Raw genomic sequence first — 280269 nt, 5'->3', positions numbered from 1 at the left:
TCCCGTGCACTCCTCGCCGCAGCCAGCTCCCGCCGCGCCTCCGCGCAGTCATCCATCTTCTCCTCCAACTGCGCGTTGAGCCGGGAGACCTCCTTCCGCATCAGCTCGGGCTCCAGGGGGACTTGCAGGCCCTTCAGCTGCGCGTGGAGCCCCCTCACGTACTCGTCCCTGCTGGCATCGTAGCGCTGCCACTTGGCGTTGAGGTCCTCGACCTGGGGGCCGAAAAGCGCCCTCGAGCCCGCCCAGAATACGAGACCCGTCCCCCCTCCCCCCCACCCCCGCCCGTGGAGGCCGGCTGCGCCCACTCTGGGCGGGGGTGGGGGGGGTGGGAAGCACCCGGACGCGGTGACGGCGAAGTCGCTGCCTGAACGCTGGATTGACAGTGATCCCTGCACCTCATTTAGCAACACGCGAATTAACTTCGGAGTGGAGGACAACCAGACGTGCTCAACACGTCCTTTGGGGCAAACGTGTCGGGCCTTTGGGGACCCTGTGTATCAGCCGAAGCGACCTCAGGGCAGGGGAGACCCCTGGGCATAGCGAGGGGACGCCCCTCACCCACAGTCTGCGCGGGGCGCTTGGCCCGAGTGCGATCTCAGACACTCACGTGAGTCACCTTCTGCCTCAGCGCCCGGTTCTCCTCCCGTAACTTCTCAACCACCGCGTGCACAGAGGCGTCGCCTTCCGCACACTTGGGCTGCACGAGAAAGGGACCAGAACCCGTGTGACCGTGCCTTCCGTGCGGGCACCGCGTCGCAGACGGCCCTGCAGCCGCCCTGCGGCAGGTGCGATGGAGACAGGAAAGGCCAAGCGCTTCCAGAGGGGAGGGTGGTCCTGGCCCCGCCCAAGCCCACCCCACAGAGGGGCCAAGCCTTGCACCGTCTCCACGCCCGAAACCGCCCAGCGTCACAGGGCTGGGGCCAGGGTGGAGAGGGGGCAGGAAGCCGAGCTCGCTGTGACCAAAGAACTTCCCGGCCCAGGGCCCATGGCCGCCAGGAGCAGGCCCCTCCTTCGGGCCCGCTGTCCCTCCTGTTGGGTGTGTCATGTCCAAGATGACCACGGTCAGCTTCAGGGGCTGACTGTCTACAACAACGTCCCTGGGGATCGCGAGGCTGGTGGGATTCAGGTCTAGAAGCCGGCGTGCTGACCCAGTCCCAGCAGGGTGGGCGGGGCTAACCGAAAAGCCATCAGAAATTCAGTCATTTAACAAAGCGGATGGATGGCGGTGACATTTTAGTGAGAATTCCCCTCGAATGACAAAGGAACTGCGTGTGCTAACCCGGCAGGCTCGGGAAACCCCACTGACTCGGCCAAGACCAGCGCTGAGAAATGACGCCTGTTTAGAGCCTCAGCCCAGGCCAACCACGACCGGCTTTCAGATCCCCAGAGAGAAAGGGCCCCGTGACTCAGAATCATACGAGTCCATGGCCTGCCGGGAGAGCACTCTGGTTTCTCAAACGTGCCCTGTTCTTTCTGAGGTTCCTTTTTCATGGGATTCTCAGACCGAGGCCCTCCCCCACGCCCGGCCGAGCTGCTGCTAGGGGACTGCAGGGCTCGTCCCAACAGCCCTACATCACAGGGCGCGGTCACAGCCCCTGCACCTCCACGACCCCGCAGCCCCCCGAGGAGCCCCCTGATTTCTCAGGTGGGGGCTTCCTGATGCTGAAACCCACCCACTCCCCTGCACCCACACTGCTCTCCTGCCGCGGGCCCCGTCCCAAGTAGCTCCAGGCAGGGGGCACAGCACCAAGCGGGGCCCCGTGTCCTCCCTGCCCAGGCCTGAGGCCCCAGCGGGGCCAGGCTGCACTGCAGCTGACGGCCCCGTCCAACCCGAGGGCCCCCTGGGCCAGTGCTGCTCACACAGAGGCCCCCCAGTGCTCAGAGTGTGGGCGCCCGGGCACTGCACGCACCAGCACTCGCTCAGGACACCCCTCCTGCCCCGGCTCTGCTGCTTCGTGGAGGCTGGAGAGACCACAGGGCCACCTCCCCACTGGGCCCGGGGGCAGCTGCAGGTCTGCTCTCCTGTGACATCCTGCAGGCCCCACCGTCCTAGAGGAAATCCCCAGAAGGGCAGGCGGCTGAGACCCTCCCCGTGGCGCAAGGCGAGGCCTGCTGACCCCAGGGCCTACCTCGGGGCTCTGCTCCCCCGCGGTCCCCTGTGCCCCCTGGCGTTCATCCAGACACTTAGCCAGATGCTGGCACATGTGGGCCGTGGCAGCCAGGGTCCGCCGCAGCTGGTGGGTCTCGTCGGCCAGGGAGCGACACAGGACGTGGCTGGCGGCCCGGGCCCGCTCCTTCTCCGCCACGCTCCTCCGCAGCAGGGCCACCTCCTTCTCCCGCTCGAGCCCCGGCTGGCTCAGGAGCTGCTGCGCCTCCCGCTCCTTCTCCTCCAGCTGCTCCGAGAGTCTCTCGATTTCCTAAGGGGAAGATTTAAAAGCACAACTGATCTGACTGCGGTTGGAGAACACTCTTGAGAGTCCCTTGGACTGCAAGGAGATCCAACCAGTCCACCCTAAAGGTAATCAGCCCTGAATATTCATTGGCAGGACGGATGTTGAAGCTGAAACTCCAGTACTTTGGCCACCTGATGCGAAGAACTGACTCACTGGAAAAGACCCTAATGCTGGGAAAGACTGAAGGTGAAGGAGAAGGGGACGACAGAGGATGAGATGCTTGGCATTGCTGACTTGACGGACATGAGTTTGAGCAAGCTCCAGGAGTTGGTGATGGACAGGGAGGCCTGGGGTGCTGCAGTCCATGGGGTCGCAAAGAGTCGGAAACGACTGAGCAACTAAACTAAACTGACTGAAAGAAGCAACATCAGAAATAAACGTTCACAAAGCAGAAGACAGGCACAGACGCCCATCCACACGGGTGTTCATTCGGAGGCTGGCTTCCGGATGGATGATTAACTCAGGAGTTTTCAGCCCCAAAAGTTATATCTGAAACGTCATCTAAAATTCCGTTTTCAAGAGCAAACTCATAACGTTAGATCTTACATCATCAAATTACTAAGTGTGGCGATCGCAAACCTCTTCAAAGAAAGAGCAGAAACTCCCCCGTGGTGGGCAACCCCCAAAGGCACGCCCATGTTCTCACCCCGACACCTGGGAACGTGACTTCATTTAGCTCCAAAGAGCTGTTCAGTCTGTGAGGATGTAATTAGTTAAGAGGAAGGCACGCTGCATCTGATGGACCCTGATCCAACGTCCAGTGCCCTCATAAGAGGTGAGTGTGGACACGTAGAAGAGGCCGCGTGTGGCGAAAGGCAGAGACTGGAGTGTCCACAGCCAGAGGATGCCAGGGTGCCAGCAGCCACTGGGAGCTGAAGAGGAGGACCCGCCCCACACCCTGGTTCAGGGCTTCTGGCCTTCAGAGCAGCGAAGATCAAGGATCTACTGCCTTTGTGCTGTGCGTGCTAGCTCATGCCCAACTCTGTGATTCCGAGGACGGCAGCCCCCAGGCCCCTCTGTGCATGGGGTTCTCCAGGCAAAAGTACTGCAGTGGGTTGCCATACCCTCCTCCAGGGGATCTGCCTGACCCAGGAAACCCAAGTCTCTTGCGTCTTCTGCATTTGCGGGTGGGTTCTTTACCACCAGCACCACCAGGAAGCCTGCCTATTACTGCCTTAGGCCACCCGGCTAATGTTAGAACAGCTCTGGAAAGCTAGTATCCCCGACCACAGTCCTTCAGATGCCGCTGGCTTTCAGCGCCCCCAGTTGGGTTCTGCACTTGGCTCTGTGCTGTCCCACTTTCAGAGTAACGTCCACCGTAACGAGCATGCGAGGGAGGGGCAGCAGGAGGAGCCCGTCCATCCTACATGGGGGAAAACAGCTTCTGGAAAGCCAGGGTGGAGACTGAGCATGCACGGGGAGCGTGGCAGGGAGCATCGGAGCTCCGCTCACGCTCACACGAGGGACCCAGGACCTCCCCTCCACCACTCACGATCTGGCCAGGGGTCTCGCCAGGGTGCTGGCACGTGTGTTTTGCACTCGGAGTCTGACAGCACTGTCCTGGCGCCCTGCTCTTCTGCTCCTTGGTAAAAACTGTCCCACAGCAGCGCACAACCTGCCTGTTCTTTTCAACTACAGCCTGGAGCTTCAGCCAGAGAGCAGGCTGACCGAGCAACGCCTCCAGCTGGTGTGCCTCATGCAGACACAGCCACGGGATACATCCCTAGAAGGCGCGCCCCATGCAGACACAGCCACGGGATACATCCCTAGAAGGCGCGCCCCGTGCAGACACAGCCACGGGATACATCCCTAGAAGGCGCGCCCCGTGCAGACACAGCCACGGGATACATCCCTAGAAGGCGCGCCCCGTGCAGACACAGCCACGGGATACATCCCTAGAAGGCGCGCCCCGTGCAGACACAGCCATGGGATACATCCCTAGAAGGTGCGCCCCGTGCAGACACAGCCATGGGATACATCCCTAGAAGTCTCACGGCTGGGTCTGCCCAAGCCTGGGGTTAGGAAGTAATTGTGGGGATTTCCCTGTTGGTCCAGTGGCTAGGACTCCAAGCTCCCAATGCAGGGGGCCTGGGTTCCATTCCTCGTCAGGGAACTAGATCCCACATGCTGCAACTAAGACCCAGCAGAGCTAAATAAATAAAATATTAGAAAAAAGAACTGATGGGATGGACCTAGAGCCTATCATACTAAAGTCAGAAAGAGGAAGACAAATACCATATATCACGCATAAGTAGAATCTAAAATATGACACCAGGGTTCCCACCACACAGAAACAGAGGACACTCCTGTGGTTGCCAAGGGGGAGGGCGAGTGGGGAGGGCTGGGGTGGGAGTCTGGGATTAGGAGAGGCGGACAATTAACAGAGAAGGAGCAGACAAGGCCCTACTGTGGAGCGCAGAGAAGTGTACTCAGCATCCTGTGGTAAACCACACGGGCAAGGATACGAAAGAGTATACACCATATACATACACACACATGCATGGGCTTCCCTGGTGGCTCAGACGGTAAGAATCCGCCTGCAATGCAGGAGACCTGGGCCAGGAAGATCCCCTGGAGGAGGGCATGGCAACCCACCCTGATATTGTTGCCCGGGAAATCCCATGGACAGAGGGGCCTGTCTACAGTTTATGGGCCTGCAAAGAGTTGGACACGACTGAGCGACTAACACACACATGTACGTATACACACACAGTTTTATATATGTACGTATGACTGACTCACTTTGCTGTAGAGTAGGAATTAATGAAATACTGTAAATCAGCTATACCTCAATAAAATTAAACAACTGGGGGACTCAGGAGCACGGCCAGGCTCTGGGTCCCTCCCTGGGCCCAAACCCACATCCGTGAGGCGAGAGCTGCTCCCCCAGCATCGGTCGTGCCCCATCCACGGATAAGCCCAGCCCGTGACGGCAGCGTGCTAACCAGGTGACCAGAAAACACTCTGAAAGCCTCGTCCTCGTTCTCTCGGGGAAGTTTTTTCACGCAGCTTACAGGATCTATTTCTCAACCAGGGATCGAACCCAGGCCCTTGGCAGTGAGAGCACAGGGTCCTAACTACTGGACCACCAGAGTTCTCTCAGGGAACTTTAAGAGCACCCTTTTCCCCGTTTTCCTCGGACTTTGCTCTAGAAGTGAACAGAAAGACAAGAAGGGAAACTCCATTAGAAGAATCAGTCGGCCTGGCTCTCTTGGGAAAGGCCTCGAGGAAGGCGCTTCCCTGGGTCCTTGTTCCATGACAGGGACTCACTCATGAAGGTGGCGAGGGGACAGCAGGTGGCTGTGAGGGTGGCGGGCGGGGTAGTGAGGTCAGGCCCTGGCAGATGGGCCGTGTCCAGCACCAGGTGGACAGGAAATCAGGACTGGCGACAACGGGTGTGACAAGCGCCAGCGGATCAACCTCAGCAGCAGGGTTCTTGCCCAAAGGCGTCCGGCGCTGGCGCGCCATCAGCCCATCACGCCTCACTGCCCTCTCACCTCACGGGCATCACAGCCAAGCCGGGCAAGGCCCGTTCTTGGAAGGCCACTACTTCATTCTTCCTTTGGGCCCTGATGACCTCACCGCTGGGCTGAAGGAGGAAAAGAGGCCTCTCTCTGGACCTGGCCAGAGGGCATCAGAACCTCCTCCCAACACACGGCCCTCCAGCACCAGGCCAGCCATGCAGGCCCCGTCCAGGGCCTTCCGAGCCTGTCCACACAGCTGGGGCCGCCGGCAGGTGCCAAGGCACTTGGTCTGGGTGAGCCCCAGAAAGTGAAAGTGAAGTCGCTCAGTCGTGTCCGACTTTTTGCAACCCTGTGGACTGTAGCCCACCAAGCTCCTCCGTCCATGGGATTCTCCAGGCAAGAATACTGGAGTGAGTTGCCATTTCCTTCTCCAGGGGATCTTCCCGACCCAGGGATCAAACGCAGGTCTCCCTCACTGCAGGCAGACGCTTTAACCTCTGAGCCACCAGGGAAGCCCAACCCTGATGGGAGGGCAGGCTCTCTCTGCAGACTGTTCCGGCAGCACTGAACCTAAAAACACAAACCCAGACCCAGTTCTTGGCCTTGGACTTGTGTTCCTTAAAAACTGGCCACTTTTGAAGGCCTACCAGCCAATCAAGGCCCTGTCCTGTGCTTTCCTGTGGGAAATACGGCAGGGGCCTCCCTCCAAGGGGACACAGCCCCGGGCCAGCACGGCCCAGCCTCCCCCGGCGCGTCTCCCTGTCCAGCAGCACAGCCCTGCGGGGACCCTGTCGCTGCCGGGGGACGGACGTGCCCGAGGACATCGACCACACGTACTCAAGCTGCACGGAGTTCCCCTCCCAGTGCCTCAAAACCGAATCTGGAGGAATCACTGAGAGCACAGAGCCCTGTCCTGCGGGGACGGTCACGTCCCTGAAAAGCTAACTCAGGTCAGAAGCTGTGACTTCAGCAGGAACGCCTCTGTCCTCGTCTCTATCTGATACAGAAGAGTATTCATGGTAAACACGTGTCTTTCCCCAGTCCTTTGGAAGTTCTGTAATCACATCCCGCTGACTTCAAGATCAGATTCCCTGGGATGCCAGCCCCTTTGCCAGATCGCCAGGTTGGGAAGTCTGTTGTGGCCCCTAGAACTTTTGCAACAGTGTGAGAACCTCTTTGGTATAATTGTTCTCCAGTTTATGGATCACCCACCAGGCGGCTCTATGGTGGGTGTACAGTCAAAGCTATGGTTTCTCGTATCATGTACGAATGTGAGAGTTGGACCATAAGGAAGGCTGAGCGCCGAAGAATTGATGTTTTTGAACTGTGGTGCTGGAGAAGACTCTTAAGAGTCCTTTGGACAGCAAAGAGATCAAACCAGTTAATCCTAAAGGAAATCAACCCTGAATATTCAAAGGACTGATGCTGAAGCTCCAATACTTCGGCCAACTGATGCGAAGAGCCAACTCACTAGAAAAAGACCCTGATTCTGGGAAGGATTGAGGGAAGGAGGAGAAGGGGACAACAGAGGATGAGATGATTGGATGGCATCATCGAATCAATGGACATGAGTTTGAGCAAACTCCAGGAGATGGTAAAGGACAGGGAAGCTTGGTGTGTTACAGTCGATGGGGTCACAAAGAGTTGGACATGACTTAGTGAGTGAACAATAAACCTAGAAAGATCTCCAATCAGCAATATAACTTTACAAGTTAAGGAACTAGAAAAGAAAGAACAAACTAAATCCAAAGCTAGCAAAAGGAAGGAAAAATAAAGATTAGGGCAGAGATAAATGAAATAGAGAACAGAAAAACTATAAGAGAAATCAATGAAACCAAAAGTTAGCTCTTCAGAAAGATCAGCAAAATGGATAAACTTTAGCTAGACAGATTACAAAAAGAAAGAAGACACTAATTACTAAAATCAGCAATGTACGTAGAGACGTTACTACCAATTCTATGAAAATAAAAATGATTACAAATGAGTACTATGAACAACTATAAACCAGCAGATGAGATAACCTAGATGAAACAAATTCTTAAAAACACAATTTCTACCAAGACCAAATCACAGAAACAAAAACTCAATAGACATCTAACTACCAATAGTAAGGAGAGTGAATCAGTAATCAGAGATCTGCCCACAGGCTTCCCTGGTTGCTCAGTGGTCAATCCACCTGTCGGTGCAGGAGACACAGGTTCGATCCCTGATCAGGGAAGATCCCAGGTGCTGCAGAGCAACTAAGCCCATGCACCGCAAGTATTAGCCTGTGCTCCAGAGCCCGGAATACCCACTAGTGAAGCCCCCGCGCCTGAAGTCCGTGCTCCTCGAGAGAGGCCACTGTGCTGAGAAGCCTGCGCACCGCGACAGAGCAGCCCCTGCTCCCCCAACTAGAGAAAGGCCCGCACAGCAACGAAGACCCAGCCAGCCAAAAATAAATTATTTTTTAAAAATATCTCCCTACAAAAAAAGAAAAAAGGCTTGACACTGAAGATTTTATCAGTGAATTCTATCCAGTATTTAAGAAATATTAATAATACCAATTCCTCCCAAACTCTTCCAAAAACTGAAGAGGAGGCAACATTTCCTAACTTATTCTGTGAGGTCAACAGCCAGACAGAGAGACAAGAAAGCAGCAGACTAATGTCCCTTATGAACGCCAATGCAAAAATTCTCAATGAAGTATGCGCACGCATGCTCACTCAGTCGTGTCTCATTCTTTGTGACCCCATGGACTGTAGCCCACCAGGCTCTTCCGTCCATGGGCTTCCCTGGGCAAGGACACTGGAGTGGGCTGCCATGCCCTCCTCCAAGCCCACACACTGTATCTGAAGACAATCAGGTAACTTAATTAATATCTGATAAACAACAACATACGAGACGAGGTCTTCCGAGGAACATAAGGCACGATTGTGTGTCCATGTCTGGTTTCCATCTCTGACAGCATCGATCCCTTGCAATGAAATGAGCGCTATTATTGACCTTTTCTAATCACCTTTGTCACCGCATTTGTTACATGCAGGCTTAGGTAATAACAGTGCTGTGCTGTGGTCACCTTCATAAACGTATTTCATCAAAAAAAAGGAAGGGAGGGAGGAAGGAATTGGTCAATGTAACCTACTACATTACCAGAAGGAAGGGGAAGAAAACATATGATCATATCAAGTGATGCAGAAAAGCATTTGACAAAATTCAACACTTTCACAATAAAAACACGCAACAAACAGCAACAAAAGGAAACTACCTCGGCGTAAAACCACAGAGAAACCCACAGCGAACACCACCTTGCTGTTGTTCAGTGGCAACGTCATCTCCACCTCTTTGCAACCATCTCCCAGAGTCTGCTCGACGGATGTCTGTTGAGTCCATGACGCCATCCAACCGTCTCATCCTCTGTCGCTCCCTTCTCTCCTGCCCTCAATCTTTCCCAGCATCAGGGTCTTTTCAAATGAGTCAGTTCTTTGCATCAGGTGGCCAAAGTGTTGGAGCTTCAGCTTCAGCATCAGTCCTTCCAGTGACTATTCAGGACTGATCTCCTTTAGGATGGATGGGTTGGATCTCCTTGCTGTCCAAGGGGCTCTCAATGGTTTTATCCAGCATCACAGTTCAAAAGCATCAATTGTTTGGCACTCAGCCTTCTTCATGGTCCAACTCTCACATCCATACATGACTACTGGAAAAATTATAGCTGTGACTATCCAGACCTTTGTTGGCAAAGTGATGTCTCTGCTTTCTAATATGCTGTCTAGGTTTGTCATAGCTTTTCTTCCAAGGAGCAAGTGCCTTTTAATTTCATGGCTGCAGTCACCATCTGCAGTGATTTTGGAGCCCAAAAAAGTAAAGTCTGTCACTGTTTCCATTGTTTTCTCATTTGTTTGCCATGAAGTGATGGGACCAGATGCCATAATCTTTACTTTTTGAATGTTGAGTTTTAAGACAGCTTCTACATGCCCCTCTTTCACTTTCATGAAGAGGCTCTTTAGTTCCTCTTTGCTTTCTGCCATAAGGGTGGTATCATCTGCATATCTGAGGTTATTGATATTTCTGCCCGAAATCTTAATTCCAGTTTGTGCTTCATCCAGCCCAGCGTTTCACATGATTTCTCAGATTTCTCAGGAGGCAGGGAAGGTGGTCTGGTATTCCCATCTCTTTCAGAATTTTCCAGTTTATTGTGATCCACACAGTCAAAGCCTTTGGCATAGTCAATAAAGCAGATGTTTTTCTGGAATTCTCTTGTTTTTTCTATGATCCGAAGGATGTTGGCAATTTGATCTCTGGTTCCTCTGCCTTTTCTGGCTTCCCTGATAGCTCAGTTGATAAAGAATCCTCCTGCAATGCAGGAGACCCCAGTTCAGTTCCTGGGTCGGGAAGAGCCACTGGAGAAGGGATAGGCTACCCACTCCAGTATTCTTGGGCTTCCCTGTGGCCCGGCTGGCAAAGAATCCAGCAGCAATGCCGGAGACCTGCGTTCAATCCCTAGGTTGGGAAGATCCCCTGCACAAGGGAAAGGCTACCCACTCCAGTATTCTGGCCTGGAGAATTCCATGGACTGTATAGTCCATGGGGTTGCAAAGAGTTGGACACAACTGAGTGACTTTCACTTTCACTGTCTTTTCTAAATCCAGCTTGAACATCTAGAAATTCATGGTTCATGTACTGTTGAAGCCTGGCATGGAAAATTTTGAGCATTACCTTGCTAGCGTGTGAGATGAGTGCAACTGTGCAGTAGTTTGAACATCCTTTGGCATTGCCTTTCTTTGAGACTGGACTGAAAACTGACCTTTTCCAGTCCTGTGGTCACTGCTGAGTTTTCCAAATTTGCTGGCATTTTGAGTGCAGCACTTTCACAGCATCATGTTTTAGGACTTGAAATAGGTCAACTGGAATTCCATCACGTCCACTAGCTTTGTTTGCAGTGATACTTCCTAAGGCCCACTTGACTTTGTACTCCAGAATGTCTGGCTCTAGGTGAGTAATCACACCATCGTGGTTATCTGGGTCATGAAGATATTTTTTGTACAGTTCTTCTGTGTATTCTTGCCACCTCTTCTTAATATCTTCTGCTTCTGTTAGGTCCATACCGTTTCTGTCCTTTATTGTGCCCATCTTTGCATGAAATGTTCCTTTGGTATCTCTGATTTTCTTGAAGAGATCTCTAGTCTTTCCCATTCTATTGTTTTCCTCTATTTCCTTGCACTGATCACCGAGGAAGGCGTTCTTATCTCTCCCTGCTATTCTTTGGAGCTTTGGAAACTGCAAGCTGTGCAGCCCAGACAAAAACTGAAAAAAATCTCAATTTTTTTTTTTTTTGCAGAAATAGAAAAACTGATCCTAAAATTCATATGCAATCTGAAAGGACCCCAAATAGCCAAAGCAATATTTAAAAAAAAAGAGAGAGAGAACACTTCCTGATTTCAAAACTTACTACAAAGCTACAGTAATCAAAACTGTGAGCACTGACATGAAGACAAACATATAGACCAAAGAAAACGACAGAGCCCAGAACAGACCCCTGCCTGACGGACGGGTTGAGAAGGCGCTAAGCCCTTTTGATGGGAAAGACAGGCTTTTCAAAAAATGGTGCTAGGAAAACCGGATATCCGCTTGCCAAAGAATGAAGTTGGACCTTTATCTAAAACCATACATGAGGACTTCCGTGGTGGTCCAGTGGTTAAGAACCCACCTGCCAATGTAGAGGGCACAGGTTCGATCCCTGGCCTGGGAAGAACTCACATAATGCCGAGCAACTAAGCCCACGTGGCACAAGTACTGAAGCCTACACGCCCTGGAGCCCGTGTTCCACAAGAGACGCCACTGCGATGACGAGTCCACCCACCACACCGGAGCAGCACGCAGCAGCGAAGAACTGCTGCAGCCGAAAATAAACAGCTTTTTTTAAATACATGAAAATTACCTCAAAATGGACCAAAGACTTAAACGTAACACCTTAAGCTATAAAACTCTTAGAAGAAACACAGGGCAAACACTTGGCAACACTGCATTTGACAATGATGTCTTGGTTACGGCATCCAAGGCACAGGTAGCAAAAGAAAACACAGACAAATTGGCAATTTTTAAAATGAAAGTTTAAAAATTTTGCACACAAAACAACAATATCCGTGGAGCAAAAAGACAACCTAGAGAATGGGATGTTCAGTTCAGTTCAGTTCAGTCGCTCAGTTGTGTCCGACTCTTTGCAACCCCATGAATCGCAGCACACCACGCCTCCCTGTCCTTCACCAACTCCCAGAGTCCACCCAAACCCATGTCCGTAGAGTCAGTGATGCCATCCAGCCATCTCATCCTCTGTCGTCCCCTTCTCCTCCTGCCCTCAATCTTTCCCAGTATCGGAGTCTTTTCTAATGAGTCAGCTCTTCGAATCAGGTGTCCAAAGTACTGGAGTTTCAGCTTCAGCATCATTCCTTCCAATGAACACCCAGGACTGATCTCCTTTAGGATGGACTGGTTGGATCTCCTTGCAGTCCAAGGGACTCTCAGAGTCTCCTCCAACACCACAGTTCAAAAGCATCAATTCTTCGGTGCTCAGCCTTCTTCACAGTCCAACTCTCACATACATACATGACCACTGGAAAAGCCATAGCCTTGACTAGATGGACATTTGTTGGCAAATTAATGCCTCTGCTTTTTAATATGCTGTCTAGGTTGCTCATAACTTTCCTTCCAAGGAGTAAGCGTCTTTTAATTTTATGGCTGCAGTCACCATCTGCAGTGACTCTGGAGCCCAGAAAAATAAAGTCAGCCAGTTTCTACTGTTTCCCCACAGAATGAGATGAAATATTTGCAAATTATATATATGTTAAGGGATTAGTATCTAGCATATATAGAGTACTCCTGAAATTCAACAAAATAACCCAGTTCAAAAACAGACAAGGACTTCCCTGGTGGCCTAGTGGTTAAGAATCCACCTTGCAATGCAGGGGACTCATGTACAATCCCCGGTTGGGGAACTAAGACCCCACCGAAGGGCAACTAAGCTTACGAGCCACACCTGGAGAGCCTGGGTGCTGCAGCTGCTGAGCCTGCACGCGCTGCAGCCTGCGCGCTGCAACGAAAGCCCGTGCGTCACAGCCAAAGAGCCCGCACGCCGCAACTAAGGCCTGATGCAACCAACCAAGTAAGTACCTTTAACGGGCAAAAGGCTTGACGTTTCTTCAAAGCAAATACAAAAATGGCCAATAAGCACACGAAATGGTGCTCAACATCGCTTATCATTAAAAGGAGCAAATCAAAACCACACTGCTGCTGCTGCAGTCGTGGCCGGCCCTGGGACCCCACAGACGGCAGCCACCAGCCCCGTCCCGGGGAGTCTCCAGGCGAGAACACTGGAGTGGGCTGCCATTCCCTTCTCCAATGCAGGAAAGTGAAAAGCGAAAGTGAAGTCGCTCAGTCGTGTCCGACTCTTAGCGACCCCATGGACTGCAGCCCACCAGGCCCCCCCGTCCCTGGGATTCTCCAGGCAAGAGCACTGGAGTGGGGTGCCATTGCCTTCTCCAATGCAGGAAAGTGAAAAGTGAAAGTGAAGGAGAAGGCGATGGCGCCCCACTCCAGTGCTCTTGCCTGGAGAATCCCAGGGACGGAGGAGCCTAGTAGGCTGCAGTCCATGGGGTCGCAAAGAGTCAGACACGACTGAGAGACTTCACTTTCACAACTACAATAATTTTGTTCTAAATTGTTCTTGTTGTTTAGTTGCTAAGTCACATCCAACTCTTTGTGAACCCATAGACTGCAGCCCACAAGGCTCCTCCGTCCATGGGATGTCCCAGGCAAGAATACCAGAGTGGGTTGCCGTTTCCTTCTCCAGGGGATCTGCCTGACCCAGAGATCAAACCCACATCTCCTGCATTGGCAGGTGGATTCTTTACCACTGAGCCACCAGCAAAGCCCTTGTACTAAATTACCACACACCTATTAGGCTGCCGACTAACAAAAATACAGAAAATAGCAATGTTGGTTAGGATGTGGAGAAATTGGAACCCTTCTGCCCTGTTTATGGGAATGTAAAATGGTACAGCCACTGTGGAAAAACAGTATGGAAGTCCCTCAAGAAATTAAAAATAGAAATATCACATGATCCAGCAATGTAGCAATTCCACTTCTGGATAAAGACCCAGAAGAACTGAAAGAAGGATCTGAAAGAGATATTTACACACTTATCTTCATGATAGCAGTGATGTTTGTTAGAGCTAAAACACGGAAGAAACCCAAGTGTCCATCAACGGAGGAATAGACAAAAGCAAAATGTGGAGCATTATTCAGCCTTAAAAAGGAAGGAAATTCTGACAGATGTTACAACATGGATGAACCTTGAGGACATCATGTTAAGTGAAATAAACTAGTCACGAAAAGATAAATAGCGTACTATTCCTTTTATCAGATTGATTATATTCTTTGCAGCCAAAGATGGAGAAGCTCTATACAGTCAGCAAAAACAAGACCAGGAGCTGACTGTGGCTCAGACCATGAACTCCTTATTGCCAAATTCAGACTTAAATTGAAGAAAGTAGGGAAAACCACTAAACCATTCAGGTAGGACCTAAATCAAATCCCTTATGATTATACAGTGGAAGTGAGAAATAGATTTAAGGGGCTAGATCTGATAGATAAGAGTGCCTGATGAACTATGGAATGAGATTCGTGACATTGTACAGTAGACAGGGATCAAGACCATCCCCATGGAAAAGAAATGCAAAAAAGCAAAATAGCTGTCTGGGGAGGCCTTACAAACAGCTGTGAAAAGAAGAGAAGCGAAAAGCAAAGGAGAAAAGGAAAGGTATAAGCATCTGAATGCAGAGTTCCAAAGAATAGCAAGAAGAGATAAGAAAGCCTTCTTCAGTGATCAATGCAAAGAAATAGAGGAAAACAACACAATGGGAAAGACTAGAGATCTCTTCAAGAAAATCAGAGATACCAAAGGAACATTTCATGCAAAGATGGGCTGGATCAAGGACAGAAATGGTATGGACCTAACAGAAGCAGAAGATATTAAGAAGAGATGGCAAGAATACACAGAAGAACTGTACAAAAAAGATCTTCACGACCCAGATAGTCACGATGGTGTGATCACTGACCTAGAGCCAGACATCCTGGAATGTGAAGTCAAGTGGGCCTTAGAAAGCATCACTATGAACAAAGCTAGTGGAGATGATAGAATTCCAGTTGAGCTATTCCAAATCCTGAAAGGTGATGCTGTGAAAGTGCTGCACTCAATATGCCAGCAAATTTGGAAAACTCAGCAGTGGCCACAGGACTGGAAAAGGTCAGTTTTCATTCCAATCCCAAAGAAAGGCAATGCCAAAGAATGTTCAAACTACCGCACAATTGCACTCATCTCACACACTAGTAAAGTAATGCTTAAAATTCTCCATGCCAGGCTTCAGCAATATGTGAACCGTGAACTTCCTGATGTTCAAGCTGGTTTTAGAAAAGGCAGAGGAACCAGAGATCAAATTGCCAACATCCGCTGGATCATGGAAAAAGCAAGAGAGTTCCAGAAAAACATCTGTTTCTGCTTTATTGACTATGCCAAAGCCTTTGACTGTGTGGATCACAATAAACTGTGGAAAATTCTGAAAGAGATGGGAATACCAGACCACCTGATCTGCCTCTTGAGAAATCTGTATGCAGGTCAGGAAGCAACAGTTAGAACTGGACACGGAACAACAGACTGGTTCCAAATAGGAAAAGGAGTACGTCAAGGCTGTATATTGTCACCCTGTTTATTTAACTTATATGCAGAGTACATCATGAGAAACACTGGACTGGAAGAAACACAAGCTGGAATCAAGATTGCCGGGAGAAATATCAATCACCTCAGATATGCAGATGACACCACTCTTATGGCAGAAAGTGAAGAGGAACTAAAAAGCCTCTTGATGAAAGTGAAAGTGGATAGTGAAAAAGTTGGCTTAAAGCTCAACATTCAGAAAACGAAGATCATGGCATCTGGTCCCACCACTTCATGGGAAATAGATGGGGAAACAGTGGGAACAGTGTTAGACTTTATTTTTCTGGGCTCCAAAATCACTGCAGATGGTGACTGCAGCCATAAAATTAAAAGACGCTTACTCCTTGGAAGGAAAGTTATGACCAACCTAGATAGCATATTCAAAAGCAGAAACATTATTTTGCCAACAAAGGTCCGTCTAGTCAAGGCTATGGTTTTTCCTGTGGTCACGTATGGATGTGAGAGTTGGACTGTGAAGAAGGCTGAGCACCGAAGAATTGATGCTTTTGAACTGTGGTGTTGGAGAAGACTCTTGAGAGTCCCTTGGACTGCAAGGAGATCCAACCAGTCCATTCTAAAGGAGATCAGCCCTGGGATTTCTTTGGAAGGAATGATGCTAAAGCTGAAACACCAGTACTTTGGCCACCTCATGCGAAGAGTTGACTCATGGGAAAAGACTCTGATGCTGGGAGGGATTGGGGGCAGGAGGAGAAGGGGACGACAGAGGATGAGATGGCTGGATGGCATCACTGACTCGATGGACTTGAATCTGAGTGAACTCCGGGAGTTGATGATGGACAGGGAGGCGTGGTGTGCTGCGATTCATGGGGTCGCAAAGAGTCGGACACAACTGAGCGACTGATCTGATCTGATCTGATCTGATTCCATTTATAGGAGGTATACAGAGCAGTCAACATCATAGAGACAAAGTAAAAGGGTGGCTGCCAGTGGGGTGGGGGGACAAAATCGGGAGATGGGAAATCATTGTTTGACGGATACAGAGTTTGTTGCACAAGATTAAAAGAGGTACGGAGACAGATGGTAAAAAAATAAACACACACACACCCAGTACACACACACAAAACCTAACACAACCTCTTTGAAAGCATGCGTGCTCTTCCACTCATCAACAGCACAGCAGAAGGAAAGGCACAACTGGATCTATCAGGAGCAAGCAGGGCCCATGAGGCTGGCGACAGGGCTGAGTAACTACAGGCCGCACAGCGAGCCAGCGCCATTATTCCAGAAAGTCTTAACTGGAAGAGCTGTGCAAAGTCATCTGTCCAGAGCTCATGTGACAAATAAGCTATGGTCTGAGCCCCACTGTGGCGGCAAAAAAGATCAGAATTCTCAAGATTGATCTGGCCCCACCACGAAAGAACTGCAGCCTGGCCACAGATGCTCTGATCACCTGGCCGTCCTTCCACACCTGTGAGCCTCAGCGTCTTCCCTGGGAGCCCGCGGTCCTCCCCGACCTGGCTCACATGGTCCAGCCCCGGTCCAAAGCACCTGGCTGACGTGGCCACTGATGAGACGAGCGAGTCAACCAATTCCTCTGGTTGCTTTCACTCTGCGGCCACTTCAGTGACCCCAGGGCCTCTGCGAGGTGTACACCTCTGCATCCTTCCACGGGCTCTGACCAACCCCGGAGATATGTAGGGGTAAGCAACAAACGTATAACTCCGTAAGACACCAGATCATTTAATTGCTCTTTAAATAATTTAAAATCCTAAAACAAAAAGCACATGTCAGAGGTCAAAGGACCAGTAGTACCAGAACTACAGACCTGATTCTACCTGAGCTTTGGTTAGAGGCTGGGGGCCACAGGACGTTGGGGAGACATGGCAACTGAGCACCAGTGGCCACCAGCATCCTCCTCGGGAGCGATGTGCTCCGGTCCCCCCTCTGCACCCACCTATCGCTCCTGGTGTCCACAACATAAGGTCAGCGGTGCAGACCACGAAACTTCCTGCTACCCTGGCATGTTACAACACACCTTCCCCAGGAAGAGGGAGAGAGCTGGACTGAGGAAGACATCTATCTCCCAAAGGCATTTAAAACGATGCAGACAAGAAAATATTGACGTCATGATGTTAGGGAATTAAAATGGAAGTAGGCTTCTCCAGGCTTCAGGCGCAGAACAGCAAGCCCCTGACCTGCTCCTGACCTGCCTGGTCACCACCTGGGTTGTGTGCCTACCCACCAGCACACCGGGTGTTACCAGCAAGCCAAGTGGCACTTCGGATAAGACAGGGAGAGGGTCTTGGAATTTCTTGAGACCCTGGAGGTCTGGCTAGGCCCCGGGGTTCAAGAAGTCTTATGATTCACAAAGTCAAACGAACAGCAGTGTGTGAAGGTCTGAGCGTGCATTGTGTGTGTAGCGATTGGTGTCTTTTGTTACCGAATCCTGAAAACCTGAAACAGAAGGAAAACTTTCAGTAAAACACATGGTATTAAGTAAAACTGTAGAAGACAGCATGAATTCAATGGTGCCAAATGTATACAAACCCTATAGTTAAAGGAAAAACAGGGAAGAGGCATGCCAAGAGGTTAACACTGGTTATCTGCCTGCAGTGCCATTACGGTGGCTATCTTAGTCTTTAGTCTTTGCTCAGTTGCTCAGATATTCAAAATTACTTTTATAAAACAAAACAAAACACGTCTGTCTTCCACTCTTGGCTGCAGGGCCAAGCCTGGTAGTAAAAATTCTCTTTTGCAGGCCTAGATTCTTTACTGGGAAAACCTGGATAATAGTGATGCGCCAAATGGGATAATAGATCAGAGTTCACCAAAAGGTCTGGGGCAGTGCCAAACAGCTATTGTAGGAAAATACTGTTACTCTTGCTCCTGATTTGAGTATTTAATAATATTTCATGCAGACAGACATAATATCAAAGACAAGGATAAGAAAGTGGGAAAGTAAGGACTTAAGTCTGTTTTCAGACACTCTAGCAGCTTCCCACTCTGTCATCACTCCCTGCAGAGCAGAGGTGTGACTACTGAAAGATACATTCACAACGAGGGCTAACAGAGATCCCGGACATTAGGGTTCACATGGCCCTGAACCTAACACAACCCACACACACGAGGAGCCTAGAGGCATGCGCTACACACACCCAGCCCAGTGCCTGCGCACAGAGCGCAGGACTCAGCATGAACACACACACACTCCAGACACAAGCAACACCCACACTCATCCCTAAGACCCAACACAGGCACACATCCCTCAGAACCCAGCACAGACACACACCCGTCAGACCCAACGTGGGAGAAGACCCCTCTGAATTCAGCTGGTACACAACCATCAGATTCAATACCGGCACATGCACAACCCTCAAAACCATCACAGACAAGACAACCTACAGAATCCAACACACATACATACCTCCAGAGCCCAGATGAGCGCCCATACCCCTCGGAACCCAAAACACACACAGACACACACACCACTCAGAACATATACAGTTCAGAAACCAGCAGAGACAAACACACTCCTCAGACCCCCATGGGAATACTCCACTCAGAACCCAACAACTGCAGATACCCTTCAGAGCCAACACACACAGCCCTCACACCCAGCACAGACAGACATGCTGCTGAGAATGACTCAGACACAACACAGACACACACATCCCTGAGAACCAACGTGGACTCCACTCCTCAGAACCAAGATGGCACACTTTCCTGAACTGAACATGGAAGCAAAAACTTGCGATCCAATATGTGCAAAACACCCTCAGACACAACACAAACACACACTCATCAACCCAAAATAGAAACACACTCCTCAGATCTAACATGGGAGCCCACACATGCCTCAGAACCAACACGGACAAATACTCTTTACGCCAAAAATGGGCACACACTGCTTAGAACACAACTAGGAAACACAGCCCTCAATGCCAACAAGGACACATAATCCTCAGACCCACCATGAACACACGGCCATCAGAAACAACACGGACACACAACCCTTCGGAACCAATGCAGACACAACCATCAAAACCCAACACAAGAACAGACCCTTCAGAACAGACTCACAACCCGCAGACCCTAGTCACACACACACACACCGCCCAGACACCAGCAGGTATAAACACACCTGAAAACCAACACAAAGTGGGAAGGAGAGTGGGATGGATTCAGAGTAGCATATACATTACCGTGTGTAAAACAGCCAGCCGCTGTTTCACAACGGGAAGCTGCTGTATAACACAGCTCAAATTCAGTGCTCCGTAACAACCTGGAGAGCGGGGATGGGTGGGTAGGAGGAAGGGGACATGTGTATCCCCACAGCTGACTCATGTTGACTTACGGCAGAAGCCAACCCAACAGTGTAAAGCAATTATCCTCCAATTAAAAATAAACTGTAAATAAGTTTATTAAAAACACCACAACCACATACTCCTTAGAATTAATATGGGCGCACAGAACCCTCAGACACAACCAGGGAACATTACCCTTCAGAACCCACCATGGGAGCAGACACAGCCCAGACTCTCCACAGGCGCACACACAGCTCAGACCCAGCAGGGGTAAACACACCCAGCACCCCAAACCAACACACACACGCCACTCAGAGCTGCTACAGACACACAGCCTTTGGAATCCACAGAAGCACAAACACCTCTGAGAACTGAGCCCGGGGGGACACAGCCCTCAGACCCCACAAGGGAGCAGATGACTCAAACTAGCATGACACACACCCAAGAACCAGCAGAGACACACCACCCTTCCATCTAACAGGCGCACAACCTCTCAGAACAGAAATGGACACACACACCCTCCAGAACCCAGCACAGAAACACACACTCCTCAAAACCAACACAGACACACATACCCTTCAGGACCAAGATGGGCAGATCCACCCTTTAGGCCCAACAGGGACAAGCCTCAGAGCCACACAGGCACACACATCCCTCAGAGGCCAACCAGGGGGCAGACGGCTCAGCACAGCCAAACGCAGAAACCCTCACAACCGCACAAGCCCTAACTCACGCAGGAGCACAGACCCCTGAGAACGCAGGAGATGCGCAAGCACACCGCTCAGCACGGGCACACACGCTCCTCAGAAGCTTCAGGACACACAGCCGTCAGACTCGACACAGCCACGCGCTTCCCGCACACGCTCACCTGAGAAGCAACACGGACACACAGCGTGGTCGCAGCCGCCCCTCAGACCCGACGCTGGAACACACACACCCTTCATAACCAATACGGGCACACAGCCCTCAGGCCCCACGGGGTAACGCCACACACACACTACCACGCACACACCCCTCAGAACCAACTCGACACACATCCATATAATCAGAAAGGACAAACCCCTCACCACCGACAGGGACACACAGCTCTCAGAACGTGAGGGAGCGACACACTCCTTCAAACGCAACAGGGTCAGAGCCCTCAGAACCCAACACGCGCACACACATCCCCTCGGAATTCAAACCGGCAGACACAGCCCTCAGACCCAACGCGGTGCGGAGCCCTGAGAACACAGCGCGCACACGCACGGCGGAACCCGGCTCGACGCACCGCCCAGAACCCACAGACACAACGGCTCAGCCGCGGCGGACCACGCACGCCTCACGCCCGGCGGGCGCACGCAGCCTCCGGGGACACGCGCCCCCGGGGAGCCCCCAGGAAGCCTGGCCCTGCCGCCCCGCACCTGGCGCAGCGCGGCCTCCGCGGCGCCGCCGTCCCGCTGCCGCAGCTGCTCCCGGAAGCGCGCCACCTGCTCCAGCAGCGCGTCCACGAGCGACGGCGCCGTGTCCCCCTCGAGCGCGGCGAGCCGGGCGCGGAGGCGCGCGATGAGGGCGTCCCGGGCCGCCAGCTGGTCTTGCAGGCGCCTCAGCCGCTGCCCCGCCTCGTGGTACAGGCCGCAAAGCGCGGCAGCCGCGCGCGGGGCGCCCTCCCGCCCCCCGGACTCCGCATCCCCGGACGACATGGCTGCGGGCCTGGCCGGGAGGCGCGGACCGCCGGCAACTTCCGCGCCGGGTCTGGGCCGGGAGACCGGGGGGGCGGCCCACCTTCCCGGAACTTTTCCCGGCGCGCCCCGCCCTCCGCGGAGATCCCGAGCCCGCCCCGCGCCCAGAGGCAGGCCCCGCCCCCCGCGGACAGCGTGGTCCCGCCCTTGCCGAGCCGCAAGACCCCGCCCCCACGGAGAGCCTGACCCGCCTCCCGCCGAAAGTCCAGGCCCCGCCCCACGCGGACAGCGTGGTCCCGCCTTCGCCGAGAGGCAGACCCCGCCCCCACGGAGAGCCTGGCCCCGCCTTCCGCCGAGCCGTCAGGCCCCGCCCCCACGGACCACGTGCTCCCGCCTCCCGCCGAGCCGCCAGGCCCCGCCCCGCGGACAGCTTGGTCCCGCCCTCGCCGAGCCGCCAGGCCCCGCCGCCGAGGAGATCTGGGGCCCGCCTGCCGCGCGGACCTTGGCCACGCAGGGTCCCCACCGACCGGGCGGGGTCCCCACCCGCCCGGGTCCTGCGGCCGCTCCACCCGCGGGTCCCTGGCCTGTGCCAGCAGCCTCATCGCCTCGTGTCGCGGGAGCTTTCAGAGAAGTCAGGCCCGGACAAGAAGAGGGATCAAAGGACCTCTATTTCGCTACTGATAGAAGGGAAAGAAGTGGCCAGAGACGACCCCGAGTGTTAGCCCCGAGCGTGGACCCGGCTCCCCCCCTCCCCACCCCCCTGCCCCCGGCTGCAGGCCGGCTGCCACGCCGAAAAGGGCGACCTTCCAGGAACTGAGCCTGGCGAGGTACCCAGCCTACCAGCGAGATTCCAGAGCCCGCGCCCCGTCTCCGAGGTGTAAGAACGGCTCTTAGGGCAGAAGGCAGGAGGGAGCTGGCCCTTTCCCGCCCTGTTTCTCCATCCCCTCCATCTGCCGGCTCCCAGGCCGACTCCCAGGGTTTTCCTATGGCTCCACGGCTGTTTTCTTTTTCAGACTCCGAGTGTCCTCCACAGTGATCCCCAAGCACACCTGTGGTCTTTCGAAGGTTCCCTGGCACACCCTCCTCTGCCCTCCTCCCCAGGTCCCCTGAGAGCAGTGTGGCGTTTTTTTCCCCTCTACATAATCCATACCCGAGCTTGGGCTGAGCCCAGGGAAGAAACTCACAGGCTGGTATAATCAGAATTATAAATGTAGCCAGCTCACACCTTCTCCGCTGCAGAGAGGTCAAGGCTGGCTGCCCCCACCCCACAGGTGTGTTGTGGGGACTGGGGGATGGAGTGCAGGGGGCCTGTGCCCACACGTCCGCAGGCCGCATGGTTAGGGCTCAGAGACACATTCTTGTTTGTGGCACACCTAATAGACTATGAAACTGAAAAAAAGTTTTAGTTACTCAGTTGTGTCCAACTCTTTACGACCCCATGGACTGTGGCCCACCAGACTCCTCTGTCCGTAGGATTCTCCAGGCAAGAATGCTGGAGTGGGTTGCCATTTCCTTCTCCAGGGGATCTTCCCAATGCAGGGATCAAACCCAGGTCTCCCACATTGCAGGCAGATGCTTTACCGTCAGAGAAGGCAATGGCACCCCACTCCAGTACTCTTGCCTGGAAAATCCCATGGACGAAGGAGCCTGGTAAGCTGCAGTCCATGGGGTCGCTAAGAGTCGGGCATGACTGAGCGACTTCACTTTCACTTTTGACTTTGATGCATTGGAGAAGGAAATGGCAACCCACTCCAGTGTTCTTGCCTGGAGAATCCCAGGGACAGAGGAGCCTAGTGGGCTGCTGTCTAGGGGGTCACACAGAGTGGGACACGACTGAAGCGACTTAGCAGCAGCAGCAGCAGCTTTACCATCTGAGCTACTATAGCACAGTGTAAACACAACTTTTATATGTGCTGCAAAACCAAAACATTCATATCACTCATTTTATTTTGACATTTGCTTTATTGAGGTGGTTTACGACCAGTTCAGTTCAGTTCAGTTGCTCAGTCATGGCCAACTCTCTGCAACCCCATGAATTGCAGCACGCGAGGCCTCCCTATCCATCACCAACTCCCAGAGTTTACCCAAACTCATGTCCATTGAGTTGGTGATGCCATCCAGCCATCTCATCCTCTGTCGTCCCCTTCTTCTCCTGCCCCCAATCCCTCTCAGCATCAGGGTCTTTTCCAGTGAGTCAACTCTTCGCATGAGGTGGCCAAAGTATTGGAGTTTCAGCTTCAGCATCATTCCTTCCAATGAACACCCAGGACTGATCTCCTTTAGGATGGACTGGTTGGATCTCCTTGCAGTCCAAGGGGCTCTCAAGAGTCTTCTCCAATACCACAGTTCAAAAGCATCAATTCTTCGGCGCTCAGCTTTCTTCACAGTCCAACTCTCACATCCATACATGACCACTGGAAAAACCAAAGCCTTGACTAGACAGACCTTTGTTGGCAAAGTAATGTCTCTGCTTTTGAATATGCTATCTAGGTTGGTCATAACTTTCCTTCCAAGGAGTAAGCATCTTTTAATTTCATGGCTACAGTGATTTTGGACATCTGCAGTGATTTTGGAGCCTCCCAAAATAAAGTCTGACACTGTTTCCACTGTTTCCCCATCTATTTCCCATGTAGTGATGGGACCAGATGCCATGATCTTCGGTTTCTGAATGTTGAGCTTTAAGCCAACTTTTTCACTCTCCTCTTTGACTTTCATCAAGAGGCTTTTTAGTTCCTCTTCACTTTCTGTCATAAGGGTGGTTGTCATCTGCATATCTGAGGTTATTAACATTTCTCCCGGAAATCTTGATTCCAGCTTGTGCTTCTTCCAGCCCAGCGTTTCTCATGATGTACTCTGCATATAAGTTAAATAAGCAGGGTGACAATATACAGCCTTGATGTACTCCTTTTCCTGTTTGGAACCAGTCTGTTGTTCCATGTCCAGTTCTAACTGTTGCTTCCTGAGCTGCATACAGGTTTCTCAAGAGGCAGGTCAGGTGGTCTGGTATTCCCATCTCTTTCAGAATTTTCCAGTTTATTGTGATCCACACAGTCAAAGGCTTTGGCATGGTCAATAAAGCAGAAATAGGTGTTTTTCTGGAACTCTCTTGCTTTTTCAATGATCCAGCAGATGTTGGCAATTTGATCTCTGGTTCCTCTGCCTTGTCTAAAACCAGCTTGAACATCTGGAAGTTCACAGTTCACATACTGCTGAAGCCTGGCTTGGAGAATTTTGAGTATTACTTTACTAGTGTGTGAGATGAGTGCAATTGTGCAGTAGTTTGAGCATTTTTTGGCTTTGCCTTTCTTTGGGATTGGAATGAAAACTGACCTTTTCCAGTCCTGTGGCCACTGCTGAGTTTTCCAAATTTGCTGGAATACTGAGTGCAGCACTTTCACAGCATCATCTTTCAGGATTTGAAATAGCTCAGCTTGAATTCCATCACCTCCACTAGCTTTGTTTGTAGTGATGCTTTCTTTCTGGTTTATGGCCAGACCCAGGCTGTCTCCAAGGTCTGCTTGCACTGATGTTAGGTGTTACGTGTTTGTGGGCTTCCCCTTCTATCTTCCTGACTCCGTTTTAGAAGGTTTCATTTTATTAATTCTCGCCACTTCCCCCTCTCATCAGCATCTCTCTCTGACAGCAGCTGAGCAAGCGTCAGAGGCGTTGTCTGTCTTTTACCAATACTCAGTGGCCTTTTGACCCCTGATACCAGGAAGGACGTTTCCTGGGTGTTGTGTCCCATGTCAGAGGGAAAGCGCACAGATGAGAAACCTACTGTGGTTACATTTTAGTGACAAGGATAGGTGGGAAGGAGATCTCTCAGGTAGTTCTCATCTAATATCTGTTTATTAGAGTGGTGAGTTCAGCAAGGGCACACGCAAAGCTGCAGGAACCAAACCAGCACTTTGGGAAGACTGCAGGGGAAGAAACAGGGAGTAATTAAATAGTATCTTTACCTCGAAAGACTGGAGCTACTTGTTTTATCAAATGATACAGCCTGTGGGTCACAAAATCAAAGTCTATGAATTTGGATGAAAATCCTGAGTCAGTTTATAATCTGGATGAAACAGACTTCTGTGAATCCTGAACCTTCCAAGAGGCCTGATCTAGACATCTTGTGAAAGCTGTGTCATCGGATATCATCAGCTGCAGCCCCAGGAAATCTACCTTCAGGTCACCAATAGTGTGCAGGTCCAGCCAGAACTGATGCTTCTTTTATCCCAGAGTCTATCCCCTGGAGCTTGGTGGCACGACGGTGGGTTAGCAGCACCTGATGAGGGCTTTTCCAGCGAACCCGGAAAGTGTCCTTCCGGAGGCGTCTTTTCCAGTAGAAGAAGCCTCCAGGTTGCAACGTGTTATGTTTAAGGCCTTATCTCCTGAGACTGCAAAAATTGCTGTACTAGAGCCTGGTTATTTTTAGTAGAAGCAATTGGGTGTTTACAATATTGAAGAGCATCCCATCTGCCAAGTCTCCAGTAAGCCATTAGGCAGATCAAGAGGGGAGCAGCCGGAGCAGGTTTCCCTGGGTTGCGTTTTGGGAGGGCAGACAGGAGGTAGGTGTGCATTTTGGCAGTGTGATGAGGATTCTGGAGGGCTTCTATGGCATGGGAATGTAGAAGGTTCAAAAGGATCCCATGATTATGTATAGGGTGGCTTAGATCAGAAAGGCAGTGGCAAGAATGACTCTGAGGCAAGGGGGTGTCCCCGCGCCGCAGGGTCCAGCTGTCAGCTGTGATACCTGATTACAGCCCCCAGGCTTTGGGGTGAGGATCCCACAGACATTCCCTTCTCTCCCACATCCAAAAAGGACAAACAAAGCTGGTAATTAGGATGCTCAGAGGAAGGTGGTCTCAATGCGCTTTCCTTTAAGGTATCAAAAGCTGTGTCATCTTGATCCCTTAATTAGGCTTGCTTTGTCTTAACAAAGCATACAAGGGCAAAGCCATCAGAGAGAAATCTGGAACCCAATTTCAGTTGGAGCCAGCTTGCTCAAAAAAACCTTGTAACTGGCACTTAGTTTTAGGTTTGGGGGAGTTAAGGATGCCAGGAAGCCTCTCCAGATCTAAATGTCATCCTTTTTCTGAGATGAGGTCCCCTAAAAATCCATCCTGGGTTCAAGCAAACCGCAATTCTTTTTGGAGACTTTCAGTTCAGTTCAGTCGCTCTTTGCAACCCCGTGGACTGCAGCACACCAGGCTTCCCTGTTCATCACCAACACCCAGAGTTTGCTCAAACTTATGTCCATCGAGTCAGGGATGTCATCCAACCATCTAATCCTCTGTCATCCCTTCTCCTCCTGCTCTCAGTTTTTCCCACCATCAGGGTCTTTTCCAATGGGTCAGTTCTTCGCATCAGGTGGCCAAAGTATTGGAGCTTCAGCTTCATCATCAGTCGTACCAATGAATATTCAGGACTGATTTCCTTTAGGATTGACTGGTTTGACCTCCTTGCTGTCCAGGGGAATCTCAAGAGTCATCTCCAACACCACAGTTCGAAAGCATCATTGCTTCACGCTCAGCTTTCTTTATGGTCCAACTCTCACATCCATACATGACCACTGGAAAAACCATAGCTTTGACTAGACAGACCTTTGTCAGCAAAGTAATGTCTCTACTTTTTAATATGCTGTCTAGGTTGGTCATAGCTTTTACTTTGAAAGTGAAAGTGAAGTTGTTCAGTCATGTCCAACTCTTTGTGACCCCATGGACTGTAGCCTATTGGGCTCCTCTGTCCATGGGATTTTCCAGGCAAGAGTGCTGGAGTGGATTGCCATTTCCTTCTCCAGGGGATCTTCCCGACCCAGGGATCAAACCCAGGTCTCCTGCATTGCAGGCAGACGCTTTACCGTCTGAGCCACCAGGGAAGCCCTGCTTTTACTTTCAGTTCAGCTCAGTCGCTCAGTCATGTCCGACTCTTTGTGACCCCATGAATCGCAGCACGCCAGGCCTCCCTGTTCATCACCAACTCCCGGAGTTTACCCAAACTCATGTTCATCGAGTCGGTGACGCCATCCAGCCATCTCATCCTCTGTCATCCCCTTCTCCTTCTGCCCCCAATCCCGTCTTTTCCAGTGAGTCAACTCTTCGCATGAGGTGGCCAAAGTATTGGAGTTTCAGCTTCAGCATCAGCCCTTCCAATGAACACCCAGGACTGATCTCCTTTAGGATGGACTGGTTGGACCTCCTTGCAGTCCAAGGCACTCTCAAGAGTCTTCTCCAACATCCCTTTAAAGCCAAAAGTGTTAGCAGGTGGAAGCCATCTTCCTACAAGGAGGTTTGAGAAGGTGAACATAGAAGCAAATTGTATATTGTAACAAAGTAGAACCTGCAGAAAACTTTATTATCATTCAAAGCAACTTTTCAAGACTTATGAAAAGTAGGAAGGGCTTTCTGTGAAACCCTGTGGCATTACTGTCCATGTGTATTGTCATCCTTTCCACCTGAAAGCAAAAAGACACTGGCTAACCTTATCAACTGAAATGCTGAAAAGTCACTGCATAGATCAATTGGAGTGAAAAACTTGCTTCCAGTGGGAATAGATGTCAGAAGTCTGGGGGGGATGGGAACCACAGGGTATGGAGGTCAAACAATGTTGTTATTGATTGGAGTTCCTGGACAAACCTTCATCCTCGCCCTTGTATGTTCTCTTAAAATAGAAATACTGCAGGGACTAGTACATGGGTCATGAGACCTTGAGCCTTGGAGTCTTCTATTATGGGCTTTATACCTTGAAGGACTTCTTTTCTTACAGGGTAATGATTAATGCTAGTTTGGCGGTGGGGGTGGAGGGGTGGTCCATTCAAATCTTAATGTGGATTTTGCCAATATCAGTTGGAGATTTTGCCCATAAGGAGGTTGGTAGCTGATTCAATAGGGATCAGTGATCAATGTTTCCAGAATTAGCTCCAGATAAAAGATGTCAAAGGGTCATTTAATTCACCTGGTTGGCTGTTTGGATGGCTAGTGTCAATTTCTAGAATTGATTTTCCCTTTCAGGGGAAAGAAATTCAGCATGATACTTTTCCAAGTCTTAGCCAAGGGACTTTCTTGGAGGTCCAATGGTTGAGACTCTGCCTTCCAACACAAAGGGTGCAGGTTTGATCCCTGGTCAGGGAAGTAAGATCCCATGTGTCACAGCTAGACCCAGTGCAGCCAAAAAAAAAAACCTCAGCCAAATAAATTAATAGGGGCAGAGGAGCTGAGAAGAGGGGTGTGTCCCTCTCCAAGGGCCTGAGAGAAAGGGAAGAGGGCAGACACAGGAACCTACTGATGCCTGGAGGAGACCCCACATTGGGCCCTTTAGTACTTCCGGGCAGGGGCTGTTTTACAGCAGGGGCCTGGGCACCTGGAGAGTAGCTCTGGTGTCACTCAGCTCACAGAGGCATTGCTCCCAGATCGGGAGAGCGGCTTTCCTGAGCTGGTTACCAGGGAGGGTGAGATGGGCCCCTGGAGCTCCTCAGAGCCCCCATCCCTAGGAGGACGTTGGAAAGACTGGTGAAAGAGCTGAAGTTGCCTGAAATGCTTAAACTTATAATAGTCTTTTTTTAGTGTCCTAGTTCTTTGCAATTACAGCAGAAACTTAAATTTTGCTTTTGTTTAGCAGCCTTCATTTGCTGGTATTGAATTATAGCACTCTTTCCTTTTGGTGACTCATCTAGGGTTCGAAGGGCTTCCCGGGTGGCGCTAGTGGTAAAGAACCCGCCTGCCGATACAGGAGAAGTGAACGACGCGGGTTCCATCTGTGGGTTGGGAAGATCCCCTGGAGGAAATGGCAACCCATTCCAGGATTCTTGCCTGGAGAATCCCATAGACAGAGGAGCCTGGTGGATTATAGTCCTTGGGGTCGCAAATAGTCAGATACGACTGAAGCGACTCAACACACCCACACTAGGGTTTGAGAGAGCTGATTTGCCAAATTAACTAAATACGGAGTGGGCTTAGTTTCACATTCCATCCTTTTCTTCCTTACTGTACCCTGCAGCTTATGGGATCTTAATTTCCGACCAGGGATCGAACCCATGCCCCAGCAGTGGAAGGGCAGAGTCCCAACCACTGGACCACCAGGGAATTCCCTATCCTGGTCTTTTTTACTACAAGATCCCAGTTCATGGAGTTAGTTAAAGGTGACCTTAGTGGACCTGACATCTGAAGGAGGACAGAATTTTCTTTAAAAAGTAATCTGAAGTTGATTATAATAGTCATGGATAGGTTCATCAGCGTTTTTTGTGTTCAAGCCTGAGTTTTGTTCTGACTTAGGAATAGTTACTGTGATTGCTGGTGGAATCTCCCAGCAAAGGTTCCAGCCTCTTGTCAGAAGTTAGGGGTTTGCTCCTTTACATCCCCTCTATGGTGTTTCTTTACGGCTAATTTCATCTGTTGTTTGAGCTTCACCAAAAAGCATGTAGACCACCTGATACAAATCCGAGAAACCAGGTTGATAGGTTTGAATAAGCATGTTAAAATCTTCCTCAAGGCTTCCCTGGTGGCTGAGTGCTAAAGAATCCCCCTGCCAGTGCAGGAGACATGGGTTTGATCTGTGGTCCAGGAAGATCTCACATGTCTGGGAGCCACTGAGCCCGTGCACCACAACTCTGGGGCTTCCCTGGTGGCTCAGACAGGAAAGAATCTGCATGCAGCCCAGGAGACCCGGGTTCGATCCCTGGGTCGGGAAGATCCCCTGGAGAAGGAAATGGCAACCCACTCCAGTATTCTTGCCTGGAGAATTCCATGGACAGAGGAGCCTGGCGGGCTGCAGTCCACGGGGTCACAAAGAGTCGGACAGGACAGAGCAACTAAGACGGTCCACAACTATTAAGCCTGCGCTCTAGAGCCTGGGAGCTGCCACTACTGAAGCCTGCTCACCTGGAGCCAGTGCCCCAACGAGAGAAGCCATCACAGTGAGAAACCCATGGGCCACACCTAGAAAAGTAGCTCTGAGGGCAGCAAGGAAGACCAGCACAGCCTAAAATAAATAAGTATTTAAAAAAATCTTTAGCATGGAAAGAGGGAGTGGATGAGATGTATGGAGAGAGTAACATGGGAATTTACAATACCATATGTAAAATAGATAGCCGATGGGAATTTGCTGTATGACTCAGGGAACTCAAACAGGGGCTTTGTGACAATCTAGAAGGGTGGGGTGGGGAGGGTGATGGGAGGGAGGTTCAGGAGGGCGATGGGAGGGAGGTCAGGAAGGAGGGGACATGGGCGGACCTATGGCTGAGTCTTGTTGATGTTCGACAGAAAACAACATTCTGTAAAGTGGCCAAAAAAAAAATCTTCAGCAAACCCAGGGGTCCTCAGTTACTCTGTTGTTGTTCAGTCGCTCAGTCGTGTCCAATTCTTCTTTGCGATTCCATGGACTGCAGCACATCAGGCTACCCTGCCCTTCGGTATCTCCTGGAGTTTGCTCAGATTCACGTCCACTGAGTGAGTCAGTGATGCTATCTGACCATCTCATCCTCTGACGCCCTATACTTTTGCCTTCAGTCTTTCTCAGTTACTTTCAGAAATTCTTAACTATGACTTGCAATTCAGCCTTAGGCCAGAGGACGTATGTAATCTGGTGTTTAAGGCAGATCCTGACAGGTTCAGAGGAGGAAGATACGCCGGAGTGGAGTCTGAGGCAGAGGAATGTGAAAAGCCATCTTGTCTTTCTTTGATTCACAGGTAATTTAATTGTGGCATTTTATAGAAAGTCCATTTTAAATTCTTGAGAATGCTCGGAAACCTCAAAATACCAGTCAAGTTAGGCATACAATTCTGTGTAGACTCTTTCCAAACCATGGCAATCTGACACGGTTTTAAGAGAATTAAGTCTGGGGAGCTGGAAAGTTCTTCATAACAGCATTGATGTGTAACGGAGCACATCATACCGGCCTTCCAGGGACACACTCGCCCTCGCCTTCTCCACCCGCCTCCTGTTTGTAGAAGAAAGAACGTTAGTCTCCTAGGCCTTCCTCCACCCCAATCCCAAAGAAGAGATTTAATCATAGAAGTGGGAAAATGTAGAGGAAGGAAAACAGTCAAGCAAAACAAAATAGTTTAGCCACTAAAGTCAAAGACCTTTAGTTCCTTCTCAAACACTGTAGACACCGTCCTGAGCCGTGTCCTCTGGGCGGTTTTGCAGATACCGAAACCCCAGCCGGTGGAAGAAGTAACCTGTGTGCTGCCCACAAACAGAGCCCAGAGCAGCAGGAACCAGAAAGGGCATGATGCTGACCCTCGATGACCTCACCACCAACCAATCAGAACCATGTCCACCAGCTGCTGACACACCACACAACCCGCCTCCCTCAGTCTTCAGAATCTTCTCTGGAACTTATTACTGATTGAAGAATTTCACTACTTTTTAAATAGCACTAAAACTCGTACCTCCGCGACAATCTTACGTGGGGCGGAGGAGTTCCTGTGTGATGCGATGGCATGCGCGTTAGTTTTGTTCTGATCAATGGGCTTAGGAATAGTTACTGTGATTGCTGGTGGAATCTCCCAGCAAAGGTTCCAGCCTCTTGCCAGAAGTTAGGGGTTTGCTCTTTTAAATCCCCTCTAGGGTGTTTCCTTTGGGCTACTTTCACCTGTTGTTTGGGCCTCACCAAAAAGCACATAGACGATCTGATACAGATATGAGAAACCAGGTTGATAGGTTTGAATAAGCAATGTTAAAATCTTCCTCAAGGGCTTCCCTGGTGGTTGAGTGGTAACAAATGCCCCTGCCAATCCAGGAGACACCAGTTCAATCCCTGGTCCAGGAAGATCCTACATCCCTCGGAGCAACTAAGCCCATGTACCGCAGCTCTGGGGCTTCCCTGCTGGCTCAGACAGTGAGAAAGGTGAAAGTGAAAGTGAAGTCACGCAGCCGTGTCTGACTCTTTGGGGCCCCATGGATGGTAGCCTACCAAGCTCCTCCTTCCATGAGATTTTCCAGACAAGAGTACTGGAGTTGAGTTCCATTTCCTTCTCCACAGACAGTGGAGAATCCGCCTGCAATGCGGGAGACCCAGGTTCAACCCCTGGGTCGGGATGATCCCCTGGAGAAGGAAATGGCAACCCACTCCAGTATCTTGCCTAGAGAATTCCATGGACAGAGGAGCCAGGCAGGCTACAGTCCATGGAGTCGAAAAGAGTTGGACATAACAGCGAATAAGCACGCACATGCACGGCTGGGTTTTGCAGCCTCTCCCTACCCTCTTCCTCCTGCTGGTGGTAAAGTATTGTCACTTCCTCAGGATGAATCTATTCCCTTGGGATCTGTGTGCAGGTCCAGTGGTTTGCCCTCCAGAGCTCCTTGGTGGATGGCATCACCAATTTGATGGACATGAGATGGTAGCAAAGAATCAGACAGGATTGACTGAGCAACTGAACTGAGTGCGCACCTGTGCTGGAGGCAGTAAGGCCCTCCTCCCCGGGCGCAGTGAGACACTGGCAGGTCTCACAAAGGGCAAGGACAGCGTGCTGTGGCCCAAAGACAGACTGGCCTGAGGCAGGAGCAGGAACCCAGGAGATTTCTGCAGACCACCGAACTCAGCCCCCTCCTCATCCCCGCCCCCACTGCCAGCCCAGGACACACACGTTCAGACTGCAGCACCCAAGGAGGCCATGGTCATGGTTTAGAGGACTCAGTATCTTTAAGATGTTAGTTCAGTTCAGTTCAGTCGCTCAGTCATCTCCGACTCTCTGCAACGCCATGGACTGCAGCACTTGACATGGCCTCCCTGTCCATCACCAACTCCCAGAGCTTGCTCAAACTCCTGTCCATTGACTCGGTGATGCCATCCAACCATCTCATCCTCTGTCGGCCCCTTCTCCTCCTGCTTTCAATCTTTCCCAGCATCAGGGTCTTTTCCAATGAGCTGGCTCTTCTGGCCAAAGTATTGGAGCTTCAGCATCAATCCTTCCAATAAATATTCAGGACTGATTTCCTTTAGGATTGACTGGCTCAATCTGCTTGCAGTCCAAGGGACTCTCAACAGTCTTCTTCAACACCGCAGTTCAAAAGGATCAGTTCTTCAGCACTCAGCCTTCTTTATGGTCCAACTCTCACATTCGTACATGACTACTGGAAAAACCATAGTTTTGACTATATGGACTTTTGTCGGCAAAGTGATGTCTCTGCTTTTTAATATGCTGTCTAGGTTTGTCATAGCTTTTCTTCCAAGGAACGAGCATCTTTTAATTTCATGGCTGCAGTCACTGTCCATAGTGATTTTGGAGCCCAAGAAAATAAAATCTGCCACTGTTTCCATTTTTTCCCATCTATTTGCCACGAAGTGATGGGACTGGATGCCATGATCTTAGTTTTTTGAATGGAGCCAGGGGGAGGGGAACAGGAGGGGGTGAAATGGCGATGGAAAATGGAGGCTATGAACCCTTGCCTCTTCCTAGCCAGAGATCAGCAGTGGTGGGCAGAATGTGGTCATCTGACCCCCGCTAGACCCTATGTGGGGTCTACAGAGGACCAGGCTGATATGCCTGGAGGGCATAGTGTTGGGAGGGCAGGGAGGAGCGCTCCTGCATTGGTTTGAAATACCAGCAGGAGTGTTTACAGGGCGGACTTGGAAAGGGCTTATTACCAAGGAGAACCTCACCTGCGCCCTGAAGGGTCGGCCCTGAGGCTGCCCCTCTTCTGCCTTTGGGCCGGTCTCCAGGGCCACCTGGTGACCCTCCCCAGTCTCTCTCCCAGGGTGCATCACCCCAGCACCACCTCCAGGCCGCCTAGCAATCCCCAATGTCTCTCCCACCCGCTAGCAAGCTGTGGACAAGCCCACTGGGGTGGACTGCAGGGCGGTGGTGGCGCCCCAGGTCCGCGTGTCCTCAGGCTCTGTCTACAGTCTGTCCACTCTGGGACCTCTTCCTTGCGCCTTCATCCTCTCCACTGGCCCTCATCATCTCCGTGCATGTCAGATTTTGCTGATTAGAAAGTGGAATCAGCACAAGAAATATTTAATAAGATACTTAATTATTCTTAATTAATGAATGAAATGGATCCCATAACAGAACTTCTGGCCCAACATGGCTTCAGTGCAGGCGGTGATGATCTTGCCAACAAGAGCCCAGAGTCCGGAGGCTATGGGGTTGATTAGTTTATTTGGTCAGCAAGGGCAGGTCTTTGAACCAGCTCCTCTTGGATTCTCCTTAGCTCTTTCCTCACGGCCTCACTTTGACTGCTACATCTCCTCCCATCACATTCCCCCTACCAGGTCGAAGGAAAACAGTGATGATTGATTTCCACCACCCGCCTTCCTTTAAAGAGATGAGACTTTCCCAAACACCACCTGCCTCCTAAACAGGGCTCCTCTCAGCTCTATTGGGCAGAACTGGGTCATGTGTTCTCCCCACCCCCACCATTCCAGCAGAGGAAAGAGAGGGCCATGCCTGCTTTCCTCCAGTCAAGATTGCAAGCCTCCAGTCAAGGCCCCCTGGGGATGGGCCTACTTTCTGTGAGCCCATTTCATCAGGAGACCAGGACAGCTGACATTTTATGTATTCATATTTATTGTATTCGGCATAGAAGAAACAGCTGCTGGGGAAAAGAGCAGCAGTGTTTGCAACGGGAAGCAAAAAGTTCAAGCACCAGAAGCCGAAGGACAAAACAGACTGTCCAGTGGAAAATACAGACAGGAGGGTCGCGGTACCAGCAAGTGGGGCTGACGTCTCCAGGGATGAGTGCGTGACAGAGAAAGGACAAGTGCGTGGTGGGGACAGGCATGGGTGCAGCGGCCAGTACAGCTACCGTTACCAGGCAGCAGTCACCAGGCAGCCACTACTGAGAAACTGCCAGGGTGGTGATTAAAGGCCTGTTAGGCCAGCGGTCAGGGGAGTGGTGGTGGTCAGGCAGAGAGGGAGGTAAGAGGCGGACCCCAGCCTTCACCCCGGAGCCCTCCTGCTCACCCGGCCTCAGGCCAGTGGATGGGGGTGGGGGGACAGGCTAGGGGCTCTGTCCTGCTGGGCTCCACAGCCCTTGCCAATGCTGCCGGCTGGCCGGGCCCAGGCAGAGAGGCCGCAGTGAAGGTCTCCCCAGTCCCCACACTGGGACCTAAGGGCAGCAGCGGTTTGCTTGGCTGCCGTGCGAGGGACCTGACCCCCTGCTGTTTGGAGGGCCTGAGGAGACTGAGGACCAGTTGGGTCCTGGGTGCCTAGCTGCCTCAGAGATAACAGCTGGACAGGGTCTGGGGACCTGGCTCCAAGGGCACCACCAGCTGAGATCTGCCTCCTCAGCCCGGCCTGGGTGTTAGTGGGAGGACCCAGACTGGGTGCTGGACGAAGACTCCTGGGCAGGCTGACTGGCCCTAGCAGGGAGCGCCAACCCCCCCACCCCTGCCTTAGCCAGGACATGGACCTTGGAGGGTGAAAGTTGAGCCTTGAGACCTTGTCTTTTCTTGTCAGAACAGAGAATGGCATTCATTTAGAGACATTTACAGGAACACTGTTACCTGACCATGACCTGACCTCAAGAACAAAGAATCTGACACCAGGAAGTTTGCAACGACTTACCACGCCTCACCTCACTTTTCCCAGGAAAGGGCTTTGCTGAAACCTTTGGGGAGTTTGGGGTTTTTAAGGTGGGAGCCACGCGTCTCCTCGCATCGTGCAGCAATAAACCTTTCTCTGCTCCAGATTCCGAGGATCCAGTATCGTTTGGCCTCGCTGTGCCAGTGGCACGCAGCCTCACCCGCACAGGAGTGCTGGGATCCGTCTAGGGAGCACACACCCGCCTGACCAGATGGGCCGCCCGTTTCCTCTGATGCCCGGACCCTCTGGTGGGAGCCCCCGCCCCCTTCCCAGCATCTCACCTCCTCTATCCTTCTCCATATCTCCTGCAGCCCAACCCCTTGCACGCCACCTCTCTTTCGCGGACCGCCTGTCCTCCGTCCGCTATCAGAGGCAATCCGAAGCTGAGACACCGAAGGGAGCCTTTGGAGCCTTAGGATCCAGGCAGGTTTAACGTCACCATGGCAACCCCTGGAGCGCCCTCCCCCGACCGGCTCTCAGATGCACCGCCCCGCCCCCCAGGGCCTCAGGGACCCCGAGGGGAGCGGGGCGGGGCCAGATTGGAGGGAGAAGGCGAAAACCGCCCCGCAATTGGCCCGCGGCGCGCAGCGGTGAAAGCCGCCTGGCGACTGGCCGGAGGTGTACGTGACGTCACAGAGAGGCCGGGTGACGCACGGGGCGCATATAAAAGTCGGGCGCCGCCGCTGTCTCCCAGGGAGAGGGGAGCGGAGAGGCGAGATAGCGGTTTTTCCGTGGATGCTGCGGCTTCTGCTTCTCCTCCTCGCCGCCTCTTCGGCCGCCCTTCTGGCGACCAGCGCCCATTCTTCCTGCCCCGGTCCTCTGGCCATACCGTGCAGTCCACGTTCATGTTCGCGGCCATTTTCGCTCCGCTCTGTGGGCCTGCGAGTCCGCGCACCCGCTCCCGCGGACGGAGCTGGCCCGACTCCTCGCCTTGGTGTTCCCCTCCCGCAGCGGGAGATCGGGCGCCGAGAACCGGAGCGCAGGAGACCCTCAGGCCTCCGGGGCTGCACACAGACTCCGCACAGTCCGGCGGAGCGCCCCCGAAACGCGCCTGGCCTCCAGCTCAGCGCTGAGCAGAGGGCGGCCTCCAACCCCGACTCGGACGCTCGTCGACCTTGGAGCAGCCCCGTACAACAGGTCCAGGTGTTGTAGCCACGCGTTCCGGGAAACAACTCACTCAGAAGGACAGTGCAGATGGCGGAGGGCAGATTATTACACCGGCAGGCCCAAGGCAGAGTCTCCTCTTAGCCAAGGACCCCGACCAGTGTTTGTGAAAACCTTAGATACCCTAAGTGTAGGTGCCCAAACCCACCTCCCCAAATTCCTTGAAACTAGTCTGGACAAGCTAAAAGAGAGATACCATCGAAGTAAAGCCATGATTCATGTGTCAGAAGCCTAAATAGTTGAACAGTGGACATTTATCAATAGACCTGTGGTCATACCCCGCTAAGCGTAATGGGGTTTACAACTTTGTTCTGTTAGAGATAATTAGCATATTCGTTTAGGCAGGAACAGTCTAGGTACAAGTCCCGAGGCTCCTTCATCCAGGGGTCTGGTTTTCCATACTGGGCATATAGCTCAAAGTCCACAGTCCGACCCAAGATGGCGTCCTGCTTTCAAGATAGAGCCCCTTATGTTTACTCCTTCACAGGGTCCCCACCTGGGACGTCCTGCTCCACTAAGGACCGCCGCTGACTCCTAGGGAGAGCACCTGGGACTCCTGCCCATGGCCAGCAAACCTCTCAGTGGGCTCCCCGCAGAGCTGAGGGCAGCCACAGACCAGTGGCCACAGGCTTTTCTGTGGTGACCCACCTAGGGACCTTAAAACCAAGGTCCCCTTGGACTCCAGGCTGGGCAAAGGTCAGTCACTAATGCACACTGGGATTCCCCTGGCCCCTGCTGAGCCTGGCGGCCCTACACCTCATCTTACTGCGCTTGAGTGTCCTCCCGTGGCCGGAAAAGCCCCATCCCACGGTCTGCCATTCCACAACATGTGCGCAGTTGCATGTTCTCCATCCAGGGTCCCCACCTTGGATGCCCTGCTGAGTAGGAGACTGCCACTCACCAGCACTAAGAGGCCTTTGGGTGCCCCGCAACTTGGGGAACCAAAGTCCAAGGTCTCTGGCTCAGTCTCCCCCCAGGACAAGGGGCCACCTTCATATGCATCTGAGAGTGCCCCTGCAGAACCCTGCCCGCTGCCCACCAAGCTGTCTGCAGTTGAGGCCCCTCTCAGCCAAGGGCCATCCAGCAGGAGCAGGCAGAAGCCCACAGACCCTCATCTTTTCATGGACCATGAAGCTGGGGTCTGCGCCGAGCACTCCCTGGTCAGCAGAGAGCAACAGTCCCCTCACATTAAGGGCCCCCCGAACTCCATCTGCCTGCACGGCCTCCTTCCAGCCTCTCTGCACCTGGCAGTGCCTTTGGCGGGGGCTGCCGCTGGCCTGCCCTCGGAACGCCACGTGCGCTCGCCCACCTGCATTCTCCAGCCCCTTTGTTCCCAAGATGGGCTCCCCACTCAGCCAAGGGAAACCTCCCTCCCACAAAGAGGCCCACCTGCATCTCCACAGCCCTGCAGACCCTCCCTCCAGGCCCTCCAACACTGACCCTTCACCCCCTCAAGGGCAGCGGCCAGCCCCCTGGCAATCCGAAATGCTGAAGTGGGGAGCAAAGCTAGCTCTGGCACAAGGAAGACAACAGTAAAGGGATGCATTTACAAGCAGTTGCTGGGCCACGTTGCATTAGGGCTCCCAGGGAGAAAAATGCCAACTTCGGCCCCTAGGCCCGGGACCCAGGTCCTCACACAGGCGGGAGCAATCCGAGGCCACTGGCCTAGGCAGGCCTCGGCCTTCCACTGTGGGGGCTGGGTAGACGGCTGTCTGTGCAGACGTTGGTGGTGGCTGCATCCCTGGGAGACAGGCTCGGGAAAGCCAGCACCTCGTGGCCGGCGCTCGGAGCCGTGCAGGGTGTAGTCCCCTGGTGGGTCTCTGCCGAGGCGCTGATGGGCCGCAGGCCTGGAGACCTCTGGCCTAGGACCAGGTTTAGCGTGTCTTGGTTTTCTAGAGAATTCTCTCCAGCAAGTGAGAGGGATTCCCTGACTTAGAACAGGAGAAGCTGGAAGAGCTGCCGACTGGACTGAAACTCATGGATAAAGCTTTGTATGAGTTTGACAGGAAACTTAAATCTGCGAAGACAGCTTTTCACAGAAAGGGGGACATTATTAAAAATCTGTCCAGGGAAGTGTCTGAACTGAAGGAATTGCTCAGAATGTTTAAAGAAAACAACCAAAGGTGGAAACATCTGTTTCAGCTGTCCCGGGAAGGACAAGTATTCTTGGCTGACGTGGCTGACGCTGAGCAGGGCACCTGTGGCCATGTCCCATGAGAGCCCCAGGCCCCATGCACAGAGCCCCGAGCTGGGGCTGCTTGGAGACAGGTTGTCCCACCTGGAGGGAGAGGTGGAGGCGCTACAAGAACACTCCGAGCACCTGGGGCGGCAGGAGGCGCGGGTTCGAGAGCTGGAGGGCACCTTCCTCAACTTCCGGCGCTTCCTGGAAGCCTGACAGGTTCACAGTACGAAGGCCGGTCGTCCGAGTGCCCCCCAACCCCGGGAAGGCGGCCTGGAAGTGGGGGCGGAGCTGGCCTGACCTTCACCATGTGTATGAGTTCTGAATAGTAGTGTCGGAAGACAGTGTCCCAGGGTGGGTGATGGGGCTCTGAGGCTGTGAGCATCTGCAGTGGGGTCTGGGGGGCAGCGCAGGCGTGGCCTGAGATGGACACCAAGGACCATGCTGTCTGGTGTGCCTCCATTCGGCAGCGAGAGTGCAAACCACGCTGGGCGCAGGGTCACTTTCCCAGTAGGAAAGGGCTGTATAAACTGAATTAACCATCAGTATGGCAGGGCTTGGGATTCCCAGGTAGCTCAGCTGGTAAAGAATCTGACTGAAATGCAGGAGACCCTGGTTTGTTTCCTTGGTCAGGGAAATCTCCTGGAGAAGGGATAGCCTACCCACTCCAGTACTCCTGGGCTTCTCTGGTGGCTCAGATGGTAAAGAATATACCTGCAATGCGGGAGACTTGGGTTTGATCCCTGGCTTGAGAAGATCCCCTGGGGGAAGGCATTGGCAACCCACTCCAGAGTTCTTGCCTGGAGAATCCCATGGGCAGAGGAGCCTGGTGGGCTGCAGTCCATGGGTCGCAGAGAGTCGATGACTGAGATACTGGACTCAACTGAACTAACATCTTAAAGATACTGAGCATCTGTGCACACGTAGTGGGGCTTACACGTAGACGGGAAAGGGGACCTGGGAGACTGACTTTGTCAGCTCAACTCTTTCCTTCTTTGTCTCATTATATTTTCTATAAAGGAATTTAAAATTACTATTAGTGCTTTAAAGAGATTTTCTCAGTAAAATCCTGCCTGTGAGCTTAAGTGAGTAAAATAAACAGACCTGTCAGCGTGCAGTGGTGATTTAGCATGAAAATACCAGAAAGCAAGGAGTTACTGGGCCTCCCTGGCGGCTCACTGGTTAACAATCTGCCTATCGACGCAGGAGACACGAGTTGGATCCCGCGTCCCTCAGGATCCTACATGCTGCAGAGCAGCTAAGCCCATGTGTTACAACTTCCGAGCCTGCGCGCTCTAGGGCCTTCAGGCCGCAAGTTCTGAGCCCACACGCCCGGAGCCTGTGCTCTGCAACAAGAGAATCCACTACCGTGAGAAGGCTGAGCACCTTGGTGACGAGTAGCTGGCAATTGCCCTTAAACACTAATGAAGACCCAGCACAGCCTAAAAAAAAAAACAAAAACAAGGAGTTACAGTGTGAAATGTGGAAAACCTAGAATGAATAATTACCCCTAGGAAGCAAAAGGGGCATCCAACTGCAGATGATAATAACTTTAGTTTTATTGTACTTTAGAAAACCATTTTTTAAAGGACTTTTCCAGGTGGTTCTATGGCTAAGACTTCAGGCTCCCAATAGAGGGAACCTGGGTTTGATCCCTGAGCTCACACCCTGCAACCAAGAACTGATGCAGCCAAATAAATACTAAATAAAAACGGAAAAATCGTTCAAGCCAAATCCTTCCTAAATGTGTTGGACGAGGCACGGCTCCGACATCACAGCTCCCAGTGGAGGGATCCCAGGGGGTAGGGGGAGGGCAATGCTGATGTGGCCGCGGGGGCGGGGCATGTTGATGATGGTATGTGGGGGATATTCATGGTGGGGGTTGGGGGGCGATGTGCATGGGAATCTCTATATCTTCCTCTCAATTTTGCTTTGAACCTAACGCTGCTCTTAAATATTTTTTTAAAAGTAAAAGTGATTTTAGGTTGAACTCCCAAAGAAATTGTTGATATTTTGCAATTTCTGATCTATAAAAGCAGTAGATCCATGTGTTTGCCAATTAAAATAGAGTTTGGTCTTTAAAAAATACACGAGCATCTGGAAGGCATGTCCTTCTGTTCAAAATGGAAAACAAGAGAACAAGAACTCTTCGGAATGAGAAGCGAGTTAACAGCAGCTATGGATCACGGGCTCTATGAGCACTCGTGTCCATCGGCGTTCCGCGTGCGTGCTCGGCCACTGCAGGCGTGTCTGACTCTTTGCCACCCTGTGGACTGTAGCCCGCCCGGCTCCTCCATCCGTGGGGATTGTGGGCACTTGTGTTCTAGCAGCAGATGGAGTGAGTGACCGTCCAGGAAAGCGAGCCTCTGGGCGGAATGTTTACAAGGGGCTCTGAGTGCGCACCTGTGCTGGAGGCAGTAAGGCCCTCCTCCCCGGGCGCAGTGAGACACTGGCAGATCACCCAAAGGGCAAGGACAACATGCTGTGGCCCAAAGACAGACTGGCCTGAGGCAGGAGCAGGAACCCAGGAGATTTCTGCAGACCACCGAACTCAGCCCCCTCCTCATCCCCGCCCCCACTGCCAGCCCAGGACACACACGTTCAGACTGCAGCACCCACGGAGGCCATGGTCATGGTTTAGAGGACTCAGTATCTTTAAGATGTTAGTTCAGTTCAGTTCAGTTCAGTCGTGTCCGACTCTTTGTGACCCCATGGACTGCAGCACTTGACATGGCCTCCCTGTCCATCACCAACTCCCGGAGCTTGCTCAAACTCATGTCCATTGAGTCTGTGATGCCGTTCAACCTCTGACAACCCTTCTCCTGCCTTCAGTTTTTCCCAGCATCAGGGTTTTTCAAATGAGTCAGTTCTTCACATCAGGTGGCCAAAGTATGGAGTTTCTTCACCATCAGTCCTTCCAATGAACACCCAGGACTGATTTCCCATAGGATGGGCTGCTTTGATCTCCTTGCTGTCCAAGGGACTCTCAAGAGTCTTCTCCAACACCACAGTTCAAAAGCATCAATTCTTCAGTGCTCAGCTTTCTTTATGGGCCAATTCTCACATCCACACATGATCAATGAAAAAACCATAGCTTTGATTAGATGGACCTTTGTCTGCAAAGTAATGTCTCTGCTTTTTAATATGCTGTCTAGGTTTGTCATAGCTTTTCTTCCAAGGAGCAAGCATCTTTGAATTTCATGGCTGCAGTCACCATCTATGGTGATGTTAGAACCCAAGAAACTGAAGTCTGTCACTGTTTCCATTGTTTCCCCATCTGTTTTCCATGAAGTGATGGGACCGGATGCTATGATCTTCGTTTTTTGTATGTTGAGTTTTAAGCCAGCTTTTTCACTCTCCTCTTTCACTTTCATCAAGAGGCTCTTTAGTTCCTCTTTGCTTTCTGCCATAAGGGTGGTGTCATCTGCATATCTGAGGTTATTGATATTTCTCCTGGCAATCTTGATTCCAGCTTGTGCTTCATCCAGCCCAGCATTTCACATGATGTACTCTGCATATAAGTTAAATAAGCAGGGTGACAATATACAGCCTTAATGTACTCCTTTCCCAATTTGGAGCCAGTCCATTGTTCCATGTCTGGTTCTAACTGTTGCTTCTTGACCTGCATACAGATTTCTCAGGAGGCAGCTAAGGTGGTCTGGTATTCGTAAGTTAAATGAGCAGGGTGACAAGATACAGCAGCCTTGACAGACTCCTTTCCTGATTTGGAACCAGTTTCTTGTTCCATGTCCAGTTCTAAGTGTTGCTTCATAACCTGCATACACATTTCTCAAGAGGCAGGTCAGATGGTCTGGTATTCGCATCTCTCTCAGACTTTTCCACAGTTGTTGTGATCCACACAGTCAAAGGCTTTAGTATAGTCAATGAAGCGGAAGTAGATGTTTTTCTGGAACTCTTGCTTTTTCGATGATCCAGCGGATGTTGGCAATTTGATTCTCTGGTTCCTTTGCCTTTTCTAAATCCTGCTTGAACATCTGGACATTCTCGGTTCATGTACTGTTGAAGCCTGGCTTGGAGAATTTTGAGCATTACTTTACTAGTGTGTGAGATGAATGCAATTGTGCAGTAGTTTGAACATTCTTTGGCATTGTATTTCTTTGGGACTGAATGAAAACTGATCTTTCCAGTTCTGTGGCCACTACTGAATATTCCAAATTTGCCGGCATACTTGAAATTTGAGCGCAGCACTTTCACAGAATCATCTTTTCAGATTTGAAGTAGCTCAGATGGAATTCCATCACGTCCACTAGCTTTGTTCGCAGTGATGCTTCCTAAGGCCCACTTGACTTCGGACTCCAGGATGTCTGGCTCTAGGTGAGTGATCACACCATCATGGTTAACTGGGTCATGAAGATCTTTTTTTTTTTTATGAAGATCTTTTTTGTATAGTTAATTCTTCTGTGTATTCTTGCCACCTCTTCTTAATATCTTCGGTTTCTGTTATGTCCATACTATTTCTGTCCTTTATTGTGCTCATCTTTGCATGAAATGTTCCCTTGGTATCTCTAATTTTCTTGAAGAGATCTCTAGTCTTTCCTGTTCTATTGTTTTCCTCTATTTCTGTGCATTGATCACTGAGGAAGGCTTTCTTATATCTCCTTGTTATTCTTTGAAATTCTGCATTCAGATGGATATATCTTTCCTTTTTTCCCTTTTACTTCTCTTCTATTCACAGCTATTTGTAAGGCCTCCTCAGACAACCATTTTGCTTTTTTGCATTTCTTTTTTTGGGGGATGGTCTTGATCACTGCCTCCTGTACAATGTCACAAACCTCTGTCCATGGTTCTTCAGGCACTCTGTCTATTAGGTCTAATTCCTTGAATCTATTTATCGCTTCCACTGTATAATCGTAAGGGATTTGATTTAGGTCATACCCGAATGGTCTAGTGGTTTTCCCTACTTTCTTCAATTTAAATCTGAATTTGTCAATAAGGAGTTCATGATCTGAGCCATAGTCAGCTCCTGGTCTTGTTTTTGCTGACTGTATAGAGCTTCTCCATCTTTGGCTGCAAAGAATATAATCAGTCTGATTTCGGTATTGACCATCTGGTGATGTCCATATGTAGAGTGGTCTCTTGTGTTGTTGGAAGAGGGTGTTTGCTATGACCAGTGCGTTCTCTTGGCAAAACTCTTACCCACTCATTAGCATATGAAATTACCCAGCCTGTAATAACTAACCTTGCCTCATTTCACGACCTCACTGGCCCTCTGCTATGGCCCACAATCTGTCTGTGGAGTGTGCTTCTCCCTGAGTCTGAGTAAATCCACTTCCTACCTAGTCTCACTGAATTCTTTCTGCAATGAGGCATCAAGACCTGAGCTTCACTAGGTCCTGACACCAGGTTCCATGGGTTGTGGCTGGGTTCGCGTCCCAGTCTGAGGTAAACGTTTTGCTCCTGGCTTCCACTCTCCCGCAGTCAGCTCCAGAGCAGGGGGTCTAACAAGGCCACTTTCGCCTTGTCCAGCGGGTGGTTCCCAGGTAAGCAGGGGAAGGGAGGACGCAGAGATCGCCCCAAGGCTGTGTCTGAGCTGCTGGACGCCCCCTGCGAGGCAGGCAGGAGAGGAGATGCCGGCTGCAGAAGGGCCCAGGTCCCCGGCGCCGCGCCGGGTGAGGGGCGGTGGTAGCTGGAGACCCACATGCCCTCTCTGACTTCGCCCCTCTCCCAGTCAGCAGGGAGAGCCGGGCCCGGGAGCACCAGACCCTCGCGGTGGGTACAGGCCCTGGGAGGGCCCTCTGGCCGCCCGACCTCTGGACGCACCGCCGCCACGCCCGGGCCGACCAATGGCTCACCTGGAGGAACAGTCTCTGACCAGGGGCCCACAATTCGTTTCTTGAGTGATCAAAAATGCAAATTCTGTGGGATTCCTATTCAGTTCCAGGTGAGCACGGGCGCCCCAGGGCAGAGCTCAGGGGCATCTGACAGCAACGCAGGGGTCCGGACACAGCGGAGGAGACCCTGGGCACCGGGCCTGCTTCCGGAGACGCTCTCCAGGCCCAGGGCGGCTGGGGCGGCGGTGGCAGGCCAGGCGCCCTCCTGTGAGTGTGCGCAAGGGGGCGGTGTGAGCTAGCGCTTCCAGGCGGCCTACCGCAGCCTGCGGCAGAACCCAGGGGGCGTGGGAACAGCCCTGCCCGCGTCCGAGCCCGCTCCCCACTCCTGGCTGCTCCTGGGCACACGAATCCACCCCTGCTGGCCCCAACCCCTCCTTACATCGCTCGCTACCTTGTTCATCTCCAAGGTCATCTCAGAGGCAGTGACGTCACCCTGCTTCCCCGTCCTGGGCACAGGTGTGCTGGGGTAGAATTCCACTTCCGTCCCGTCGTTCTAAAGTGAGGTCCAATCTAGAGTCTGCCGTGGCCCTAAGGAGGTGTCCCCACACCTCAGGCTCCGTCCCTGGGGTGGGCTCACAGAGGGTCTCTGGACTGGGGGACCCTCAGGAGCAGGGGGGCCCAGTGTCCATTTACAGGACCCTGAGACCCCAGCTGTGTCCCGACCACCCACCCTCAGAGCCCAGAAGACTGGAAACTGGGTCTCCCTTCCAGGCAGGATGTCAGGGGGGTTTCTTGAAGGAATCTGATCATTTCGAGATCCTGCCAGGTCACCGCGTGCTAAAGCTTGCAGTGCGGGATCCCCACCCTCCTGCCCGAGCACTCGGCCACTTCACCCGGACCCAGACGTCTGAGGGGCCCTTGGAACATGAAGATCAGGACAAACAAATAGGAAAAGGGGAACTGGGAGGAAGCAGAGACCACTGGCAGAAGACAGCTTAGAAAAACTGAAACTGTTCACCTCAGATTGGGACTTGAACCCGGATGACACCCACAGAACCTGCTTTTAGGACCTAATGAAGCTCAGGCTCTTGATGTCTCATCACAGAAAGAATTCAGTGAGAGACAAGATGATGGGTAAGAACTGGATTTATTCAGATTCAGAGAGAAGCACACTCCACAGACAGAGTGTGGGCCACTGCTGAGGGCGAGTGAGACTGTGAAATGTGGCCTGGTAATTTTTTTCAGTTTAGTTCAGCGGCTCAGTCGTGTCCGACTCTTTGCGACCCCATGACTGCAGCACACTAGGCCTCCCTGTCCATCGCCATCTCCCGGAGCTTACTCAAACTCATGTCCATTGAGTCGGTGATGCCATCCAACCATCTCAGCCTCTGTTGTCCCCTTCTCCTCCTGCCTTCAATCTTTTGCAGCATCAGGGTCTTTTCCAGTGAGTCAGTTCTTTGCATCAGGTGGCCAAAGTATTGGAGTTTTAGCTTTAGCATCAGTCCTTCCAATGAATATTCAGGATTGATTTCCTTTAGGATGGACTGGTTTGATCTTGCTGTCCAAGGGACTCTCAAGAGTCTCCAACACCACAGTTCAAAAGCATCAATTCTTTGGTGCTCAGCTTTCTTTATGGTCCAACTCTCACATCCTCTCACATACATGACTCTCACATACATGACTACTGGAAAAACCATAGCTTTGACCATACTGACCTTTGTCAGCAAAGTAATATGTCTGCTTTTTAATATGTTATCTAGGTTGGTCATAGCTCTTCTTCCAAGGAGCAAGCATCTTTTAATTTCCTGGCAGCAGTCACCATCTGCAGTGATTTTTAAGCCAAGAAAGTAAAGTCTGTCACTGTTTCCATTGTTTCCCCATCTATTTGCCATGAAATGATGGGACCAGATGCCATGACCTTAGTTTTTTGAATGTTGAGCTTTAAGCCAACTTTTTCACTCTCCTCTTTCACTTTCATGAAGAGGCTCTTTAGTTCCTCTTTGCTTTCTGTCATAACGGTGGTGTCATCTGCATATCTGAGGTTATTGATATGTCTCCCAGCAATCTTGATTCCAGCTTGCACTTCATCCATCTAGGCATTTCAAATGATGTACTCTGCATATAAGTTAAGTAAGCTGGGTGGCAATATATAACCTTGACATCCTCCTTTCCCAGTTTGGAACCAGTCTATTGTTCCATGTCCAGTTCTAACTGTTGCTTATTGACCTGCATACAGATTTCTCAGGAGGCAAGTCAGGTGGTCTGGTATCCCCATCTCTTTAAGAATTCTCCAGTTTTTGTGATCCACACAGTCAAAAGCTTTGGCGTAGTTTTTAGTTTGTATAGACTGGGTAATTTCATATGCTAATGAGTGGGGGGATTATTTCAATTATTTTGGGGAAGGAGTGGAGATTGCCAGGAATTGGGCCACCGCCCACTCCTTGGTCCTATGACAGAGCCTTGGAACTGTCATGATGCCTCTCTGTGTGTCACTGAGCTTGCTGATCGAGGTTCAAGGTCTAATCAAAGTTGACTTGTCTGCCGTCTGGACCCATTTAATTCTAATCGGTTCATGTTGCGTCCTCAGGCCGTGTCATTCTTTCAGAAGCTGTCCCTGCCCCTTTCCCTCCTGTTAAAAAACCTTCATTAATATCCTCAGGAAGGAAAGAGAAAATTATGTATTCATGAAGCAAAAACCAGGTGCTTTGAAGAAGGAATGTTACAGAATATAAAGAGCTCTTGGGAATTAAAAAGACCATCATAGGAATTGAAAATTCTGTAGAAGAGTTGGAAGATAAGGTTGAGGAAATCTTGGAGAAAGTAGAGCAAAGAGTTAGGGGGAACAAGTTAAAATAAGAAAAAAAAAAACAAGAGAAGAAAGTACCATATTAGAGAACTTGTCTAGCAGACCTGAGGCTTCCCTGGTAGCTCAGCTCCTGCAATGCTGGAGACCTGGGTTCAGTCCTTGGGTTGGGAAGATCCCCTGGAGGAGGGCATGGCAACCCACTCAAGTATTCTTGCCTGGAGAATCCCATGGACGGAGGAGCCTGGCGGGCTACAGCCCATGGGATCACAAAGAGTCAGACATGACTGAGCGGCTAAGCACAGCACAGCTAGGAAACCTGACATCTGCTTAAAAGAAACTCTAGAAAGAGAACTGGAAGGAAGAAAATAATCAAAGAAATAGTGGAAAAGAGTTCACAGAAATTTGGAAATTCCCTGGCAGTCCAGTGTTTAAGATTCCATGTTTTCATTGCCGAGGGCCTGGATTCAATCGCTGGCTGGGAAACTGCTGCTGCTGCTGCTGAGTCGCTTCAGTCGTGTCCGACTCTGTGCGACCCCAGAGACGGCAGCCCACCAGGCTTCCCCGCCCCTGGGATTCTCCAGGCAAGAACACTGGAGTGGGTTGCCATTTCCCACAAGTTGTGAGGTCAAAAGAAAGAAAGAAAGAAAGAAAAAGCTTTTTCACAGAAATTAAACCCGAGTCTCCAGATTGAAAGGAGCTACTGAATGCCCAGATCCAAACACGAAAACAGATGCATAGTAAAGGCACAGCTAAGCAGAATTTCAGAACCCTGGACACAAAGAGGAAAGACTTCCCTGGCAGTCCAGTGGCTAAGACTCCATGCTCCCAATTCAGAGGGCTGGGTTTCCATCCCCGGTCGGGGAACTAAATCCCACGCACCACAACTAAAGATCCCTCAAGCCACAATGAAGGTAAAAGATCTTGTATGCTGCCACTAAGACCTAGCACGGTCAAATAAATAAACATTAAAAAAAAACAAAGAACCACCAGACAAGGGTCCAGAGAGAAACGACAGGTGACATACCAGGGACCAGGGTCAGAATGATGTCAGACTTCCCACAGCTGGAAAACGGGGGTAAAGCCTCTCAGTGTGCTGTGCTCAGACTCTTTGCAACCCTATTCTCCTCCCAGCAAGAACACTGGAGTGGGTTGCCATGCCCTCCTCCAGGGGATCTTCCCAACCCAGGGACCAAACTCAGGTCTCCCACATTGCAAGTGGATTTTTTTTTTTTACCAGCTGAGCCACAAGGGAAGCCCAAGAATACTGGAGTGGGTAGCCTATCCCTTCTCCAGTGGATCTTCCTGACCCAGGAATTGAACGGGGCCTGCTGCATTGCAGGTGATTCATTACCAGCTGAGCCACCAGGGAAGCCCTGACAATAGAGGGCTTTGGAGATGGACTGGCGGATTCTGTACAGCTAGAATTCTATATCCATCCAGAGTGAGGGGAACTTTTCCAGTGGCGGCGCCGCATGGTGAGGAGCCCTTGCCCGCACCTGCGGTCACGCCACCCAGGGGCCCTGGCAGTCAGAGCTGGTCTTCTTTGGACACAAGACGGCAGCCATGGCCACAGTGCACCACAAGCGAGCCAACAGCCTCGGCAAGGCGACTGGGCCTGGAGGGGACGGACCCATGCAGGCTGCAGCACGAGCTACTGGAGCCGCTTCCGCTTCTGGGCATCTGCTGGTGTGGACATCTGCGTCTCAGTGAAGGGTGGTAGCCATTTGGCCCAGATTTAGGCAGTCCACCAGTCCATCTCCAGAGCCTCGGTAGCCTACTATCAGAAACGTGTGGATGAGGCTTCGGAGGAGATCAACGAATCCTCATCCAGTATGACCGGACCCTGCTGGTAGCTGATCCCCGTTGCTTCGAATCCAAAAAATCTGGGGCTCCTGGTGCTTATGCTCGCTACCAGAAATCCCACTGACAAGACATCATGAGGATCAGGGTTCACCTTTATAATACAAAATGTTGTGGGATTTAAGGTTTCAGGGGGAAAAAAAAGAGTGAGGGGAGAAGAGAGAGACTTTCAGAATGATAAGGCCTCAAACAATTCACATTCCTGCACCCTTTCTGCAGGCTTCTCAGGTGGCTCAGCGGTAAACAATCTGCCTGCCAACACGGGAGACACGGGTTCGATCCTCAAGTCAGGAAGATCCCCTGGAGAAGGAAATGACAGCCTGCTCCAGCGTTCTTGTCTGGGAAATCCATGGACAGAGGAGCCTGGTGGCGAGTCCACGGCATCACAGAAGAGTCAGACACGACTTAGCGACTAAATAACCCTTTCTGAGGAAGTGACTTGATGAGCTCCACCAAACAGAGGGAGGAAAGAAAGAAAGAGGAAGGCGTGGGAAGCAGGAAACAGGGGATCCTGTAGCTGAGAACAGCAGAGGGGGACCTCGGGGCGCTGGTGAGGCCGTCCCGGGGTTGGATGAGCCTCAGCCGAGGAAGCAGAGTCTATTTCAAGGTGATAAATATTCTGTCACTTTCTACCTGATACACAGATGTCCTGGGGTAGACGTGGACATTTGGTTGAATTGGGGGTTGAATTAGTATTGAGAATTTAGCAAAAACAAAAAAACAAACAAAAAAAAAGATGACATTAACTCCAGGGGAAAGGAGAAGTTGAGCAAGAAAGGAAAAGTTATCTTGATACACTGTGTGGCTCAGGCAAGAGCACTGTTTCTGCAGTATCATCATGATGTCAACCACCGCTGTCAATCTGAACAAAATGATATTGGAGGTCAGGAAGTCCTAACGTAAGTGCTGGGTTGGGGATACAGAGGTGAAACCCAAAAAGTGAATTAGAAGCTGTGATGGAAAACGAAAGGAGATGGGACTGCTATGTTTTGTAGGAAGGTTTGTCAAGCTAACTCTTTAAATTACATGCATGTCAGTATAAATCTAATAATGAATAGAACCAAAACTTAAAACACACACCCTAGGGAATTCCCTGGTGATCCAGGGGTTAGTGTCCCATGCTTCCATTGCTCGGGGCCCAGGTTCCATCTCCTCCTGGGGAATGAAACCCTATAAGCCAGGTGGCCTCAAACAGCAAGAACAATGACCCCACACAAATGAGTTACATGCTGATTTTATCTTGCAGTAAATCAGCAGGATGTGAACTTGTGCTCAGCGTGGACTCACTTTTGTGCACCCCTGGAAAGAGTGAATACAAATGCTTTTTTGTTGTTGTTGTTTAGATGCTAAGCCATGTCCAACTCTTTTGCGATCCCATGGACTGTAGCCCACCAGGCTCCTCTGTCCTTGGAATTTCCCAGGCAAGAATACTGGAGTGGGTTGCCATTTCCTTCTCCAGGGGATTTTCCCGACCCAGGGATCGAACCTGTGTCTCCTGCATTGGCAGACGGATTTTTTTACCACTGAGCCACCAGAGAATCAAATACATGAATGTGTAGGGAAAAAATGCTGCTTTTACTTGCTGTTGGACATTGAGGTGTATGAAAGAGTTTTATCTTCAAAAAGCAAAAAATGGTATCTTTTCCCATTTGTATTTATTTAATTACTAGTGAAGTTGTTGTTCAGTCAAGTCATGTCCGACTCTTTTTGACCCCATGGACTGCAGCACACCAGGCTTCCCTATCCGTCACTATCTCCCAGAGCTTGCTCAAACTCATGTCCATTGAGTCAGTGATGCCATCCAACCATCTCATCCTCTGTCGTCCCTTTCTCCCACCTTCAATCTTTCCCAGCATCAGGGTCTTTTCTAAGGAGTCAGTGTTTCCCATCAGGAGGCCAAAGTATTGGAACTTCAGCTTCAGCATCAATCCTTCCAATGAATATTCAGGATTGATTTCCTTTAGGATTGACTGGTTGGATCTCCTTGAAGTCCAAGGGACTCTCAAGAGCCTTCTCCAACACCTCTAGTGAAGCAGAACATGTTTAAATACGTTCTTATTGGTCACATATAGTTCTTTTTTTATGAATTGCTACTTGTGCCCGTTTTCAACTAATGGTAGAACCTTGTAAATAACCCTTGTTAATGCATGCATTTTCCACCTCTTTCTTCTCAGTTTGTAGTTTTCCTTTCACTATTATGATGTTTTTGACAGTCACCTTCTGGGGTATGTCACCATATTGACTGGTTCTTGCCTTTATATACTCAAAAGCTGATTATTTTACCTTTGGTACTGTACCTAGAAATCCTGGACCATCTCCATAGTATATAACCATCTACATTTTCATTTTAATATGTTTTGGGTTTTTTTTTTTCTTTGCATTTCAAGCCTGTAGTCTCACTGAAACTTATGCTGGCATAAGGCGTGCAGTAGGGTCTCTTTCTCCCTCCAGTGATTGGCCAAGCATTCCAGCACTGTTGACAAATGAGCTGAGATAAGCAGGTACAACTTTGCCCTTAATTTTCTGAAACAGGAAACAGAAAAAAAAAAAAAGGCAAGCCATGTGTTTCTGAGTGATTCCATGGGGGTGGCACACGGGCTCTGCAGCTAGATTGCTTGGCAAGAGCCCCCCACATATACACACAACAGAGTCCCTGGAAAGGCCAAGGATGTGCCCCCAAACTGGGCCAGGTGCAGCCCCACCTCACTCCCCTCAGCGCTTTCCTCACAGGCCGATCCTAGCTTCCCGGTGGGGCAGAAACCTCTCGGACCTCCTTGGGCTGCACCTCCTCCCCCGACCCCAGGCCAGCCTGGCTGGGCACTGCTCACAAGCTCACTGTGGGTGGACCCTGTTCATCCCAAGGTCAGCGGTCGGAGGCAGGGTGCTGCAGGCAGGGCTCAGAAGCAGGCTGGACGGAGCCATCCTCAGCTCCTGCGGTGGTGCTGGTCTGGGTTCCTCCCTCGGGGCTCCAGCTCAGCCCAGGGGAGGCGGGGATGGGAGCACAGGAGGGCATCGTGGTGTCAGCGTGCATTTCACAGAATGGGCTGATGGGCCAGACGGAGGCACATTTAATAGGGAAGTGACCCAGGGAACTTCAAGTGGCCTAATGTAGCTTGGGGGACCTGCAGGAGTGGCGGTCGAGGCTAAAGTCCACTCCGGAGGAAGGACAAGTGGAAGTGGAGAGAGAGTGGTCCCCCGGGGTGCTGGGCTGGCCAGGGGGCTGCAGGTCTGGGGACATCCTCCGGGAACCTGGAGAGAGGCCCAGCCAGGTGCAGGTTCTGGCAACCTGGTGCGCAAATCCCTCCCTGGCTCCTGCCCAGGCAGCCTGGTCTCGCCTGCAGGGCAGGCCTGGGAGGGCCGAGTCCTCCCACGGGTGCCCCCTCCTGGGATCCGCCCAAGCTTCCCCTCCCTCTTCCCACCTCTGGTCCAGGGGGCTTCACATCCACAGCAGCCACCTCACCGCCTCTCATCTCAGCCCCTCAGCCCCTCAGCCCAGCGTCCACTGCTGGCCGGGGAAGGGCCAGCTAGCCCTCTCTCTGGGCTGGTCACTGGGGGCCCCGGGGGTGGGGTGGGGGTGACGTGAGGCCTTCGCATCCTGAGGGCCGCAGCTTCCCCTTCCCAAACCTCACGCGGGCTTCCCCTTCCCGACCCCAGCGCCTTCCTGGAGGTCACGTGGCCCGGGGGTGGGGGTGGGGGCTGGGCAAGGGCTGCCAGGAGGCTTTGGGAAGGAGGGGGGCGGAGAAGGCTTCTGTGTACAAACACCCGCCTCCTCCCCACCTCGAGGGCGGAAGCAGACCCAGAATAGAACAGGTCGCTTTCAAGTTCCAAATCAGGCGCCGGGGGCTGTCGGCAGGCCTGTTTGGATGTAAAAATAGAAACACCCGTGTCTGCGTGGGCCGGCCTCCTCCACCCACGGAGGTGGGGAGCGGAGTGCTGGTGTTCTGAAATAGATCTTGCTAATGGGACTGCCTGACCCGGTTTGGGAGAAAATTTACCCAGACCTCTTGGAGAGCGGAGGCTGCCGCTGATCCCGGCAGGGGGTACTGATGGGGGCCGCCGTCAAGGTTCAGCCCAGCAGGCCGCGGGGCAGGGGGCACTGGCCGGCCCTCGAGCTGGCGTCACAGCCCATGACTCGTTTTCCTCCTGCCCCAGGCTGTGTGCAGGCTATGCCCCTGCCCGGAAGACCCCTCCCAGGTCATCAGGCCCAGCTCAGGACCCCCCTGACCAATGGGCAGCCGACGCTGACCCACACTCTCAGGCCAGGCCTGCATTGGGCAGGAGGGCAGGGTGGAGGGCAAGCTGGTGCAGGCCCTGCCCTTTCAGGGCTCACAGTGGGCCATCTGGCTGGAAGCCCACAGCCTGGCCCCCACCCACCGAGGGCAGCTCCTGAGCAGAACCCTGTGCTGGGGCCCAGCACTGACCAAGAGGGCCCAGTCTAGGGGGATGCAGGGCCGCTGTGAGAAAGTACAGGAGTCCTGTGCAGTGTGGTGAGTAGGCACCCGGGCAGGCAGGCCTCCTGGGGTGGGGAGCCTGAGCTGAGTCTCAGGAATGATGCTGGGTGGGGCTGAGGCACAGAGGCGAGACCAGCCCAGGAGCTCTCGCTCGGAGTCCGGAGGAGTCGCCTCACCTCTAGCCTGGCCGGTGTCCTGGGAGCCACCCGCCACTGCCCCCTCTCTGGTCCTGGCGCCCACTCTGCTGCTCCCCCCTTGGTTCCAGCAAAGGCACAGGACCCCCACCTCCTGCACAGGGCAGGACAGTGCCACAGAGCACTGGGGCTGGGCCTGGGGTTCAGAGGGAGCCAACAGAGGTCCAGCGGCATAGACGCGGCCCCGGCCCTGGGCCTGGCCCGGAGCAGCCCGCTGAGGGGTTCAGAGCCCCCGCCCCCGACAGCCAGCCTGGAGAGGAGCGGCTGGGAACACCCTGAGTGCGGGCCCTGGGGCCAGGATGGGCCAGAAGGCTGAAGCTTCCAGGGGCCTCTGTACACGGGGGCCAGCTGGGCAGCTCTGCCTAAACCTGCCGTCTCCTTGGGGCTGCCCCTTGAGACCTTGGTCTGTTCATTCGCCAGCCTGTTAGCGAGCATCTATTCCATGCCCGGAAGGCACCGGTGCCCTGGGGACGCAGCCACAACAAGTACAAAGCAGGGCGGGGAGGAGGGGCTGGAGGGCGGTGGACAGCCTTACAGAAGCGAGGGGTGTCTAACGGCATGATAGAGAAACACAGGAGTCTGGGGCAGGAAGCCCGGAGTCCCCGAGGCGGGCCATGCCTCGCGTGGGCAACAGCGAGGGAAGGGCAGAACTGTGTGGGCATGTGGCCCTGGGGAGGGCTCAGGGCCCAGCATGGAGAGGTGACATGAGCGGACATGGGGTTACACGCTGCTGGTGTGACCGCAGATACTGCCAGGCAGGGGCCGGGGAAGTGAGGGGAGGGCAAGGGGCAGGATTCGGGGTGCACTTTGCAGATAGAGCCGCCAGGACTGCCAGACAGCTGGACAGGATGGCTCAGTGGTCACTGAGAAGGAGAAGCTTGGGAAATGAGGTGCTTATGGATCTGTTAAGCTTGTGACGTTTAGAGGCACCAGGGAGAGCCGGTGGGTGCGCGGTGAGCCTGAGTGTACAGTTGGCACAGAGGCCAGAGGTGACTCTGGGCCTGGTCAGGGCTCACCACGTGCTACGTACAACCCGGGGCTTTTGGGGAGGCGATGAGCCCTAGACTGGCAACAGTCCGTGCCCTTCCCATCAGGGTCTTAGCAGGGTCCTGTCTCTCCACCCCCAGCTGCCTCTGAATGTGCTGGGCTCTGGCACGGCCCACCAACTCAGTACCCTAGTGGTGGGTGTGGCAGGCAGCAGGTCCAGCTCTTGGGCTGTTGTCCCGAGAATCTGGTTCAAGTGTCACCTGTGTGCAAGAACCACGCGATGTGACTTGTCGGGTTCTCTCCAAGAGGCGGCCAGACTTGCATTCCCATTTGGAGATGGACTTGCATCACTGGGTGCCAACCCTCTGGGGCACCTGGTCCGTCCACACTGTCTGCAGTGACGCTGACAGTGAGGCCTCTTCGTCCTGGTCTGCCCTGTCTGCCTGGAGCTCGGCATCTGAAGCCAGCCCCCGCCTGCCCTGCGCTGTGACCAGGCTCTGGCTGGAGGCACTGACGTCCGGCTTCACTCCACTGTCCCAGGTTCTGTACCCCTCCCTGGCCACCCACCCCGGGACACGGCGGCACGGTGGAGTCTGCTCATTGTGTGTCTCTCTTCCCTCCTATGGGCCACAGGCTGCGGAATTCCCAGCAGCATCTCAGGTGCCCAGGGTCCCCTGCGCAGGGTCTGCTGGACCAGGTACCAGGGAGCACATGTGTCCAGCCTCGAGGCAGTGAGCACTCTGTCAGGGACTCCCCAGCCTCTTCCACCGAAAGCCCTGTTCCAGGAGTGAGAGGACCACGTGAGGTGCTAGTGGTGAGCCCGGCCACTTCCATGATAGCCTCTGTGGGCTGGGAGGGACAGGCAAGCAGGGTCTTTGGGGCCCAAGTCCAGCCCTGAGGCTGGGCCAGGCTGAGCGAGTGTCTGTCAACCCTGGGGCCTGAAAGGCTGGGGTGTGGGAAGCTCTGCTTGCTCCCATCTTCCACCAGAACTCCCTGGCCGCCTCTCCAGCAGACGGACCCATCCTGGTCTCACAGAAGAAACCGAGGCCCTGCTGATTGGATACTCCCCCTGCCTCCAGCTGCTCCTCTTGGGGGTGCGTCCTTCTCTAGTGCTCCCCCTCGGTCCTGGTCTTTCCCCAGTGGGCACAGACCCTTGGTTCCGGCCTTTCCCACTTTCCCCCCACTCAGTTATCTCCTCTGACTCCGAGCATGCTCTGCAGCCAAGGTTGGTCTTCCTGGGGCCTGGGACCCGTTCACTGCTCTGGGACAAGTGGACACTGACAGGGCCCACGTTCTGTCCAGCTGCCAGCTCTGCACGCCCCCACAGCCTGGGTATGCCTCCTCCGGGCATGACCTCAGCATGACCACATCCAGTGCCTGGCTGTCCCCCGCCCTGCCTGGTTCGGAGTATCTGGCCCAGCCCCTGCCATGGCTGCCCTGCTGGACGCTGGCCCTTGGTGCCCAGCACAGCACAGAGGGGCAGGCCCGGGCCTCTCCCGTGGACAGGGTTCAGCCTCTGCGGGCTGGCCTTCTATTCTCCCCTCCAGTCCCTTTAGCCCCTAACCAGACCCCGTCTTTCCCCTGCTCACAGTCTCCTAAGCTCTGGAACCAGGGACCCCACCCCCTCCACCTCATCGTGTCTGAGCCACGAACCCCTGCCCTGCCTGGAAAGGCTCTAGTCCCCATAAGCCTGCTGGCCTTGCTCCCTCTCCCAAGAACACATTCACTGTCTCTCTACCCCCTATACCGCTCCTTGGGGCTCCTCTCAGGAAATCATCTCCTCCCAGAAAACCCCTTTCTCTACAAGATCTGACAAGCCCCCTTTCGCCTAGGCCCTCTCCCCTTAAACAGGGTAATCTTGGTCTAAAACCGGGTTTGTGTCTCCTGTACCCCCAGGGTTGTGGGGAAGGGCCTTGGTTGGGAGCCTCCCAGGAGGTAAAACATGAAATACGTTTACTGTTTTCTGGGCCTCCCAATCCTGGAACAAGACCCCTGGATCCTGGGAGTCCAGACCTGCTACAAGATCTGTGTCTCGGCTTGGAAGTGGCTGAAAAGTGACCTTTGAGACTCTTCTGGAACAAGGGCAAGATTCCAGAGGTTCGGTTCCCAGCAAGACCTCTTCTGCCCGGTGGGTGAGGGGGGTGGCGGGTAGAGAATCATGACGGGGGCCCTGCCCCTGGCCTCCTGACCTGAGTCGACCGCTCCTTTTCCTGCAGGATCAGGATCAGTGGGTTCGGGGGAGGGGGCAGCGCCGTCCACAGTGGAGCCATGAGGGGCCCCTGGGCAGGACACACACGTGCATTTACTGCGCATCTGTTGTGTGAGGTGCGGGGATGGCGTCCACACCCGCAGCCAACCCTGCAGCCTTCTCGCCTCGGGACCAGGAGTGGGGAAAGATGGGGGTTTCCCGGGCTCTGAGGTCCTGACCACCCGCCCTGCACCCAACCTCGAACCCCGAGACCCGCTAGCTGCGCGCGGAGACCTCCAGACGGCAAAAGGAGTCGGTGGGGTGGGCCCTGAGAGCCAGCGGAGGCGAGGCCGAGATCGCGGGGAGGGGAGTGAAGACGAGCCGTCGACCGGCCTGGAGTCGGGAGGTGGCGCTGGGTGAGGGTAGGGCCAGGTAGAGGGGCGGGGCCGGGAGAACAGGGACGGGGCGGGACCAGATCAAAGGGGCACGAGTCGTGAGCCGGGCCAGGCAGAAGGGGCGGGGCCAGATAGCCGGAGGGGCGGGGCCAGGTGCGCGCGCGGGGACGGGGCGGGACCAGGTCAAAGGGGCGGGCACAAGCTGGGGCGGGGCCAGACATAAGGGGCGGGGCCGGGAGGACAGGGACCGGGCGAGGAGCCTGAGGGGGCGCGGGCGGGACGCCGGGGCGGGGCCAGACCAAAGGGGCGGGCACCATCCGGGGGCGGGGCCAGACAGAAGGGGCGGGCAGAGCTCCTGGCCAGACCCGGCTCGTGGCTAGCCGCCCAGCGGGCGGGAGCGCCTCGCCGTCGAGCCGGGAGCCGCCGCAGGCACGCAGGGCGCGCGGGCTGGGAGCAGAGCCTCGGCAGGTAAGGCACGGCGGCGGGGCCCAGGCGGGCGGGGCGCGATCGCGTCTCCCGGGCTGGCTGGAGACTCCGGGACCGGGCTTCTAGCCAGAGGGCGGGCGGGGGCCGGTCAGCTCCAGCGCGCGCCAGGCCCGGCGGCCGGCGCCACGCTGCCCGAGGAAGCGGGCGAGTTCGGGGTGCGCAGGGTGCACTTTGGGGGCCTAGGAGCCGGGGCCGGGGCGTCGCGTCTGCTCCGCGTACCCCTCGTTCCTCTGGCCCCCGCTTCCCCAGACTCCAGGGGTTCGCGGTGGGTCCCATTATAGGACCCATCAGACCCGACCTCCGAAGGCCCCGGGCGGCGAGTTGGCGAACTTTTCGATCCCTTGGCCCGCTCAGCGAAGGGTGGAGAAAAGCTGCCCGCTGGAGCTGACTCACACTGAAGTGTGAGTGACTGATAGCCCCGTGGCTCTGGTGGTGTCTGCGAGTCGTATTCTGGGGAACAGCGAGTGTCAGAGAGCTGGGGATTCAAGACAGCCTTCCTTCCACATGAGGGCCCCTCCCAGCAGCCCTGCTCCCCAGCTCTTTCCTGCTGCTCTGGGCCTCCCCTGCCCCTGGTGAAGTCTTGACAGTGGCTCCCACTGGGCGTGTTGCTGGGCCTGAGCCCTGCAGCAGCGTGCAGGCCCGGGGCCCACCCCCTCTGCCATCCTGTTGGAGCCCCAGTGTCTCACATCCTCTCTCTCTGCCTCAGTTTGCCATCTGTCAACACCCGTGACGTCCGTGTCAGCTGGCCAGGTGGCCATGCTGAGTAAAGAGACACTCCTAAATGGCCCTGGCCTCAGACAAGAGCTCTGTATGGACGAGGGGCATGTGATCTTGCTAATGAGGCTGTAACCAGGCCCCAGCAAAAAGGGGGCTCAGGAAATGTTATCTGCTGTGATGAAGATGATAACGTGTAGAATTTTTTCAGGACAGTCTGACAGCCAAGGGGGCAGGGCAAGTCCTGGAGTCAGGGTAGGTTTCTAGGATTACGTTTAGCCCCGTAGTGAATGCGTGTGACCCTGGATTGGCCCCCTGCCCTCTCTGGCCCAGGCTCCTGAGACTTGTGGAGGGGGCTGGGATCCGATACCTCCTGGCCCTCATCCCACTGTGTCCAGCAGTGCAGGCGGGCCGGGGGCCAGCATGGGGGCTCCAGGATGAGAGCTCTGTCAAATTCCCCTCCCTTCCACTCGATTAGTTGGCTCTGTGCCCCGTGTTGGGGAGCACCCTGGCCAGAGGAGTAGGCAGGACAGAGGAGTAGATGGCCCGTACTGATCCCTGTTAGCCATCTGGAAAAAGGGGCACTGACAGAGGGTCTGGCCTTTTTGTGGAGCCCCTCAGGCCTGCAGAGTCGAGGAGGAGCCCACCAAGGAGGCCAGCTTGGGAGAGAGAGGAGGGTAGGCAACTCCAAACCTCCCTTGGCCTTTTCTGTTCACATGGACAGAAGAAAGTGAGGTGCTGAGTCAGCCCCCAATGTCCCTCCCCCAACATGGAAACCTGCAGGCTTGCAGGCCTGCATGTGGGAGGCCTGGGGGGCACAGAGAGACACAGAGGGGCTGGGTCCTGGCTTCCAATCTGGCTGCCACTCTTTACCAGCTGTGTGGTCTTGGCCAGGAGGCTTCTGTAAAAGTGGGGTAGTGAACAGCTTTCTACCGCACAGGTGGCTGTGAAGGTCCAGGGGCTGGTGGTGGTACATGGTTGGTGTCCAGCAACTGTGGGCCAGTGGGGATGCTGTCCGCAGCCCTTGGGGCTAGAGAGCAGGGATAGCTGGGCAGCGGCTGCTTGGGAGGGGCGGGGCCTGGAGAGGCCGAGGGCAAAGGGCAGGCTCCAGGTCCCTGCTGCTTGGGTCTCATGGCAAAGGCCCAAGTCTCTCAGGTGTGGCCAGGATCAGGGAGCCACGTGGGTCCTCCTGGTTTCCGTCCTTGATGCTCTATTGGAGACTCCGAGGGTCAATGACTGGCAGGCCCCGCTCTCCCCTCATTGGCTGGCTCGTTAGGTGACCTCAGTAAGGCCTGGGCATGCACATATGTGGTTCTCTAGGCAGCACCAGGAAGCCTGGCCAAGGGAGGTGAGTGGCAGGTGGCCGGTGAAGGAAGTATTTGCCGTCAGGAGGAGGACTGTCTGAGCCACGAGGGCAGCCATGAAGGTAGGAACAGACCGAGCTAGAGGCTGGTAGTGCAGGGGATGGCAGACCAGTTTGACCGGAGTGGCTGGTGTGCATCGGATGTGGTGAGAGTATGGATGAGGGGGTGCATGACCATGCAGAGGGGCCTGGGGGGCAGGTAGAGGGGCGGTCAGGACGCTGAAATCCTACCCACAGGCAGGTGGCCTGTGGTCAGAAGGCCTCTGACTCTCTCCAGTGGTCCTGACCAGTCATCCAAGGGTTGTGCCAGTCCCACACGTGGGCTGCCTAAGCCCCAGAGGCGGGGGCTGAGGGGTGGGGAGCGTTCTGGACTCTAGCTTCAGATAGGCAGGCCCAGGAGTGCTGCTCTGCCTGGCCACCCTGCTCCCCATGCTGGGCCTGGGCGCCAGAGGGCAGGCAGGACGATGCCAGGAGAAATGGGGCTGCCTCCTGGCAAGGCCAGAAGACCTGAGCCTCCTTCGTGAATGACACTTCCCGACTTGGGTGCTAGAAGACCCCAGCTCTGGGCCACACGGATGGACTAGGGCTCGGGGGCCAGGCTCCTGAGCTGCCCGCCAACTCCAGGCTCCATGGGAATGAAGTGCTCAGAGTGGGGAGGGGGCCCCACGGGACTTGAGTCTCCCCACCGCCCCCTTCTCCCTGACAGCAGAGATTCTGAGCTTCCGGCTCTGGGGCCACCTGTAGGTTGACCCCTGCCCATCCCCCCAGGTCAGGAACCATGCCGAGACCTGGGGCTTCTCTCACCCCTGGCCCCAGGCCTCACTGATCCTTGGCCCCTCTGGGCTAGCCACAGTGGGACCCAGCGCCCCTTGCCCTAGAAAGGTGTGGGCCCCGTCACCAAGGCGATGGCCTGAGGGGTTGGCAGGGCACTCTCGTGGTGTCCATACCTCTTCCGCCGCGGCCACGTTCCGATTCCGAGAAGCGCCCTCTGCTTCTGTGTGAATCAGATGTTCATCGTGTGCTGGCTGAGCCCAGGGTCGGGGCGGCCCACTGCGAAGCACGCCCGTCCCAGGCCGCCGGGTGGGGTGTGTGTGTCTTGCCTGCTGGAGCCTGCAGAGGGAGGGTGGGTCCTGCCCCGAGTCTCCAGGCTGACGGGTGACCGCCCTGAGTGCTGGGACCAGGGTGGGCTCCCCCAATGGCCGGGGGCTGAGCCAGTCCCGGGGAAGACCTCCCCGGGGTGGCTTCTCTGAGCCAGCACGGCTCCTCCCAGGAGGCAGACGAGGAGGGAGGGCGGCGTTCCCAGCGTGGAGCAGCAGCATGTGCTCGTCATGTCTGAGCGCCTCTCTGGACTTGAGCTCCTTCCTCGGGAAAGGGAGGGAAAGCAGTTCTAACTCCGGGAGTCCTTGGGAAACAAGTGAGACGCTGCAAAGGAGCCTGCACTGGGAGACGAAGCCCAGACCCAGGGTGGGGCCTCTCCCCCCTACCCCCGACCCTGTGCAGACGCTGCAGCTCCATCTGGGAGGCCCTTCCCACCCCCTCCCAGTCTCCCCCACCCCGTGTTGTGATCCAGCCTCACTCCTCTGTGGCTTTAGAGACTTCTGCGGCCCCTACCCACTGCCCCCGGCCAGGGAGGAGCCAGCCTAATCCCCTTCCCTCACTGCTGGCTGCCCGCTCCCCAGCAAGGTGATGGGAGGTCAGGGGGTAACCTCAGGGCCTGGGATGCCAGGGTAGACCCTGGCTTGACCCTGAAGCCTTAGGAGCCAGGGCGGCACCCACAGTCCACCGAGGGCCCTGGCTGGGAAGCTATGCCACTCCACTCCGAGTCCTGCCCCTGGGGCAGGGGTGGGCCCCCCTCGGAAATTTGCTGCCCCCCGGGCCTCCCATTCATCCTGGGCGCCCTGTGTACCCAGCCCTGGGCCAGGTGTGGACCGGGAGCAGCTTGGCCCGCCTGGGACCCCCCCACTGCTGCCTCCCTCAGGAGTGGCTTAATAAAAGGCCTAAGTGTCTGTCCTGCCTGGTGCTCAGGGACCCTCCCTGGCCCCCACCCCACCTCCCAGAGCTGGGTGCAGGCCCGCAGCCCGTACACTGCTCTCCGTGTTTCCCTGTCTGCTTTTCCTGCTCAGTCCGTTCCTGGTGAAGAACAGGGCCCCACCTGAGTGCCCATGCCCAGCAATGTCCCCGTGGACCTGCCGCAGAGGAGGGAAGTCCCCAGTAGAGCAGGCCTGCAGCCCGGGCATGTTTAGCTCCTGCTGGGCATCAGAGACACAGGTGCCCTGTCACCCCGAGAGGCCCGTGCTGCCGGGCGGTGAAACTCCCGATCGGATCACCGAGGGCAGCGGTGCGGGGGTCTTGCTGGGGCCCCTCTGTGTTTCCACCACAGCCCCCGGCTCGGGGCTCCAGCTCCTGTGCCCTCTGCTGTCACCACTCCAGCCGCCTGGATGTAGGGGCCCCCACAGGGGTTCACACCGGGAGACTGAGGTGAGAGATTGGGGCCCCCTGCCCTAAGTGGAAGGCGTTCCTTTTTCTGTGGCTGTTCCTCCCTGGAGACATACACTGGGACCAGGGTTGGAGTCAGGCTGAGCTCCCCTGAGCCACCAGCCACAGGGGGACCTGGTCTTTGTGTCCCAAAGAGCCAGCCCCGCCAGACGGGGCCCTGTAGGAGAGTGGTGGAGAAGGATCCAGATCACCGGACCCCAGAGCCCTGCGTGGACAGGTGCAGGGGAGGGAGGCGAGCCAGAAGACTCACCATGCCCCCTCCTCCCTCACTCCAGCTGCTTCCTCTCCTCCCGTTTGAGGTCAGAAAAGGAAGACCTTTTACCCAGGGGTGCAAGCAGCTGGCGCTGAGCCGCTAGGCCCCCTGATGGCGAGGCAGCCGCCGGGCTGGGGGAGGGGCCCCGGCCGGCAGGTCTGGGATTCCCTGGCGGGTTTGACCCCAATGGGAAGAGATGGAGTGGCCGTGCCCCAGCTCCTCCGCACAGGATGAGAGGCTCGAAGCTGCTGGGAGTGTAGGGCGGCCATCGGAGGCTGGGCGGGATCCATGCTGTCAGCTGGATGCAGTAGAGGGGCCCAGGGCCCCCGCAGACCGTGACCAGCCCCCACGGCCTCCCTGCTGGGCCACCCAGCTGTTCTCGGGGCCCAGGATGCCTGCGGGGAGAGCCTCAGCCTGCAGTGGGAGGGGTCATCGCCATGCACCCCGCCCTGTCTCGGGAGCTTGTGGGTGATGCAGTGCACCCCACGGGCCCCTTACCCCAACCCCCTACCTCCTGACTTCTCTAGAATCTCCCCTCTTCTCTGGGGGACCCCGGCCCGACATTTTGCTGCCTGGCGTGCACCAGGACTGGGGCACCCCCAGTGGGTGGCTGGCTCCTGGCCTCACAGGAGAGCTGCTCAGGGACGGGGGCGGAAGACCCAGGACCCCATCTCATCTGGCTCCAGACCCTGAGCTGCAGCTGCAGAGGAGGCATCCCCAAGCTGGGGGCAGGGTGAGGGAGAGCCCCAGGCTGGCTGCAGGCTCGGTTCTGGCCCTCCTGGGGCCTCAATTCCACTGACGCTGGTGTCCACTTGTATAAAATTGGAGCAAGGGACGGAGTCCCCCCCCCCCCGCCTCCTGAGCTCCCCAGCCGTCCTGGGGTTCCTGGCACGGGCCTGGGGAGTTTTGCCAGCAGGGACGTGAGCTTTCCGAGACCAGCAGTCTGTCGTCTTGAGAATGTGAGCAGGAGGGTGAAGCGCTGTGGTCAGCAGTGGCTGGGCCTGCTCTGGGGAAGGAAGAGGATTGAGAAAGAGATACCCGCTCACCCTGCCACCCTAGCAGGCCCTGCCCCAGGCCCGAGGTTCCCCAAGCAGCCAGGCACCCACGGGCAGCTGTTCCAGGCCAAGGCCTTGGGAAGCAGGCGGGGCAGCCGCACACTGGCGGTCTCCACACTGATTCATCCGCTGCCTGGAGGACCCCCGGGGCCCCTCCCGGGGGCCGGGCTCGGGGCTGCCTGTGGGGAGAGCGCAGGCACCGTCCTCGCAGTGGGCAGTCCCTGAGAACCACATAGGAGGTACCACTGGGGCACCTGAGGTAGGACCTTTGTGGGGTGGGAGCAGGAAGACACAGGCAGGAGGAGCCAGGCCCAGGGCTGCTCTGTGTTTGCAGAGCTCACTCTGGGTCTTGAGACCGCCCTCCCACGCACGCACAAGTACCCCCACTGTGGCAGTGCCCGTAAGGAGGCCTGGGCGAAAGCAGGACACACAGGAGAGCTCGGTGTGCGGTGGGGGTGGACGTCCGGTGGACCCGGGTGAGTCAGTGACCCGCACCCTGGGGCCAGGGGAGGCGGATGTGGTGGGCCTGGGCCTGGGGGAGCATGCCCCCACCTGGGGAGCACCCCGCCCCCGCCACCCAGTCCTCTCTTCTGGCTTTTCTGGCCACAGAGGAGTGACCCCCATGGCCATCTCCCCAGGGAGGGAGAGGGTGTCCCTGTGGCACCACGGAGCCATGCCCGTCCCGCACCCAGGACAGGCTGCCCCAGGTGGTGGCAGGTCCCCAGCCAGGAGGGGGTTCAAGGCCGGCCCTCGGGAGCTCTGCTGACCTTCAGGAGCCACCTCGCCTCTGGGATCCTCAGTTAGGCGGAGGGTTGGAGGAGAGTGTTTGCCTCGTGCGTGGTGGCCCTGCAGGCAGACAACAGGGCTGGATGGGCACTTGGCCTGTGGGGGTCTGAGGAGGCTCTCCAGGGCTGCTGGACCTGCGGTGGGGGTCGGGGGGGGGGTGGCTGGACAGAGAGCTCAGGCCACGTTGCCCGAGGCTGTGTTGCCTGGGGGCCTTGCCTGGAGCTGCCCACCCCGCGAGGCAGGGAGGGGTCTGGAGTCCCCAAGGAACAGAGGCCTGCTCCTTCAGCCCTGAGGTCCCCTGAGGGCGCCGCTCCCTGGCCTGACTGAGCCGTCGGGGTGTCCTGGGGTGACCTGACTGCAGGGTGGGGACAGCGGGCGGCGGTCGGGGCAGGCTGTCCTGCTGGAGCACCAGCGGGGCGAGGGCCTTGAAGCCGAGACTTGCCTGCTGGCTGTGGCTGGGACCGCGCTCGGGGTGAGGGGCTGGCATCCAGGATCCCGCAGGACCCCTGGCTTGGGGAGGGACAATGTGCAGGAGGGAGACGCCCCCTCCCCCTCCTCGCCCCTGCCCCCTCCTGTCCTGTCTGTCAAGGCTGCTGGAGAGGGAGGGGCCGGGACTGGGCCCCTTTCCCGCCAACCTGGGCCCCTGGCCAGACCCTCCCTGCACTGGGCCTCTGAACAATGGGGCAGTGTCAGCGCTCCTGGGAACCGGCAGGCCAGCCAGGCCCCCTGCCGGCCCAGGCCGAGGGGTGAGGAGGGAGGCCAGCGGTGAGTCATCAGCCCCTGGCCCAGCCCGGGGTTGCTGGGCCAGGGGGACCAGCACTCTCGGTTCCCCAGCCTCCACCCCAGGGTCCTGGTCGGCTCCTCCTTCTCTCTTGAGCCTCTCCCTTCCCTCTCTGGCTCCCTCCCCTCGGGACATATTGGCTGTCTCTCTGCCTCAGTCTCTGCCCCAGCCTGGCAGTGGCTGTCGCCTGCCCCATCGTGGGCTGCTCCCCTCTCCCAGCCTGTGAGGGGCCCCGGGAAGAAGCCAGGGAGACGGCCCAACCTAAAAATTGGCCGAGGAATACAAGGTGGACCCCAAGAAGGAAGCGAGGCAACAAAATAAGACACTCTCAAGAGAGTGAGGGTTAACCGACAACATCAAAGAACGGAAAAAAAAAAGGTATGAAAAATATTAGCATTAGGGATAACAGGATAAAAATAAATGGGTTAAAGCTGTGCTGAAGTGAGTAGGAGGCGGGAAGGGCCCTGTGGTATGGACTTGGCCTTGATGGTTCCGGCCTGTGGCAGGGTGGGCGGAAAGCCAAAACCTTGCTGGACGGATGGTGAGCCAGGTTCCTGGGTGGGTGACTGGTCCAGAGAATACCCCCCAAGAGGAGCTCGAGGAGGAGCCGAGATGAGGGCCACACCGCACGCCCCTGGACCCTGACTCCCTGACCTGTGGCAATGCTGCGAGGTACCCAGGAGCCGTGTGGGTCCTGTGGCCTGAGGGAGCCTACCGAGGTGCGAAAGAGCCTAAAGAGATGAGAAGCAACGGACGCTACTGGGGTCAAGGCCAGTATCCCCCTTGCTCTGCCATGGGATGCCCCAGCAGGTGGTTCCCAGCATGGAGGGCTCGTGCACTGCCCTGGCCTGGCCGACAGCAAGTGTCCCCGCGACGAGCCTGTTTTATGGCTGATCTGAAGCCTCCGGCCTTGGCTCCTGCAAGGAGCAGTGGGGCCCATCTCTCTCCTTGGCCCCCGCCAAGCATGCACTTCCTGGCCGCTGTATCCTCACTGAGTTCCTCTGTTATCATCTCGCCCTGGTGTTGGGGTCTGGGCTGAGTGGGGTGCCTTCCACCCCAAGGCTCTGGGCCCAGCACTGGGCCAGGTGGCTCTGGAGGAGCCTGGGAGAGCTGCCTCTTTTGGTCCTCAGTTCAGTTCAGTTGCTCAGTCGTGTCCGAGTCTTTGCGACCCCATGGACTGCAGCACACCAGGCCTCCCTGTCCATCACCAACTCCTGGAGTTTATTCAAACTCATGTCCATCGAGTCGGTGACGACATCCAACCATCTCATCCTCTGTTGTCCCCTTCTCCCCCTGCCTTCAATCTTTCCCAGCATCAGGGTCTTTTCCAATGAGTCAGCTCTTTGCATCAGGTGGCCAAAGTATTGGAGCTTCAACTTCAACATCAGTCCTTCCAATGGACATTCAGGACCGATCTCCTTTAGGATGGACTGGTTGGATCTCCTTGCAGTCCAAGGGGCTCTCAAGAGTCTTCTCCAGCACCACAATTCAAAAGCATCAATTCTTTGGCATTCAGCCTTCTTTACAGTCCAACTCTGACATCCATACATGACTACTGGAAAAATCATAGCCTTGACTAGACGGACCTTTGTTGGCAAAGTAATGTCTCTGCTTTTTAACTTGCTTTTTAGGCTGGTCATAACTTTTCTTCCAAGGAGTAAGTCTCTTTTAATTTCATGGCTGCCATCACCATCTGCAGTGATTTTGGAGCTCCCCAAAATAAAGTCTGGGCTTCCCTGGTGGCTCAGAGGTTAAAGCATCTGCCTGCAACGTGGGAGATGTGGGTTCGATCCCTGGGTCGGGAAGATCCCCTGGAGAAGGAAATGGCAACCCAGTCCAGTACTCTTGCCTGGAGAATCCCATGGATGGAGGCGCCTGGTGGGCTACAGTCCACGGGGTCGCCAAGAGTCGGACACGACTGAGCGCCTCCACTTCCACTTCCAAGATAAAGTCGGCCGCTGTTCCCACCGCTTCCCCATCTGTTTCCCACGAAGTGACGGGGCCGGACGCCATGACCTCTAGTTTTCTGAATGTTGAGCTTCAAGATAACTTTTTCACTCTCCTCTTTCACTTTCATCAAGAGGCTCTTTAGTTCCTCTTCACTTTCTGCCATAAGGGTGGTGTCATCTGCATATCTGAGGTGATTGATATTTCTCCCAGCAATATTGGTTCCAGCTTGTGCTTCCTCCAGCCCAGCATTTCTCATGATGTACTCTGCATAGAAGTTAAATAAGCAGGGTGACAATATACAGCCTTGACGTACTCCTTTTCCTATTTGGAACCAGTCTATTGTTCCATGTCCAGTTCTAACTGTTGCTTCCTGACCTGCATACAGATTTCTCAAGAGGCAGGTCAGGTGGTCTGGTATTCCCATCTCTTCGAGAATTCTCCACAGTTTATTGTGATCCACACAGTCAGAGGCTTTGGCACAGTCAATAAAGCAGAAACAGATGTTTTTCTGGAACTCTCTTGCTTTTTCGATGATCCAGCGGATGTTGGCAATTTGATCTCTGGTTCCTCTGCCTTATCTAAAACCAGCTTGAACATCTGGAAGTTCATGGTTCATGTATTGCTGAAGCCTGGCTTGGAGAATTTTGAGTATTACTTTGCTAGCGTGTGAGAGGAGTGCAACTGTGCAGTAGTTTGAGCATTCTTTGGCACCTTTGGTCCCCAAGGTGCTCTTATCAGGAAGCCCGTTTGGGGGAGGAGTGAAGTGACTTGCACCAGGTCGTCAGCACAGAGAAGCAAAGCTGGAGGTGGTGCCCTGGCCTGGGTGCTCACCCTGGGGCAGGTCTGAGACCCTCTCCACGCTCAGCTGGGCACGTGGCCCTCATGCATGATCTGGACCGGACCGGCCTCCTCTAACAGTGCGTGCCTCCTCTCGCCCCAGCCGCAGGCCCTTTGCACAAGCTCTCTCCTATCTGGGACGCTTGCCGTGAGACCGTGCTTGGCTGCGGCGTGTGGATGCTGGCTGCCGTGTCACTGTGTCTGGGTGGAAGTGTTGCCACTGGGGTGTGAGTCAGCGGTGGCTGCCTCCCCAGCAGTTGGGCACCCCAGGCAGAGGGCAAGGCCAGCATGGACCCCGGGTGAAGGGTGTGGTGTTTGCTCACAGGTGGCAATGCCCTGACTGTCTCCTCCTGCCTCATTAGCAGTGGCAGTGACGAGCAGGCCTCAGGGTGGGGCTTGTGCTCTGGGACAGTCTCCTGACCAGCTCCCCTGGGCTCTGGAGGGGTGCGTAAAACAGAAGCAGACCCTGAAATCAGGAGGGCAGGCTGGCACGCACCTGCACCCCTGTGCTGTGTGCCCCAGCCTTCGGCCCGGAGCCCGGGGGCTTCCTCCAGCTGCGCTCCAGGCTGTGGGAGCTCTGTCCGTCCATCCGTCTGGAGAGCAGGTCCGGGGCCCCTTGCCCTCCTCACGTCCCTTGGAGCCAGGCTTGGCAGGAAGTGTGGGGTGGGTGAGGTGGCCCGCGAGGGCGGTGCTGGCGCAGCGGCCGCCACTGCAGCCCACTCAGCCTCAGCTTCCTCATCGGGAGCCGGAGGCAGGCGGCGGGCAATGAGTGGGCCCTGGGGGCTGACACCTTGGCGCTGGGGGGACGTTCCCGGAGGCTGCTCCCTGCCGTGACCCACTGGCTTGGCCCCTGTCACAAGAGGTTGACTGTAGGCAAGAAAGAGCCCCCAGCCTTTGAGACCCCCCCCAGCCTTGACTCCAGCGAGTCAGGATGTGTCCCCAAAGGAGGCGCCTGTGACCTACACATGTGTCCCCAGGAGGGTCTGGCTGGTGGTCGCCTGTGCTCTCGAGGCCTGGGGCCGGTGACCGGGACCAGGCCCTCCGCCGAGGGCAGGACCGAGCTCTGTCTGGTGTGCCAAGCAGTGACCCAAGGAGTGTGCACGTGGTTTCTGGGAAGAGGTTGGGGTAGACTGGGCTTGGGGAAGTCCATGGGTTCCTCATTGACTGGGGGTCAGCCTCACTCTGATCTCAGAGCAGAAGGTCTGTCCCCTTCTGGGTGACCCGACAGAGGGGCTCGGAAGGTTCCAGCCCCAACCCTGGAGGGTCAGCGGCAGTGTCAGGCAGCCTGGTCTGCCTGGGGCTTGGCCCACTGGGTACTTGCGGCCAGGTGGGGGCTGGGGGACGGTGCCTTGTCTAGGCCCCACACCTGCTCTTCCCGTGAGGGCTGCTGGCCTTGCTTTGTGGACCAGTGAGGCTGGGAGCGGTCAAGAGCATGGCAGAGGTCACTCTGGGGGTGTCCGGGCCTTGCTCAGTGGGCGGCGGACCCCCTGCACTAGGCGTCCATCCTTGCAGCCAGACAATCCACCCCCCTCACCCACCCAGGGATGAAGAAATGGGGATGTTTGGGGCGAGGCGAATGGTTTAATTCAGTAAATGAGCTCCGTGGCTGGACCCCACGTGGAGTTGGGAGTGTCCGGCCAGTGGGTGAGATCTCTTCATGCTGCAAGACGTGCCTGGTGTCCCTTTTGTGCTGGGGACGCTTCAGGGAACCTCCGGACGCACGGAATGACTGCCGTCTACATCCCCCGCCCTCAACCCCGAGCTTTGTCGAGGGCGAGGCAGACAGTCAACAGACAGACTGGCAACGCTGCGGTCAGCGCAGCTGGTGGGGGCATGGAGCCTCTCCTAGGAGCCCTGCTCGTGGGCAGAGCATGTGTAGGTGGGTAGGGGCTGTGTGTGTGGGCAGTGGGTCTGGACTCGGGGCTGCGGAGGAAGGCGTGGAGCCTGGGGAGACGGGAGATGTTGCTGTAGGGCGAGCCATGTGCTGGACAAAGGTGGTGTTTCCACGCTGGGGGCCGTGGCTCAGAATGGGGCCAGCAGCAGTGGGCAGGGAGTGCTGGGGGGGTGCAGACCCTCAGGGGCAGCCTAGGAGGGCGTGGTCTGGCTCTGAGCAGGGCGGTTCGGGAGGACGGTCTCCTTTCCCGAGGTGCCCGTGACAACGGGGTGGCTAGCAGAACCCCTGGAGCCCCCCAGTCCCCTAGCCATGCCCGGTGATCCTCGGGACAGCCTCTCGCAGGCGCCGACAGCCTGCTGTTCTCACGAGGAAGCAGGCGGAGGGCGGGCCGCGAGGTTAGGGTGGGGGCGGGCCGCGAGGTTAGGGTGGAGCCTGGCCTGTCCCCAAGGAAGCGTGTGCGTCACCACCGCGGTCCTGCCTCCCAGGGTCCCGTGGTGGAGCAGCCCTGCCCTGGCAGGGGTGGGGGGGGGCTGGGGTGCCCGCGCCGGCTGTGTGCACAGCAGAGAACATCTGTTGGCGATGGGCCAGGAACGTGGGGGTGGACCCGGCCACACGTCAGCACTTTGGAGAGTTTTTTTTATCAAGCAATTAAAAAGTGGAAACTTGTCAGTGTCATGATGAACTGAAGTGTGAATCCTGGAACGCCTCTGCTGGCGTGTGGTTTGAGACGAGAGAGGGACGGTGCCAAGCCGTGCTTCCCCCAGCCCCCGGCCCCCCACGACAGCCTATTGTGCGGACTTGGTCCAGAAGTCGGGGGCCCTGGGCCTGGCACCCCTGCCCAGCCGTCCCCCACCCGTCCACGTGCTTCTTCCTGGGGAGCCCTGCCCTCTCCAGGGCTCCGATGAGGGTGCCCTGCACCCGATGCAGGGCCCGTGGGCGGCCCTTGCTCTTTTCTGAGGGGTCCCGGCTCTCTTTGGGGGCCCCCAGCTCTGCCACCACAGGCTCACCCAACCCTTGACCCTGGTCCTTGGGAGATGCTGTCTGTTCTGGGAATATTTGCTAGAGGCAGAGGCCAGGCCTGGAGAGGCAGCCCCGGCTGGCTGTGGGGTGGGGGGCACACAGGGGCACGTGGGCTCCCTTGAGTTGTCTGTGGGGACAGAGCTCGAGGCGAGGGTCCCGAAACCGCACTCCTGCCCCCGTTTGGCCACCGCCCTCGAAAGCCCCGGCTCTGTGTGGGCAGCTGTGCGTGCCAGCCTTTCTGCACTTCCCCAATTCCCTCTGTCCCCGCCCACAGCAGCGGCTGGACTGCCTTGCGACCCCACCCTGGGCAGCCCTAACAAGCCCCGGGGGGCCTCCTAGACCCGGCACGTATGGCCTTGTGGGGGGTGCTGGCCTGGTCTCTGTTTTGCAGTGAGCAGACCCCAGGGCTCACCCAGGGCTGGCCAACGGCTCACTCACCAGGCAGAGGTCCTGGGGCCATGGGGCTTTGCGGCAGCCACTGGGCCTCAGTTCTCACTGGGGGTCAGCTTAGTCCCTCACTCTGGCTCTGGGGGACAGCCCAGGAGTGCACTGGTATAACCACGTGGGGGTGTGGCCGCATGCGTAGACGCAACAGTGAGCCCAGCTGACCATGCACCCTTCGGCCTCTCGGTGCCTTTGGTGGGGCAGGAGGGGGGCCCGGCCCGCGGGGAGCGCTGGGGCTACACACGTCACACCCTGATACGCAAGGCTGGGCCACTGACCTGGACACTGCAGAGAAGGGGCTGACGTTCTAGAAGGTCCTTCTCGCAAAGGTGCGGGGGCCTTTGGGAGAGGAAATAGTTTTCAGCAGAGGAGATCGCAGTCTGAGAACGGGGCGTGGTGGTCCTCGTGACACGCCCACAGCCGAGGGCCCAGGGCAGCGAGCAGGGGCCAGACCCCGCACGCTCAGCCAGGGGCCAGCCTGACCTCTGCTCTGCGGGGGAGATGGCTGGACAGAGCCAAGGAGGGTCGGGCCGGGAGGTGAGCCCCACAGGTCTGGGGAGTGTGGGCCGGGCCTGGCCTCTGAGCCGGTGCACGGCGGGCGTGGGAGGTGGTGAGCCAGGCCCGCAGGAGGCCGTGGACGTCCAGGGAGGCCGCTCAGATGTACCCTGTCCGGCCTCATGCCCAGGGGGCCCTCACAGAGCCAGCCTCACCCTGCAGGGCATGCCCCGGGCTTCTAACTGACTGTTACTTACTTCATCCAGGGAAGGATATGGGCTTGTCCGCGTGTGAAATAATTTCTCATGGCCGCCCTAACAAGCGCTGCAGGCTGGGGCCTGAGAAACACAGAAATGTGTTCTCAGGGTCCTGGAGGCCGGACTCCAAAGTCAAGGTGTCAGCCGCACCCTGCTCCCTCGAGGGGCGAATCCTCCCTTCCTTCTCTGTCCTCCAGCTTCCCCGGGGGCTGCCTACGGGCCTGGGCTTCCTTGGTTTATGGACACTCTGCCTCTGCCTGCCCCTTCTCCTCTGTCTTCTCTCTCTCTCCCTTTATTTTTGGATCGGAGGCACAGCATGATGGTTGACTTGCATATATTATGAGAGGATTGTCACAATAGATCCAGCCAGCATCTGTCTTCTTATACCGATACAATGAAAAGCAAAAGAAGAAAAAATTGTGTTCTTGTGATGAGAACTTGCAGGATGTATTCTCTTTCCAGCTTTCCTGTGTATCACACAGTAGTGTCTGTGGGTCACCATGTCGTCCATCGCTTCCCTAGGATATATTTATCTTATGACCGGAAGTTTGTACCTTTTGGCCTCCTTCCTCCAATTCCCTCTCTTTCCACTCTCTGCCTCTGATGACACAAACCTGACTTCTTCCTCGAGTTCTTCCTCTTTTGTCTGTTAGAAGGATGCTTGCTGTTTCATTTACGGCCCATCTAGCTAAACCAGGGTGAGATCCTCAGTCACGTATGTGAAGATCCTTCCCCAATTAAGGTCAATCACAGTTCCCAGGGACTAGGACTTGGACATATATCTCTGGAGGCCCCATTCAGCCCATGACACAGGGTGACCCTGGGCAGGACCCTGCCCCTATGCCACCCACTCCCTCTGCCCAGCTGGATGGCACCCTGGCCCAAGTTCCCGGGACTCCTCACATCCCCGCACCAGAAGGCAGGTTACAGTGCCAGGCGGAGAGAAGAATGGGCTTAGAGAGGAGGGGAAGGACTCGGGGGCCGTGGTCCTGGAGGGTGGGGACCAAGTAGGTGGGCCCTAGGCTGGCTGTGGGTGGCCCCGAGCCCTTTGCAGGGACTGATGCAAAGTGTCTTATTTTGAGAGCTTGAGGTTTTCACCAGTGGAGGTGCCAGTCACCCTGCCCTGGGCACAGGGCCCTCCCTGAGCCTGCAGGCTCTCCTTGGCACACAGGCAGCAGGTGGGCACCGGGCTGGGCACAGGGGCCCTGGGAGACTGGGGTTGCCAGGGCTGTGGTTCCAGTCCCCACACCTCTGTTCCCTGGCCATCGGCTCAGCCAGCGCTCTGCTCTGTGAAGCCCTGCGTCCCCGTGGTCAGCACGGGTGAGCGGGCTTTGACCACCAGGGCGGGACAGGTTTCAAGGCCTGCGGCAGGGGCGGTGCTCCCTGGAGCCCAGAAGGCTCTCTTTCACAGGCTGACGCCAGGCCCCTGCCCAGCAGCTGGCTAGTCCCACCCACCCTGGTAAGTGTCTGGCTCGATGGGTGGTCCCCAAGCCTGGAATTTAGACGCAGCCGCCCTGGGAGGCTAGGGGAAGAGCTGCAACTTGGAGAAGGTGGGGTGGAAACCAGAGCTTCCCAGAGTTGGGATCCCAGCCCCACCCATCTTACTGCTTGGATAATGGTTATTCCCAGTCTAGTGGGGCAGAGGGGGCGGTTCCCACTACAGGAGGAGGGGCCGTGAACGCCCTGTTTCAGGAACATGAAGTGAAATGAAGGGAAAGTCGCTTAGTTGTGTCTGACTCTTTGCGACCCCATGGACCATACAGTCCACGGAATTCTCCAGGCCAGAATACTGGAGTTGGTAGCCGTTCCCTTCTCCAGGGGATCTTCCCAACCCAGGGATCGAACTCAGATCTCCCACATTGTGGGCGGATTCTTCACCAGCTGAGCCACCAAATGAAAGCAGTGTTATTTGCTGCAAGGATGAATTGCTGCCTGGGGAGATGGGACTTCACTGGGAGAAACGTAGAAACTGGGAGGCCTGGAGTGGGGAGAGATGGGAGGTCACTGGGAGAAGCCGGGAGGCCTGGAGTGGGGGCCTCGGGAATCCTGGCCTCAGCCTCCGCGAGGGAATTGGGTGGGGAAAGGGACCAGCGCGGTCTGACCTCCATGGAGACTCCACGGCTCCCACAGGGGTGGTCCTCTGCCTGCTCCCACCTCTGCCTGCACAGGACAGAGGCTGGCTGGGGCCCCCTCCCCACTCTGGGCATGCTGCGAGGGTGGACAGAAGGAGGCCCCCCTTAACCTCCCTGCCACCCCCTGCCTGTGGGCTGTGGTCAGCTGTCTGCCGTAGGTGCCGTCTGCCCACGGCCCCCGGCGGGCACGGAGGCCGACGCTGGCGGGGGAGGCGAGGGTGCCCCCTGAGGAGAGTGAGGATGCACAAAACCAAGTTCCCCATCCAGGAGACGGCGGGGCAGGGCGCGGTGTGTGTCTGAGGCCCGAGCCGGACACCCAGGTGTGTGCGTGACCAGGTGCCGGCAGGCCGGCTGTGGGTGCTCGCCCTGGGACAGCTGCTGGGCAGGACAGGACGAGCCTGTGCAGTGTCTGAGGACCCGCTGGCACCCTCAGACCCTGCAGCCGCATGGCCCCAAAGTGCTTCGTCCCCCAGCTGGTGCTGGGAGTTGGGGCGGGGGGGCGGACCTTGAGACTGGAGCTCAGGGGAGGGGAGGCAGTGGGCACAGGGCTCAATGCCCAGCAGCTTGGGCTGGATTCCCCGCTCCCAGCTTCCTGGGTGGAGGAGGGAGCCCAGCTTGGACGGGCAGAGCAGGCCTGGGAGGGGTGGGTGGGCTGCATTGTGAGTGGGACCTGGGCGGGGACCAGGCAGTGATGGAGCGCGCTTGGCCACTCGGGGTGGAAGTGCTTTCTAGCAAGCCAGGTGTTTGCTGGGGAGCCGCGAGTGCGCCCCGTGGGGGTGTGTGAGCCCAGCTGTGTCACAGAGGCTGTGCCTGGCGTGGGCGCGGGAGGGGCAGAGAGGCCTGGAGGACACGGAGGGAAGGCTGGCATCCCATCCGTCCTTCGTCCGTTGGGGTCAAAGGACAGAGAGGCAGCCACCTCGACACGTGAAGGTCTCCTGGTGCGAGAGGCGCGGGCCCCTGTGTCACAGTGGCCTCCGGAGGCGGAGCCACATGGCAGATTCTGTATTCTGGCCCGTGGGGCGCCCCGGGGAGGTCGTAACTTCGTGTTCGGCTGTCTTTGGGGCCAGGGAAGCTGGGCTTGACGCCCTGGAATCTGGGGCTCCTGTGATTCGCTGGGAAGAAGCCCAATCTGCAGAGGTGGCCGTGGGGTGGGGGCGGGACCCTGGCAAGGGGCTTCCTGCCCGAGGCAGGGGGGTGGTCACAGCTGGCCTCATCCTGGGGCCTGGCAAGTGTAGTCTCTGGCCACAATGGGCACGGCTGAAAGCCAGCAGGCCAGTCAGCACTGGGCCTCACAGGAAGTGCTGGCTACCCGGGGCTGCCCAGGGGCCCGGCAACAGGAAGTCCTAGGCGGGGAGGAGCCCCGGCAGCTACAGGTCCCAGACACAGGCGGCGGGCGGCTGTCAGCAGGAGCAAGCAGGCACCTCACCTGCCTGGGGATGCCGGCCGAAGCCCCACCCCATGGCCCCTGAGCCGCATGGCCTTCCTGGACCCCAGGACACCTGCCCCCAGGCCGTCGGCAGGCAGGAAGAGAGCCATGTGCTGGGTCAGCGCCACCAGGTCAGTGGGGCGGCCCCGGGCCGGGGGACTTGGGAGCTCGAGCCAGCCCAGCACCTGTAGAGCTGCTCTGGGGGGCCCGCATGCGAGCCCGGACCCACCCTCCTTGGGGCGGCGGCGGCAGGACTCACAGGACCCTGGCCCCAAGCCCCAGGAGGACAGGCGAGGCCAGGGGTGGACGGGGCAGCCGGTGGGAGCCCAGGGCCTGCGCCGCTCGGCTGGCACCCTGCAGAAGGCCCTGGGTTGGCGTGGGCCTTCCACTGGACATCCTGCCCTGCCCAGGGGGTGTGTTCACTGGGTCCTGGGTGCACATGCTGTGAGTGTGTGTGAGTGTGCCTGCACTGGGGTAATGCAGAGCCGTGTGAGCCCCGTCGCCTGCCTGCCCCCCACCCCCCTACCCCCCCCCCAATGTCCTGGAGCGCTGTGCCCCGTGCAGGGGCGCCTGGCAGGGGGCTCAAGAGCCTCGGGGTCTCAGGGACCCCACCCCGGGTCGTGCTCCCTCCCTTCCCCTGGCACAGCTGCTCACTGGCCTTCGTGGGAGATGGTTTTTTTTTTTCTGGTTTCCATTCTTTTACAGAGAAAGATTCTGGGAAGAGGAAGGGGGAGGAGCAATTGAAAGGGGAGACTGGACCCAGAGGGGCTGGGTCCTGCCCCTCAGGCGCCACCTAGCGCCTGCTGTGTGCCCGGGTTGGGGTGGCAGGGCCATGTTGCTTAGGAGTTACTCAGCATCTCTGACCCTCGCTGTCTTCACCAGTGGGCACTATGCCGGTTCACACGTCGGGGTGCTGGGGTGGGGTGGTGACGCGGGCGATCCCTGAGAAGCACGGAGCCTGGCACACTGTGTGCCCGGGGTGCCCCGTGCGAGCCCGTGACCTGGGGGTAGAGCAGCGCTGTGCAGTTTAGTAAGGAGTGGTCAGGCCCGGCGCTGGACGGGTGCAGGGCTGTGGGGCGGTGCTGATGGCTCTCATCTGCACCCAGGCTGCCTTGCCCAGGGCACGGGGTCCCCCACAGAGGGTCCTCTCAGCCCCTGGAGGCTGTGTGTGTGAGCACACCACGTGGGAGTCGGTGCGTGTCTGTGAGTATGTTTGAGTGCAAACTGGTGTGTGTGAGGGTGAACACACATGTAAGAATGAACGTGAGCATGCACACGTGTGGATGCCCGTGTGCCTATGTGTGAGTGTGAGCCGCTGAGCGAGTCCGTGTGTGCATTTGAGGGCATGTGTGGATGTGGCATGTCTGAGCGTGTGCAGGTAGGTGTGTGTGAGTGTGCATCTTCAGGCATGCATGTATAAGCACACACGTGTGCTTGTGATAAGTGAGTGTGTGTGTGGTTGTGAGTGTGCGAATGACCGCCCTGGGGACCTGGTCTCTTCCCCTCTGGGACCCTGGGAGCCCAGGCCTCCCCTCCCTGCGGCGCTCGCAGACGGGCAGCCGGTGACCACCGACAGGAACCCCTAGCGCTGTGGTTGCACGAGGCGCCGGCTCCCTCGCCACAGCCAGGGCCGCAGGTCTGCAGGTGTCGGGAAGGGGAGCCGAGGGAGCTGTGCTCTCATGCACAGGTTCACACGGTGCACACGTGTGTGCACACACGCCAAAGAGCACGCACAGAACTTCTCGCCTGCACCGTGCGGCTCACGCACGCGTTTTGCCTGGGCGCACAGTCTATGACGGTGGCTGGGTGTGTGGGCCTCTGCAGGGGATGACCACATGCCCTGGGGACTCACACCCCAGGGGGAGGGGGAGCCACAGAGCCTGCACTTCCTGGAGCCCATTGGGGCTATCTCTGCGAGGAGGAGTGGGAGGAGGAGCGGTTTTCACCTGCCTGCGCTGCAGCCTCGGTTCCACAGACCAGTCTCAGCTTTCAGAGAAGGTGGGGGTGAGCGCAGAGCAGAGACCAGAGAGCTGCCTGGCGCTGGGCTCCTGGGCAGGTCCCAGTGTGACAGGGCAGGGCCGGGGGCCCAGAGGATGCAGGGGCGTCAGGACAAGCTGGCCCTGCCACGGTCCACCCTCTGGAGAGGGGCGGCGGAACGTGGGTGTCTGTCGCTGAAGCAGGGATGCTCCCAGGGGAGGTGACAGTGGAGCACAGGCAGGCCTGCGGCCGGGCCAACCAGTGGACTCCAGGAGTGCGCCTCCAGAGGGGGCTGCGGCCAGGTGAGACCGAGCCCTTCACAGGCCTGTGCCCGCCTGGCCGCCGAGCCGACCAGGGTGGGACTTCGGGGCCGCCCCAGCTTCTCCTCCAGGTGTGGAGCCAGAAGGAGGGGTGGGCCCCGTCAGTCCTCAGCTCTGCCTCCAGCGCCCCCGCCCCCACAAAGATTCCAGGTCTCCTTACAGACTCAGGAGGAGGCGCTGGAGTGGGCTGGGGGCTCCACGTCCGCTTGCTGCAGCTTCTAGGCCACCTGCAGTCCCCACCACCCAGGGCAGCAGCATTCTGCTCCTCCCATGGGACAGCCCGGTGCCCCTTCTGTGCCCGGGTGCCCCCCTCTTAGGTCAGAGAGGACCACCTGAAGAAGGGCAAGCTGAGCTAGCTCCTGTTTCATTTTCGGATTGTCGCTGGCGGAGAGAAATACATGGAGTTTTGTGTGTGCACCTGCTGGCCTGCCGCCTTGCTGAGCTTGTTTGCTATTTCTAAACATTCTTTGGTGGATCCCTGGGGTTTTTCCTGACCACCTAATCTCTGAACAGTTTTGCTTTTGCTTTTCCAATCTGCATAGCTCTTATTTCTTCTTCCTGTATAACTGTCCTGGAAACTCTGGCTCAGTGGTGAATAAAAATGTCCTTCCCTTGTTCCTCACTGGAGAGGAAGCTTTCGGTCACTCCCCACTGATGGTGATGTTAGCTCAGGGTTTTTCACTGATGTTCTTCACCAGGTTGAGGAAGTTTCCTCCTACTCCTAGTTTGTTGAATGTTCCTAAAAAAAAAAAAAAGGTGTCTGCACCGGGTCTTAGGTGCGGCACACGGCGTGTTTAGTCTTTGTTGCGGCCTGTGAACTCTCAGTTGCAGCATGTGGGCTCTAGCTCCCTGACCAGGGATCGAACCTCAACGCCTTGCCCTGGGAGTGCGGAGGATCAGCCACTGGACCACCAGGGAAATCCCTATTGAGTGTTCTTATCATGAAGAATTGCCAGATTTTGTTAAATGCTTTTTCTGCATCTATTGAGACAGTTGGGACTTCCCTAGTATCTCAGCTGGTAAAGAATGCGCCTGCAATGCAGGAGACCCCAATTGATTCCTGGGTCCGAAGATCCCCTGGAGAAGGGATAAGCTACCCACTCCAATATTCTTGGGCCTCCCTGGTGGCTCAGATGGTAAAGAATCTGCCTGCAGTACAGGAGAACTGGGTTTGATCCCTGCATTGGGAAGATCTCCTGGAGGAGGGCATGGCAACCCACTCCAGTATTCTTGCCTGGAGAATCCCCATGGACAGAAGAGCCTGGCGGGCTACAGTCCACGGGGTCACAGAGTCAGACATGACTGAGCGACTAAGCACAGCACGCTGAGACAGTTGTGTGGTTTTCGTACTTTATTAGATTGATATATCAGACAAGGCTATGGCACCCCACTCCAGTGCTTTTGTCTGGAAAATCCCATGGGCGGGGGAGCCTGGTGGGCTGCAGTCCATGGGATCTTGAAGAGTCGGACACGACTGAGCGACTTCACTTTCACTTTTCACTTTCATGCATTGGAGAAGGAAATGGCAACCCACTCCAGTGTTCTTGCCTGGAGACTCCCAGGGACGGGGGAGCCTGGTGGGCTGCCGTCTATGGAGTCGCACAGAGTTGGACACGACTGAAGCGACTTAGCAGCAGCAGCAGCAGCAGCAGCAGACTGATATATTGTATTGTTGTTGTTCAGTCGCTCAGTTGTGTCCAACTCTTTGTGACCTCATGGACATGCAAGGCTTCCCTGTCCTTCACCATCTCCCAGAGCTTGCTCAAAACATGTCCATCGAGTCGGTGATACCATCCAATCACCTCATACTCTGCCATCCCCTTCTCCCACCTTCAATCTTTCCCAGCATCAGGGTCTTTTCCAATGAGTCGGTTCTTCCCATCAGGTGGCCAAAGTATTGGAGTTTCAGCTTGAGCAGCAGTCTTTCCAATGAATATTCAGGACTGATTTCCTTTACGATGGATTGGTTTGCTCTCCTTGCAGTCCAAGGAACTCTCAAGAGTCTCCTCCAACACCACAATTTAAAAGCATCAATTTTTTGGCGCTCAGCCTTCTTAATGGTCCAGCTCTCACATCTAGATATGACTACTGAAAAAACCATAGCTTTGACTAGAAGGACCTTGTCGGTAAAGTAATGTCTCTGCTTTTTAATATGCTGTCTAGTTTTGTTGTAGCTTTTCTTCCAAGGAGCAAGTGTCTTTTAATTTCATGGCTGCAGTCACCATCTGCAGTGATTTTGGAGCCCAAGAAAATAAAATCTCTCACTGTTTCCATTGTTTGCCCATCTATTTGCCATGAAGTGATGGGACCGGATGCCACGATCTTCTTCGTTTTTGAGGGTTGAGTTTTAAGCCAGCTTTTTCACTCTCCTCTTTCACCTTTCTCAAGAGGCTCTTTGCTATCCGCCCTAAGGGTGGTGTGATCTGCATATCTGAGGCTATTGATATTTCTCCCAGCAATCTTGATTCCAGCTTGTGCTTCACCCAGCCTGGCATTTTACATGATGTACTCTGCATAGAAGTTAAATAAGCAGGGTGATCTTAAATTTTGCTTTTTGAGGGTTTTTTTGGCCTCAACATAATTCCCCCACCAGGGGTTGAACCCAGGCCCTGGCAGTGAAAGCGCTGTCTTAAGAACTGGACCACCAAGGAATTTTCTACATTCTTTGAATTTTGACTGTTAAATCAAACTTGCATTCCTAGGTTAAATCCCACTAGGTGTGGTCTAGAATTCATTGTGTGTGGTGCTGGATTCAGCTTGCTAGTGTTTTGGTGAGGAACTTTATGTCTACACTTATAAGGGGTACTGGTCTGTAGTTTTCTTGTGAGGATTTTGGTTTTGGTATCAAGGTAATGCTGGCCTTTTAGAATGAATGCCTTCCTCTGGATTTTGGCAGAGTTTATGAAGGACTAGTGTTTGAACCAACTCTTGAGGGTTAAGTTAGCTCAGTTGTAAGAGGAAGCAGTGGAAACACAGTGGACAGAGGCCTGAAGGTGGGAGCGTGGTGGATTTGAGTGACGCCAGCCCTGGGCTTGGCTGGTGCAGGCACATGGTGGGTGGAGGGCAGGAGGAGAGCCCGTGAGAGAGGTCCACAGGGGCCGGATCCGGAAGGGCTGGTGGCATGTGAGCAGAGCAGCCATGGACATTGGGTGTGTGTTAGAGAATGTGCCAAGGGGAGGGTGATGGAGGAAAGAGACTGGAGGCCCAAAGGGAAGTGAGGAGAGGAAGGGGTGGCACCCAGAGGTGGTGGAGAGGGGCACAGGCAGGGGGGCTGGGGTGGAGGCAGCCTGGGGGGCTGGGAATGCTGTTGGGAGGGGTTGGCAAGGGCACTGTGAATGGGCACGGAGCGAAGGGAGGTTGCTGGGAGAGGCCAGGGCTGGCTGCGCTGGCCTGAGGGGGAGCCGGTAACCAGGGGCAGGCAGCCAGGTGGGAGCAGGGCTGAAGCTAGACCTGCCCTCTGCTGCCCGTGGCCCATGTTAAGCAGCAGTAGAGGAGGCTGAATGGTGGGGAGGTCACCAAGGGCCTCCGCCAGCCTTGGGGGTCTCCCGGGAGAGTGGAGAGTTCCAAGGAAGTGGGAGTTGCCCAGGACCAGACCCCTGACTCCTGCGGGGAATCCCGGGTCAGACCGGCGCCGCAGCCTTCCCCGGAGGGGGCACTGTCGCCCACCAGCCCCGCCTGAGCCGAGAGGCAGGGCGGCCCTCGCCCCGACTGACCAGAACCCCTCAGGGTGAGGTCCAGGGAGAAGGCATTTTCCCAAGGACTCCGCCATGCGGAGCCGGGTGGGGCGGGGACCTTCTAGCCGCGGGGCCGTGAAGCCGGCTGCCCGTTCGCCTCTGAGGCTTCCTGACTCCGGGCGGCCCCCTCGGGGGTCCTCCTTGCGCCCGTGCACCTCCTCGTTCGGGGCGGCCGGGGGAGAAACGGAGGGCCGGGCGGGGCGGTGCCTCACCTGCCCCGGGCCGTGCGAGGGGAGGAGCGGGGGGCGGAGCGACCCGGGCTGGGGCGGAGCGAGGGGCGGGGCCGGACGGGGCGGCCCGGCTGGGAGCGGGGCGCGGGGAGGAGCCGGGGGGCGGAGCGACCCGGGCTGTGGCGGGGCGAGGGGCGGGGCCGGACGGGGCGGCCCGGCTGGGAGCGGGGCGCGGGGAGGAGCCGGGGGGCGGAGCGCCCCGGGCTGTGGCGGGGCGAGGGGCGGGGCCGGACGGGGCGGCCCGGCTGGGAGCGGGGCGCGGGGAGGAGCCGGGGGGCGGGGCGGCCCGGGCTGGGGCGGGGCGAGGGCGGGGCTGGGCGGGGCGGCCCGGCTGGGAGCGGGGCGCGGGGAGGAGCCGGGGGGGCGGGGCGGCCCGGGCTGGGGCGGGGCGAGGGCGGGGCTGGGCGGGGCGGCCCGGCTGGGAGCGGGGCGCGGGGAGGAGCCGGGGGGCGGAGCGACCCGGGCTGTGGCGGGGCGAGGGCGGGGCCGGGCGGGGCGGCCCGGCTGGGCGCCGGGCCGGGGGCGCGGCGGCATGGCGGGCGCCGGGCCGTGGCCGCGGGCCTGGAGCCGCCGGGAGGCTGGCTCTGGGGCCGAAGCGGCGGCCGGGGCGCGCGGCCCGGGGCCGTGTCGGTGCGCACAGGGGAAGCGGGTGCGAGCTGCCCCCCCGATCTCAGCCGGGCCCGCCGCGTGGACGTCGTGAGTACCGAGCGGGACCGAGCCGGCGCTTCCGGAGAGAACAAAGGCGGGCTGGTGGGCGGGGGCCGGCCCCCCGCGGGTCTGGGGGCTCCGGGCGGGGCGGCGGCCCGTCTGTCTGCCGGCACCTCCTTGGGCAGGCACCAGCGCTGGGCCCTCTTCTCCCTACGCCCACGGTGCTCTGTCCTGTGCCTGCCGGGCGGGCACGGGGGTGGCGCGCTTTTGTCATAGCCTCCGCTGTTGGGGGACGCAAACCAGAGGGCTGGCTTTGTGTGCAGGGGAAGCTGGAGGGGGCAGCCCTCGGGACCTAGGCAGAGGGCGAGGCCGGGGCCCCAGGGAGAAGTAGGCGTCCGGGCAGACGGAAGGCAGCGAACATTTGGTGGAGCACTCTGGCTTGCCGAGAGCAGTGGTTTTCTGTGTGTGTTTGTGTGTCTGGGGATGGGGCAGCAGTTCCAGCAAGACTGGGCTTCTGGGTCTGACCCTGACTCCTCCAGCTTCACTGTGGACCCAGGAGGGATGAGGCACAGGTGGGATGGGGGCAGGCACCGGAGAAAACAGCACAGGGTCGGGGGTGCAGTTCAGAGGGACCAGGAGTAGAGGGTGGGCCGGAATGTAACTGGGCATTGAGGTGCCTCACAGAGGAGGGCACTCTGAATCTGCGATTTGAGGGATGAGTAGTTCTCCATGGAGGAGGGGTAGCAGCCATTCCAGGCTCAGGCTGGAAGTGTGAGACTGGAAGAGCCTGCCAGGTTTCTGGGAGAGTGGCTGGAACAGGAGGAAGAGGCTGTGGAGTGGGGTCCTGGAATGGAGGGTCATGTGTTAACCCCCAGGCAGGCAGCCTGTCCCTGGTGACTGCACTGTGTGGTCCCTGCCTGAGTGATGCCCCAGGCTGACGGGGTGTATTCCAGCCAAGCCAACACATGGTTGTCGTGGCCATGGTGGGCAATAGCGTGTTCCTATCCCCGGCTAAGACATGTCCCCTTCCTTTTGTGTTGTAGCTTCATGGCGGCCGAAGAGACACACTGGCCTGTCCCTATGAAGGCCATCGGTGCGCAGAACTTGCTCACCATGCCTGGGGGTGTGGCGAAGGCCGGCTACCTGCACAAGAAGGGCGGGACCCAGCTGCAGCTACTCAAATGTGAGTCTCCTGGGTGGGGGTGGGGGGCAAGAAAGGAGGCCCCGGGGATAGGGCTGAGCCTCCCTGGGCCTCTATGGCAGGTAACCCACTTTCCTGAGCCTCTGCTTCCTTCCTGCCATGGGCCCTCTGGAGTTTCCCTTCTGTCTCTGCTCATGCACCCTCGGGCCCTGAACTTGGCCTTTCTAGCCCCCAGGGCTGTGGGAGGGTCTGGGGTGGTGCAGCTGGGGGAGGCTGGAGGGCATCGGACACACAGTGCTGACTTCCCGTGGCCAGGAGCTGTGGGCCCTTGTTGGTCTGGTAGGTCTGGCTCCTGGATGGTGCCCTCACCGTACCAGTTCGGTGTTCAGTGAGCCAGACGGTCACTCTGTCTGTAGTGAACCCATGTGCCAAGCCAACACCCATCTGTGTGCTGGGTCTCTGGAGAGTTTCATGAGACCAGGGCTCTGGTCCCTAGGCTCCAGGCCTGGGAGGTGCTGGGCTTTGAGACACTGAAGGCCCAAGAGCATCAGGACCTTGTCCATCCCTCTGACCAGCTGCGAGGTCCCATGGGGTTGCTCTAGCCGTGCCCTCTGCCAGGGACTCCCTGACCCTGTGTTGCCTGGTTGAGGTGCCCCAGGCTGACTGGTTTGGTGTCTCCCTCCTCCTCTTCTGAACCAGAGGCTCCAATGAGGGCCTGCAGCTGAGCTGCTCCCGGGCCTAGGAGGAGGTGCTCAGGGATAGGGCTCTAACCATCACTACCTGGGGTCGGCTCCATGTTGGGCGGGGGAGGGGAGCACTCTTGTTGGCTGCATCTCTGGGCTTTTTTGCCCCCACCCTCATTCCACCACCTCCCAGCAGCTGGGCAGCACCAGCAAGGTGGCTCTGGCTTCCCTGGCTGCTGGCCCTGTCTCTGGCCTTCCTTGAGCCAGCTTTAGTCCTTGTTCCTAGGCGCCACACAGTCCCCCTGAATCTCCCCCTGCATGGGGGGGACCTGCATGCCCATCAGCCTGCTGCCCATTTAGACTCTGGCCTGGAGCCATCCTGGGCCTCTGGGCATGGTCCCCAGAGTGGGGCCTGCCTGGGGCTGAGGCTCACCCACCCTGCCCTGCCCGCAGGGCCCCTGCGCTTTGTGGTCATCCACAAACGCTGTATCTACTACTTCAAGAGCAGCACATCCGCCTCGCCGCAGGGCGCCTTCTCGCTGAGTGGCTACAACCGGTAAGTGCCCTGCGGACTGTGCTGCTGGCCTCCGGGGCCAGTGGCTCCCCCTGGCTCCCACTAAGGTGGGTCCAGGCCTTCCTATTTGTGACCCCAGCCCTTTGGACCAGCCCCACCTCTGCCAGTCCCTCCTCTCCTGAAAGCCAGCCCTCAGGCTTGGCCAAGGGCCTGGGGGGGAAGCGAGGGCCTCCACCAGGGTTGGAACTCTCCAGAGTCTCCCTCAAGCCCTCCTTCCTCCCCACGCCTCGACCTCTCCCCCACTGCTGCCGCCTTCTGGCCGGGAGCCCAGCCTGCTGGCTCAGGCTGTGCGCTGGGGCTTTAATCGGCCATGAGCCTGCCCCCCAGGGGCTGTGTGACTGATGGTCCGCTGGGCCGTGGAGCAGGCGCCCGGATGGGATGGGGCGTGTTGGCGTGTGCGGGCCTGCCCTCAGCCTTGGAGACCTGCGTTGCAGGGTGTGATTCCTGGCTCTAGGTCTTGGGGTCACACCACCCAGGCCGTGGGGTCACACCACTCCGGTCCCCTGAGGAGGGCCTGGCCCTTCCTGCCTGGGAGAACCCTCGGGTCTTGTGGGGTCAGTGGCAGGACGGGGACCCTTGGGAAGTGATTCTGGGCCTTTGTGCGCATCCTGGCTTCTAGCGCAGTGCCAGGTCTGCAGGCGGAGGACAGGGGAGGCTCCAGGGCCCTGTGGCTGCCAGCGGGCACGGGGGGCGTGGAGCTCTGGGGTCCTCTGAAGAGGGACATTTTTTTTTTTCCTGCACCTGGAAGATTTTTTATGGTATGAATCTTTCTTTTTTACACAACTGTGTTTCATAAAGTACAAACCTATAGCACGGGAAGAACAATAACCAGGTCAGGTATTTAAATACATGTTTTGCACCTTCTGATATTTAGTCCTCACAACAGTCCTGTATGATGATCAGGGATGACGTTGCTGTCCCCATTTTACAGATGGAGTAACTGAGACTCCAGAAGGTTAAGGGGCTTGCCCAGGTTAGCCAGGAAATAGCCAGAAACTCAGATTCTCCAAGTGCTCTTCTTTCTAAATGTCTCTCTGTGCCATAATGACAGGAGCTAGAGAGACATTTCTTTTCCCCAGACACACCACCCGGAGCCTGGTGGGGGTGCCACCTTGCCCCAGGGTATGGTCCAGGCTGTCTGATGGCACCTGCCCGGGTGCCCAGCCTGACTGCATGCCCCCAGCAGATGTGATCATTCCCTGAACCCCATGTCTCGGCTGCGGAAACAGCCGCGGTGACTTTTCTGAAGTGCTCTGGGGCACGCTGCCTGGGAACAGGGGTGGGGCCGAGGCTGACCCGAACCCTGTGAGGGTCCCCCAGCAGGCAGGCCAGGGGTTAGGCGGGGCCCCAGGCATCCAAGTAAAGTCTCGCTGGGGGGGCCAGCGAGGGTGGCGTGTCCTTGACTCGGAGCCCCGCACCACTGCTTCCTGGAAGCCCACCTGGGTTGGCACCGTCTCTCACCACCCTCCCTTGCCCACATGCTTCCCTCTGCTGCAAGCACCCAGGCCTTCAGGCCACAGCGTGGGGGCGGGGGGAGAATGACCGTGTCCCTCGGGACGTGGTGCTGGGGGTCAAGGCCTGTCCAGGGGCCGGTCTGTGCTCAGGCACTCCCTGTGGGCGGGGAGCAGATGATGACCACTGGTAGTACTGCCCGCAGGGTGATGCGGGCGGCTGAGGAGACGACATCCAACAACGTCTTCCCCTTCAAGATCATCCACGTCAGCAAGAAGCACCGCACATGGTTCTTCTCTGCCTCCTCTGAGGACGAGCGCAAGGTGCTGGGGGCAGGGGACGGGCGCGACCCCCATGTAGGCCCTTGCACTCAGGGTGGCGGTCTCAGGAGGAACCCTGGGTGGGCCGGCGGAGGGCCGCAGCACCAGAAGAGCCAGCCTTGGGGGTCAATGCAGACCAGCCCAAGCGGGGAGGGCAGGGCAGGTGAGGGCGGGTCCTGCCCGCTGAGGCCCTGGCTCACCTGCAGAGCTGGATGGCCTTGCTGCGCAAGGAGATTGGCCACTTCCAGGAGAAGAAGGAGCTGCCTCTGGACGCCAGGTGGGCGGGGCCTGGGGGTGGGCGGGGTGTCCCTCAGCCGGGCCACAAACCCCTGGGGGCTGGGCCCAGGGTCTCCTCCTTGAAGGCGCTTCTCCAGGTGCTACCTGGGCCGCGTGTGTGTGGGGTGTGCCCCTGAGTGTGTAAGCCTGTGTGTGCGTGCGCCCTGTCGGGGGCGTCTGTGTGGAAGGTGACATGTGGTTTTACCTGTCCAGCCAAGAGGCCCGGTTTTATAACGGCTTAGTCCTTTGGGTTCCCACCCCCCTTCACGGGGGAGTGAGTCCCCAGGGCGGTGGGCCAGCCTGTCTGGGTCTTGCTGACTGCATGGGGAGGCTGGCTCAGCAGACAAAGGGGCTCTCTGCGAGGGAACAGCATCTGCCCGATCCTTTCAGAGATGAGAATTCCAGTGGGCCCCTGCCTGAGCACCCAGGGCAGGAGCAGGCGAGGACCTGGGCCCAGCCCTGAGGCCTGGCACCAGGCTGGGCAGTCACGGGGTGTGCCGGTGGCAAGAACCATAGTGGGGCTGAGAAGGCAGTTGCCGCCCGCTGCAGTCTCCTGTTCTCTGTGTCTTCGTGTCCAGCTCTTTCCTGTGTCCACATGTCTCTGCGCATGTTGTTCGTGTGCTCTTCTGTGTCTGCGTGCCCACGCCTGCGTTTGCGTCTGTCTGTGTGTCCCAAGAGTGTGTGTGTCCGTGTGTGTGAGTGCAGGCGGCCCCCTGCCCCGTCCTCACTGCCTGCCCCACTCTCAGTGACTCCAGCTCAGACACGGATAGCTTCTATGGCGCCATTGAGCGGCCGGTGGACATCAGCCTGTCTCCGCACCCCACAGACAGCGAAGGTGAGACGCGTCCAGGGGCCCAGTCTGCGCCCCTGCACAGCTGGCTGCTGTGCAGGAGGGAGGCATAGCTGACTGGCCTGCCTGCTCTGCCCCTTGGGCTTTCCCAGGCAGCCTGAGTGTCCTGGGTCTGGGGTCCCCATCCTGGCCCCTGCCTCCCTGAGGGGGTGGGATCGGAGGGTGCCGCCCAGCAGCCTTGGGCCTGACTCCCGTCCGCCCCGCAGACTATGAGCATGACGACGAGGACGACTCGTACTTGGAGCCTGACTCCCCCGAGCCTGGGAGGCCCGAGGGTAGGTGGGGCGGGCCTGCGGCCTGGGCAGTGCATGGGGCGGGGAGCAGGGCCTGGGGGCTCGACAGAGCCCCCCCAGCTGGGAGTGGTCGTCTGGGTACGGCTCTGGGTGGCCTCCGGCCTGACCTTCTCCACCTTGGGCCTCAGTTTTCCTCCTTTGGCTCAAGGGTTTGGAGGATCAGACCAGGAGGGGCTGGCTCTGGTCTCTGATCTCCTCCAGTTACTCTGGGGTGGGAGAGGGGCGGTTCAGGGATAAGTTGGGGGGGCCCTACACTTAGCCAGGCCCTGGCTGAGCCGGGGACAGGAAGGCTAGCCCTCTGTGAGCACCTCTGGTGGCCATGTGGTCACTCCCCGCCCCACCCAGCCCCGCCTCCCACAGCCAGGGCTACGGGCTTGTACCCGCATCCCTGGGAACACAGGGAAGGGTGTGGGAGGGCCATACCTCTGTCCTACGCTCTCTCCTGTCACTTCTGCCTCTGCCGTCTGTCCCCATCTCTCCGTCCCCTGCCTTCTGTCTCGTTGCTCACTAGTCCTTCTCCCACCCCGTTCTCCTCCCATAGCTCCTTTTGTCCTTGTCGCTTTCATTATCCCCGGGGACTTGGCCCAGTTCTTCCACCCCCGCCTACCTATTCCTTGACCTCTTCCTCAGTGACCTTGGCTTCTGCCTTCCTTAGTCCCCTCACGGCCTCCTCTTAGCTCTTGTGGTTGTTGTTCAGTCTCTTAAGTGGTGTCTGACTCTTTGCGACGCCATGGACCGCAGCACGCCAGGCTTCCCTGTCCATCACCAACTCCTGGAGCTTGCTCAAACTCCTGTCCATCAAGTTGGTGATGCCATCCAACCATCTCATCCTCTGTCATCCCCTTCTCCTCCTGCCTTCAATCTTTCCCAGCATCAGGGTCTTTTCCAATGAGTCAGCTCTTCGCATCAGGTGACCAAAGTATTGGAGCTTCAGCTTCAGCATCAGTCCTTCCAATGAATATTCAGGACTGATTTCCTTTAGGATGGACTGGTTGGATCTCCTTGAAGTCCAAGGGACTCTAAGCATCAAGTCCACTCAGCATCCACTAAATGTCTTGTAGCAGCTTGAACGTGTCATGAGCAGACCCAACCTGTCACCCCCCAGCCAGCTCCCGCCCTTCCTCCTCGCCTGTCGGTGGGAGTCCCAGCTGCCCTCTGAGCCCAATCCTGGGAGGCTTCCTGATGTCCTCTCTCTCTCTCGCCCCCCCTCCGGGAACCTGATGCGGCACCTGGGCTTCAGGAAGTTTTGCCCAGGCTTTGGAGGGCGGTTGGGGTGGGCCCAGTGGCGTGAGGCGGGCCAGACCCAGAAGGAAGGCCACACCAGGAGTGCCAGGTGTGGGGGGCTGTGGGGCAGCCAGGCTGAGGGGCAGGGGCCTTGGCTGTTTGCTGCCCGCCGAGGGGGTGCAGCTGCAGCCTCCAGCGGGGGACGCCCGCTTACCACGTGGCTCTCTTTGCTCTGCAGACCCCCTGATCCACCCGCCGGCCTACCCTCCGCCCCCCGTGCCCACGCCCAGGAAGCCAGTCTTCTCTGAAGTGCCCCGCGCCCACTCCTTCACCTCCAAGGGTCCAGGCCCCCTGCTGCCACCCCCGCCCCCTAAGCGCGGCCTCCCGGACACCGGCCCGGCCCCCGAGGACTCCAGGCGGGAGCCGCCACCCCTGCGGTGGGTGGAGCCCGGCTCCAGGGTGCCAGCCGTCTCCCGGAGGATGAGCGACCCCCCGCCCAACATCCTGCCCCCCGGGCCCGGCCTCCGGAAAGCCCCTTGCTTCCCTGAGAACAGCAGCCCCAGCCTGGAGCCCCGGATCCCCATGCATGGGGTCAGCCCCTCCAGCACAGCCACGGCTGCCTCCCGGAACTGTGACAAGCTCAAGTCCTTCCACCTGTCCCCACGGGGGACGCCTGCCCCCGAGCCCCCACCTGTGCCGGCCAACAAGCCCAAGTTCCTGAAGATGGCGGAAGAGAGCCCCTCGGGGGAGGCGGCCAGGCCTGGACCCCGTGTGCCCCCCGTGGCCCCTCGGCCACCTCCGCTGAAACTGCCCATGCCCGAGGCCGCAGACCGGCCTCCCGTCCTGCCCCGGCCAGAGAAGCCGGCGCTCCCGCACCTCCAGTGAGTCTGTGTGGCACAGGACCCCCCCTGCCCCGGGACACCCCTCCCTGGCATGTTTACCCTCTGGTGACCCCTTCTCCCTGCCCCTGGCTCTCAGCCCATGTGGGTGCCAGGCAGCCCTGGCACGGGGGGAGCAAGGCTGCTTGATCGCCCACCTGCCTGGACTGACCGGCTGCCCCTGAGGCCTGCTGCAGACCCCGTGGGCTTCATTGCTGGGCAATGCCAGGAAATGCGTGTATCATGGCAGCCCCAGCCTGTGGGGCCCTCAGCGGTGAAGGCTCTGGGTCCACGGGGTGAGCCCCGAATGGATGCTCCTGCCCGGTTCTCCCCAGGTGCCCTTGACCGTGTCTCGCTCCCCCCCAGGGCTCTGTCAGCGCCGTGCCCATCAGGACGTCCCTGGTGGTTCTGTCTTGTGAGGGGCTGCAGAGTCGCAGGCCGGGTCCCCGTGTCGGGCTCTGGGCCTGGCCCCGAGCGCCACAGGGCTGCCTGGGACATAGCCAGTCGTCCACAGCACAGCCACACGCACAGCCCGGTGGCCCGTCCAGGGTGGCCTCCCTGAATCCTCCCTGGAGCCCTGGAGGCTTAGGAGCACGTGGTCACGTGTGAGGGCGTGTCCCTTTGGCTCGGGCTGTTGGCATCTGTTCCCAGTGGCTGTCGGGGGAGCGTGGCTTGGCTGAGGCCACAGGGCTGGTCCGTGGCAGGAAGACCGCCCTCAGACCAGGGCCTTTAACCGCAGCGTTCAGAGCTCAGGACGCCCTGGGCCAGCGATCCCAGCTCAGGCTTCTGGGCCTCAGGCGATTCCTGCTGTCCTAGGGCGGTCAGCACGGACAGCCCCCTACACACACCGCCCCCGCCCTGGAGCTCCACGGTCACGAGCCTTTGACGGCTGCCGGGGCTTCAGGCGCCAGACCCGCTGCGTTCTGAGGCTCGGTGTGGTAGCTCGGAGGGCGAGGGGGGGGTCACCGAGGGGAGTGGGGCATTGTCCCACGTCCAATGGAGCCACAGCCTCCCTCTTGTCCCGCTCCCAGGCGATCACCCCCCGATGGGCAGAGTTTCAGGAGCTTCTCCTTTGAAAAACCCCGGAAACCCGTGCAGACTGACACGTCGCAGGCGGACGCTGGCGGGGAGGGCTCTGACGATGACTATGAGAAGGCGAGGCTGGGTGGGGGGGTTGCCCATATCTCAGTCGTCGAGGGGGTGGGGGGCTGCCGGAAAGCTGGGGGCTCTGGGGCTAGAGGGTCAAACCCGGTGCAAACTCCTGGTTCCCAGCACAGGTTGGCAGCCAGTGGGGAGGAGGGGGCCCCCACCCCCCGTCCTGGGCCATGACCCTGACCCTGACCCTTGACAATGACCACTCAGGTGCCACTGCCCAGCTCAGTCTTCATCAACACTACAGAGTCCTACGAGGTGGAGAGGTCAGTGTGCAGTCTGCGTTTCTCCACGGCCTTGTTTTGGCAGACCTGAGGTTCTCTGCCGGGACCCCCCGCCTCAGGTCTCCCCGCCTTTCTGTCCCCCCACTCCCGGGGCTCTGTGCATCTGCCGCTGTGGCCCCCGGTGCTGTCGGAATGGGGGAGGCAGGTGGGCCTGGAGGGTCCCCGAGAGCTGCCCGCGGGTGGCTCCCCTCCACGCAGCTGTGTCGCCATAGGCTCTTCAAGGCCACGAGCCCCCGGGGGGTGCCCCAGGACGGTCTCTACTGCATCCGGAACTCCTCCACCAAGTCGGGGAAGGTAGGCACCCAGGGAGCTGGGCCTGGGGGTCACGTCACCATCGGGAGTGATGCCCACCCCCAAGCACGGGCATGAGGCAGGAAGGAAGGCGTGGGGTTCCTGTTCCTGCACCTTGAAGGGGGACTTCCTGGGGGCGGTGAGCCTGGTGGGACGTCTGCTGGCTCTGCCCAGGCCCCTCCAAGGGTGACTTGTGTGACCTCACTGAGCCTCAGTTGCCCCGTGACTATCAGGGGCGGCCCCAGCGTGGACCAGACATGCCGCTGTCACTCACGTCTCACCCGACTCTGAGGGCAGGAGCCCCAGGGCGAGGTTGCCCGTCGCGACCCTGCTCTCCGTGTGCAGGGCTGCCCTCCCCCACGGACCCAGCCTTGACTCTGCTGCCCACCGGCTCGATCTCTGAGGGGCCTGCTCGGGATCTAAGGGTCATCGTCTTCCCAAGATGAGCGAGCCCTGTGCTGCGTGCTTCTCTCCCTGCAGGTTCTGGTCGTGTGGGATGAGACCTCCAGCAAAGTGAGGAACTACCGCATCTTTGAGAAGGTGAGCAGGAGGCCTTGCTGAGGGCCCCTGGAGAGGGGGTAAGCCTGCCCTGGGGCCTGGCTGGGGTCCCGGGAGTCTCCCTGGTGGAGCGCAGCAGCGGGCACTCAGAGGCCCGTGCCTCCAGACTCCCCTCCTCCCTCCCCTCCCCCTCTCCCGGCCCAGCTGTGTCCCCCACGGACCCCAGAGGAGATGGGGTGACCCGCCCCCGACCCTCGGCTTATCTGCAGACCTTGCCGGCCACTCCTGGGCGGGCGTTGCTGCCGAGCGCCCCATTTCACACGGCAGGCAGGTGGGCCAGCCCCCCCTGACCCTGACCCCCTCCACCCCAGGACTCGAAGTTCTACCTGGAGGGTGAAGTCCTGTTTGTGAGCGTGGGCAGCCTGGTGGAACACTACCACACCCACGTGCTGCCCGGCCACCAGAGCCTGCTGCTGCAGCACCCCTACGGTTACGCCAGGCCCAGGTGACACGGGCGCCGCGCGGCACTGCGCAGGCCGCCCGCCGGCCCGGCCCCAGGCCGCACAGGAGGAGGCTGACCTGCACGGGAGGCCGAGTGGGGCCAGTGGCGAGCTCTGACCCGGGGCCTCTCCAGAGGAATCTCGAGGCCAGGCCCTGGGCCCCAGAGGATGGGGTGGGGCTCTCCCATCTCTTCCTGCCCACTGCCCAGGGGCCCAGGGCCAAGCCCGGGCTGGACTTCATGGACAGGGATGGAGGTCCCCCAGCACAGCCACCCTGCACTGGGCTGGGAGCTCGGCAGGGCTGGCGTATTTGGGGTGGGGGGACGGGCTGGACCCCCCAGGAATGTTACAACACAGGCTCCGTGTGGGGCCGGTGCTGAGCAATAAAGCACAGATGACCGTTGCACTGTGGCCAGGGCTAACTGAGTACCCACTCCAGGGTCCAAGCAGTGACCTCGGCAGGTCAGCTTGCCCTAAACGGTGGCCTTGTCTTCTAGGCACAGGTCACTAAATGGCTTGCTCTGGGTGCACAGCTGGTCACAGGACAGGACCCCAGAGTCGGACAGTCTGTGTTCCAAACCTGTACATGAAGGGCCAGATTCTGCTGCTGTGAGTCCAGTCCAGGGCAGTGAGGCTGCAGAGCTGAAGGCCCCGCATGTCTCTAGTTGAGTCATTCGCTGGATTAACCAGCAGTTGGGAGACAGCCGGGTGGGAGGCTCTCCCGGTGTCCACTGTCCGTGGCAGAAGGGTCTGCAGGGGCTGGGAGCTTGGAACCAGCTGGGGGCTCCAGGAAGGCTTCCTGGAGGAGGTGATGGCCGCAGTGCTGTGGGAAGAGTGGGCCCCGTGTAGGCCAAGGATGGGTGGGGACGATGGAACCAGACGTCCAGGTGCTTCGGTCCGTACTCAGCGCAGGCCCAGCCCTGAGTACCTCCATGCTTCCTGTCGTGAATTCCAGCAGGGCTGGTTTCCCTGGCGTGACCATCCGGGGTGAATTTCTTTTCCATAAAAACAACCTCAGCTGGTGTCAGGGCTGCCAGGGAACCCAGGGCCATTTGATTCTCCGCACTGCCCTCTTTTGCTAGGAAAGAGGAATTTGCTGTGTAAAACCCAGGCCATGAGAGCACTTGTGCCCACTAGCACTGATTAAAAGTCCCAGGAGAAAGTCATTCACGCATCCCCTCCTCTGCCCTGGGGCACGTCCTGGGTGAGGTGGTGGTCAGAGAAGCAGAGAGGGGGCCGGGCAGACATGTTGGCTCTCTGGTGGAGAAGACCGCGGCCGTCTGCTTCCAGAAACTGGGTGTCCAGCACCAGCTCTGCAGATGTTTCCCACTTTAGCCCCCGGGGATGGGGGTGGGGAGGCGGTCACGGCCTCTGGGTGACCTGGGGGTCACTTAGGGACACCCCCACTCTGGGGATTTGGGGCTCGGGAGTCCTGGTGTTCCTCCCCCAGCATCTGCAGGCAACGAGCAGTTTGCCCTCCTTCAACCGCTCTGCCCTGAACCCCTGGAGGCACACCGTTCCCGCGTGGCCGTCACTTCAAGTGGGGACTGGGGTCAGAGACGCAGTTTCCAGCAGGGCTCGGGGTCTGCTGTGCTGGGGACCGCCACAGGAGGCTACTGCTTTTAGCTGGCGTGCAGCTGCTTGGGAGCCAGCTCGTGTTTGAAGACCCCAAGCTGGAAGGTGTGGAGGTTCTGGCGTCCAGGGCCAGGTGACAGGTCCTTCTGGCCGCCTGGACAGATGGAGCCTATTGCTGCCGGAGACCCAGCACAGGGCCTGCTGGGACAGCTGCCCAGCTCTGTGGACCACGCAAGCTCAGGGCCTCGGTTGCTAGAGTGTGTGGGTTGGGGGGGCAGTGGATGGGGCACCAGATGTGGTTCTCTGACGTGGAGGTGGGGGCGTCCCAGACCTGCCAGAAGGTTCTGTTCCCCACGTTGGCTGGAGGGTGGTTAGCAGCGAGCACTTCCTGTACTCGAGGCGCTAAGCTGTACACGACTTAAGCCGCTGCTCTCCCAGCTCCAGGCAGACCGTTTCACAGGTGAGAAAACCGAGGTGCAGAGCGGCCTGGGTTTGCGTCCCAGCCATGTGATCTGCCCTTGGCCGCTGAGCCCAGACCCTGGCGTCTGCCCAGCAGCCTCGGATAGGCATTTTGGGGTGTCTGGTTAATCTTCACCCCCCAGGGTTCCATACCTGCCTTCACCCAGCGAGGGGGACACAGCTGCTGGGGTGGCGGAGGACAAGACCACCCACCTCGCTTCTCTGCCCTCCCAGCCCCAGTCTGTGGGTAGACCCGCCGGGAGGCCCACCCAAGGGGCCATGCTGCCCCTCACCTTACAGACAGGGAAGCTGAGGCTCAGAGAGGCTCCGCTGACCTGCCCAGCCCGTTGGTTGAGTCCGGAGGTGGTTCAGTCCCTGCCCTTGGGAAGAGGCCCCAGCTGCTTTGAGGGCTCCTCCAAGCCAAGCACTGAGCCTGGTTTTACTCTTCCTGCAGTTGATCAGAAAGAGCACAGAGAGCCCCTGTAACTTCTGTTAATAGTGATTTTTTATTGTGAAAACGTGCTTTTAGAACCAGAAGAGACCTGACGAAACAAACTGGGATTGCTCCCTGCCCCACCCCAACTCTGGGTCACATGGCGTGGACGCCCCCTGCTGGCCTGGGCGGGGAGTGGGGTAGGGAGTGCTTCCAGCAGCCCCCGCTGAGCACCAGGGGTCTTGGCTTGGGGCCAAGGGGCTTCTTGTCCAGCTGGGCGGCACTGGGCTGGCCTCTGGAGGGGATGGCAGGGCCACCCAGGGAACATCAGGAGAGGGAACTGGTGATGGACAAACCTGCGTCCCCAGAGGAGGGGCAGTGAGGGGAGGACCGAAGCCCCCTTCTGGCTGTGACCTGGCAGCAGGGAGCCCCTGGCCGGGCAGCCTGCACACACATTAGAGATGGTTGCTGGTGGCCAGGCTACCAGCACTCTGGGGAGGGAGAGTCACAGGGCATAGAGCAGCCCTGACCCATCTGCCGCCCTCAGAAACCTCAGAGGCTGCCTGATGGCTGCCCCTGTGTCTCCCTCCAGCTGCATCCTGGCCACACCCTGAGCTACTCAGAGCTGAGGCGCCTCCTTTTCCTTTCATTTCCTGTGGAATAAAATGCATTCAGAAAAGAGAACCACACACAGATGTACAGCGTAGCATTGCTACGAGGGGGACCGGCCCCCGGTGCCCTCCCCAGCTCAGCGCCACCCCTCCCGTCTCCCCTGGCTGTGGGGGGCTCCTGCTTTACTATGAAGCCTGCATCTGTCTCTGTGCTTTCCTGTTTGTGCACCTACGTGAGTGGAGTCATACCCATGCAAGTTTTGGCATCTGGCTTCTGCATGTCGTGTCTTCCAGGTTTATCCAGGTTGCTGTGCATAGGTGTAGTTTCTTGCAGAAAACTTCTGTTGATGGTATCGTAGTTCATGGATCCGTTTTCCTGTGGATGGACGTTTGGTTTGCGGTTTGGGAGAATCGCAGATAGCGCCGCTAGCAACAGTCGTATGTGCTTCTGACCCACGTGCACACGCTTCTAGGCTGTGTACTCAGGACTCCTGCGTTCTAGGGCATCAGGGCCTTCCACTGTGTCCCAAGAATTCTGCGGTAAAAGATCTGTGGTTCCACATCCTTGTTAACACTCGGAATTGTCAGACTTTTCTACATCTCTGCCAATCTGGTGGCTGTATAATTATGGCTTTAATTTGCGTTTAGCTAGTTACTACTGGACTTCCCTGGTGGCTCAGATGGTAAAACATCTGCCTACATTGTGGGAGACCTGGGTTCAATCCCTGGGTCGGGAAGATCTCCTGGAGAAGGAAATGGCAACCGACTCCAGTACTCTTGCTTGGAAAATCCCATGAACGGAGGAGCCTGGTAGGCTACAGTCCATGGGGTCGCAAAGAGTTGGACACGACTGAGTGACTTGACTCACTCATTGGACGTGAGCTTGAGCAAACTCTGGGAGATAGTGAAGGACGGGGAAGCTTGGCGTGCTACAGTTCATGGGGTTGCAAAGAATCTGATACGACTTAGTGACTAAACAATTACTGATGAGGCTGAGCACATTTTCACATATATATTAGCCATTTTGATTTTGTCTCCTGAGAAGTGTCTATTCAACTCTCCTGCCCATTTTCCTGTTTGTCTTTTTCTATTAATCTATAATAATTCTTTATATAGCCTCGATACTGTCAGTAACACATGTCATGTATATCTTTCCAACTCTATAATTGTTTTTTGGACGGAGCATGGGGTAAGGATTCACTTTCCTACCTCCCCACAGAGGGCTTCCCCACCTTTCCCTGTGTTGTTTACGTATAGTCTGTCCCTTCCCCAGGCATCTGCAAACCCCTCGCCATCTATCTGTACACGTGTAGGTCTGTGACTGGCCTCTGTTCTGTTCCGTTTGTCTGTTTCTGTGCCAATGCTGGATAGCATCACTGACTTGATGGACGTGAGTCTGAGTGAACTCCAGGAGTTGGTGATGGACAGGGAGGCCTGGCGTGCTGCAATTCATGGGGTCGCAAAGAGTCGGACATGACTGTGCGACTGAACTGAACTGATGCCAATACCAGGCTGTCTTAATTACTGTTGTTTAGTTAGTTCTGTTGGGCTTCCTTGGTGGCTCAGTGGTAAAGAAGCTGTCTGCCAATGTGGGAGATGCGGGTTTGATCCCTGGGTCCAGAATATCCCCTGGAGAAGGAAATGGCGACTCACTCCAGTATTCTTGCCTGGGAAATCCCATGGACAGAGGAGACTAGTGGGCTGGAGTTTATGGGATCACAAGAGTCAGACACAACCCGTCAGCTAAACAACAACAACAGTTAGTCCTCATGTCTGGTAAAGTAAGTCCATATTTTTCTTTGAATGTGTCTTGGCTGTTCTAGCTCTTAGTGTTTTCATGTAAGTTTTTTCTCCCATGTTTAAGTTTTAAAATCATCTAGTCAGTTCCATTAATGACAACTCAGTTGGTGTTTTGACTGGGAGTTCATTACAGCTGTCAATCAACTGGTGGACATTTGAAATCATTGATTCTTCTGATTCATGAACGTGGGTCTCTCCATTTGGGTCTGTCTGTAAGGTTTACCGATGGGATTTTTATAATTTGTCCTTTGGGGTCTCGCTTAGCTTTTGGGAGGTTTGATTCATAGGTGTTTCGTATTCCCTTTATCGTATATGGTTTTAATTCTTTGTTATGTGACGGTGGCATATAGGACACACTTTGTCTTAACTGCAGCAATTTGTCCATTTGTGTTTCATGTAATTAAATCTGTTGTCGTATTGTTCCATCTGTGCGGGTCTTTTTCTTTTTCTCTTGTTTTTTCTTGCTTTTGGATTGAGCAACCTTTTTTTTTTCTTTTCAAGCATGCCACTTTCCCTCTTCTAGTTTGAAAGTTATATAGTCTATTTCTGTTCTTAACTAAGTTTAGAGCAGTCAGTACTTTTACTGTCCTGCTCAACACAAGGAGTACAGATGACTTTTTTGGTTGTACTCTGTGGCATGCAAGATGTTAGTTCCCTGACCAGGGATCGAACTCATGCCGCCTACGGTGGAAGCTTGGAATACTAACCACTGGCCTGCCAGAGAACTGCCTTCAGGTGGCTTATTTCATTGATCTCATTGTTTGATATTGATATTCATTGTTGTTTGTGTCTAATATTGTATTTTTATTTTTTTAAGCTCCTACATAGAGGCTTCCCTGATACCTCAGTTGGTAAAGAATCTGCCTGCAATGTGGGAGACCTGGGTTCGATTCCTGGGTTGGAAAGATCCCCTGGAGAAGGGAAAGACTGCCCATGCCAGTATTCTGGCCTGGAGAATTTCATGGACTGTACAGTCCATGGGTTTGCAAAGAGTTGGACACGAGTGAGCGATTTTCACTCGCAAGACAGTATCACTCACAAGATACACAATACCTCCCTTATTCTTTTTTTTCTGGAAAAGGGAAGTGTACTTTAATAGCATTTAAACTTTTTATGATGATAAAATGTACGTAAGTTTACCATTTTTACCATTTAAAGCGTACAGTTCCGTGGCATTCAGTACATTCACGTTGTGAATCGTCACCACCATCCATCCACTGAACTCTCTTCATCCTGTAAGACAGAAGCTCTCTATGTGTTAAATAGGAACTCCCCATTTCCCCCTCCTCCCTTCCCATTCCCCCCATTTCCCCTTCCAGTGTTGCCCCTGGCAACACTGTCTGCTTTCTGTCTTATGAATTTGACTACTCAAGTCCCGCACTCCAGTATTCTGGCCTAGAGAATTCCACGGGCTGTATACTCCATGGGGTCGCAGAGTTGGACGTGACTGACTTTCACTGGCCGCTGGCAAGGCCCTCATACAAGTGGAATCATAATTTGTGTTTTTGTGACTGACTTGTTTCACTTAGCATTATGTCTTTTAAGATTCATATTGTAGCCGATGGCAGAATTTCCTTTTTAAGGCTGAATATTATTCCATTGTATGGACAGACCACATATTGTTTATCAGTCTATCAAAGACAGTTAAGTTGCTTCCTCCTTTTGTTTATGGTTAATAATACTGCTGTGAACATGCATGTACAAATGTTAGTCTCATATATACCACGAAGTGGAATTGCTATGGCATATGGTAATTCCTTAACTTTTTGAAGAACCACCACACCATTTTCCCCACTGATTGCATCATTTTACATTTCCACCAGCAACGCACAAGCGTTCCAATTTCTCCACTCCTTGTCAATACTTATTTTCTTTTTTTTTAAAATAAAATGGCAATCCTAATGGATGTTAAATGGTATCTCATGGTGGTTTTGATTTGCAATTTTTTAATGCTTAATGATGTTGCGCATCTTTTCATGTGCTTATTGGCCATCTATATATCTTTGGAGAAATGTCTATTCAAGTCTTTTGCCCATTCCTTAATTGGGTTGTATACTTTTTTGGTGTTAACGTGTAGATAGTGTTTCTTATATGCAGTTTTCTTAAGATTGGGTTCTTCAGAAGCAAAACTTGAAGAGGAATCTTGTGCAAGTGATTTATTGAGGGAATGTTCTCAGGATAAGCTGAATGGGGGAATTAGGATAGTGCAAAGGGAAGAACAAGGGGAAGAGGTGGTTCAGCTGGAGGGTAGCTTTAACCTGGACCTAAGGGAATCTGGACCCGCTCCAGTGCTCCTGCCTGGAGAATCCCAGGGACGGGGGAGCCTGGTGGGCTGCCGTTTATGGGGTCGCACAGAGTTGGACACGACTGAAGTGACTTAGCAGCAGCAGCAGCAGCAGCAAGGGAATCTGGAGTATGACTGTTCTACCTAGTTGGTTTTGCTTTGAAGGGACCAGCCTTTTGTACCCCAGGTCAGCCAGGTATTGTCCAGGTAGGGAGATAACCTCCTGGGGGAGGCAGCACTCTGGAGAAAGGGGGTCCGTGGCAACTAGCAGCTCACACTCACAGCACCTGGAGAGCAGACCACTTGTAGCACCCACCCAGAACAGGGATGTGCGCTGGGCACCAGTGGCGACTAAGTCCACCCCTTGAAGGGCTCAGATCCACTTAATGTTTCTCACATTCAGTTCAGTCCATTGAGACATGGACTCTTCAGTGTTTTCACTGGTCCACGTACCTGGGAGAACTTCCGGACGATGGATAGAGGGATAAACTGTGTGGCCCCCACTGCTGCAGTTGGCCTCAAAGCCACACTGATACTCCCTTTCCCACCACGCATTCCAGACTGTTCTTCTCAACTCACCCTCTGGCTCTGGGAGTCTGAGTCCCTGTGCTTATCAGGCCATGTTGCTGCGTCTCACCTTATACTTTTCACCTTTGTTTGACCTGGGTCTTTTTCATATCTTCTGTGTCACCACTTAACGTGCTCAGTGGTCATCTACTCCCCTCCCTTCAGCAAGCCCCCACTGACATCTCCTATGGGCCAGGCTCTTTTGTTGGGTGAAAGGGAAACAAAGTGAGTGATGCAGAATTGTGAGTCTTGTCTTGAGACAAGTCCGCATCCAGGAGATCAGAGGTCGCTGTCTCTTATCCACGGAGAGTGTCCTTGACCCTTCTGCAGACCAGGCCAAGGAGGACCCTGCTGGGAGGGCAGGCCTGGATTCCACACTATTCCTTCACTGCCCAGCTCTGGGCCTCAACTTTCTATGGGTATAAAGGGAGCTGGCCCATATGGCTCCTGCGTCTTCTGGGGACTCCTATGAGACCAACAGGAGGGGCAGTGTGGGGAGGCGCCTCCAGGTCACTGGCAGATGGCCTGGTCTCACCGATGCCCTGGTTCTGCGAAGGTCCCTGGTGCTCTCGCTCATCCAGCATCAGCACGCCAGGCTCCGGGCATCAGGCAGCGGCCGCATCGACGGAGCCTTATCAGGATCCACAGGTCTCACTGTCTTGGCCCCACCCTGGCTGCCAGCCCGGCCCCAAACTCTGGGCACAGGAGCACAGACTGGGCACAGGGGCAGAGTCCGTCCACTGGAAGAGTGGGTGAGTCGGGCAGGGAGAGGCCTGGGGCCTTAGGCCGAGAAGGGCCTGGAACGGATCCTTTGGAGCGAGCTCCTGCGCTTCCTGCAAACCTGCCCTCCAAGAGCCTAAGTGAAGTGAAGTCACTTCAGTCGTGTCCGACTCTGTGCGACCCCATAGACGGCAGCCCAACAGGCTGCCCCGTCCCTGGGATTCTCCAGGCAAGAACACTGGAGTGGGTTGCCATTTCCTCCTCCAATGCATGAAAGTGAAAAGTGAAAGTGAAGTCGCTCAGTCGTGTCCGACTCTCCGCGACCCCATGGACTACAGCCTTCCAGGTTCCTCCATCCATGGGATTTTCCAGGCAAGAGTACTGGAGTGGGGTGCCATTGCCTTCTCCGTCCAAGAGCCTGACCAACGACAAATGAATGAGGCTTCCAAGAGCCTCACCATCGACAATGAATGAGTGGCCGAGCGGCTTCGGGTGAGCGGGCGCCGCCGGCACGCCGGCCCGACCTGTCTCAGCGACGAGGCATGTGGGCCTGCGAGCGACCGTCCCCACGCGCTGGACCCCGCCCGGTCCAGGCCGGGGCTGGGCGGCCGAAGACCGACTCTGCCAACAGGCGGCAACCCCGCCCGCGCAGGCCCCGCCCCGCGGCGCCGCCCGCGCCCAGCCAATAGCAGCACGGGTTGCTGGGAGGTGCGGCAAGGGCTGGGCCTATGGGGTGGCGCGTTGATGGGCTGCGGCGCCGCAGGCCGCACCCAGCTCGGGCGGCTGGGGCTGTGAGGAGGGCTGAGGGGGCGGGAGGCCGGGCGGGCCGGGGCTGCGGGACGGGGTTCGCGCGGCGGACAGGGGGCGGAGCCGGAGCCGGAGTCGCCGGAGCGGACAGGCGGCTGTCGCACTGGGACCTAGGAGCCTTCGCGCTGCCCGCCATTCGCCTCTGAGGTGAGGCTGGTGCGCAGCGCGGCGGCGGGCTCGGGGCTGCAGGCAGAGCGGCGGGCCTTCGGCTGCGGCACGGAGGGCGGGGGCCGCCTTGGGAGGGGTCCCCGCCTTTCGGCCGTCGGCCTTGAAGGGCGGAGGCGGGGTGGGGGGTGCCTATATCCTGCAGACCCTTGGCCCCAGGGGCTGGTCTGTGGAGACGGCTGGACAGCTTGTCGGTGGGCTGGGTGGTGGGCTTCGGGGGTCCCTGTGGAGAAGGAGGGCGCGGGCTGGACGGGGGCCCGGCCCGTGGCCCCGCGGTGCCAACGGCTCCAGGGTTCGTGCACAGACGCAGGCAGACGCGGGCATCCGGATCCTGCCAGCCGTCTGCTCTTTTTTTTAAAGAAAACAACAGCTTCTGCCGTGAGAGAGAAGCCACATCTGCCTGCGGACGGTAATAGGGCTGTCCTGCAACTTGATTAGGGAAGGGGCTATTGCTCCTCGCCCTCTCTTTCCTTTCTTTTTCGTCTCGGGGAGTGTCAGAGGGTCTCTTGCCTGTTAACCGTTGTATTTTTGCTCGAGTAATTCATGGTCAGGAGATGTCGTAAGCTTTTGCGTTCACTTCATGCATTCTTACCTTAAAATAAGTATTTTTTTGGTTAACCTGAAACTGCCAGCAGTGGTGTGACCATATGATTTTATGCCCAAGTGACAGAAAGCAATTTGTCATATCCGCACGGGCCAAAAACATAGCTGAGCGTTGTATGCAATGCTGCTCGTAAGTTAGAGAAGGATTTTTTTTTTTTTGCGGGTGAAAAATGTTACTTCTTAATGATAGGAAATAAGCTGTTGAAAGGTCTACTCTGTCGTCTTAAACACATCAGTGAAGGCGCCCAGTGAAGTTGGAGTCGATGAGCGCCAGAGAGGGGAGGGCACCCCAGGCAAAGATGAATTGTATGAGGGTGGGATTGTACAGCTGGGGTCTTTAGTTAGCGGGCAAGTGCCAGCCCACGTGTAAATTAGTTATTTAAATCCAGAATCTTGGTATTCTGATTGTGGGTTACACTAGAATGGTAAAGTTGTTTTTTAAGGAAGTGAATGGTTTTGGCAGTCCCAACTGTTTTTCAGAGTTTTGATGTGGTTTACAGCAGGACAAATTACTTGTGTGGTTTCAGTTACAGAGGCTTACCGAAAGACATGAATCTAAATTCTACCCAGTCTTCAAAAGGTGGGATAGTTTCCTCTCTAAAATATAATTTATACAGCTAGCCATTTTTTTTCCTTTAACTCTTTGATGTTGTCTGATACTGGTAAGGTTTTGTTTGGTATTCACTTGTTACTGATTTTGCTATAAAAGGTGTTTCTTTAGATGATTATTAGTCTTTAGTTCTTTCAAGTTGTCCTTGTATTGAATCAGTAAATACTGAAGTGCTTTAAAAGATACTTTAAAAAAATTAAAAAAAATAATCAGATATCCAACCGGTTTAACATTTTCTTGATTGTCATAATTTTTAACAGTTTGAGAGCTAATATTAAAAAGACATTTTTATTATGTGAAACTTAGAGATTAAATTGAACCTTTTATTTATTTTTACATGTTTAATTCTTCCCATGTAGAGAGACTAGTATAATAAACCTCTCTACCCTCATCTAGCTTCAGTAGTTACTTTACTTATGGCTAGTTTTGCTTTACCTGTATCCTCATACTCAAGATGTCATATGATTTTAGCTGTTAAATATTTCTGTATGAATATTTTCTTGATTTTTAACAGTTTGAATCAGGATCCAAATGCGTACGTTGTGATATGTTTTAATCTATAGGCTCCCCCTCCATCTTTTGTTGTCGCTTGTGATTTATTTGTTGTTGAAATTGTTGGTTTGTCCTGTGGAATTACTCACAGTCTGGATTTTATTCTGTTTTGTAGTTTATCTACATAGTATTTGCTGTAAACGTAATGTAATTTAGTTAGAGCTAAAGGCATTATCAGATTCAGGTTTGATTTATTTTTGGCAAGAAGACTTTATAGGTTAGTAGCAGATAAGGATTAGTAGTCTTTTAAATTGAAGTATAGATGATTTATAGTGTTTGAGGTATATATATCATGTGTAATCAAATACATATTCTCTTCAGCTTCTTTCCATTATAAGTTATTAAAAGATATTGAATATAGTTCCTTGTGCTGTATGGTAGGTACTTTTAAATCTATTTTTTATATAGTAATGTGTATCTGTTAATCCCAAATCTCCAATTTATTCTGCCCCCTCTTTCCCCTTTGGCAGCTATAAATTTGTTTAGTCTGTGAGTCTGTTTCTGTTTCGTAAATAAGTTCATTTGTATAATTTTTTAGATTTCGCTGAAGTGATATCATACGATGTCTTTCCTTGTCTTGCTGCACTTAGTATGATAATCTTTAGGTCAATCAGTGTTGCTGCAAGTAGTCTTTCTTCATGTTTGGATCCCTTAATGCTCAATGTTTAGAGTTATTCTTTCATTAGGTATTAAAAATGTTGATATTTTAATTATATAACTTCATCATTTATTAGCTGGAATATTTCTATAAAGAGCAATTTCCCTTCCTTCGTTATTTGGTTACCTTGAATTGTAACTCTCTTAGGAAAGGCAAGATAAATGCTAAAGCCTGCTACATTTTATATTAGTTTTCAAAATAATGAGTTGGCATCCTCTGAAAGTAGCCAGTGAGTTGTGTATATGTATTTGTGTCATTGTGAATTCATGGATTTAAACGTATTTATATGGTTCAGTTCATCGTAGATCCTTATTGAGACTCAAATTGTTCCATCATTGTGTAATAGAAATCTGTTCAAATTGGCTCCTAAATCCTTTAGACACAAGTCTTTGATTGCTCTTTTTTCTGGTATGACAAACCACACCAGGCTCATGTTGTACATTTTTTGTCCCAGCCCTGGAATCATCATTTCTCCAAGTGGGCTTGATTTTTTTTAATGAATAAATAATATTTAGTAATTACAGTCTGTGCCATGGAGTTGTTTATTGCTGCTAAGTTGATCATTATTTCTAGGTCTTTTCAGTGCACACATGGCGGATTACTGACACTTTTAGTTGTAAAGCAAGATGACAGAATTCTGTTTAACCTTTTTAATCTTATATGTGTCTCTTTTTTCTTCTAAGACAAACGTCTTGACTCTAATTACTCATTGTTTTATCCTACACTGTATTTCAGTATCAGAAGAATAATATGAACACTACCACCAACTAATAAAAGGTGTTTAAGAGGGTTTTTTGTATTCTTATTTGGAATACGTAGTCAGTCAAATTATTGTGTTTTAAAGTTGTTTAGAGTAGTTACTGCATGATTTTGCTACCACTGGATGTGTAGTGTTCTTTTGTTTTTTATTTTGTATTCAATGTTTAGGAATTGCTTTTTCTTTTTTTTTTTTCAAATTGAAGAAATATGTAAGTTACAGGTATACAGTATAGTGATAAATAATTTTTAAATTATTATTTAATAATTGTTGGAGTATTGGTTATATACCATTTATAGTTATTATAAAATACTGGCTAAGGAATTGCTTTTTGTCTTCTTTTGAGGTTCCATGTATAAGTGGAATCATGTGGTATTTGTCTTTCTGTCTGACCTAATTTTACTTATAGTGTTCTCAGGGTTCATGCATGTTATAGAAAGTATCAGAATTTTCTTCTTTTTTAAGGCTGAATAACATTCCATTGTATGTTAATACCACACTTGTTTATTCATTCATCCCTCTGCAAATATTTGTTTTGCTTCCACAAATCAGCAGTTGTGAATGCTGCTGCTATGAACATGAATGTACGAATGCCTCCTTGAGACCCTGCTTTCAGTTCTTTGCGTCATGTACTCAGGAATGGAATTGCTGGATCAGATGGTAATTCTGTTTAAAAAATTTTGAGTAACCATTGTACTGTTTTCCACAATGGCTGTACCATTTTATTGATATATTCCCACCAGTAGAGCAAAAGGACTCCAATTTTTTCACATCCTTGGGAACATTTGTTTCCTTTTTTTTGATAGTAGCCACGGTGGTCATCCTAATGGATATGAGGTGGTATCTTGTAGTTTTGATTTGCGCTTCCCTAATGCCATCAGGCTTTTTTCCCCACTTAACATGTGGCATCTGTGCCAGACTCTAGTGTAGACATATTTCTCATTCCTTTCAGTTGCATTGTGCTCCTGTATATGGTTGTGCCATACTTATTCAGGAAGATATGACTGCTTTTTAATGAATGTTCTTGTCAATTAATGGCTATTTTTTTCACTTATACTGTAACTTGGTGAAATTTTTCTGATGCATTTAAAGTGATCAGAATGGTAAGAAGTACTTCACAATGAATTCTGTTCTGTTGAGAAGACTTCAGCCTTTTCTCATGTGGTAGTTAGCCAATACTGATGTTAAAATATTTCACTTTTACTTTTTTTTTTTTTGCTTTTTTAATAGTAGCTATTTCAGTCCCTCAACTGCAATAATACAGTTTGGAGTTGGCTTCAAAAATGTCATTTCTAACATAAAATCATCTAATTCATATTGACACAATATTAATCCAATATTGTAAAGATCATGTTTTAGTAATCTTTTTCTGTTATCTATTCTCGCATGTATTACCTGTCTTCATAATCACTGAACTCTTGAGTATTTAGCCATTAAAGTCTAAAATACTAGACCCGCAGACTTCAGTGTGTGAAAACCAGTGCTTACAGCTGTAGTCATGAATGCTGTCTGCTGACGTCAGTTTTTTCAGTTCCACGTTCAGAATACGTCCTGCATCAGTGCTTCTGTCCCACCGCCGCTGTTAGCACCTGGGGCCCAGTGGCTGCCATAGCTCTCTTGGACTACCCCAGCAGCCTGCAGCTGGTCCCCCCAGGTCCGTCCTTTCTGCTTAATCTCCACCTGGCAGCCAGAGTGATTTACCTACAATGGAAATTAGATCATGGTCTGCCTGGCTAAAACTGCCCAAAGACCAGTAAAGTATTAATAGTTGCCTTTAGGTAACAATGTGGCTGTGGGATAGAAGTGGGAAGAAGCCTTACATTTTACTGGATAACCTCATAAATAAACCTTTTGAGTTTTGATTCATGTAATTGGATTATGTACTCAGAATAAATTAAGGAATTTTACAAACAAATCAATCCAGTGACTTCCCTTTATACTTAGAACAAAATCCAAATTTCTTCTTTTTTTTCTGTCTGTGCCCTATGGCTTGGGGGAATGATCCTGACCAAGGGTTGAACCCCGGCCCCTGGCAGTGAGAGCACTGAGTCCTAACCACCGAGTCGGAGAGCTCCCCCAGATTTCTTAGGATGATCTCCCAGCTCACTTTCTTACGTTCTTCCACTTGCCCGTTTATGCTGCATTTACGTGGCCTTCTGGAACCTGTCTAGCTCTTATTATTATTATTTTTTTTTTACTGAGCTGTGAAGGTGGGGTTACAGTCCACATTGAGTGCATACATTGTGGTTAAATGCCTTTGGACTTTCCTTCAATATCTGTCACTCCCTATGTTTAAATGACTATTGAAAATAGGGATATGCTTTTAAGTGGCAACACAGGTTTTCTAAATCCAGTTTATAAGCTTAAATTTTTATCTTTTTAAATACTTACTGTGTGCTAGCCATTGTACTTTTTATGTGTGGGAGCCAAAAAGTTCGTTCAGGTGTTTCCGTAAGATGTTATGGAAAAACCTGTATGATTTTTTTTTTTTTTTTTTTTGCTAGCCCAATATTATCTAATTTAATCCTTAAAACAATCCTATTGAGTGGATACTATTTTCATCTCATCAGATGGGAAAACCAAGAAAGTTTAAGTGATTGCCAAGGTCACATAGGAGGTGGTGGAGCTGGGATTCAAACCAAGGATGTCTGACTCTGGAGATGACGCTCTGCAGCACCAGGCTGTGCTGCCTGCCTTGTGCGCACTGCCTCAGTCCTGTCGCTAGTCGCCTCGTTATGACTGTGGGCTCCGGTGTTCCCCGTGAGGGCAGAGGCTCTGCCTTGTTTATTCCTGTCCTTGAGGCCAGCACAGTGCCTGGAATAGAGCAGGTCCTTAAGAAATATTTGTTGCATTAGTGATCTTCAGTTAATTTTTTAGAAGCTTAGCTGTGGGAAATAAAGTTCATGGCAAATTATTAAAGGCTCATCTGTTCCCTCAAAGCAGAAGTTGACAGACTTTTTGTAAAGGGCCAGATAATAAATATTTTAGGCTTTGAGTGAGTGTTAGTCGCTCAGCCGTGTGCGACTCTCTTTGACCCCATGGACTTGAGCTCCCACCAGGCTCCTCTGTCCATGAGATTCTCCAGGCAAGAATACTGGAGTGGGTTGCCATTCCCTTCTCCAGGGGATCTTCCTGATCCAAGGATGGAACCCAGGTCTCTTGCACTGCAGGCAAATTCTTTACCAGCTGAGCCACCAGGTCTTTCCTTAGGCTTTGAGAGCTATATGATCTCTGTTGCAGCTAAACTATTCAGCTTTGCTGTTGCATGAAAGCAGCCATAGGTCATTTGTATGTAACACGGCTGTCCCATAAAACCTTATTTATGGATGCTGACATTTGAATTGATTTTCATGTCCATCATATATTATTTTTTCTAGCCTTTAAAAATCAATCAAAGCTTGTGGTCCTTATAAAAATAGGCAGTGGGCTGGACTTGGCTTCAGGTCGAGCATCATTTGCTGATTTCTGCCCGGAGTTTAAATTTTTTCGTTAGACCAAGTTAGACATCTGCCTTCTGCCCTTATTTGTTTTGTTTGCCAATGGACTTTGTTTTGTTGCTTCCTGCTTTGGTCTGCAGTAAGGAACTACGAGGAGAAGCCCTGTCCTGAGATGCCACATGATATTGGCTGCAGAGCTATCGTTCTGGGCTTTATCCATTATAGTAAATGAAATAAAGACTCCCCATTGTTCAGGAAATCTGCTTTACTTTTCTTTGAGTAGAAGTTTCAGCTTCATTATTCTAGTTCTAACCCAGAATGAATGTTTGTCCTTTAGATAATACATTTCAGCTGTGGTTTAATAGTGAGCACTACTTGGAGTTAGAAAGACCTGGTTATACCTAGTTGTTTACCTTTCTTCACTAAATAGATCTTTTATTGAGTTTACTTTTTATTTTATTTTGGAGTATAGTTGATTTACAGTGTTGCGCTAGTTTCACGTGTACAGGAAAATGGTTGTTATACATGTATCCTTTTTTTTCCAGATTCTTTTCCGACATAGGTTAATGCAGAATATTCAGTAGAGTTCTCTGTGTCATACTGTAGGTCCTTGCTGATAATTTTATATATGGTAGTGTGTATATGTTAATCCCAAACTCCAAACTTATCTCCCCCCTTTCCCTTTTGGTAACCGTAAGTTTGTTTTTGAAGTCTGTGAATCTGTTTCTTTTTTGTAAATAAGTTCATTATTATTATCTTTTTAGATTTGGCATATAAGTGATATATGGTATTTGTCTTTCTGTCTTAACCTCACTTAGTATGATCATTTCTAGGTCCCTCCCTGTTGCCGCAAATTTTGCTAGATTAATCTTAAGCTAGCATTGTACCTGGCCCAGAGGAAGAACCCAGGAAATGGCAAAACTCCTTTTCTACCCTCACCTCCATCACTTTCTCCACCTCACATCCTTGGACACATCACTTCCCTTTTTTGAACTTCAGTTTCCCCATTTGTACAGTGGGTATGATAATGCCCTTCATAAGTACTTCAAAGAATTGGTATGATGATTTGGGACTTCCCTGGTGGTCCAAGGGTTAAGCGTCCACCTTGCAGTTCAGGGGACATGAGTTCAATTCCTGGTCAGGGAATTAAGATCCCACATGCCGTATAGTAACTAAGCCTGCATGCTCTGGAGGTGCAAGTGGAGAGCCTGTGTACCACAACCCAATGCAGCCAATAAATAAAAATTAATATTAAAAAAAAATTGGTATGATGATTAAATTAAAAAGTACTTTGTAAGCTATAGGTGCTGCTTAAGTGTGTGTGTGTTTTTTTTTTTTTTTAAGTGTGTTGAGTTATTATCACATATTTAGAATATATTTGAGGGCAAAAACGAGAGAGGAATCATTACTAATGTTGCGTTAACTCCTCTTAAATGCACCCCCAACTATTACTTATCTCATGCCTTTGGGTGTGAAAGATTGTGCTGAAAAAGCTATGCTATACATATTGTAGCTCATCTGGCCAAATGAGAGGTTTAGTTCAGTTCAGTCGCTCAGTCGTGTCCAACTCTTTGCGACCCCATGAATCCCTGCCCATCACCAACTCCCGGAGTTCATTCAGACTCATGTCCATCAAGTCAGTGATGCCATTCAGCCATCTCATCCTCTGTCGTCCCCTTCTCCTCCTGCCCCCAATCCTTCCGAGCATCAGAGTCTTTTCCAATGAGTCAACTCTTTACATGAGGTGGCCAAAGTACTGGAGTTTCAGCTTTAGCATCATTCCTTCCAAAGAAATCCCAGGGCTGATCTCCTTCAGAATGGACTGGTTGGATCTCCTTGCAGTCCAGGGGACTCTCAAGAGTCTTCTCCCAACACCACAGTTCAAAAGCATCAATTCTTCGGCGCTCAGCTTTCTTCACAGTCCAACTCTCACATCCATACATGACCACAGGAAAAACCATAGCCTTGACTAGACAGACCTTTGTTGGCAAAGTAATGTCTCTGCTTTTCAATATGCTATCTAGGTTGGTCATAACTTTCCTTCCAAGGAATAAGTGTCTTTTAATTTCATGGCTGCAATCACCATCTGCAGTGATTTTGGAGCCCCCAAAAATAAAGTCTGACACTTTTTCCACTATTTCCCCATCTATTTCCCATGAAGTGATGGGACCAGATGCCGTGATTTTCGTTTTCTGAATGTTGAGTTTGAAGCTAACTTTTTCACTCTCCTCTTTCACCTTCATCAAGAGGCTTTTTAGTTCCTCTTCACGTTCTGCCATAAGGGTGGTATCATCTGCATATCTGAGGTGATTGATATTTCTCCTGGAAATCTTGATTCCAGCTTGTGCTTCTTCCAGCCCAGCGTTTCTCATGATGTACTCTGCATATAAGTTAAATAAGCAGGGTGACAATATACAGCCTTGATGTACTCCTTTTCCTATCTGGAACCAGTCTGTTGCTCCATGTCCAGTTCTAACTGTTGCTTCCTGACCTGCGTATAGGTTTCTCAAGAGGCAGGTCAGGTGGTCTGGTATTCCCATCTCTTTCAGAATTTTCCAGTTTATTGTGATCCACACAGTCAAAGGCTTTGGCATAGTCCATAAAGCAGAAATAGATGTTTTTCTGAAACTCTCTTGCTTTTTCCATGATCCAGCAGATGTTGGCAATTTGATTTTGATTAAAACACTTTAATTTCAATTATTTCTTTAATTTCTTTAATTATTTCTTTAATTTCTTTCTTTATTTGACCATACCAGTTCTTAGTTGTGGCATGCAGGATCTTTGGTTGTGGCATGTGGGATCTAGTTCCCTGACTAGAAGTTGAACCCAGGCCTCCTGCCTTGGGAGCAAGGAACCTTAGCCACTGGACTACCAGGAGAGTCCCTTGATGTGCTTTTGAATTTAGTGGGTTTTTCTTTTTTTTTTTTTTTTTCATGTTTCTTGTGCTTGAGGTTCATTGAGCAGCTTTCTTGGATCTCTGGGTTTATAGAACCAAATTTATAGATCCAGATTTATAGATCTGTGGGTTTGTTCATCATACTTGAGAAAATTTTGGTCATTATCTTTTCATGTATATTTGCTTCTCGATGTTGTCTTTGAGAACTGCAGTTCCATTCATGTTGGACTATTTAAAGTTGACCAACAGCTGAGGGATGCTCTGTTCATTTATTTGGTTGTCTTTTTCCTTTGCTTTTTTTTTTAATTGCTTTGTCTTCAAATTCACTACTCTCTTGTACAGTGTTTAATCTACCATTAATCTTGTTCAGTGTAAATGTTCATCTTACAGGGTGTAGCTTTCATCTTTAGAATTTCAATTTGTGTCATTTTTATATCTTCCATCTTTCTACTTGAGGTTTTGAATGTATGTAATATAGTTGTACTGTTTTAGTGACCTTGTCCACTAATTTTAACTTGACTTTCAGTTTTCGGTTAGTTTGATTGATTTATATCTCCAATATGGATCTTGTTTTTCTGCTTCTTTGCTTGTTGGGCAATTTTTTATTGGATTGCAGATGTTGTGAATTTTGCATTGTTGGGTTCTGAATCATTATTTCTTCCTATAAACATTCTTAAGCCTTGTTTGCTCTGTTTTGTTAGCAGTAGGACTTTAAAATTTTACTATGTTGTAGAGGGTGAATGGCAACATTTTCTTTTACATAAACTCCTAGCCTCCTGTGGAGAAGGAAATGGCAGCTCACTCCAGTGCTCTTGCCTGGAAAATCCCATGGATGGAGTAGCCTGGCAGGTTACAGTCCATGGGGTCGCAGAGGGTCTGGCACAACTGAGCGACTTCACTTAGCCTCCTTGAGAATGGAAAGTCACTGAAGCAACAGTAACAGCAACATTTTACCTGCTTTACCTGTGAATCTGATAGAGCATTTTGTTTTTATTTTCCCCTATGCTTTGGCAAGTTATTTTGGTAAGTAGAGGGCTGTCCTTTTTTGAATTTCCTTTAGTCTGAGGTTTTAAAAGCTGAATCTGAGAGTGGGTTAAGTAGCAGATTAAATATGCTGATACGTGCTCAGTTTGTTCAGTGCTTACTAGCTGTCACATGGCTCTTTCAAATATTTAAAATATTTAGGAACTTTGACATAGCATAATATTAAACTTTAACAGAGCTGTTTAATAGTTCATGCTTGTTCTGACCTACGTACAGGAGGCTTGAATTGGAAGGAGTGAAGGGAAGCAGGTTTAATTTCATTTGCCCTTTGAGCTTTATTCCAGAAGTACCTTTTTAAACAATTGTTGTACCTAAGGTATAACATTGTTTTTGATATCTGTTAGCTTAAAAGTGTTGAGCATAATTTGATATGATTTTATATTAATTTAAAATATACATAAGAAAAAAGCATTTTTCCTACATGGGAAAAAATAGTATTTTTAAATGCAGTAGGAGTGGAGTCTGGAGGACACTTAAATTTTAACTGAACAGTATCTTGAAAACCTACTCTGCCAGGATAAAGTGACAACAGTAATTTTTAAAATGTTATTTTGCAAGGATATTTTCCATTCTGTAGCGTTCATTAACTTGGAGTCCCATTTCTTCACGTATAGTTATTGAGCACCTGTTTTGTGCTGGGGACTGCTGTAGGCACGATGAACAGAGCAAGGGGGTAAGATGCATGTCCCTGTCTTGGGAGCCTCAGTTCTAGAGTGAGAGATGAAGTAATAAAGGTCGACTGTCGGTAGTAGTCCCTGCTGTGGAGCACAGAAGCAGACGGGGTGGAGGATGATGGCAGCAGGGTCTGTTGTGATGGAGGGAGGGGGGCTTCTCTGAGGAGCTGGCCTTTGGTTAGAGATGGAATCTGTGTGCATCTGGGGGAGAGCGTTTGGGCAGTGGAGACCCATCCTACTGTCTGCGGTTTCTTGTTGCCTGTTGGTGGGGGCAGGTAATGTAGGCTAGACATCTGGGAAAAGAAAGCCCTTATGGGCTGTGAACTAGATGAGGGAGCAGGGCAGGTGCTGTTGGCAGTGCCCCTTATACCTGCCTAGTGCCTGGCACTGCGTAGTGCAGATATGAAGTGATTTTTTTTTGGTGGAGCCCATCTAATCATGACAAAATTAGTATTAGTAGTGGTAGTATCATTATTAAATAATTATTAAGTTATAGCCATAGCCACAGGTAATTTTTATTGTGCACTCTGTGGGGAGTATTATTGTACCATTTTGCAGACGAGGAAGCCATGAGGCAAGTTAAGAAACTTGCCCAAGAGCACACAGATGGAGTGGTGGTCTGTACATACCTCCTTTAAAAAATAAATTGTTAAAATTGTTATACATAACGATACTGATTTTGTTTCTCTTTAATACATCTTGGCAAATGCTCAATAGCAGCACACAAATCTATATCATTCTCTATAATAGTCTCAGGTTTTTTCTTTTACTTACATAATTTATATAATCACTGCTGTATTGGTAGGTATTTGTTTCCAGATTTTTACTGTTATGAGCTTTTTAAGGTTAGTATTCCGTGTCTTTGGGCACTGTGAAGTCTATGAGTAGATATCAACTCGGAAGTGAAACTGCTCGGCCCAAGGATGGTTTGCATGTTGTTCAGTTGCCCAGTCGTGTCGGACTCTTTGCCACCCCATGAACTATAGCATGTGAGTCCTCTGTCCCTCACCATCTCCAAAGTTTGCCCAAGTTCATGTACATTGCATTGATGATGCCATACAGCCATCTCATTCTCTGACGCCCTCTTCTCCTCCTGTTCTCAGTCTTTCCCAGCATTAGGGACTTTCGCAGTGAGTCAGCTGTTCTCATCAGATGACCAAAATACTGGAGCTTCATCTTTAGCATTAGTCTTTCCATCGAGTATTCAGGGTTGATTTCCCTTAGGATTCACTGGTTTGATCTCTTTGCTGTCCAAAAGACTCCCTTTAATTTGCATAGCTGTCTCCAAATTACCCTTCTAAGGAGCTGTACCAGTTTGTACACCCACCAACTGCTTGTATTCCCCACATAAGAAAGTGTGTATGTGTAACATCATGGTACCTGTCTTACAGTTATTATGAGGTTTAAGCTGGATTTAGAAAAGGCAGAGGAACCAGAGATCAAATTGCCAACATCTGCTGGGTCATAGAAAAAGCAAGATTATTCCAGAAAAACATCTGCTTTATTGATTACACCAAAGCCTTTGACTGTGTAGATCACAACAAACTGTGAAAAGTTCCTAAAGAGATGGAAATACCAGACCACCTTACCTGCCTCCTGAGAAATCTGTATGCAGGTCAAGAAGCAACAGTTAGAAGCAGACATGGAACAACTGACTGGTTCCAAATTGGGAAAGGAGTATGTCAAGGCTGTATATTGTCACTCTGCTTATTTAACTTATATGCAGAGTACATCATTCAAAATGCCGGGCTGGGTGAAGCACAAGCTGGAATCAAGATTGCAGGGATGGACAAGGAGACAGCCTGGGGCCTCAGGCTGCTGAGCAGGGTACAGACACAGCTGTGCCTTCGGATTCAGACAAGAAGCTCCCCAAAATGGACATTGATTGATTCCAACAATTGTTTATATTAAAACAGACTATTATAAAGCTAAAAAAAAAAGATGGCAGGGAGAAGTATCAACAACCTCAGATACACAGGTGACACCACCTTATGGCAGAAAGTAAAGAAGAACTAAAGAGCCTCTTGACGAAAGTGAAAGAGGAGAGTGAAAAAGTTGACTTAAAGCTCAACATTCAGAAAACTAAGATCATGGCATCCGGTCCCATCAGTTCATGGCAAGTAGATGGAGAAACAGTGGAAACAGTGAATGACTTTATTTTTTTGGACTCCAAAATCACTGCAGATGGTGATTGCAGCCATGAAATTAGAAGACACTTACTCCTTGGAAGGAAAGTCATGACCAGCCTAGACAGCATGTTGAAAAGCAGAGACGAACAAAGGTCTGTCTAGTCAAGGCTATGGTTTTTCCAGTGGTCATGCATGGATGTGAGAGTTGGACTATAAAGAAAGCTGAATGCTGAAGAATTGATGCTTTTGAATTGTGGTGTTGGAGAAGACTCTTGAGAGTCCCTTGGACTGCAAGGATATCCAAGCAGTCCATCCTAAAGGAGATCAGTCCTGGGTGTTCTTTGGAAGGACTGATGCTGAAGCTGAAATCCACCTGATGTGAAGAGCTGCCTCATTTGAAAAGACCTTGATGCTGGGAAAGGTTGAGGGCAGGAGGAGAAGGGGACAACAGAGGATGAGATGGTTGAATGGCATCAATGACTCAATGGACATGGGTTTGGGTGGACTCTGGGAGTTGGTGATGGACAGGGAGGCCTGGTGTGCTGCAGTTCATGGGGTGCAAAGAGTCGGACATGACTGAGTGACTGAACTGAACTTATGGCAGAAAGTGAAGAGAAACTAAAGAATCTCTTGATGAAAGTGAAAGAGTGAAAAAGCTGGCTTAAAACTCAACATTCAGAAAACTAAGATCATGGCATCCGGCATGGCATCTGGTCCCATCACTCCATGAGAAATAGATGGAGAAACAATGGAAACAGTGAGAAACTTTTTTTGCGCTCCAAAATTACTGCCGATGGTAACTGCAGCCATGAAATGAAAAGAGGCTTGCTCCTTGGAAGAAAAGCTAGGACCAGCCTAGACAGCATATTGAAAAGCAGAGACATTACTTTGCTGACAAAGATCTGTCTAGTCAAAGTGATGGTTTTTCCAGTATTCATGTGTGGATGTGAGAGTTGGACCGTAAAGAAGGCTGAGCGCCGAAGAATTGATGCTTTCGAACTGTGGTGCTGGAGAAGACTCTTGAGAGTCCCTTGTACTGCAAGGAGCTCTAGCCAGTCGATCCTGAAGGAAATCACTCCTGAAGGACTGATGCTGAATCTGAAACTTCAATACTTTGGCCACCTGATGTGGCCAAAGTCAGTGAGAACTGACTCACTGGAAAAGTCCCTGAAGCTGGGAAAGATTGAAGGTGGGAGGAGAAGGGGTCGCAAGAGGATGAGATGGTTGGATGGCATCACTGCGTCAATGGACATGAGTTTGAGGAAACTCCAGGAGCTGGTGAGGGACAGGGAGGCCTGGTGTGCTGCAGTCCATGGGGTCGCAAAGAGCTGGACATGACTGAGTGACTAAACTGAACTGATGAGGTTTAAATGAATTAAATGCTACCTAGGAAGTGGCTGTTATATATTACTAATATAATTATTAACCATATTTCTGAACCTTATTACCAAAAATATTATAAGCCTATAAACTATTTCAGGAGGTTGGAAAAGGGGTTTATACAATTAACCATAGAAATATGTGCCCCCAAATGCTGTCCCCTTTTCAGCTCTGCACCGAGGCCTTGGGAGCTCCAGGGGCCTGTGGGCCTCAGGCTGAGATTGGGATCAATCCCACAGGCACATGCAGATAACAGCCGGGGTGCCCTCAGGGGCCAGGGGCAGTAGATTCTGGCTCCCTGTGTGTCTCTGCAGCTGGCAACTTTCTGTGTATCCATAGGAGGATGCGGCTGTCCTTTGGGAGGGCCCTTTAGAATATCCTGCCTCTTACACTTGTTCTCCCCTTCTCTTAATTTGGTAAGGCTTAATTTAAATTTGCCTTATGGTTTGGCTCATTGGGAATGATTCAGGGAGCGCCTCACCTGAGAAGCGGGTTTTCTTTTCTTTTTTTTGAGAAGCAGGTTTTCTCATCTGCATGCTGTTGCTTGCCGTTTCTTGTGGAGGAGACCAGCAGTGTGGTGCTAAGGAGGGAGCAGCTCTTCAGTCAGGAGGTGTGAGCTTACTGCAGGGTCCCTGAGGGTTACCCAGCACTGCGTGATGAACTCACGTATCTGCGCCTAGCCTCAGTTTTTTCTGTCACATGTTGTGAAAACTCTTTGAAAATGCAAATGCTGAATGAAAAAGCATTTACACAAAAATGGGTACATGAGTGTTCATAGAAGTATTATTATTAATAGCTGAAACGTGGAAACAAACCCAGTAATAGAGAATGAAATACTGATGCATGCTAAGTGTGGCTGAACTTAGAAACGTTGTGCTAAATGAAAGAAGCAAGGGAAAGAGGTGGTGGGGGAGGGGAGGAACAGGAATGGGGAGGGACTGCCAGTGTGTGTGGGGCTTCTTCAGTGATGAAAATGTCATAAAATTAGATTGTGGTGACGGTTGTGTCTGTGAATATACTAAAACCCACTGAACTGTACACTTTAAGTTGGTGAATTGTATGATATGTGAATACATACCAGAAAGCTGTAAAAACGTGAATGCTGCATTAGGCATTTTTATTCTCACTGAAGTAACTAAATTGTCAGCTGTTAGTACAGTGCTGGTTGTTAGGGGTATGGCATCTGGATGTATTTTGCCACTTAAACTTTAGAGGTGATGAAATTGATCAAGTTGATGAAATTCTCTGAACTCGTTTTTTTCTCCTGTTGAAACAGAAACAGTGATCACAGCAGTCTTGTCCACCTCGAGTTGCTGTGGAGCCGCAGTGGGGCTTTTGAGCACGTGTGGCGTGTCGGCTGCTGTCAACGCGCATGTCCTCTCCTTCCTCTCCCAGGGCACAGACCAGGGAGAAGCAAGTGTTAGGAGGGGAGGCAGAGACAGGCAGCAAAGAGCCCCGCTTACTAGCTACTCCCAGCTGTTTCTTTTTTAAGTAAATTTCTGTGTAGAGATAACTGTTTGAGCTGTAAGCTTTTGCAGCTTAGCACGAACTTTGTGGTTAACCGTCCTTTCCAAGATTTAAGAATATTTCAGTTAAGAGGCCAGCCTTGTTCCCAGGTGATAGGTTATTATTGTACAGACCTTCAGTCAAGAAGGGAGGGTAGAAATGGTGCTGAGTCTCATGGAATGAACTCCCTTTAGGACGGAGTGTCTGCTTCCATAGGAGAGAGGTGAAGATAGTTGCCCCTTGTTGGGGAGCTGGGTGACCCCGTCATCCACATGCTAAGTTTATTCTGAGAGTTGTCCCTGGGAACTGAAACACTCCGTACTTTGACAGCATCACCACCAGGAATGTCCCTTACCTAGAATGTCTGGAATACTGAATGTGCTCCGCTTTCTGCCCAGGGTGTTTGATTATTTTGGAAAATAGGGAATTTCTTCAGGGAGACATTTCCGGCTTTTTGTCAGACAGTAATAGTATGAATTTTGTTTGTCTCTATAGTTTGTAATGATAGTAGTCGCATTTAGGAGACTTATTAATTCATGGAACTTTTAGAAAGGCCTTCAGTGTGCCAGGCATTGCACTGGGTGGGCATCGGGCATCAAACACAACAGGAGCAGAGGGCCCACTTCAAGGGCTCGTGGCTCATCAGATCAGAGAGCGTAGAAGCCCATGAGGATGAGGACACGGAGACTCCTGCTAGGGGCTTCTCTGTAGGCACAGGAGCGCTCTCCAGATCATTGAAATGTTTCATATCACTCACTCACAGTTATTTTATTATTTCTACTTTATAAAAATCAAGCTAGCAGTTTTAAAGTATGTTTTACTTTTTCTTGGTGGATAATTTCCATTTCATAATGCCCTGGGGTGAAGTAGAAGCCTCAGGAAAATAGTGCACAATTTGCTGACTACAGCTATGGAAGGTTGCCAGTACCTTTTTAAAATGAATTATTTGTATGTTATTTCAGCTCTTGACCCCAGATTTTATTGTGCTGTGAAAACAGCCATGATGTCATCTTTAGTCTCAGTAAAAATCAAGACTGAATGAGAGTTGCAAGGGTACATGAGTTACATCGTATGTGATGTATGTTTTTTTCCCCCTGAAGGAGTGTATGGATTGTGCTTTTATTTTTTATTTTTTGGCCAGATCTGATGAATTGCAGTATCTTACTTCCCTGACCAGGGATTGAACTTGGGCCCCAGCAGTGAAAGCATCGAGTCCTAACCACTGGATGGTCAGCGAATTTGGTTCGTGCTTTTAAATTCAGATAAGCAGAACATTTGTAGCTATATAATCTGAGCTATAATCTAACTTTCAGAGTAGTTTCAAGGATTAGAAATTATATAAAGTATAGTTTGATTGCTAAGTGGTTTGGAGTTTATTCTTTTTCTAACTTCTTAGTAAGAAGTTGATCACATACTTATTTTTAATAGAAGTGTTGAGGGCTATCCATTTATGTAGAAACATTGAAGGCTATACATTTGTCTAGAAGTAGGTCTTTAGTAAACCCAGCAGTTTCAAAGTATAATATTTTTATTATGTGTGTTCAGATTTTCATTATGATTTCTTCTTTGGCCTGACATTATTTAAAAGTATGCTTTTAAATTTCCAAATATATGTTTTAAAAGATTGTTATCGACTTGTTTTAATTACGTTGTGATCAGAGTGATGTTTTGTATGTACCAGTTTGCTGGAATTTGTTGAGATTTTTAGTTCCATCCAGATGTGAGGTGAATGTTTAATAAACATTCATAGTATTCTAGAGAAGAATTTTTCTAAGGATGTCATTTTCAAAATATTTGTTTGTTTCTTTTGACCCTGCTGTGGGGCTTGTGGATCTCAGGCCCCGCTCAGTTCTGGCACCGCAGTGAAAGTGCTGACGCCTAACCACTGGGCCACCAGGGGGTGCCCATGAAATGGATTGTTTTGGAAAGTAGGGAGCTGCAAGGTTCTATTTCTTCTGATGATCTTTTGATGACATGGTTCTTTTTTTCTGTTTACTGTTCGCCGATTTTTTTTTACTGTTTTGCCTGTTAACAATTAGCTGATGATTTGGTGTTAATCTCTGCATTATGGGTTAAATCACCCACTGTGATGGTGCATGCATGCGTGCGCAGTCAGTTCAGTCATGTCCAACTCTTTGTGACCCTGTGGACTGTAGCCCGCCAGGCTTCTTTGTCCTTGAGATTCTCCAGGCAAGAATACTAGAGTGGGCTGCCATTCCTCCTCCAGGGATCTTCCCAACCCAAGGATTGAACCCACGTCTGCTGCATTACAGGCAGATTCTTTTCCCACTGAGCCACCTGGGAAGCCCACCATTATGATGGTAGATTTTCAGTTTCTGAGTTTTTACTGTTTTTGCTTTATATGTGTTGACACCATTTTATTAGGCATATATATATATGAATATTTTATTGTTAACTTGAAAATTTTTTTTTATCACATTTTAGAATGGCACTACCATTCTAAAGAAATGGTTTTCTTTTCCATGGTCTTTATTATCTCAACATTAATATAGATATTCCAGCTTTCTTTTGGTTGTTGTTTGCTTGGTATGCATATTTTCATCCATTTACTTTCAAACTTTTTATGTTCTGTTCTTATGTTTTATGATTATATTAATTGTTTTTTCTGTGGCTGCTTTAACAGATTACCACAAACTTGGTGCTTTAAAACAAGAGAGATTTTCTCTCACAGTTTTGGAGGCCAGAAATCCAAAACCAGTATCACCAGGCCAAAATCTCTGTGTTGATGGGAGCGTACGTCCCCTCAAGTTGTAGTGGAGAGAGTTTGTTCTTGACTCTCATGGCTGTCAGCATTCTTTGGCTGTAGCGGCACCACTCCATCCTCTGAGGTCCTGGTCAGATTGCCCTCTTCTCTTGTCTTTGTAGCCAGCATCTCTGCCTCCTTTTTGTAAGGATGCTGGTGATTGCATTTAGGGTCCATCCAGGTAATCCAGGATAATCTCACCATTCTCAGTACCTTAATTACATTTCCAGAATCTTTGCAACATAAAGTAAGGTTATTGGTAACAGGGATTTGATTTAGGTCATACCTGAATGGTCTAGTGGTTTTCCCTACTTTCTTCAATTTCAGTCTGAATTTGGCAATAAGGAGTTCATGGTCTGAGCCACAGTCAGCTCCTGGTCTTGTTTTTGCTGACTGTATAGAGCTTCTCCATCTTTGGCTGCAAAGAGTATAATCGATCTGATTTCGGTGTTGATCGTCTGGTGATGTCCATGTATAGAGTCTTCTCTTGTGTTGTTGGAAGAGGGTGTTTGTTATGACCAGTGCATTTTCTTGGCAAACTCTATTAGTCTTTGCCCTGCTTCATTCCGTATTCCAAGGCCAAATTTGCCTGTTACTCCAGGTGTTTCTTGACTTCCTGCTTTTGCATTCCAGTCCCCTGTAATGAAAAGGACATCTTTTTTGGGTGTTAGTTCTAAAAGGTCTTGTAGGTCTTCATAGAGCCGTTCAACTTCAGCTTCTTCAGCGTTACTGGTTGGGGCATAGACTTGGATTACTGTGATATTGAATGGTTTGCCTTGGAAACGAACAAAGATCATTCTGTCGTTTTTGAGATTGCATCCAAGTACTGTATTTCAGACTCTTTTGTGATCATGATGGCTACTCCATTTCTTCTGAGGGATTCCTGCCCACAGTACTAGATATAATGGTCATCTGAGTTAAATTCACCCATTCCAGTCCATTTCAGTTCGCTGATTCCTAGAATGTCAACATTCACTCTTGCCATCTCTTGTTTGACCACTTCAATTTGCCTTGATTCATGGACCTGACATTCCAGCCCTGGGATTTCTTTGGAAGGAATGGTGCTAAAGCTGAAACTCCAGTACTTTGGCCACCTCATGCGAAGAGTTGACTCATTGGAAAAGACTCTGATGCTGGGAGGGACTGGGGACAAGAGGAGAAGGGGACAACAGAGGATGAGATGGCTGGATGGCATCACTGACTCAATGGACGTGAGTCTGAGTGAACTCCGGGAGTTGGTGATGGACAGGGAGGCCTGGCGTGCTGCGATTCATGGGGTCGCAAAGAGTCGGACACGACTGAGCGACTGATGTGATGTGATGTGATCTGATCGGTAACAGGGATTAGGACTGATTTCTTTGGGGATCGTCACCAAACCTACCACAGTGGGTATTATTATATCTGTCTTTTAACTGGTGTAATAACATTTCCATTTATTGTGATTCTGACAGATTTGTACTTTTTCTGTCATCTTACAATTTGTCTTCTATTTGTAATTCCCCCCCTCCATTCTTGCCTTTTTGAACAACAAGATTGTTTGGCTTTTTTTTCATTATGTATTCTCCTTGTTGGTTTGGATTACATAATCTGTTATGTTCTTTTCATGGTTGTCCTTGAAATTTTGCCATGCGTATTTAACAAAGTGAAATTAGTTTCATATTCCACTGTCAGACAAAACAAAGACATTAAAATACTTTAATTCCAATTAAATCCAGTGATCAAGTTACTTGTTACTTTGTCCAGTATTTTAGTCTAGCCTTTTTTTTAAACGCCTAGATTGGACAACAGCATCATTATATTTTTCAAAAACACGTTTAGATTCGCTTTCACATTTAGCAGTTTCTTTACTCATGATGCTTACTACTATTCTGATTTTTACCCTGGGATTATTTTTTTCTTCATTCTCCAGTCAGGAATACTGGAGTGGGTTGACATTGCCTTCAGGGGATCTTCCTGACCCAGGGATCGAACCCAAGTATCTTGCATTGCAAGTAGACTCTTTACCGTCTGAGCCACCAGGGAATCCCTTTTCTTCATTAGAAACTCCTTTACTGTAGGTTTGTAGGTAGTAACTCTGTTTTTGTTTATCTGGAATGGCATTATCTCGTAGGCATTCTTCAAAAATAGTCTTGCTTGGTGTGGAAATCTAGATTGACGGGTATTTCCCTTGCAGTAGGTTCTCTACTTTTGTTGTTTCTGTTACAAGTTTGCTGATAGTCTGACTGTTATTCCTAGGTAGGTGATGTCTTTTTTTTTCCTTTGTCTGCTTTTAGAAAAAACTTTTTTGCCTTAGCTATTGTGCAGAATGATTACAGTATTTATGAGGAAGAGATTTACTTTGCTTGACATTTGTGGACTCATGTCTTTCAGTTACGTAGGATTGTCAGCCATTCCCTCTACATTTCTTATTCTGTCTTTTGCCATAATTTGCATCTCCTTGTCTCTCTGTGCTTGTTCTCTGGTTAATTTCTTTTCAATCTGTCTTTTAATTCACTGATTCCTGTTTGTATGAAAGGTGCTATTAATTCATTGTTGATTAAACTTTTTTGTTTCTAAATTATTTCATTTCTAAAAGTTGTTTGGTTTCTTTTTCAGCTCTTCTTGCTTATTTTAGATAGTCCCTGGGGAGTGTCATATTTATGATTAATTTATTTTTAAGCACTTCATACATAGTTATTCTGTGTCTTGCTTAGTAATTCTAGTATCTGAAGTCTTTGAGGGCCCTGACCTGTAAGATATTTATTTCTTCAGTGATTGTCACTTATGGAGATTGTTTTTGGGTTTATTGAATTTTTAACTTGGACCACATATTTGGTTGAAGCGACTTAGCAGCAGCAGCAACCTGTGGGATAACCTGAGGATGTTTTTCCCTGAGATGATTTTATTGTCTTCTACTGGGACCCAGAGTTATTAAGCCTGAGACCATTCCCACCCCTGATAGAGCTCAGCTCATCAGCTGCTCCTTTTTTTGCCTCTACCAGCTGAGATTTTGTCATCTGACTTCTGGTCATGTCACTTTCTGTGAGCGATTCCAATTCAGAGTTCTGGTTTTGGTCTCAAGGTTTTGGCTGTTATTGCTGTAGTTGTTGTTTTGCCCTTGGGAGTTTTATGTATTTCTTACATGCAAATAATATTTAGAAAATAACAGTATGGAACATCTTATTTGAGTGGTGAGGACTCTAAAATTTTCTTTCTTACGTGAGCTCTCCAAATGGTATTTGTTAGTAATGGGAATAGTGGTTGTGTATTGGTATAAAACTTAGTAAGACTTAGTATGAGGTGATTCTAAAATGCACAGTTTGAAGGTCAGTGGAGTTGATGTTTTTGGTACAGGAAAGAGCAAGCTACAGCTTGACCAGCATATGAGACTTGGCTAACAAGTCATGTGCACAATTTTTTCACCTATAAAATGATCACGTGGTTTCTCAAGTTCTTTCTGGTGCTAAAAATGCGTACTTACAAGGTTTTGTCTCACTGCTCTTTATGTCTGTTATGTTAATTTAATCAGCATTATTTAAAATCTGTGTTTAGAGAATTGTGTAGGGAATTTTGGAAGGTGAAGCATTTAATAGCTCCCTGCTTCAGTAAGCTTGAAGTCTAGGAATTGTATTAAAAATTGACAGTACAGAGCAGTGAGATATCTGTAAGAGGGAACTCAAAAAGTGGTACTGCTCTGTGTTCCCTGTGCTTGTATTGAGGAACACAGTGCCCATCATAGAATGTTCTTCTAGTGTTCTTTTTAAAATATATATATAATTTTTATTTATTTATTTTTGGCTGTGCTGGGTCTTCATTGATGTGAGGGCTTTTCTCTAGTTGTGACGAGCAGGAACTAGTCTCTGATTGTGGCGGGCAGGCTTCTCATTGCGGTGGCTCCTCTTGTTGGAGTCTCTTAAGGCACGCGGGCTTCCGTAGTTGTGGTTCCCAGACTCAGGAGCACAGGCTCAGTAGTTGTGGTGTGTGGGCTTAGCTGCTTCACAGATGTGGGATCCTCCTGGACCAGGGATCAAAGCGCTGTCTCCTGAATTGGCAAGTGGACTCTATCACTGAGCTACCAAGGAGGCTCTCAGTCTAAAGATGCTAATGCTGCTTGTAATAATAATAATGATGAGGAACAACAACCACCATTCTATTTACTGTGTGCCAAGCATTGTATGAAACATTTGATGTAAATTAACTCATTTAATCTTAAGGAAGTAAATAATATCATTCCCATTGACGGGTGAAGAAACTGAAGCATAGAGTGCGCGTGTGTGTGCTCAGTTGCTTAGTTGTGTTGGACTCTTTGCGACCCCATGGACTGTAGCCTGCAGACTGTCCATGAGATTTTCCAGGCAAGAATACTGGAGTGGGTTGCCATTTCTTTATACAGGGGATCTTCCCCACCCAGGGATCGAACCCACGTCTCCTGCGTCTCCTGCATTGGCAGGCGGATTCCTTATCGCTGAGCCACCTGGGAAGTTTATAGAGAGATTAAAAATGTGGCTAAGGTTATGCAGCTAGAAAATGGTAAACTGGGATCAGAACCCAGGAGGCTTGGCTTGAGGGTCTCTACTCTAGATATGAATTGAGCACATTTATTAATCAGCAATGAGAGGCTAGCGGAATTTTTATGAAGACCCAAGCCAGATGTTTTGTGTATCAATATTATCTCTCAGATTTTGGAAATATAAACAGAATAGGGTGCATTACAGTTCACTTAAATTTGTTCAGTTGAACAGATGGTTGGTTGGCTTATCTTTGGCTGCCTCACCCAGAGTTGTTTTTAAAACCACACCCAAGTCTCTTTCCGTAACCTACACTACAGTATTGATTTAGAAATTGAGTTAGAGAAACTTCACTACTTTATTTGTGCTCCATGTGTTGATAGAACACAGTACTTTCAATAGAATGTTTTTAATTAAGTATTTTAACGTTTAGTTGGTTAAACTTCATGTTCTTGAAGCTTTTGAAATGGACTTCTTTAGCGGCTGCTTTCACATTCTCGTCAGATACTGGATCATCACGGTATTCCCGGCTTGTCGGGCACTCACTGCGCCACACGCTGCACTAGATAGTTCACACGCACTGTTTCTAGCTGTCCACACGGCCCTGAAGCGCGACTCGAGTATATTTTATTACAGATGAGGAAACCGAGGTGAAAAAGACGACAGTGAAGACTGTGAGGCGGTAGCGGATGCTGCTGGTGCGCAGTGGAAACGTTCTCCACTGGGCCTGGGTGGGGGTGGAGAAACTCACGCCTCAGTGTCCAGGGAGAAGGCAGTGGGAGAACTGGAAAGAGCCATCCCAGGAAATTCCAGATGGATTCAGGAAAGATGTTTAAAATTATAAGGACTGTAGAGAAAAAGCAAAATAATGTTTATCAGAGATAATTCCTAAAACTTCTTGGAACAGTTTCTCATACATGTGCCAATGAAGGAATAACTTTCTATTTAAAAGGAGAAGAATTCGAAGGAAGAGGTTTGCAGACCAAAATATTAAAATGTTAAAATGTTTGCTCACTGAAAAATAAAACTATGAAAGATAATACTCTGGAAATGTCAAATATGACAAAAGGTCATTGTAAATATACAGTTTAATTCAAATTTGTAGGAATAAATACATCAAGATTTCAATGATAGGCAGGTGGACAGAGAAATTAATAGACAGTAATGGAAATTTCAGATGTAAATAAACATATAAAAAGCATTCATCCTTTCCTGCTAATCAGAGAAATACCAAATAAAGCAGCCACTTCTGATCCATCAACTAAGGGACATTTTTCTGATACCTCTGCTTCCTTTTCAGAGTATGTGAGCTTAAAAGGAACTGAAACTTTTTATTTCATCCTAACCCATGTGGAGAGTTACTTATGCTGTAAATTTTCTTTTCCAATTTACACCGTTTCATTTAGCAACTGTTTTTTGAGCTCCCATTCTAGGCAAGGTCCCACATTAGGATTTTTTAAAAGGCTCAAAATTCTCCAAGCCAGGCTTCAGGAATACGTGAACCATGAACTTCCAGATGTTCAAGCTGGTTTTAGAAAAGGCAGAGGAACCAGAGATCAAATTGCCAACATCCGCTGGATCATGGAAAAAGCAAGAGAGTTTCAGGAAAACATCTATTTCTGCTTTATTGACTATGCCAAAGCCTTTGACTGTGTGCATCACAATAAACTGTGGAAAATTCTGAAAGATGGAAATACCTGACCACCTGACCTGCCTCTTGAGAAACCTATATGCAGGTCAGGAAGCAACAGTTAGAACTGGACATGGAACAACAGACTGGTTCCAGATAGGAAAAGGAGTACGTCAAGGCTGTATATTATCACCCTGCTTATTTAACTTATATGCAGAGTACGTCATTAGAAACGCTGGACTGGAAGAAGCACAAGCTGATATCAAGACTGCCAGGAGAAATATCAGTAACCTCAGATATACACATGACACCACCTTTATGGCAGAAAGTGAAGAGGAACTCAAAAGCCTCTTGATGAAAGTGAAAGAGGAGAGTGAAAAAGTTGGCTTAAAGCTCAATGTTCAGAAAACTAAGATCATGGCATCTTGTCCCATCACTTCATGGGAAATAGATGGGGAAACAGTGGAAACAGTGTCAGACTTTATTTTTGGGGGCTCCAAAATCACTGTAGATGGTGATTGCAGCTGTGAGATTAAAAGATGCTTACTCCTTGGAGGGAAAGTTATGACCAACCTAGATAGCATATTCAACAACAGAAACATTACTTTGCCAACAAAGGTCCATCTAGTCAAGGCTATGGCTTTTCCAGTGGTCATGTATGGATGTGAGAGTTGGACTGTGAAGAAAGCTGAGCACTGAAGAATTGATGCCTTTGAACTGTGGTGTTGGAGAAGACTCTTGAGAGTCCCTTGGACTGCAAGGAGATCCAACCAGTCCACGAGAAAGGAGATCAGTCCTGGGTGTTCCTTGGAAGGAATGATGCTAAAGCTGAAACTCCAGTACTTTGGCCACCTCATGCGAAGAGTTGACTCATTGGAAAAGACTCTGATGCTGGGAGGGATTGAGGGCAGGAGGAGAAGGGGACGACAGAGGATGAGATGGCTGGATGGCATCACTGACTCGATGGACGTGAGTTTAAGTGAACTCCGGGAGTTGGTGATGGACAGGGAGGCCTGGCGTGCTGCGATTCATGGGGTCACAAAGAGTCGGACACGACTGAGTGACTGAACTGAACTGAACTTTGGGGGGTTATTTATTTTATTTATGCTGTTGCAGTTATTTGAGAGTGCTTTGTATTTTTATTGGCTTGTTAAAATATGCTATTCAGTTCAATCACTCAGTTGTGTCCAACTCTTTACACGCCATGGACTGAAGCACACCAGCCTTCCTTGTCCATCACCATCTCCCAGAGCTCGCTCAAACTCAGGTCCATTGATTCCGTGATGCCATCCAGCCATCTCATCCTCTGTCGTCCCCTTCTCCTCCTGCCCTCAATCTTCCCCAGCATTAGGATCTTTTCTAGTGAGTCAGTTCTTTGCATCAGGTGGCCAAAGTATTGGGACTTCAACTTCAGCATCAGTCCTTCCAATGAATATTCAGGACTGATTTCCTTTAGGATAGACTGGTTTGATCTCCTTGCAGTCCAAGGGACTCTCAAGAGTCTCCAACACCACAGTTCAAAAGCATCAATTCTTCGGCGCTCAACTTTCTTTATGATCCAGCTCTCACATCCATACGTGACTATTGGAAAAACCATAGCCTTGACTGCATGGACCTTTGTCCGCAAAGTAATAGCTCTGCTTTTTAATATGCTCTCTAGGTTGGTCATAGAGAAGGCAATGGCAACCCACTCCAGTACTCTTGCCTGGAAAATCCCATGGACGGAGGAGCCTGCTGGGCTGCAGTCCATGGGGTTGCTGAGAGTAGGGCACGACTTCACTTTCACTTTTCACTTTGTGCATTGGAGAAGGAAATGGCAACCCACTCCAGTGTTCTTGCCTGGAGAATCCCAGGGACGGGAGAGCCTGGTGGGCTGCTGTCTATGGGGTCGCACAGAGTCGGACACGACTGAAGCAACTTAGCAGCAGCAGCAGGTTGATCTTAGCTTTTCTTCCAAGGAGGAAGCGTCTTTTAATTTCATGACTGTGGTCACCACCTGCACTGATTTTGGAGTCAAAGAAAATAAAGCCTCTCATGTTTCCATTGTTTCCCCATCTATTTGCCATAAAGTGATGGGACCAGATGCCATGATCTTAGTTTTCTGAATGTTGAATTTTAAGCCAGCTTTTTCACTCGCCTGTTTCACTTTCATCAAGAGGCTCTTTAGTTCCTCTTTGCTTTCTACCATAATGGTGGTGTCATCTGCATATCTGAGGTTATTGATGTTATCCCAGCAATCTTGATTCCAGTTTGTGCTTCATCCAGCCTGTCATTTTGCATGATATACTCTGCATAGAAGTTAAATAAGCAGGATGACAGTATACAGCATTGATGTATTCTTTTCCCAATTTGGAAGCAGTCAATTGCTCCTTGTCTGGTTCTAACTGTTGGTTCTTGACCTGAATACAGATTCTTCTCAGGAGGCAGGTAAGGTGGTCTGGTGTTCCTATCTCTTTAAGAATTTTCTGTAGTTTATTGTGATCCACCCAGTCAGAGGCTTTAGTGTAGTCAATGAAGCAGAAGTACATGGTTTTTCTGGAATTTTCTTGCTTTTTCTATGATCCATTGGATGTTGGCAATTTGATTGCTGGTTCCTCTGCCCTTTCTAAATCCAGCTTGAACATCTTGAAGTTCTCGGTTCACATACTGTTGAAGCCTCTTTTGGAGAATGTTGGGCATTGCTTTGCTAGCGTGTGAGATGAGTGCAGTTGTGCAGTAGTTTGGACATTCTTTGGCATTGCCTTTTTTTGGGATAGGGATGAAAACTGACCTTTTCCAGTCCTGTGGCCACTGCTGAGTTGTCCAAATTTGCTGGCGTATTGAATGCAGCACTTTAACAGCATCATCTTTTAGGATGAAAGTAGCTCAGCTGGAATTGCATCACCTCCACTAGCTTTGTTCATAGTGATGCTTCCTAAGGCCCACTTTACTTCAAATTCCAGGACTTCTGGCTCTAGGTGAGTTATCATACCATTGTGGTTATCTGGGTCATGAAGATCGTTTTTGTATAGTTCTGTGTATTCTTGCCACCTGTTCTTATATCTTTTGCTCTGTTAGGTCCATACCATTTTTGTCCTTTATTGAGCCCATCTTTGCATGAAATATTCTCTTAGTGTCTAATTTTCTTGAAGAGATCTCTAGTCTTTCCCATTCTGTTGTTTTCCTCTATTTCTTTGCATTGATCACTGAGGAAGGCTTTCTTATCTCTCCCTGCTATTCTTTGGAACTCTGCATTCAGATGGGTGCATCTTTCCTTCTCTGCTTTGCTCGGCCGTCTGTAGGGCCTCCCTGGGTAGCCATCTTTCCTTCTCTGCTTTGCTCGGCCATCTGCAGGGCCTCCCCGGGCAGCCGTCTTTCCTTCTCCGCTTTGCTTGGCCGTCTGCAGGGCCTCCCCGGGCAGCCGTCTTTCCTTCTCCGCTTTGCTCGGCTGTCTGCAGGGCCTGCCTGGGCAGCCGTCTTTCCTTCTTGTGCTGCTTTTTCTTGGGGGTGGTTTTGAGCATCGCCGCCTGCACAGTGTCACGAACCTCCGTCCTTAGTTCTTCAGGAACTCTGTCCCTTAAATCTGTTTGTCATTTCCATTGTATAGTCATGAAGGGATTTGATTTAGGTCATACCTGAATGGTCTAGTGGTTTTCCCCACTTTCTTCAATTTAAGTCTGAATTTGGCAATGAGGAGTCTGTGATCTGAGCCACAGTCAGCTCCCAGGTCTTGTTTTTGCTGCCTGTATAGAGCTTCTCCATCTTTGGCTGCAAAGAGTATAATCAAGCTGATTCCTGGTGATGTCCATGTGTAGAGTGATCTCTTGTGTTGTTGGAGGAAGGTGTTTGCTATGACCAGTGGGTTCTCTTGGCAAAGCCCTGTTAGCCTTTGCCCTGCTTCATTTTGTACTCCCAAGACCAAACTTGTTACTCCAGGTATCTCTTGACTTCCTATGTTTACATTCCAGTCCCCTATGATGGAAAGGACATTTTTTTTTGGTGTTAGTTCTAGAAGGTCTTGTAGATCATCATAGAGCCATTCAACTTCAGCTTCTTCAGCTGGTTGGGGCATAGGCTTGGATTACTGTGATAGTGAATGGTTTGCCTTGGAAATGAACAGAGATCATTCTGTCGATTTGAGTTTGCACCCAAGTACTGCATTTTGGACTCTCTTGTTGTATTTTGGACTCTCTTGTTGTCTGTGAGGGCTACTCCATTTCTTTTAAGGTATTCTTGCCCACAGTAGTAGATATACTGGTCATCTGAATTAAATTCACCTACTCTGGTCCATTTTAGTTCACTGAATCCTAAAATGTTGATGTTCACTCGAAAGTATGCTGTAGGTTTTCAGAATGTTCTGAACTGTTGTTTGGAAATCAGTTTGAGGTATTGTCATACTTTTGGGCCCTGAGGAGAATTGCCTCCCCTAAGTAAAAGAAGCATGATTATTCATAAGAGGCTTGGGATTGAACAGTTGACTAAATGGACCATTTCTCTCCTTTATTAACCCTAGAAGGTCAGGCTGCAAGGCCAAGGTGCCTAGGTTTTCCTAGACCCGCAGTATAACATACTTGGGAAAGAACAGTTTATTTGATCATTTCAAAACTGGGTCACCACATTCTGGTTAACAGTGATAGTTATTGCTTGGCTAAGTGTCAATTCAAGGTAAAAACATTCTCGTCTTATGCTCGTGTTGTTAGTCCTTCCTCATGTGTTTAACTGGATTGCAGAGTAACTTCCGTATGAAGTCTGTATAGAATTTTCTATACTCACATATGTCTGGTCAGCCTGTGCTTCCTGACTTGCTTGGCTGGGTCTTTCTGGGCCTCTGGTACCATGAGTCTAGAATGCTCCTTTTCTTAATTCCTGACCTTGGGAGTTATCCTTGCTTGAGTCTCCAAATTCAGTCAGCTAGAGACAGATGCAGCTTTAGTTTTGTCTACCAACTTTGGGAATTGACGTAATTCTTAGAAACATAATACCCAGGTTACTTGAAACATAAAACCCAGTTTGACACACATATTGTTGGTTTGCAGCCTGGAACTTCCTTGTGAGTGGTGGACTGAGAGTCCATTTGGAGTTTGTTTAGTTAACTGCTTGTATCCCCAGAGTCTCTTGGTCATACGTCAGTTTTGATTGAATGGGGCAAAGTGATAACTTTTCTTACAGTCAGATGCCTCTGGAATCCAGACTTAGATTAGCATTGCCAGTCCAGAATGTGAGACCTGAGTGTGTATTTGCTCCTCAGTATATGTTTATCGAGGGCCTACTAGGTGTTAGCCTTGTGCAAACAGTAGTGAGTGAGGGAGGTAAGCCTCCTGCTCTCTGGAGAGGTTACATTCTAACCGGGGAGACAGTGGATTTCTGAAGGTAGTACTGATAACTGGCACTTGCTGTGTCAGTACGTGGTTAGTTAGACATCCGTGCTAGACATTTTGTACACATTATGAGGGGCACATTTGTTAGCCTCATTAGTTCAGATGTAGGAGGTGAGATCAGGGAAATTAAGAAATTTACCCAAGCTTACAGAGCATTTGCCTTGGAAACTGAGATCATTCTGTCGTGTTTGAGATTGCATCCAAGTACTGCATTTCAGACTCTTGTTGACTATGAGGGCTACTCCATTTTTTCTAAGGAGTTCTTGCCCACAGTAGTAGATGTTTTGGTCATCTGAATTAAATTGACCCATTCCCATCCATTGTAGTTCACTGATTCTGAACCATTCAACATCCAAACCATTCCAACCATTCAACAGTAATCCAAGTCTATGCCCCAACCACTAATGCTGAAGAAGCTGAAGTTGACTGGTTCTGTGAAGACCTACAGAACCTTCTAGAACTAATGCCAGAAAATGATGTTCTCTTCATCAGAGGGGACTAGAATGCAAAAGTAGAAGAAAATCAAGAGATACGTGGAGTAACAGGCAAGTTTGGCCTTGGAGTGCAAAATGAAGCAGGGCAAAGGCTAACAGAGCTTTGCCAAGAGAACCCGCTGGTCATAGGAAGCACCTTGCTCCAACAACACAAGAGATCACTCTACACATGGACATCACCGGATGGTCAATACCGAAATCACCTTGATTATATTCTTTGCAGCTGAAGATGGAGAAACTCTATACAGTCAACAAAAACAAGACCGGGAGCTGACAGTGGCTCAGATCGTGAGTTCCTTATTGCCAAGTTCAGACTTATATTGAAGAAAGTAGGGAAAACCACTAGACTGAGTATGACCTAGATCAAATCCCTTATTATACAGTGGAGGTGATGAATAGATTCAAGGGATTAGATCTGATAGAGTGCCTGAAGAACTGTGGATGGAGGTTTGTAACACTGTACAGGAGGTGGTGGCCAAAACCGTCCCCAAGAAAAGGAAATGCAAGAAGACAAAGTGGCTGTCTGAGGAGGCCTTAGAGAGAGCAGAGAAGAAAAGCGAAAGGCAAGGGAGGAAGGGGAAGACACACCCAACAGAAGGCAGAGTTCCAGAGAATAACAAGGAGAGAGAAGAAGGCCGCCTTAGGTGACCAATGCAAAGAAATAGAGGAAAAGGATAGAATGGGAAAGCCTAGCGATCTCTTCAAGAAAACGGAGATACCAGGGGAATATCTCATGCAAGGATGGGCACAATAAAGGAGAGAAAGGGCAAGAACCTAACAGAAGCAGAAGAGATTAAGAAAAGGTGGCAAGAATACACACAAGCACTATACAGAAAAGGTATTAATGACCTGGATAACTGTGATAGTGTGATCACTCACCTAGAGCCAGACATCCTGGAATATGAAGAAAAGTGGGCCTTAGGAAGTGTCACTATGAACAAAGCTAGTGGAGGTGATAGAATTCCAGCTGAGTTGTTTCAAATCCTAAAAGATGATGCTGTGAAAGTGCTGCACTCAATGTGCCAGCAAATTTGGTCAACTCAGCAGTGGCCACAGGACTGGAAAAGGTCAGTTTTCATTCCAGTCCCAAAGAAAGGTGGTGACAAAGGATTTTCAAACTACCGCACAATTGTACTCATCTCACACGCTAGGAGAGTAATGCTTAAAATCCTTCAAGCTAGGCTTCAACAGTACGTGAACTGAGACCTTCCAGATGTTCACGCTGAATTTAGAAAAGACAGAGGAACCAGAGATGAGGTTGCCAACATCCATTTTGATCATAGAAAAAGCAATGAATTCCAGAAAAATATCTGCTTCATTGACTATGCTAAAGTGTTTGACTATGTGGATCACAAGAAACTGTGGGAACTTAAGGAGATGGGAATACCAGACCACCTTACATGCCTCCTGAGAAACCTGTATGAAGTTCAAGTAGCAGCAGTTAGAACTAGATATGGAGCAACGAACTCATTCAAAATTGGGAAAGGAGTTTACCCTGCTTATTTAAGTTATTTGCAGAATACATCATGCGGAATGATGGTCTGAATGAACCACAAGCTGGAATCAAGATTGCTGGAAGAAATACCAATAACCTCAGATAGGCAGATGATACTGCTATAATGGCAGAAAGCGAAAAGGAACTAAAGAGCCTCTTGATGAGGGTAAAAGAGGAATGTGAAAAAGCTGGCTTAAAGCTCAACATTCAAAAAACCTAAGGTCTGGGATGGGGAGGGAGATGGGAGAGAGGTTCAAGTGGGAGAGGTCATATATATACTTACGGGTGATTCATGGTGATGTTTGGCAGAAACCAGCACAGTTCTGTAAAGCAATTATCCTTCGGTTTAAAAAATAAATTTAAAAAAGAAAAGAAAACGAAGATCATGGCATCTGGTCCCATCACTTCATGGCAAATAGAAGGGGAAACAGTGGCAGCAGTGACAGATGTTATTTTCTTGGGCTCCAAAGTCACTGCAGATGCTGAGTGTAACCATGACACTAAGACTCTTGCTCCTTGGGAAAAGTGCTGTTGCAGATCTAAGCATATTAAAGAGTAGGGTCACCTCTCTAATGACAGAGGCCTGTATAGTCAAAGCTGTGACTTTTCCTGTAGACATGTACGGATGCGAGTTGGATTATGAAGAAGGCTGAGCCCCGAGAATTGATGCTTCAAATTGTGGTGCTAGAGAAGACTCCCCCCCCTCCTTTTTTTTTTAAATTTTCTTCTTTGGAGAAGACTTTTGAGAGTCCCTTGGACAGCAAGGAGATCAGTCAGTCCTAAAGCAAATCAACCCTGAATATTCATTGTTAGGACTGATGCTAAAGCTCCAATCCTTTGGCCACCTGATGGGAAGAGCTGAGTCACATAAAGACTCTGATGCTGGGAAAGTGAGGGCAGGAGAAGGGACAACAGAGGATGAGATGGTTGGATGGCATCGACGACTGACTGAATGGACGTGAGTCTGAGCAAACTCAGGGAGGTCGTGAAGGACAGGGAAGCCTGGCGTGCTGTTGTCAGTCCATGGGGTCGCGAAGAGTCGGACACGACTTAGCTACTGGAGCAACTGCAGAGCCAGTAAATGGCTGAGCTGGAGTTTGAACTCAAGCAGTTTAAGTCCAGAGTCTGTACTCTGAAAGTACAGATGAATGCCTTGAAAGGGAAGAAAACCCTGGGTGATGTGAGAGAGCTGGGAAGAGGGGCTGCTCTAAATCTCGCAGTGAGGGAAACTTTCCTCAAAACTTGGATGTGAAATATGACCTGAAACCTGACTGATGAGGAGTAAGGTGCTCAAAGTAGCTGAAGTAAATTTGTTTTGGGCAGAAAAGGGTCTAAAGGTTCTGAGGCAGGAAGGAGCTGGGTGTTTTTGCAGAAGAAGGAGGCCAGTTTATCTGGGACAAGGAGGCAAAAAGATTGCTGGGCCCTAGCTGGAAAGGTCCCTGCTGGCTGGTATCAGCAGTTCAGATTTACTCAGGGACTGTGGGAAGTCACTGAGAGGAATCAGGTAGGAGGAGGACCTGATTTGATTGTGTTTTTATGGAGAATGTGTTACAGGAGTTTGAGTCCAAGCAGGGAGGCTAGGCTGGGGGATGATTAAGAGTTCTGTTTTGGACATGGGTATGAAGGGCCCTCCTAGTGTTAATATCTTTTTTTGCTTATTTACCAAGACGTAACTGAAATATCTCAGTCCTTAAAGAAAATGATGATAAGCAGATTTAGTTTTATCCCCTTCTTCCACTCCCAAACAAAGCCACTTCTCACTCCTGGCCTGGCTCCAGATGTTGCTGGAGTGCCTGTCACTCTCACCACCTCTGATGCCACCTCAGGATCCCTTCCTTAATGTTGCCACTGACCTCCCCACCCCCATCCTCCCAGTCACCTGCCCATGGCACTGTGCAAGTTATTTATGTAGCTCACTTATTGCCTGGCCCCCTCTGCTAAGTGTATATGTTTCCTGAAGGCAGAAATCTCTGTTTTGTGCATTGAGTCTCCAAGCATCCAGATTGAAGCTAACACAGTGCCTGGCCTGCGTTAGCTTCATGGTAGGAGCAAAAAACTAAGATCATGCCATGTGGTCCATCACTTCATGGCAAATAGTTGGGGAAAAAGTGGAAGCGGTGACAGATTTTATTTTCCTGGGCTCCAGAATCACTGCAGAGAGTGACTGCAGCCATAAAATTAAAAGACGCTTGCTCTGTGGGAAAAAAGATAGGAGAGACCTAGACAGCATAGTAAAAGGCAGAGGCATCCATCACTCTGCAAACAAAGGTCCGTATAGTCAAAGCTATGGTTTTTCCAGTAGTCATGTATCAATGTGAGAGTTGGACAGTAAAGAAGGCTGAGTGCCAAAGAATTGATGCTTTTGAACTGTGGTTGGAGAAGACTCTTGAGAGTCCCTCAGACTGCAAGGAGATCCAGCCAGTCCATCCTAAAGGAAATCAGTCCTGAATATTCACTGGGACGACTCATGCTGAAGCTGAAGCTCCATTCCTTCGGCCACTTGATGTGAAGAGTCGACTTACTGGAAAGGACCCTGATGCTGGAAAAGATTGAGGGCAGGAGAAGAAGGGGGCGACAGAGGATGAGATGGTTAGATAGCATTGCCAGGTCAATGGATATGAGTTTGAGCAAACTGCAGAAGATGGTGAAGGGCAGAGGAGCCTGGCATGCTGCAGTCCGTGGGGTTGCAGAAAGTCGGACACGGCTTAGTGACTGAGCAACGACAGGAGGAGCTCGGTAGGCATTCACTGAGGATATCCTTTGGCTTCTACTTCAACTTTAAAAAGTTATTTCTGGGATCTGTCGCTTCTGTGGCACAAGTGTGGACGGAGCCTTTGAGAGTTTGAAATCTCCCCCCACCTCAGTAGGGTCATGTTTGTTTGAAATGGCACATTTTGATTAAATAAAGACTAATAAAATATATGCAGTTTGAGGCATAATTTTCCTTTGTTTCAGTTGGTTTTGGCCATTTCCCCTTATTATGAGAAAATGAAAATTAGGCCATTTTATTCACTTTAAGACCTTCATGGTTTTCCCTTTCAAATATCATTTGGCTTATTAAAGCCTTCAGAAGTATTTTGGATATTAACATAGGAAATTCTTGTGGTAATAATGAGAAATTATACATACAAGAAAATATCTTTTAATATGTTTTTGAAACCAGTTGCAGTTGTGATAGATGTCTGAAATTTTCAGTTATTTCTCACCAATAATAAAAATAAAGCAAGCAAGAAGGAATTTGGTGTTGTGGAATGTCCATAAAACCTGACCAGGACACTTTGGACCCAGCCTTGTCCAGTAATCATAGCCGCCCTTTAATATGTGTCCACTGGCAAGCACTGCTAAATGCTAAGTAGCATTTTTGAGTCTTATAATATCCCTTGAGGTTTCCATGACAGCTTTCATTTATAGGTGATGAAACTGATTTTCAGAGAGAAGTTAAGCGACTTCAGAAGTTCAGGATCTAGCGGCAAGCTGAGCACTGGACCTCCGGCTTGCCCTCAGCCTGACCTCAGACCCACCGGGCTGCTGTTCTCTGCCCGCGATGCCCAGTGTGCGCAGGGCCATCTTCTGCTGTTTCTGAGCCTCAGTTTTCATAGTTCTGAAATGAAGGGGTTAGGTTTAAACGACCACGGAGGTCTTTCTAGCATTGCGTCAGAACGGCGCTCAGGGTCCTCAGGCCTGCCGTGCTGCCTGCAGCTCTGCGGCGTTCCACACTGCTGCCCCGCCCCTCCTGAGCACCAGAGAGCAGTGTGAGGCGCTCAGACTGCGCGCGTGTGCAGAGCCCGCCGGCCTTCGGAATGAGTAAGACGACTGGATTTCCCTCGTAACTTTGGACTTCAAGGCCAGTGTGCTGAGTGCCCTGTTCTTCAGCAGTACACCTTGCCTGTCATTCCCTAACTTGGGAAGGGAGGTACTTCATATTCCCTGGATTCATTATGGGATGAAATGCCCTGTTGTGCTTAGAGGCCAAGAACTCCATTGCTTTTGGTAAGTTGGAAATATGCAGTGGCTGCACAGTGGAGCCAGTACTGATTTAAACAAATATTCAGTCATAAATACTTCTGATGTGAACAGAATCATTTTGGAAGACTGACTATGAGGGGCTCATTAACTGAATACTTTCTTAACTCACTTGAAAGTTTGGTTAATATTTCTACCTTGAGATAAGATAGTCTCTTTAGAGCCTACTTTTATCACCTGAAAGTCAGGATAGGGCCACCCTGCTAAAGTACTTAACAGTATGTACCAGTTCAGTTCAGTTCAGTCACTCAGTCGTGTCCGACTCTTTGCGACCCCATGGACTGCAGCATGCCAGGCTTCCTTGTCTATCACCAACTCCTGGAGTGTACTCAAACTCACATCCATTGAGTCAGTGATGCCATCCAACCATCTCATTCTCTGTTGTCCCCTTCTCCTCCCACCTTCAATCTTCCCCAGCATCAGGGTCTTTTCCAGTGAGTCAGTTCTTCACATCAGGTGACCAAAATATTGGAGTTTCAGCATCAGTCCTTCCAATGAACACCCAGGATTGATCTCCTTTAGGATAGACTGGTTGGATCTCCTTGCAGTCCAAGGGACTCTCAAGAGTCTTCTCCAACACCACAATTCGAAAGCATCAATTCTTTGGCACTCAGCTTTCTTAATATGGTCCAACTCTCACATCCATACATGACCACTGGAAAAACCATAGCCTTGACTAGATGAACCTTTGTTGGCAAAGTGATTTGTCAGCTTTTTAATATACTGTCTAGTTTTGTCATACCTTTTCTTCCAAAGAGCAAGTGTCTTATTTTCATGGCTGTAGTCACCATCTGCACTGATTTTGGAGCCCAAGAAAATAAAGTCTCTACTGTTTGCATTGTTTAGCCATTTATTTGCCATGAAGTAATGGGACCAGATGCCATGATCTTAGTTTTCTGAATGTTGAGTTTTAAGCCAGTCTTTTCAGTCTCTTTCAGTTTCATCAAGAGGCTTATTAGTTCCTCTTCGCTTTCTGCCATAAGGGTGGTGCCATCTGTGTATCTGAGGTTATTGATATTTCTCCGGATGCCATGACCTCGTCATGATCATTCAGAGGTGACAGTGAAAGATGAGCCGCCCAGGTCGGTAGATGGTGCCCAGCAGACTATATATTAAACTATAGAACTTTAAGACAAATGCTTGATGTCATTACCCTGCTGGAAGGACAAGATACTGTGTATGCTGTTGATTTATACCTTCAGGGATGCTTAGGATTTTATTTATGTGCTTTATGGTGTTTTATTTTTAAACTTTTTATGAATTTAACTTTAAAAATGTATATTTGTACAACAAGGACTCTGCTGGCCTTCTCTGTCCTCTGTCTACCCGGATCCCTCCATTCCTTAAAAGTACAAACCACCATCTTAAATTTCTAGTACATTTGTTCCTACATTTCTTTATGCAAATACAAGCAAATATGAGTGTTTTTCGTATCCTTCCTCCCGCCGCAAGAGGATCTCTAGGCACGCTGCTCTCTGTATCTTGCTTTTCTGGAAATGGGGAATGCTTCGTGAGTTTGTGTGTCATCCTTGCACAGAGGCCATGCCGATCTTCTCTGTATCTTTCCAGTTTTAGTATATGTGCTGCTGAAGTGAGCACTGTACCTTGCTTTTTTTCACTTAATAGTATATCCTTATTTTTGTGAAATTGAGACCACTAAGAATTTGTGTGCTCATAATTATTTCATAGCATAAAGGGTTTTCAATCTCCATCAGCTGATATAAATGTTAATACTTTTCAGAGAGTAAACCTGTGGCAGATTTTTACTGAGACTGATTATTGTGATTTTAAATACTTCGTCTCTTGCTCTAAAGTGGGAAACCTGACACCGTTTTCAGAAGTCCCAGTGTTTGTGTGGACAGAGTATGCATATCTTAGCATTCTCAACAGTTTTGTTCTCGGTTTATTAGTCTTGGCTGAGTCATGCCTTCAGAGCTTTCTTTTATCATTTGTCTTCCACAGAACCAGTTCCTTCACAAATTGGAACATTTAGTTACCATTAAATTCTGAAAAAGCTGCTTGCTTGTTTTTGTGGTGTTTTAACCTTCCTTGCTTACAGCCCTGCCAAGCTTTGCTACCTTCCTCCTCCTTCCCAGAAAGATAAAAGTAAGTTGCTCTCATGGAATGAAATTGAGAAAATGTTTTGTTTCAGTTAAACTGTAAATTTTGAAAGTCATTGATTCAGGAAAAATATAGCTAAAAAAATGAAAATAGTAAGGTAATTGAAGGATGGTTAACAGTATCATGAAGGAACTAAAATAGAGAAAGTGGTTGATGTGGTCAGAGGATAAAATTGAATTCTTTTTTTTCTGCATGTGTTCTGGGCATGAACATCTCAGAATATGTGCATCGGTATAGTAACTGGTGGAAACCCTCCTGTGGAGGGGTAGGTATCTGCTAATTTGTGAAACACCTGGGAGGTAGTGAAGGACAGGGAAGCCTGGCATGCTGCAGCCCATAGGGTCTCATAGAGTTGTACATGGCTTAGCGACTTAACAGCAGCAGCACATAAAATTATTTCTCCTGGATTCCTCTCATGAAATCTGAATTGTAGTTTCCTTTGTGAAGTTACTTCTTGAAAGCGCTTAAGAGTATACGGGCTAATATTTGCTCACCTGCTATCTGGAAGTAATGGGTGTTACTTGAAATAGCGTTTTTTTGTTTGCTTGGATGAATTTTGTGAGTTTAGTAATTTAGTGAATTTAGCAGAATTTTGTGAAATTAGTAATGGAAAGTGATTTTATATGCCTCTCCACCATCCACCCACTTAGATTTTGTTGAGGCCTATCGTGTGGCCATCGGTGGGGGAGGCTAGACTGCAGTGTGCTGCCTGCTCTTGGCCAGTGTCCACCTTGTGACTTCCTGTGTGGCAGTTGTGGGTGAGCGTGGCGTTTGGAGCCGGTGGTCTTGGGTTTAGGTCCTGAGTGGCCGTCTACTTATCTGAGGCCTCAGGAACTCCTGCAGGGCTGTCGGAGTGAACTGGTCTCTGTGGAAGCGCGTCCTCCGCAGTGGCCTGTGGCGCTGTCCACGTCCCCTTCACGCATCGGTCACTCTTCTCATCCCTTGCATTTTCTAGCTGCATTTCCTCAGCTGGGCTTGGGGAATATTTGGTATGGAGTTTGTGAGTCATGGAGATGGTGACTAGTCTCTATCCTGTTTTATTGCTTTCAGATACATTTTCTCATTTAGCCATTAGGTTAAGAAGGTATTTTTACTTCATGGGTGAGGACTCCCTAAGTGTTGAAATTATACGGTGGAACGAGTGGGACTAACCACTGGTACCTAGCCCAGGGGTCTGTCGTCTGCCCATTACTGTCCACAGAGGGAAGAATCCTTCCCTCAGCGCAGAGGGGCTGTTTAGTAGAAGCAATAAGAGTGCGGTCTCTAAACCATAGTCTTAATTTAAGAGTCTTGCTTTCCCACCATGGCTGTGTAACCTTCAGCAAGTAATTGGAATCTCTTTAATACACCAAAAAATTGATTAAATGCTACAGTAAAGGAAAACTGTAGAAATGTTACAAAGTGTGGAAGATTTAAGCTGGGAACCTGTTAAATCATTCATCCTAAAGGAGAGAAGCAAGAGGGCCCACCCATATAGTTCCTCACTGGAAGGAGCATGAGAGTAGGTAGCTTGGCTAGGCAGCGCTGCTTTGATTCAATTTTACCTTTCCATTTTTTTCTACTTGAGCTTGTGGACACGTGAGGGTGAGAGGTGACGTGTGGTAGTGTTAAAAGCAGGTGCCCTGGCGCCAGGCAGCCTGAGTTACAATCCCGGTAACCCTGCTGCCGGCTTCTCACTGCTTCGTGCCTCTCAGTTTCCTTATCTGTAGGGAAGATGAGTTAATACACGTAAGAAATGAGTTAGATCAGTAATTACCACTTAGTAAGCAGAGCTTATCTTGAACTTTTGAGCAGCTCCGTCTCCAGGGGAACATCTGGAGACCCAGGAATAGAAGGGATCTGATCAGAGTACTTAAAGGCTTTCGGTGAGCCGCGGGGCCCCAGGCAGGGCACAGAACTTCCTGAAGCTGTGAAGAGGAATCTTAAACGCAGGCAGGTGCTTGTCTTTGTGGGGGTGGGCCGGTAGTAGCGTAGGCAGCGGGAGGTGTAGCTCACTGTGGTGGTGCTCTGTCTTTCTTGGGAGGGGGCTCCAGTGCTGGGCTGCTTTGTCAGGAGATGTTAGAATTTCCCCTTTCCTTGCCTGGCTGAGCACCCCTTCCACAGTGAAAGGTTTCTGAGAATTTGCAATGAATTTTTGATGGGGACTTCTTTGTCCCTTCTACTTCCTCACCGAGGCGCCGGGCAGGGTGTGGACTTTCTGTGCTGCACTGTTCTCAGCGCTTTGCCTGGGCTCAGCCTTCAGTATTAGCTCCGCCAAACTTGTTTAAAATCTTGTCATTCTTCCCAGTGAAGGCTCCACTTGTTTTTGTTTGGTTTTATGCTTTTTTCTGGCTTTATTGAGGTATATTTGTCTGTAATATGTTTAAAGTATACAGCGTGATGATTTGATGTGTATATGCATTGTGAAATGATTCCCACAATCCAGTTATTTAACATGCACATCACCTCATCTAGCTGTCCAACCCCCTCCCTTTTTTTCGGTGAGACCAGCTTCTGTTTAATGGAGTGTGTCGTTTCATTCTGGGTGCAAACGTTACAGAGCCCTCCCAGAGATGTTGATTGACCAAGTGACTGCCTCCTGCCCCAGGCCAGCCTGGAAGTGCCACTTAGCTCTAAAAGCGTCCCTCCTGTGAAGCTTTCCTGGCGGCCCTCTCTCTCAGTGTCCCGGGGCTGTCATGAATAGCCCCACAGCCTGGGTGACTTGAACCAGGAGGTTATCGTCTCAGTTCTGGAGACCAGACGTGCCCGGTCAGGGTGTCAGCAGGGCAGGTTTCTTCTGAGACGGTGAGGGGGCCTCTGAACATGGCCTTCCCCCTGTAGTCATGTCTGTGTCCCGAGGTCCCGCCTGCATAAGGACGCTAGTCAGATTGAGGTGGGGGCTGGATGGGCCCCAGGCTGAGGGGCCACAGTTCCTCCCCTGTGGACAGACATTCCAAAGTATCGAGAAGGAGGAGAGCGGAGGCCTGTCCAGAGGAGAGAGAGACCACATATCCCTCCTTTTCGAAGTCAGGGGGACCTCCCTGACTGCACATGCCCAGAAAGGCTCCTTGGAGGTCAAAAGGGAGGGGGCCTCCCCTCTACAGTAAGTGATGTCAGCCTACCCACAGGCCTCTTTGCTAAAATCTACCTTGACTGAGTTGGAGAAGGAAAATGGCAACCCACTCCAGTGTTCTTGCCTGGAGAATCCCAGGGATGGGGGAGCCTGGTGGGCTGCCATCTATGGGGTCGCACAGAGTCGGACACGACTGAAGCGACTTAGCAGCAGCAGCAACCTTGATTGAGAGATGCTCTCGCGCATGGGAGGACCCAAAGATAAACCAGGTATGGACTCAGAACCAGGCAAAGCAAGATGATTGGCCAAAGGAAACCCGGAAGACGTGCCCTATAAAAGTGACTCAGCTCTCGTGAGGGCCTGTCTCTTTGAACCTGCCCGTGTGTCTGTCCACGTGCACTCTTTTTTCTCCTAATAAACACTTTACTTGTCTCACTATCCTCTGTCTCTATGTGGAAATCCATTTCTACACAGCTGATGGGCCAGGGCCTCATCACGGCACTGGTCCCTGGTGGTCTAGAGGTTAGGATTCAGTGCTGTCTCTGCCGTGGTCTAACCTCAGTCTCTGGCTGGAGACCAAAACACTGCTTCAGGCTGCTGCTGGCCGAGGCCACCCGAGATCAGTATTGAGATCAGTATTGAATCCGGGACACAGCCTGTTCCAGTATGACATCGTCTTAACTAATTCTGTTTGCAGTGACCTGTGTCCAGATAAGGTTACATTCTGAGGAGCAGGAGTTAAGGCTTTAGCATGAATTTAGGGGCATAGGATTCAACTTGTAACACCCTCGCTCTGCTTTTCTACCTCCCCTGACACTTTTGCCCTGCTGACACATGAGTAGATTTCTCATGGCATGAAGGGTATTTAGTTGCATTTACTTGTCTATAATCTGCTCATTTTGTAACTTTCTGTCTCTGGTGCCTTGCACGTGATGTGGAAAGCAGCTCTGATGAGATGTATGAAGCATCAGGAGGGAGTGGCCATGAAGGAGGAAACTGCAGAGACAGATCCCTCTTTCCTTGTTTTCCTGTTGACAGTTCCAAAGGCTGTCTGCAGCTGGGGGTGAGGGGCCTCGGACGCCAGCAGAGGCTGCTGCTGCTACACCACAGGAGCGTGTTTGCTACCCCCGGTTTATTTGCCTCGTCTTTATGCTTTCTGAGCTCGTTTTAAGAACAGTGAGAAACTGAAAAGACCCTCTGGGTCTTCTAGCATTCGATTTACCTGGAGAGTTTTGTTCGTGGCCACCTTCTTGTTTCAGCCTTTGCTTTAAGTATTCTGTTTTTAGGACTTCAAAAGTAAATCATGTGAATGGTTGGAATAGTTCTCAAAATGTCTGTGCCAGAAGGGAGATGCCAAGAAGTAATTGAATCTACCCCCAGAGCTTTAGAATTAGCTCATTAGATGTTTTAGAGATGCAGAAATGTGTTTGGTTTCTGATCTGAGGTTTAGTTACACATTAGTGCAGGTGAATCATACTGGAGCTGGAACACCTTTGCTAGGAAAGAATATTCCAGGGCGCACTTTCTCCTATTTCCTGAATGACATTCTTGGCAGAGTGGTTAGATGAGATGTTAGTAGAAAAGGAAAGTTAATCTTAAAATATCCTTTCATCCCAATATCAGTCATATCTGTCTGAAAGAGCATGCTAAAATGTGCTCATCTGAAGGCAGATGGAGAGCAGCTTATGTAAAATCTGGAGGCACTTTATTCTAGGAGCATTTCAGCCTTACACGGCGTAGAACAGTATAGTGAACTCAGTTTATCCTTCGTCCGGTCTCAGCAGTTATCATCCCACGGCCAGTATTGTTTATTTTGTGTAACCCTTACTCTCCCTCCGTCCCATGCACGGTTTAGGCAAATTCCATGTCATTTTGTCTGTAAACATTTCTGTATGTATCTAATATAACCATAATATTAGACCTAAAATTAACAGTAATTACTTAAAGCTATCCAATTCCTGTTATTGTTCAAATTTCTAATTGTCTTGAATGTCATTTTTAGATTTTTATTTTACACTTTATTTGAAGCAAGATCTAGCAAAGGTTCCTCCTGAGACCTTGTCGGGTTTTAAGTAGAGGGGTGAATAACATGCTCTGATTTACATTTTGAAACTCTGTACTCACTGTGAAAAATGCGTTGGTGGGGGCAATGTCAAAGAAACGGGCAGTAGAGAAGTTAATGAGGAGGCTACTGTGTGTCCAGGAGGTGAGTGCTAGGTTAGAGCGATGTGGTAGAGATGGAGAGAAGTGGGTGAGTATGAAAGGTCCTGTGGGCAGGCCACACTTGTCTTCATGGGTCTTCCAGACTTTTGGATTCTGTTGGGTGTGTAAGTTTGTTTATTTGAAAGTATTGTTCTCAGATTTCATTGATTGGGGTATCAACATTTTAAGATTGGTGAAATCTTAAAATATTTACACAGGTTGAATTATAGCAACTTTATAATATTGCGATAGGGGAACATTATCTTTAGAGGAGCATTAATCCTCACTTCTCTTGAATCAGTTTATTCAGCTTACTTGCCATTGTATCATCTTATCTGTGTGTGACTACAGAGATAATGTTGACAACTTTATGTAGTAGAATAGGAAATTATAGTTTTTCACTTAAGCATGTTATATAATCTCAGGTACATTATGCTAAAGAATGTTCATAGTTTCATAGTACTGTGTTGAACAGATTATATTACAACCACTCATGTGTTGTTGGACACTGATCTTTTTAAACTATTTAAAAATTATTCTAATGTTGCAGGAAGTTTTTTTAATCTGTATATTTTCCATTTCTTTTTAAAATTTTTGGGTTAAGTAATGACTTCTTCGTAGAGATTTTCCTAGAAAAATTTGCTGTCTTAACATATGCTTAAAAACTGCATCAATGAAACTTGAAGCTATAATTAATAAAAAAACAAATACAGGTTTTGTACTTTAAAAGTGGAATTATGTTTATTCTTGTTTCTTGGGCTCAGAATATGTATATTTTGACTTAAGTTTCTAGTCTTCCTTATTGAAGGAATGGAGCACATGTATATTTAGTCTTCAGTTTTTTATCTTATCCCATTCACATGGCAATTTATAATAAATTGAGAGCAATCTCTGCCTTATCTTTAACATGTTGGTTTTACAAAGATTGTTTTCTTTCAGTCAGCTCTGCAACCAGGAAGCAGCTGTAGTTGCCACTAAAATGTTCCCCTCTCTTACTTACCTATGAAAATGATTTAAAATTGGGACTCATTTGGTAATAGAGAACTCTTAATACTGTGTAATCTTTTGTATATTTTTCCCCGAAACATTCAAGTGGAACATTTTTATCATTGGCTCAGAATGGTCAGCTTCATTTATATCTAATGAAGAAATGTCAGACAACCATGAATAATATTTTGTTTTTTGGGTCCTTCTTATAGAACAAACTAGGTTAAACAGATGAAACAAACATTTTAAAGGATATGTTCAGAGAAGGGTAAGTTTTTAGGCCATTGGTTCCCTTATGTTTTATTGTCTTTTAGTCACTGTTTTTATACGTTGAAGTCCTTGAAATAGTGTTACTTTAAGTATGCTGTCATATCTTTAGATGTCAGAAAAGCAGTATCAAAATTGATCTTTCTCTTAAAAAAAAGATGTTTTCTTCAACTGGTTATTCTTTAAAGACTTACTATTCAAACTGTGGTCTAAGTCGGGCACGACTGCGCGACTCACACGCACATTGAAATTGTGGTCCAAGTTCATGGGCATTGGTGTCACTAGGGCGCTCACGAGACACGCAGCATCTCGGCTCTGTCTCGTGCTATGAATTTGTGCCCTGACGTGATTCTAGGCAATTCACGTGCACATTAAAAAGCTAACAGTGCCAGCCCCAGATTCCCAAGGTTGGGTCCTCCTGTTGAAGGCATCTGTGCCCTCAGTTCCACCCTGTGCCATCCTTCGGGGACATTGTTTTCCCTCCTTGTGGTCATCAGCATCAATTACAGTACAGCTTAGAGGTTAAAAACGTGGGCTCTGCAGCCAGGAGTCCGGCGTTATAACCCCAGGCCTGCTGGCCTCCTAGCTGAGTGACCTGTAAAGTGAGGAGGACAATCAGGGGAGGCGAGAGGCTCAAATACAAGTAAAGAACAGTGTCTCCCTTGCAGTTCTGGCTGCTTTCATTCTCCTTCCCTGTATCACGAACGTTATTGTAGGTATCTATTGCAGCACAACAAACCGTTCCAGGACTTTGCAGCTTAAAATCTCTGCTTTATTATTCATATTTCATGATTTTCAGGGTCAGGAATTTAGGCTCAACTGGGCAGTTCTGTTCATTGTGGGATCTACTGAGGTTGCTTGATGACTTTCAAGGTTTTGAAGTAAGTTGTATATTCTGGATGTAAATATTTTCTCAGATACATGGTTTGTAAATTTCCCCCCATTTTATGGGTTGTCTTTTCACTTTATATATCCTTTGAAGCACAAATAGTTTAATTTTTAGGAAGGCCAGTTTATCTTTTTTTTTTTCTGTCTTTTGTTGCTATTTCGGTGTCATATAAGACTGCCTAAGCCAGGGTCTCAAAGATTTATTCACTTTCTTGTAAGAATCGTATGCTCTTGCTGTTACATTTAGATCTGTGTTCCATTTGGAATGATTTTTTCTATACAGTGTAAGAAAGGGGCACTATTCACTTTTTTAGTTGCTGATTTAATCACCTCTTTTAAATCCCTACTTTGCTTAGCCTCTGTGGCTTCAGGAACTGTTGCTCGCTCACTCTCCATTAAAACTCTGCCCGTGGGTTCTGAGATTATTTCCTTCTTTTTAATTTATACAGAAATTTTAATTTATATACCTGCTATATGCTGAAAACTACTGGATGCTGGTTCTGCTGCCTCTTCTTTTTTTAATTGTAATTTATTTATTTTTGGCTGGGCTAGGGCTTCGCTACTGCATGGGCTTTCTCTGGTGGTGGCTCGCAGGGCTGCTCTCCTGTTGCCGAGCGTGGGCTCTAGGACGTATGGGCTTCAGTAGTTGCACTTCGTAGGCTCCAGACCACGGGCTCAGTAGTGGTGGTGCACCGGCTTAGTTCCACAGCATGTGGGGTCTTCCTGGAGCAGGGACTGAACCGGTATCCCACATTGGCAGGCAGATTCTGTACCGCGGAGCCAGTGGGTTATAGAAGCAGAATAGAAATTGAACTGTCTGTATGATTAGTAAAGGTGCTGTTCAGAGATTTAGTAGTTAAAAGATGAATATTAAATTATGCATTCAAACAGCATTTCAAATAAAAGATTGGGGTAAAAAGAGTGTAAAGTAAGTAGCTATATTAGCAAACTGTTAAATTTGAGCCATTTGGGCATCTTTTCAGGTTACTTACCAACTCAAGGACATATTGACATTTTCAGAGCCTAGTGTTACTGTTCTCTGAACTGAGAAGGTGGCGGTGGTGAGCATTTCCCATTTGTGTGAATACAGACGGATAAGCAGCTTCCCTCTGACCTGTGTGGAGAATCCTTTGCAGAGTCGCCATCAGTCCTTTTTGGGGAAAATGTCAGGAATCAAATGTCTCTGGAAATTAACTCTGCTGCTATTAGAAGATCTTGTCTGTTTGGGACAGTGTGGGACTTTATCTTGGGGTCAAATTTTTAATATCTAAAGAGTTTGTCAGAGGATACGGTAGCTTTGTTAGGTTGTTCTCCTGTTGTCTGCTGAAGAACACTGGTAAGGACAAAACTGGCCCTGGCTGGTGGGAGGGTGGGGGATGGTGGCCAGCCACGGGAGTGCGAAGCCACGAGCAAGCACCGCCCGTCATGACTGTGCCTGGTGGGTCAGTTGGGGTGCCCTCGTGCTGGAGACCGTTTATCAGGCTGACGCGCTGTCATGAAATGCTGCTGGGCACGCATGCAAAACAGTGCTTTCTTTTGTTTGATTCTGTAGGAGCCTAGAAGGACTGTGCGATGAATGGTGACACTCGGGCTGCAGTGGTGACCTCACCACCCCCGGCCACAGCCCCTCACAAAGAGCGGTATTTCGACAGAGTGGATGAGAACAATCCAGAATACTTGCGAGAGAGGAACATGGCGCCAGACCTTCGCCAGGATTTCAACATGATGGAGCAGAAGAAGCGGGTGTCCATGATCCTGCAGAGTCCCGTAAGAGAGGCTTTTCTTTGGCCCTGGGCCCCCTGTCTGCTTCCACTTCTTCAGCTCGTCTGCTCTGTTGTGTTTTTTAAAGTCCATTTACCTGAACACAGGAGTTAGTGCCTTATGTATGTATATGTATGGCTGTTGAAGAGTTCAAGTCATCAGACAAAACAAATGAAAAAGTTTCAATATCATAAAAGATAGGAGATGTTTATTTCTCTTTTTATACTCTCTCTGCTTTTCCAGGAAGGCTGTATATATATTGGGACCATTTAAAAATCAGTCTTTCCTCCAAAACACCTAGCTTCGTGCTGGGCATTTAGTAGACCTTAGCAGTCAGTATCTGATTGTTGATTGATTTTACGTTTAATTATGGTCGGCATGTGAACTACAATCACACCCAACTAAGTGTCTCCTTTTTGCATCTTTAGGTAAAGTAGTGCTGTTTTCATGACCAAAACATATGTGTTGGGGGGGTCTGGCTGCCCGCCATTCAAAAGCCAATAAGCCGGCCAGCTTGGTGGAAAGGAACGTTTGCTTTATATCAGATGCCAGCAACTGGTGGGGAGAGTGGTGGACATCTGTCCAAAGGCTGATTCCTGCCCCGCCCCCCACAAGCAGGGGATGAGAGCTTTTATAGAGTGAGGGGAGGTTATATGCAGAAACAGCAGTCGTCTCTAACAGTCATGTTCAGCTGGTAGTCAGTGGTCAGATCAGCAGCATCTGGTTGTTGTAGGCACAGCTCTTCTTCAGTTCCGGGGCGCACTGGTGTCCGTTTCTCTGTGGTCACGTTTTGAAATTGGCAGCTCATGTCCTGGGTACAGTCTGGTTATCATGTAGTCAACTTCTCCACCTGGGGTTTTAGTATCTATAAGACAGCTCACAGGATATTATCTATAGCCCTTGAGAAACAGCTAAAGGTCCTTGACTATGCTTAATGACTATATTGTTATTAGTTAGTCTCCTTTGACGGTTTTCCTCGGTTTCAGCATTTCTCCCGTCTCTGATTAAACTTGTTCTTTGGCTAAATTTTCCCACCAGCTGAGGCAGGCATAGGACACGGTGGGGGCGAGGGCCATGCGGGCCTGCTGCATCTCGTTTTCACGGTTTGCTCGTGTCGGTGACGCTGCGTTTGTGTGTGTGTCACTCGTCTTATCATTTTAATCCACTGTTTTATTTCCTCAGTATTTGAGCTGTCACTTGGCAGATAACTCATTGAGTTTTTTTTAATATGTTGATCATCTCTATCTGCAAGGAATTGGGCATTTAGCAATAAACAAGGCATGTAAAGCTTTTGTGTTTGATTGTTATTATTCATATATAATTCCTCAATAATACAACTTACAATAAAGTACACAAGTCGTAGCACACACCTTGGTGATGTGACATTTGTGTCACACCTGTGTAAGCACCCAGAGCAAGTCTCAGACTTCACATTCTAGCTGAAGGAGATAACCAAGAAGCAACAAGCATAACAGTGCAGGGAACAGTTGGCTGATTAGATTGTGTGTGACCAGTTAGAACAGGCCTCTCTGAGTAAGGGAGTCTGGAGTCTGAACTCTGAATGACAGGAAGGAGCCAGCCTGCAGGGAGGGGGAGCAGCATTCCAGGCTGAGGGAGCAGCAGAGATGAAATTCCTAGGATAGGAACGAGCTTGGGGAGTGAAAGGGCAGCCAGTGCGGTGTGGGCACAGGGAGCACAGGGAGCGAGAGGGAGGAGGAGGTGCGATGTGGTTGGAGGGGAGGAGGGCACGGTCCTAGGAGGCCTGTAAGCTCAGCTCAGAAGTCTGTCTGCATTCAGAGCACAGCAGAGGGTCGTTGGAGGGCTGCAGGTGGGAACGGCGCTGTTCAGTCTGAGTCATTCTGGGTTGGTAGAGAGAAAGCATCGTACAGGACGAGAGAGGAAGCTGTCTTCAAACAGGAGGTCTGGTAGCTTGGCCAGGGCGGTGGTGGTGGAGGTGGAGAGAGGTAGGCTCCTTTGTGTATTTTGAAAGTGAGATAAGTAGGACTTGCTGATGGACGTGGAGGAAGAGCTGAGAGAGGGAACCAAAGAATCAGGACAACATCTAGACCTGGCTTGAGAATAAGTAACTAAGTGAACATCACTGAGGAGAGAGTGAAGAAACTAAACTTTCAACATCGGGTGTGTGCCAGGCACCGTGCAGGGCACCGGGGGTGTTGGGAACACAGTCAGTGTCAGAGCGCTGCTGACCCACGTGCCCTGTGGGGTCCGGAAAGACGAGGACAATTAGAGAAAAGGCTGGTAAGTCCGGAGGTCCCTGGGTAGTGTGGACCCAGTGTTGGTGTTTGCGTTTCAGGGGCTGCAGCCAGGGTTGGGAAGGCCCTCTCTGTGCGTGCGGATGCCAGCAGTTGGGGGCCGTGAGAGAGAACCTGTGAAGTTGCCTTCAGGATTCTCTGTTCTCCACGGAGTAACCATGGAAGTATCTGCTCAGAGTGGGCATGGGGAGTAGTGTAGAGGAGTAGACGAAGGAGGCGGTAGAGAAGCCGGGAACGCACTCAAAAGGGTGCGCTCTGGCCAGTGCTCATGAATAGAAAGGGTGAAGAGTTGAATTTACCTGGGGCTGGGATTTTGCCAGATGAAATGGCAGGGAGTCAGAGCTGTAAGCAAGGGTGTGCTTAGAGTGTTAAACCCAGGGCCTCAGCTGAGTGAGGGGATGATGCTGGCTTGCCATGAGGTCTTAGGACCATCATGGGGTTGAAAGGAGGGTGAGCTAGACACTAGGAGAGGGTGTGTGGAGAACACATGCTTGGCTCTGAGGTCAAAGAGGGGCGCGGTTGCTAGGAATGAGGAGGTCTCGGGCATGAGGGTGGAAATAGGCCACAGTGAACTGAGTGACATGGTCACTGGGGAGAGGCTGTCAGAGGGCCGAGAGGCGGGAGTGTGGCTCTTGGACCATCAGGAGTTAGGACCAAGCCAGCAGACAAGCTCATTGCTGGTGACTGCTTACTGGGACCAGAGGCTGGGATCCAGGCGGGTGTTTCCAGGCTCACTGCTCACAGCTAAGCTCGGCCCTGTATCGCACATACGGCTCACCCAGAATGCTGCTGAGACAGACTGCTGGTCCCTTGTACTAGGGGCTTCTTCTGTTTGCATTTCCCTTGCTAAGCTTTAAGTTCCTTGATGGCAAAGCAGTTTTTTTTTTTTTTTTTTTTTTTTTTTTCCAGTATCTATATGTTCTCAGTGCCTGCTGTCTTTAATTTTTTGGCCTTTCATGTTGAATGTGTGCATAGAATTCCATTGTAAGGCAACTGAGTGTATTTAATCAGTTCTCTTCTGTTTAAAGTGTAGACTGTTACCTCTTTTCCCTTTTATTGGTAATACTGAACATCCTTACCAATAAACCTTTGAGCACATCTCTGATTAGTTCTTTAGAAATGATTCCTAGGAATAGAGTGTTTATTCAGATTGTTTAGCTTTTACCTTGTTAAATTACTTTTCCAAAAAGAATGTACTAATTTCTGTTCCAAGCAGTGATGTATGAGACTACCCATCTGCCTTTGCAGCAGTGGATGAAAACAAAACAAAAAAAGTTGGTCTGTGTGATAGTTAGCCTTGTCGTGTGTCTCAAGGTGTCTCATTGTTTTAATTTGCCTTTTATTAGGCTTTCTGTGAAGAATTGGAGTCAATGATACAGGAACAGTTCAAGAAGGGGAAGAATCCCACAGGCCTGTTGGCCTTGCAGCAGATTGCAGATTTCATGACCACAAACGTACCCAATGTCTACCCGGCAGCTCCACAGGGAGGGATGGCGGCCTTGAACATGAGTGAGTACTTTCTGACTGTGCACATGCTCTGCTGTTTTCCAGGTCGAATTTCTTAGCTGTTTGTTAAGTCAAATAGGTGAGCACTCATAGTGTAACGCATGGAATTGAGTTTTGTTTTTCTTTTAAATTGAACTTCAGTTATAGTAAAAGATAGGCCTAAAAATATCTTGACTCTGTGTTAGTTGCTCAGTCGTGTCTGACTCTTCTGCGACCCCATGAAGTTTAGCCCACCGGACTTGTCTGTCCATGGAATTCTCCAGGCAAGAATACTGCAGTAGGTTGCCATTTCCTTCTCCAGGGATCTTCCCGACACAGGGACCAAGCCTGGGTCTCTGCACTGCAGGCGTCTCTACCGACCGAGCATCAGCCAGACTGCAGAGGGCTCCTTTTGTTAGGAGCCAGTGAGACTGTTATTTCTTAGGCAGATGGCTTTTTATTAATATGTGGCTTCTCAGACCCTTTGTGAATTAAAAAGAAAAAAACAAATCAGAAATAATGCTTGCAGAGAAGCATGTTGATTTTGCCTGAACTTATTTCAGCCAAGCCAGCCTTTCTTATTTACCATTCTTCACTGCTGTTTGCAAATGAACGAGAAACAGAGAAATTCCAATAGAAAGTCAGAAGGAGAATGTTGGGTGGGTGCGTGTGAGCACAGAATGGCTAGCTGTGCAGAGGTGGCACTTTGCCGTGGCTGTGGGATTTGTGAGCGTGCACGTGGCCAGGTGCAGCCTGGGCACCTGCAGGTCAGCTGTCTCAGCCGCCGTGCGCGAATCCGTTTGACGCGCTGGATAATGAGCTCTGACTGACTGAAGGGTTTGGTTTCCACTGGGTCACGAGCCACCTGCTGGTTTCCTGTCCGTGCTCTCTTCTTGGGAGTTAATTGACTTTCATGCAAGTGTTTGCACCGTTGATACCCACCGAGTGTTAAGAATCACACGTGAGTTACTAACTCACACTTCCATCCCGAAGTCGAATGACAGTCATTAGGTTTCCATGTTTTCACATGGATTTCTAAGCGAGTCTAGTGATATTTATATGAATTGGATAATAAAGGACAATTAATATATTTACTTACATATTTTTTTTTCTTTTATTTGCATTTATTTTTTGTGGCATTTGTTCCCAGGCCCTAAGTTTTTGCTTGTTCAGTTTCTTCTGGGGGATCTTTTTCTTCTGTGCAGCCTTCTCTTCTGGTTTAGGAACAGTGTACTCTTTTTTCCAGTAAGGATCGTGTCAGTATGGCAGAGAGAACTCGTGCATGGGTTGATCCGACCGTGAGCTCTGGAAGTCCTGGGGGCTTTGTTCACCTGGATGTGCTCAGTAACCAGAGACTCTGCATCGAGCACCTTAAGTTCAGCATCACTCCCTGCAGTTTTGAGCGGGAAAAATTCAGCACTCTTTCTGGGCCACCGACCCTGGATCCAGCCCCACTCTGTGGCCTGTGCGCACCTACCAATTCTGTCATTGTGATGACGTCGGAATGACATGCTGCTTCTTTAAAGGGACATCTTTCAGATACTTTGTGGCTTTTCGGATATGCGTGCCCTTAATCGCTGGGGCAGTTTCATGACTGTTCAAAGTACATGAAGATTTAAACCTCTTGATTTGCATGATTTTGTGAGGTTTTTTGGATCAAATGAATAGGGAACCAGTTTTAGAGGTTACCTCAGGCTGCTTACCAGAAAAGCATATATTGTCTACTAATCAGAGATAAAGGAAATTTTAATAGTGCTACACCAAAAAAAGAAGGAAGAAATAATTCTAGTTTTAATTGTATCTAATAGTTTGTCTCTTACATATGAAATTTTTATACAAATGTTAACCTTTGTTGTGGAATATAGCATATGTAGATAGCGTAGGACAAAAATATATATAATTTATGAATGGTTTTAAGGTGAACTCCTTTATAACCAATACCTTGGTTAAGATTTAAAGTTTTATCGGTGGCTTACCCTGCCCCTGTTAGCCCTCTTAAAAGGAATTAATTACCATCTTGACTTGAATGGTGTCACTGCTTTTCTTTTCTTTATAGTTTTACCACCCAAAAGGTTATCCTTAAGCTTGATGGTTTGCTGCTGCTGCTAAGTCGCTTCAGTCGTGTTTGACTCCTTGCGACCCTGTAGACGGCAGCCCACCAGGCTCCCCCGTCCCTGGGATTCTCCAGGCAAGAACACTGGAGTGGGTTGCTATTTCCTTCTCCATTGCGTGAAAGTGAAAAGTGAAAGGGAAGTCGCTCAGTTGTGTTTGACTCTCAGCGACCCCATGGACTGCAGCCTTCCAGGCTCCTCCGTCCATGGGATTTTCCAGGCAAGAGCACTGGCGTGGGGTGCCATCGCCTTCTCTGGCTTGATGGTTTAGTGTTTGTCTTTTTTACTTATTGTCTCATAAGCATTTTTAAAGCTGCAAATTGCCCCTCTATCTCTCTTTTTCTCCTCACACTTTAAAGAAAATGGGATTCATTGACCTGTAGAGTTTACTGCAGCTTGAATTCTGCTGATTCCATCTCCGTGGTGCTAACACGTCCCTTTTGTCCTTGTATTTATGGTGAATTGGTAGCTGGGTCTGCAAGCCTGGGTATGTTTGGATTCTGCTCTTTGGTGAGCCCACCAGATGGGCGTCACTGCGTCCCGTCAGCAGGTGCATATGTCTGCTCATTGCCATTTGTGTTGGAGCAACTGTGCGTGCTCAGTGCCTGGACCCATTAATTTAACAAAAGTTCCAAGATGGTGATGTTTCAGTTCTGTCATTCCTTCTTCTGTATTTACTAGTTAGAATACCTCTGTAAAGAGAAACTTCCCTGGGAAATGGTGAGTGAGCAGAAAGGGCGCTGCTTCGTTCTGTCACTCAGCACATGACTGCGGGGAGCTCGGTGCTCAGCCGCTCATGGGTGGCCTGCTTCTTGGTCAGGGTTTCTTACGGAGCAGAGCAGCCTCCTCGCTGCAGTCTACTGGGAATCAGCGCTCAGTCTGCACACAGAATGAAGCATCCTCTCAGCTCTTTTGCTTACCCCATGGTACAATTCATATAGGAAGAGTTCATTTCAGTTGCTCAGTTGTGTCCAAATCTTTGCGACCCCATGGACTGCAGCACGCCAGGCTTCCCTGTCCATCATCATCTCCTGGAGCTTGTTGAAACTCATGTCCATGGAGTCGGTGATGCCATCCAACCATCTCATCCTCTGTCGTCCCCTTCCCCTCCTGCCTTCAATCTTGCCCAGCATCAGGGTCTTTTCCAATGAGTCCATCCTTTGCATCAGGTAGCCAAAGTATTGGATCTTCAGCTTCAGCATCAGTCCTTCCAGTGAAAATTCAGGACTGATCTGTAGGATGGACTGGTTTGATCTCCTCACAGTCCAAGGGACTTGCAAGCATCTTCTCCAAAACCACAGCTCAAAAGCATATATTCTTCCGTGCTCAGTTTTCTTTATGGTCCAGCTCTCTCATCCGTACATGACTGCTGGAAAAAACCCTTTTTTTCCAACCCTTTTTTACCAAGCTATCTAGGTTGGTCATAACTTTCCTTCCAAGGAGTAAGCGTCTTTTAATTTCATGGCTGCAGTCACCATCTGCAGTGATTTTGGAGCCCAGAAAAATAAAGTCTGACACTGTTTCCACTGTTTCCCCATCTATTTGCCATGAAGTGATGGGACCGGGTGCCATGATCTTCGTTTTCTGAATGTTGAGCTTTAAGCCAACTTTTTCAGTCTCTACTTTCACTTTCATCAAGAGGCTTTTGAGTTCCTCGTCACTTTCTGCCATAAGGGTGGTGTCATCTGCATATCTGAGGTTATTGATATTTCTCCTTTCCTATTTTGTGTATCTGAAACACATAATTCATTTTCTTGGAATTTGAAGACAGTGTTTCTGTATAAGTTACTTGATTTCTTTCCTTGATGGTTGCCTTTTTTTTTTTTTCTTTAGAGTCCAGAAATTTTGCCAGAATATGTCTTGGTATTGATCCTTCTAGATCAGTTTTCTCGATAATGTGCCTTTCTCTTCCAAATCTGTTATTTTCAGAGTGCTTTCTTGAGTTAGTTTTTAATATTTGTTCTGTTCACTTGCTTTTGTTTCCTGGTATGCCCACTGGATTTTGTTTGTTGGATTTTCTTTGTCTTAACTGTCACTTTTTTTCAGGTCTTTTTTTTTTTTTTTTATTGCTTTCTTCATTTCTGTATGATTTAAAAAGTTTTTCTTCTTTCTCACCTTTATGCTCCTTTTTAGTATTTATTTTTAAAAGTGTTTTTCATTTATATCTAATTACGTTTACATTCCATCCCTCATTTCTGAATTTTTCCAATTATATTAAAATTTTTTCATACCTTCCCTAGTGGCTCAGATGGTAAAGAATCTGCTTGCAATGCAGGAGACCTGGATTTGATCCCTGGGTTGGAAAGGTCCCCTGGAGAAGGAGATGGCAACCCAACTCCAGTATTCTTGCCTGGGAAATCCCATTGACAGAGGAGCCTGATGGGCTATAGTTGAAGGGTTGCAAAGAGTTAGACATGACTGAGCAACTAATGCTTTGACTTTCATTATTAATGCTTTTCTTTATTTTTTATGAAATAATAGGTTATAGTTTTCATTTGTTTTGTGGACATTTCTTTCTTGTGTGCTTTCATTATGTGTAGGAATGTGATTTTGTTCCTTTTAATTTTAATAATTTTTGTGTGGTATTTGATCATGGTATTTTTCTGTTTATTTTTACATGAAATTAATTTTCCTACAGGACTCTGGTTCAGGAATCCTGACTCTAGGGCTCCCTCTTCTGTTGTTTTTGTGAAGTGCTAAAATATGGCAGCTTATTCAATTCTCCTTCCTCTTTTTATCTGGATCTTTTCTTTTGTTTTCTCTTCTTCTCACTCCCACACTCCCCGCCCCTTTAGAGAGTCCTGTGCTATTCACTTTGGGTTCCAGTTTCCACAGATTATTTTCTCTGTACTTTTGCTTGAGACAGTTCATAATTCCTAATTAAAATCCAATCAGCAGTATATAACAGGGAAGAGCCCCTGGAGGAGGGCATGGTGACCCATTCCAGTATTCTTACCTGGAGAATCCCATGGACAGAGGAGCCTGGCAGGATGCAGTTCATAGGGTCGCAAAGAGTTGGACATGACTGAATTGACTTAGCAGACAGTATGTAACAGGGATAATTATGTCATGACCAAGCGTGATCATGCAATCAAATACTTTCTTTTTCTTCCTTTCCAGTGTGTGTTTTTGTTTATTTTCTTCTTTTTTAAATTTTTATTTATTTATTTTCTTGCCTTATTTCACTGGTTAGAGTCCCTAGTATGGTATTTATTAAGAGTGCAGAGTATACATACATCCTTGCATTGTTCTGATCTTAGGACTGAACATTGTCATCATTTTGTTTGATATTTTTAGTAGTTTTTTTGTATATGTCCCTTATCAAATTAAGGTTATTCCCTTTTATGCCTAAATTGTTGAGAGCTTTTACCCTGAATGAATGTTGACTTTTGCAAAATGCTTTTTCTGCATCTGTTAAAGTGATTCCATGATTTTTCTATTTTAGTTTAACATGGTGATTATATTGATTGGTTTGTGAATACTGAGCCAGTCTTTCTTTCTGGGATAAACTCCCTGAGTTATGAGGTGTTACTCTTTTTATATGTGTGTGTGTTTGTGCTCAGTTGTGTCTGGCTCTTTGTGGCCCCATGGACTGTAGCTCGACACCTTTGTCCATGGGACTTACCAGGCAAGAATACTGGAGTGGGTTGCCATTTCCTACTCCAGGGGAATCTTCCCAGCCCAGGGACTGAACCCACATCTCTTGTGCTTCCTGCATTGTCCCGTGGATTCTTTACTACTGCACCACTTTGAGAAGTCACATCCTTTTTCTATGTTGCTGGATTATTTGCTAAAGTTTTGTGAAGTATTTTTGGTCTGCGTTTATGAGGGATATTGGTCTATTTCTTCTTGTAATATCTTGTATTATAATGTTTTTGTGTGGTTTTGATATCAAGGTAATGCTGGGCCAGAGAATGAGTTGGGAAGTGTTCTGGAAGAATTTGTACAGAATTGATATTGTTTCTTCCTTAAGTGAGCAATAGAATTGACACCACAGTCATCTAGGCCCAGAGTTTTCCCTAGGGGAATGTTTTTTCCTGCAAATTCAGCTTAATGAATAGGGCTGTTCAGTATGTCTATTTCTTTCAGAGTGAACTTTAAAAACTTTCGTCTTTCAAGGAATTTGTCTGTTTCATCTAAGTTTAAAAATTTGCTGTCATAGATGTTCGTATTATCCTTTTAATGTCTGTAGGATGTGTAGTGATATTCCCTCTTGCTGATTTGTATTGGTAATTTCTGTCTTTGCTATGTTGTGTTGATGAGTCTGGGCTGGAAATGTATTTTATTTCCTTTTGTTTTTCATTTTGTTATTTTTTTAACCTTCTCAGGATTAAATCAGCTATTCTCTATGTTTTTGTTTGATTCCTATCTGCTTGATCTTTATTGCTCTTTTTTTCTTTTGGGGCTTAATTTGCAGTTTTATAAGGTAGACACCTAGATCATTTAAAAAAACCCTTCTAATCTATATATTTAATAGTGTAAGTTTCCTCCTAAGTATTGCTTTACTGCATCTCACAGATTTGATACTTTTTTGTTATTGATTTCTACCCTAACTTTTGTATTAATTTTGGGGAACATAGCCTTTATAAAATAGTCTTGGACATTTTCAAGACTTACCTCCTGACCCATTGTGGGAGGATTAGTATCTCAACTATTTGAGTTACATTTGACAAGAAACGTTAAGTCTTTGAATCTTTTTTTTTTTTTTTCTTCTTTTATATTTCAGGTCTTGGTATGGTGACTCCTGTGAATGACCTTAGAGGGTCTGATTCTATTGCCTATGACAAAGGGGAGAAGTTACTGCGGTGTAAACTGGCAGCGTTTTATAGACTAGCGGATCTCTTTGGATGGTCTCAGCTTATCTACAATCATATCACAGTGAGTATTGAACGGGTCATAACTGAACGAAAAGTGGAATATTATGTGTCTGCACAACCTCTTTTCATTAAGAGGAAGAGGGAATCTGGCTGAGCCAAAGTAAGTCTTGGGATACCTTCCTTCTGATTCCTGACAGCACCATATAATAATCAGAGATTTAGCCAGTTTGAATTAAAAGTTATGAGGACAGTAGTTGTTTAAAACTCTTTTCTTGATGATAACCTAATAAATGAGTGTTAACCAAATTATAGGCAGTTCCTAAAGTTCTCTTTAAAGTTGCACCATAAAGAAGGCTGAATGCCAAAGAACTGATGCTTTTGAACTGTGTGGTGTTGGAGAAGACTCTTGAGAGTCCCTTGGACTGCAAGGAGATCCAGCCAGTCCATCCTATAGGAAATCAGTCCTGAATACTCACTGGAAGGACTGATGCTGAAACTCAAGCTCTGACACCTCGCCCACCTGATGCCAAGTGTCCGCTCGTTAGAAAAGACCCTGATGCTGGGAAAGATGGAAGGCGGGAGGAGAAGAGGGCAGCAGGGGATGAGATGGTTGGATGGCATCACCGACTCAATGGACATGAGTTTGAGCAAACTCTAGGAGATAGTGAAAGACAGGGAAGCCTGGCATGCTGCAGTCCGTGGGGTTGCAGAGTCGGACACAACTTAGTGACTTAGGGCAACAACAAAAAGTTCTTATGATTAAATTGCCAAGAATGAAGATATTTTCTTTCCTACTTTGACCAAAGCCTTCTGTCTTTCATACTTATTTCTTGCATCTATTCCAGTTAGCCATTTATCAACATTATTAGGACCTCTTGTTTTCTTCAGTTCATTCTTGCAGTGAGTTTTTACTGGGCATCTGCAGTAACTATTTATTGCTCTGTACTGGGCATGCTTCTGACTCTGGGGTTGTATCAGTAAAGGAGACAAGTCCTGCCTTTCTGGGGTTTTCCTTCTGTGTCTCAGCCCATCAGCCATGTTCTCTCCGTTATGTTCAGCCTGGCTCTCAGGGTCCATCATCTCAGTAACACTCTTTGCCGACACTGTGCTATTCCTCCCTGTACCTGAGAAGACAGATCTGGTTGTGCTGAGAGCCTCAAAACAGAGCCTGCTGGCTTTCTCCATAGGTTTACAACCTCAGGCTCAAGTAGACCCACACTGCTATCTGACAGCTATTGGACATTTCTCTTACAAGCTCACTAAGGTTTCTCCACTGTCTTTTCCTTTGTTCAAACCTCCTGACCCCTTCTCCCCACAAGTGACCATGTCGTCTTGCCAAGAAAGTGGCACCTCTTTCCTGATGTTTGTTCCTGACCACCTGTTGCAGTGTCCTGACTCCTACCTACAGGTCAGACTTTGTTTCCTGGCTTGGAATTCCATTGCTTCCTACTTTTTTTAGATTCCTAATGCATTATGAAAGAGGACAGTGAAAAAGCTGGCTTAAAACTCAACATTCAGAAAACTAAGATCATGGCATCTGGTCTCACCACTTCATGGCATATAGATGGGGAAACAGTGGAAACAGTGAAAGACTTTATTTTCTTGGGCTTCAAAATCACTGCACATGCGGACTGCAGCCATGAAATTAAAAGACGCTTGCTCCTTGGAAGAAAAGCTATGAAAAACCTAGACAGCACATTAAAAAGCAGAGACATTACTTTGCCGACAAAGGTCCGTATGGTCAAAGCTATGGTTTTTCCAGTGGTCATGTATGGATGTGAGAGTTGGACCATAAAGAAAACTGAGCACTGAAGAATTGATGCTTTTGAACTGTGGTGCTGGAGAACACTCTTGAGAGTCCCTTGGACTGCAAGGAGATCCAACCAGTCCATTCTAAAGGAAGTCAGTCCTGAATATACGTTGGAAGGACTGATGCTGAAGCTGAATCTCTGATACTTTGGCCACCTGATGCAAAGACCTGACTCATTGGAAAAGACCCTGATGCTGGGAAAGATTGAAGGCGGGAGGAGAAGGGGACGACAGAGGATGAGATGGTTGGATGGCACCCCGGACTTAATGGACATGTGTTTGAGCAAGCTCTGCGAGTTGGTGATGGACAGCGAAGCCTGGTGTGCTGCAGTCATGGGGTCGCAAAGAGGTGGACAGGACTGAGTGACTGAACAGCAGCAGTGTGTTGTGAGGTTTCTGGCTTTCTCCCATCCCCTCCCTTTCCCTCCCCTTTTCTCTTTTGTTTCCTGTCTCTCTTGTGGAGGTGATCTCTTTGTTTGAACCACTTGATCTCGTCTGTTTTTTATAATTTCTTTCCTTGAATATTTTAAATATATATATTTATTGTGGCAAATGTACCTCACACAGATATAAAAGAAGTTATAGTCCTCTGAGTACTTTTAACCCCTTGAGATAACCGGCATTAACAGGTTTTTAGATTACCCTTTTCTGCATGTTTAACACACTCAGGAAACAATACTTAACATGTGTGTAGGTGTGTTTTACTTGTGGTCTCATAACCACTGGTATTTAGTTCAGCTCTATTCTTTTTTTTTTAATAGTTGCATTTTTTTCTTTTTTTTTTTTAAACAATATTTATTTATTTATTTTGACTTTACCGTGTCCTTGCTGCTATGCAGGCTTTTCTCTCATTGTGGAGTATAGGGGCTGTTCTGAAGTCACAGTGTGCGGGCTTCTCTCTGCAGTGGCTTCTCTCGCTGCCGAGCACGGGCGTGCGGACTTCAGTGGTTTCAGGTTGCGGCTCCAGAGCGCAGGCTCAGTAATTGTGGCACGGGGGCTCAGCGTGTGGACCCCCAGCCACTGGACCGTCAGAGAAGCCCTCCGCTCCACTCTCGACTCTGGAGAACAGTAGCCTTTATGGTGGTGGCCTGAGGCCCGCCTCTGTGAGCAGGGCACTGTGCCTCTGGGCCGCGATAGGGATCTGTGCCAGAGAAACTGAGGCAACTTCCCCCGTGTCTGTTCTTTGCATTGCTGCAAAGTGAACCTTTGACCACGCGAATCTGGCCCTGTTGTAGCCACACTGCCACGCTTGCGCAGTGCTTCCTCCACCTGGCACCCCCGCTTTGCCTCCCTGACGGCGGTTACTGCGTCCACACTGCTCGCTAGTCGTCCGTGTCTGTGCGTCTATATCGGCTCCACGACGGGGGCCTCTGCTGTGTCCCTGGGACCAGTTCCTGTGCTGGGCACAGGAGGAAGGAACGCGGTGAACTCTCAGATGGAATGATGCAGTGAAATCTGCAGTTGAACTGAAATTCTGCTTCAGTAAAATTATGAAACAGGCACTCCACGGCATCTTTTGGTGTTTGATCAGTGGATCCAGTTAGCCTCCCACAAGTGCCGGCTCTCTTACTTGTGCCTGCGTGGAAATTGCTGGCCTCTGTGACTAATCATGTTTGACAAAATGCTTTGTGTAGAGATGTACTTCTAAATGGTTGTCTAGAAATTAGTCCCCTGGAAACGTCACTGCACTAGTAGGAGCTGTGGCCTTGGCTCAGTGCCGCCCCATCCTCTGGGCTTTAAACTGTTCACTGCTCGTCCTGCTGTGAATGCCGTCTAAATAAGTGTGACTTGCTTAAGTTGCTCCTTTTCCCCCTTTAATTATTTAGGACTTGGCAGAATTAAAACATTAGTTGTTTAACTTTTCTATAAGTGTTCTGTTTGGGACTTAACACTGAGTAAAAAAAGAAATTGAAGTTACCAAAAAATACTTCTTATAGCTTGTGAGCTATAGGATCTTTAAGAAAGAAGGTTTTTGTTTTTCTAACTATTTATGGCATGCCTTTTTTTATTTCAAAGTCTAGGTATTCTCATACACAGATTTAAGAGAAAAGACATGTTAACAGTATCAGTACAACCAAATGCGCTCAGAGGTCATTGTGCCCTTTCTCTGAAAGAGGGCAATAGAGATTTCCCGCTAAAGGGATTTAAAAGTGCTAACAGGTGTTAGAGGATTGGGGATGATTGTCTGAATTACATTGCTATCTTAAGATTGCTTTGGATTTAGAAAAGCTTTTGGTGGGGTGGTGGAGGGTGTCAAAAACCAGGATGGCCCAGCTGGGCTTCCTCTCTTGCTGGCACTTAGCTGATGGCAGGGCCTTTCTGTCCCTGAATGCCTCGTGGTGTCCGTGGAGTGCTGGGTTCACCTCCATCCTGCATTCCACGCGCTGTGTTAACCCTCTGAGGTGGGGAGCTTCAGGGTGCGGGTGGAAACAGTCAGGTGTATTTGGTTTTGAGTGAAAGACGTTAACATTCATTCCTTGTGCACAGAGAAGGGGTATTAACTGTGGGAGACATGAAGTGAGACCAGTGCTAGTCCACTGGGGACTAGAAAACTTTCTTTGAAATGTCTAATTTTTTTTTTTTTTTTCATTCTGGGGCTTAGTGTTGAGCATTTTCCCCTTTTTGTTTGCAATTCAGAAAATTGTATGTTTTAAGCTTTTTCCATTAAAATGTGTAGATCTGTTGAACTCACTCTTGGAAATATATGGTTAGGAAAGAAGTCAAAGAAGAAAACACGGGGAATTCACTGGTGGTCCAGTGGTGAAGAATCCTCCTTGCAATGTGGGGGATGCGAGTTCGATCCCTGGTTGGGGAACTCAGATCCCACATGCTACACGGCAACTAAGCCCAGACACTGCACCCTGAGAGCCACACACTGCATTGAGAGAAGCCTGTGTGCTGCACAGCCAGAATTTTAAAAGAGGAAGAAAACATTAAAAGTATATTTGAGTCTTAATATCCTGCAGTCGGTGGGAAATGGCTCAGTTATTAAACATCAATTTGAGAGACTATTACATATTACGAAAAACAATTATAAAGACCATGTGAAAACATGAATATTATGAAAGTATAAAATGTATACTGTTTATAGCTATATGAATTATGTGTCTGTACACACACACACACAAAGAGAAAAGAAGTGATTACAACTGGCTGTGTAGTATTTTTGTTAATGTGGGACCTGACATCATGCTTCTAAAAGTTATGTGTAGGGAAAAGGCCTAGAATAGACAAGCAGTCCTGACGAACTAGATAACGTGCTTTTTCCTATCAAGTGTCAAACTTATGATGATAATGAAAATAGTGTTCTTTAGGCAAGAGAAAAAACAGATTAATCAGTGAGACAGAACCCAGAACTGGATCTGTGTCTATTGAAAGCAGACACACAAGAGTTGACATTGCAGATCGGCAGGGGATAGACCAGGCTAGGATTGGTGCAGGCACCACGGGCTTGAAAAATCAGAGTGGGAAAGTTGTACTGGATTTTCCCCTTATACAGTATAGACTTAACAAGCAATTCCAGTGATGTAAGGATTACATGTGAAAAATAATACTTTAATAATTTTGCTGTTCAGTCATTTAGCTGTGTCCAACTTTTTGCGACCCCATGGACTTCAGCATGCCAGGTTAGGATCAATATAAATGAAAAAATTGACTTTTAACCTCTGACCGAAGGAAAGTTGTCTTACGACACCAAAGCACTTATCATAAAAGAAAAGATGGATAAATTTGACTATGTTAAACAAATTCCTTGTCATTAAAAGACACCATAAAAAGAAGGAAAATAAAGGTTACAGTCTAGAATATTTTGTCTCACGGGTGCTGGTGGTTGTCAATTGCTTGGTCGTGTCCGACTCTTTGTGACCCCATCATGCACTGCAGCACACCAGGCTTTCCTGTCCTTCACCATCTCCCAGAGCTTCCTCAGACTCACATCCATGGAGTCAGTGATGCCATCCAACCATCTCATCCTCTGTTGTTCCCTTCTCCATCTGCCTTCAGTCTTTCCCAGCCTCGGGGTCTTTTCCAATGAGACAGGTTTTCGCATCAGCTGGCCAAAGTATTGGAGCTTCAGCTTCAGCATCCGTCCTTCCAATGCATGAATATTCAGGGTTGATTTCCATTAGGCTTGACTGATTGGAGCTCCTTGCAGTCCAAGGGACTCTCAAGAGTCTTCTCCAACACCACAGTTCAAAAACATCAATTCTTTAGTGCTCAGCTTTCTTTATGGTTCAACTCTCACATCCATACATGACTACTGGAAAAACCATAGATTTGACTATACGGACCTTTGTTAGCAAAGTAATGTCTCTGCTTTTTAAGGTGCTGTCTAGGTTTTTCATAGCTTTTCTTCCAAGGAGCAAGCATCTGTTACTTTCATGGCTGCAGTCCCCGTCTGCAGGGATTTTGGAGCCCAAGAAAATAAAATCTTTCACTGTTTTAATTGTTTCCCCAACTATTTGCCACGAAGTGATGGGACAGGTTGCTATGATCTTAGTTTTTTGAATGTTGAGTTTTAAGCCAGCTTTTTCACTCTCCTCTTTCACCTTCATCAAGAGGCTCTTTGGTTCCTCTTTGCTTTCTGCCATAAGGGTGGTGTCATCTGCATATCTGAAGTTATTGATACTTCTGCTGGCAATCTTGATTCCAGCTTGTGCTTCATCCAGCCTGGCATTTCGCATGATGTACTCTGCATATAAATTGAATAAGAAGGGTGACAGTATACAGCCTTGACGTACTCCTTTCCCAATTTGTAACCAGCCTGTTGTCTCATGTCCAGTTCTGACTGTTGCTTCTTGACCTGCATATAGGTTTCTCAGGAGGCAAGTAAGGTGGTCTGGTATTCCCATCTCTTGAAGAATTTTCCACAGTTTGTTGTGTTCCACACAGTCAAAGGCTTTAGTATAGTCAATGAAGCAGAGGTAGATGTTTTTCTGGAACTTTCTTGCCTTTTTTATGATCCATCAGATGTTGGCAATGTGATCTCTGGTTTCTCTGCCTTTTCTAAATACAGCTTGAACATCTGGAAGTTCTCAGTTCATGTACTGTTGAAGCCTAGCTTGGAGAATGTTGAGCATCACTTTGCTAGTGTGTAAAATGAGTGCGATTGTGCAGTAGTTTGAACATTCTTTGGCACTGCCTTTTTTTGGGATTGGGATGAAAACTGACCTTTTCCAGTCCTGTGGCCACTGCTGAGTTTTCCAGATTTGCTGGCATATTGAATGTAGCACTTTAACAGCGTCAGCTTTTTGGAGTTGAAGTAGCTCAGATGGAATTCCATCACCTCCACTAGCTTTGTTCATAGTGATGTTTCCTAACGCCCACTTGACTTTGCACTCCAGGATGTCTGCCTCAAGGTGAGTGATCACATCATCGTGGTTATCTGGGTCATTAAGATATTTTTTGTATAGTTCTGTGTATTCTTGCCACCTCTTTTAATATCTTCTGCTTGTGCCTCACGGGTAGCTAACAAAAAATTAGTATCCAGACTAGATAAAGAACTATCAGTAAGAAAAGGGTGTGCGTGTGTGCTAAGTCACTTCATTCTGACTGTCTGCGACCCCATGGACTGTAGCCCACCAAGGACTATTTGCAGAGTGAAGGAGCGAGGCGGGCCATTTGAGGACGTCGCTGCCACTGTCCACACAGACCCCACGTGTGTTCCTGTTTGGGCCCCTGCAGAAGTCACTGTGCTCATGAGGAAGTTTGCCAAATGCCGTGAGGCCTTTCCAACAACCACTGAATTCCGTCTGTCTGACGCTAGTTAGAATTCTTGGCCCAGGAGTAAATGTATTCCATCCCAGTAGGTTTGCGAAGTCTGTTGAGTCTATTCCCAAATCATTAAAAATTAGACTACATTTCATTAGGACAGGACTCTTTTTTTCTCCTCTCTTAGGACAGGACTCGTTTTTTTTTCCCTTTCTTAACTACATAACTAGCATCTCGCACAAATCCATCATATGTGATAGCTCTGTATTGAATGAATTGTTGAAAGAGAACTATATTGTGGAAGGCAGAAATAGACCTGAGGAGTGAGGGTGCGATGTGTAGAAACTCTTCATCAAGCAGAGGAACAACTTCCTCTTATTTGTGATTTTTATGATTGTTCGCTACCCTCTAGGTTTTGAGTACTTAAAATTTTTTTTTTGAGTTTTAAAATTAACTCTTGAAAAAAAAAAAAGTAACTCTTGGTTTTCATTATTACACTCTTGAGGAGATCAGCTTTTTATACATGGTACTGGTTTGGTAGCCTATAGGTTTTTCTCTCCATAAGGTTAATTATCATGAATATAATCAAGGCACACTTTATATATCTAATAAGCTACTACAGCGTAATAATAGAAAGCTTTCAGATCACCTCTTAGCTTTGTGATAGGCCCTATAATTAAGTGCATTCCTGTGTAGCACACCTAATGTTCACAGAAAACTTCTAAGTCTATGGACAGGAAGAGATGCAGATGATTTCAGTAGGATTTTTGAGCTAATTTGGTAATTCTCCCCACAGACCAGAGTGAGCTCGGAGCAGGAGCATTTCCTCGTTGTACCTTTTGGACTTCTCTACAGTGAAGTGACTGCATCCAGTTTGGTAAGAATGTCCTTGGCTTCTTGGGCATAGACATATAAAATTCAAGAAAGAGGGCAAAGTCTGTTTTGTGTGATTAACTCACAGGAAAACTTTTAGTTATTAACACTTTAAACTTTGTTTTAAATAATTTCTAGTTAGGACAACTTGAAATCCTCATGATACTTGGTCTGTTTTCTTACTGCAGGTGAAAGTCAACCTGCAGGGAGACATAGTGGACCGTGGGAGCACCAACCTCGGCGTGAACCAGGCTGGCTTCACACTGCACTCGGCCATCTATGCTGCACGCCCGGACGTGAGGTGTGTCGTGCACATCCACACGCCAGCCGGGGCTGCGGTGAGTGTGTGCTGCTCTGGCAGAGCCTGAGGTCAGAGGGTGCTCGGGGAGCAGGCCTTCACCTTTCCTCCGCGTTGCCCTCCCTTGTCGCAGCAAGTCAGTGCCCTTCATCTTGTTGGGTTAGAAGACTCTTTTACTACTGTGTGTGACTTTCTTAAGAGAATATATATATATTATATATATATGTATATGTATTTAAGGGGTCCATTTACTAATTTTTTTAAATTTCATTTTTTATAACTTTATTTTTATTTATTTTTGGCTGTGGTGGTCTTCGTTGCTGCATGGGCTTTTCTCCGGTCGCACTGGGGGGCTCCTCTCTCGCTGTGGCGCACGTGCTCGAGGCGCACAGACCGGCTGCGGCGTGCAGGCGTCCCTAGTTGTGGCCCCCAGGCCCCGAGCACAGGCTCAGGAGCTGAGGCTCACAGGCTTAGTTGCCCTGAGGCACGTGGTATCGGAATTCCTGGATAGAACCCGTGTCTTCAGTATTAGCAGTTCGATTCTTTACTTTACCACTGAGTCACCAGGGAGGCCCAGCTATCTAATTTTGAAAAACGTAATAAATCTGAAAATGTCGTAAGACTTCACAGAGAATCGGTGTGTTAAAGAGGCGGGCAAGTGAGACCTCAGTGCCTGGGAGGCTGTGTGGGAAGTGCAGAGTGACAGCAGCGAGTGGAGGCTCCTTGCTTGAGAGGAGGAGCGGGGGAGATGGGGTGGTGGGTGGAGGAGCTGTGGGCTCCTCCCTGTGGAAGGGCTAGTAGGGTATAGGAGACTTGCGCCTGCTTGATGGACTGTGGGAAGGAGCCCCGTATAGGTGGAGAGGTTGAGGCTTAGAGACAAACCCAGCCAGCGGTCCACAGGTAACCTGCCTGGAGTCAGTGGAACCTAGGTTGATTGTAACTCAGGAGGAGTAAGAAGACAGGGGAAGGGAGGTCCTAGCTGGTCCAGTGGGCGGGATGCCACGTGTTCACTAATGTCGCCTGGGTTCAGTCCCTGGTTGGGGAGCTGAGATCTTGTGAGCTGTGTGATGTAACTGGTCCAGGCCCTTAGAGGAGACTCAGCTCCAGCCCTGAGCTGGCCAGGAGCCTTCCCCATGCTGATGACCAAGTCTGGGCCCTCTGGTACAAACAAGCCACCTGACAAAGCCTCAGACCCCTCAGTATGAAAATAGGCTTTCTGACAGCCCTGTGAGAGCCAAACACTCAAGAGCTAGCTGGAATTGGCTTTTTATCACCAGTTTTGTATTTTAATGACTTTCTGGGTTGGTTTGTTTGACAGATGACCTCACTGATTAAGAAATACTGAATTTTACTCTATCTGGATGTTTTAATGTCATAGATCTTTGCTTGTATGGGTGAATGTGAGAATCTAGTTTGTTTGCTTTACTTTGAAGATACAGGTATTAATGCTGGCATCAGTTTATTAGATATCATTCTCCAAGTGATATAGGTCTTCCAATCCAGAAAAATCCATGCTTTCAAAGGAACTGTTAGAGGTACCTTTGAGAATGTGGTTGTTACAAATATCTAGCATGTAATTTGTTTTAAAACTTAACAAAGTAACTTTACTTTGTAATGAAATATTTATAGAAAAACTGTTACTGTGAAAGGAGTTAAATAATGATATTGCCTTTTTGGGGGGTATTGTGTTTTTAGATTAACTTCTCTGTAAGAAATTATTACAGTTATAATTTAAATCTCTGGAGTCTGTTCGTCTAGGTAGAAGACATTTAAAATTAGCATATTCTAACGTCAGTTTGGAAAATTTAAGGAAACTAAAGGGCTATATGGACACTTAGATTTTTCACTTAAATTAATGTAGAGAAATTTTACAGTATACTTATCCTAAACCTTTATAAATTTCCTTTTATCTGATTTTCAGGTGTTCTGTCGCACCTACGAACTAAGGTGAAAAGTACACAAAAACCTCTCAGCTCTTCAGAAACTTCTCTTTGCAGCACTGTGCCTTATTTAGAGGAAGCTATTGTCTCTCCCTGCAGCAGCTTTGGGACTAATCCTATTAAATCTGAGCTCACTTCTTGTTTACAGTCAGTGTGGGAGAAATCCAGACAGATGTGAAATTTTTTTTGAAGTCTTCCTTGATAGTGGTGGCTTTGATTTTTTAAAGTATGGATTGGTAATAAGACCCAGAAGTAATCTTAAGGCTTATCTTAATTTCATGGGCTCCTTTATTTCTGAAAGAACAGTTTGAGGAACGCGCTTGCCAGTTGTCAGTCCGTGTGCACTCCTGACTCGTCTGCACTGATGCTGCCTCTTGTTCTCTAGGTCTCTGCGATGAAGTGTGGCCTCTTGCCCATCTCCCCGGAGGCACTTTCCCTTGGAGAAGTGGCATATCACGATTATCATGGGATTCTGGTCGATGAGGAAGAAAAAATTTTAATTCAGAAAAATTTGGGGCCTAAAAGCAAGGTCAGTAGGCATCTAATCTGGTATTTAAATTATCGAGGGAAGAAGAAAACATATCTGTCTTCTTGCCTGGTCCCTAGAACTTTCCTGATTCTTCCCGTAGGTTCTTATTCTCCGGAATCATGGTCTTGTGTCTGTTGGAGAGAGCGTTGAGGAGGCCTTCTATTACATCCACAACCTTGTGGTTGCCTGTGAGATCCAGGTAGGCAGTGGCCGTTCCATGTGGTCTGGTCATTTCTAACTTAATTTTTCAAATACGTAAGTCACTACCATTTATGGAGGGCTAGCGTATACTGGCCCTGATATCAGGTGCTTATTTATGTTGTTATGGGTCTTTTCATTTGAACCCAGGCACTTCTTTTGAGAAGTAGGTGCAGGGAGTAGAGCTTTGCCCGCAGTCTCACAGCTCTGGGTGCTGCTTATGCCAGGTCTGCCAAGCTCCCCGTTTGCACGTTATTCATTGTTGCCCGGCTTATGTCTGTGTAGTAGCAGCCGCCAGTCTCCTTTATATGACCTTGGAAGGGGCTTTGTTTTCCCATTTATTCTTCAAGTATGAGTGCCCAGTATTTTTTCATGCTAAAGACAAATTTCTGAAAATAGTCTTGTGATTTATCTGTCACTTCCATCTTGCATTTTTTATTCTTGCAGTGATTTGGTTTCTTTTGACACCTCCATTTCTATTGAAGTGATCTCTCATAGTCATCTGACCTGCTTGATCAGTAAGGAACTCCAACTGTTGTGTTTGCTTGTTTTGGAAAAGGTTCGAACTCTGGCGAGTGCGGGAGGGCCAGACAATTTAGTCCTCCTGGATCCTGGGAAGTACAAAGCCAAGTCCCGGGCTCCTGGGTCCCCGGCAGGGGAAGGCAGCGGATCACCGCCCAAGTGGCAGATTGGTGAGCAGGAGTTTGAAGCCCTCATGCGAATGCTGGATAATCTGGTAAGAATGTGGTCACCACTTGATGATACTGCTTTCATCCTAAGAGCACAAATGTTGGTGTTTTTATAGCTAGTGAATGGTATTATGAAATTACTGTTTTCAGGCAGTGTCAGAATGCTTTGTCTCCAGAACCATGAATATGTACCAGGGCAGTTTAAGTTCTAAGCTAAATTGTGATTGAATACACAGGTGAGGGTTTCGTGTCTCCTTTTGTTTTTAAAGATAGCATTATTTGGACTATGTGGGGATAGTAGCACAGAGGATAGTGTACTTTGCCGAGTAACTGAGTCCTTGAGAAGCAGGGTCAGCTCAGGACCCGTCAGTCTGAAAGCAAGCTGTCCAGGGGGCCTTTCTGCATCAGTCAGCCAGCCAAGCGTCTTGTTTGTTATAACAGTAAATTCTAGCCACGTGGGGCCTGTCTGCTGTGTTTCACATACTTTGCTGCTGATCTATCGCATGGGAGACCGTTTGCTGCCTCCTGAAGGGACAGGGAGCCCAGTGTGGTACAGAGTGCGACCACGGGGCTCTCAGCTTAATAGGCATGTTAAAGTAGTCTGTGGCAGGATGTGGCCTGTCTGGTTGCAGTGAGGGATGTCATCCTTTTGCAAGGATCATAGAGGAAATTTTTGTAGAGGGTCACCCTTGAGAGTGACCTCAAAGAAGAGGTCAAAGTGTGACAGCTTATGCTGGGAAAAGGGAGGCAACTGTAACATGGCCATGGGCACGGCCGGAGACCCAGCCGCGGGCACGATGGGCAGCCTGGCCGAGGGGCCAGGACCGTCCGTGCCTTTCTGGTCCGTCTCTGATCTCACCATTCGGTTTAAATGTTAGGGTCTAAGCAACCTCAGTAAAGGCAAATGGCTCGGTGCTGGGCCCTTCTCCTGCTGTAGCGTCACATCTCTTAGATAGGGTTCAGGAGTCCGTCCTGCGGCCACATGGACATAAAGTAGTGGGCGTGTGGGGCAGAGAAGCCGTTGAAAGGGCTGGTGCTGGCTTCACATGAGTTCCCACCATTGGACCAGGTCTTGGTGGGGATGGGCGGCTTCAGGAGGCAGGAAGTTTCACTTTTCTGAAGAGAACAGCTCATGGATCTGGCTCAGCGTGTGCTAAGTGTCCTCAGAAGGCTCTTCTCCCTGAGGTTCTCCGACTTAGGAGAATGTTGCTGTAAAGGGAGGGCTGGGAGTGAACGGCTAAGCAGTGATGACGGCGTGGGTGTGACTGAGGAGGGTGGTGAATGGAGAGCAGACTCCTGACTGTTGAGCTCGTTTGCTCAGGGAGGGTGGGCTGCACTGACTGACTGTCTACTCTAGCCGTGAGCGGGGACACAGTCTTGCCCTCGGGGAGTTCATGGCCTTGTCGGGAAATGGACAGACAGATCCCACATGTGGCCCAGACCTCGACGTGTGCCTGACGGAGCATGATGGCAGTTGCAAGGACAGAGATGGGGCTTGAGCCAGGACTGGGCACGGGGACAGGAGGGGAGTCGAGCTCGTGGAGACGAGCAGTGGGAGTGGCAGGCCAGGGTAGTGCGGTCTCAGGAAAGTCACCCAGAGCAGGCTGAGAGTGGGGACGGTAACCCTGGCATCTGGCCCGGGGTCTGGCACCGGAGGAGCCGGGCAAAGCAGGGGCCGTGGGGGCTCCAGTCTCACCATGCCTTCTTCTCTCCCTCGGGCAGGCACTTTGACCTTTCCCTGCTCTTACATCTACAAGCCAAATGGGAATGGGAGGGAGAAGTAAAAGTCAAGAGAACACCAGCCTGCCACATCTTTTGCACTCAGTACATTCTGGAAGGTGCAGAGAGAGAGAATTAGAGTTGGTAACTCTAATTTGAGGGGGGCAGAGATAAAGGATGAAAGAAGATAAGCGAGATTACAGCAAGGGTATTTATTCGGTGCCCTTAATGTGCACAGGTTATCCTTAATATTAGAGGCTCTGTGGTTTATGAGAAATAAACGTGGACAGCAATCACTGACTGTAGTCTGTGTTTTAGTTTAGCATCTCATCAGCTGTATATGTTTGCTAATAATTCAGTCAGTAGAGAATAGTTGAAGATTCTCACACTGTAGGAAATATTTCATATGATGGTCATAAACATTTCTGGCATACACAGAAGAAATGCTAACTTGTTACCCAGAAAATCAAGATATAATACCAGCTTCTCGAAAGAAGGAATAAAGCCGATTTTTAACATACAGCACATCTGAGGTCTGAGTTTTGCTCTGATTTTGGTCTGGCATTTAAAGGGGAAGAATAAAGAAAAAAACGCCACACCCCCTCAGAATAAAAGTTAGTGACGTCCTGGATGGTTTATATGGAATTCATGAAGATTTACTCAAGAGCCCTGACTTTCAGCAAGAGGAAACCTGAATGAATTGAGAAATGTATGTTTCAGAAGACAGTGTTACTTTTTATTGTTCTTCAACAAAGCATGTTCGTAAATGGGAAAAAAGCGTGTTAAAAAGGGAAGACATGTACCTATCTTCCTGAGTGTAGTTACAAAACAAAAGTAGACAACGGCCAACTGCATTCAGGGGTCATTACCACCGTTTTTTGACTGTTTTAAGGGAATGGTTGGTAATAAAGGCGGCCTCCAACGAGGAGGAGCTCCCAGAGGGGAAGGAGAATTCCCACATTTAGAGCAGTGTTTCTGAAGTAGCTTGGCAGGTAGAATGTAGCCACTGACTCATCCTGGCTACCAGCCCTGTGTGATCCTTTCAAACCTGAATCCCCTCATCATTCACAGTGAAAGTGTCCTCACCTGGTTCAGGTATGACAGGGAGTCCAGGCACAGTCCAGGCTGAGTCAGGTCCTTGGCTTCAGGCCTCCCAGGGCTGCAGTCAGGGTGTTGGCCTGGGCTGGGTTCTCAGCAGAAGGTTCTCATGGTGGAGGATGCACTTCCAGACTCTGCACATGGTGGGCAGACTTAATGTTCTTGCCGCTCAGGTGTCAAGGCAGCTTGCTCCTTGAGCACCAGCAGTGGACCGGGAGACCCTCTCAGGGTGGGCGCTGCACTCTCCTGCAGCACATCCTGTCACCTTGGCCAAATGCTTCTGCCTTGAAGCAGGCCCTGGTCCCGCTGATAGCTCAGGGGAAGGGGTTTATGGCGGTGGGGGCCCTGGGGCCACTGTCGTGTTGGTCAGGCTCCCGGACACTCAGTTCTGGAGACTGGTGAGTGAGGCATCATCCTGGCCTGGAGATGCTGTCTGTGGGGTCAGCACGCAGAGGGCACACGGGCTTGGTGCTGTTGCAGAGGTGGGAATGAGCAGGCTGCGGGCTGTGAAGTGCAGCAGACCAGGGTTGAAGCCTCACTCAAGTGCTGCTGCATTTAGAGAGGAAGTGATTTTGCCAGGTACCAGCTGTCTGAGGTGTTTGGTCTTCCTGAAAGATTATCACAGTATTTAAACTGCAACTGAAAAGGTTAAAAAAAAAAAAAAGTATTAAGTACGTTGATTAATATAACTTGTTCTGTAGCCAACAGCAGGTAAACCCAGGTTGCCTTTTGAATTGTAACTTTTTCTTGATATATATATATATATAAACAAGAGGGTACCTACATTAATTCTTAAGAATTGAACATACTGTGAAGCAGCACCTATATCCACTTCCAGCACCAGAACCTCCTGTCCCCACTTTGAGTCTCTTACCACGTCCCAGGGGTGACCCCGGTCCCTCCTTCTAACAGCGCAGGCTGGTTTTCCTCTTTCTGTGAATGGAGTCGCATGGGCTATTCTTCCACATTGGGTTTCTCTCATCAGTGTTGAGTTGGTGAAGATTCGTGCAGATGTCTCCCCTGGTAATAGCATGTTCTTCCCTGCTGTGTCCCGTTCTGCTGTGTGAATGGACCGCAGTTCACCCCTTCCACTGTTGATGGACTTGTGGGTTTTTTTACTCTGGGGCCTTGGGAATCCTGCTGCCGTTGGCATTTTCGTACCTGTGAACACACTTGCAGTTCTCCTGGGCAGCCACGTACATGGGGTGTGCGTGCTCTCTGCTTGTATAGGCATTTCCAGCTTTCTCAAGTGAAGCACTGATTTGAGACCTGGAATATTGACTGTCTCTTTCTTTTCGGCCCCTAGGGTTATAGAACTGGCTACCCTTACCGATACCCTGCTCTGAGAGAGAAATCTAAAAAATACAGCGATGTGGAGGCTCCTGCCAGTGTCACAGGTTACTCGCTTGCTAGTGACGGTGATTCGGGCACTTGCTCCCCTCTCAGACACAGTTTTCAGAAGCAACAGCGAGAGAAGACAAGGTGGCTGAACTCTGGCCGGGGCGACGATGCTTCTGAGGAGGGGCAGAACGGAAGCAGTCCCAAGGCGAAGACTAAGGTGTGGACGAACATTACACACGATCACGTCAAACCCTTGCTGCAGTCTCTCTCGTCCGGTGTCTGCGTGCCAAGCTGTATTACCAACTGCTTGGTCTGTGCCTACTTACTGTTCATAGTTAGATGACGTAGAGCAAGTCGGCTCGCTGGGGCTTCGGAGGCTCTGGGACTCTCACCCTCTGACCTAGATTTTAGGCAAACCTTTCTCATTAACCTTCTTCAGCCTGGATTCAAATCCACTTTTGCTTCAGCTATAATTCAAGTAATACACTCTGCTTGAAACTGCTTAAGATATATTGTGCCTCTGCAGTAATTCCAGCATTACCTAACTCTGTGCACAGCAGAAATACCACGTCACTTGCGTGGATTAACCTGAGAGTGGGAGCTGTCGTTCAATTCAAACCGTATTTGAAGAATCTTTAATACTTCATGACACGGATGTAGTTGGAGCATAGCCTGCTGTTTTAATGTCATAAGCTCAGCTGTTTGATTTAGGTGCTAACTCAGGCATGTTCTTTAAAGTCCTAGTGTTTTCTTAAGCAGTTTTCCCTCACGGCTCACGGGCGTCTTCTCAGCTGGCCCTCTCGTTCGCCTCCTTCCCTGCTTGCTGTGGTCCCAGAGCCTCCGAACGCTCTCAGCCAGCCCCCTTCTGCATGGACTGTTGCATGTGAGTAGACAGCCACAGTGGAGTCTCTGGCTCCTGCTGGGTGCGGCATGGCCCAAGGGCAAGCAGGCCACCTGCCAGCGCCAGCCCCAGTCGTTGGGAGGCGAGCTTCGTGTCAGGAGGAGCGCTGCCTTGGAGGCTGCTCTGCAGTCCTGGTGCTCAGGCGTCTCTGGGCAGCCCTGGCCCTGGACGGTCCACCGGGCCCTGCATCCCAGTAGGTGAGGCCTAGGCAGGGCCTCATGCGAGGACGCGGGCCGGGATGCACACGTCTCTGTGCGGTTAGTTCCGCAGGAGCAGAGGGGAAACCAACCTAGACGTCCCGAGACGGGACCCCACGCAAGCCCAGCGGGCCGTCCTGCTTCCCTTGTGAAAGGGCTCCTGCTTCATAGTTTATTTACAAGAAGTACGTTCTGTCTCCCCAGGTGGGGCTGGTGTCTCCTGAGGCACAGCTGGTGAGACAACCTCTGTGCTCCTGAGGAGCGTGTCACGTGGCAGAGACTCTGCGTGCACATGGCCGGGCTCCAAGTTGGAGCCAGTCTCCTCTTTCCTGCCTCCTCACCTTCCTTCTCTCTCTCTCTGTCCCTTTTTTTCTGTTTTCATTTTATTTGTTTAGTTTCTAATTTAGTTTACTTGTTAAAGGGAGTGGGCCTAAAAATGACTTTCTGCTGACCAGATACGTCCAGAGCGCTGAGCTGCTGTGAGGAGTGTTTCCTAAGCGGATATGGCACAGCAGCTTTGAGCCTTATTTACTATCTGCTTGAAAAAATATTAACTTGCTTTAGGTATTTTAGTCACTGTGTAAGTTGAAGGGGAGACTTTGTTCAGCTTTTAAACTTGTTTCTTACTGTTCTGGAGTAATACGAATTCCTTGCAGTGTTCCCAGGTTGGTATATTAATTTATAATAATTGTTCTTAAGTTTTTTAACGTGTTCAAGCTTCTGAGGTGATTGTTTTAATGTTTGACTAAGCATTATGTTTGATAAGAAGCTGGAGTTGTTTTTGTCTGAGGAGATAACGGCAGTGAGTACCTCGCAGCCCATGCCCATCCCACGCTGCCTGCACAGCGGCCCGGCATTGGACAGTTTCGCTGCTTTCTTCAGAATCTCTTGGTTTATGGCGATTTTATTGCCTCTTGAAAATACTCTGAAAGGCATAACATCTGCTCTCTGCCACAGGCTTGTTTTAGTGTTCAGTGCCAACTCATGCCTGAGGGTTAGAATTTGATTAAAAATCTCATATTTGATTGGAGGTCCAAAAAAAACTGCACGAAAGGCGCAGTGTGCTGGTAACGTGCACTGGCATCTAAAACAGCCTTCCAGTGAGGGCTCGCGAGTGCTTTATTTTTTTGTGGGACATTGTTGTAACACCCAGAGAAGCATTAACTATATAAAGTACTTGACATCACCAAACTCTTCCACCAGTAGCTACTGTATAAGTCTTCATACAGTAATTTTCTTGGGTTGAAATAGCTACGCAAACAGTGCATTCTGATGCGGAGTTTATTTTAATGCCAGCTTTGGTGATGCCCACTCTTGCCTCACCGCACAGTCTTCCCTCACTGGGCCAGCCGCATCATACCGCTTCTCATGACCTTGTCATCTCATGCTTCCCTCCAGCTTTGGTGTTGGGGTCTCTCCGAGCAGTGAACCAATGTGCTCTGAGGGGTCCTCCACGACTAGTCTGAGGCCGTCATGGGTGTAGCTCTGTCAGTAGCCTGTGTCGTGCCCCGGGTCTCAGCTGGGCTTTCTGACGGGCCTTGCCAGTCAGTCACAACTCTGGCTCCTGCATGACTGGTTTCCAGCCGCTGCAGTGACGCTGTGGTGTGGGCATTGGTTCATTCTCTGTGAGGGTCAGTGCATGACCAGATGTGAGATGAGTTGGACAAGTTGGATGCTGTGGTGTCACTCACTGTTGTCACGATTCTGACTTCTCAACTGTTCTTGATATTTTAGTGGACTAAAGAGGATGGACACAGAACTTCCACCTCTGCTGTCCCTAACCTGTTTGTTCCATTGAACACTAACCCAAAAGAGGTCCAGGAGATGAGGAACAAGGTGCGTACTGACTGCTGCCAGCACTCACTGGAAACGCATGTGGGGAGGAGGTGGCTTGTGGCTGCGGGGAGAGCGCCAGCCCTGGGAGGCCGGCAGCTGTCCCGTGACTGCCAGGTCCACCCTTCACCTGCTGTGCCGTGCACGGCGGTGAGCAGCGGGTGCTTCTGGGCCCGATGCTTGAACGACGCTCGTCCCTCAGCAGGGCCGAGCCCCTGGCGAGAGGAACCTTTGCCCCTGCCTTGCCGGGTCCATTTGAAGAGTTGTGAATGTTCGGTGTGTTGGAACGTGAGACCCACCAGTGTTCACAGGGTCCCTAGAAATGGGCACACAGGGTGTCTCCCCTCAAGTTAGCGAGGGCAGTGAGAGCCATGCCTGCCGAACTTGTCCAGAAGAAGCAGCAAGTCTGGAGGGTCCATCCAACCCTCTGAGTCTTGAGTTTCTAATCAGGCTGGACCAGCAGTGTTAGGCGGGCAGGGTAGTCGTGCAGGGCCCACCGGGGAGCAGGGCAGCCCAGAAGAGCAGCTTGTGCGTGGCTGGGCTGAGCGCACACGGCAGCTTCAGGCATAGCGAGCGGTCTCTGTACTGTTGATGTGTCTCTCTCCTTGCCGTCCTTAGATTCGAGAGCAGAACCTGCAGGACATTAAGACGGCTGGACCCCAGTCCCAGGTGTTGTCTGGTGTGGTGATGGACAGGAGCCTTGTCCAGGTGAGCGCTCAGAACGGTCCTGCTGTTAGTGGGTGGCACTGACCGCCTACTCCAAGTCACTCTTAAGTTGGGAGAGGGTGACTGTGAGGTGAGTGTCCTGGGCACCCAGTTCCCTTTGTTTAGAGTCTCGGTGGTAAGAAGTGACCGGCCCCTTTTCCTTGAGTTGTGGACCGAGCACCAGCATGCCCAGGGCCGTGTCCCCCACGCCTGCTCTGCGTCGTGCACGCCTGGGTGAGGGCAATGCAGGCTGCCTGCTTGGGGCCCGGGTTTACCTGGTTCCAGCAGGAGCTGTGGGAGTCGCGGGAGGAGGGTGGGTGTGGTGGACGGTGGTTCTTGTCTGTGTTGCTGTCCACGACAGCGTGCTGCTTGGGAAAAGTGCAGCGGGTCCCTGTAAATGTGATGCACATTTACACTCATTTCTGTAGAAGGACTGCCCCTCGTGGCACCCTGAAGATAACTGTGTAAGTAGTTATCTCGGACAGTTAAGTTGCCACCCTATGCTTTAGGCTCGACCCACCAGGGTAGGTGACTGGTTGCTGTCTGTGGTGTGGGCCAGCGCTCAGCTCTGTGGCCCGTGTTTGCACGTCGCAGTCCACCCCCTGCCCAGGCTGCTGACGGCCGTCTCGCTGCATGCTCTCTGCTGCTCTGCGCTGCGCTCTGGGTGATGTGCTCAGCTGGGCCTGGTGGACTCTGACCACTCAGTTTACTGTTGCAGGACGCACCCCTCTCTGACTGTACGGAAAGAATCGAAGGGCTCGAGCGTACAGAGCAGACCTTTAGTCCCGCTAAGTCTCTCTCTTTTAGAAAGGTACTCACCGCCCCTCCTCCACTACCTGCCGGCACCCCTTGCTTGTTACCCGCCCTACCCCTCTCCTGCCGCTGCGCCTGGTGTTGTCTTAGGTACCAAGGAGCTTTAAACGAGTCTCTGAGCTATTTGTGAGATTGTACGGGAGGTTCTGTTCTGTCCATTCTGTTCTTTGATTAACATTTTATATGAGGTTATTTTTATACTTTTCAGCATTTTTATGTTGTGCTGAGAAGTGGTTGATCTTAGTGATGTTTCTCGAGATTTGCATGTGACTTTGGTCGGTGCATGTTTTAGGACTTTGCCTACATTACAAGGTGCCAGCTGCAGAAGGCTCATGGGTCGACCACGAGCAGTGTGGCGGCTCTCCCGAGAGACCTCCCCTCCCGGCTTGCTCAGCTGTGATCCGAATGTAATGAACATGGCAAATGATTGAAAAATGTCATTTCAGAGGAATGGTAAATAAAACAAGACAGTCTCTGCCAATCCTTGTTGATGAAATGTGAAAATGAAAGTGTCAGTTGCTCAGTCGTGTCCGACTCTTTGTGACCCCATGGACCGTAACCCACCAGACTCCTCGGTCCATGGAGTTCTCCAGGCAAGAATACTGGCATGGGTTGCCGTTTCCTTGTCCAGGGGATCTTCCAACCCCAGGGGTCGAACCTGGGTCTGCCACATTGCAGGCAGGCCCTTTACCATCTAAGCCATCAGTATTTTTACCTAAAACAAAGCAAAACCAAAAAACCCTAGATAATTGTTTTGAATGTTGCAAGGGGGAAAAGGACTTAGCAAAATTTGAAATCCCAAATTGTAATTTCTCTGTGTATGTGGTACGTAGAGTCAGTGGGGAATGTATCCTGTATGACCTGCCCAGGTGAAAGGAAACTGCTGTGTGCACTCAAGGCTGCTGGTGTCAAGAACGGACCCTGCTGAGTTGTGTGTACCCTGTGTTCAAAGGGAATTTTCAGGGCCTTTTTCAATTAATACATCTCTAATGAGATGCAGATATTTATCAGTATTCCAGTTGCCAGAGAAATCAGATTTGTACTAATTCGTCTGCTGATGAAATTCTTCTGTATGTTTATACATTAATTCCACGGGTCCCATTTTTCCTTGTCCTTAGAACGAACGACCAGTTACTATTCTTGGAGGAACTTCTCCCGGCGAGGAAGAACAGTTATCTTTTTATCCCTCTCAGCTGTTTTTCATGTTGCTCATCTGGGCCATAAGCTGTTGTGATCTTACTAGTTCATAATTTTTTCTCTCAGATACATCAAAGTGTGTTGAGTCCATGAGCCCAGGACGCTTAACCATGAAAACCCAAATCTCCCTCTGGCTTCGTGGGCTCAAGCCAGCTGGCAGTCATTGCTGTGCTGTCTCTTTGGCGTTGTTTTGTGCTTGGTGGCCTCTGTTTGTGCCTTGGGAGGGCTGTCTGGGGGTGCACCTGTGAGCCGTGGTAGAGGACGCTCGTGGCCAGCTGCTCGTCCAGGTGTCGTCTGGCTCTTGCTGTGCCCCGTGGTACTCCCAGACTTGGAAGTGCGTCACAGTCCCCCTGTGGCTGCTTCGTCAAGTGTTGGATGCCTGGCTGGGAACTGAGAGGCTGTGGGAGGAGGTTCCTGGCTGCTCCGGAGTCCCCGCCTCAGTGGCAGACACTTGCCCGTGAGTGTGGCCTCAGGGCGGGTGGCCAAGGACGCCGCTCCCGGCGGGCAGGTGTGTGTTCTACTTCTCCTCCACCATCCTCTCCTGGTGCTCACGTTTGCACCCTGGTCTTCTTCCCACCCAGTGTATTTCATTTTCACGGCGACAATGTCTTTGACACCCTGGTGAGCAGGGCAGCGGGTCCCAGCCACACCCGACACTCTGGTTCCCAGAGGACCGCGGAGCCTGACCGCAGGCACACTTGGCCCCAGTGCTGGGTGGGCCAGCCCTCCCCTCTGGGTTTCGTCATGAGTTGAGTTGTTAGAGGCCGGGGGTGTGCGTCTGCTGAATGCCGTCTGGCTTGTGCAGCACAAGGCTCCCTGTGCCCACGTGCACATACAGCCGTGCTGCGAGCTGGAGACATGAGGCGCCTGCAGCCCGCCCAGTGCACTCGCTCGGGAACTCGGTGTCGACCATGTGTGTGGCCCAGCACCTGGAGTGGGAACTCAGATCTGAACAGGTTTCACTGGTGAAAACCTGTGCTCAGGTCAGGGCACTGGGCCAGGTTTGCACAGTTCTGGAGCTGGAACTGTCCCCCGACCCAGACCCTGTCGGTCAGGTGCAGCAGTCACTGCGCGTGGAGCCCCTGGGGTGCCTCCCAGGATGGAGGGGTGAGAAGCTCCAGGGGCTGCTGCAGGGAGCAGCCCTTCCACATCCCAGTTCCTCAACCCTGTTGCCCAGCAGCAGGCCTGGGGCCCTCTGCGTCCCCTCCCTCTGGAGTAACAGGGTCCCCTATCCCCGGGTCTGGTCAGAGCTTCTGGAAGGCAGCTCAGCCCTCAGCTGAGGAGTTTGGAAGAGGGAGCTTCCTGCCCGTGGAGCAGGACCCAGCCGTGCCACACCTGGAGGACCAGGTGTCCTGGAGAAAGGGCCTTGCTTGATCACAGGGCGTAACCGAGCTTGATTCTTGATATTTTATTCCTTGACTCATTGTGAACATAAGGTTAAATGAATGTGAGTGTTCCTCTGAGAGCTTGACTCTCCCTCATCTCACTGGCAGTGATACCAGGATGCAGATGCCACTCCCTAGCTGCTGCAGTTCCGAGGACGTCAGGGCTCAGCCCGTCTCAGCCTCGGTCAGGCTGCAGGCCCCTCTCAGGGAGAGTAGACAAGAAGGGGCTTGTCTCAGGGCACAGAGCTGACTCAGGGCAGACGATGACCCCACCACTGTCTGGGAGGCGAGGCGCCTTCTGGGTGAAAAGCCAGGATGCCCCGGGGTCAGGCCTGCTCAGGAGGAGCCCCCCACCCCCATCTAGGCAGCTGATCTTGAATCTGGAGGCTCTTTGAGCACAGGCTGCGGGCTCCAGCCTTTTCCTTCTCCCCTTCTGGGTCCATGTCGCTGGACAGTGACCCTCAGCCCAGGTTCCCAGAGCAGCGGTTGGCTGGTGAGCTGAATGTCGCGGGCTGGCCTGACTCTGTCCCTTGTGCCCGGCGGTCGCATGCCCTCTGCCTGCGGTGTCGCCCCTGAGGAGAGTGCTGCTAGGCCGGGCCTGACGTCTGAACAAGTGCAGCTCCTCCTGTCTTCACTTGTTTCCAAAGTGATTGTTAAGTCACCGGACGTGTTTGGGTTCTGCCTGCCTCTCTCAGACATGAGCTGCAGAGCATGTGGGGCCAAGCAGGCAGGCTGTGGGGCAGCCCGCCTGCCGCCTGCGTCCCTGGGGACGGCCTGCCTGCTGCCGCCCACGGGGCCTGTCCACTCGGCCCCCTTCCAGCCGGGGCCGCCGTGGGCTTCGCTGTGCTTAAGCTTTCTTTCTTCCTTTGTGTAAGTTCTTACAGTTTCCAGATCCCTCAGACAAGTACTGGTGTTGTGTGTCACGTTGTCATCTCTTCGTGTCTGGGAACAAGTTCCAGGCTTTAGTTACTCAGCAGATGTACGAAGGAGCAGAGCTTGTCTGTGCTCTTAGAGCAGACGCTCGTTTCTGAGCACGCCTGCCCGAGTGCGGTGGGGGACGGTGTCTAGCGGGGAGGAGGGTGATGGGCTGGAGAAACCCTTCTGCATCCCTGTCTGAGGACCTGGCCCCCCTGGGGCACCCTCCACGCCCCAGCTGCGCCTTGGTGCCTTTGCACCTGAAGTCTGGAGGCTTCCCTAGGATCCGCTCTCTCGGCACCTTCAGTCTGTAGCATCAAAGTCCTGCTTCTCCTCTACGCTGCAGGCTGCTGCCCCACCTGAGCCTCAGGCGCCCCTCCGGATGCTGTGTCCCCTGTCGTCTGTCTGTCCTCCGCCACTGCCCCGCCTGGGAGGAGGGAGAGTCCTGGGGGCCCCTGCAGACCGTCTGTCCCTTTCTGTCTGCAGGGCGAGCTAGTGACGGCTTCCAAGGCCATCATCGAGAAGGAGTACCAGCCCCACGTCATCGTGAGCACCACCGGCCCCAACCCCTTCACCACGCTCACCGACCGCGAGCTGGAGGAGTACCGCAAGGAGGTGGAGCGCAAGCAGAAGGGCCCCGAAGGTGAGCGGCCTCGCGGTCCCAGGGGAGACGCTGCCGCCTGCGGGCGCCTTGTCCTGAGGGGACTTCAGGTACACGTCCTCACCTCCCCCGGGCTAGTCCTGGAGGACGTCAAGGGTAATCACGGCTCTAATTGGTCTGGTCGGGAGGGCCCGGAGTCCTCGCTTGAGAGAGGTCCTGCCTGCAGTCAGACGTGGTCTGGGGGAACCCCCGCTGGTCTGAGCACCGCACCAGCACGAGGCAGGGCCTGAAAAGAGCCCTGCTTGTCAGCGCTGCTGTGAAGCCTCTTGTGGGCGAGAAAGGAGGGAGGGAGTCCGTGGGCCTCTGTGGCCTCAGGAGCCCTGGCAGGCCCTCTGCCGTCCAGGTTCCGGGCTGTGCCGGCCAGTGCTCCGTCTCCTAACTGGATAGCCGTCTGTGCTGAGGGCTCAGGACGGCCAAAGAGGAAGGCATCATTAACCTGGGATAGTTGTGGGCAGACCAGTCTGAGTGTTACTTTTAAGATGCATTCCGCCTTTGATGTATGTAGTACTCATTGTCAACAGTTCCCCGAGGAGGGGCCTTCTCTGAACCGTCTGCTCTCATTCACACTCCAGTCGTTTTTGAGCAGTTAGGTTGTGGCAGGCCCTGTGAGTGCTGTGCGTGCCTGTGTTTCAGGACTGTCAGCTCACAGTAACCCTGGGAGCTGGGTCTTTTCTCACTGGTTAGAGCAGAGACGCCTGTTCCCCAGAACAAGGCCGGGTGCGGCAGAGGCCCGCCTAGGTCTGACCCATACCCCGGCACCCGGTCTCCCCACCTTCATCTCAGCCGCAGTCACGGCCCAGGGTTTTCTCTAAGCCCCGAGTGCTCCCTGGCCAGGCGTGGTCACAGGCCCAGGGCCTCACGTGGCCCCTTTCCCCACCCTGCAGAGGGGGCCCAGGCTGGGGCCGTCTTCCTGTTGGCAGCTCACAGGCTAGGAGGACATGGTTTTGTAAAACATGTTGGGACTACTTTGCAACAGAGGAAAGTAAACGGCTCTGAGAGCCAGAGCCTCCCGGAGCAGCTTTTTTCACACTTCAGGTTTTTAAAAGCAGACTCAGACATTGTGATGGCCGGGAGAGAAACCGGCCTTCCACTGTGTCTGAGGCAAAGGCTCAGGAGCCTGAACCGCTCTCCGAGAGTGCCCTGGGTCGGTTGCCATGCCGCCCCTGGGGCGGGACGCCCCCTCCAGGAGGCTCGTGCCGCCCTTCCTGGCCTTAGTGTGCACACCGCTCCCTCCTGGGGGGACGCCCCGCGGTGACCCTCCAGCGTCAATGGGGACCGTCCTGGGAGCCATTTCTGCTTCAGACACTTTCTCTAATTTCCCCCAACTTAATTTTTCTTTTTAGTCTTGTTTTAGGTCAGCTGCATATGCATCTGTGGCTGCTATTGAAATTTGAGTTGTGAAAAAAGGCTGCTGTTGAATTGTCTTTCAGTTTGTTAAGTCCTCAGTGCCTGTCGCTTTCTGTTCTGTGTGCGTTCAAGTTAAGACTCCGTACACGTAGATTCAGATGGAGCCTGATCTTCGGGTCACAACGCTGACTCTGATTGCCTCCTGGGCAGTGCAGGCAGCTTACAGGAAGCTCTGTGAGAGCCACAGGCCTGATACGGACTGAGAGGGAGAGCTCGTGTGTGGGCCTGAGCCCCCGGTCTGGTAGCCTAATCCCAGCTCCTGTGCACAGAGCCGCGTGTCTGCCCTCTGGCCCCTCCCGGTGTCTGGGAAACCCGGATTTTTTTTTCTTTTAGTTTAACCACAAGACATGAGAGCTTCCTCCGCACGTGAAGGCTCCGTCAGGAGGGATGTTAGAGGGAGGGAGTGGGTGGATGTGTGTGGGGACAGCTGTGAGCATGCTGTGTGCCCACAGACCTGTCGGCATGGGAGTGGCAGCCGGGCCCCGCCAGGAGGCCCCTGCCCAGCACCGCTGCCAGCCCTGGTGTGGCGGGAGGCGGCGGTGCGTGCTGCAGGTGAGACTCAGGCTCAGTGTCAAAGGTGAGCACTTCAGGTACAGGGAAGAAAGCCTCTGGCCTCTTTTCCTGGTGGAAGGAATTTGTGTCCTCAGGCAGGAGATGTGCCGGCCTCTGTGCGTAGACACCTGGCTTCAGGAAGGGAGCTGTAGGCTTAGGAGGTGTAGGGGATACAGCACTTACTGGCCCTAAGCTATTAACATAAAAAGTGACAGTGAGACAGGAGATTCTAGGAACTAGGGTAACAGTGGTGTACACTTCTCCCTAAATGAGAGGTAGGCTTGGAATTTTCTGGATCCTAGTTCCTGTAATTTTTTTCTCTGGTTTTAGAGCATTTTACTTTAGGAAAAAAAATATGCATTACAAGTGCCAAGTTTATTCCTCTTTAATGTCTGTTTTATGTATTTCTTATCTATTTTATTTATTTAATACCTATTTTATTTCACCGTGCCAGTCTTAGTGGGGCTTCTTTGGTGGCTCAGAGTCTGCCTGCAGTGTGGGAGACCTGGGCTTGATCCCTGGGTTGGAAGATCCCCTGGAGAAAGGGCCTGGCAACCCACTCCAGTGTTCTTGCCGGGAGAATTCCATGGTCAGAACATGGCAAGCTATGGTCCATGGGGTCGCAGAGTCAGACACGACTGAGCGACTCAACACTTTGACTTTTTCACCAGTCTTCGTTGTGGGATGCAGGGTCTAGCTCCCTGACCGGGGATCAAACCTGGGCCCCTGCGTTGAGAGTGTGGAGTCTTAGCCCCTGGACCACCAGGGCAGTCCCTACAGCTGCTAGATTTAAAGTATTGGTAGAAAATGCTCTAAATAAAAGATTAAAACCAAGATTGTGCTCATGGAGTGTCCCTTGAAGTGGCAGGTAGGGTGTGGGTGCTTGGGACCTTGGGCTCTTCCTCAGCAGTGGGATGCTGAGGATGTGGGGAGGGGGCTCCTCACTGGGGGACCGGCCAGGGGTCCCTGGTCAGCACAGCACAGAGGCAGCTCTGGCGGTCCCGAGATGCAGGTCCACACCCCAGTCCTCATGGGCTTCCTTCATCCTCTTTCAGACAGCGACTGGGAAAAGCTGAGGACAGTGGCTGCAAGCTCTTGTCTTCCAGGCTGCAGCCTGTGCCCTCCCGGAGGCGGCCCCATGGGCAGGGCAGGCCAGCCCGGCTGCCTTGGAGGAGGGTGGCGGGGAGGCCCTGGGGTTCACAGCTCTTCACACGCTCTCCCCGCGGTTTGTGCATCTGCAGAGAATCTGGACCAGACAAGAGAAGAAAAAGAGAAGAGCCCTCCGGAGCCGCACACGCCCCCCAGCACCCCTGTCAAGCTGGAGGAGGGTGAGCACTGGCTGGGGGTGGGCCGGAGGCCACCCCTCGGGGGAGGGTGCACGGTTGCCCAGGGCGCCCTCGCTGGGAGGGGGCAAGTGTCCTGACTTTGTGGAGGAAGAGCAGCTGAGTGTGGCAGGAGCTGAGCTGACACCAGTGGCCAGCATGCGTCTGCATGGGGCCAGCGCGTCGCTGGCTGCACGCCCACGCCTCTGCCGTGCCAGCTCTGCGCTGAGAACTGCAGGCGGCGCAGGCCCACAAGTGCGGCGCGCGTGGTCGGGGACAGAGCCTGCCTGCGTCCGTGACGTCCGTGTTGCCCACTGCTTGCACATTTCCTCCACCCTCCTGTGCTTGGGTTGCCCCGGAAGCGTCCTCCGTCATGTCCAGGCCCCAGGATCGCACTCTGGCCGTAGGCAGAGCCCATGGAGAGTGCCGGGCCCTGGTGGTCTCCCAGACCGCCTGCCTGTGTCTGGGGCCCGTGGCCTCCGTGTCTGTCCTCTGTTGTGTGCGTGGTGCTTCCCCTGCCTGTCCGGGGCCTTGGCCGCCCCCTCCCCCCCCCCCACCCCCACCCCCGGCCCTCTGTCTGTAACCCAGTGGCTGTGACTGATGCGTAGACTCTCTACCTGTGCTTTTCTCTTCCTGTGGCTGCGTGACAAGCAGGAGGTGGATGTGCTAAAGAGTACCTGTTACCATAGTAAGTACCGCCTGCCGCCTGGCCCTCTGCTGTTAATCGGAATTCCCTGTGCTTTGCCTCATTCTGCTTCTTTGTTGCTTGTTTTGTTTTCTGTTGATTCAAAATAAAAAGAGCCCCCCCTCCCCGTTCCCCGTTCCCCATCCTTGCACTGTGGGTAGTGCCCCTCCTGGAAAGTGCTGGGTCACCTGAGCTGCGTGGTGGGCAGCCTGTCCTGGAGTCCTGCGATCCCGGGTGGGGCCGCTCAGACCACTCTGGGCCTCAGAAGTCCCAAAGGACCACATTGTCCTATTCACCTTCGAGACTGGTGCTGCTCAGTGGAGAGCTCTGCTCTGTCAGACCAGACTTGAGTCTAGAGTAGACTCAGACAGGCTGGGATTTTGCATGGGGGTTGCATGTATTTTGATCTTTGCTTAAGCTGGGTGCTTAAGCTTAAATCTGAGGGGGGTGGGAGAGAGACATTCACTGCTCTTTGTTTAATGTGACATTTGGTCCAATGGTAGAAGTTCCCCCGAGCACCCACAGGCAGCCTCTGCATGCTTTCAAGAGTGAATCCTCAGTGCCTCCTGAGCAGCTGAGCCAAGGCGGTTCGCTCTCCTAAGACCCGGGGTGAGGGGCTGGCGGAGGGGAGGGGCACGCAGCCTCCCGGAGCTGCCCTTGCCCCCACTCCTCCTGCTCCTGCTTCCCGTCACCTCCTAAGGTTTGGCTAGATTGCCAGTGTTGCCTAACCTCCCAGTGGCTTGTAACTTTGTAGACTATGTTTAAAAAATCCACGAAAATGGTTTCCCCTGGGGCCTGTGTAGAAAGCAGGCCTCAGACTGTTTCTCTAAAACCAGTGCCATTTGGCTTACGTTTATGTTTCCATGTTGAGGGGCTTCCCTGGTGGCTCAGTTGGTAAAGAATCTGCCTGCGGTGTAGGAGACCTAGGTTCGATCTTTGGGTCAGGAAAACCCCTGCAGGAGGAAATGGCGACCCACTCCAGTGCTCTTGCCTGGAGAATCCCATCAACGGAGGAGCCTGGTGGGCTACAGCCCACGGGGTCACAAAGAGGTGGACACGCCTGAGCGACGAGCACGCTCACTTCCACTTCTCCATGTTCAGCTTCTTAAAATGGCTTGAATTTTTTTGCCTGTCCTTTACGTTAGAGTTCATCTCTCTTTTTTCCCCCCTTTTTCTCCTTTTTTTTTTTTTCGGAGTTCATCTCTCTTTGAATTCTCTAGCCTACAGTGGCCTTTGGTGGTGATGTTGACGCCAGTCTGGGAGTTCACTCGGGGTTCTCCATGAACTACCACGGTTTAGTGTTCTCCTTGGGGGGAGACCAGGTGTCGTGGATACACGTTTAGGCGTAAGTTCAGGACCACTAATGCTCGTCCTCTAATGGTTCAAGTGTTTAAGGCAGAACATTGCAGTCCTGAGACTGTTTCCACGGGCTTTCATCACTCTGTCCACGCCTGGGGACTGAGCCCCGGGACTGAGGCTGGTTTTGTCAGCCCGCTGTCCATGAGAAGGAGCTAAAATCCGCCATGAGACGGAGCCCACGTCTCACACTGTGGGCTGCATCCAGCCTTGGAGCAAAGTAGAGCTTGGTGAGAGCTCCTTACTCTGCTCTAGAGTCACTTTCAGGGCAGCGTCTGTGCAGGGCCCTTGGGAGGCTGGGAGAGCCGGGCGGTCGCTCTGTAACGTGTCTCTCCCGCCCCACCCACCAGACCTGCCGCGGGAGCCTCCCCCCGGAGACGACAGTGATGCCGCCACCTTCAAGCCGACCCTGCCCGACCTGTCCCCTGACGAGCCTTCAGAAGCGCTCGGCTTCCCGCCGTTGGAGAAGGAGGAGGAGGAGGAGGAGGGGCTGGGTGAAGCCGAGGGCCCTCCAAGCCCCCCTGGGTCCCCCTCCAGGTCCCCCCCGGCGGCCAGCCCCGAGCCAGCCCCAGCCCAGGTGGCTGAGGAGGCGGCTTCCCCAGCAGCCGAGGACGCTGGCAGTGATGGGTCTCCGGGCAAGTCCCCATCCAAAAAGAAGAAGAAATTCCGCACCCCTTCCTTCCTGAAGAAGAGCAAGAAGAGGAGCGACTCCTGAAGGCCCTTCCTGTACACGCCGGCACCGCGTGCCCCGTCCCCCTGTGTAATGGAATGCAGAGGCCCGCCCCCCGCCCCCGTGTAGCCAGCGCCTCCCTCGGTGTGACCAACCCCCACATAGACCGGTGCTAACCTCGCGTGCGTGCAGCGGCCTGGCCCGCAGCCTTGGGTTCTGGGCGAGACGCGGCCTCCACGTCCACCTCGGAGCCAGCCCTGCCCTGCAGGGGTCAGCACCTCGGCCCCTCTTGTAGCTCCTCAAGGACACTGTCCGCCGGGAGCCGAGTCAGGGTCCCGGCTGGATGGGGGCAGACCTGCCTGCTCTGGCCTTGACCCCTCCTGCTCTCCTTCTCTCGTGAAGTAACCCGCGCCCCATCTCTGCTAGGCTCCCCTTCACCCCCAGGTCTCAGGTGACTGAATCAGACCCACAGCTTCCTGCTGGTGTTGCCTGCTCGTGATCCTTGTTCAGATACACAGCTTCAGTCCTGTGAGAGTGCCCCGACAGCCCAGGCCCCTGGGATGGCCTTGGAGAGGGTCAGGGCTGAGCCGGCGCCCCAGTAGCTCATGGCGCAGCCGGTGCTGGTCCCCGGTCCCCTCAGCTAGAACCAGACCCGGGCCGCGCTTCCCCCCTGGGGCCTCCTGAACCCGTCGTCATAGGGACGGCGCCTCCGGGGGGCGGTCCTACGGACCTCCTCAGCGGACCTGCAGCTCCCACAGCCCCGACGGCGTGCACGGGCAGCACTCTGCTTCTGCTCTCTGTCCTGGGGAGGGCCTGGCACTGAGGCGGGTCTGCACCTGAGCTCAGCTTGGCCTGCGATGCTCCTTCCCTTGGTTAGAGGGCAGCTCAGGGTCGGGGTCAGAGGTCGCGCCCAGAGGTCCACTGACGTCCTGCAGTCACCATAAGGCCCCTCCCGCCCTCCGCGCCGCATCCGTGGAGCAGAGCCGGGGGCTGCTTGGCTGGAACTCGGGGTGGCTGGGGTCTCCGCGAGTGGTCTGTCCCAGGAGCTCCAAAGCCAGCCTGTCCCGACAGGCCCCTGGGAGGGGGGGGGTACCCGAGGCCGCCTGCATGGCGCTGACCTCCGCTTAGAGCTTCCTGGCGAGCTGCTCTCTGTGTGTCTTGTCTTGGTGGTGGTCGAACTCCCCACCCTCACCCTGCACTCAGTTAACCACAGGCTCCTCCTGCCCTCCCTTCTCACCCCACATATGCAATGACTTTAATTTCATTTTTGTAGTTTATTTTAACTCTTTGTATCTCAACATGAAGTTTAGTTGCATATACAGACACAGGCTTGGGAGGACAGGTCCTATGGCCTTTCTTCATTGTAACATGTTTTACTCACAAATAAAATTCTTTACGCAGTTCCTTGTCTAACCTTGGGAAGCAGTCTTGCATCTTAATTCTTTTTGTTTGCTCCTTTAAAATAGGACTTCAGAAGTTTAATGTTCTAAAGATTCCAAAGTGAGCACTTATCTCTTGATCCAGCCGTTTGTCACTTTGGACCCTGGGGGACACTGTCTGAGAAGCACCCTGCCCCAGGTGTCTTCCTGTTCTTTCCCAGAGGGCGGTGTTGGGGGCTTCGGGCCAGGGCCCCGGGAGAGGAGAGGGGCGTCAGGCGGCCTCCCCACCCCCACCCCAGGGCAGAAGGGAAGCCAGCGGGCAGAGCCTGGCACCCTGTGGTCAGTGCAGCTGGAACAGCTGTCCCTCCAGTTGCTGCCCCTGGTGCCCGGGGGAGGTGGGGGGACGGGATGTGCGCTGCAGGAAGGCACTTGGTATGTAACAGCTGCTTTGTCATGCTGAGGCCCTGTGTCGTTGAGAACAGAAGACAACGAAGAAAGTCTGGAAGGTTTGAGTCTGATCCTGACAGGCAGGTCCATGCTGGAGTATCTTGCACCCTGGAGCTGCAAGCCCCAGACCCCGGGGGCGGGGGTGAGGGCGCTGGAGGGGGTCAGGCGGGCAGTGGGGAGCTGTCCTGGCCCAGGCCCCCACTTAGCCGCGCAGCCCCCAGTCCTCACATCACCGCAGGCGGGCGGCCCAGCTACTCGGCCTTGAGTGTCCGCGCCGGGGGGCTCAGGGTCCGCAGGATGGAGAAGGGGAGCAGGAAGAGCGCCGCGCACACGGTGTAACAGACACGGGCGCCGGCCAGCCAGTACGCTGTGGAGACAACGGGGGAGGTGACGGTGCCCCGGGCCCACCTGCCCCCTCCAGCTCGGCCAGCAACACCCCCAGCCCCGGTCTGGCCGGGCCTCCAGCATGCCCCGAGTGCCGTACCGCGGCCTCACCTGAGGCGGCCACCACGGGCCCCACGGCCCTGGCCAGGGCGCCCAAGCTCCGCAACGTGCCCATGACCGTGCCCTTCTGCCGGGGCGAGCCTGTGGGCGACAGGGGACAGCCGTCAGGGGCCCTCAGACCGCCTCCCAGGGGCTGGCCTCGCGCCAGGGCAGGGCCTCTCACCATAGCCGGCGACCACGGAGGACAGGCAGGGGACCACAACGGCTGCGGCTGGGAGGACACCAGGAAGACGCTGGTCAGTCCGGGGAGAGGCCAGCGGATGTGGGGGGAGGGGCCAGGCCCCGCCGCGCCCGGTCCTCGCGCCCGCAGGCCCCGCCGCGCCCGGTCCTCGCGCCCGCAGGCCCCGCCCTCGCCACCCCGCAGGCCCCGCCCTCGCCCGCCGGCTCCGCCCCCGGTCCTCGCGCCCGCAGGCCCCGCCCTCACCCGCCGGCTCCGCCCCCGGTCCTCGCGCCCGCAGGCCCCGCCCTCACCCGCCGGCTCCGCCCCCGGTCCTCGTGCCCGCAGGCCCCGCCCTCACCACCCCGCAGGCCCCGCCCTCACCACCCCGCAGGCCCCGCCCTCACCACCCCACAGGCCCCGCCCTCGCCCGCCGGCTCCGCCCCCGCCCCGCCGGCCCACTCACCCCAGGAATAGAGGAGCAGCCCCAAGCCCAGGATGGGCAGCGTGTGTCCCCAGCCGACGAAGAGGGAAGCGGGGATGAGCAGCAAGATGGCCTGTGGGCGGCACAGCCGGTCTGAGAGCCCCCGCTGCCTCCGCAGAGCGCGGGCACCGCCTGCCCCCCAGCCCCGGGGAACTCCATACCTGCTTCACAGCCGCGATCTCCCTGCCAGGGCGGATCCGCCGGGCGTAGGCGCCCTGGATGGTGGCCATGGTGAGACCGATGAAGAAAAACATCTTCCCCTGTTCTACCCTGCAAGGGGCGAGCCGTGAGCACCCCTGCCCTGCCGGTGCTGCCCTCACACGGCCAGGCAGCCGGGGTGACCTCGGTCCCCGTCCTCTGGGAGCCGCGCAGTCCGCCCCAGGACCCTGGGCTGGGCCCGGGGGACGCGTGTGCCGAGATGGGGATCCGCCGGGGTGCGGGGCATCCCACCTGCTGAACTGGAAGCGCTGGTGCACCAGGAAGCTGAGCGTGAACTCCAGGCCCGAGAACAGGAAGAGGTAGAGGAAGTAGACCAGGCCCAGGCCGCGCAGGCTGCCAAGCCCTGGGGGGCGGTGAGGAGGGGCTGTGGCCCTGAAGGCGGCCTGAGGGACCCCCCCAGCCCTACCCCCCAGGGCCCGCTCCTTACTGACTCCAGTGGGCGGGTCTGGGCCCCGCGCCACGGCGGAGAAGCGGAGCAGGGCCAGGGGGCTGAGCAGGTCCGCGGCGGCCCGGAACCCCAGGGTGACCGAGGGCGCCTGCGGGGGACAGCACTGAGGGCCTGCTAGGGGGCCTGGGGATGGGCCTGACGAACCTGGACCTTGCAGGGCCCCAGCAAGGCCGGGGGGGTCAGGGGACCACGGGGTCCCAGGAGGCGCTGTGCTCTCAAGAGCATCTGGACACCAGGAGGGCGCAGCCTGGCCTCCCCAGCACCTGGAGCTGGGACACATGATGGGCATCCCCACCTGTCTCAGCCCGGGTGCTATCTGGCTCCCACCTTACCCGCTTCTCTGGGGGCAGCGTCTCTGGCAAGAAGCACCAGATGAGCAGCAAGTCCGAGACGGCGAAGAGCAGGGCCAGCCAGGGCACTGTCTCCGAGGGCAGGAAGGCTCCCAGTGTGGGGCCCAGAGTGAAGCCCAGAGAAAAGGCCACCCCGATGACTGCCTGGGGAAAAGAGGGTGCCTGAGCGAGCAGGGAGACACGAGCCCCAGAGACCCCCACCCCTAAGCTCCAGGGCCACTCACCATGCCCTTGCTGCGGGCAGACGGTGAGCCCAGGTCGGCAACGATGGCGGTGCAGAGGCTAACGTTCCCCTTGCTGATGCCGCCTATCACCCTGGAGGCCAGGAAGGCCGCAAAGCTCTTCGAGGCAGCCCACACGGCGTACGAGGTGGCCACACCTACCTACCCCAGGGCAGGGGCCAAGGGCAGGTGCCGTCACTTGAGGCCAGGAGGGGCCCACAGTGGGGCTGGCAGGCTGAAGTAGTACTCCTGGGACCCTGCCCTGTTCTGGAGCAGCCAAAGGCCACTTGTATGCCCAGTGACCCCTTGGCACTCCTGGGACCCTGCCCTGTTCTGGAGCAGCCAAAGGCCACTTGTATGCCCAGTGACCCCTTGGCAGGAGCAGCTCTGCCACACCCTGGCTTAGCTCCAGAAGCTCCGCTCCCCCCAAACACCTCCCCCAGGGAGCAGTGAGGGCCAGTGAGGGGCCACGGAGGGCCCACAGCTGCCTCCCAGAGGGCTGCCAGGTGGACACGCGTACCAGGCACAGCAGCATCCCCGGGCGCCTCCCCAGGCAGTCAGACACGGCCCCAGTGAGTGGTGCGGAGAGGAACTGCAGGAGCGAGAAAACGGAGCCGATCAGACCTGTAAGAGACAGAGCTCACGGTCACCACTCGGTCCGGGGGGCCCCAAGGGAAGTGGACGCTCCGCGGGGAGAGGGAGTGGACCATGCCCCAGAGCGAGAAGGTGAGAACTAAGGCGTGGGGAGGCCCCGGCCCAGCTGGGGACCCTACCTCCGAACAGGACGCTGTTGTACCTCTTCTCTGCTGGCATCCCGATGGCTGCTGCAAACCAGTCCACCCCGCGCTGCCAGGAGCCGTAGAGGGGGTCCTGGGGGACAAGAAGGCGTGGCGGACTGGGGCGTCTCTGAGGGGCTGGGAGCCAGAAGCAGCCATGGCGGGGTGCAGGGGCAGTGGGGCTGGCGGGGAGGGGCTCACGTGGGCACGGCCGTGGCTCTCCAGCAGCCCGGGCAGTAGGGGCAGCAGCAGGGTGAAGGCCAGGAGGTCCAGCAGGAGGCCGAGGAAGACCACAGCGACGACGCGGGTTTCTGGTGCCGGCTGCTGGCGGATGGGCGGGCGCGGCGTGCAGCTCCCGCCGGCTCCACAGCCCATGATGGGAGCGGCTCCGATCAGGCCCGGCTGAGCGTGTGGCAGGTCTGCACGAGAGCACGGTGCACGAAGACACGTCCGGTTACCCGGTCCGCCGCCCACCCACCTCGGGAGGAGAGGATCCCTCCGCCCGCGAAGTGTCCCCAACCCACTCACTGCCAGAGTACCGGCTGTCGCTCTGTGCGCCCTGCCCCCGACCCTGGACAGCAGGAAACGCAAGCTGTGGGGGAGTTACGCAAAGAAACGGCCAGCCCGGGAGGCCGACCGAGGGGGGCCGGGCGGGGCATCGTGGCCCCGGCACCTCCCGGCCCCCGCCCCACGGCCCCGGGCGGAGCGGTCGGGGAAACCCAGGCCCAGGCGGAAGCAAGGGGCAGCCTGGCGAGCCGGAGAACGACCCCCGCCCTCCCCGCCCCTGCCGCGGCCGCGCGCGGCACAGACCAGGGGATGGACGGATGGACAGACGGACGGACTGACAGACGCGCAGAGGACCGCCGGGAGGGGCGGGCGCGCAGACCCCGCCCCGCCCACCCGGAAGCCGGCCTGGTTCCCCGCTCGGAAGTGGGCGTGGTCTCATAATCCGGAAGTGGGCGGGCCGCCGCACCCCCTCTTCCGGCCACTGGGCCTGGCCTCACGTGCTCCGTCCGGGGCCGGCGTCCTGGCGGGAACTAGTCCAATCGGGGGCCCCTGACAGACGCAGCCCCATTTGCCCCCAGATTCTGCGCCCGAGGGACGACCCGCCCGCTGAGGACCCCAGGGCTTTGGGTGACCCGTCCGGAGGGCGGGGTCCATCCTGACCGGACCCTCCTCGCGCCGTCCGCCCCGGCCAGAGGCCTGCGGCCGAAATACAGCTGCGGATACACGGAGTCGGCACGGGCCGCGGCGGGGATGGTGGGGCGTGGAGGCAGGACTGCCCGGCGCCCCGCCTGCCCGGGGTCACCGGGGAGGGGCAGTTGCCCACATGGCGCCTGCGGGCCTGGCTTGGGCTCTCCTGACAGCCGGAGGGCCTGCCTGCACCTCCCGCTTCCCCTCCGACTCTTGAAATGCAGGCGTCTGTGGTCGAGCCGACCAGAACAGGCCACCCCCTCCTGTCCGCTCAACACTAATGCACTCCCCTCTAGACGACACGAACTTCAAATAAGCCTCACGGCAGTCCCTTTCCCCTTGAACACCAGTGCGCTCTCCCCGAGAAGCAGGCGCGGCTCAGGCGTGGCGGCGGAGCTGAGGTGGCTGGGGAAGCGGCCGAGCGTTTGGCTCTCAGCGCGGCCCTCTCTGGCGCCTGGCCGGGCGGTCACAGCTGCCGTCACCACCAGCTTCTTCCCAGACCCTCTATAGGCCCCCCTCGGCCCGGAGGAGGCAGGGCTGAGGCGGGCATTCCGCCTGGTACTAACCTTTTCCAGGACAAGGCCTGCAACGGGGTGCAGAAGCCCGGGCCGGGCCGAGGTGGGGATGCAGGGTGACACGGAGCCTGGAGCTGGGGCCGTTTCCCCTCCCCACAGAACTCGGTAGCAGTACCTGGGCGCCCAGCGCCGGGGGCAATGGCAGCGGCGGCAGCGCAGGTTTACACGAGGTGGAACCTTGGGGCTGTACAGCAGGCCGGCTACACAGCGAGAAGCCAGCCCCATTCGTGGCCCCGACACCCACCAGGGCCTGAGCTCTGTGGAGTCGCCCACCTGGCGGACACCTACGGGAACAATCCTGGGGGGACGGCGGAGAGGACGCAGGCTTATCTGCTGAGGCCGTCCCCAGTCCCCTCCGCCCGCTCCCAGGGGGCGCTCTGGCCCCAACACTGCCTACGGCTCCCCAAATCCCTCTTGACTCCCACCAGCCTCCGCTGGGGAGGTCTGAATGGGTCACCCTCTTTCTCATCTTGCACACACCCAGTCTGGCCGATCGATCCTCAGATCTCTCGTGGTCACGTCTGTGGCTCGTGACCTCAGGGACGGACTCCCTGATGTGAGTTCTAGGGCCATCTATAGCTCCAAGGCCTCTGCCACGTGCCCTGGGGCCATGTGGGGAGCCAGGACCCTGGGGGACTGGGGCGGGCAGGAAGGCAGCATCTGTGCAAGGCTGCAGCCCCAGGGCCACAAGGGTGGGCAGGCAGCTCCTGTGTCCTTACAGAGCCGCCTGGGTCCACGCAGCCCAACCCCTTCCGCCTTCCCCAGCGGTCAGCCGCCCGAGGCTGGATTAGGGTGCCACCAGTCACAGCTGCTGGTGCCAGGGAAACAGGTGGCTTTTCTTTCTTGACTTCCAAACTGTGTGCACACTTGTTTCATTAATAACTGAAAATCATGTAACGTTATAAATACCACCGCAAATCACACACAGAGGCACGTGTGCCTGATTGAGCAGAGATGCTGGCCAGGACCCCGCCGCCCTGAGCCTCGTGATGGAGCTCAGGACTGTCTGGAAACCACGCCCAGGCGTCATGCAGTCTATCGGCACGTTGCTCCCGTGGAGGCCTGGTCCCACTTCCAAAAGTGCAATTCGTCAGGAGAGGCTTTTTAACAGGAACGAAGTACAGGAGAAAACTCTGGCGTTTCAGACAGGAGCCCCTTGGTGTTCAGTATACAGTATCTCCTTGTCTTTTTATAACACATAATTTATTTTTTGAACTTCTTCCTCTTCAGAGCTTTCCATTCACCCTCCTGTGTGGCCAGGCTGTTAAAAAGTTGCTTCACTTTTCGTTTTCTTTCCGCATCCCTTAAAAAAACAACAACCCATCTTTTGATTACTTTTTGGGGAACATCTTGCCCTTTTTAACACCTGAACCAGCAAGTGAGATCCACGTGGGGCCGGTGACTCAGTCCAGGACATGTGGAGGACAAGTGAGCGGGACATACCCCCAGGCTGCCCTCCGCCCTGGCCTGGCCATGGGGTGCTGGCATTGGGGTTGCGGGAGGGCCCGGCCTCCCCCCAGCAGAGCGCCCGCCCCGCCCGCCCCGCTCACCGCTCCATGATCTCCGAGAGCCGCATGCGGGCCAGGAACTGGTTGTCCTTGCGGATCTCCCTGACGGCGCCTTTGAACTCCCGCTTGTGCTTGTGGATCAGCCTCCGCCGCTCCTGCTCCTCCCTGGTGCTGCCCTGCTTCCTGCCGAACTCCAGGCTGAGGGTGCAGAGCCCGATGCAGGAGGCCGTCCCGGCGCCCGGGCCCCCCGAAACCCCCGGCCTCCCTGGGCTGGGGTGCTGGGCCCTCGGCACTCACACTTTGACGAGCCGGGGGGTAAACAGTTTCAGCGGCACCGGCTTGCTCTTCTCGCAGACCAGCGGCCGATAGTGCCTCGGCTGGTTTTCCATCTCCGTCAGAACGCTCCGACTCAGCTCCTGCGACGCCAAGAAGCTCACTCAGGCGGCCCACCCATGGACCGGCGCTCGGCCCTCCCGCCGCCCCTTCCCTGAGCCCCTCGGGGCTGTGGGCCACGGCGGCCTCAGTGCGTGGCCTGGTGGGACCTCAGGCCCACTGAGACCCATAGAGCAACAGAACTGGACCCTGTCCCCAGAGGAGCCTGACAGCGGGGTGGCCCGTGAGGAGCACACAACGGGGACCAACCCCACTCACACGCAGGGTGCTCCTGGGCCAGGAGGGCACCTCTCCCAGCTGCTTTCGCACAGCGGCAGGCGCAGAACCCCGCTGGCCGGGGGCTCTGGCTGTTGGGAGCATGTGGCGAGGGGCAGCCCCCTGGAGCCTCTGAGCGGAAACACCAGCCCACCCGCCCGCACCCAGACCCGGCCTCACCTGGAGCGCAGGCGGGCAGCAGCGGGTGGCCAGGTGCTCCGTCAGGAGGGCTCGGAGGGGCCGTGCGATGTCGTGGAAGGAGGGCAGGGCGCCATAGGCGAGCACACAGCGCCTCACCAGAGCCAGACACACGGCCAGGCAGGACAGCCTGCAGGACGAGAGTGGCCCCATCACCCAGAGCCGGCAGCTCCCCGGAGGTGGAGGCCTCCCCCACGCGGGCCAAGGGCCTCCCGGTCAGACTTGTGCCCTGAGCAGCGGCCGCAGGGGACGGCAGGAGCTGAAGACAACATCCTGTGTTCCCCAGCAGGAAGGCTTCGGGACACGCAGTGACAACTGAGAAGAGCGGCTCCACCTTGGTATCAAGTTGAACAACCCACATACATGGGAGAGACCCAGGAAAACTGACTCACTCACTATGACGGCCGAAGCCCTCATCTTAAATAAACCTCACTTTGCTGAACTCATTCGTTAGACCTAATAGCTTTCTGTGGAACCCTGAGGATTTCCCACAGATAAACCCAGTGAGCAGCGGTAACGCAGGGCATCTTCACGGTGCTGGGTGCTGTCCGGCTCCTGGCCTGGCCTCTGAAGTCCAGGCTGGTGCCACAGCCCACAGCCCCGGGCCCCCATGTACCTGGTGTGGTTGGCCTCCGTTTCAGTCTGGGCTTTCAGGCCGCCTGCCCACTGGAGGGGGAGGCTTCTCCTCTGCCACGTGGCCATGTCCTCCTCATCAGAAACCAAAAGCAACTCCGAGTTCTTCCCAAGTGCTCTGAAAGGGTGCACCAGAGTGTAACCTGGGTTCCGGGTGGGACAGGGAGAGACGGCCTGAGATCACGGGCTGCAGGCAGGCTCTGCAGGGTGAAGCCTGCGGAAGTTCACTGGACAAGCATGCACTGTGTTTACCACCAGAGATGAGGGACAGCTCTGGCAGGGGCACCTGGGCCAAGTCCAAGCGCAGTAGTCCCTGCTCTCGTGGGCACACTGGACTGAGCATCAGAAAGAATCAACAGACCAAGGAAAAGCAGAGGAGGGTGAGGGGCCCCTCAGGAGAGCTGGCCGGACGGGGGCAGGATGGAGTCTAACCACATGAAAACAAGAGAAAGACACGATAAACCGTAACCATTATTCCATCCCCATCCCCAATACTGCTTCCACTCACGACCGACCCAGAACACCACGCTCCGGCGTTTCTGGCGCCGAGTCTGCCACCTGGGGGTCCTTCACCTGCACTCGGCTCACTTGTGCCATGTGGAGAGTGGCTACTGTGCACAGCACACCCAGTGTGATCCTGACTCCACAGTGAGGCTGTGTGCACGCGTCCACACGCGCGGAAAGGCTGCTCTGGACGACAGTGCTTTTGTCTTCTAACTTTCCCACGCTCTGAGCTTTCTACTTTTTTGACTACAAATTACTTCTGAAGCCTTTAAATTTCTGAAGCACAATATACTTGAAAAAGCTTCCTGGAACCTACTCACCTTGGCTCTGCTTGTTTGGAGTTGCCATGTGAAGAATCCCAGCGAGAAAATTGATGAGCTCAGGAATGAACCTCTGGGACAGAGCCACGTAGTCCAGGGACACGCAGCACACGAAGAGCCCCTTGACCACGTCCTGCAGTGACTGCACAGGGCACTGGCGAGGAGCGCAGGGCTGGTCAGGAATGTTCTGGAACGCCCGCTGGCAGGCACCCGGCTTCCCCGGGACTGTGGCCTCCGGGGTGGAGCAGAGGCGGACAAGGGGCCCCGGAGACGGGGCTCTGTGACCACGAGGTCCACCGGTTGTAGGGAACCAGCTATAACCCCCACAGTAAGCGGGCACCGACCACATGCCCATCGAGGAGAAGGAACAGTTTGGACTCTTAAAGCCAGCAGGGGTCTGATGGGATGCCGCGCCGTCACCCTGTCCAGGGGCCCTGGGAGGGCACGGCCGGCCTGCTGTGTTCACAGGCCCTTTCAGGGGGGTTTTGTTCAGTCACGGCCCTTGCACACTCCAAGGGGGGGCGGCTCTGATGGGGATGGTCTGACGTACCTTGGTGAGCAGCTGGCTCAAGCACAGCAGCGCAGGCGTGATGACCGGGTGCCAAAAGTCAGAGGTTGGGAACAACATCCCAGCAATTTTCAAGTAAATGAGCTGGAGAGGCAGGCCACCACCCAGATTAGAGGAGGGACGCACAGGACAGCCTGCCGTGCACCTCTGTGCTGATCACAGAAGCAGACCACACCCACTGGGGACAGTGACCCACGCTGCCAGGACACTAGGCCCCAGACAGGCGGGAAGCAGAGGCTGACACCTCAGACACACCACCAACCAATCGGCAGAAAGGCCACGAGCTGGTCACACAGCCACGACCTTCACCTCAAAGTTGCCTTTAAACCCCTCCCCAGAAACCCTTCGGGAGTCTGGGTCTCTTGAGCACGAGCGGCCCGTCCCTGTCCGGCGCCTGCAGTAAGGCTGTGCTGTCCTTCCCCAGGACCCACGTCCGCTCACTGGCTCTGCGAGCATAGGACAAGCGTGGACCTGTTTGGTTCGGTGACATCAACTCCTAAACCCTCAGGCCAGCCCACGGGCCACGGACCACTGCAGCCACTGCTCCCGCCCGCGAGCCCAGACGGGGACCGGGGTGAAGCCCAGGCGGCCGGCTGATGCCGGCCTGCCCCGCGGGAAGTCGCTGCAGGGAGGCCAGCTGGGTCCGCTCAGACACGGCTCCACAGGGAAGGGGCCGCGGCTCCCAGGAGGACTGAAGCCACGGACCCTGGCTCAGGCCCCTGCTTGAGGAGCCTGTTAACCACCAACATGAAGCCTGGACTCGCAGGTTCCTGCCAGCACCGTTAGCTCATTTTTAACACAGAGAGCAAAGAATGAGATAACTGAGCAGGATCCCTCCAGTGAGCGGAGAGGACAACAGTCCTGGAGTGTGTGAAACCTCAGAAACCTCAGAGCCATCAAAGGTCGCCGGCAGGAGCAACCTGCCCAGAGGTTCGTCCTCAGGAAAACACGCCCCCGGTGTGAACGGCTCTGTTCACAGAGAAAGCAAACCAGGAACTCTGTCCCAAGCACACGGCAGCTCGCTGTTAACGGTCAGCACTCCTCCCGGGCCTTGTCCCGTGCGATCCCCGGATGGCCCTGGAGGCACTGGGCAGACACCCCCTAGAAGCCCTCACCCCCCCATGCCAGGACACCGCGCAGGACGGCTGATGTCCGCAAGCCCCCGCTCACCACGTCCAGGCCTGGGAAGGCTGCCCGGCCTGTGGTCTCAACGGTCCCTTCCATCTCGTGCATGGCGTCTCGGAGGACAAATTTCACAGCGTCACTTGCAGACTCAGGAAACATCTGGCAAAGGTTATACAATGGCCTGTTAATCAGAAAGACAGGTCAGGGAGAATGTCTGCAGGGAACAAAGATAAGAAACCCCACATTCACCATTCTGCTGTGGCGTCAGCTGCCTACCAAGTTGGAGCCAGAAGCCCTGACTCTTATGCCTGACAGGCCGTGCTGGTGACCCAAGAACTTTTCCAATAGTGTCTGTGATAATCTGGACTCATTTTCACCTTTTCCTAGAATCCTGGTTGTAACTTTCCAGCAGTGGTGGCAGAATGAGCCCTGTCTACACGTCGCAGCCCGGGGAGCAGGTCCCGTGTGTGCTGAACCCATGGATGCCTCACCAGCTCTCCTGGGGGCAGAGGCTGGCACAGAGGAGGGTGTGCAGCCCAGGCTGGCCTGGGGTGTCTGCTCTCATCACCCCCCGCCCCCCGACTCAGCACCCTGGCCACTGCATCCTCTTATAGCCAACAGGGCCCCGGAGCCAGTGGCTCTGCCCGCAGGGGCCCTTTTGCACAGGGTGTAGACCCAGCCCAGAGCTCCCCCGGGGCAGGAGCAGACAGCGAATGAAACAGATGAGCCAGCAAATACTCGGAACAAGCCTGAAGGGGTGAAGCTGTCACAGGCCCATTTGTTCGGCATTTAAAACACCCCCTCCAGGGCGGTGGGGAGCACGCGGACAGGACTGAGGGCCGGAGCTCGCTGCGGGTGCAGGGCCAAGGCGGCCTCCCCGATGCCGAAGCCACTGTACAACTTCACTAAATGGCACAGAATTCGTTCAACTTGGCCCCTGGTTCCAGATAACCCCCAATTTTCACTCACATGACCAGCCTGTCGATGACGCCGAGGTCTGGCGGGTCGCTTACAGCCAGGTCTCCAATGTATTCCAGAAGGAAGCCGAACAGTTTCTGCAGGAACAGGGTAGGTCAGCGCCCAGGGCGAGCCCAGAGAGGCCCACCCAGGACACCCGCCCCCGCGCCCCCGAATGGCCGGGGGTGTCAAGGGCTGCAGGGATGGGTGCGCGATGGGAGGCGGGCTGCAGGGCGGGGAGCGCAGGGCCCGGGTGTGGCTCCCTCGGCCGGAGGCCACACCAGACTACTGGATGGAGAACGTGATCAGCCCCGCCGTGGTCAGGGTGCGGCGTTACTGGGAGAGGATAGGCGCACGCCCAGCACCCACTCCCCGGACCCTCGTGCGGGGTGGACTCATGGTGGGCAGTGCCGGGGCTCCCCTCACACCCCTGGCCCTGCCACGGACCCGGAGCCAACACCCATCCAGGCCCCGCTCGCTGGCCCGCCCCCACGGAAAGCAGCCGGCCGTGAACACGGCGAGTGCTCGGTGGCCGTCGGTGCCGCGGCTGCCAGGCTTCTGCCCGCTCCCGGCGCCACAGGGGGACAGCCAGCGTACTTCCAGCTTTGCTTTGTTCCCCACTGCGAGGCTTGGGTGGTTGCATTTCTGAATTCTCTCCACAACCAAAAGCTGGTCTTCCGTCGATTTTCCGGACAGTAAAGACTTCAGTTCCTCGCAGGATTCGGGAACTATCAAAATAACAAACAAAAAGTACAAAACACGCTCCACACTTAACTTGTAAAATGAGAACTACTCACATTTCTGGTAACACAAGCATGAATACTGAACACAAACTAAGCAACAGGACTCCGTTTGCTTCCCCCACGGAGACAGGTCCACCCCTATCATAGAAACCCTCGTCTTGTGTGCGTATCACGAGTTCCAACAGATCCCCCTGGCAGCCCTCAGCACTGCGGAGTCACACAACGGCCAAGAGGCCGCCCGGAGCCCTGGGGTCAGGCCCAGGGGACGCTGCGGAGAAGGATGACCGACTCTGTCTGCCAGCCAGGCCGGCACAGACGGGCAGGGTGGGCGTGTGGCCGGGTTGGCCCCGCCCCCCTGCTAAGAGCCCAGCCGGGCAGCCTCGCCAGGTCCCCCCGCTACTTGGAAACCTCGATGCCAGGGGTCTGCTGACCTGCGAAGGTGTAGGGCAGCTGGGCCCTGGCTGCCGCCTGGTCGTCCCTTGGCAGCCGCTCTCCAGGGCTTGGACGCTGATCCCCCTGGGGCTGCGCGCACGCATCCGTGCTGTGGGCGTCAGACTCCCGGCCCACGGGGCCGTCGGGGCCGCGCGTGTCCTCGCTGTCGGCGTCAGACTCCAGGTCCGAGTGGCCGTCCGGGCTGTCACTGTCCTCCGGGCCCACCTCGCTCCAGCCTTCGCCCTCCTCCTCTTCTTCCTCTCCGCTCTCCCCACCACTGGCGTCCCCACTCGGCTCCTCCTCGATGTTTATCTTCCCATCCTGCAACAGAGCGCAGACACCAGACACATCAGTCCTCTGGTACAGCGGCCAGCATGGCTGTGGCTGTGCCCGAGGGCCAGAGGCCTGGGGGCACCGGGCCTCTCCCACCCTTTCAAGGCCGCTGCGCGTCCGTGGGCTCAAGGCCTGGGACCTGCACTCTGTGGTCCCTGCCACCAGGACTCTGGGCAGAGAAGCTAGCTGTTTCTAGAAAGACAGTTCCCGTCTGTGGTAAAGCTATTAGGTGAGAAACCAGAAAATCTGCCACTTTAAATGAAAACCAGGAAAGAAGGCAAACACCTAACTTTGTAAGAAAGCAAGCGCCGGTCATCTGTGTCCAGCATGAAGCCATCGTTTAGGTCGTCGGCCGACAGGTGCTTCGGTCTCTTGCTGTGCGCATCCTCGTCTCTCCCAAGCATCCTCCGGAGCCTCTCGGCCTGAGGAGGAAGAGGAGGGTTGCTGCTGAGCAGGCGCCGGGCAGGGACGCAGGCCGCCCGGCGCCCCCAGCTTCGCAGCTGCGTCAGGCCTGCCCTCTGCTTTCTGTCTTTAGCCAAACAGGCAGGCCCTCAGAATGCATCATATGGAACACTTATTTAACAAAAATAAAAATAAGTATCGCAGCAGAAATACTTCTGGCACAAGGAAGGAAAAACCCTGTTAGACTGAGGTTTCTCTGGCCAAGTGACGCCCGCCAACCGGACTGAATTTCACTCGCTGCCAGACCCCAGGAGAGGAACCCAACACCCTACGCTGAGGCCCGAAATAAGTGGCCCGGCATCGTCTCCACCTGAGCACAGGCAGCGGACGCCGCAGGCGGCCCCCGGCGGGAGCAGGAACGGCCAGAAGCGCGGGAGCAAGCCTCTATTTCGTGTTTGTTTGTAACATACAGAAAATTTAAAAAACTTTTAAGAGAAAAACGTGAGACAGGAGTGCACTGTATCGCCAGCAGCTGTTTTGAGGTAAATGAATTAGGAAAAAATGTCATTTTTGTTATACTGGGTATTATCTGCTTTTTTTTTTTTGCTTATAGTCAAAAATATACTAAAACAGTATTTCAGGGCTTCCCTCATAGCTAAGTTGGTAAAGAATCTGCCTGCAGTGCAGGAGACCCGGGTTCCATCCCTCGGTCAGAAGATCCTTGGAGGAGGGCGTGGCAACCCACTCCAGTATTCTTGCCTGGAGAATCCCATGGACAGAAGCGCTTGGAGGGCTGCAGTCCGTAGGGTCAGCCCATGGGGTCACAACAGTCGGACTTATGGACTAAACCATCACCCTCATCACCACAGTAAACAAACAGAAACTTATCCGTAGGCTATAAAGAGCCCACTGATAAAAGGCTTCCCAGGGAAGTGCCCCCAGCCCCGCCAGTACCTCCAAGCGTCTGAGGCGCTCCTGCTCCTCCCTGGCCAGCTCCTCCTCCGTTTTCATCCTGTTAGAGGGCTGCGCTTTCATTTCAAAGCCGAGCTCACGAACCATCATGTCATATGCATCAGGCTAGGGCAGACAGAAGAATTTTTTTTTAAATATAAAAGACTTGCATAATTAGCTCCCCACACGTGTTGGTCGTGGCTGGACGCTGTTATAGAAGAGGCCAAACTGTGTCCTGAGTCTTTTCTGCTTGTGTGACAGACTGGTCCTGGTCAGGCTTGGCAGACACTTCTGGGCCATATACAAAAATTCTTCTCCAAATACACCTGCTTTAAGAAAACTAACCCTTACGCATTCAGGCATTAAGCCCCCAAACGGGGTCTTGAGGAAAGAACAGGGAGGTCGACGCACAGATGTGCAGACGGCCACAGGGGAGGCTGGTGAGAGACTACCATTCCTTAGAAACCAGTGCCTCAGAAGACGGCAGCTGTTTCAACACTTAGACTAAAATTCGGATACCCCCTGAAGGTCTTCCCCCACCCCAAGTCTTCCTGATACCAAGAAACCACCATTTTCTTTAGTGTCATTTTTCTGGAGTAAATATTGAAATAACTTCCACTCTACTTCCACCCCAACGGAACACACATCAGCAACCTCAATATCAAAGTTCAACAAAACACTCAGGTCCTAAAGGACCTAAAAGGAGAGCAGATGCCCGGCTCCCCCTTATTGGAAGAAGTGCATGGCTCAAGGCCAGGCCGAGTGAGACGTGTCCGCCCCACCTTGGGCTTCTCCTTTCCACCTCCACTCTCAGACTTGGGCGTCTTGCGGGCCAGGAGAGCCTGGATTTCTTTCCAGTCTTGGTCTAGCTTCTCTGTGAGTTCAAGGGCATCTTCCCGTTGAGCCTGTCTCTCCCTCTGGGGAAAAAGCACAGATGGAACACACCCCATTACTGTTGGTGTCCAGGCCCCACTGGACAAGCACTCAGCCAACACCCACCTTGCCGACTCAAACAGACCATGAGAAAGGAGCCTCTCAGGAGCCCACCAGGCAGAACCAAGTCCCTGCTGTGAGGCTGTTCCTCAACCCCTGATACGCGCCAAAACCAACTCAAAACACCCATCCCCCAAATCAAACTCCCAAACACAAGAAACCATCAGGGTACCTGCCCGATGGCGTTAACACGCATCCTGTGCTCCTAGTCAAGTGACCACTTTCATTATATTCACAGAAAGTTTTAATACAACCTAAAACCGCCCAGCGAGAAAAGGCTGGGGGCGTCCCAGTGGCGAGTCCCAGGGAGGAGCTGCCCTGGCACGAAGGCAGCCGCTCACCTTCTCCTGCTTGGACCTGGCGATGAGCTCCTCAATCAGCTCCCTGCGGGACTTGGGTGGCTCCTCGCCCCCGCCAGGCTGCTGGGCGGCCTTCCCGGAGACTGGCCCGCCTCCGCCTCCGAAGTGCGTCGCGGTCAGCTCGGCTGCAAACGGAGCAGAGAACCCCGTGAAGCCCAGGCCCACCCAGAAGCGGGTTTTGCAGCCGCTCTGCCAGTGTTTCTCCGAGATCGGTCCTGAAAACCCATTCCACGTTCAAGAGGAAATTCTCACTGGGTGGTCACTGAGATCATAGGTACAGTGGGCGCTTAAACCAGACGAGCCCCTCTGAGGAAGCTCAGAGGCACAAGAATGGGTCAGTGACTGGTTCCTCTGCTTCCCAGAATGCTCTGCACATTATAAAGGGATCAGCGACTGACTGGTTCCTCTGCTTCCCAGGATGCTCTGCACATTATAAGGGGTCAGCGACTGACTGGTTCCTCTGCTTCCCAGGATGCTCTGCACATTATAAGGAGGTCAGCGACTGACTGGTTCCTCTGCTTCCCAGGATGCTCTGCACATTATAAGGAGGTCAGCGACTGACTGGTTCCTCTGCTTCCCAAGATGCTCTGCATATTATAAGGGGATCAGCGACTGACTGGTTCCTCTGCTTCCCAGGATGCTCTGCACATTATAAGGGGGTCAGCGACTGACTGGTTCCTCTGCTTCCCAGGATGCTCTGCACATTATAAGGGGTCAGTGACTGATTGGTTCCTCTGCTTCCCAGGATGCTCTGCACATTATAAGGGGTCAGCGACTGACTGGTTCCTCTGCTTCCCAGGATGCTCTGCAATTATAAGGGGTCAGTGACTGATTGGTTCCTCTGCTTCCCAGGATGCTCTGCAATTATAAGGAGTCAGTGACTGACTGGTTTCTCTGCTTCCCAGGATGCTCTGCAATTATAAGGGGTCAGTGACTGACTGGTTCCTCTGCTTCCCAGGATGCTCTGCAATTATAAGGGGTCAGTGACTGACTGGTTCCTCTGCTTCCCAGGATGCTCTGCACATTAGAAGCCACTGTCACGTAGTGTTCTACTAACTCAAGATTGTTCACAATGTTTTCTGAAAATAAAAATTTATAAACATTCACTAACAAGGTGCTAGGACATGAAAGATCCCAGAAAGGATTCTCAAAGGAAAAATAAAATCTGTTGGCGCACTTAGTACAGGATTTAATTAGAAAATTCGAGTTGACTTTTAAGATGGAATTCTAAACAAGGAGAACACGTATTACGTAGCTGAACAAAACAGAATGTTTCCTAATGGTTCATTGTTAAAGGTACAGTAAATATATTTTTAGAAGTTAACAGGCTTTTCTCGTACAAGTTACTTAGATTTTGATGAGCTTGCTATAAAAACCAGAGGAGGACAGGAAGCCTCAAAGGAACAGCTGAGTCCCCAGGACCAACACCTGGAGCTGGACGCTCGCTTTCCCCAGCCACCTGACACCACAGCTCCTCGCAGGAACATGGCGGGGGGCTGCTGACTATGTGATAAAGGTCATGCCATCAAACGTATGGGCCCCTTCACCCACAGTGCACGTGAGTGTGCGTTAACAGTGAAGTATGAAGAGCTCTGAACAACAGAAAGTGCAAAACGAAGGGCTCTGGAGATGAACTACGTTCTCTCTCAACCACAGAGCCTCAGCAGTCGTGCCCACCTCCTGGTGCTGTGGATGATCCACGGGCCACCCTCATTCCCAGGCCTCCTGCCCCCGCATCACCCACAAACCAAAAGGCAGTCATGGGTTTAATGTGTTGGCTTTCCACACACCAGAAAGCAGCAGCTTTTCTGAAGATGCTGAACAGAGGATATTTTAACGTACAAGGGTGAAATCCTAATGACACGACCCCGACCTTATAAAAGGGCCCAAGATGATCAGACCTGAGCTGACTCCTAACTCAGTTTAGCTGCATGTCAATGTTAACTCAGTTCAATGTATATCTCCTTCATTACTACCTATAAATAAGCAGCTCAATGTTCCTTTCTCCACAAAACTGCCACAATTGGTTCTGGAGTAAACGAAGCCTAAGAGAACTAGATAAACACTGTCCTGGAACACACTTGGTCAGAACCAATGACTCAGTGGTAGCAAAGCAGAGTGGGTTTGCACAGAAGTGCTGTCCAGGGATTAGCACAGTGGGTTTTACCTACAACTGATGGACAATCTCCCCAATTCTCTGAGCTCATGGGTAAAATGAGCTGGGGTAAAGTTCGAACAAGAGAAAGGATACGGAAGCGCCTTCTCAGCTTACAGAAGTCTGTATATCTTATGGACACATACACCTTTGGAAAGGTCTGCAGCTGCGTTTTCTCGCTGCCGGGGCAGGAGCGGCAGGACGAGCGTCCGGGAGCAGGGCGCGGGGGCCCGGGCCTCACCTGACAGCGCTCCCCGGCCCTCGGTGTCGCTGTCACTATCCACGATGTCATTGTGCTTTTCGATATCCGCCAAAGACTGGCCGTAATGAGTTAATTCTTCATCTTCATTTAGGTTGTAGATGCTTTTTTTTTCATGTTGTCGCTAACAGGACAGAAAAAAAGTCCATCTCCTAAAATTTCCATATTCATTTAAAGTTTAAAAAAAATTACTTTTTTCATTTTTGTGCAATGTGTCAATGTAGCTTTAAGATGATTCTGGGTCATTTGAGTAATGATTCAGATAGAAACAGAACCTACAGAAGGTAAATAAATCAACCGGCCCGTCTAAGGCGCTGGGAAATGGCACTAGGACCTCGCCACCACACCCGGACCCCCTCCAGGATGCGTCACTGCTGTGCACTCTGGCTGAGGCATCTCTCTGCCCAGCTGGTGTGTGCAGAAGGCTGCTTCCCCTTGGGCCTAGCCAGGCGAGCCACACCATTCATGATGCCCCGCTGTCATCCACAGAAGCGTAACTGAACGAGGGGGAACGGCCTCCTCCTCCTGCCTTCTGGGCAAGGAGACAGCAGGGGACCCTCCCCCATCTCCCCTACCTGCTGCTCCAGAGCAAACCTCTTCATCATCTTCTCCTCCGGGCTGATGCTGCTGTTGTACTCCCCAAAGCGTTTATCTCGGAACACGTTGGACTTATCCCTTTCCTTGTACTCCTTCAGCAGAGTCTGGGTGCGCTGAAAAGCAGACCACAGAACTGTCTCTCACTGGTCCTGGCAACCCTGAGCTCTGATGGCTTGGCAATCTGGGTCCCCAGAATGGAGCCACTTCCACAATGGGACGCACTGCCGGGTCTAATGAACTGGAAGACGCCTCAGGCCACTGAAACCAACAGTCCAAGAAAGGCCAATCTATTGGCTACAAAAACTGATTTCAATTACTGAGGGGAAACTGCCAGACAATGGAGTCAAGAGGAGATCAGGAACCCAGGGGATTCGCTAGGGAGTGCTGGTACCTTGTGCCTAACACCCAAGGTTACAGCAAAACAACAGCAACCAGAAAACAGCAGAACAATCGAGTGCTCAGAGGTCACTCTGCCAGGTGAAGCAGCCCGATGAGTTGAGGTTGTAGCTGAGAGAAAGAGAAGCCAGGGAACCAGGAGCTGAGAAGCTCTTTATGTCCACACCGCCTCCACCATCAATTGCAGAGACTGCGGCAGCACTGCCTGTCCGTGGCTGGTTATGCTCACATGCCTGCCGGTATCTGTACATGTGGTCGACAGGGAGGCCCGGGGCGCTGTGATCCATGGAGTCGCAAAGGGCTGGACTCGACTGAACGACTGAACTGAACTGGCTGCTAAAATCTGTGTGTGTGCTGTTGCTTCACTCACATCTGACTCTCTGAGGCCCCACGGAGTGCAGCCCGCCAGGCTCCTCTATGGGATTCTCAAGACAAGAATACTGGAGTGGGTTGCCATCTCCTCCTCCATGGGAACGGAAGATCCTGGATCAAACCCGCATCTGCTGCACCGCAAACAGATTCGTTACCGCTGAGCTCCCACACCAAAACTCACAGTGCTCTCTGGGTCATTCGTGGACACGCACGTGTCGCCCAGGAGGTGGAGACAAGAGTGAGGACGTGGGACCCCACTGCAGCAACGCCTCCCAGTGCGGGCTCCGGGAGGCGCCTACGGCCTCATCTGAAAAGGAGAGTGGCAGTTCCTACCTCAGGCTCCTAAGGAGAAAACAGGACACTGAGGCTTAAGTGGGGAAGACACATCTGTCTGTTCTGGAGCTCCTGCTGCCCCCACCCTGCCCCAGCCTGCCCTGAGGTGTGTGGTGGGGGCATGGCAGAGTCAGCGGTAAGACTGTTTTGTCTTCCACTACTGCCAGTTCCTTCAAGTAAGGATGATGTTTGATTCCATTCAAAGATCAGTTGGATCGCACATTGGGACAGCACAGTTTATGAGCCCATGAAGACAGGGTCAGGGGTTACTCCACCTTTACTCCTTCACCTGCCAGAACAGAGCCTAAACAAGAGCGCTCAGTGGCGTGCCAAGCTTTCCCAGGTGTTTAAACCCAGTGCACACCCTAGCCCTTACCAAATGTGTGACTGTAGGAAATTTACTTGTCCTTTCCGCGCCTTAATTTTTTCACTAATCTACTAATGTCTCCTCCTCAGGATGACAATAAATAGTTAAAACCACCCAATGAGCATGTCTCAGAAGCTACATAGAGAATGCCAGCAGAATGGAATCTGAAAGTACAGAATAGTCTGGGACCGTAAGCACAAGAAAAGGGATGGCTGTGAGGTTTTCCAAAAAGGTTAGCATTTCAGTTACCTTGCAAAGGACAAAGTCATGTGCTTCAAAAGTGAAGTTGCTCAGTCGTGCTGACTCTTTGCGACCCCATGGACTGTAGCCCACCAGGCTCCTCGGTCCATGGGATTTTCCAGGCAAGAGTACAGGAGTGGGTTGCCATTTCCTTCTCCTGAGGATCTTCCCGACCCAGGCATCGCACCCAGGTCTCCCGCACTGCAGGCGGATTATTTTACCGTCTGAGCCCACCAGGGAAGTCCTATGTTGATGCATTCCTTCACCAAGCATCTACTGAGCAGCCTGTGTAATCCCTTATCCTTAAACCAGCAGAGCTCAGTCTCAAGGAAGGCGGTTAAGCGGGCCCCACGGTGACCAGGGCAGCACAGAAGTGATTAGCTATGTCAGAGGAGGCTGGACCTGTGCGCTGGGGCTCCAAGGAGCGACAGCGGTTCTGCAGGGCGATGTCGCCCCATCACACGCAGAAGCAGAGGCAAGAAGGTGCGACATGTGACGCACACACGGCGTCTAACTGCGCCGGGCTGTCCTGAGGGCTCTCTCAGGGGACGCGTCCCACCCTTCCAGCCGCCCACCCAGGAGGTAGGTACCATTGGCACATCCTATGTACAGAAGGGGAACCAGCACCGTCGCCCGCGCGCTGCCGCAGGGGGTCGGGACAGCAGGGCCGCGCGGCTGGTCCGGGCCGGCAGGCAGGGGACCCCTCGGAGGACGCCCCCTCCCCGGAAGGCCCGACTGCCCGCTGACCTTCTGGAGGGCCCGCGCGCGCGACACCCCGGGCAGGCCCACGTCGTGGCGCGTCTTCCTGCCCAGAACCTGGAACTTCTGCCGGTTTACTTTCACCTCGAATGGGTTGGGGTTCGGCCTCGCCCGGCCCCCCAACGCGCCCGCCGGGGCCGCAGAGGCCTTCCCGCGCGCGGCGGACCTGGCCTTCCCCATGGCGACACACGCCACACCTCAGGATGCGGACGAGGAAGAGAAGGCGGCCGCGGCTCGGGGTCCCTCCGCAGACACGTGCGTCTTCGCAGACTGAGACAGCCGCCCGCATCTCGCGATAACTGAGCCGGCGAGAAGTAGGAACGTTGGGTAAAATACTGCCACGCCCCCGCACAGCCTTCTCGCCCACAGGCCGAGCGACTACAACTCCCAGCAGGCCGCGCTCGCGCCCCGCCACCTCCGCTCCGCGCGGGGCCTTCTGGGAGCGGTTGTGGCCCGCGAGGCGCCGCCCCCGCCTCAGGGCGCTCTGGCTCCCTCGTCTGGAGAGCCGTTGGCGGGAGGCCGGCCGCTGTGCGAGTAGGTGGCGGCGGCGGCGGCGGCGGCGGCGGCAGTAGCCGTCGCCGCCGGGGGCAGTGCCCCGGCCAGTGAGCAGCTCTCAGGGCGATGGGGCCGGCAGCCTGGGCCACGGCGCGGCGGCGGTGACCGCGGGGAACCGGCCCTCCAGCTCCGCGGCCGCAGCCCCCGGCCCCGGAGGCGAGGCGGCCGGGCGCCCTCAGCGTACGAAGCGGCGTCGGCGTCGAAAGCGGACCCAGAGGCGGCGGCAAGGGTGGTGGCCGTGGCCGTGGCCGGGGCCGTGGCAGAAGCAGCAGGTGCAGGAGCGGCGGCCCAGGGCGGGACCCGACGCAGAGTCGGGCGAGCGATGCTCGGGGGCCGCCCCGCGGTTGGCCCCCGTCTCGCCCCCGCCTCCTCCCGCCGAGAGAGCCAGGCGGCGGCGGCGGCGGCGGCGACGACGGCGGTCGTCTATGGAGCTCGAGAACTTCTTGGCCAACACCATGCTGCTGAGAGCGCGCCAAGGTGGGTGCACAGCGGCGCCCCGACCCCGCCCGGGTCCTGAGCCCGTGCAGCCCCAGCCCTGCCGGGAACACCGACCCTGCCGCGGCCCCCGGATCTTCCGCGGAATCGGGACCCGCGGGCCCGCGCAGCCTCACTCTCTGGAGTGCGCGGTCAGCGAGTGGTCAGCCCGGGCACCTAACGCCTAAGCTGCTCCGTCGCCTTTCGGCGCCGCCTCAGGACCCGCGTGAAGGAAGCCCGCGCGCTGCTCCAGTCAGTGTGCTCTTGATCCCCTGTCCTGCCCTCCTTCCGGAACCTCGGGACGCAGTGTGGCTTCAGCATCGGGCGAGCAGTGTGATCTGTCCCCAAGAGAGGAGGCCAGACCAACCAGTAAAGCCAGCGGCAAAGAACCGTGCCTTTGTGGCCTTCAAAGGGCCACCGAAGAGAATCCTGTGAACCGCCCTGGGAGACCCTTCCCTTAAGTGTCTATTGTTGTTGTTCAGTTGCTCAGTCGTGTCCGACTCTTCTGCGATCCGGTGGACTGTAGCCTGCCAGGCTCCTCTGTGCATGAGATTTCCCAGGCAAGAGCAGGGGACTGTTACCATAGCATCTCTTCTTGGGTTTGAGGTTTGATGGTGTCCAGACTTGTGTAGAGTGGGTTTTAGCCCGGCTTAGGGAGAGATCGAACACATTAGGAAGAATTCATGCTGGTCGCCATGCAGAAGCAGCAGTTGGGCCAGCCCTTCCGCTTGCTGACCCTAGGAGTACAGTTCTCTGTGGAGGTGAGCCCTCTACTGCCCTGGAGAGATGGGAGAGCTGGCAGCAGAGCCCACCCATAGTTCTTCAGCCCCTTTACTCTTAGGGATTCGGTGTGGGGTCAGCCACTTCATCTTTGTGCTGGCAACAGAGTAAGTGCCCACCTAAGGATGTGTATTTAATACAATCTGGAAGAAGTATTTTGTGTTCTGTCTCCCAGGGCTTCAGAGTTCCAGTCCTGGGTGCACATGTTGGCTAAGTCCTGGTGACCTGTGATGCTGCTGAGAAGCATCAATCAGTTCATCTTGTGATTAGTGCTTAACATTGTGTAAGAGAAATTAAACTGGAATATCAGACTTGGGGAGTTCTCTTTTTAAGCCACCTCCTTCCCATTTGTATTCTCAGCCTTTCAAGAAGAAAGATCTTGATTAAAATGTGCATGGTTTTTCACACCTTGGAGACTGCATCAGAAACACTGTGCAGGAAATTCTTGAAGTCATAGTGAGTGATGCAGAGAATTAGCTACTGAAGTTAGGGATTCTGGGTTCAGACGTAGTGAACTTTTATTATGTAAAGTGTTTGCTGTATTAGAAGTTGAAAATCAAGACCTCAGTATTTTTGTGTGCTCACTTGAATCCCTCCGCGTAGAACTGAAGACGGGTAGGAAGAAGCCGGGTCCTACTTTGCCGTTCAGGCCGTGGGGAGTCCTCAGAGTAAGATGGGGCATTGATTGTCATCTGGCGCCCCTCACTCTGAACTCAACACTGATCGTAGAAGTGGATCATCCTCCATGGAAATCAGATCTGACTGAGGCTAAACCTGTTTTCTTTCTGCTCTGCTTTTATATCTGGGTATAATGTATGAATAGAGAATATTGTACAGTAGAGAGTATTGTACCAATATTGTACCAAACAGACTGCCTTACAGTGCTGTAGAGCTTAGGTAAGGAGGCACATGTAAGTGTTCTATAAATGCTAAATAACATAAAACCACTGTTTTCTGTCATAAAGCCTAGGACCACGTTGATAATTGCTTAAGGGATTTTGATTAAGTTTGTTCCCGCAACTACGAACTTGTGGTTTTATAACTCTTAGGAGGTCTGCCCCCAGTCAGCAGGAAGTGTTTCCTCCTGTGTTAAAGGAGTCGTTATGTCAGTGTGGTTAATGCTTAGAGAAGTTGAATCGGAAGTGTCAAAAGATGTGAATATTAAGTGCTGCATGTTGGTTATGATTTAGGGTTGTCTACCTAAGTTGGAAACTGTTTATTCGCTTTAGGAGCTTGTAGAGTATTTCTCAGAAAGTACTTTCTTGGACACTTGTCTGTTCATGGTTGCTTACTCCTCCGTTAGTTTCTCTGGCTCCGTATTAGGAGATTAACTTCTGAAATGAGTGGACGGAGCCCGCAGTCACATGTTGGCCCTGGGAACTGCAGTGTTGTCAGTCCAGTCATTTCTTAGATTTATTTTAAGTAAAATCAGTCTCTTTTCTTTTTTTGGCCTCAGGTTTGTTGAGATCTTTTCACCTTTTTCAGGAGTGTCGGCAGATGATGTCTCATTGAAAAGAACTGTGTGTGTCACTATGCCAGGCTCACCTTGAGGAGGTATGAAATGATCATGTTATTCATAAAGGTAAATAACGAAAGTCACCGCTTCTTTTGAAACTCAGCATTTTTTCCCCCGTGCAGTACATTTGTGAAGCAGCTTATGACCTTTAATTGTTTTGAATGAGAAGCTGAAATTGTTTTACATCATGCTTTTAGAAGACTAACTCTATTTTGTCTTCTTGCAGAAATTAACCTTATAAATGCGCAGGGAAGAGGATATGATATGAACATTAAACGTGGATTTTGGTCATGTGTACGGGAGTTGGTGATGGACAGGGAGGCCTGGAGTGCTGCAGCCCATGGGGTTGCAAAGAGTCGGACACGACTGAGCGACTGAACTCAACTGAACTGATAGCAATTCTGTTGAGGTTTCAGGTTGTAGTTTTATCTACAGGTTTGTTTAGCACCTGACATATAGTTGATATACCTTTTATCATTAATGCTATCTCTTGCTGAAGCTTCCTCATCAGGATTTTTGGTTGCAAGGAGTTTCTATAAGTAGCTTATACCTTCCAATTCCAGAAATTGGTTTGGACATGCTCTTGTATGCTTACTGTTCAAACTTTCTGTGCAGCAGGCCCTTCTTATTTTCTCGTTTGGTTCTTTCCTCCTTTCAGGGCCACTTTACCTTCATCCTCCTTGTCCGTGTCTCTGGTCTTCCAGCTCAGAGGCACTCTCTGCCTGCTGGGAATCTGGAACTTGAAGCTCACAGCACGGGGTAGCCAGTGGTTCTCGGCTAAATTGTCATCTGTTGTAAGGACAGGACAGAACTCTTACTTTTATTGTTTATCCCTTTCTGTGCTGGCCATATAATTGGCACTTAGTCGACAGTTGGAGATTAAGGGGGGCAATTTGGTAATTTCAAAAAAGAGAAGGTGAAATTTGTGCTGAAAACTAAAGGACTGGCTTGATACGGAGGGCTTAAGGCGTGTTCAGGTTTGACCGCAGAGCCTGATGGTTGATAGCTGAGAACAGCTAGTGTTAGTGGGGGTTTGCAGCATCCAGGCGGCGCGCTCACTTCTTTCTGGGCGCTACCCCAGCTTGGCCCAGACCTCATTCTCCTGTTCTGCAGAGCTGGGACTTGGAACAGCCCTCCTTCACGGTGTTGGCGGGAGGGCTGCGTGGATTAATGTGATAGAGTGCTTGGTGCTTAGAAAGTGCTCAGTAAATAATCATGGTGGTTGTGGTTGTAGGTTTGTTATGTCCAGAACCTTGATGATGAGCTGACACATTGCACCTGTGATCATTTACTTGACCTTGAACCTGGCTCCTTGTCTCATTCTTCGGCGTTCTCTTCCTGAGTCCCCATGTGCAGGAGGTCCTTGAATCTCATTTATTCTTGAGCTTTATTATTTGTCTCGTTCATTTTTTGTTTGTGTCTTCTCCCAGTACCCCCTTAGATGATTCTCTACACCTCTTAAGTTGACTGAGGGCAGTGGTTTCCTAGCTGGTCTCTACTTTCAGAGTTTTTTCTCTTTTATAATCCCCAAGGCTGCTAGAACACTCTTTCTAAAACACAGAGTTGTTCTCTTTAATAATCTCCTGTTTAAAATTTGGCCCTGGAGCTTCATCCTGGGTCACGTCCAAATGCCTTCGTTCATCATGGCCCAGAGGGTCCTGCCTGACCACTGGCCTGCTCTCCTCTCCTTGTGCATAGCAGCCCTGGGTCACACCAGTTCATGCCCCTGGGCTTTTCTCTCCTGCCTGGCAAAGTCGTCTTCTTCCTTCCTGTTCCAGGAAGTCTGTTCTGGGAAACGTCTGAGGCTGTGCAGAAGGCATGGTCACTGCCTCCCTCCAGCTCCTGCTGTGCCCAGGAGACACTCTCGCTGCGCTGGGCATGCCTGGGGCAGCTTTGGGTCTCCTCTCCTGGCTCACCAGCACCCAGCACTGTGCTAGCGCTCAGTCTCTTTGCAAATGCCAAATGCCGGCTGAGGACAGAAGAGCACGTCTCAGAAAGTCCCTCAGTACTGGAAAGAACCAGAAATTGAGATTTCAAAATAAACCGTCTTTTTAGACTTCCCTGGTGGCTCAGATGGTAAAGCGTCTGTCTACAATGCGGGAGACCTAGGTTCAATCCCTGGGTTGGGAAGATCCCCTGGAGAAGGAAATGGCAGTCCACTCTAGTACTATTGCCTGGAAAATCCCAAGGACAGAGGAGCCTGGTAAGCTACAGTCCATGGGGTCGCAAAGAGTCGGACACAACTGAGCAACTTCACTTTAGAGTAGCAGTCTGGAAATAGGGACCGAGACCTGAGATTTTATTCAACTTTGAGGCATCAGTTGACCCCATACTTGTAAATGCTAAGTCTAGTACCGGAATGTTTATAGTACCTTTATTCATAATCGTCTCAAACTGGAAATAACCTTTCAACCCAAAGGGTATCAGCAAGAGAGTGGATGAACAAGCCGTGAAGCTCCGTAATACCGTGCCGCCTTAGAAGAGAGAACTACTGACGCGCGCAACAGCTGGGCGTGTGTTGAGGGGAAGAGCAGGAGAAGCTGCAGTCCTCCATGATTTCCTGAGCTTGAAGAGAAATTGAATAATCCATGGTCATCACAGTGGTGATTGCCTGGAGGAAGGGGAGGGCTGACACAGAAGAGGAGCTTTGGGGGATGGTGAGCACGCCCTGTTTATTGATCTGGGTGGTAATTGCACACATACATTCATAGAAAGTCATCAAACGATATTCTTAAGATTAGTGCATATTATTGTGCAAATTATATCTGGCAAAAGTTTTGTTTTTAGAGGAAAAAAAATTATAGAATGTTCTGATACTACCCTAGTGGTCCAGTGGTTGAGAATCCGCCTTCCAGTGCAGGGAACATGGGTTTGATCCCTGGTCGAGGACCGCCCCTGCTGCAGGGCAGCTCAGCCTATGTGCTGTAACTACTCAGCCCCTGGGCTGCAACTCAGGAGAAGCCCAGGAGCCACAGGGGAGAGGCACACACAGCCACAGAGCCTGCCTGCCTCGAGGCCAGGGCAGCCAGGTGAGCAAGTGCCAGAGGGCCCCGTGAAGATTAAAGACACAGATCCTGTCAACAGCGCGATCTTCCCTAAAACATGTTCCCTAAAGGCTTGGTTAGCTTTGCTTGTGAACGTGCCTGAGTTTGGTGCCTTGTCCCTTCTCTGGAAGAAGGGCTGGCGTTGGTTCTTTTTATTATCTGTTTCTTTAATAGTTATTCTGATATTCAAGATTCCTGTTTCTTCTTATGTTTGGTAATGTATATTCTAAAAAAAATTCTTGTCTACATTTTCAAACTTATTTGGCATAAATTTTATTTGTAACATTTTCATACTATTTTATAATTACAATTGTGATCTTTTTAATTTGGAGTATTATTTGTGTGTGCCTGTCATTTTTAATTAAACTTGCAAAAGATTTTTCTATTTTCTATTTTATTAATCTTGTCAGTGAATCAGCTTTTGGTTTCATATGCTGTTGTATGTTTGCCTTCTATTTTACTAATTTCTGCTTATATTATTATTTTGATTTTGATTTGCTTCTAGCTTCTTGAGTTGAATGCTTAATCCATTTCTTCTTTTTTCTTCCATTCCTTCATCAGGAATTGATTGATCATTTTATTTTATGCTAGAGACTGTGGTTGGTACTGTGAGTAAACCATGAACTCAGCAGAAAATTTGCCTTTGAGGAGGTGACAGGCCAATGGTGAACATTAGTGTCCTAACCTGAGACTAAAGGCGCTCTAATTAACAGAAAGTCATCTCTGAAAGAAGTAAAAGATCTGGGACCAGAAACGAATGAGCGTCTGCATGCAGCGTCCCACGCCTAGACTTGTTTATCAGTCTCTTACTCAGTAGGACTGTGATCAGTGCACTGCTCTTGGATGAGCTAAGGCTTCAGACAGGTTACTTTTTGGTTAAATTAAGCACAGTTCTATAGAACGGGCAGCAGTCATGTGTTTCCATTTCCCAAGTAGTAAGGCTTGTTCTGTTCAGATGGGGCAGCTATTTCTTCTCTGCCTGGACTGTGCCCTCACCGGACGATCACTGTCTCGTGTTGTGTTGGCTCACTTCCTGGGTTCCAGGCCTTCTGTCATTGTCACTGGCATGGTGAGGGCTTTCCCCTTTCCAGTATCCCTGCACGGTGGTCGCTGCCCATTCCTGGTCATTAGGGAAAGGCTCTCTTCCAGGCCAGAGACACTACAGCCCCCTGACTGCCCTGAACTGTAGAGCCTTATCCTGGGTCTTCTGCCAGTTGATTCTGCGTTCTGTTTACACTTGAAGAGCTGGGGAGTGCCTTTTAAGTGCTCTCCTTTGACAGAATAACAACAGAGATGGGAGTTCTAATGTTCTACAGTGCTCAAGTTCCTGGACCTGTAGAAGTTCAGGAATTTTACTGTTTAACTGTTTTGGACCAGCAGACATGTCAGCTGTATTAATATTCACCTTAACACTCAGGTTGAAGTAACCCTTACGGTTTCTCACCAGGACAGTAATGTTGTTTCACCACTTGTTGATATTGTTTCCCTCCCATTTCTCACTGAATATACTATATGAGTGGGGATGTCCAATTTTAGCCCAGTTGACACTTTTCGGTGTTTTTACTCTTGTGCATAAAGCATCCCAATCATATTCTGTTACCCAAAAAAGAGGGATCCATGTTTCAAATGAAACAAATCTGAATGTAATCAACTAACTCATTCAAAAAAATTCTCACTGTTGTACTAAATAGAATCTGAACGAGCACTTCCCCGTTCAGCCTGGCCGTGCGTCCAGCCAGCGGCCACTCGTCGTGCTCATGCTGGACAGCACAGTTCTAGAAAACAATGATAATGTTGCTGCATGTTGGATGAGGAGAAACGTAGGTCCTGAAATAAACTGTTTCTTTCACAAATGAGAAAATATTCTTCTAGAGTAAAAAAAAAAGTGCTAAAGAAGTAAAGTCCTCCAAATGAATATTAATTTTTAAGCTAAACTATTTTCTGTCAGTATAAATTACCATTAGCAATCTAATAAATTCCAGTACTTTAGATTTTAAAAATATAATTCTCTAACACCCACTTTATGTCTTGGTGTCTACCAAGTGTGAGCCAACATCCGCTGGATCATCAAAAAAGCAAGAGAGTTCCAGAAAAACATCTATTTCTGCTTTATTGACTATGCCAAAGCCTTTGACTATATGGATCACAATTAACTGTGGAAAATTCTGAAAGAGATGGGCATACCAGACCACCTGATCTGCCTCTTGAGAAACCTGTATGCAGGTCAGGAAGCAACAGTTAGAACTGGACACGGAACAACAGACTGGTTCCAAACAGGAAAAGGAGTACGTCAAGGCTGTATCTTGTCATCCTGCTTATTTAACCTATATGCAGAGTACATCATGAGAAACGCTGGGCTGGAGGAAGCACAAGCTGGAATCAAGATTGCCGAGAGAAATATCAATAACCTCAGATATGCAGATGACACCACCCTTATGGCAGAAAGTGAAGAAGAACTAAAGAGCCTGTTGATGAAAGTGAAAGAGGAGAGTGAAAAAGTTGGCTTAAAGCTCAACGTTCAGAAAACTAAGATCATGGCATTTGGTCCCATCACTTCATGGCAAATAGATGGGGAAACAGTGTCTGACTTTATTTTATTGGGCTCCAAAATCACTGCAGATGGTGATTGCAGCCATGAAATTAAAACACACTTACTCCTTGGAAGCAAAGTTATGACCAACCTAGACAGCATATTAAAAATCAGAGACATTGCTTTGTCAACAAAGGTCCATCTAATCAAGGTCTTTCCAGTGGTCATGTATGGATGTGAGAGTTGGACTGTGAAGAAAGCTGAGCACTGAAGAATTGATGCTTTTGAACTGTGGTGTTGGAGAAGACTCTTGAGAGTCCCTTGGACTGCAAGGAGGTCCAACCAGTCCATCCTAATGGAGATCAGTCCTGGGTGTTCATTGGAAGGACTGATGTTGAAGCTGAAACTCCAGTACTTTGGCCACCTCATGCGAAGAACTGACTCATTGGAAAAGACCCTGATTCTGGGAAAGATTGAGGGTAAGAGGAGAAGGGGATGACAGAGGATGAGATGGTTGGATGGCATCACTGACTCAATGGACACGGGTTTGGGTAAACTCTGGGAGTTGATGATGGACAGGGTGGCCTGGCGTGCTGCAGTTCATGGGGTCGCAAAGAGTTGGACACAACTGAACGACTGAAGTGAACTGAACTAAAGTGTGAGAAATATAAAGATTGTCCCCGTTGTTTGGAGCTCACGGGCTGGTGAAGGGGTAGGTTGACGATAATTGACATGCAGGACAATGTGACAAGGAGGACGTGGCCAGAGCTGCTTAAAGAGGTGAAGGGACCCACTCTGCCTGGGAACACGAAGAAGACTTCACAGAGGAGGAGACCATGGCGAGCTGAGCCTGGAAGGACAAACAGGAGTTTCCCAGACGAACAGAGAGGAAGGAGCCCTGCAGCCAGAGAAGAGCAGGACACGGGGTGCAAAGGGTGGAAGAAGCCGGCTGTGCTCAGGGATCCGTGTGGCATCCACACAGGTGGTACAGAGGAGAGTCCTGGAGAGCAGAGGCTGGAAACCACCAACTGGGGAGGGGGCTTCACGGCCGTTTTGTGTTCGGTAAGATCACCTTAGCGTAGTCTGAGAGAGACAGACTGCAGACAAGGGAAGTCAGGGTGGGGCTTTTGCCCGGTTCACCTGAGAAATGCTGAGTCTGGACAAAAGGGACGACAGGATGAGGAGAGGAGGGGCAGATGCTAGAGGATCTGGGGGCAGAAGTAATGGGACCTGGCGGTAGGCAGGCGGTGGGATGTGAGAGAGAGAGAGCAGGGCCTGGGAAGCCTCCCGGGTCTCTGATTATAACCAGGCCTCCCCCACAGGGTGCCGTTTTCCGTGGGGCTTCCTTGTGGTCCAGTGGCTAAGACTGCGTGCTCTTGACTTGGGGGCTGGGTTGGATCTCTGGTCAGGGGACTGGATCCCGCATGCTGCAACTAAGACTTGGCATAGCCAAATAAATAAAATTTTAATTCCTGTTCCTTAAAAAAAAAATTCCTGTTTCTAACTGATATCATCTGCCAACCTTCAGCCCAAATTTCATTTCCAGAGCAGACGCCACCAACAGACAAGTAATTTCTAACTTATGGATTATCAGATCTTAAGCTCATAAGTGAGGGATACACAGAACAACAGAGATGGGAACAAATCAGCTGAATTACAACGTTTCAATCATAGAAGGCTTCAGTCCATTAACCATCAAAAGCTACAGTGTCTGACATAATATTTCAGGTTGGTTAGGTTTACTTTAAACTGCAAAGCAGAAAGACCAGCCTGGGGGAGGAATAGCACAGAGTTAAGCTGAAACTCATGGTGATAGCCTCCATTTTAATTAATGTTCTATTACTCATTGCTATTGACTTTTAAAAATAATTTCATGTTAAGTATCTTATACTAAAAACAATGCAGGCCATATTCACATTAATGTGAAATTCCCACTAATTTCTGACAAGGGAAAATACATTTTCTCCAGCATGAAACTTTGATTATTGGCTACGGTCATCAGGACCTAAGATGCTCAGGAGTCTTTGTAAAGCACTTCATCTAACTCCACGTCATTTTCATCCCCTGGGACCTAGCGGCAGATCTGCTGTCTGAAAGGCGAGACCTGGATGCAGGGCTCCATGGTCCGGGACCACAGACAGTGCTTCCAGTAGGCGGGGTAGCTGCCCTGGTGCAAACGGTTACCACGAAGACACAGCATGAGAGAGATCAGTTCCCCAGTTTGACAAGGCCTCCTCCCGACCCTCATCCTCACTGAGCTGATGAATGGTCCAGGACGTTTGGGGACGTTTCCTCAGGTGACGATAACTTCCCTGTATCTGCGTGATTCCTCTGAAACTGGTGTGTGCGCACTCAGTCGTGTCTGACTCTTTGCGACGCCATGGACTGCACCCTGCCAGGCTCCTCTGCCCAAGAAATTCTCCAGGCAAGAATACTGAGGTGGGTTGCTATTTTCTTCTCCAGGGGATCTTCCCGAACCAGGGATCTAACCCGAGTCTCTGCATTCAGAGGCAGATTATTTATCACTGAGCCACCAGGGAGGCCCTCTGAAGCTGGTACCATGGGAGAAAGCGAGTTTTCCCTCGGGATTTCCCTGGTGTCCTGTGGCCAAGACTCCAAGCTCCCAATGCAGGGGGCCCGGGTTTCAGGGAACTGGATCCCATGTGCCACAACTGAGAGTTCACCTGCTGCAACTGAAGACCCCACATGCCGTAACTAAGACCTCATGCAGCCAAATAAATAAATTTTTTCAAAAATGCAGGTTTTGCCTTGTTGGAAAATGTCTTGGTTTTCTGTTCTCAGTGTCATCTTGCACTCTCAGGCTGGGTGGCCATCAGGGTTCTCCAGCATGTGTCTCCAGCCTGCTGCTGTGGACGCAATGCCTGCTCCCTGCCCCCACCCCAAACTCACCCACTGATGCTCGGGGGCCCACTGGGAAGGGATTTGGAGGCAGGGCATTTGCAGGGTAACTGTGTGTGGACTAGGTTGGGGGCGGAGCTTTTGATGATTAACACCCTTATAAACAGAGAGCGTGTACCGAGGAAAGGCCATGTGAGGGCGGAACAAGGACAGGCATATCTAAACCAGGCACCAGATCTGCTGGCGCCTGGATCTCGGAATTCCCACCTCAGAGCCCTGAGAAATGGGTGCTTGTTGTCTGAGTCACGCCACCTGTGGTGACCTGTGGCCGCAGCCTCAGTGGTACGGATCTGCAGATCGACTGTCCACCTGCCCACTAGGCATCGTTGCTCCTAGACCTCAGTGCACACAAAAAAGTCAGAACTAGAATCTCAATTCTCCTGCCCCAATTTTTCCTTTCAGCATCTCAGCTGAAGCTCAGGCCCCAAATCCTAGAATTGCCTTGATCGTTATACAGTATCTCCAGTCACTGGACAATTATTTTCATATCTCTCTTCAAAATGTGATTGACTCTGACCTCTCACCACCTCCACCTGGAAGACTGCCGTTGCTGCTGCTTCGGCTCACTTCTGCCTTTCTGACCCGGTGGTCTGTTCTCAACACACCAGCCAGCGTGATTCTGTTAAAGTTCATGTTGGGTGTCAGCCTTCTCCTCTACCTTCTTCATGGCTTTGCAGTCTGAATAAAAGTAGAAACATTGGAATTACCAGGACAGCCAAAAATAAATCAATTTTTTTTTTTTTAAAGAAATGAAGAATGCCTTTGTGGGCTCATTTGTAGACTGAACAGGGCTGAGGAAAGACTGAGCTTCAAGATGTGATAGTAGAAATTTCTGAAACTGAAAAGGAGAAATAAAAGACTGAAAAGAAATCAGAACACCCAAGAACTGTGAGACAGCTACAAAAAGTGTAACATGCATATAAGGGAAGACCAGAAGGGGAAGAAACAGAGAAAGAAGTGGAAGAGATTTGAAACAATAATGACTGAAAATTTCCCCAAACTAACGTCAGACATCAAGTCAAAATCCAGGGAGCTCAGAAAACACCAAATAGGAGAAATGTCCCCCAAAACTACACCTAGGCAAATCACATTCAAAGACATGGAAATCACACCAAACACACAAAATAAGAATGGTAACTACGAGGAAACAAACAACCCCAAAGGTACGGAATTCAAAGGTAAAGAAAAAAAACAGAAAGAAGCCAGAGAGGAGAACACCTTACTTCTAGAGGACGAAAGATAGGAATTGCATCTGACTTCTGAGAAACTACACAGAATTTCTTACGAAAATATCCCTCAAAAATGAAGAACATAGACTTTCCAGTTCAGTTCCGTCGCTCAGTCGTGTCTGACTTTGCAACCCCATGGACTGCAGCACGCCAGACTTCCCTGTCCATCACCAACTCCTGGAGCTTGCTCAAACTCCATCGAGATGATGATGCCATCCAACCATCTCATCCTCTGTTGTCCCCTTCTCCTGACTTCAATCTTTACTTTGCAGTTTTTTTGATAAGGTAATTTTACTGCCTGTGAAGTGGCATAGTGTTATTTGAGAGTGGACTTGGATTAGTCATAAATATATATTATTAACTCTGAAATAACCACTAAAAACAATTTAAAGAGAAGTATAATTTATATACTAAGAAAGATGAGAAAATTGTTTCATAATATCAATTATAACAAAGGCAAAAAAAGAATGGAAGACAAGAACAAAGAACAAGGGCAAGAAATAGAAAAGAGTAACTAATATTGTATATGGTAATCCAATTATGTTAGTAATCACTTTTCATGTGAGTGGTCTAAGTATACCGATTCTAAGAGGTTGTCAGAGTGTATGAAATAACAAGACCCAACTCTATGTTGTCTACAGGAAACCCATCTTAAATACAGAGATGCGTTTAGGTTCAAGACAAAGACGGAGAAAGATGCACTGCGCTAACACTTGTCGAAAGACAGCAGTGCGCAGCGGCGCCCCCTAGCGTCCATTTAATGCGCGACAGCGGCTCCCCACTAGCTCTGTTTCATATGCGCAGCGGCGCCCACTAGCTGTCCGTTTCATCTGCGCCCCCTAGCGTCCATTTAATGCGCGACAGTGGCGCCCCACTAGCTCTGTTTCATACGCGATAGTGCGCAGAAGCCAATGCTGCTCTCTCAGCTTGTGTCCTCTCCTTCCTGCACTGTGTCCACAAGTTCATTCTCTGAATCTTCGCCTCTATTCCTGACCTGCAAACGGGTTCATCAGCATCATTTTTCTAGATTCCGTATATATGTGTTAATGTGAAGAGCCTGTCATTGTAAAGACCCTGATGCTGGGAAAGACAGGGCAAGAAGAGAAGTGGGTGGCAGAGGATGAGCGAGTTGGATAGCATCACTGACTCCATGGACATGAGTTTGAGCAAGCTCCGGGAGATGGTGAAGGGCAGGGAAGCCTGGCGTGCTGTAGTCCATGGGGTCACAAAGAGAGTCAGACATGACTTAGTAACGGAATAATAACAGTGTATTGCTCTTGCTGACTCACTTCACTGTATGACAGGCTTGAGGCTCATCCACATTGCTACAGATGACTCAATTGCGTTCCTTTTCTTGGCTGAGTAATACTCCTTTGTATGTATATACCATGCCATCTTTATCCATTCCTCTGTCAGGGTACTGAGCTCAGTGCTCTGTGGCATCCTGGGGGTGGAAGAGAGGTTCACGAGGGAGGGGATGTGTGTATGCAACGTGGCTGATTCATGATGTACAGCAGAAGCTGACACAACTTTGTAAAGCAGTTATATTCCAATAAAAACATCAGCCTACCTTCCTTGTTGTCGTTGTCGTTTTTCAGTCGCTCAGTCGTGTCTGACTGTGACCCTGTGGACTACAGCACACCAGGCCCCTACCCATAGGTAACTATTACTCTGATTTATATAAGTTTCAGCTGTTTTTGAAATTTATATCAGTGTAATTATACTGTCTGAATTCTTTTGTGTCCAACTTCCTTTGGCTTCCTGGATAGCTCGGTAAAGAATCCTCCTGCAATGCAGGAGACCCCAGTTCGATTCCTGGGTCGGGAAGATCCCCTGGAGAAGGGAAAGGCTACCCACTCCAGTATTCTGGCATGGAGAATTCCACGGACTGTATAATAGTCCATGGGGTCTCAAAGAGTCAGACACGACTGAGCAACTTTCACTCACTTTCCTTTACTCAGGATTGTTTTTGAAGTCCGTTCATGCTGCAGGTGGTCAGAATATGTTCACTCTCCTTGCTCCGTAGTGTTCTGTTGTACTCAAATAGCACAGTTTTTTGCCCCTGCCCCAAGAAGACAACGGGAGTGCCTGTGTCCATCCACACAGCTGAAACTTCAGAGGAAGGAAGGTCATCAAGAGTAAAGATGAAAGGGACTTCCCTGGTGGTCCATTAGTTAAGAATCTGCCTTCCATTGCAGGGCATGGGGGTTTGATCCCTGCTTAGGGAACTACCATCCCAGATGCTCTGGGGCAGCTAAGCCCCTGCCCCTCAGCTACTGAGCCTGCTCACTGCAGCCTGGGCACTGCAACTGGAGAGAAGCCTGCAGGCTGCAGCTGGGACCTGGCACAGCCAAATAATAAATAAAAACGTCTTACTAAACTATTATCTAATTGCTCTTCCTACCATTCTTGTCTTGCTAGGGACAGTCCTCCTAGGCCTTTTGGAGGCTTGCATCCTTACCTCCGAGGTCTCTGCCCATGTGTGACCCAGAGGGGCCTCTCCTGGTCCCATCTCAGCCCAACAAGCACCCTCCACCTTTGCGTGGCCTGGTTTTGTTTCACACCATTTATCACTGTGTGTGTGTGTGTGTGTGTGTGCGCGCGTGCGCGCGTGTGCTCTGTCACTTCAGTTGCGTCTTACTCTTTGCAGTCCCATGGACTGTAGCCCACCAGGCTCGTCTGTCCATGGGGTTCTCCAGGCAAGAATACTGGACTGGGTTTCCATGCCCTCCTCCAGGGGATCTTCCCAACCCAGGGATCACCTGAGTGGATGTAAGTAGCTGTTAGAAATGCATAGTTCTGAATGTTACGGGAATCCTTTTTTTTTTTTTTTTTAGGAGGGATTAACAAGAAAAGTGGCCGCAGTAAGAAATGGAGGGAGATGCTGAGACTGCCCCCCGTCAGCCAGTGCAGCGAGCTTCGCCAGTCCATCGGTGAGTGCGGAGGCGCGCCTGCGTCTCTGAAGGCCACGTCTAGTGCGTGCTGTTTCCCTCTGTTGGATGTTATTTTCTCTTGAGTGCCTTGTTTGTTTCAAATCCTCTATGATAGATTCTCTTTATACCATCGGGATTCTTCACAGGAAGAAACCGCATAGGTTTTCTAATGTGCATTAGAAACATAAAGTATATGGCTATTGACTTTTTCATTAAAAAGATCTTGGAAATTCCCTGGTGATCCAGTGGGTAGGACTCCACACTTTCTTTCACTGCTGTGGGCCCAGGTTCCGATCCCTGGTCGGGGAACTAAGATCGCACAAGCTGTGCAGCATGACCAAATAAATAAATAAAATTAAGAACATTCTTTAAGATGTAGTATAGGCCCATTGTTCTGGATAGAACTGAAGAGAAATGTAGCAATCGTCCCCTCTAGAGGGGAACGCTGGTCAGCCTTTTCCATTCTTCTTCCAAACAGTTCTGTATGCATGTGGACAGGAATTCTTGATGGGAACTTAAGGAAAAGAGTGGTCAGATAAACAATAAGATGCTTCGGTGTCATGGGCCACTCTACAGCTGTGAGAGTGTTAGCCACAGGTCCTGACGTGAGCGAAGAAGTCATGTGCAGAGCAATGCGTGAGGGCAGCCATCACTGTTTGTTTAGAGATGTGATTCCAGTTCAAAGGATATGCATTCAAAATGTGGATATTCCCAGGTTGCCTTTCGCAAACTCTGTCACCTTACCCTTGCCTGTGACTTTGCTAACACTGATTGTTGCCAGTGTTTTTCATCTTTTTGTTGTTCAGTTGCTTATTCATATCTGACTCTTTGTGACCCCATGGACTGCGACATGCCAGGCTCCCTGTCCATCACTGTCTCCTGAAGTTTGCTCAGATTCATGTCAAATTGTAATTTGAAAAGTGGTTTCATTTTAATTATGGATGGAATTGAGCAGTTTCCTTGGGTTTTTCAATTTTATTTTCTTCTAATTCATTTGTAAAAGTTCTTTATATGTGAAATGAGTTATCCTTTTATATTCAATGTGAATACATTTTCTATTTCTGCTCTTGCCTTTTGACTTGCAGTATTTTTTCAATATGGATGTTTTAATTTTTTATGTACACAAATATATCAATATTTTTCTTCTTAGCCTCTGAACTTTATGTTGTATTTAGGGAAGACACCTTTACTCCAAGATAATTTTTTTTTAATCTGTTTTTTCTTTAGTACCATTATAGTTCCTTTTAAAGAAAGTTTAAATATTTTAACTATCAAAGTTAACTTCAGATAGCATAAAGTCAGAGTATTTTTCCCCTAAAAAAACGTATCCAACCTTATTATTTAACCTCATTACATTTTTTTCTCATTATGTTTTAAAAATAGCAATTTTTTGGAGATATAATTAGCATACCCTATAATTCACCTGTTTAAGTGTATAATTCAGTGGTTTTTAATATATTCACAGAGTTGTGCAACCATTACCACAGTCAGTTTTTTTAGTTTTACAACATTTTCATCACCCGGAAAGAAACCCCGTACTCACTGGTAGTACTCCCGATTCCCTCCCCCCGCTTCCAGCCACAGGCAGCCACTCATCTACCTCTGTGTCTTTGGATCTGCTGATCCTGGACATTTCATATAGATGGGAACCGTACACTCTGTGGGCTTGTGTGACTGGCTTCTTTTCACTTAACCTCATCTCTTCAGAGTTCCTGCACTGTGTGGCGTGGATCAGTACTTACCTCCTTTTGTTGTCAAATACTCTTCCACTGTACATGTTATACTTATCCATTCATCATTTCATAGACATTGAGTTGTTTTCCATTTTTTGTCTGTTATGAATAATATGGCTACAGCTCAGTTCAGTCGCTCAGTCGTGTCCGACTCTTTGCGACCCCACGGACTGCAGCACGCCAGGCCTCCCTGTCCATCACCAACTCCCAGAGTTTACTCCAACTCACGTCCATTGAGTCGGTAAGGCCATCCAACCAGCTAGCTCATCCTCTGTCTTCCCCTTCTCCTTCTGCCTTCAATCTTTCCCAGCATCAGGGTCTTTTCCAACGAGTCAGTTCATCACATCAGGTGGCCAAAGTTACTCATGTACAAGTCTTTTTTAATTGTGGTAAAATAAACGTAACAGAAGTGGCCACTTTAACCGTTTTGAAGTGTGAAGTTCAGTGGTGTTTGTTTGGAGATTGTACATGTGTCCGAGAAGGACCTCTGTCTGCCCTGTGCTGCCTACATGATGCAGATCTGTTACAGCTCGGGGCTGGCTGCTCTGAGCCCGCAATTTCCTCAATGTCCCCGAGAGCGGCCCTCCCTGTCGTTGCCTCCTCCCCTCTGAGGGACTTGGAACTGGAACCAGTTGCCTTCTGAGACACTTTTATTGTGAGAAACTGGCCCTTCCCTCGGAGACGGCAATGGCACCCCACTCCAGTACTCTTGCCTGGAAAATCCCATGGACGGGGGAGCCTGGTGGGCTGCAGTCCATGGGGTCACTAAGAGTCAGACACGACTGAGCGACTTCACTTTCACTTTTCACTTGCATGCATTGGAGAAGGAAATGGCAACCCACTCCAGTGTTCTTGCCTGGAGAATCCCAGGGACGGGGGAGCCTTGGTGGGCTGCCGTCTAAGGGGTCTCGCAGAGTCAGACACAACTGAAGCGACTTAGCAGCAGCAGGCCCTTCCCTCCCGTGCTTGCCGCCTCCCTCAGGTCACCAGTGCTCTTCCACGGGCTGGTGACCCGGCCCCAGCGTGCTGCCCCTCTCCCCGTCCACGGCCCGGGTCCTTCCAGATAGCCCTCGGACATGAGCATGTCCCACAGATGTCTTCAAAATGCCCGACTTGTAAGAATAACTGTGAAGGTCAAATGTGACAATCCGCGGAGAGGACTTACAGGTGCCCTGGCACACAGTGAGAGGAGGAAATTCTCTCCTGTAGTTTGTTTTTACTGCTCCTTCCAGGAAGGAGGGAGATTCCTTGGTGTGGCATCTAGGCCTTTTGAAGCTGTTAGCTTTTTTTTTTTTTCCCTTGAAGCTTCATTTGCCTCCACATTGGCCTCCCTGCGTGTCCTCTTTCAGCCTCTCTGAACTGCTTGTGGGTTTAGTCGCTTGCCTCTGTGTATCTTGGTCCATAGATGGTCCTAACAAATTAAAATCTGGTACAGTAGCATAGCATTATAGGGGATGTGTAGTCCATGCGATCTAGAAGCTGTTCAGTGTGGCTGGAGCCAGAAAGAAGAAACTGTTCCGACCTGAACTTGCACTCCGCCGAGGAGCATGGCGTTGTTGGTTTCTAGTTTGTCTGTTTGTTTTTTGCTCCTCCTGCGTTGTGCTCACTAGTCATCCTTTTTGGTTTCCATTTTGTCCTCTTCGATTTCTTTCTTATTCTGTTATTACAGCCCCTCAAGTAATTTTTACTGCTTACTGTGTCCCTCTGGATCTTTGCATTTTGCGGTTAATTTTTTGTTCTTTCTTAGAGGTTTTGTTTCTCCTTAACTGCTGGGAATGCCTCTGAGATGTCTCTACCTCTGAATCAACCTTCTTTTGTCATGTTTAGCATTTATTGGAGCCTTTAATCTTGGGCCTGGGAAAATTTAATGTATATTAAATTATAAAACTTATGTATACTTAATTATAAAATTTAATATATGTCTAATTTAAGAGAGGGGCTTCCTCTGTGGTCATGTGGTTCGACTTTCCTGGGCACCCCTCTGTTGCATGGGATTCTGGAAGGTGGGTGGGTCAGCGAGGTCCCATCCGGACGGAGCCTGTGTTCCAGGGGCCACAGACAGCATTGCCCCACTTTACCAGCTCAGCATGAAGTTCCTCCAGCCGGGCTCTGCCTCCCCGGGGTCTCAGCATCTCTCTTGTCAGATACCCACATTCTGCAAAGTGGCTTCAGCCTGAAGTCCCCTGGCCTGCAGTTGTGTTCAGGCCTCGGCAGAGCTCCTGGGACCCAGACGCCTGGGCGGGCTTCCTGGTCTCTGAGGACTCGCTGGTGGCTCCTTTAGCGGTCCTGCGCTGTTGGCTTTCTCTCTTCCTGTTGTTCAGTTGCTCAGTTGGGTCCTACTCTTGTGTGTGTGTGTGTGTGTGTCTGACTCTTTACAACCCCATGGACTGTAGCCCACCAGGCTTCTCTGTCCGTGGCATTTCCCAGGTGAGAATACTGGAGTGGGTTGCCATTTCCTCCTCCAGGGCATCTTCCTGACCCAGGGATCAAACCTGTGTCTCTTGCATTGCAGGTGGTTTCTTTACCGCTGAGACACCTGGGAAGCCCATGCAGTCCTCAGGTCTCTTGACTCCCAGGGACACCTGCATTCTGCTTTCCGTGTCAGGCTTCATCCTTTCTGTTGTGGTTTTGTCTTTGGTCCTTTGAGGAGGAGCCCAGGTGAGAAGGCCGGCAGACCCGTGCTCCATCTGCCACCCCCCTGGAAACCGGGAAGATGTACGAACCTCCGAGTGTGGGGGCAAAGCCTTTACAGCTCCCAGCTTTGGACTTCCCTGGCTGTCCAGGGGTTAAGCCTCCGTGCTTCCACTGCAGGGGTCACGGGTTAGATGCCTGGTCCCCCAGTGGTGAGGACCCCACGCTTCCACTGCAGGGGGCGAGGGCTGGAAGCCTAGTCCCCCATAGAAGTTCCACCTGCTGCGAGGTGCAGCCACAAACAAAAAACAAACCAAAAAACCTCTCAACTTTTAAAAACATCACCCCTTTAACTACTGTGTTAACTGTGTTTTTTAAATGAAGTGAGTGAGTATCCCTAAATAAAATGTGGTAGCTGAATTGGATAAAGTGGGTGGCAGAATTTTTGCCAAACTGCTGCTGACATTTATTGAAACAAGCAGTTGTGCAATGGGAAACATGGTTTTATATCCTTGGCTGCATTCCCCACATGCAGACTCAGTGATCTAAACAGGATTTCGTTCCTACTTATACTTGGCATTAATAAACCCTTCAGTTGAGGAGTTTGTTAGGGCCTGCTTGATTTTCATGAGTTTCACTTAATTCTTCACCTTTATAGCTGGTTTAGAATGTGAAAAAAGTGAAAATGAAGTTGCTCAGTTCTGTCTGACTCTCTGTCCATGGGATTCTCTAGGCAAGAATACTGGAGTGGGTTGCCATACCCTTCTCCAGGGGATTTTCCCGACCCAGGGATCGAACCCAGATCTCCTGCTTTGCAGGCACATTCTTTACCATCTGAGCCATAGGAATATCTGAACATAATTATGCTCAAGTTCAGAACCACTGCTAAAAGAGCAACTGATTTTCTTGCTGAAGTTTGAACAGACCTATTTTGAACATAGGATTTTGCCTTATAGTCCTTGTGATACTTTTGCCAAATTTTAGTGCCTTGTTCTCAAGATAATATGAGTGTTTGGGGTAAGGTAAGGTATACAATATATTATCCCACCAGAGAGGGAAAAAAAACGGTTAAAAAATCGTTAAAAATATATTTGTTAACTTGTGAAAGAATGGAAATGTATCAAAACAAAAAAGTTTTCAAAAATCTAAAGTAGTATGTTCCTGTGATGTATTTCACATGCGTGTAATTTGTGCCTAACACACAGAGTGGGTGGAGATGTGGGAGGACCGACCCAGCGCCCTTTCCTGCCCCTCGGTTGCCCAGGGAACCCCCCTTTCCTCTGGTGGGGAGCATGGAATTCGCAGTCCGTCTCCACACACCTTTCTTCATCCGTTCTTCCGACTGCCTTTGGCACTTTACTTTTAAATATTCGTGATGACCCGGTGTGGACTGGTAAACAAAACTGGTCTCAGCAACAGCACCGCCAGGGCTGTTCCCGCCGCTGCGCCAGGTAAGAGCCGTGCGCCTCAGAAAAGCCCGTGTGCTGCCTTCTCTTCACCCAGAGAGCGACTACAGCAGCCTCTGTGACAAGCAGCCGATCGGAAGACTCCTCTTCAGGCAGTTCTGCGACACGAAAGGGGATCTGAAGAGGCGGATTGAGTTCCTGGATGCAGTGGTGAGTGATTTATCGCCGCGTTGAGCCGCCCAAGCCCGGGCTTTTCAAAAAAATGGAAAACTCGCTTGAGGGCTCTCTCAGGCGATCAGACCCTGCAGCGGTGAGGGCACAGAGACTAGTGTCCTGGCTGCGCGCCCTGTTGGGTTAAAGCGGATAAAGTCGTAGTTCATACAGATTGCTTCCCAAGCTTCGGAGAAACAAAGGTGTTTACGATGTAGCTTTGAAGCGTGCTGCTTTCCCTTGCAAGGAGGCTAAAGAGCTGGTGAAGGCAGCGCTTGAGAGCTGCCTCCTCCAGGCGCCCTGAGTGCTTGGAGACGCTTCCACCCAGAGCACGCACAGGGAAGAAGCCAGCGCAGGAAGCAGGGTCACAGTGAATGGAGTTGGCCATCCTTCTAAGTCTGCCTGACATCTCTGTGTCTCCAGCTCGACGTTCACCCTGATTTCCTTCTAGGTTAAGAGATGTTGTGTTTCTGAAACCATATAGATAGCACCGGCAAGACTAGAAGCTTCAGCACTATAAAATTCAGAAGCGGCTTAATGGACAGTCGGGAGTTGTGCCCAGATTATGACGCTTCCCTCGCTGCTTCGGCCTGTCCCACTCACATCAGCAAATGTGTATTGACTCCATACTGTATGCAAAGGACTAGCCTATATCATGGGGATTTTAGTCATGTTTTCCCCCTTGACTTAGCTTTTTAGAAATATGTACCTATATGTATTCTTTCGGAAAACCGTGTGGGGCCCTTGCCTGTTTTGTTGCTTGCTCGTGCTCTGGGAGCTCCCCGGCTCTCCTCTCTGGTGCCTGGACTGGGCTGAGAGATGGCTGGGAGGGAGGCAGTCAGAGCTTCCTTTTTAAGGCTTCTCAGATGGCACTAGTTGTAAGGAACACCCTGCCTGCTAGTGCAGGAGACATAGGGGACACGGGTTCCATCCCTGGCGCGAGAAGATCCCCTGGAGCAAGGCGTGGCAGCTCACTCCAGTGTTCTTACCTGGGCAGTCCCATGGGCAGGGGAGCCCAGCAGCTTATGGTCCCATAGGGTTGCGCAGAGTTGGACGCAACTGAAGTGACCGAGCATGTGTGCTTCCTTTTTTAAAAACTCTGTCTTTTATATTGGCCTGTAGTTGATGTCCAGCGCTGCATTAGTTTTAGGTGTACACCAGAGTCTTCTGATGAATCATGACCCCTTTAGCTTCTAGGTGCCTGGCTTGCTGGCTGTGGTGGCAGGATTAGTTTTTCGACGGTAGCCTCACGGTGCATAAGCCACACCAGCATCATATGCCCCCAGGCATCACTGCGGCTCCGTCTCTCCTTGCATGGGTGATGCCAGGTTCTTTGAACTCCTCGAGTGGACAGACGGCATCTTATCCATTTCCTTCTGCTGGCCGCTTACGTGGTTTTCCGCTCTGTTCCAGTGTCAATGTTTGTTGAATGAATTGTATCAGTCAGGGACCAAGGAAAGACATGGAAACGGTAACAGATAGGCTGAGAGATTTATTGCAAGGAATCAGCATACATGACGGTGTGATCTGGCTGGAGGTGGGAAATCCGTTGCTCAGATCATCAGGAAGGGCAGCACAGGACTCTCCAGCAGCGGGGTGAAACTGTTCTCTTCAGGCAGAACTTCTTGAGGAAGCCTCAGCTCTGCTTGAAAGGCCTTTGCGCTGGTTGAACAAGGCCCTCCCAGATTACCTGGGATTGAAGTCAACCAAGAGAGACTCTGGTCACATCTACAAACACCCAGCAACACTGGGTTAGTGTTTAAGTACCTAGAGATGGTCACCCATCTGGTTGGCACGTCAGAGGTCATCAGAGTCACAACACTTTCTCTCCCATCAATTGTCCATTGTATCGCATCCAGAACTCCTGGAACTTGAGTTGAGCAGTCCGTGCGTGAACAGAGTCACAACACTTTCTCTCCTATCGATTGTCCATTGTGTCGTATCTGGAGCTCCTGGAGCTTGAGTTGAGCAGTCTGTGCGTAAACAGTGTGCCGGCCAGTGTGCTGGTGAGTGTGATGCCTTGAATGGAGAGGGTGAAGTCGGCTCTGGGAGGGCAGCCAGCCAAGGCCACGGCTCCTGTGCCAGGCCTGAGCAGAGTGCGAGGGAGGAGGCTGTTTGCTGGCACAAGCCCTCCATCCTGGAGTCCTCTCCGTGTGTTCAGTAGAGCAGCTTCCCTGGGTCTTCGTTCCCCGCCTCTCTCAACTCCATCTGGCTTTCGGCTTCACTGCTCTTCAGGGTCCCACTTGCAGAACCTGGGCTTCGTGAGGCCTCTGCATCCTCCTGTCTGCCTGGCTGGGACTCTGCGGAACAACTTGTTGAAATTCTCTTATCTCGGTCTTGGCAATCTCCCTCTTGTCTCTCTCTCTCCTCTCTGTCTTCCCATTCCTTGTTCCTTGCTTATCCTCGATGGGTGTTTAGATACTGATCAGGTGCTGCCTGTGACTTAATTTTCTGGCCTGGGTGCTGTCGCCTGCCCTCTGGTTGATCCCTGACATGTGTGTGTGAATGACTCTTGTTCAAGTGTTGCGGACTGACTTCCTTGGGAGCACTGCACACAGGTGTCCAAGTGCCTCTTGGGCTTTCCTGAAACACCGTTGCCTAGGCCAGCCCAAGTTGTTCATCTTACTCCGTTCTATTTGGCCACATTTAAGGGCTGAAAATGCAGTAGGATACAGGGAGTACTGTGGCACGTGTTCCTTACTACACTGTGTTAGTTGCCCAGTCGTGCCCGACTCTTTGCAACCCCATGGACTGCAGCCCACCAGGCTCTTCTGTTCATGAGATTTTCCAGGCAAGGATACTGGAGTGGGTTGCCATTTCCTTCTCCAGGGGATCTTCCCAACCCAGGGATTGAACCCGGGTCTCCTGCACTGCAGGCAGATTCTTTACCAACTGAGCTACAAGGGAAGCATACTACATTATCGATCCTTTAAAAACAGACCAGTTTTTCCCCTCATGGCCATCAGTTTTCCAAAGAAGAGCTGCAGATACTTGATCAAAAGAGGTGCTCACTGGTTCTCAAGGCACCAAGTCAATTCCACAAGTCAGAGGATTTTTGAAACCTTAAAAAGTCCACAAAGAAGCTTAACTAACGTTTTTCTTTTCTGTTGTCTCTGCAATCAGGCAGAATATGAAGTGGCCGCTGATGAGGACCGAAGACACTGTGGGCTCCTGGTCTTGGACACGTTCTTCGGGGGAAAGGTGTGTTTCCTTCTTTAGCATAAAGATTTGTAAATGACTTAAATAATTAGAGCACATAGCCATGTTTACTTCGTTGGAATAAGTAAGTAATGAAATGACTCCATTTTACTTTGGAGTCAAAGCCCATTTGGGTCTGAACCATCTCTGCCACTCTCTCACTGTGGGAATATCTTTGTGCCCACTAGACGGTCCACTGAGAGCTGTAGAAGAGAGGTTGCATTTATGTAACTTTTAAATTTTTTTCTATTAATTTCTTTTTTCTTCCTCACCTTCTCTGAAGAAAAACTAAAATAGCAAGGGAAGTTGTCAAGGAGAAAGGTGCAGTGTGGAGAGTTGCCCTGGTCGACACAGCAAGTTCGGAAGCAGGAGGGGCAGCGGTGCCTGCTTCTGCTGCTGTTCAGTTGCTCAGTCGTGTCTGACTCTCTGGGACCCATGAATAGCAACCTGCCAGACTTCCCCGTCCTTCACTATCTCCGGGAGTTTGCCCACACTCATGTGCCATCCAGCCATCTCATCCTCTGTCACCCCCTTATCCTGCCTCAATCTTTCCCAGCATAAGGGTCTTCTCCAATGTCAGCTCTTCACATCAGGTGTCCAGAGTATTGGAGATCAAGCTTCAGCATCAGTCCTTCCAATGAATATTTAGGGTCGATCTCCTTCAGGATTGACTGGTTTGATGTCCTTGCTGTCCAAGGGACTCTCAAGAGGCTTCTCCAGCACCACAGTTCAGTTCTTTCATGCTTAGCCTTCCTGATGGTCCAACTCTCACATCTGTATGTGACTACTGGAAAAACCATGGCCTTTGACTATACAGACTTTTTGTCAACAAAGTGATATCTCTGCGTTTTAGTATGCTGTCTATGTTTATTATAGCTTTTCTTCCAAGGAGCAAGTGTCTTTTAATTTCATGGCTATAGTCACCATCCACAGTGATTTTGGAGCCAAGAAAATAAAGTCTGTCACCGTTTCCACTTTTTCCCCTTCTCTTTGCCATAAAGTGAAGGGACTGGTTGCCATGATCTTACTTTTTTGAACTTTGAGCTTTAAGCCAGCTTTTCCACTTTCCTCTTTCACCTTCATCAAGAGGCTCTTTAGTTCCTCTTCGCTTTTTGCCATTAGGGTGGTGTCATCTGCATATCTGAGGTTATTGATATTTCTCTGGGCAATCTTGATTCCAGCTTGTGCTTCATCCAGCCCGGCATTTCTCATGATGTACTCTGCATGTAAGTTACACAAGCATGGTGACAATATACAGCCTTGACATACTCTTTTCCCAATTTGGAACCAGTCTGTTGTCCCATGTCTGGTTCTAACTGTTGCTTCTTGACCTGCACACAGATTTCTTAGGAGGCAGGTAAAAGTGGTCTGGTATTCCCATCTGTTTAAGAATTTTCCACATTTTGTTGTGATCCACACAGTCAAAGGCTTTAGTATAGTCAATGAAGCGGAAGTAGATGTTTTTCTGGAATTCTCTTGCTTTTTCTGTGATCCAGTGGATGTTGGCAATTTGATCTCTGATTCCTCTGCCTTTTCTAAATCCCACTTGTACATCTGGAAGTTCTCTGTTCATATACTGTTGAAGCGTCTTGTGGAGAATTTTGAACATTACTTTGCTAGCGTGTGAGATGAGTGCAACTGTGTGGTAGTTTGAACATTTTTTGGCATTGCCCTTTTTTGGGGAATGGAATGAAAACTGACCTTTTCCAGTCCTGTGGCCACTGCTGAGTTTTCCAAATTTGCTGGCATATTGAGTGCAGCACTTTCATAGCGTCATCTTTTAAGATTTGAAATAACTCAGCTGGAGTTCCATCACTTCTAGTTTTGTTCATAGTAATGCTTCCTAAGGCCCACTTGACCTCACACTCCTGGATGGCATACAAACAACAGGAATTTATTGCTCACACATCTGGAAGCTGATAGCCAGCACCTCCTTGCTGTGTCCTTACGGGGTGAAAGAGGTGTGAGGTGTCTCTGGAACCTCCACTATAAGGGCTCCAGCCCCACTCACAGGAGCTCCATCCTCTTGATCTAAGCATCTCCCAAGGGCTCTGCCTCCCAGTATTGTCACTTTGGGGGTTAGGAATTCAACATACATATTTGGGCACACATTCAGATTGGAGCAGTCGTATATAGGACATCCTGAGTATTTATACACATTAGGGAGAAAGAAAGCTGCGAGAGCTAGTAAATGAATTCAGCAAGGTTGCAGGATACTAGATCACTAAACAAACTTCAATTGTGTTTCTATACACTATCATTTAAAGTCCAAAAATGAAATTAAATCAACTCCATTTACAATAGCATAAAAAAGAACAGAAGAGTTAGCAGTGATTGTTCATAACAAGAACAGAAGAGTTAGCAGTGATTGTTCATAACAAGAACAGAAGAGTTAGCAGTGGTTGTTCATAACAAGAACAGAAGAGTTAGCAGTGATTGTTCATAACAAGAACAGAAGAGTTAGCAGTGATTGTTCATAACAAGAACAGAAGAGTTAGCAGTGATTGTTCATAACAAGAACAGAAGAGTTAGCAGTGATTGTTTATAACAAGAATAGAAGAGTTAGCAGTGATTGTTTATAACAAGAATAGAAGAGTTAGCAGTGATTGTTCATAACAAAAGAAGGGCAACATTCAACACACTGAAAACTTCAAAACATCATTGAAAGAAAGTAAAGCAGAACTGTAATAAAATGGAAAGACATCCTGCGTTCACAGATTAGAAGACTTAATATTGATTTGTGGGTTCAATATAATCTGTATCAAAATCTTAACTTCCTTTTTTTGAATAAATTAACAAGTAGATCTTAGAATCCATACACATACTGAAAGGGTCATGAATAGTTACAACAGTCTTAAAAAACAAAGTTGGAGGACTTAACACCTCTCAATTTCAAAACTTACTACAAAGCTACAGGACAGTGTGGTCCTGGCATGAGGACAGACGTATAGATCAACAGAACAGAACTGAGAGTCTGGAAGCTGTCAGTTGACTTAAGGCTGCCAGGACTATTCATTCGGGGAAAGGAGAGTCTTTTCCATAAATGGGGCCAGGACAGCCGGGTACCCGTGTGCAGAAGAAGGGAGTTGGACCCTTATTTAATGCTGTATACAAAGAGTAACTTGACTGTGGACACCATACTGCTCCTAGAGGAAGCCTCTCAGGCGTGACTCTTAGCTGTAGAACTTCAGGTGCGAAGCTTCACGACCTCAGTGTAGACGGTGGGTTCTCATGTGGCATTGAAAGGACAGCAACAAAAGAAAACAACAGATGAACTGGACTTCATCAAAGTACAGTCTTCAGAGAGCACAGTGAAGGAGAGGCAGACGAGAGTGCGGGACGTACGTGCAGGCCCAGCGTCAGACTAGGATCGGGCGTCCAAGATACGTAACCAGCTCTTAGAGTTCAACAATAAGAAGACAACCCGATTTTAAAAATAATGAAGATTTGCATTTTTAACAGAGGATAATAAGCATATATCTGCTGCAAAATCTACCCCCTCTCCGTCCCCACCGGTGGACTTTCCCATCAAAGTTCTCATTGTCCAAAACTTGAAAAAGTAAGGCACTGGGTCCTTTGGTAAATTTTCTCTGGCAGTTACCTTTCCTGAAAAATAAGTATTGTTCCTTAATTTAAAGCCGCAGAAGGAATCTCTATTCCGCTTTCGTCACGCTTGGTATCAGGCCAGTGGTCCCATCCTTAGCTTGCTGCACTTAGCTTGCCTCATGTCTCTGCTCATGGGGGATCTGAGCATTGCTGTTCGTTCCTGTGGAAGTAAATTTCTGTTGGTGTGTTTTCTAAGACTCTGAAGGAAGGATCTCTATTTGGAGTAAGTCATTAAATAGTCTTCATAGAATTAACCTGCTGTTTAATTTAGCTTCAGGAAATTGAGACCTTTGGAGGGGAAATAATACTATGGAAAACCCTAAGAGCTATTTCTGTAAAACATGTATTTTTGAGACAAATGTTGGAATTTAATGGCTTTGTCTGCTGGAAATTTTGTCTTGTTTTCTGTTTGGCCCTGTTCCTGGAACAATGTGCATTTGATGAGTCAGTGAGTGACCAAACTTCTTTACCCTCATCGTAGCCTCTCCGTGTAGGAAGAAAGTGGCCTTGGGGCACACTGCTCCGGTGAGGCTCCACTGCTGCCTCTGTGGCTGCACCAGAACGTTCCACAGTTTGTCGAGCCTCTTCCATCAGATTGTTATGAGGCTAAATGACATAATGCATCACTTGTTTTAGGCAATTTGAATGACAGCTATTAATCATTATTAGTTATAACAGTATTATTGCTTTTGGGGGGAAATGTGAGTTTACTTCTTGTATATGTCTACCAGTAGTTCAGCGGAGAAGGCAAATGGCACCCCACTCCAGTACTCTTGCCTGGAGATTCCCATGCACGGAGGAGCCTGGTGGGCTGCAGTCCATGGGGTCGCTACGAGTCGGACATGACGAGTCGGACACGACTGAGCAACTTCACTTTCACTTTTCACCTTCATGCATTGGAGAAGGAAATGGCAACCCACTCCAGTGTTCTTGCCTGGAGAATCCCAGGGACGGGGGAGCCTGCTGGGCTGCCATCTCTGGGGTCGCACAGAGTTGGACACGACTGACATGACTTAGCAGCAGCAACAGCAGCAGTTCAGCATCTTTGATGATGAACTTTGATTTGTAGAAAACAAAAAGTTGTATTGTGGTTATTCATCTACCCCACAGCCAGAAATCAATAAGTTCAATGTACAGTTGAATGTGATCTGTGTATTTTTTTTCAATAAATCAGGACAGCAGTTTTGCTATGTGTTTTCTTTTTCCAGAATCCTCTGCATGAGGGTCAGTAGAGGGGAGAGCTGGTGTGTGGGGATGTTGTTGAGAATATAGACTCCTAGAGCCTTTTTGCAGAGCAGTTTTGCAATAAATACCAGTGTTTTAAATGTTTGTATCTTTTGAGCTAGTATTTCTCCCTCTAGGAATCTACCTTGTAAAACACAGCTGTGGAAAACGTTCACGGCAGTGGTGTTTGCCGTGGTGAGAACTGGCAACGAATTGTTGAGGGGTCAGAAGCCCGTTCTCTAGAAGCCATGCAGTCATTGAAGAAGCAGGGTAGTTCTGTGGGTGTCAGCATATACCTACCCCACTATACATGTATTTATCCCATTTCTGTGAGGGGGGAAAATGTGTCTGTTTCTGAGTGTGTGTGTTTACATTTTCAATTGTGATTAAAAAAAACACAAATTTCCCATTGTAACCATTTCGAGGCGTACAGTTCAGTAGACTTAAGTGAGTTCACACTGACGTGCAGACCATCACCACCACCCGTCTCCTGGACGGTTTTCATCTGGCACAACTGTGGCTCTGTCCCCATTAAACAGTAACTCCCACTGCCCCTGCCCGCAGCCCCTGGCCCCCTACCATCTGCTTTCTGTCTGTGAATCTGACTAGTACAGGGATCTCATGTAAGGAGAATCATACAGTATATTTCTTTTTGAGACTGGATTATGTCACTTAGCGTACTGTCCTTAAGGTTCCTCCATGTGGTAACAGGTCTTAGAATTCCTTTCTTTTTTGAGGCTGAACAATATCTGCATCTGGACGGACCACACTGAGTTTGTCATCCACCACTGCTGGGCACTTGGGTGGCTCCCGTGCCTCCAGTGTCGGGAACCATGCTGCGCACGTGCCTGCACGGGCGTCTTTGGGGCCTGCAGGGGACGGCTGGAAGAGGCAGCTGACACGGCACTCCGGACAGCGAGGCTGGTGGGGGCGGAGGGGGCGGACCGTCCCTTCATACCCTTTACGGTGTGGCTGTTGTCAATAAGCACAAGATGCTGCCTTCAGCTGGTCATTCATGAAATCACTAACTGTCACGTTTGGTTTGTGCCATCTGAAGGGTTCGCCAGCCCCTCTACCAGAAATACCTGAATACGTGGTGCTCAAGTGCAGGCAGAGGCTGTGGGAGGACCCATCCAAAGACGTCTTCGAGGAGTGCACCAGGTGAGTGGGAGCCCCCGGCCAGACTCCCGCAGCCTCTCCCCGGGGCGTGTCCTCGCTGGATTAGGGCAGGCCCCTCCACCGTCAGGCGGATGAGGAGTGACGACCACACATGCACAGGGGCATCCTGAAGCGCCAGGTCGCGAGCATGGCTTTGCTGCCTGCCCGGCCCCTCTGCCCAGCCTTCCACAGGGCTCGTTCCAGGGTGAAAGGAGCCCCATAGAGCGGGCACTGAAAATATCTTTTCTGCAGACCTTTGCAGTCAGGACAGGAACGTCCCGAGTCCAAGCAGTCACCCGAGTTCAGCTTTCTCGTGTGCTCAGGAGGAAAGAGTGGTAGCTGAAGTGACCTGGCCCCAGGCATGGAGTCGTTTGTAAGCAGATGTTCATTCAGGTGTCAATCATTCCCTCAACATGCGCGTTCTGAGCCCTGCCCTGTTGGGACGGGAGTCTGCTCCCTATGGGGTCCGTAAGGCGAGGCTGACCCAGGAGCCCGGAGCTGAGGGCAGGCTGTTAGCAGGGCCGAGTGTCTGAGCACCCCAGAGAGGCTCCTTCTTTCCCCTTCCTGCTTCTGCTGTTGAAACTGTTCTGATGTTGAAAACCATGGGAGTTGCATGACTGGAGAGACTGGTCTCTGCCTTCTCTGTGCAGAAACTTCAAGAGATAGACATAACAGCTGATAATCTTTAAACAGGTGTGGGTATTCCGGCATCTGTTTGGTTAGTTCATTTGACAGGTGGCTCTCCACTCCTACATGTTTATTAACTGTCATTTACCGTCTGCTGCATGTGGCATCGGCACTGGAGGCGGCAGCACAGCATCGTGTGGCCTCTAGGAGTTTGGGTTCTTATTATTCTGCCTCATCCCCGTCTTGTTACGGCCTTTATTTTCCCCAAACCCTCCCTTCTGAGTTTGGTTCCCAGAATTCTTGTCCTGCGTAGTGAGCTAAGTGGGTCCTCTCTGCTTCCCACACGAAGCTCTGGTGAGAGTCCTCACGTGATGGTTAGTGGGAGTGTGAAGATGAACACATCAGAAACCAGTGCTGAGCTGATGCACGGTTTTCAGTGTCATGAAATTTACAAATTGTGTGCAGTGGGTTCATGTGCCAGACTAGGGCAGTGGCGCAGAGTCTGTTGCTTTGAGGCAAGGAGTATCGGGAAGTAAAGTTGACATCCTGGGAAGCTGACTTAGCCGTTGACCTTACTAATTTATACAGACCATGAAACACACAAACGAGTTAGAATCAGGCAGTGTTTGTGTTCTTTCACAGAGACACCGAGGGACCTTTATAAAGGGGATTAACTGAGCCAACAGTGTTAGAATCCTGACTGGTCACAGGTGTTTGGAGCTGAGCTGCCCACGTGCTCGCCAGGGACAGGAGCCCCAGGGCAGGGCCACCCCTGCTCACACATGGGGGCGTGAGGGCCCGGCCTCTGGGACGGGCTCAGTTCTAGGACTGCAGTGGCAGCCTCTCAGCACCCAGTGTCACTGACAGAGTTCGTGTTGATGTGGGTCGTGACGGCACTGGTGTTCTGCTGTCCTGCAGAGCAGTGACGCGGCCCCTGGCCTGTGGCCGCTGGTGAGCCCTCCTGCAGAGCAGTGACGCGGCCCCTGGCCTGTGGCCTCTGGTAAGCCCTTCCGTGAGAATGAGAGTTTAAGACGGTAACAGATGACTTAGTGCTTTTATAAACACACGTCATTACTGAACTCCCTCTAAAGTGAAAGTCACTCAGTCATGTCTGGCTCTTTGCGACCCCATGAACTATATAGTCCATGGAATTCTCCAGGCCAGAATAGTAGAGTGGGTAGCCTTTCCCTTCTCCAGGGGATCTTCCCAACCCAGGGATCGAACCCAGGTCCTCTGCAGTGCAGGTGGATTCTTTACCAGCTGAGCCACCAGGGAAGCCCCGACTCCCTCTCCAGGGCCTGGGAAGTCGGGAGCCTCAGAACACAAATTGAGAAGTGCTGTGCTGTAACATCAGCCAGTCCAGGAACATCTGAGCAACCTCTTTGTACAAAATAAAGGGAAGCAAATCAAGTGATTTGCTCAGAAGTCTGAAACCAGTATGGCGCTGGGATTATTCTCACAGCCTCCTCAGTCACGACCTAGTAGCAGTTCTCAGATGGGCTGTGGTCACTCCCGGTTCAGCTCCACCACGCCCAGGGCATGGCTTCCTCTCTCTCTGCCGGTGACTCCACCGCGGCTCGGGCGGGCTCCGTCTGCTCCCCACCCAGGGTCCTGGCCACCACCGTCCCAAGCTGGACGCCAACTCACCTGTCTCCTTGACTGAGCGGTCAGTCGTCAGGACGGGCTGCGGATGGTCCCTCCAGTGTCAGCTCCGTAGATGCTGATCCACTGCAGCGCTGTTTTAAAGGGCAGGCTGCGTCCTGTCCCTCACCTACTCCCCAAGGACCAATTGTATTCCTACTATCACAGAGTCATAAATAAACCTAAGAGGCAGGGCTCATTGCAGAAGATTTCTTCAAGAAACGTGTAGCATCAAATGATGTACTGAGTGCTCTGATTGGCTAATTGTGTTCTTGTCTTTGGTTCGCTGGGCCTTGCTGCGCGGGGCTTTTCTCTAGCTGCTTTGTGGTGCACGGGCTTCTCGCGGTGCTGGCCTCTCTTGTGTGGAGCAGGGGCTCTAGGCACCCGGGCTCAGCAGTGCAGTGGGCTCCGCGCTGTGGCTCACGGGCTTAGTTGCCCTGCGGCACATGGGACCTTCTGGGACCAGGGGTCGGACCCATGCCCCCTGCGTTGGCGGGCAGATTCTTAACCACTGCACCACCAGGAAAGTCCTCGAGAGCTTTGTTTTTAATATTTAAAAAAAAAGGTGACATCACATATTAACAGTTTCTACCCTATGACTGTTATCACTTATACATTTACACCAATATTAATTGCAAACTGTTACATTCCCTCCTGAAATACATGTGCCTCCACGTGTGCAGGCACACATGTGCACGCGCACACACACACACACACACCCCCCTTGAGTATATTTTAAACTATTGTTTTTCTACTGGAAGATTATTTTTATCAAGTAATTACTTCACTGATATTCTAATACTTAAAAAGTACCTCTGATTTTAGGAAGGTAAATTGGTTTTATTTCTTTTGAATTCTTGCGTTCATGTTTTCACTGGTAGCATTGGAAACTAGTGTGCGATTCTGTAGTTGCAAAATTCAGTGTACTGAATTATGGGTAATGATTCATTTTCCCGTATCCCGCGCTCACTCATGCATTAAATCACCAAGTTGTCTTCATTTTGTACTGCAGCCAGATGTACATAGTTGCATAAAATCTCTTTCTAGAATTGTCCATGACCATTTAAGTGAAGAAGCATTTGAAGAATACCAAGAAAGTGCATATTTTTCTCGATTTTTACAGTGGAAATGGCTGGAAAGGTATGTTCTCATCTGACATTCAGTGAAAACAAATCGTGACTTCCATTACTGCATTCTGACTGATGTATACCTTTCTGTCAAAATACTATTGGAAATCTTGTTATTAATATTGTACAATTTCTTCTGACCCAGTGGGCCCTGTTTCCTCTTGTAAATGACAGTTAGCCCTGCTGGTGCCACCGTGAGACGGTAAACCATGTCCTGGGTTCACAGACACAGAATCCGACGTGGTGCTCAGCTCTTTGCCATCTCAGCCGCTACCCAGACGCCTACTAGCTGTGTGTCCTCAGTGACGTGGCCTGCATGGGCTTTGGGTGACCTACCCCCTGGGGAAGGAAATAGCAGCCCACTCCAGTATTCTTGGAAATCCCGTGGACAAGAGGAGCCTGGTGGGCTACAGTCCATGGGGTCACAGAGAGTCCGCCACGGCTTGGTGACTAAACCACCACCACCACCCTGGACGCTGGAGTCACCGGAGGAACGAGTGTGGGACACTCAGCACAGGGCTTGGCGCACAACAGAAGTGCCCAGGAAGTGTTCAGTTCAGCTCAGTCACTCAGTCGTGTCCAACTCTTTGCGACCCCATGAATTGCAGCACGCCGGGCCTCCCTGTCCATCACCAGCTCCCGGAGTTCACTGAGACTCACGCCCATCGAGTCGGTGACGCCATCCAGCCGTCTCGTCCTCTGTGTTAGCTGCCACCAGCGTCGTTGTTACAATGATTGCTGATTTATTAAATTTCAGTTCTAGCTCATACAGGTTTCTTTTGCTACGGTGTCAACACCACCTTTGAGGCTCTTTCTTCAAAGAGCAGCTCCCTGTCAATGTCATTTCCCTCACCAGCTTTCTGAGAGGCCCAGGAGCTGTGCCAAAGAGAACACAGAGGGCTCTGCTAGCGTGGGCTGGCTGCAGACTTGTGTTCAGTTCAGTCAGTAAGGGTAGCAGGATCATTCTGCATCTGTCTTCCGTGTTTTCACAGTTTTAAACGTTAGCGTGCTTGTCTCTTGAAAGCTGTCCCACTGAGGAGCTCCCCTCTGAGCATAGGCAGCTGGTCCTGGGCACCCTCCCCAGGGTCCCCTTCTAAGGCCAGGCCAGCGGCTAGGTAGGTTTTTCTCTTTCCAAATAGCAATGTGATGTGAGACCTGAGGCTTTCTTTTTCCCTTGTCATTAATTAGGCAACCGGTGACAAAGAGCACATTTAGGCACTACAGAGTCCTGGGGAAAGGCGGGTTTGGAGAGGTAAGTCGTACCTGATAGCTGTGAGCAGTACTTCTAGAAAAGCCGAAGGGGGTCACGGAAAGGCGTGATGTTCAGGTAACGTATCGACTCTTACCAATCCATTTATTTCTTTACTGTGTATTTTAGGAATACTTTTAGCAGCCACAAGAATTAAGATTGAACTTTGAGCAAAAGGTACACACACTTAAAAATTTCAGAGATGCGGTGGGGAGAATGATTCACTATCTTTGTGATTTTACATTTCAGTTCTTCGTTCATGTTTTCAGTGTTCAAGTTTAGTAAGGTTGTCCTGACTGAAAAGATTGTTCTGTTTCCATTTGGTGGAGTTTCTGTTATTCCATTCTTATCACTGAGGACTAGCCTGAAAGTTCACATAGTACAGAGTATATTACTAAATTTTGTTAAATATTATTGAATATGCTTATTTAACTCAACTCTGGACATGTATGTACCTTACACCTACTTCGAAAGGTGTTAGAAAATATGGAAATTGGGGAAAATCCTAAAGACACTACCCACAAGTTCACGAGAGATGGTCTTTAAATGGGATTGGAGACGGCTGTGGTCAGTGCTCAGAGTCCCATCACGCTCTCTGCAGCAGCTGAAGGAGACGCTAACGGCCTCGATGAGTGTGTGGAGCGGTCACTTTGAGTTCAAGCCTTCCTAAGCCCCAGAGCCGGGTCAGAGCCGGACACGCCGTCTGCATGAGATTCACATGGCATGTGCTCCCAAATTCTAGTCCAGAACCACGGCCAGCGCCAGCCCGGGAGGAGTCACACCGCTGGGGCCTCCTGTCATCACTCACATCACAGTGGCCGCAAGAGGGACTGGTCGGTGTGCCAGCCTCGGGAGAGCCCGCGGGGTGCCCGCTGTGGCCCTGGAGGCTGCCTGGTGCTCTGTGAGCCCCGCCCCAGCGTTCTGGGCCCTCAGCGGCAGACGCATCTGCAAGGAGTCCGTCTCCTGACGCGCCTCCAGAGCACTCGGTCCATGCCGCCCGCCCCACACTGCCTCTAGGGATGGAGCTCAGACTTCGTGAGGAGCAGAGGAAGGAAGCTTCCAGCACCGGGCTCTTGTGTCTACAAAGCAGTGAAGCCCGCGGTCTGGCCACACAGAGGTCTTAACAATGGACTCAGCAGAAACACGTCGGCAAGTTTTCACTGTCGTGAAAAGACTCGGTGTGCTTATGATCTCATACAGCACTTTTTAAATGCATCGACTGGTGCTCCCAAACAAACAGCTGGGAGGACAGAGAAACGGCTGTGGTTTTTCACAGACGTGTTCTGGGCGTGCTGCGGCGCGCCAGGCCTGGGGCAGGGTCAGTGGGTGGTCCATTTCTCTCGGGAATGCCAGTTAGACCCCTGTGACTAAGGCAGACGCCTGGGGCCCTTTCAGTCCAAATGCCGGTAGTGCATTTACCTTTGCTAAATGCCGGCACCTCTTCTGGCGGTGTGAAAGGCCAACATTTTGGTCTCATTTGGTCAACAGCAGTGCTTTCACTTAAGCCCTGAGCCCTCCAGGCAGCCCTGGCGGGTCCTGAGGCCGGTGCAGTGGGCAGGGGCTGGGCGAGCAGCGTTGCCTGCGTGACGGGCGGTGGAGAGAGCACGTCCTTGGGACGCACGCACCCTGAGGTCAGGCTCCTGTGCCTCCACTTCCAGCTGTGTGGTCGGGGCGCCTGCCGTGGTCTCCTCCTGCAGAGGCCTCATGAGCCCTGCTTCACCATCTCTGAGGAGCAGCTGAGGGGCTGCAGAGCCACCCCATCCCTTCTCCCTTCTCGCTCTCTGACTTGGCAACTCCACCTGAAGGAATCTGTCTTCAGTGCATGATAAGAGATGTGCGAAGACTATGTGCCAAGACTTCGTGGTTGGAAAATGATGAACTGCATTTTGGAATAGTCACGTATTTGTAGAACGTTTAACGATGAGAAGATAGTCACACAGTAAGATGAAAAAAGGTTATAAAATATTATCTGTTCTGTAACATAAGCCCAATTTCCCCTAAAAGCCAGAGGTTGAGGGGGAGCAAGCTATATATCCTTGCATATATATGTACAAAGGGGGCACTTTGAAGCTTATACAGTACAGTATCAGTGATAGTTATCTTAGAATCTGGGTGTTTTATCATTGTCTTTATTAATGCTTTCAATATTTTCCACAATGAGGTTTATATTTTACCATCAAAATTAATCTGGTTGATGGATAAAATTGTATCATGTCTTATATTCACTTTTAAAGTAATCCTCTGGGGGACTTCCCTGGTGGTCCATGGCTAAGACTCCATGTTCCCAATGCAGTGGGCCCAGGTTCAATCCCTGGCCAGGGAACAAGATTTCACATGCCCCACCTCAAGATCCTGCATGATGCAACAAAGATCCCACATGCTGTAGCTAAGAGCTGGCAGAGCCAAATAAATAAATATTTAAAATTAATTTAATTAAAATTTTAAAAATAAAGTAATCCTCTATGCACGCGTGTGACGTGTGTGTGCGCAGGTGTGGGGTGTGGGGCAGGTGGCAGTCAGGAACCATGACAGCCTGCGTCGTTAGCCTGGAAGCTGGAAGGCTGGTTGCTGTTCAGTTGCTCAGTTGTGTCCGACTCTGCAACTGCATGGACTGTAGCCCGCCAGGCTCCTCTGTCCGTGGGATTTTCCAGGCAAGAATACTGGAGTGGGTTGCTACTTCCTCCTCCAGGGGATCTTCCTGACCCAGGGGTCGAATTCATGTCTCCTACAGCTCCTTCATTGGCAAGCAGATTCTTTACCACTGAGCCAGCAGGGAAGGCTGGAAGCTGGGAGCTTTATTGTACTGTTCTCTTCACTTACCTTTGTTTGGAAGTTTTCATAATGTGAAGTAACATACAAATATTACTTTAAGAACTAATTAAGTAAAATAAAGGTATGAAAGCCTATGGATTCTATGAAATACACGTATTCTTGAATTTTAAAAGTAATCAAGAATATTTACTGTCAGAAACTTTCGTTCTTGTACAGAAGGTAGAAAGACACGGGGAGACATATTTAAGTAGATGCAGCAGGATCTCACAGAGCAAGTTCCGCCGGCACTGTGGTCGGTTCATAAGCTCCCTTCTTCATCAAGGACCTGAGGGTCAGAGGGAAGTGCCCTCGGGGACCCAGCCACGGCTGTGACGGCCGTGGTCTTGGCCTCACAGAGTCCATGCTGCTCTTGACCAGAGGGAATTGTCATGGAGAACACTCTTTTCTCTTGGTAGCCTGAGAACTGCCAAGTGGATATGAACTGTTGTGCTGTTTTTTGTTTTTGTTTTTGTTTTTAAACTAGGTTTGTGCCTGTCAAGTGCGAGCTACAGGAAAAATGTACGCCTGTAAGAAGCTAGAGAAGAAAAGGATAAAGAGGAGGAAAGGGGAGGCCATGGCCCTGAACGAGAAGAGGATCCTAGAGAAAGTGCACAGTAGGTTTGTAGTAAGTATCTCCTCTGTCCTCCCGGGGACGGTGAGCTGGGCAAGTGGCGTTTGTCCAGTGCGCCTGCCGCTGGACACAAGCCTGCCCTAGCCAAGCGTGTGCGGAGTTCGCTGTCCTGCCGCTGAGGGGAGAGGTGCAGGAGCAGCCCTCCACTGCTCTGCCCAGCCCTCCCTGGACTCAAACAGGTGGTTTGTGATGAATCCGCCTGTGTCCCCACTGCCCAGTCTGGCGCTGACCCTCTGCCCTCTCTGGTGGCATCAGCGGCTGGGCTCACCCTGCAGTTGACCAAAGCCCCAGCTGGGTGAGAGGCTTGAAGCGCTTCTCTGCCCGGCCACTCACTTGGGCCTCGTCTATGTCCGCCTCCGCCCTCTTTCTGACGGCGCAGGTTCACGACTCGCCCTCAGCCAGCGAGCCGAGTTGTGTGAGGCCTGACTCCACCCTCACTGTGTGGGTCAGGGCTGAGCCCAGGGGTCCTGGGTCCAGGCTGTGCGTTAAGTAGCGGGTTTTCATCTCCACAGCTGCTTCCTCCATCTAATTACATGTTGAAGGAAGAGAGGGAAAGACAACTTATTAAAGGCTTCATGGTGTCATTTACTTCCCAGTTCTGAGGTCAGCGCTTCGTGCTGGGCACAAAGCTTCCAAGACAGACAGGCCTTCAGAGCCGTCACCTAGTTTAATAGCAAGGGTTTACTATGTGTGCGATGTGTCAGCCTTCTGTACGTGCTTTACAAGAAAACCTTTGATAAAATGGGCTCATCTTAGAGTCGCTTTAAGCATATTTGTGTAACTACCTCCAAACACCAAAATCTACAGTCTAGCGCTGCAAAAGGGACATGGACAATAGTTATGGTTTATTCTACTGAAATACAGTATTTTGGTTTCTGTACTCCTGGCCTCTCGCCAGGATCGTGGAAATACGTTCCTTTGCCCTTGATTCTGTTCTTTACTTCCTGCTTACGGCCGATCTCAGGGGGTCCTGACTGGTACTTCTGTGGAGTTCATCTCCTCCTCCCCACAGCCCCTCCCCACCCCCCGCCACAACACGGCTGTGTGTGAAGGCAGTCCAAGACTCTCTAGACAGCTGGTTGAGAATTTGGCCAAGTTACTAGATATGGCACCAACTAGATACGAAACAGTTTGAAAAACTTCGATTGAAACCGTTTACAATAGCATTAAGAAACATCAGAATCTAGACAAAAATCCGGTGAAATGTGCAAGACTCGTACACTGGAGACTGTAAAACACTGTTTACAAACAACTACAGATGCCCTGAACAAACGGTGGGGTGCCCTGCTCACGGGCGGGAGCCTCGGGGCTGTGGTGGCCGTAAGATGGGTGCAATGCAGCCCGGCCAGAATCCCGGAAGCGCGTGTATGTGTGTACTCACGGGTGTAAACTGACTTGCAGACCAGCAGGAAAGTGGGTGAAGAGCTTGAACAGGCACTTCACGGGAGAGGCTCACAAAACCAGTATTGGGCACGGCTGAGAGGTGTCCCCTGTGTGTGCAGAGGGGCGAGCGGCGAGACCACAGGAGAGCGCCGCAGCTTCAGGGCGTGGCTGGCGGCACAGGCCCTGGGAGAGCTGAGCAGCTCTGCACCCCTCTGCCCCACCGGAGGTGTCCCACTCCCATGCCGAGCGCAGACAGTCCGCAAGCGTGGGGTGCCGGTGCTCAACGGCTAGAATGTAGCTTTGAGGAGGGCCACCCCAAGTTCTTTGTGAAGGTTGACACCTACTCCTAGACGTGGCTCCCCCAGTGGCTGAGCAGCAAAGAGCCCACCAGCCGCGGCAGGAGACGTGGGAGACTGGAGTTTGATTCCCGGGTGGGGAAGATCCCCTGGAGAAGGAAATGGCAACCCACTCCAGTGTTCTTACCTGGGACATTCCATGGACAGAGGAGCCGGCCTGCAGTCCATGGGGTCACAAAGCGCTGGACGTGACTGAGCGCGCACGCACTTAGAGGCTCACTGGACGTGACTGAGCGCGCACGCACTTAGAGGCTCTCTGCCTTCAGCGCTGAGCAGCTGTTGCGCTTCATCAGGTAAAGGTTTGTGATGGTGCTGGGGCACGTCTCCCCCACAGCACGCAGCGTTTTGGTGCTCTCGTTGTGAATGTACGCGGACTGTTTGACTGTTGCTCGCAAATAGAGTACATCGCCAATGAATGAGCAGGTTTTTGCATTTTCTTTCCTACAACGCTGCTGTCCTCAGGTTAGTTTATGTTACACATACCAAACCAAAAAGTCCCTGTGCTTGGTGCTAACCATTATGAACGGAGGGGACCTGAAGTTTCACATTCACAACCTGGGCGACCCCGGCTTCGAGGAGCAGAGAGCGATCTTCTACGCAGCCGAGCTGTGCTGTGGCTTGGAGGATCTGCAGCGGGAGCGCATTGTGTACAGGTAGGGGCGCAGGGCTCCTGGGGCCTCGAGGCCTGTCCGCCCTGAGCGGCTGTCATGGGCCACGTGGGGGCTGGGGCGGGAGGGCTGGTGGGGAGCCCCGGCCCTGATCCCTGGGGGCCGCGCCCTCACTGTGCTGGAAGTATGGACAATCAGGGGCAGACCTCGGTTTTCTTTTTAGTTCTCTTCTATCTCCGGTAAGTACTTTTCATTTAAGTTGGTCATGCTGCTCACAAGCACAAGAGGAACCCGTTTCTAAGATCCTTAGATATTTTGACAGTTGTTCTGAGGATTGGGGACGATGTTCCAACAAAATAACAGATGTTCTGAAATAATCGTACTTATTTTAGTACTTTTTTCATCTTAGAATTCAGTAGAGAAAATTAATGCTGTGGATGGACTTAGTTCTGTGTGATGGATAAATCTGGGTTTTAGGGCAGCAGTCCCTCTGCCACCTTTAGAAGCTGGGGGTCCTGACGCTCACACTCTCCGGGGCCGCCCCAGGCCACTCCCTGCGCTCAGCCCAGTGCATCCACCTGCGGGCCGTGTGCCCTCGTCCCCTAGTGGGTGCGTCTAGCTGGCCTTCTCAGTTCCCGAGGGCTCTGCCCACTCCTTCCCCTCTAGCCCACATCCTCCCTGAATCTGGTCCTCTGCTGTGGGAGTTCAGAGTCTTAGCCTCGGGACCACAGGCTCCTCCCTGGGGAGTGGTTTTTGAGGGAAGGCTCGAGAAAGGACAACACTTTGTAGCCTGAGCTGTGGCGTTCTGCCCTGGCAGATGCCCAGTGTGTGGTGTGGGGCAGGGTGTGAGCAGGCCGCTTTGGAATTGGTCTCAGCTTGTCGCCTGGCATCCAAGTGACCCAGTGACATGGCTGCACCCTAAGAGTGGCACCTACACCCCAAGAGTGTCTAAACGCCTCCCGAGGCGCTGTGATAGTCCCAGGGGACGTGTGTGAAACGCGTAAGCACAGGTCTTGGCATCCAGTGAGTACGCCAAAGCGGGTAGCTGATGTCATTACTGCTGTGCTAAGTCACTCAGTCGTGTCCAACTCTTCAAGACCCATGGACTGTAGCCCACCAGACTCCTCTGTCCATGGGATTGTCCTGGCAAGAATATTGGAGTGGGTTGCCGTGCTCTCCTCCAGGGGATCTTCCTGACGCAGGGACTGAACCCGCATCTCCTGCATTGGCAGGCAGGTTCTTTACCACTAGCGCCACTGGGAAGCCCATTGTTACTGCTACCGATTAGTATTGTGTGCAGTACATGCTGCGTGTCTCCCTTCGGAGCAGGTGACTGGTGCTTGATTGACAGCTGACTGCAGAGCCAGTGGGAGTGGTTTAGGGGAGCTTCCCACACCAGGCAAGGAGGCGGCGGGAGTCGGTGGGTCTCTGGCTGGGCCCTGGGTTGGCTGCCCTGGAGCGGTGCTGGCCTTGCGTGGAGCAGTGGGGCTTTAGGGCGCCTGGTGAGACGTTTGAGGTGAGGCAGGCGGGCGGCTGTCCTGTGCGTGCGGCCGTGCCTGTGAACGTCCCATGTCAAGGAGGGTTACCTTGTTGTCAGCAGCATTTACCAGGACTCTTTAAATGCAGATAAAAAACAAGACTTCTTGTGGCTGGCAGGGCAAGCAGAGGGCACCCATTCCCGCCCTCTGCTCCCCAGGGCCACCAGCGACAGTGTTGGGACGTCTTCCCAGGAAGGGTTTCCGCGCAGAGCCCCACGCCTACGTTCTCACTCTGCTCTCTTCTGGGCGTGCGGTTTCTACCCCAGGGCGTTTCAGTGTCTGCGGCCCCCCGCCCCCTGAGCTGGCACTGGGTTCTGCGGGACTCTCCTGGGACCAGTGCCTCGGAAAGGCTGCTCCGTTGTGCTGACCTCGGTCTCCTCTGCAGGTTCTTGGAGACGTGGCTGCAGATGGCGCGGCCGTGCTGAGGGAGATGGGTCACTGTGACAGGACCACCCGTGAAGTCAGAGCTAAATAGAAATCCTCTGAAAACTAGGTTTTTTTCCTTGCCAAGGGAAAAAAACAAGTAGCTTGAGATATCACATTTAGATATTTTAGTCTTTGGTGACACACACGTATTTGAAGTTTGGCATTGCCCTGCGTAGCCGTGAACTGTGATAAACAGTTATTGCCACGGGTCACACGCTCTCCACAAGGCCTGGCCTCCCCGAATGCTGCCCAGCCTGGAAGCAGGTGCTGTGCGCGGGTCCTCCAGGTGAGGACGGCGGGCAGAGCCAGGATCTGACCCTGAGACGGAATTCCTCTCGGCCGGGGGATTTCCAGTCGTTGACATTTTTGACAGTCTATTAATGGTGAGAGAAATGGAGCTGAGTTCGTCCAGGACTAACTCCTCACCGCTGGGCTGCACGTTTCACGGCTGGATCGCCTCCTGCGAAGCCCGCGCCCCCACACAGAGCGGTGAGCTCTGCGCCCTCGCCGTGCGTGCCGTCTGTAGAGCCCCCTGCCCCGGCTGCTCCTCGTGGCCACTGGAGGCTGTGGCAACATGCGGGCTCCCACAGACCCACAGACAGAGGTGCCGTTACCTGCCGCCTTGCCGTTTCTCAGAGCGGGGAGGTGTCTGCGGGTCTTTCCGCTGGAACCGATCGAGCCCAGTGTCGCGCCCCAAATAACTGACTTTGTGTTGTTTCCTTGCCTTGCAGAGACTTAAAGCCCGAGAACATCCTCCTCGATGATCATGGTGAGCGAGCCTTTCCCGCCAATTGTAGACTTTGTTCAGAGGGACTCAAGTCAGGGTGCCCTACCACTTAGTGAGGCCAGGGGATAGCAGCAGGAGACGCCCTCCTAGAAACAGAAAGGGGCTCTCACCGTCGTCCTCCTTCGTCTAGGCAGGGAGCAGAGGTGCTTCTGATTTTCAGTTCAGCTCGCAGTAAGAGCGGGGTCTTCTCTCCTGTTTCTTTCTCTCCTGTTTCACCTTGCTTTATTCTCAGCGGCGTGAGTCCGTGCCCTCCTTGCTCGGTCGTTCTCACAGGTGCGGCGTGGGCTCTTGTTCGATTTGCGTTTCCCTGACGACACTTTTCATGGGCTTACTTGCCATCTGTTTATCTTGTTTGGTAATGTGTCTTTTCAAGTCTTCTGCCCATTTTTAATTGTTTTTTTTCCTTACTGTTGAGTTTTAAGAGTTCTTTGTATATTTCTTATGCCAGTCCTTTATAAAATATAAATGTTTTTAAGTTAGTGAAGTCATCTTCTAATTTTTTTCTCTCATGGTTTGTGCTTTCAGTTACAATTGCAATTGATTTTATGGCTGTGACCATGTTAAAGTCACTGAATTCTGGAAGGTTGTAGACTTGCTGGACTTTCTGCATATACCCGCATACCTTTGGCAGATGACCACTTTCTGTCTGCCTCTCCAGTTCCTGACCCTTTGGTTTCTGTTTGTTGCCTCGGGACACCAGGTGGGACGTTCAACCCAGTGTTTACTAGAAGTTGTAACAGCAGGAATTCTTTGCTAATTTCTGATCTCAGGGATAGTTTTTAGCATATCACCATGAAGTATGGAATCTGCTGTAGTACTTAAGTACTTGTTTGTATGTCTGTGCTGGGTCCTCATTGCAGCACACGGATCTTGTATTAATAGTTGCATCCCGTGGGGTCTTTGGTCACATCATGTGGGATCCACTTTCCCAAACCAGGGATGGAACCAATACAGGGGAGTGTGAAGTCTTAGCCACTGGACCACCAGGGAAGTCCATGCTGTAGTACGTTTATAGAAATTAAGATTTAAGAATTTTTTCTTTTTAAAAAATGGCACTAATGACTGTATGTTGTTTGTTTTTTAATATGGTTAATCCACCAGTTGGTTTTCCAGTGTTAAACGAATCTGTCATTCCTGAAATGAGTCCAGCTTGGGCAGATCATGCCGCCCTTGCCTGGGTGGCTGGTTCTGGCACCTGACAGTCGCAGGAGGAAGCGCACCTCCGGCACAGTCTCTCCATCGGGCTCTGCACAAGCGTCGGAACCTGCCCGGGTGTCCGTGTCCACACGGCAGCCACTAGGGGTCCAGACGTCTCCCCTCTTGGGTTCAGCTGCTCCCAGCTTTGGAAGGTGTCCTGGTGGGAGCGGCTGGGGAGCCTCGGTGCGTTCCCCACTCCCGGTCGGCAGTGTCTGGCTTGACCCGGCTTTGCCGGTGCTCCTGCTGCCGCAGCAGAGCGCCTCGGCGTGGGTCTCCCGCTCAGACGTTTTGTCCATCCTGGCGGGTCCTGTGGCTCCCAGCTGTGGCCAGGAGTGGTGCAGACGTGCCGCGTCCTGCCCACGTGCAGGCAGCCAGCATGGTTCCTGCGGCAGGCGCTGTGGTGCTTGTTCCTTATGCGCCGGGGCCAGGTCCCGCTCCAGTCAAGAATAGAAGGAAGTGACAGGGCTTTGTTGTGCTTGTCTTGATTTCAGGAGACTTTAAATCTTTTCTTTGTGTTTTCCTATTCTTTTAATTTTTAACAATGTAATTCTACCTATACTTTAGTTTCTCAGACTTAAAAAATGCAATTGACTTTAGCATTTTTACTGTTATGGAATTAAACTTCTTAAGAACTAATTTTCCACCAGTGAGCCATAGACCATAAGAGTAATAGGATTGTCCTCAAGTACTTCTTCATTTCCGTTACAGACAGTTTGTTAGGTTTTCTGTTTTCATGTGTCAAGTACAACTGGATATTTGTATTGAATTTAGGTTTTAAAAAAAAAGCTGTCGTCTATTCTTCTACATTTCAAGGTACATTTACCATTTGTCCATTCTGAATATGGAACAGTTTGTTTTGCAAACTTTAAGGGGGATTTCGTTTTATGAAATGAAGCTGGTGGTTGAGTTGACGAAGAAAACTGCATTATGTTTGCATCTTCTATAGTTGTCGTTGTTGAGTCCCTAAGTTATGTCCGACTCTTTGCAACCCCATGGACTGCAGCACACCAGGCTTCCCTGTCCTTCACCAACTCCTGGAGCTTGCTCAAACTCATGTCCATTGAGTCAGTGATGCCATCCAACCATCTCATCTCTGTCGTCCCCTTCTCCTGCCTTCAATCTTTCCCAGCAATCAGTCTTTTCCAATGAGTCAGCTCTTTGCATCAGGTGGCCAAAGTAGTGGAGCTTCAGCTTCAGCATTAGTTCTTCCAATGAATATTCAGGAATGATTTCCTTTGGGATGGACTGGTTGGATCTCCTTGCAGTCTAAGGGACTCTCAAGAGTCTTCTCCAACACCACAATTCAAAAGCATCGATTCTTCAACGCTTAGCCTTCTTTATGGTCCAGCTCTCACGTCCATACATGACTACTGGAAAAACCATAGCTTTAATTATCTGGACCTTTGTCAGCAGAGTGATGTCTCTGCTTTTTAATATGCTGTCTAGGTTTGTCGTAGCTTTTCTTCCAAGGAACAAGCGTCATGTAATTTTAGATGTAAATGTTTCCAAGTAGGAATTGCTGTAACTTCCATCCCTGTGTTTTAGATTTTTTTCCATTATTTATTATCAAAGTGTCAGCCGGCTCCCGTGATTTGTGCCGTGTGTTTGGCCGCATGCAGGACACATCCGGATTTCAGATCTTGGTTTGGCCTTGGAGATCCCAGAAGGGGCGAAGATCAGTGGAAGAGTCGGAACGCTGGGCTACATGGGTATGTGACCGGCCTCCCAGTTCTCCCTGCACTCCCAGCCTCAGGACGCAGAGAGCTGACCATGTGGAGGGACCTGGGGTCCCGCTGTGGGGTAGCGCAGTGGTATCTGAGGTCTGTACCCGCCCCCACCTGCCCTTATTGCCCAGAGCAGAACCAGGACAGGACAGTGGCCTCCTCACTCCTCCTGGCTCCACACACCCCTCCTGAAGGTGACCAAGTCATTCTGAAGGTTTCGTGAACCGGAGGCCTGGCCTTGGGTCAGCTCTGAGCAGGGACCCCTGCCTGGCTCTGCCCGAGTAGGGGCCCCCTGATATGAGTGAGCCGGGAGCCTCTGCTGAGTCTTGCGCTGACCCCCACATCCACTGTGGCTGCTGGGGCCTGAGCCTGGGGGCCTGGCTCTGTCTGATGGAGAGGCAGGGGTCCTCCCACAGAGCACCGTTTCCCACAGTAGTTAACTCTGCCGTGATTCACTTCATACTCTGTGAACAGTGGGAACTGTTTCTAATAACAGCTTTGCTGAAATATTATTTACATACCATAAAATCCACGAATGTTCATTTTGGACATTCCACAGCAGCATGTGGGATCTTAGTTCTCAACCAGGAGTCAAGCCCGCGCTGCCTGCGGTGGGAGCACAGTCGTGTCCCCTGGACGCAGTCCACTGGTCTGGAGCGTGCCGTCCGGTGGCTCTCAGTGCGGCAGAGCAGCGCAGCCACCGCCCCTGGTTTCAGCGCCTTATCCCCGCAGAGAAGAAGCGCCTCACCTTCTCTGCCAGCCTTGCAGCCACTAGCGGGCTTTCTGTCTCCATGGCTTGTCTGTTCTGCCTCATCTAAGTGGGATCACACGCTGTCCGCCCTTTTGTGTCTGCCTCGTTAGCGTCGTGTTTCCTGAGTTCACCCGTATAGTAACAAGCATTAACTTTAAATTGTGTTGTTTGCCATTCAGCACAAGGAGATTTAACTTAAATTTCCTGTATTTGTTGTGCAGCTCCGGAGGTTATCAACTCTGAGAGCTATACATTCAGTCCTGATTGGTGGGGGCTCGGCTGTCTGATATACGAGATGATTGAGGGACATTCTCCGTTCAAAAAATACAAAGAGAAGGTTAAGCGTGAGGAGGTGGAGCGGAGAGTGAACAAAGAGACAGAGCAGTACTCCGAGAAGTTCTCCGAGGACGCCAGGTCCATCTGCAGCATGGTGGGTTGGCTTGGGCGGGGGTAGGGGGCAGGGAAACGCAGCCGACCGCCAGTGCGCTCGGGCTGAGCAGGGGCCTCTTCTCGGGGTCCCTGATCCCGCAGAGCAGAGCAGAGGCCATTGTTTGCTGTCCCCGAAGGTGCTGCTGAAGGGCAGGACAGTGCTGGGTCCTGGCCAACCTTGCAGGGCACTGACAGGCAACAGGCCCTTCTGGGCACTCCGCAGCGCCTGACTCCGTGTCTGCCCCTGTCGCCTCAAGAACGTCCCGGCAGTAAGGGAGAGAGACGCTCTTCTTGTCACTTGCTTCTCTTAAGCCAACATGAAGGGTTTCCCGAGCGAACTTTAAACTTGGTTTGCATTCAGGAGGGTTTATTGAGAATCCCGCCCCGCCCCGGGCCCCTCCCCAGCAGTGAGCGAAATGGGCAGCACTCACCCCTTCCACGTGCCCGCCTGCCTGCCCGGTGCTCTCATCTGCTCAGGGCGGGTGACTGAGGCCTGGCTCTGCCTGGGGGAGCGGGAGGGGCTGGCTGTGGGCTGCGGGCAGGGGGCAGGGGGCGATGGGCGGGGACAAAGCGGGGGCCAGCCAGGGCTTTGCGGTGATTCGGTTGGGGGTCTGGGCCCTGGGTGCTGGCAGGGTGGGTGAGAAGCGGTCAGGCTGGGTGGCTGGGGAGGCATCGCCTGCAGGGTTTGGGAGCTGGGGAGAGGTGTGGGGGTGGTCCAGGCAGGGGGACGGGCTGGGACAAAGCCTTGGTGTTCCGAGGTGTGCAGGCCTGTGGCAGGCCCAGCTTCAAGTCTGCGGAAGGGAGTGGCGTGAGTTGCGGCTGAGAGCTGAGGCCGCGGGGCAGGCGGCCTCCCTGGGAGGCGCCAGATGCGGGTGTCTGTGGCGCTGTCCTGCGCTGCCAACACCCAGACGCCTGAGCTCACAGCCGGCGTTGCCCCACAGGACCCTGCTTACAGGGGCAGGTCCAGCCCTTGGCAGCACCTCCCAGCCCCTGGCCCCGGCCAGGTTTCCAAGGCCCACATCTTCGTCATGTACCTTTGAGCTGAGGCAGATCTTTTTGGTTGAAAACTGTGGAGGAAGGCCATTTGGTTTTTGCCAGTAATGGGCATGCCTCCTTTTTATTGTGCTTCACAAATTGTGTGTGTGTGTGTTTTGGTTTTACAAGTTGAAGGTCTGTGACAACCCTGTGTTAAAGTCTGCATAGGCTTGTGTGTGTGCTCAGTCACGTCTGACTCTGCGACCCCACGGACTGCAGCCTGCCAGGCTCCTCCGTCCACGGGATTCTCCAGGCAAGAATACTGGAGTGGGCTGCCATGCCCTCCTCCAGGGGATCTTCCGACCCAGGGACTGAACTTGCGTCTCTTGCATCTCCTACGTTGGCAGGCGGATTCTTTACCACTGAGCCACCAGGGAAGCCCCTATTGCTGTTTCCCCAGCAGCATTATCTTTTAAATGTGTACTTTTTTTTAGATATCATGCTACTGCAAACTTAACAGACTATATCCGGTCCCATCACTTCATGGCAAATAGATGGGAAAAAATGGGGAAACAATGTCAGATTTCATTTTCTTGGGCTCCAAAATCAATGAGGATGGTGATTGCAGCCACGAAATTAAAAGACGCCTGCTCCTTGGAAGAAGAGCTTCGACCAACCTAGACGGCTTATTAAAAAGCAGACATCACTTTGCCAACAAAGCTCCGTCTAGTCAAAGCTCTGGTTTTTCCGTTAGTCATGTATGGATGTGACAACTGGACCATAAAGGAGGCTGAGCACTGAAGAATTCATGCTTCTGAACGGTGGTGCTGGAGAAGACTCTGGAGACTCCCTTGGACAGCAAGGAGATCCAACCAGTCAATCCTAAAGGAAATCAATCCTGAATATTTATTGGAGGGACTGATGCTCAAGCTGAAACTCCAGTACTTTGGCCTCCTGATGGGAAGAGCCAACTCACTAGAAATGACCCTGATGCTGGGAAGGATTGAGGGCAGGAGGAGAAGGGGACCACAGAGGATGAGAGGGTTGGATGGCATCACTGCCTCGATGGACGTGAGTTTGAGCAAGCTCCTGGAGATAGTGAAGGACAGGGAAGCCTGGTGTGCTGCCTGCAGTCCATGGGGTCACAAAGAGTTGGACACGACTGAGCGACTGAACAACAATAATGTAAACAGAACTTTTATAAGCACGGGGAAACTAGGAAGCCGGTGTGACCTGCTTTACTGCGGCACTCACTTTAGTTGCTGTTGCCTGGATCCGACCCTGCCGTCGTCAGAGGTCTGCCTGTGTAAATGTATAAGTAAGGAATACTTTTGAAGGAAACACTATTAGTTTTAAGAATATACAATTTTTAGAACTAGGTTTGCTAAATTTTTGCCTCATCTGAGGTCCTTAGTGATCTGTTCAATGAATAAATCAAAATGGTTTCTAATTATCCATGTCACTTGGCATGGAAGTGGTGTCTTTGAAGTTCCCAGACAGCTTCTATTTCTTGAGAAAACATCCCCTAATTTTTACAGGGTTAAACTTTTCTTAAGGATTTATTTAGTCAACTTTTAGTTTTTTTGATAGCTCAGAGGCCGAACTTTAGCTTGAACTCCTTTTGGAAGCATTATGTATTTGAAATCGGTAAAATCTGCAGCGATCAGGTTTGGCTGATTCTTTGAAATCTGAGTGACTGTTCCATTGGAGGTGCTCTTTGCCTCCGTAATTCTTTGGCCATGATTGTGGAGATTCAGGGGTTTTCTTTTATCCTTGGAGCTTTGGCTGACTCATCTATGCTCCTCCACAGTTACTCACCAAGGATCCTAAGCAGCGCCTGGGCTGCAGGGGCGAAGGGGCGGCTGAAGTCAAGGGACACCCTGTGTTCAGGGACATCAACTTCAGGCGGCTGGAGGCCCACATGTTAGACCCGCCTTTCCACCCTGATGTAAGTGTGTTGTCAAGGGCAACGGGGTGGCCTCCTCCCCGGCCCTCCTGGCCCCTCTGCCGCCTGAGCTGCAGCCACCGCCCCGGGTCACTGCCCTGCCAGGAAGCTCGGCAGCCCTGACCCTCCCCAGCGACCCTGCAAGGGCCCTTCCCTTGTCACAGCTGGCACCCTTGCTTCTTTAGTCCTGAGTGTGCCTTCCCACGCTGGGTCTCACCGGGTCCCGGCTCGGCGCTGCGGGCCATGGAGCGGCCCTGGTGAGTGTGCTGTGGAGCCATGGAGGGTTACATCCCCAGAGCGTGGCGGGGCCCTCAAGCTCGGAGCTGGGAGGAGCGTCCCCGTGGTGGCCTTGGGCTACCGAAGGCGGAGTAGGAAGCATGGAGATGCGCTCATTCTGTGGGATATGATGAACCTGTTGTTGTTCAGGCGCTCAGTTGTGTCCGACTCTTTGTGACCCCAAAAACTGCAGCATGCCAGGCTTCCCTGTCTATCACCAACTCTTGGAGTTTACCCAAACTCATGTCCATTGAGTCGGTGATGCCATCCAAACATCTCATCCTATGTCGTCCCCTTCTCCTCCTACCTTCAATCTTTCCCAGCATCAGGGTCTTTTCCAGTGAGTCAGCTCTTTGCATCAGGTAACCAAAGTATTGGCGCTTCAGCTTCAGCATCAGTCCTTCCAGTGAATATCTTTAGGACTGACTGGTTTGATCTCCTTGCTGTGCAAGGGACTCTCAAGAGTCTTCTCTAGCACCATAGTTCAAAAGCATCAATTCTTTGGCACTCAGCCTTCTTTATGGTCCAACTCTTACATCCATGTATGACTAGTAGAAAAACCATAGCTTTGACTGTCCAGACCTTTGTCAGCAAAGTGATGTCTCTCCTTTTTAACATGCTGTCTAGGTTTGTCATAGTTTTTCTTCCACGGAGAAAACGTCTTTTAATTTCATGGCTGCAGTCACTGTCCGCAGTGATTTTGGAGCCTAAGAAAATAAAATCTCTCACTGTTTCCATTGTTTCCTCAGCTATTTGCCATGACGTGATGGAACCAGATGCCATGACCTTAGGTTTTTGAATGTTGAGTTTTAGGCCAGCTTTTTCACTCTCCTCTTTCACCTTCATCCAGAGGCTCTTTAGTTCCTCTTCGCTTTCTGCCTTAAGGGTGGTGTCATTTGCATATCTGAGGTTATTGATATTTCTCCCGGTAATCTTGATTCCAGCTTGTGCTTCTTCCAGCCCAGCGTTTCTCATGATGTACCTTGCATATAAGTTAAATAAGCCGGGTGACAAGATACAGTCTTGATGCTCTACTTTCCCTATTTGGAACCAGTCTGTTGTTCCATGTCCAGTTCTAACTGTTGCTTCTTGACCTGCATACAGGTTTCTCAGGAAGCAGGTCAGGTGGTCTGGTATTCCCATCTCTTGAAGAATTTTCTGCAGTTGGTTGTGATCTACAACAAATGAAGTCAATAAAGCAGAAGCAGGTGTTTCTCTGGAACTCTCTTGCTTTTTCTATGACCCAACAGATGTTGGCAATTTGATCTCTGGTTCTTCTGCCTTTTCTAAATGTAGCCTGTACAACTGGAAGTTCTCTGTTAACATACTGTTGAAGACTGACTTGAAGGATTTTGAGCATTACCTTGCTAGCATGTGAAATGAGTGCAGTTGTGGCGGGGGGGGTGGGGGCGGGTGTTGAGCATTCTTTGGCATTGCCCTTCTTTGGGATTGGAATGAAAAACTGACAGTGGTCCTGTGACCACTGCTGAGTTTTCCAAATTTGCTGGCATATTGAGTGCAGCACTTTTACAGCATCATCTTTTAGGCTTTAAAATAGCTCAGCTGGAATTCCATTATCTCCACTAGTTTTGTTCATAGTGATGCTTCCTAAGGCTTGACTTCATGCTCCAGGATGTCTGACTCTAGGTGAGTGATCACACCATCATGGTTATCTGGGTCATTAAAACCTTTTTTGTACAGTTTTGTGTATTGTTGCCACCTCTTCTTAATCTCTTCTGCTTCTGTTAGTACATACAGTTTGTTTCCTTTATTGTGCTCATCTTTGCATGAAATGTTCTGTTATGAACCTGAGACGTGCCATTAAAATCGTTCTGGCTCTGCAAGTCAGGACTCAGTGTTTATATGGAATGTGCTGTGGCCACAGCTTGGTCCTCTGAGTGAGTATTTGCAAAATGTGGTTCCTGAGCCTCGGTTCCAGGCCCCAGAGTCTCGGGAGAACTTGCTTGGACTCGCTGAGCCAGGCAGCCAGACGGGCTGCAGGATGAGGAGAGTGGCGGGGCCTCTCGGAGCCTTTCCCACCAGGCACTGGGTACTGCCAGCTGCGGGCCGTGGAGGCCGGGAAGGCGGCTATCCCGAGGCGGAGGGAGGGCACGCCGGGTGGTGCGTGGAGCAAGGGGCAGAGGTGCCGGGCTTGTCCTGGGGCGGCTCCTGCATGTAACCAGGGGCCGGGGCTGTGAACAGTGGCGTCTGAGACAAGTGTCGGGCAGTTTGGTGTGGGGCCAGGACAGGGTTCTGACCTACGACCTCAGTGCTCCCCTTGGTCCCCTCTACAGGCCCCTGAGGGCCACCCTGCCTAGGACTCCCAGTTCCTTGCCTGGTGGGATGGCCAAGTCCTAACCAGGGGTCCTGCCCTCGATTCCTACTCCAGAGGCGGGGCCTGGCTCCCAGGCGCCCCCAGCTATGAGTGCGGGCGGGGCTGTGGGCCTGGCTCCTGTCCCAGCTCAGGGCTGGTGCTCCAGCCAGAGCACCCTGTCCGCCCTCCTCCATCCCCGGCCTCTGCTGTGACCCAGCTTCCATGCAGGAAAGAGAGGGGGGCCATCCGGGGCCTCGTGGCCCGGCACAGTGGGTGAGCAGGGGCCTGTGGCTCTGAGAGTTATGAGAGTGTGGAGCGGAGGCACGCAGCTGTGTGAGCCTCGGGCGTCATGAGCGTGATGGGGGAAGCTCTCAGCCACGCCTCTGTTCCTGCTGACAGCCGCAGGCGGTTTACTGCAAGGACATCTTGGACATCGAGCAGTTCTCCACGGTGCGGGGCATCCAACTGGACAGCACCGACAGCTGCTTCTACAGCGAGTTCGTCACAGGCTGTGTCTCCATCCCCTGGCAGAACGAGGTACTGTTCCCGCGGTGCAGACCGCAGCTACTTACTGCCCCCGAGAAGTGAACAGCTTCTGCTTTGAAATAGCTCTTTAGCTGCTCTGCGCACACATCCATTTATGTGTGTGTGTGTGCGCATGTGCGCATATTTGGAGGTAAAATTACTTGAGGAGCTGCCCCTGGCTCCTCGGGAAGGGGACAGAGGTGGCTCTGGGGTCCGCTGGGTACCAGCCAACCTGAGTCCTGCTCCCTGAGTTCCCACGGGTCATGCTTTGGGGGGGTCACACTGGCATCCACGTGACCTACCCCAGGAGGAGGTCAGGAAGAAGGGGTAGTGGGAACCGGGGACGGGAGCAGAGTGGCTGCTAAACGCTGGGCTGGGGGCCGGGGGGGACGCGGACCTCTGTCACTTCTCTGTCCCGCTCTTCTGTGGGTGCAGATGATCGAGTCTGAATGTTTCAAGGACATCAACGAAAGTGAAAACGAGCCAGTTGTGGTTTTAGAGCCAAATGAGAAGACGGATCAGCAAGTTCCCAGGCAGAAGAGAGGCTTCTTCTACAGACTCTTCTCCAGAGGGGTAAGGGTGGCGGTCGCTGTGTTGTTTTTACTTTAATGTGACCTGTTACAAGGTGTCTTTCACCATGGCAGAGCTTTCTTTGTTCGGCGCTCTTTCTGCAGTGCCTGTTGTGTGAGGGGCTATATACAGCGTGCAAGCTACCCATGCGGTGTGTTTGAGCCCGGCGAGAAGAGTCCTTCCAGGGGTGTTTGCTGTTGGTATGAACTCTGTCCTGATCGCAAAAGAAGAAATGGCTCCAGCACTTGAAAAGAGACCCCGCTGTCCATGAGAACGCGTTTCACACTAGGCTCATGAAGCATTGTGAAGAACCAATGTAAAAGAATGAAAGTCCTTTCAGTTTCTGCCTGGTGTTGTTCTGCTTCTCAGAGCTGTTGCGTCATTCACCCGCGATCACAGGGAAAGCTGATTCTCCTTTGAATGTGGAAGAGTGTTTGGAGAGGCTTTCTGTGGTAGCATTAAACTCAGGAATGGTTTCAGGTCTCCTTGGACCAGTGGATCATCCTGCCATATACCCTGTCCGCTCCAGAGGGATTTTGCCTCGGTCATCCACTAAACATCTCATCCACCGTGTCTCAGTATAAACCCAGAGAATGTGGCCAGGTCTCCTCTCAGAACGCGGGGCTGGGCAGCAGTTAACCCGAGCTCCTCTGCGTGTCTCGCGTCGCTCAGTGGGAGTCGTTGCTGAGTCTGTGCTGTGGGGGCCTCACATACCGTGATGGGGACCCTCCACACAGTCGTACAGGAAGAAGCCGTCCACCCTGCCTGCTCAGAGGCGCTCAGTGGGCGGTAGGCGCAGGGTGGGCCGAGCTGTGTGGGTGGGGGTGTGGGACACACCCGCGCCCATCTCTGCTGAATCGAGCGTCCTGCACCACACGAAGCACGTGGGAGGGGCCGGTTAAGGGTTTTGCTTGCCTGGAAGTCAGCACTTCCTCCCCACAGTTTTCTGTGCACTTAAGTCTTCCCTGGTGGCTCAGTGGTGAAGACTCTCCTGTAGTGCAGGAGACCCGGGTTCCATCCCTGGGTCAGCAAGATCCCCGGAGAAGGAAATGGCAACCCACTCTAGTATTTTTGCCTTGAGAATCCCATGGACAGAGGGGCCTGGTGGGCTACAGCCCATGGGTCACAGAGTCGGACATGCTTGCACACACGAGGCAAGCGAGCCCCTCGCATGGGAAGGGGCCTGACGGGCCTTCTGCCTGTGTTGCAGGGCTGCCTCAACGCCGGCTCCAGCAAGAAGAAGCTTGTGTCCTCCAGACGGTGAGCACGCGCTGCGCGGCCAGACCACACGGGAGCATGCGCCGGGGCCCCATCCCGCCTGCGACCTGCAATAAACGTGTGGGACTCACCTCACGACGGCTCAGCAGCCTGTCCCGCTTTCTACGTTCATGCCTGAACTGGTGTTTCTCTAAAGGTGGATTGAACAAAAGGCCACCTGAGGCCTTGGGACGCCCGGAAGGCCCCGGGTGTGGACGCCATGTGGTGTGTCCCCACAGAGAGGGGAGGGGAGGCCTGGAAGGGGCCCTGCTGATGCTCACCCACCCGAGGCACCCCCCGAGCTCCTCTGGGTGTGGGTGGGTGGGCGTCAGCGTGGGTTAGCAGGTCTTGGCTGTTTGCATTCGTGTTCCTAGCTCCCGTGCCTCCTGCTGAGATTCTGCCGCCCACCGTATGTGGGGCATCTCAGGGTGCTCCTGTCCGCCCTTGGAAAGAGGGTGTTTTCAGGACTCTGAGGCCGGGGTGTGGCTGTCAGGCTGGAAGCACGTCTGTGCGTCTCCAGGGCTGGGTCCCCAGAGCCACTGGCGCTGGAGCTGGGCGGGGGTGGCCTGCTATGTGCCACCCTGGCAGGGCCTCCCGGGGCCAGAGCGCCAGGTGACGGGGAAAGCTGGTTGGGGGAGGAGGTGGGAGCCTCCTGGGTCCGGTGACCCTGCCGGTGGCCCTGGGTTCATGGTCAGTCACCCTCACTGTTCTCTGGCTCTCTGGGAAGCTCTTGCTACCTGCTGTGTGGGATCCAAGGTCCAGACCTCGGAGAGTTGAACCAAATAGCAGGGACTTAGTCTGGAAAATCCTCATTAAAAAAAGGGGGAAAGGAAATCCTAACAAAAAATTTGAAAAGATTTAAGTATAGTAGAGTATGTGATCACAAATGCAATAAACCTACAAATTAATAACAAAATCAGAAAACAAAAAGGCCCTGGCTAATAACCTCTACGGAAGTCCTCTGGGCTAAGGAGGTGATGTAACGCGGAGCTGCAGAGCCTCGAGAAATGAGAACAAGACTCACGTGCCTGATGTATGGGATAAACCTAAAGTGCGGTGCTCCAGGAGAAGATGCACAGCTTTTAATATCAGTGAAACTAAGTGCCCAAAATAGATGGATTTGGCCTCTAACTCAAAAGGATTGAAAAATACATTCAGGAAAAGCAGAAAAAAGGAAAGTAGTAGCTATAAAAGAGAAAAACTACAGCTTAAATGATAAAACATTTGTTCTCAAAAATCAATAAAATAAATAAATCGATATCTAACCTAATCAAGAAAATAAAAGGGGAAAATACAAATACACAAAGTTACAAGAGGAGTAAATCAGAGGTAATAAAAGATACAGAACACTATGTACAATTGTATGAAAATAAACATAAAACCTGGATGAAATGCATTTCTAGGAAAACATAATTTACCAAAATTAACCATAAGTAGAATAGAAAATCTAGACAGACTAATTTCAGGATAAGAAATGAAGTTGCCAAAGTGCTACCCTTCAGAAAATCACCAGATTCAGATGATCTGACAGGGAATGTTAGCAAACCTTTGAGGAGCAGATAAATGTCAATGGCATTTAAATGTTCCAGAGAATATATAGAAGAAGAAGAAAACTTCCCACTCCTTTTTTATAAAGCAAGTATAAATCGACACCCAAATCTTACCAAAGACCTTATATAAAAAGTCTATACCACTGTCTTTTATTAATACAAAGTCATTAAAATATTACCAGAATCTTATCCTTAAAGGGCTTCCCTGGTGGCTCAGATGGTAAAGAATCCGCCTGAAGTGTGGGAGACCTTAGTTTGATCCTTGGGTTGGGAAGATCCCCTGGAGGAGGGCATGGCAACCCATTCCAGTATTCTTGTCTGGAGAATCCCCATGGACAGAGGAGCCTGGCAGGCTGCATACAGTCCATGGCGTCACAAAGAGTTGGACACGACTGAGCAACTAAGCACATTGTCCTTAAAATATTATGGAACAGAATATTTATTAGCCTTAAAATATTATCAAACAGAATCTGGCAGCACATTATAAAGTACCACATCAAAATGCTGGGTTTATTTTAAAATGATATGGATGATTCAATATCAGGACATCCAGTAACATAATAAATCATGTTAATAGATCCAAAGGAAAAATAGGTAATTTTCATAAAGGCATTTGACCAAATTCAACCCACGTTTTTATAGTTGATAAAATGGAGTTGACCTTTTCACAACACTGGGTGGGGTTGAAAATTTGCATATAATTTTATAGTCAGTCCTCTGATCTATGTTTGTGGTTTCATATCCATGGATTCAATCAACCATGTATGCTGTAGTATTTATTGAAAAAAATCCACATATAAGTGGACGTATACATTTCAAACCCATGTTTTTTCAAGTGAAAGTTGCTCAGTTGTGTCCAACTCTTTGTGACCCCATGGACCATACAGTCCACAGAATTCTCCAGGCCAGAATACTGGAGTGGGTAGCCATTCCCTTCTCCAGGGTATCTTCCCAACCCAGGGATCAAACCCAGGTCTCCCACATTGCAGGCGGATTCTTTACCAGCTGAGCCACCAGGGAAGCCCAAAAATACTGGAGTGGGTAGCGTAGCCCTTCTCCAGGAGACTTTCCTGACCCAGGAATCAACCCGGGGTCTCCTGCATTGCAGGTGGATTCTTTACCAGCGAGCTACCAGGGAAGCCCTATGGTTTTTCAAGGGTAAACTATAAATCAGTCAATACTTCTTTAGCATCATAAAATACATTTATTACCCAGAGACAGCATCTTACTGGAGGAGGGTTTACTCCAGAGGCACTCATGATAAAAAGAAGAATAACAGAAAGATGACCATCCTCAACAGCATCCTATTTCATATTTATAGGAGGAACTTCCCTGTACAGCAAGGGTGGACTACCCTCCTGGTGAATACATGTCGAGAGAGTAAGCAACTGAAAGTCAGGGCAAGGGGGGACCTAGGGAGATGAGCCAGACACCAGGGCTGCTCCTGTTCGGGGGATTGGGAGCCCTGAGACTCCTGAAAGGCTAAACTAATCTCGGGGCTTAGAGAACAAAAACCTGGTCCAAGGCATGCCGAGATTGGGGTCCCAGTCAGTTCACACTCCACCTCAGGGCCCAGCCCTCAAGGATAAGGGTGACCTGGAAGTAACCCAGCCCGCTGAAATGGGTGGTCCAGAGGACTCCAAAAGCGGGGCGTGGATCAAGACAGCCAAAGGCTTCTGATGCCCCAAGGAGATGAGCATTGCAAACAGAAACCTTGCCACAAATCACTTCTGTAATTGTTTTCAGATACAACGTCCAGGATGTAATCAAAGATAAGCACATGAGGTGAGGCAAAAGAACGAACTCAGCAGACATCACAAACAAGAAAAACATTGCCTTGGAGGCTCTAAATTATGGAAATATATGAGACACAGACTCTTAAAAAATGTTTTTTTTTAATTATCTATGGCTGCTCTGGGTCTTTGTTGCTTTGCCCGAGCTTTTCTCTAGTTGCAGCGAGAGGAGGGCTTCTCCTTGCCAGGGAGCACAGGCTCTAGATGCTTCGGCTGGAACCCCCGTCCCCTGCACTGGCAGGCGGGTTCTTACCCACCACGCCACCCGGGAAGTCCAAGACACTCAGACAACTGTGCTTACTACGTTCAAGGGGGAAACTTGCAAAGCTTGACAGTTCTGGCAGGAAACTAGAACTGTTCAACATGACACAGCATACTTTCGAAAGATAAATTCCAGTGGGCTTCCCTGGTGGCTCGGTGGTTGCAAATCCTCCTGCAATGTAGGAGATGCAGTTTCGATCCCTGGGTCGGGAAGATCCCGTGGAGAAGGAAATGACAAGCCACTCCAGTATCCTTGCCTGGGAGATTCCCATGGACGGAGGAGCCTGGCAGGCTACAGTTCATGGGGTTGCAAAGAGTCAGACACGGGTGAGCCCACTGAGCACAAGGAAGAAAGCAAGCCTGCGGTGGAAGACCAGAGATGCAAGCAGGAACGAAGAGCGATGAAAGTGGCACATCTGGCAGCCAGTGTAAACACGAGCTGATTGTTCAGAATGGCAGTGACCATGTCTGTGTCTTTTGCAGTGTGTGTATTTACATAGAATTAAAATACGTGGCAATAATACTCTCTAAAGTGGGAGAGGATCCCCTGGGCTGGGGGGAGATGGGTGGGGGACCACCAAGGCGCCGTCAGGAGCTGCCAGTCCGCTCGCTCCCCCTACTCCTGACTCTGCTTCACGGTTTCCTTTTCTGGCCCAAGGCCCCACCCACAGTGAGCTGCTCCCTGGTTTTGGAATTCCGGCAGGTGCCGGCCCCCCAGCTGGAGTGTACCACATTTGTGGGGAAGTGTTGGGCTTGTTTACTTATCTCCTTTTTTTCCTGGGCAGAATTGGTCATAAGTGTGTTGGTACCCTTTCGTTTTCAGTTCTTCACCCAAACCACCTCTTTTACATGGTTTTTCCCCTGAATTTCCCTGGTGGCTCAGAGGGTAAAGTGTCTGCCTACAATGCGGGAGACCCGAGTTTGATCCCTGGGTTGGGAAGATCCCCTGGAGAAGGAAATGACTCCCCACTCCAGTACTCTTGCCTGGAAAATCCCATGGACGGAGGAGCCCAGTAGGCTACAGTCCATGGGGTCACAAAGAGTCGGACACGACTGAGCGACTTCACTTCACTTCCCATGAATAGTACACACTCATTGCTAAAGATTTGAAGAATACAGAAATGCAGCTAATTTAAGATATAAATCTCCTGTAACTGCCATGCTTGGAGTCACTGTTACAGACTTGGTGATCAGCTCTATTTTAAAAAAAAAAAACAAAACAATATTATTTATTTGGCTGCTCTGGTTCTTCGTTGTGGCACGTGGAACCCGTCATTGTGGTATCTAGTTTTCTGGCCACGGATTGAACCCAGGCTCCCTACACTGGGAGCACAGAGTGTCAGCCACTGGACCACCAGGGAAGTCCCCAATAAGGTCTCTGTCTATGTACGTGTGTGTTGCTTTTCTTTAAAAAGGGTGGGGGGGGGTGTGGATCACGCTATGCACAGGAGCGTAACCTGCTAGTACACTGCACACCTTTCTGTGCCAGGAATGCTCTTCTAAAACAAGATCTGGACAACTGCAGTTTTGTCATATTGATATGTTTTGCTTCAGTCAGCCAATCTCTTTCTGTCCTGCATTTGCTTCTTTTTCTTTTTGTCCTAAATGTTGCTATAATAAGTGACCATCCTGACACATCTGTGATTCTCTTTTGAGGATAAATTACTCGGAGTATATTTGCTGTTCAGAGGCATTGTCCATCTTAAGGCTTTGGAATTGCTTTTCAGTTGCTAAGTCATGTCCAACTTTTTGCGGCCCCATGCTCTGCAGCACGCCAGGCTTCCCAGTCCTTCACTATCTCCCAGAGTTTCCTGAAATTCATGTCCCCTGAGTTGGTGATGCCATCCAACCACCTCATCCTCTGTCACCCCCTTCTCCTCCTGTCCTCAGTCTTTCCCAGCATCAGGACCTTTTCCAGTGAGTCAGCTCTTCACATCAGGTAGCCAAAGTATTGGAGCTTCAGCATCAGTCCTTCCAATGAATATTCAGGACTGATTTCCTTGAGGATGGACTGGTTGGATCTCCTTGCAGTCCGAGGGACTCTCAAGAGTCTTCTGCAGCAGCACAGTTTGAAAGCATCAGTTGTCTTGCTCTCAGCCACCTTTATGGTCCAGCTCTTGGGCTTTGGCGACAACAGGCCACATCGCCTCCCCAGCTGTGCATCTGCGATCACTCTGGGACCGTGCCACACTTTCCCCTGGTTTAAAAAAAAAAAATCTGCCTTCTTGACAGTTCCTTTTAACAGGCTTTCCAGTGAGATTTCTTATTGGGATTATAGTAAATTCTCGGCGGATGAGATTTTTTTTTTTTGGATGTGGACCAGTTTTAATGTCGTTACTCAATTTATGAATGCAACATTGGTTCTGTTGTTTATGTTCTGGTTTTTGGCCATGAGGCAGGTGGGATCTTAGTTTCCAGACCAGGGGTCAAATCCACACCTCCTGCATTGGAAGGTGAAGGCCACTGGACCAGCAGGGAAGCCTCTGCAGAGGCTGAGTTGTGTCCCCTGGAAATTCACACATTGTGTCCTAACCCCCAGCAGCTGGAAAAAGGGTCTTTAATGGTGTGATTAAGATAAAATGCGGAGAAGGCGATGGCACCCCACTCCAGTACTCTTGCTGGAAAATGCAAGAGTCCTCCCATGGATCGAGGAGCCTGGTGGGATGCCGTCTATGGGGTCGAACAGAGTCGGACACGACTGAATCGAGTTAGCAGCAGCAGCAGCAGCAAGATAAAATGAGGTCGTGATGGTGGGCCCTAATCCAATAATAACCATTGTCTTTACAAGAAAAGAGGATTAGGATCCAGACACGCATGAAAGGGTGCCTCCCAGGTGACTCAGCTGTAAAGAATCCGCCGATGCAGGAGACATAGGTTTGATGCTTAAGTCGGGAAGATCCCCTGGAGAAGGAAATGGCAGCCCACTCCAGTACTCTTGCTTGGAAAATCCCATGGACAGAGGAGCCTGCTGGGCTACGGTCCGTGAAGTCTCAAAAGAGTCGGACAGGACTCAGCGACTAAACAACAAAAACAACAACGCATAGAAGGAAGAACACGTGAGGACGCAAGGAGAAGACGGCCATCTACACAGCAAGGAGAGAGGCCTCAAAGGAGCTAGCCTGCTCACACCTTGGAGTTCAGCCTCCTCCAGGACAGTGAGAAGGTAAATTCCTACTGTTGGAGTCTCCCAGTCTGTGGGGCTTTGTTATAGCAGCCCCAGCAAACGAATACACTTGTCTGTTGCCAATTACACGGTGGCTGAACCACGTAGGATGTCATAGTTGTTGTGGTCAGGACTCTGGGCACAGCTTAACGAGGTCCTTCACTCTCTGGTCTGAAAGCCTGCCTTCGAGTACCATCTGCCTCTCACCTGAGAGCTGGATGGGGCAGGGATCTGCCTCCAAGGTCCTGTGATGCTGGCAGGATTTAGTCCTCCCTGGGCTGCTGGCCACCCGGGCCTCCCACCATGGCAGCTGGCTTCAAGAACATGTGCAAGCTGAGGGTATGGACCGCCAGCTGGAGGGAAGGCTCAGTCCTCTGTAACGTAAATCCAGGGGCGCCACCTTTGCCCATTACACTGTTAGAGGTGTCCGTGAAAATTCAATTAACAAGTTTAAAAAGAATTTTATTCAAGCTAGGGGATATATGTATACCTATGGCTGATTCATGTTGAGGTCTGACAGAAAACAACACAATTCTGTAAAGCAATAATCCTTCAATTAACATTTTTTTTTAATTTGAAAAAAAAAATAAAGTGAAGATTATAACTCAGGAGACAAACTCTCAGAAGCTTTGAGAGAGCCTGTTAAAAGCCCAAGGCACAATCCTATACAGTTTTGAGACAAAGGATCATGCATCAGAGTTCACTAAGGATATAGGAAAACTCCTACAAACTGAGCAATAAGTCATTACGACCCCCTACAGGGCTGGGAGAGAATGCTAATCTTGTAGGAAATTGCACTGCTAGGCCAGAAGGAAGGAAGGTTGATCTCTGCAGGCCAGGCAGCTATCCTGTCTTTGAGGAGGTCTGGTTAATGGGTAAGGCAGACAGCACAGAAAACTTTGTGTTTAGCTTTTTTTGTCTGACCTTAATACGTAAACTTCAATCAGAAGCAAGCCACCAGTGACAGCCCACACTCAGGGTGCTGCCAACCACAGTATCTGATCGCCTGGAGCCCAGCCACGGTGCCTGTCCTGTGGACAAGGGCTGTTATTATATACATACCATCAGGGGACCGGGACCCCAAGACTGGCGGCATGTTTCTCTGAGGTCCTTGCCCTGAAGGGGGCCGTTCCTGTTCCCCTGGGGACAAGGTTTCCTTTGGCAGTGCTGGGTTTCCACTCACCTGGCTGCTTTGGGAAAACAGGCTCTGAAATCAGGTGGAGATGTGGCTTGTGGCCCAGAACAGGGGACTTCTCCTGGGGGTCACCCACGTGCCACTCCTCTGCTTGCTCAGGGCCCGCCTCCAGGTGCTGAGGCTCTGGAGCCCCGGGCCCGCCCACGCAGTCGGCCTCGGCCAAGGAGCGGGACACCCTCCTCCTGGGTCAGGCGGTCATGCCGGTGGGGGACCTCTGGGGCCAAAGTTGCTTCTCGCTATACCAGCCACGGCCTCTCGGGGCAGCAGGCGCAGACCAGGCAGGTTCTGACCAGCCGTGCCAGCCCCAGGCCCCTTGGTTCTTCCTCGGGCTGCGCAGTGACCCTCCAGCATGTCCTCTTCTCCGGAGACCACACCTGTGCTCCACCTGAGCGTGCCCTGGCTCCGCCCGAGGCGCACCTCTCCCGCCTCCCTCCTCTGCAGGGCTGTCCCATGAGCTCTCCCTCCGCCCGGGACGCTGAGTGGGCAGGCTCCCTCGCGGGGTCTCCGGCTCCAAGCTCGTGGCCCGCCCGCTCTGCCACCCGCGAGCGTCATCCGGGGGCTGCTCTTCTAGCGGGGTCTTCGCCAGCGAGGCGG

General features: G+C 51.5%; 6 protein-coding genes, 2 long non-coding RNA genes and 1 other non-coding gene across 19 annotated transcripts in view; 3 read left to right on the top strand and 6 right to left on the bottom strand.

Moving 5' to 3' along the window:
• The window catches only part of TNIP2 (TNFAIP3 interacting protein 2), a 23283-nt gene extending 1552 nt beyond the window's left edge, over positions 1-21731 (bottom strand). Inside the window, exons 1-4 of one of the 2 annotated variants that reach the window (XM_055589253.1) lie at positions 21331-21731; positions 2130-2417; positions 608-697; positions 1-212 (exon numbers count right to left, since the gene is read on the bottom strand). The exon at positions 1-212 is cut by the window's left edge and continues 37 nt beyond it. In XM_055589253.1, the coding sequence (XP_055445228.1) occupies positions 1-212; positions 608-697; positions 2130-2417; positions 21331-21609 (869 nt within the window). In that variant the 5' untranslated portion in view covers positions 21610-21731. The remainder of the gene's footprint in view (positions 213-607; positions 698-2129; positions 2418-21330) is intronic. The other variant, XM_055589254.1, reaches the window with a different exon arrangement.
• A 29839-nt stretch (positions 21732-51570) lies between these two features.
• LOC129657339 (uncharacterized) lies at positions 51571-53523 on the bottom strand. The gene is made up of 3 exons (XR_008716692.1): positions 53322-53523; positions 52731-52946; positions 51571-52425 (listed from the first exon to the last, which is right to left on the bottom strand). It is a non-coding gene; the product is annotated as an uncharacterized LOC129657339 (long non-coding RNA).
• Positions 53524-76264: 22741 nt separating this feature from the next.
• Positions 76265-96017, top strand: SH3BP2 (SH3 domain binding protein 2). Of its 2 annotated transcripts, none has more exons than XM_055589252.1 (13): positions 76265-76637; positions 84459-84598; positions 85693-85795; positions 87471-87588; positions 87792-87862; positions 88608-88696; positions 88918-88986; positions 90467-91109; positions 92138-92261; positions 92469-92524; positions 92755-92836; positions 93314-93373; positions 93703-96017. In XM_055589252.1, the coding sequence occupies exons 1-13, from the start codon at positions 76555-76557 to the stop codon at positions 93838-93840; spliced, it is 1776 nt and encodes a 591-aa protein (XP_055445227.1). In that variant the 5' UTR covers positions 76265-76554; the 3' UTR covers positions 93841-96017. The 2 variants fall into 2 exon arrangements, with proteins under 2 accessions (XP_055445227.1, XP_055445226.1); XM_055589251.1 differs by lacking the exon at positions 76265-76637 and adding an exon at positions 83300-83463.
• A 1140-nt stretch (positions 96018-97157) lies between these two features.
• LOC129658167 (uncharacterized) lies at positions 97158-102860 on the bottom strand. Its single transcript, XR_008717300.1, has 3 exons — positions 102739-102860; positions 99859-99942; positions 97158-97285 (listed from the first exon to the last, which is right to left on the bottom strand). It is a non-coding gene; the product is annotated as an uncharacterized LOC129658167 (long non-coding RNA).
• Positions 102861-103091: 231 nt separating this feature from the next.
• On the top strand, positions 103092-193927 carry ADD1 (adducin 1). Of its 8 annotated transcripts, XM_055589245.1 has the most exons (17): positions 103092-103234; positions 150818-151032; positions 154646-154808; positions 161622-161773; positions 170027-170107; positions 170292-170441; positions 172727-172870; positions 172971-173069; positions 173628-173804; positions 177881-178225; positions 180748-180849; positions 181465-181554; positions 182270-182362; positions 186348-186504; positions 189723-189809; positions 190458-190491; positions 192195-192334. In XM_055589245.1, coding segments are annotated over exons 2-17 (2070 nt in total). In that variant the 5' UTR covers positions 103092-103234; positions 150818-150837; the 3' UTR covers positions 192196-192334. The 8 variants fall into 8 exon arrangements, with proteins under 8 accessions (XP_055445220.1, XP_055445218.1, XP_055445216.1 ...); XM_055589243.1 differs by lacking the exon at positions 190458-190491 and having other exon boundaries at positions 177881-178132; positions 192195-193927; XM_055589241.1 differs by lacking the exon at positions 190458-190491 and having other exon boundaries at positions 192195-193927.
• LOC129658247 (U6 spliceosomal RNA) lies at positions 141241-141347 on the bottom strand. The gene has a single exon (XR_008717340.1). It is a non-coding gene; the product is annotated as a U6 spliceosomal RNA (small nuclear RNA).
• Positions 193928-194335: 408 nt separating the features above from the next.
• MFSD10 (major facilitator superfamily domain containing 10) lies at positions 194336-198453 on the bottom strand. 2 transcript variants are annotated; one of them, XM_055589250.1, is made up of 14 exons: positions 198028-198453; positions 197701-197918; positions 197497-197593; positions 197244-197347; positions 196727-196885; positions 196485-196646; positions 196132-196240; positions 195936-196047; positions 195647-195755; positions 195468-195558; positions 195008-195055; positions 194836-194925; positions 194569-194707; positions 194336-194454 (listed from the first exon to the last, which is right to left on the bottom strand). In XM_055589250.1, exons 1-13 carry the CDS (start codon positions 198443-198445, stop codon positions 194592-194594), a joined length of 1833 nt encoding a protein of 610 aa, XP_055445225.1. In that variant the 5' UTR covers positions 198446-198453; the 3' UTR covers positions 194336-194454; positions 194569-194591. The 2 variants fall into 2 exon arrangements, with proteins under 2 accessions (XP_055445225.1, XP_055445224.1); XM_055589249.1 differs by having other exon boundaries at positions 194441-194707.
• Positions 198454-200121: 1668 nt separating this feature from the next.
• On the bottom strand, positions 200122-215764 carry NOP14 (NOP14 nucleolar protein). The gene is made up of 18 exons (XM_055589240.1): positions 215409-215764; positions 212932-213066; positions 212339-212480; positions 209925-210067; positions 209373-209507; positions 208594-208716; positions 207528-207659; positions 206904-207225; positions 206327-206457; positions 205742-205827; positions 204818-204953; positions 203630-203731; positions 203080-203233; positions 202239-202398; positions 201605-201752; positions 201074-201192; positions 200819-200974; positions 200122-200571 (listed from the first exon to the last, which is right to left on the bottom strand). Exons 1-18 carry the CDS (start codon positions 215598-215600, stop codon positions 200472-200474), a joined length of 2616 nt encoding a protein of 871 aa, XP_055445215.1. The 5' UTR covers positions 215601-215764; the 3' UTR covers positions 200122-200471.
• Positions 215765-215932: 168 nt separating this feature from the next.
• On the top strand, positions 215933-271271 carry GRK4 (G protein-coupled receptor kinase 4). The gene is made up of 16 exons (XM_055589239.1): positions 215933-216452; positions 231305-231400; positions 237268-237380; positions 240504-240581; positions 246466-246569; positions 249882-249974; positions 251150-251213; positions 254506-254646; positions 256854-257044; positions 259695-259732; positions 262567-262656; positions 263644-263852; positions 266637-266774; positions 269761-269898; positions 270322-270459; positions 270561-271271. The coding sequence occupies exons 1-16, from the start codon at positions 216401-216403 to the stop codon at positions 270615-270617; spliced, it is 1740 nt and encodes a 579-aa protein (XP_055445214.1). The 5' UTR covers positions 215933-216400; the 3' UTR covers positions 270618-271271.
• The last annotated feature ends 8998 nt before the right edge of the window (positions 271272-280269 follow it).

The sequence above is a fragment of the Bubalus kerabau genome, chromosome 7 (genome assembly GCF_029407905.1).
Source record: "Bubalus kerabau isolate K-KA32 ecotype Philippines breed swamp buffalo chromosome 7, PCC_UOA_SB_1v2, whole genome shotgun sequence".
In the NCBI taxonomy this organism is placed as follows: Eukaryota; Metazoa; Chordata; class Mammalia; order Artiodactyla; family Bovidae; genus Bubalus; species Bubalus kerabau.
This window is presented reverse-complemented; position numbering and strand designations above follow the sequence as displayed.

Coding starts and splice junctions, on each gene's coding strand:
- SH3BP2 (XM_055589251.1), top strand. CDS start 83,300: ATGGCGGGCGCCGGGCCGTGGCCGCGGGCCTGGAGCCGCCGGGAGGCT. Junction 83,464..84,458: donor GGGCCCGCCGCGTGGACGTC/GTGAGTACCGAG, acceptor TTTGTGTTGTAG/CTTCATGGCGGCCGAAGAGA. Junction 92,262..92,468: donor CTGACGATGACTATGAGAAG/GCGAGGCTGGGT, acceptor ATGACCACTCAG/GTGCCACTGCCCAGCTCAGT.
- ADD1 (XM_055589241.1), top strand. CDS start 150,838: ATGAATGGTGACACTCGGGCTGCAGTGGTGACCTCACCACCCCCGGCC. Junction 161,774..170,026: donor TTATCTACAATCATATCACA/GTGAGTATTGAA, acceptor TTCTCCCCACAG/ACCAGAGTGAGCTCGGAGCA. Junction 178,226..180,747: donor GCTGTATTACCAACTGCTTG/GTCTGTGCCTAC, acceptor TTGATATTTTAG/TGGACTAAAGAGGATGGACA.
- MFSD10 (XM_055589250.1), bottom strand. CDS start 198,445: ATGAGACCACGCCCACTTCCGAGCGGGGAACCAGGCCGGCTTCCGGGT. Junction 197,919..198,027: donor CGACAGCCGGTACTCTGGCA/GTGAGTGGGTTG, acceptor GCTCTCGTGCAG/ACCTGCCACACGCTCAGCCG. Junction 196,241..196,484: donor CGCTGCCCCCAGAGAAGCGG/GTAAGGTGGGAG, acceptor TGTCCCCCGCAG/GCGCCCTCGGTCACCCTGGG.
- NOP14 (XM_055589240.1), bottom strand. CDS start 215,600: ATGGGGAAGGCCAGGTCCGCCGCGCGCGGGAAGGCCTCTGCGGCCCCG. Junction 210,068..212,338: donor GGGCCGGGGAGCGCTGTCAG/GTGAGGCCCGGG, acceptor CTCCGTTTGCAG/CCGAGCTGACCGCGACGCAC. Junction 201,193..201,604: donor GCTGCCCGCCTGCGCTCCAG/GTGAGGCCGGGT, acceptor TTGGCGTCGCAG/GAGCTGAGTCGGAGCGTTCT.
- GRK4 (XM_055589239.1), top strand. CDS start 216,401: ATGGAGCTCGAGAACTTCTTGGCCAACACCATGCTGCTGAGAGCGCGC. Junction 237,381..240,503: donor TTGAGTTCCTGGATGCAGTG/GTGAGTGATTTA, acceptor CTCTGCAATCAG/GCAGAATATGAAGTGGCCGC. Junction 259,733..262,566: donor CATCCTCCTCGATGATCATG/GTGAGCGAGCCT, acceptor GGCCGCATGCAG/GACACATCCGGATTTCAGAT.